Genomic DNA, 288,358 nt, shown 5'->3' with positions numbered 1-288,358 from the left:
GTCTTTTCCAATCAGTCAGTTCTTCACATCAGGTGGCCAAAGTATTGGAGTTTCAGCGTCAGCATCAGTCCTTCCAATGAATATTCAGGACTGATTTCCTTTAGGATGGACTGGTTGGATCTCCTTGAAGTCCAAGGGACTCTCAAGAGTCTTCTCCAACACCACAGTTCAAAAGTATCAATTCTTCAGTGCTCAGCCTTCTTTATAGCCCAACTTTCACATTCATGTATGACTACTGGAAATTGTGACTAGACTTTGTCAGCAAAGTAATGTCTCTGCTTTTCAATATTCTGTCTAGATTGGTCATATAGCTTTTCTTTCAAGAAGTAAGCGTCTTTTAATTTCATGGCTGCAGTCACCATCTGCAGTGATTTTGGAGCCCCCCAAAATAAAGTCTGTCACTATTTCCATTGTTTCCCCATCTATTTGCCATGAAGTGATGGGACCAGATGCCATGACCTTAATATAATATAAAAGCAGAATAGAAAAAGAAAATCTAAAACGTAATTAATGAAACCCAATTATAAACAGGCCAAGAGTCATCTCCTCTGAAATTCCTACTTTACTATTTCTCCCTATTTGGGGGCCTTGAACAGAAAGGAAGGGGTACAAAAGAAAGCTGTCTTCCCTGGAGCCTATGCCGAGGGACATGGCGTCCCTGTGATGGGAGTGGTAGGGCCTCATGCCACCCACACACAACTCAGCATCATTCGATTGGCGGGTCATCACGTCACAGAATCCAAACCCAGATAACAAAGCACTGTTCTCATTACCTGCTGAGGTGCTGAGCGTCACAAATCACATTAATGGAAAATCAGCGTTTTGTACTATGTCTCACAAGGGGGTGCTATTTATTTTCCACTGATTGTACTTGGACACGCTGAGGAAATTCTGAAGAAACACTGACGAGCCCTTCGCTTCACGTGTGTCTAGAGCAGTAGGCTTATTTTGTACCTCCATCATATATTTCCAGAAGACTAAGATGGACTGAGAAAAATAAATGTAGCAAAGCAAAATGGCAGTCTGAGAAGGCCTTACAAATAGCTGAGAACAGAAGAGAAGTGAAAGGCAAAGGAGAAAAGGAAAGCTATACCCATTTGAATGCAGAGTTCCAAAGAATAGCAAGGAGAGATAAGAAAGACTTACTCAGTGATCAATGCAAAGAAATAGAGGCAAACAACAGAATGGGAAAGACTAGAGATCTCTTCAAGAAAATTAGAGATACCAAGGGAACATTTCATGCAAAGATGGGCTCGATAAAGGACAGAAATGGTATGGACCTAACAGAAGCAGAAGATTTTAAGAAGATGTGGCAAGAATACACAGAAGAACCGTACAAAAAAGATCTTCATGACCCAGATAACCACAATGGTGTGATCACTCACCTAGAGCCAGACATCCTGGAATGCGAAGTCAAGTGGGCCTTAGGAAGCATCACTATGAACAAAGCTAGTGGAAGTGATGGAATTCCAGTTGAGCTATTTTAAATCCTGAAAGATGATGCTGTGAAAGTGCTGCACTCAATATGCCAGCAAATTTGGAAAACTCAGCAGTGGCCGCAGGACTGGAAAAGGTCAGTTTTCATTCCAATGCCAAAGAATGTTCAAACTACCGCACAATTGCACTCATCTCACACGCTAGTAAAGTACTAGCCTGTAAAGTACAGCACAATTGTGCTCTTATCATATGCTAGCAAGGCAACACTCAAAATCCTTCAAGCTAGGCTTCAACAGTACCTGAACCAAGAACTTCCAGATGTACAAGTTGGATTCAGAAAAGGCAGAGGAACCAGAGATCAAATTGCCAAAATCTATTGGACCATCAAAAAAGCAAGAGAGTTCCAGAAAAACATCTATTTCTGCTTTATTGAGTATACCAAAGCCTTTGACTGTGTGGACCACAACAAACTCTGAAAAATTCTGAAAGAGATGGGAATACCAGATCACCTAACCTGCCTCTTGAGAAATCTGTATGCAGGTCAGGAGGCAACAGTTAGAACAAGACATGGAACAACAGACTGGTTCCACATAGGTAAAGGAGTACGTCAAGGCTGTATATTGTCACCCTGCTTATTTAATTTATATGCAGTGTACATCATGAGAAATGCTAGGCAGGAAGAAGCACAAGCTGGAATGAAGATGGCCAGGAGAAATATCAATAACCTCAGATATGCAGATGACACCACCCTTATGGCAGAAAGTGAAGAGGAACTAAAAAGCCTCTTGATGAAAATGAAAGAGGAGAGTGAAAAAGTTGGCTTAAAGCTCAACATTCAGAAAACTAAGATCATGGCATCTGGTCCCATCACTTCATAGCAAATAGATGGGGAAACAATGGAAACAGTCACAGACTTTATTATCTTGGGCTCCAAAAGTCACTGTGGACAGTGACTGTAGCCATGAAATTAAAAGATGCTTGCTCCTAGGAAAAAAAGCTATGACAAACCTAGATAGCATATTATAAAGCAGAGACATTACTTTGCCGACAAAGGTCCATATAGTCAAATCTATGGTTTTTCCAGTAGTCATGTATGGACGTGAGATTTGGACTATAAAGAAAGCTGAGTGCCAAAGAATTGATGTTTTCCAACTGTGGTGTTGGAAAAGACTCTTGAGAGTCCCTTGAACTGCAAAGAGATCTAATCAGTCAATCTTAAAGGAAATCAGTCCTGAATATTCATTGGAAGGACTGATGCCGAAGCTGAAACTCCAATAATCTGGCTACCTGATGCGAAGAACTGACTCATTGGAAGAAACCCTGACGCTGGGAAAGATTGAAATCAGGAGAAGGGGGTGACAGAGGATGAGATGGTTGGATGGTATCATTGACTCAATGGACATGAGTTTGAGCAAGCTCCGAGAGGTGGTGATGGACAGGGATGCCTGGTGTGGTGCAGTCTCTGGAGTCACAGAGACTCAACAGCTGAACAGCATTCTCTTTCTTAGAAAGCCAGTGAAAGACGTGCTTCTCCACACACTGAAGACAGATGATGATGTGGGGCTAGTCGTCCATGAGCCCTGGGGATGAAAGCCATGTGACAGACCTAGAAAGAATCTGTCTAAGAGGGTGAAGGGCCATATTATTTCCAGGCTAGAGGAGGTGTGGGAGTGATGGTGGGATGCTCTGAGATGTTCTGTTTTTTGAGAAACTTTTTTGCTGAAAGTTTGACTGATCATTGGACCCTTTACAGAAAACTGCAATGCATACGTGGAAATAAATGGATACAAACAAGTGAAGTCCCTTGGACTGCAAGGGGATCCAACCAGTTCATCCTAAAGGAGATCAGTCCTGGGTGTTCATTGGAAGGACTGATGTTGAAGCTGAAACTCCAATCCTTTGGCCACCTGATGTGAAAAGCTGAGTCATTTGAAAAGACCCTGATGCTGGGAAATATTGAGGGCAGGAGGAGAAGGGGATGACAGAGGATGAGATGGCTGGATGACATCACTGACTCAATGGACATGGATTTGGGTGGACTCTGGGAGTTGGTGATGGACAGGAAGGCCTGGCGTGCTGCGGTTCATGGGGTCGCAAAGAGTCGGACACAACTAAGCGACTGAACTGAACAAGTGAAAAAACAAGATAATTACTAACTCCAAGAAGACGGAAAAAATTGTCTCAGAACAGAAATATACTCACAGCTACATTATTGGTTTATCAGTGAATAATGGGCATTTCATTCATTATCGATATGAATTAAACTGTGACAAAACTATTAGGAGGATGGGAAGAAAGAGATTGAAAGGTGATGCTATAGAAGACAGCTTAATTCATAATTTTGATTTAATAGAATGTCAAAAGATACTTTCTAAAAATGACAGTGAAAAATATCTGTCTGTGCATAGTATTTTGAAATATGGAAGTATATAGTCAAGGAAAAATTGAAATAGGTACAGGGATGTGTGGAGAGGGGTATGGTAATAGATGGCTATTTTTTATTATAAATTTTTTAGCATTGTTTGGTTTTCATTTAAATGTGTACATATTGCTGCTGCTGCTAAGTCACTTCAGTCGTGTCTGACTCTGTGCGACCCCATAGAAGGCAGCCCACCAGGCTTCCCCGTCCCTGAGATTCTCCAGGCAAGAACACTGGAGTGGGTTGCCATTTCCTTCTCCAATGCATGAAAGTGAAAAGTGAAAGTGAAGTCGCTCAGTCGTGTCCGACTCTTAGCGACCCCATGGACTGCAGCCTACCAGGCTCCTCTGTCCATGGGATTTTCCAGGCAAGAGGACTGGAGTGGAGTGCCATTGGTCTCTCCAGTGTACCTATTACTCTGATGAAAATATAAATTCATTTCAGAAGTAAGTATGTAGATGAACACATATAAATGACACATGCTCATTAAGAAAAATATATAAAGGGGCTTCTCTTGTGGTCCAGTGGTTAAGAATCAGCTGCCAGTGCAGGGGACATGGGTCCGAGCCCCGATCCGGGAAAATCCCACATGTTGTGGGACGACTGCGCCCACGGGCCCGTGAGCCCTGGAGCCCATGCTCTGCAACAAGAGAAGCCACTGCAATGAGAAGCCCGCACCCCACAGCGAGAGAGCAGCCCCTGCTCACCGCAGCGAAGACCCAGCACAGCCAAAAGTAAAAATAAATAATAAAATTTTTAAAAGTAGTTTAAAAAAGAAAAATTTAGAAAATAACAACAAAAAAGGGGGGCAGGGGAATCAACCAGTTTCATAACCCAAATCAACTACTGTTGATTTTATAAAAATGGTATTGTAACTAAAATTTTTGTACAATTTAAATCCTGTGTTTTTTAAAAACAGTTTATATCATTCCAAAGCATTTTTGTCAACCATTTGACAAACACTCCCCTGATCTGCCTCTCTTTTGATTCTTTGTCCTCACATGCAAAGGATCTCCAAAGAAGAGAGGACTGAGGAAGTAGGGGCCTCCTTTTAAAAACTGAAAGCTTGCATCAGGGAAAAGCCCTTTTGAAAACTCAGTCCAAACTACCTCAAGGAAAAAGGGAAACTTACTGGCTTCTGGAACTGGAAAGGGCAGGGTATCATTCCAGACATCGCTAGGTCCAGGGATCAAACAACATTGCCAGGAAAACCTCTCTCCCTCTCTCTCCATCCTCAGCAACATTTGCTCACTTAGTGAGCTTTTAATTGGTTCTTCGTCATGGTGGCAAGATGGCAGCAGTAGTTTCAGCCTTTCTTTCTCCCAGGAGGGCCTCTTTCCCTGGCCCCCCAGGCACAGAGACAGCTAATGGATAAATTTATGATAGTGGAAACTCAGGAGTGTACCCAGGGTGATGGACGGTAAAAGAAACACCCCAGCACTCATGGCTGATTCGTGTTTTCTTCTTCATACTTTTCTCTGTCTTACTTTTGCTGTTAGGCAAAGCAAAACAGGAGAAGGTAACATGACCGGGCAGGCTGGTGACAGTATAAACCCATGGTGACCAGCCTCTGCTGGGACCTCAGTTCTACCACTTATTTAGAGCCAAGATACTTTAAAAAGTTAGGCACTCTATTTTCTCTCCTGTTACTCAACTCTCCAAATAACCGCATTTGAAATTCCAAACTCATCTGCTGGAACTGCCCACTCTGTGGTCGCTAGTATGTGCATAGCAGTGAATCAAAAGTCCTGACCTCACTTGGCCTCTCTGCAGCAGTGGTCACAGTCAGCCACTCTCTTCTCTTTGACCTCTGGGACCTAGCCAGCTCTCCTTGGTTTCTTCCTCTCTGGCCCTTCTTGATACCTTTACCCAACCTTCTCCTCCCTCCAAATATTAAATATAGCAGTTTCCTCAAGGCTTGGTCCTGGGTCCTATTTTCTCACTCTGCTGACGGACCCTACGTCTGTGTCCAGTGTCTGTGGTCTCGACCCATGTCCCTCTCTGCTCCATCTTCACTGTCTCACAGGCCCCTCAGGCTGAACTGGACTCATCCTTTCTCCCAGAGTCTTGTCCCACATCTGCTCCTCTTTCAGAGTTTCCCTCTGGGAAATGATATCACCACTCCCAGCCCTAGTTGTTGCAGCCAGAAAATCGGGAGTTAGCCACACTTCCTCCTTCTTCCTCACTTCTTGCATTCAATCAATCAGCAGATTTAGGAAGTAATCTATGTTTCCCCTTCGTCTCTACTACTTACATCCAAAAAATTGCCAAGTGGCCTCCAAAACATCTCTCTAGTTTTCTCTCTATACACTTCCAGGCTGACATCACGCTTGACCTGAAGAACTGCAAAAGCTTTTTAGTGGTCACTTGGCGTGCAGCTGCTTGTTTGAGGTCTGTTGTGTCTACTGGACTGTTTATTCCATACAGGCAAAGATAAGGACTGTCTCACGCACCACTTTGTTTACAATTCCTATTTTACTATTTGGCATAGTATAAGCCTAATAAATCTTCTCTAAAAACTAGGGAAGAAATATAAGATTCTTGAACTCCAATCAACTACTATATCACTTTGAGCAAACATCTTTCACTCAGCCCCAAATCCAAATGTAAGAAAAATATCCTCCCAGCTGTGATAGAAATAGATGTCACAAATTCAGGTACTCTGCTCACCAGCAGCCCTAGGGCAATATCTTCAAGACCTAGAGACAGAGGGGGGATGGGAATCCATGTGCTTCACCCCCACCACACAGCTGGGTGGTAGAGGAGTAAGTTACTACTTACTAAATAACCGACTACTTACTTACTTACTAAGTAGTAAGTAGTGAACTATAGCCCCCAGCTTCTGGCTCCCATTCTAGCTTCACATGGCCACAGTCAAGACCTATTAATGCAGCAACATACATAAAAATTAATCTCACTGCCCTAACATTTACTTATCTAGCTTCCCTTGGAAACCTTGGAACTTTTGTAGGTTATAACCATAGTTCATAAGGAGCAGCTGATTATAAAAAGCTAGGAGTGGAAATGGAAGTTCACACCCTGAGAAGTAAGGAGATCACAGAGCCATCAAACATTGTGCCCACTAATATTCTGGAAGTTACATGCAAACAGTCCAATACTTTCACAATTCATTTGACAAACACTTAGTTAGCTCTTACTGCATGCCAGGCATTGTTATAGTTGCTAGGGATGTGGCAGTGAACAGAACGGCCAAAGTCCTGCCCTCAAGAAGGTGCTATTCGAGTCGGGGAAACAGTAAACAAGAAAACACATTAATAATATTGGGGTGAAATAAATGTTTTAGAGAAATAGAAAGTCAATAAAGGAAGAGAGTCATGGAAGTGGGAGCAACTGCCATTTTAGACAGAACAGCTAGAGATCTCTTTGAAGAAGGGACATTTAGACAAGTGAGAGAGCAAACCACGCAAAGACCTGGGAAGAAAGTGCTCCAGGAAGAAGGAGCAGTATGGACCCTGAGGCAAGCGTGTGCTGAGTTTCAGAAACAGCAAGGGATGTGGCTGGCATGGCGTGAACAGTGAGGGTAGGTGAGGCCAGGGCTGGACCATCCAGGGCCAAGTGAGGACTCAGGCTTTCCTTCTCCGTGTGATGGGAAGCCAGGGCAAGGTTGCGAGCAGGGGAGGAATACAACCAGGATGACCCTGCTGCTGATGGAGACCAGTTAGGAGACAATCTCAAGGCAACACATGATGGTGTCTTGGACCTTGATAGTATCAAGTTGGAAGTGTTGAGAAGTGCTTAGATTTTGGTTATATTCTGAAAGTAGAGTCAAAAAGGATCTGCTAATGGAAAACACATGGAATATGAGTGAAAGAGCCGAGCCAAGACTGACTCCAAAGCTTTGACTCCTGTGAGAAACAGGATAAGTGGAAGTGTCATTTATTGACATCTAGAATTTTTGGCAAGGATTAGGCTTGTGGAGGAAAATCAAAGTTCTGTTTAAATCATTGATTTTTACATGTCTGTTGGATATTCAAATGGAGATAATAAGTAGGCTGCCTGGAATCTAGGAGAAACATGAGGACTGTACATGTAAATCTGGAAGTTATCAATAGTTGGGATCTTTTTATGGCTTTGGCCATACACTTAAGTGAAGTAAGCTAGGAAAGATGTATGCATGGAAAGGAGATTGTACATGCCAATATTCAGATTTCAGTACAATGAGGAAGGACAAAGGACACAGAAACGAGGATGCCAGTGAAGGGAAAAGCAAGATGAGTGCAAAGTCTTGGAACCCAAGTAATGACATGTTTTGAGGAGGAGAGAGTGATCAGTTGTGTTGAATGTGCAGGTGAGGACATGGATTTAACTATAGCACAAGCTTTTGAGCAGAATCCCACAGTTGACTAGAAGCAAAGCATTTCATTTCTTGAAGAACCTTAGAAACTCATCCCTAATTTTAATGTGAGAAAATAGAGATTCGAATAAAGTTATTTGTCCAAGTACTAGAATTAGTTATAAATAGATCTCCTGATCCTGTGTTTTTTCTAATACATCACTGCTCTACTTTCCAGATATTCTAAATGATCACCCTGAGTTACCCATATCCAAGTCAGAAAAGGTTTAGCTATATTCTGTTTACTTTGCTTACTGCTACTGCTGCTGCTAAGTCACTTCAGTCGTGTCCGACTCTGTGCGACCCCATAGATGGCAGCCCACCAGGCTCCCCTGTCCCTGGGATTCTCCAGGCAAGAACACTGGAGTGGGTTGCCATTTCCTTCTCCAATGCATGAAAGTGAAAAGTGAAAGTGAAGTCGCTCAGTCATGTCCGACCCTCCGCTATCTCATGGACTGCAGCCCACCAGGCTCCTCTACCCATGGAATTTACTCTTTCCAGGCAAGAGTACTGGAGTGGGGTGCCATTGCCTGGAAGCTGAAAATGTAAGAGTGCCTCACAGAAATAAAGGTTTTGTTTTTTTTTTAAGTTTTCTTGGTTCTTGCCTATAGAATCTATTTGGGTATGGCAGCTTGTTCTCTGGAAATACCTGATAAATTACAAGTTATTGTTTAAAGAAAAAAGTTGCAAATTTGGTGAACAATTTTAAACAGCTCTGATTTTCCCTCTATGTTCTACTCTATTTCCATGGAAGTTACATTCACTAGCACAGAATCAGCATCAAGGATGTTACTACTAAGGCCAAGAATCATTTGCAAAAACTAGAAAGCTGTGGAGGATGAAATTACTGCATATAATTTAAACATTCAAATCCAAACTAAATCTGCCTTTCAAGATGAAATCAAAGGTCTATGATTTCCGGTGTATTTTGACTATGGCTACGTAACCAGTTTTCCAACTCTTATCCAGTGGCTTTATACTTACATTATACAACTGGCTGTTGATTTTTATTGCAGGCTGTTAAAGCTTGTTGGTTTAGATCACAGGGTTCATTTTACCCCATCCCTTTTATTTTCCGCATAATATAAATTCACCATTGCTTCAAACAGTCTTTTGCTTTCTGGGACACAGTTAGCTTTCCTGACTTCAGATAGGCTTGAGTTAGCCAGAATTAAAACCGTTAGAACTGTATTGAGGTCATACAGTACCTACAGCCTGGGCAGTCTTTACTTTACTTGATGTACTTAGACTGCAACTCTCTTTGAAAGTGGCAGCTGCAGCCAGTCTTACAAAAGATGCTTCTGCACTGCCATGAACACTTAATTAAAAAAAAGATGCTACCTTTAAAAATCTTTTTTGTCTTAGAAGCCCTTCGCCCTAATCTTTTAACTTCCTTTACCATCTTTCTTTGCATCAGACATACTAAATCTGTCTTATTCACTTCAGTTCAGTTCAGTTTGGTCACTCACTCAAGTCCGACTCTTTGCAACCCCATGAATCGCAGCATGCCAGGCCTCCCTGTCCATCACCAACTACCGGAGTTCACTCAAACTCACGTCCATCGAGTCGGTGATGCCATCCAGCCATCTCATCCTCTGTCGTCCCCTTCTCCTCCTGCCCCTAATCCCTCCCAGCATCAGAGACTTTTCCAATGAGTCAACTCTTTGCATGAGGTGGCCAAAGTACTGGAGTTTCAGCTTTAGCATCATTGCTTCCAAAGAAATCCCAGGGTTGATCTCCTTCAGAATGGACTGGTTGGATCTCCTTGCAGTCCAAGGGACTCTCAAGAGGCTTATCCAACACCACAGTTCAAAAGCATCAATTCTTTGGTGTTCAGCTTTCTTCACAGTCCAACTCTCACATCCATACATGACCACAGGAAAAACCATAGCCTTGACTAGACGGACCTTAGTCGGCAAAGTAATGTCTCTGCTTTTGAATATGTTATCTAGGTTGGTCATAACTTTTCTTCCAAGGAGTAAGCATCTTTTAATTTCATGGCTGTAGTCACCATCTGCAGTGATTTTGGAACCCCCAAAAATAAAGTCTGACACTGTTTCCACTGTTTCCCCATCTATTTCCCATGAAGTGATGGGACCAGATGCCATGATCTTTGTTTTCTGAATGTTGAGCTTTAAGCCAACTTTTTCACTCTCCTCTTTCACTTTCATCAAGAGGCTTTTTAGTTCCTCTTCACTTTCTGCCATAAGGGTGGTGTCATCTGCATATCTGAGGTTATTGATATTTCTCCTGGCAATCTTGAGTCCAGCTTGTGTTTCTTCCAGCCCAGCGTTTCTCATGATGTACTCTTCATATAAGTTAAATAAGCACAGTGAAAATATACAGCCTTGACGTACTCCTTTTCCTATTTGGAACCAGTCTGTTGTTCCACATCTTGTCCTAACTGTTGCTTCCTGACCTGCATACAGGTTTCTCAAGAGGCAGGTCAGGTCGTCTGGTATTCCCATCTCTTTCAGAATTTCCCACAGTTTGTTGTGATCCACACAGTCAAAGGCTTTGGCATAGTCAATAAAGCAGAAATAGATGTTTTTCTGGAACTCTTTCGCTTTTTCCATGATCCAGAGCATGTTGGCAATTTGATCTCTGGTTCCTCTGCCTTTTCTAAAACCAGCTTGAACATCTGGAAGTTCATGGTTCATGAATTGCTGAAGCCTGGCTTGGAGAATTTTGAGCATTACTTTGCTAGCATGTGAGATGAGTGCAATTGTGCGGTAGTTTGAGCATTTTTTGGCATTGCCTTTCTTAGGGATTGGAATGAAAACTGACCTTCTCCAGTCCTGTGACCACTGCTGAGTTTTCCAAATTTGCTGGCATATTGAGTGCAGCACTTTCATAGCATCATCTTTCAGGATTCGAAACAGCTCAGCTGGAATTCCATCACCTCCACTAGCTTTGTTCATAGTGATGCTTTCTAAGGCCCACTTGACTTCACATTCCAGGATGTCTGGCTCTAGGTGAGTGATCACAACATCATGATTATCTGGGTTGTGAAGATCTTTTTTGTACAGTTCTTCCGTGTATTTTTGCCACTTCTTCTTCTTAATATCTTCTGCTTCTGTTAGGTCCAGACCATTTCTGTCCTTTATCGAGCCCATCTTTGCATGAAATGTTCCCTTGGTATCTCTAATTTTCTAGAAGAGATCTCTAGTCTTTCCCATTCTGTTGTTTGCCTCTATTTCTTTGCATTGATCACTGAGGAAGGCTTTCTTATCTATCCTTGCTATTCTTTGGAACTCTGCATTCAGATGCTTATATCTTTCCTTTTTTCCTTTGCTTTTCGCTTCTCTTCTTTTCACAGCTGTTTGCAAGGCCTCCCCAGACAGCCATTTTGCTTTTTTGCATTTCTTTTCCATGGGGATGGTCTTGATCCCTGTCTCTGTACAATGTCACGAACCTCATTCCATAGTTGATCAGGCACTCTGTCTATCAGATCTAGGCCCTTAAATCTATTTCTCACTTCCACTGTATAATCATAAGGGATTTGATTTAGGTCATACCTGAATGGTCTAGTGGTTTTCCCTACTTTCTTCATTTAAGTCTGAATTTGGCAATAAGGAGTTCATGATCTGAGCCACAGTCAGCTCCCGGTCTTGCTTTTGTTGACTGTATAGAGCTTCTCCATTTTGGCTGCAGAGAATATAATCAGTCTGATTTCGGTGTTGACCATCTGGTGATGTCCATGTGTAGTGTCTTCTCTTGTGTTGTTGGAAGAGGGTGTTTGCTATGACCAGTGCATTTTCTTGGGAAAACTCTATTAGTCTTTGCCCTGCTTCATTCCATACTGCAAGGCCAAATTTGCCTGTTACTCCAGGTGTTTCTTGACTTCCTACTTTTACATTCCAGTCCCCTATAATGAAAAGGACATCTTTCTGGGGTCTTATTTCTAAAAGGTCTTGTAGGTCTTCATAGAACCATTCAACTTCAGCTTTTTCAGCGTTACTGGTTGGGGCATAGACTTGGATTACTGTGATATGGAATGGTTTGCCTTGGAAATGAACAGAGATCATTATGTTGTTTTTGAGATTGCATCCAAGGACTGCATTTTGGACTCTTTTGTTGACCATGATGGCTACTCCATTTCTTCTAAGGGATTCCTGCCTGCAATAGCAGATATAATGGTCATTTGAGTTAAATTCACCCATTTCAGTCCATTTAGTTCTCTGATTCCTAGAATATCAACGTTCACTCTTGCCATCTCTTGTTTGACCACTTCCAATTTGCCTTGATTCATGGACCTGACATTCCAGGTTCCTATGCAATATTGCTCTTTATAGCATCAGACCTTGCTTCTATCACCAGTCATATCCAGAACTGGGTATTGTTTTTGCTTTGGCTCCATCCCTTCATTCTTTCTGGAGTTACTTCTCCACTGATCTCCAGTAGCATATTAGACTCCTGACTTGGGGAGTTCCTCTTTCAGTATCCTATCATTTTGCCTTTTCATACTGTTCATGGTGTTCTCAAGGCAAGAATACTGACGTGGTTTGCCATTTCCTTCTCCAGTGGACCACATTCGGTCAGACCTCCCAACCGTGACCCGCCCATCTTGGGTGGCCCCATGGGCATGGCTTAGTTTCATTGAGTTAGACAAGGCTGTGGTCCTAGTGTGATTAGACTGACTAGTTTTCTGTGAGTATGGTTTCAGTGTGTCTGCCCTCTGATGCTCTCTTGCAACACCTACTGTCTTACTTGGGTTTCTCTTACCTTGGTCATGGGGTATCTCTTCACGGCTGCTCCAGGAAAGCGCAGCTGCTGCTCCTTACCGTGGATGAGGGGTATCCCCTCACCGCCGCCCCTCCTGACCTTGAACGTGGAGTAGCTCCTCTAGGCCTTCCTGCGCCCACACAACCCCTGCTCCTTGGACATGGGGTAACTCCTCTTGGCCGCCATCCCTCGGGCATGGGGTCCTCCCGGCTTCTGCCCCGACCTCGGATGTGGGGTAGCTCCTCTTGGCCGTGCTCTGAGTGCCATCGCAGCTGCCCGCGCTCTTATTCACTTCACTGGTCGTGAAAAAGAAGGTTATTGATCAGGTCAACGCTCTGGGTGGTGGAAGAGCACATATACTGCTTATCATGTGTTGAAGTAACCACTATGTGATCAAACAGGAGGTGGCAAGAGTGAACGTCAACATTTTAGGAATCAGCGAACTAAAATGGACTGGAATGGGTGAATTTAACTCAGATGACCATTATATCTACTACTGCAGACAGGAATCCCTTAGAAGAAATGGAGTAGCCATCATAGTCAACAAAAGAGTCTGAAACGCAGTGCTTGGATACAGTCTCAAAAATGACAGAATGATCTCTGTTCATTTCCAAGGCAAACCATTCAATATCACAGTAATCCAAGTCTATGCCCCAATCAGTAAGGCTGAAGAAGCTCAAGTTGAACAGCTCCATGAAGACCGACAAGACCTTTTAGAATTAACACCCCAAGAGATGCCCTTTTCATTATAGGGGACTAGAATATGAAAGTAGGAAGTCAAGAAACTCCTGGAGTAACAGGCAAATTTGGCCTTAGAATACGGAATGAAGCAGGGCAAAGATTAATAGAGTTTTGCCAAGAGAATGCACTGGTCATAGCAAACACCCTCTTCCAACAACACAAGAGAAGACTCCACGCGTGGACATCACCAGATGGTCAACACCAAAATCAGATTGATTGTATTCTTGTAGGCAAAGATAGAGAAGCTCTATACAGTCAGCAAAAACAAGACCAGGAGCTGACTGTGGCTCAGATCATGAACTCCTTATTGCCAAATTCAGACTTAAATGAAGAAAGTAGGGAAAACCACTAGACCATTCAGGTATGACCTAAATCAAATCCCTTATGATTATACAGTGGAAGTGAGAAATAGATTTAAGGGAGTAGATCTGATAGACAGAGTGCCTGATGAACTGTGGACTGAGGTTCGTGATATTGTACAGGAGACAGGGATTAAGACTATCCCCATGGAAAAAAAAATGCAAAAAAGAAAAATGGCTTTCTGAGGAGGCCTTACAAATAGCTGTGAAAAGAAGAGACGTGAAAAGCAAAGGAGAAAAGGACAGATATAAGCATCTGAATGCAGAGTTCCAAAGAATAGCAAGGATAGATAAGAAAGCCTTCCTCAGTGATCAATGCAAAGAAATAGAGGCAAACAACAGAATGGGAAAGACTAGAGATCTCTTCAAGAAAATTAGAGATACCAAGGGAACATTTCATGCAAAGATGGGCTTGATAAAGGACAGAAATGGTATGGACCTAAACGAAACTGAAGATATGAAGAAGTGGCAAGAATACACAGAAGAACTGTACAAAAAAGATCTTCACAATTCAGATAATCACGATGAACAAAGCTAGTGGAGGTGATGGAATTCCAGTTGAGCTATTTTAAATCCTGAAAGATGATGCTGTGAAAGTGCTGCACTCAATATGCCAGCAAATTTGGAAAACTCAGCAGTGGCCACAGGACTGGAGAAGGTCAGTTTTCATTCCAATCCTTAAGAAAGGCAATGCCAAAAAATGCTCAAACTACCGCACAATTGCACTCATCTCACATGCTAGCAAAGTAATGCTCAAAATTCTCCAAGCCAGGCTTCAGCAATTCATGAACCATGAACTTCCAGATGTTCAAGCTGGTTTTAGAAAAGGCAGAGGAACCAGAGATCAAATTGCCAACATGCTCTGGATCATGGAAAAAGCAAGAGAGTTCCAGAAAAACATCTATTTCTGCTTTATTGACTATGCCAAAGCCTTTGACTGTGTGGATCACAACAAACTGTGGGAAATTCTGAAAGAGATGGGAATACCAGACGACCTGACCTGCCTCTTGAGAAACCTGTATGCAGGTCAGGAAGCAACAGTTAGAACAACATGGAACAACAGACTGGTTCCAAATAGGAAAAGGAGTACATCAAGGCTATATATTTTCACTGTGCTTATTTAACTTCTATGCAGAGTACATCATGAGAAATGCTAGACTGGATGAAACACAAGCTGGAATCAAGAGTGCTGGGAGAAACATCAATAACCTCAGATATGCAGATGACACCACCCTTATGGCAGAAAGTGAAGAACTAAAGAGCCTCTTGATGAAAGTGAAAGAGGAGAGTGAAAAAAGTTGGCTTAAAGCTCAACATTCAGAAAACTAAGATCATGGCATCTGGTCCCATCACTTCATGGCAAATTGATGGAGAAACAGTGGAAACAGTGTCAGACTTTATTTTTTTGGGCTCCAAAATCACTGCTATTCTTGCCTGGAGAATCCCAGGGACGGGGGAGCCTGGTGGGCTGCCGTCTATGGGGTCACACAAAGTCGGACACGACTGAAGCGCCTCAGCAGCAGCAGCAGCAGCAGCAGCAGCAGCAGCAGAATCACTGCACATGGTGACTGCAGCCGTGAAATAAAAAGACGCTGACTCCTTGGAAGAAAAGTTATGACCAACCTATACAGCATATTGGAGAAGGAAATGGCAACCCACTCCAGTATTCTTGCCTGTAGAAACCAGGGACGGAGGAGTCTGGTGAGCTGACGTCTATGGGGTTTCACAGAGTCAGACACGACTAGAGCAACTTAGCAGTAGCAGTAGCAGCAGATATCATATTAAAAAGCAGAGACATTACTTTGCCAACAAAGGTCTGTCTAGTCAAGGCTATGATTTTTCCAGTAGTCATGTATGGATGTGAGAGTTGGACTATAAGGAAAGCTGAGCACGCAAGAATTGATGCTTTTGAACTGTGGTGTTGGAGAAGACTCTTGAGCGTCCCTTGGACTGCAAGGAGATCCAACTAGTCCATCTTAAAGGAAATCAGTCCTGAATGTTCATTGGAAGGAGTGATGTTGAAGCTGAAACTCCAATACTTTGTCCACCTGATAGGAAGAGCTGATTCATTTGAAAAGACCTTGATGCTGGGAAAGATTGAAGGCGGGAGGAGAAGGGGATGACAGAGGATGAGATGGTTGGATGGCATCACTGACTCAATGGACATGAGTTTGAGTGAACTCCTGGAGTTGGTGATAGACAGGGAGGCCTGGCGTGCTGCAGTCCATGGGGTCGCAAAGAGTAGGACACGACTGAGCGACTGAACTGAACTGAACCACTGTGTATCACTTGCTATGTTGATGTTGTTGTTTAGTCGCTGCGTCATGTCTGACTCTTCAACTCCATGGATTTTAGCCCACCAGGCTCCTCTGTCCATGAGATTTCTCACGCAAAAATACCTTAGTGGGTTGCCCTCTCCTCCAGGAGATCTTCTCCACCCAGGAACTGAAGCTATTGGCAGGTGAGTTTTTTACCACTAGGCCACAAGGGAAGCCCCTTTGCTCACTCTAGCAAGTACTTTATACACACATATCTCATTTACCCTTTACAATAGCCTGCAGGCAGTTGTTTTATCTCCACTGTATAAACGTGGAGGCTGAGGCTCAGTGAGCTTGAGTGGTTTCTCAAGAACACAGAGCTGAGAAGCGGCAGAGCTGGGATTTAAATCCAGGTGTGTGCCCTGAATGCATTGTTTAGCATGCTTCTCTTCAGAACTATTCTGCTTATTTATTAATGTTGTGAAAGAACATTTCAATGAAACAAAATCTTTTCAAGTGTGTAGAATATATTCACTTTTAGAAATGAAGGTGACTTCTTGATATTTTCAATCCTGTCATTCTACGTATTGATCTTCTTAAGCTCGTCTCATCCTTCCTTGAAGTAACATGATTGCATGGTCTATCTCAGGCTTTCTCCCCTCTCTCCAGTCACAGTAACAGCTCCTCTTTCCCGTATCTGCAGGGGTCTAGTTGGTTTTCTGGCACATAGTTCATAGGATAGGGGCAGCCTAAAATATTCTATGTTACCAAAGAGGCCCACAAATGTTGTGTTCAATAGCCCTTGTAAAGGGGACAGTAGTCTTAAACCGCTGACCCTTGGATAGCAAATAGTAGTATCTGATGATATTTAAAAGTTAGATTTTGCATCTTTTCTGTGGAAGCTTCAAAAAATTGCCTCACTAAGACAACTCATGCAGTTTGTGGAGACACGACAGTGTTATTACTGACGTCATTGGCGCTGGTCTTTGCCATCCTGCTTAACTCTGCCCAGGATCAGTCAGCCAGCCTGGCATCTTTCTGTCCCAGCAAGGCTGCTCCCCTCCCTCTGTTCCTACCAACCCCCCTGCCAACAGCTGCTATGTGAAAAACTGCTTCTCTTCCAGTTCCTTCCAGGATTTAACATGAAGGTTACAAGGTGAGGGGCAGCTGGTTCGGCTGGGCCATAATGAAAGTCTAGGAGAAGCAAGATGAAAATAAAGAAAATTTTTGAAAAATTTTAAAGAAAAGAAGGAGAGGCCCTGGTAAAAAGCAGTTTGCTCCACTGGCCAGCAGTACAGCTTGAGAGGAATTTTGCCACAAGTATTCGCTAATTATTGAATTTAATTAAAGTAACCTTGGTAACCAAAACCACAACTTACTGTTAAAGGTTTGTGTGTAAAGTACTGGAAAGGAGATCAGTATTTTACAGTAACATACTTTGTAAAGAGGAAATTATAAATATGGGGAAAGGGTAGTTGCTGCCACCTCTTCCAGGGTGAGGTTCCTCTACTAACTCTGCTGAAGTGTTTTCCTTTTTTCATTAGAATTGGAAATTTCACTTGATCTTCTTTAGATGCAACTATGCATTCATTTGACTTCCCTGCTGGCTCAGATGGTAAAGCGTCTGCCTGCAATACGGGAGACCCTGGGTTGGGAAGATCTCCTGGAGAAGGAAATGGCAACCCACTCCAGTATTCCTGCCTGGAGAATCCCAGGGATGGAGGAGCCTGGTAGGCTACAGTCCCTGGGGTCGCAAAGAGTCGGACACGACTGAGCAACTTCACTTCATACATTCATTTATCCATTCAGGAATACTTACTGTTTATTTCTTATATATACTATGTCCTGGGCTAAGGAAGTTAACACAAACACATACACAAATAATCACAAGAAGGTTATTAAGTGCCATCAGAAAATGTGACCTGTTCTCTAATCAAAGAATGTACAAATGTCTAAGGCCCTCAGTGGAGCAGAGTCGTCATGGGCTGCCAGACAGCTGCCATGAGAGGCCTTCAGTTCAGTTCAGTTCAGTCGCTCAGTCGTGTCCGACTCTTTGCAGCCCCATGAATCGCAGCACGCCAGGCGTCCCTGTCCATCACCATCTCCCGGAGAGGCGTTATTGCGTAATAGCTAAGGGCTTATACTCAGAACCAAGTATTAACCTAGTGCCTCCATTAGTCAGCTTGTCATCTGGGATGGTTTTCTGCCTTATTAAAGATATAATTTCCTCATGCATAAAAAGGAGACAAGATGCTACTTACTTCAGAGGGTGGTAGCAAAGCTTAACTGAAGTCACCCAGGTGGAGAAATGGGCACAGCACCTCGTCCAGGGCAAGTGCTGAAGACATACGCATACTAGTACTATTGTGCTTGATGTACCCATCAGGATGATCAGGCTTAAGCAATAAAGTATGGCTTTAGCTAGCATAGGCAGATAAAAAGGAACATGGTAATTTAAGGGGATAGCTTAGAGACTTGAGAGGTAAAGAATTAGATCGTGGAAGGGACGGAAATCGGGGATCTGCATAAGAGCAGGAAGAGTCTTTGTAGGGGACTGCTGTCTCTGTTTTTCACCCTGAACATCACTGGGCTCAGACTCACATTCCAGGGAGAAAGTAGGTGATTGGCTTACATGCTGGCCCCATGATTAGCCCACCCACCTCTTGGAAAGATAAAGATGCAGAGAAAACTCCTTAGAAGCTGTGGTATTTTTTGGTCAAGGGGAAGAGAAAAGGGGATGTTCACAGTGAGAAGTCTAAGGCCAAGCAGCAGCGTCACTACCGGTAGGAGGGTGGAATCTGCCGATGTGGTCAGGGAGAGAGAAGATTGTGGTGACGTGCATAAGGAGGGCCAGACTTTTCCAGGAGTTTCTGGAAGGCCAGCAAGAGGGGCTCAGAGTTGGTGTTAGGAATTTAGGAGGAACTGAAGGGATTAAACATAGATTAACATAGATTAAACATAGATTAATGTATGTTTCACATATAGAGTTTGGCAGGGTTGGATAGTATAATTTGGAAAGGGGAGAAAGAAAGCAGTTTAGATTCCAGAACACTGCATAATTCTCCATTTCTGTATTGAACTAAATGGGGATGCTGGGAAAGGTCAAAAAAGGTCTAGACGAGAAAGATGTTGCCTTTTTTCAGAAAAAAATAATTTTTCAAAAGTCAACAGGATAGCTAACATCAAAATGTCAGATAAGAACAAGAGTTAGAGAGTATGTAAAGAAAATGGTACCTCATACCTTACTAGTGGAAATGGAAAGTGGTACAGCTTTTATACTTTGGAAAACAGTCTGACCATTTCTCAAATGATCCATCTCAGGGTTATTATACGGCCCAGCAGTTCTATTCCTTGGTGTGTGCCTAAGTAAAATGAAAACATATGTACACATAAGCAGCTGTGCATGAATGTCCATAACATCCTTATTCATGGTAACCAAAAAGTGGAAAAATCGAGATGCCTACCAGCTTATGAAGGGATAAACAAAACACGGTATATCTAGACAATGAAATATTATTTGACCATAAAAAGGAATACTGCTGCTGCTAAGTCACTTCAGTTATGTCCGATTCTGCACGACCCCGTAGACGGCAGCCCACCAGGCTCCCCGTCCCTGGGATTCTCTAGGCAAGAACACTGGAGTGGGTGGCCATTTCCTTCTCCAGTGCATGAAAGTGAAAAGTGAAAGTGAAGTCGCTCAGTCGTGTCTGACTCTTCGCAACCTCATGGACTGCAGCCCACCAGGCTCCTCCGTCCATGGGATTTTCCAGGCAAGAGGACTGGAGTGGGTTGCCATTGCCTTCTCCATAAAAGGAATGAAGCACTGATATAAACTACAGCACATACGGAGCTTGAAAGCATTAAGCCAAGTGAAAGGGGACTGCATGATTTATTCATATGAAAGTCCAGAACAGGTAAATCTATAGAGACCCAAAGTAGAGTAGAGGGTTCTCAGGGCTGGAGGAGGGAAGGACTAGAATGGGAGGGTGCAGAGTGCGGGGGGATAGCTTGAGAGAGCACATTTTCTTTTTGAGATGTTGCAAGTGCTCTAAAATTGACTGTGATGATGGTCACACACATATACAACTGTCCTAAAAACCCATTGACCTGTGCAATTTAAATGGGAAAAATGGCATGATATGTGACCTATGTCTCAATAAAATGCTTTGAAAAAAGCCATCAGGATGTGGCAACTTAGGATGATGGGGAATGAAGCAGAGGAATAAATCTATGATAGTCATAATGCAAAGTACTTGGGTCAGTGGGAGACTACAGGATAATGACAAAAAGAAGGTAGACAGAAGGAACCTGACTGGGCGGCAGAAAGAAACATACACAGGTGCACCTGTGTACCTGATACACAGGCAGTGAGTCCACAGTGGAAGAGCCGTGCCGAGTGCTGAAGAACTGATGCCTTCTAACTGTGGTGCTGACTCCTGAGAGCCCCTTGGACTACAAGGAGATCCAGTCAATCCTAAAGGAAATCAACCCTGAATATTCATTGAAAGGACTGATGCTGAAGCTGAATCTCCAATATTTTGACCAACATCATGATGTGAAAAGCTGACTCATTGGAAAAGACCCTGATGCTGGGAAAGATTGAAGGCAAAAGGAGAAGAGGGCAGCACAGGATAAGATGACTGGATGGCATCATTGACTCAATGGACACGAGTTTGAACAAACCCAAGAAGATAGTGAAGGACAGGGAAGCCTGGTGTGCTATAGTCCATGGGGTTGCAAAGAGTTAGACACGACTTTGTTACTGAACAACAATAACAAAAAAGTTTTACAAGTGACCAAGAAACAAAGGATGTGAGAATGCTCTTGGGTCAGCTAAAGTTCCTCTTCCTGGAGACACGGGCTTGTTTTATGATGACAGAGGAATGCATCAGACCAGATTTCAAACAGGTTGTACAAGTTTAGATGTAGAAGAAAGACGTTCATTTTCTTCACAGGGCTAGGTGGCAAGTTATTAACAATACAGTGTTTCTGTTACTACAATACTGTCTTCAGTTCTGTGTGTTGACTTCAGATCCTGGCTGGCTCACCTCGACGTGCCCCTCCCCAGCTGGTTCACTGTCCTGCACTTAAGGACTACTCAATAATTCTTAGTAATCTCAATTTTAGATTTTCACGTTCACTAACCTACCCAACAGTGGAGATACAGAGAGAGTCCATACGATCAGCCCATACCCGCCCCCCCCAGCTCCATCTGCGTCCTCCCACAACTCCGCGCAGATATTTTGATTGCCTCTCTGTGATTCTGTACCCTCTATAAGATTGTTCTTGTTGATTCTAAGACATGAGTGAAACAATGCCCTGCAGATGACTTCATCCTATTTCTGGCATTTCTTCCCTCCTTGTTTCTGGCATTTCTTCCCTCCTTGTTTCTGGTTTACAAAAATCCAAGGAAAACCAATAATGGATGATACCTAGAGAGAATGGTGGTAAACCCCACCTGCTGATCTGAAGATGTTTTTAAAATCAAATCACTGACCAGTCTTTACACATTGTGTCAAACTGACCAATCTCTACACACCGTGAAAACACACACCTATGTCAGATTGGGCCTAATACATGAAAGGTTAAGGTCTCTCTCTTGCAGTGATAAAAATTGACTTTTCTCTCTACTGAGGAATCAAATAAATCTCTGGTCATGAATATTTCAGGTCTGAACTTGGCACTTCGTGGACAATGTCTTTTTTAATGTTCACTGAGATGAGAAAACAGGCCCAGAAAAGCAAAGGGATTTGCCCTCAATCACTTAGGCAGGATTTCTGCTTACGAAGACTGGCTGGTAGCTAATATACTACAATGGTTTGGAATGTTTAATGCCCACCATTCAATAATGCCTTTGGATAGTGGCGGCCTCTCAACTCCAACCCAGTTGCGTTGCTCGGCCGTCTCCCAGCTGGGACCGGCCTCAGCAGAACCAAATTCAGAAGCTCCCGGCTGCTCAGGGATGGAGGAGCCTGAAGCAGGCCTGGTGTTCTGCCTCACTGTTCAGACACTTTGATACTGACCACCTCTCAACTAAATATTACCAAATAATTCATTCCCACCCTTCATTTTAAAGACCACGCTCATTTAAAAGGAAATGTAATCCATATGTTTCCAGTTCTTTTACATTCAAGTCACTAACAATATATGCTTTTGCAATGGCTACTTCATGTCCAAATGTCTTTGGAGACTTTTTTTTTCACGAGGGCAGGAAGCTGTATTTTGGACAAGAGTAATCACCAAAAGGTTTAAGTTCACAACTTGAAAATTCAAACCCATAAAGTTTAAATTGTAAACTTGCCCACTTCGTATTCTGAAAGGGCTCTAAAGAGCAATAATAGCAAGGATCTGGCAAGTATTAATACATGAACATCTGGAAAAGGGAGGTGAGGTGCAATAAGGGGGGAGGACAATGACCGATGCGGATGCCCTCAGGAAGCCAGGCCAGGGCAGGGTGCTTGGACGGATCCAGAAGACACTGTGTGCTTGTACTGCTGATGTTCCTGTTATGAAATCAGCAGCGGCAGCAGCAGCCAGGAGAACACACCAGGAGCCACAAGGGAATTAGGGTCGAAAACAGAGCGAGTGCTTGGATCTGTATTTTACATAAAGCTGAAAAATCCGAGGCTGGGCTCTGAGGCCCCTATTTGTTCAGATGTCGTAGGAAAGGGTCTCTCTTTCTGCTGCATTACAGGTAAAAAAAGTATGGAAAGCTAACTTTTCAGTCTGTGGATTAAACAGTAACTCTCTTGATGAGCTCTATACACTGCAGTACCTTATTATGTGTTTCTTTTTATCTTGATTTAGATAGGACCAAGGATTTTCTCAACTGTGATGAACATCACAAAATGGAAATAAAATTTGACTAGCTTGGGACTTCCCTGGTGGTATAGTGGAGAAGAATCTGCCTGCCAATGCAGGGGACACAGGTTCGATCCCTGGTCTGGGAAGATTCCATACGCCTCGGGGCAACTAGGCCCGAGAGCCACAGCTACTGATCTTGCATGCTGCAACTCCTGAAGCCAGGGCACCTATGCGCCGCAGCAAGAGAACCAATGCAATGGGAAGCCCATGCATGGCAACAAAGAGTGGCCCCCGCTCTCTGCAACTAGGGAAAGCCTGCACATAGCAGCAAAGACCCAACACAGAAAAAAGTAAATCTATAATTTTTTTAAAAAGCACTGTTTCTTTGAAAAATAAAATTGACTGGCTTGAAAAGAAAAGAGTAAATAAATTCTTCCTAAAATTGTTGAAATGTAAATATTTTCTATTATTAATTGTAGATAATAGAAAATGAAGACTGAGGGCTGTATGAAATCTGACCAGATGGGCATTTTCTTGGAGAAAAATTAAAATTACATGATTCCTAGCTAAAGGACTAGCAATGGAAGTAACGATTTAAAAAAATGCATGACGGGTTTCTCCCATGACATCATGGGCCTCACGGAGAAGTAGGGAGCACAGGAGAACGTGAAATGACAGTCTCACAAAGTCCACACTGACGAGCTCCAGCTCCTTCTGCCACGAGCAGCCGTCTTACCCACATCTGCACCGAGTCTCCCTTTGGGTCTCCTTGGCCTAGTTTCTTGTCTACTGATGGAGTTAAGACAATGAGCTCCTGCTGCTGCTGCTGCTGCTAAGCCGCTTCAGTCGTGTCCGACTCTGTGAGACCCCAGAGACAGCAGCCCACCGGGCTCCCCCATCCCTGGGATTCTCCAGGCAAGAACACTGGAGTGGGTTGCCATTTCCTTCTCCAATGCATGAAAGTGAAAAGTGCAAGTGAAGTCGTTCAGTTGTGCCCGATTCTTAGCAACCCCATGGACTGCAGCCTACCAGGCTCCTCTGTCCATGGGATTTGCCAGGCAAGAGTACTGGAGTGGGGTGCCATTGCCTTCTCCGAATGAGCTCCTAACAGTCCTCAATTCCACAAAAGGAGCCAACAGTTAGGGCAGGACATGGAAGGAATTTTCAGCACTGGAAGTACACACACCCCATCAGGTCTGAGCTCTCATACGGAGCAAATGGGGAGCTAGCTTCCTGTCAGTGTCTCTGCATCATTCACCCTGTTTCTGGATCAAGCAACACAGAAATTGAAAGGAGATGGTTCTAACCGCCACTGAATTCTCCATCACCACTTCTCTTGAAAGAAGGAAAAATTATATTGATTGGGAAAGAAGACTTGTAAAGAGGCTCCAGGTACATTGGATGGAAGAAAGAGTGAATCTCCTAAGGAGAAGGTCCCAGGGCATCTGTGCACACCCTACATGTCCTGTGTGTCTCAGGCAGGCCGTGACACTGCATAGGCCAACCTCTGACGCCGCCCTACAGTGGCCAACATGAGCAACAGAATTTGGAATCATCAGGAAAAATATTCTATTGCTGCCTAGCCCTTCAGCCTTTACCCTAAAACTTCCCACGACTCCCTAAACTGCTGTAGTATTTACTTGCTCAGTTGTGTCTGACTCTTTGGGACCCCATGGACTGTAGCCCACCAGGCTCCTCTGTCCATGAGATTTCTTGCCATAAGGCAAGAATACTGGAGCAGGTTGTCATTTTCTTCTCCAGGGGATCTTCCTGACCTAGGGACCAAACCCATGTCTCCTGCGTTATAGGCAGATTCCTTACCACTGAGCCACCAGGGAAACCTACTCCCTAAGCTACTGTAATGCTAAATGGGGCCACACTGAAGAAGCAAAGATGGGGGCAGAAAGAAGGATATGGAGCTCTCTGTCTCCTACCTGGCCTGATACATACGGAAGCCACAGCATCGGTAAGCAACTCAGACAGGAAATACAAGGGCACAGGTATTCTGCAACCATCAAATAATGAATATAAATGTACCTATATGTCCTGACCTTTGGATAGAGCCAATCTTTAGAAACAAATGAGGTCCCATGTATGGTACTGCCCCAAAGAAACTGGCACACTAAGAAGCAGAAATTGCAGCACTTTCTGTCCAAGAGTTCTCTGGGCCCCGACAGCTTCATATGGTGTTACCAATAAGCACTGGAAATTTACTGCTATCACCATACCGCTGCTCTTGGAAGAGATTAGGATTAGGCCTCTTGAGACCAGTGGCGGCCAGATGTAGAAGACAAGTTGCACATTCTTGAATGGCCTAACTTTTCTAGTTCATTATACACATTTGACACATTCTGGGCGTGCAGTATTGGAAGCTGGGTGGGCGGGTCCTCCAGAAGCAGATGCTGAGATGAAGTTTGGAATATGAGATGTTTACTAGGAATCAAAACCTGTGACAGGAGGCAGGATAAAGCAGGAATGAGCTGAGGGTGAAGTCAAGCTGTGGCATAGACCAAACCAATGCGGAAATCTGGGCTGAAAACAGCCCTTCAAAACTTACCCAAAGCAAAGATCTGAGAATTTATACCCCTGAAATAGATGGCCAGCCCATGTTCTCTTACCAGACGTAGACTACTGCCCTAGAATGGACGTGGCCTTGGGCAAAAGCAAGTTCTCTGCAGGTGAGGTAGGGTCTAACGCAGATGATGGCTAGAGGCTGTTTGCTGATTGCACGTCTCACTGCTTGTTAGCAAATGCTTCCTTGAAGAGAGATCTCCATGGTGCCTATCACCGTCTACCATACAGATGGGTTAGTCCAAACCAGGGAGGAGGGGAAAGAGATGAAAGGATCAGTTCAGATCAGTCGCTCAGTCGTGTCCGACTCTGTGCGACCCCATGGACTGTAGCACAGAAGATAAAAATATATAAATGGGACAACGAGTGAAGAAGCTGGAGCCACCGTGTGTGTGTGTGCGTGTGTGTGTGTGTGTGTGTGTGTGTGTGTGTGTGTGTGTGTGTGTCTGTTAGTTGCTCAGTCATGCATGATTCTTTATGACCTCATGGGCTATAGCCTGCCAGGCTCCTCTGTCCATGGAATTCTCCAGACAAGAATACTGGAGTGGGGAGCCGTTCTCTTCTCCAGGGAATCTGCTGAACCCAGGGATCAAACCTGGGTCTTCTGCATTATAGGAAGATTCTTTACCATCTGAGCCACCAGGGAAGCCCAGAGCGACCTAGACTTGAGGTCAAACCCGCTCCCGGTCCTCGGCCTGGGAAGATCTGGAGTCAGAGGCCACTTTCAGCCTCCAATGTAACGACCCCCACCATGGAGCCTCCAATGACCCGACAGGCTTGCCGATTGCAACTTGATCCTCTTGGCTTAGGCGTCAATCTCCTCAGTGATGATGAGGCATGGGACCACTCAGTGCCCACATTTGTACAACCCAAAAGGGGGAGTGGTTAAGGAGGTGGGCAGTTAAGGTCTTATTTGACAATCAGTTCAGTTCAGTTGCTCAGTTGTGTCTGACTCTGTGACCCCATGGACTGCAGCACGTCAGGCCTCCCTGTCCATCACCATTTCCCAGTGTTTGTCAAACTCATGTCCATTGAGTCAGTGATGCCATCCAGCCATCTCATCCTCTGTCGTCCCCTTCTCCTCCTGCCTTCAATCTTTCCCAGCATCAGGGTCTTTTCTAATGAGTTGGTTTTTCGCATAAGGTTTTAAAGTATTGGAGCTTCATCTTCAACATCAGTCCTTCCAATGAATATTCAGGGTTGATTTCCTTTAGGATTGACTGGTTTGATCTCCTTGCAGTCCAAGGGACTCTCAGGAGTCTTCTCTAGCACCACAGTTCAAAGGCATCAGTTCTTGAGTGCTCAGCCTTTTTTATTGTTGAACTCTCACATCCATACATGACTACTGGAAAAACCATAGCTTTGACTACACAGATCTTTGTCAGCAGAGTAATGTCTCTTTTTAATACACTCTCTAGGTTTGTCTTTGCTTTTCTTCCAAGGAGCAAGCATCTTTTAATTTCATGGCTGCAGTCACCATCTGCAGTGATTTTGGAGCCCAAGAAAATAAACTTTCTCACTGTTTCCATTGTTTCCCCATCTATTTGCCATGAAGTGATGGCACCGGATGCCATGATCTTCGTCTTCTGAATGTTGAGTTTTAAGCTAGTTTTTTCGCTCTCCTCTTTCACCTTCATCAAGAGGCTCTTTAGTTCCTCTTTGCTTTCTGCCAGTAGGGTGGAGTCATCCGCATATCTGAGGCTATTGATATTTCTCCCTGCAATCTTGATTCCAGCTTGTGCTTCATCCAGTCTGGCACTTCGCATGATGTATACTCTGCATAGAAATTAAATAAGCAGGGTGACAAATACACAGCCTTGATGTACTCCTTTCCCAATTTGGAACCAGTTGGTAGTTCCATGTCCGGTTCTAACTGTTGCTTCTTGACCTGCATACAGGTTTCTCAGGAGGTAGGTAAGGTGGTCTGGTATTCCTATCTCTTTCTTTCAGAATTTTCCACAGTTTTTCGTGATTCACACAGTCAAAGGCTTTAGCATAGAGTCAGTGAAGCAATCTCACTCCTGGGTATATATCCAGTTCAGTTCAGTCACTCAATCATGTCTGACTGTTTGCACCCCCATGGATTGCAGCACGCCAGGCCTCCCTGTCCATCACCAACTCCCGGAGTTCACTCAAACTCATGTCCATTGAGTCGGTGATGCCATCCAACCATCTCATCCTCTGTCGTCCCCTTGTCCTCCTGCCTTCAATCTTTCCCAGCATCAGGGTCTTTTCAAATGAGTCAACTTTTCACATCAGGTGGCCAAAGTACTGGAGTTTCAGCTTCAGCATCTGTGCTTTCAATGAATATTCAGGACTGATTTCCTTTAGGATGGACTGGTTGGATCTTCTTGCAGTCCAAGGGACTCTCAATATATCCAGACAAAACTGTAATTAAAAAAGGAACGTGCACCCAAATGTTCATTGCAACACTGTTCCCAACAGCCAAGATATGGAAGCAACCTATATGTCCATCGCCAGATGAATGGATAAACATGTGGCACAAATACAGAATGCAATATTAGCCACAAAAAGTCAAATAATGCCACTCGCAGCAACATGGATGGATTTAGAGATCACCATACCCAGTGAAGGAAGCCAGAAAAAGAAAGGCAAATACCATATGATATCACTTACACGTGGAACCTAAAGTATGACGCAAATGAACACATCTATGAAATAGAAACAGACTCACAGCATAGAAAACTGACTTGTGGTTTCCAGTGGGGAGGAGGGATGGTGGAGGAAAGGACTGGGAGTTTGTGATTAGCAGATGTAAACTATTATATATAGAATGGATGAACAGCAAGGTCCTACTCCATAGCACATGGAACTGTATTCAATATACTGTAATGAAGCATAATGGAAAAGATTATGAAAAAGAATATATATATATATTTATACATACATATATAACTAAATTACATTGCTGTATAGTAGAAATTGACACAGCATTGTCAATCAACTATACGTCACTAAAATTTAAAAAAATTTCCCCTCCCCACCCCACCATCCATCAAAGGAAAAAAAAATCTACATTCTAACTTTGCCCCTTCTCCACTTCCCCTTGTAATTAGAGCTTTAATGCATGCAAGTTTCCCCCAATCTCTTGCCTTTCACTACGACCAAGAATTCAGGGAAGTACTTATATCATTTTTTCCCCCAGCTTAGAAGGCTGGGACTATTAAGTGTACTTGTATTTCTTCTTTGAAGGTGAAAAGTGAAAGTGAAGTTGCTCAGTCGTGTCTGACTCTGTGCGACCACATGGACTGTAGCCTACCAGGCTCCTCTGTCCATGGGATTTTCCAGGCAAGAGGACTGGAAAGGGCTGCCATTTCCTTCTCCAGGGGATCACCCTGAGTCTTTGAAGGTAGGGAACTCAAATCAAGAACATAGAGTCAGAAACATTTCTATGACCTGAACCTTCATCTGGTATCTGGTGTCCAATACAGAAACATTGTTCCCATTGTTCAGACACACGCCCGGCCTCTGACATACCTACAAAAGGCACATTTCAGATGTGCTTTTATGAGGCATTCCTTAGGGCCATAGTGGAACGGAGGCAAAGAAAAACTGCAGTGCATTATACCAAGCAGTATCATTTGTAATTTCCAAAGAAATTATCACCAGACTAATGGGTACGTCAACTGAATCCTCTTGGCAATGGGACTTATGTTCATAGTTGCCAGCTGACTTGCACCTAAAAATACAATAATGTGGCAGAAACACCTGCTGGAGATGGACTACACTGAGTTCCCTGCATAGGAGCCTTCAAGTTGTGAACTTTCAACGTGCAAGCATGTGCTCACATGTCCAATCACACGAATTAGTTCACGTGTCTGGCACACACTGCCACTTGTGCTTCCTCTACAGGGAGTCGCATTTTCCTGGGCAGTTGTTTGTGATGTCTGTGGACCTGAGAAGGCAGATGAGGAGTCCAAAATGCAACTTACTGACCCTCAGCGAGAACCTAGCGGTGGATCTGCAAAGGGACGATTTCACTGAACTTGTGGTGCAACACGAGATGCTTACCAATGAGGACCTGATGGAATCGGAGGCCCAGAGAGGATGAGGAGAGACAAGAGGAAGAACTCACTGAAGAACTGAAGAGATTCGCAGCCCAGGGAATAGCAAGGGGGTTTTCTTCATTTGAGGAGGCACTTTTAGCTTTTTGAGGCACAGGATATGAACATAGAATGGCGCATGAAGGCCATAGCAGCCATCCAGAATGCAATCCAGGGCTGCCGTGTTATCTAAAAGAGCTACTACCCAGATGTCACTGGATCATTTCTTCAAGAGCACAGATATGTTGCTGGTGAATCTGAGGGTTTTTCTTCAAAGTAAAAGAATTTGGAGATGAAGCAGAGAGGTTAAGAAAGTAAAGTGAAAGTTTACTTAAGTAAGAATACACCCTTATTGAAGGATGGAAGCTGAAGCTCCAATACTTAGGCCACCTGATGCAAAGAGCTGACTCATTGGAAAAGACCCTGATGCTTGGAAAGATTGAGGGCAGGAGGAGAAGGGGGCAACAGAGGATGAGATGGTTGGGTGGCATCACCGACTCATCAGGCAGAGTTTGAGTAAACTCCAGGAGACAGTGAAGGACAGGGAAGCCTGGCATGCTGCAGTGCATGGGCTCGCAACTGAACACCACCACCCTCAGAGACAGAGCAGGCAGACAGTGAAGGACAGGGAAGCCTGGCGTGCTGCGGTCCATGGGGTCGCAACTGAACACCACCACCCTCAGAGACAGAGCAGGCAGACAGTGAAGAGCTGCCACTTGGACCTCTCTGGCAAGCCAGTTATGAGGGGCATAAAAATGAAGGGGCAGAATATTCACTGGGGAAGTAGGAGTCTGGGGGCTGACTTCCGTGACTTTCATCCCAGCTCCATTTTCCCAAGAGGAGGAGGGATTTCTGTTGCTACTCAGCTTAGATCAGAAGGTCATGTTGTGGGTACAAGATGAGTAAGATCTGTAAGGCTAACCTTCTGGTAAAGAGAGTGCAATGAGCAAAAGTTTGCATGGGGAGGCAGGGGGGGAGATTCCCACCTTTCCCCACCTTTCTTCGCTACTTGAACCCGTCACACCCAAAATGTTTGGTGTCCCATCAGTACGAAGATTCCTGCTCTCCTTTGTCTGCCTATGTTGCTGTTCTGTGGTTTATTTGTGTCTGACTCTTAGCGACCCCATGGACTGCAGCACACCAGGCTGTCCTGTCCTTCACTGTCGCCCAGAGTTTGACCAGACTCATGTCCATTGAGTCGGTGATGCCATCCAACCATCTCATCCTCTGTCGTCCCCTTCTCCTCCTGCCTTCAATCTTTCCCAGCACTGGGGTCTTTTCCAGTGAGTCGGCTCTTCGCATCAGGTGGCCAAAGTACTGGAGCTTCAGCTTCAGCATGTCTGGCTGTGGACCCCCGTACTTACAAGATGCATGATTTCCTGCCCCTGCCTCCATTTCTCTGCTCATACCTAGCTACCTGCCTGCTGCAACAGATAGAATCCAACCGAGCAAGAAACCAGAACCAGTGTCGTCAACATCAGGCATGAGTGAAATTGCAGCTTGCCCTCCATCTCCTACTGCTGATGACCCTCGGCTCTCCCATCTCCCATAACCCCTCCCTCCTCCAGTTGGTAGCTGTTCTTGCCTGCTCACTAGGCTGTGAATATTTTTTGACACCCTGTATGCCAGCTGTTGTACCGTACTACTGCCCTTTTTAAGGTACTGTACTGTAAGATTAAAAAGGTTTTCTCTATTTTTTTGTGTTTGTTTTATATATTATTTGTGTGAAAAGTATTATAAACCTATTACAGTACAGTACTATATAGTTAATAGTGTTAGTTGGGTGTTGTTGACTTAAAAATTATTCACAACCTTATGTCTGGAGTGATGTTTCATTTGGTGGGAACTTTTAGGACTTTAAGCCCAGGAGACAGCAACTTAAGTAACCCTGAGAGAAGTGCTTCGAGGATGTGGGGGCAGGAGCCAGGTTATAGAGAAGTTTTGCAACAAAAGCCAGGTAGTCTGAACATCAAAATATTGTTATTAATTAAAGAAAGCCAGATAACTCAAGTTAAGGAATTTAGCACTTTCTATGTATGGGAAAATGCAAGAGTCTGGATTCACTGGAATCATTCCTTTGATACGTCCCTCAGCTGTCTGGGGGCTAATCTCCCGTGTTTTCACACCCTGAGCTTACTTTGCTCCGGTTTCACCGTGGGGAGTTGCTGTAATCTGACGGCTGCTAGGTAGCCAGTTCCCTTGGTGCTCACTGGCTTACACTGGAGGGCTGCGATCTCATTGCTGACTGTGATACCCTTGTTTCCTGATACAGTAGGAAAGACTCCATTCCTTAGTACCTAGGCTAACTTTGCTGGAGTTTGCTCTCAGAATGAAACTCATTCATATATAGGGGATTTACTGTGATTTTTCCCTCTTCAACTTCGCAACGGGGAGGCAGGGGATGCTGTGGGGCAGCCCTTGTTGGAATAGCACGAGGGTCCTGTTGTTGAGAAACAGGGCGGGGTTGGACTTCAGGTGTCCCTGCTTGTTACACTCCCAGAACACCCCGGCTGCCTGCAGGTGCCGTCTGCTCGGGAGGTACCTGGACACTAGGGCGTTGCTCAGAACCTGTGGCTCCCCTCCCTGGAGGTGGGGAGCCTGTTCTGCAGGGATGAGCTAGGAACCTGAGGGACAGAGATCAGGACCCGTCAGGACGCCAAAGCTATGCAAGACTTCAGCTCCGTGATGCCCTCCCCCAGTCCTCCAACAGTACAGAAGCAGACGCTTCACCAAAGAATACAGCAGGAGGCCCGGAAGAAATAATAAGCGATCCAGAGAGCTTATCGAATTTTAGGCCGTCACTGCAAGGAGGCAGAGGCCTGAGACAGCTGTCCAGACGTTACACCTCAGACGTCTCTCTCCTCTGCGCTCCCAGCGCTCTCTTCTTCTGCAGCCACAGCTCCGTGCAGAAGCCTGTGAGCCCGGTGTTGAAGGGACAGTGCTCCCGAACAGGTAGAAAAAATCAAAGAAGAGGGGAAGTAGCTCCATCTGAATTAAGCATCAGGGGCTGGAATAAGAGAGGGTGTGGCATGGGAGCAAGAGCTCTGGGCTAAGAAAGAGGCCGCTTGACTCCCGTCCCTCACCCACCCAAGAGAGACATCCATGAGTGCCCCAGTAGGGCCCTAGCCCCTTGGAACCACAGAGGTCTCACCTCTGAGGAGGTTGGCTGTTCACCTATATGAGAGATTTTCAAGCTTGTTGTGAAGCGGAACACTCTATTCAAAACAGATTTTTTATTTTATTTTTTTCAGGAACTGCTCTGGTTAAACTTGGAAAGGAAACAGATGAGAATTCCTGGTCTCAAGGATTGAAAATTCCCCAGCACGACTCCCTCACACCCTGCGTCCTCCCCCGACACAGATGATGTCTTACCCTCCACATTCACGCAGCAAGACCCCCTAAAGGGACTCTTAAGTTGCTAAGTGATATTCAAAGATCAGAACTGTTATTATGTTCTAGCAGAAAAGAGGGAAGATGAAAGATGATCTGGGCCCCACTCTGTGACAGTTAGTTGTAAATACAACCACAACGGGAACAACTCTCCATAAACTGGAGAAGAAAACATACTGAGGAATTTTGTCCTGGTTGGTAGATCCTGAATGTGCATGGGAAGAAATGGGGACCCAATAAATGTGTCCAGAATTGAGATCCTGTTTGCTCAAGGCTTTGCAGGTTACCAGTCTTCCTTGCTCCGCAAGAGAGTTCCTCAGTCCCTGCAGGCCTCCTTTCTACCAGTAAAGACACCCTGGTTCCATCCTGGCTCGTCCCAACACGTCAAGAATTCAGAGGCCTTTGGCTGGATGCCAAACATCTCTAGCCTAAGAATCTCCTTCAGCATGCTGTCATTAGCTTCTGAGGGTCTCTATTTTCCAGAGACCCTGGTACCCCTCATGCACCAGCTGGTATAAAGTAAAGGCGGCATTCTAAGCCTGCAGTTGGCTTGGAAGCCCTCATAGACTGATCTGTAGCATTCCCAGTATTTTCCAAATGTGGAACAAAAATTGTACACACACCTCTTAGGAAGTCAATTGATCCATCAGCACTGAATGTACTTCTTGAGAGCAAGGAAATATTCAAAATATGAACCAAGTTCTACATCACATGAGTGGACAAATGAGGATGGATGAGAATGTAGTGGGCCTTGGAAACCTCCTGTTGGGCCAGGTGTTGACTTTATTTGATAAATTATGTTATAGGTTGAATTGTGTCCTTCTCAAAATTCGTATGTTTACTTCCTAACCCCCAGTACCTCAGAATGTGACCTTATTTGGAAATAGAGTCATTATAGAGGTAATTAGTTAAAATGAGATTACACTGGAGGATGGCAGGCTCCTAATCCAATATGAAAAGGGGACATTTGAACAGAGACACCCACACAGAGAGGACACCGTCTAACGTGAAGGCAGAGATCATCAGACCCACGTGTCTATAAGCAAGAACACCAAAGACGGGCAGCAAGCTCCAGGCAGCTGGGGAAGGGATCTGGAATAGACCCTTCCCTGAGCTGAAACTCCAGTAATCTGGCCACCTGATGAGAAGAGCTGACTCACTGGAAAAGACCCTGATGCTGCGGAAGATTGAAGGCAGGAGGAGAAGGGGACGACAGAGGATGAGACGGTAGGATGGCATCACCGACTCAATCGACATGAGTTTGAGCAAGTTCCAGGAGTTGGTGATGGACAGGGAGGCCTGGCGTGCTGCAGTCCATGGGGTCGCAAAGAGTCAGACACAACTTAATGACTGAACTGAACTGAACTTGGCATCTTCAGATGGAGTATAACCCTGCCAGCATCTTGATGTCAGATTTCAAATTGAACCTCCAGCACTGTGAGACAGTAAATTTCTCTCGTTGAGGCCACCCAGTGTGTGGTTGTCTGTTACAGCAGTCCCAGCAAGCCAGCATGGATAGGGAGTGGGGTCTGGGAGTCCTGGGGCAGAGCCTGGGTGGCAGAGGGAGAACCTTCCGAGGCTTATGGCAGTGTGTATTTTCCGACAGGTACGAAGGCACTTCAGTACTTGAGCAATCAGCTCAGCTATGCATCAGTTTGTACACAAACTGATTACCCGGCCAGACTCTGCGGCGGGCGCTCAGTCTGTCTCTTCCAAGGATGTGTAAGAGGAAAGAGAATTATGTTTTCAGGAGAGTTAGACAAGGCACCTGCTTTAACGGGGGTTAGAGAAGAAGATGCTTATTCAGGTCCATTTTAGCTGTGTGAGTGCCTCCAGCCCCATTCTGGGTTACGCACCTACTACAAGTCACTTACGCTTCCCAGGTGGCTCAGGAGTAGAGAATCCACCTGCCAACGCACAAGACATGGGTTGGGTCCTAGGGTGAGGAAGATCTCCTGGAGGATGAAATGGCAACCCACTTACTCCAGTAGTCTTGCCTGGAGAATCCCATGGACAGAGGAGCCTGGGGCATACAGTCCATGGGGTCGAACAGAGCTGGACATGACTGAGTGACTAAGCATGCTCTCACCAGTTGCTTACGTGGCCCAGGCACCAACAGAGGACACAGAGGCTAAGATTCAGCCTCTGACCTCCTATAATTTGCATTTAGTTGGAAAGACAAGAGTATGTCATTCAAAAAAGAAGCTTATATAAACCCATCAAAGCTTGAGTTCAATATAACTCATACACATTGTCGTTGCTATTATTGTAAGAACCCACTCAGATGACTACACTGAATTAAAGATTCCCATCACTCTAAGAGCTCCTCCATGAGATGAATGGCTATGAATTGCTCAAGCCAACGGTTCACACCTTCTCTCTCAGATTGTGGGCTCTTTCTAAACAAATCAGAACAGATCCATCAGCTTTCCACATATGATCTCAATGTTCCCCTCACAAAGTTTTATAGTCGCGTCCTTGACGTTTGAATTCATTTTACATTTGGTTTCTGTGAGTCCATCCTGGTTGTGAAACGTTAGGGGGCCTAGCTTGTGTCTCATTGACTTGCCTTCAAGCCTGCTGAGATTTCTAGTCTGCTTAGGGCATGTGGATGTGGGCCAGACACACAGATAAGAGCTGTGTACTGACCCTTTCTTGGAGAAGGCAATGGCACCCCACTCCAGTACTCTTGCCTGGAAAATCCCATGGACGGAGGAGCCTGGTAGGCTGCAGTCCATGGGGTCGCTAAGAGTCGGACACGACTGAACGACTTCACTTTCACTCACTGACTCTTTCTACAGAAAACCCAGGAAGCATTCTCCGTGCGGTGAGGAAGGCACGTCTGACCGAAAAGGAAGGGTTGGGTGAGGCTGAACAGCAACAGGAGGATTTGCCAAGGGCCTTCCTGGGACCCAGGGCCCACCAGGAACACGGTGCTCTTTTTAGCCCCATTTATACCAGGAGAGCACACAGCCTCAGCATCATTCCCTCTGAATGAGAATGTGCGGGAACAGAGAGGATATGGACGAGTTCCCATCTCTCAGAGAACTGTTGTTGGAGATTCCGTGGGATATAATCCTGGCCACACAATCCAGGAGGAAGCTCCATCATCTATCTGCTCCCTTTGTCTCCGGGCCCAGTCTGGATTCCGTGAAGCCAACTGGCAAAATGTGTCCTTTCCTCTGGCCAGAAACACAGCGTCTTTTGAAATCTGAACTCACCTTGACTCTTCTTCCCTCTTTGTTCTTGGGCTTTGCTTTCCTTCCCGTCCGATTTTCCTCGTTAACTACTTCAAATCTGAAACTTGGACACCCACTGAACAAGGAAAACACGGTCACTGCAGATTCTGTGAGGCTGGGAGACAGGAGCTTCAAGAATAGAACTGGGAACAGATGCATTCTGAATATCTATTATTTAGAAATGTACCTGGATGTTTTCTAAACATTTGAATCGACTCTCCACAGAACTCCTGTTGGATCTGTCTGGATCCCTCCATCACCGTCACAGGCCCAGCGGTAGCACTGCTGTGGTGTAAGTGACGCTTAACTTTCATCATCACAACCCCAATTATCAGCCCTTTATAAATGATCACAGTCACGTGCACGTGGTGTGTTGCTGCTATAAACATAGGATAAATCACGCTATCTTTTCATTTTAGTCCTAGCCCTAGAGTTGGTCTGTTGGTTACAAATTCTCCAGGAACTGTGTCAGCCTAGGATCGTCTGCAGGCAAATACCTTCTCAGGGTGGAGGCTTCAGAAGAGTGTTCACTGACACTTAGGTGGGCTTTAACACCCTGCTAGTAAAATCTTAACCTACTCCTAAGAAGACAAACAGCAGAGTCATATCTAAACCCAGAATGTATCAGTTTCAGTAATCTGGGTGAATTAAACCACTAAGACACACACCCACTAAAAAGTCCAAAATAAAGGCCAATTGGAAAGTAAAAGATTTAGAAGCATTTTAATATTTTCTACTTTCGAATTCATTTCTGTGTAGGTTGGTTTATTTCCTTGGAAATCTACATAAGCAAACACTTGACTTGTTCTAGCCAGACATTTGTGGGCTCTTGGCCTGATGTGCAGACAGCCACGATGGGGAGGAAGATGGGGATACCAGAGAGTGGAGGTGACACTCACATCCTGGCGGTTGTTCCTTGTTGATGGACTCTGACGATGTCTAGACATTGTATTGATCTGTTTGCAGAATCAGTGTTTTCTCCAGGGTCTCCTATTAGTTCACAATGGAGCTGGAGTCTGCTTCTACCATGCTTGGCGTGCCTAGCGCAGAGCCATGTCCACAGGAGACATTCAGGGATGAATTCTAAAGGTTGTGGGTGAATTCCACTTTTATAAGTTGAATTATACGTTAAGAACATATGCAGGGTGAGAATATATGGGGAACACATTTAAAGGAATACTGCATTGGACCATTCTGTAAAGTTAGAATAACTTCCTGATTTATTTGTTTCGTAAGCAGAATTGGGTTTATCAGGTTTCCTTAAAACCGAGACGCAGAACACTCTGTTCCTCCATTTCTAAAGTAAAGGGATCAGGCTCAATGATTTTCAATATTTTTCTTTTTATTGAATATTTCTTTCAGTGCTAGAATTTTAAGGTTTTAGAACCCTCCTTCAAATAACATTGAAGTTTAGAAATTGAGAATTTTGGCTGCCTTTTCTGCTTTGAGGGATAGAGAGAAAAAAATTGAGTGACTCTTCTCAAGTTTTGTCTTCATTTATTCACAATCAACTCATTATTGCAATTATATCCTCCTGAAATAATTATTTGTATTATATCAGCCCTACCTGTCCTATTAGGCAGAGCTGTACTCTGGATTAGGCAGAGCTGTACTCTGGATTTGGAGAAGGCAGTGGCACCCCACTCCAGTACTCTTGCCTGGAAAATCCCATGGACGGAGGAGCCTGGCAGGCTGCAGTCCATGGGGTAGCCACGAGTCAGACACGACTGAGCGACTTCACTTTCACTTTTCACTTTCATGCATTGGAGAAGGAAATGGCAGCCCACTCTGGTGTTCTTGCCTGGAGAATCCCAGGGATGGGGGAGACTGGTGGGCTGCGGTCTATGGGGTCGAACAGAGTCGGACACGACTGAAGTGACTTAGCAGCAGCAGCAGTACTCTGGATTAAATGTATTGTTTGCCTTTAGATACGCTTTACTTCTTGACTGCGAAAGAAACGAACACTATTGAATTGAAGTGGCAACAACAGAGTACACCACCCCACCCCCCACCCCCACCCCCACCCCTACCCCCACCCCCACCCCCACCCCCCACCCCCGCCCCCACCCCCATCCCCCGCCCCCGCCCCCGCCTCTGCCCCATAGTGGCTGACTGTAAAGGTCATGTATCTTGGAAGCAAAAATCACGCAATTAAGACCCTTTGTGTGTGTGTGTGAGGGAGTTTTCACAGGGAAAATGTTTAAATGCTTTTTGTTTTTTTAGATTATGAAAGTAACAACAAAAAAGTAACGCCATGTAAAGGTACCGATGGACTATGATAATTCAGCAAGCTCTCTCTTGAGCCAGGTGTCCTATAAATGCCTACAGAAGGAAACTATGTTCGTTCCTTTCCTACCGTAACTAGGATAGCACCGGGTTCTGGGTGATTGGCACTTCTCTCTCCAACGCCTTTATTTAAAAAACATAGTGACTTCAATGCTTTGATAAAAATAACATGGTTATTAAAAATAATTGAACTAGTTCAGAACATCACCACAAATTTCATTAGTTAGAAACAGTAGTCCTTACAATGTGGCAGACAAACCCTTGCACACTCTTGGAGAGAGTGTGAACTGGTGCAGTCATCATGGAAACCAGTATGGAGGCGCCTCGAAATTTGCCAACAGAAATACCATACAATCTAGCAATCCCACTTCAGGGTATTTATCCAGAGAAAATGAAAACACTCATTTAAAAAGTACATATATGCACCCCCCCATTCACAGCGGCTCTGTTATACAATAGGCAAGGTATGGAAGCAACTTGTGTCCCTCGACAGACGAACGGATAAAGAAAAACAGATCACACACACCAAAATGAAATACTACTCAACCATATAAAAGGGTGAAATTTTGCCATTTGCGGCAACATGGATGGACCTAGAAGGTATTATTATGCTTAGTGAAATAAGTCAGAGAAAGACAGATACTGTGTGTGTTCACTTATATGGGGAATCTAAATATCTAAACGAAACAGAAACACACAGATACAGAGAATTACACATACAAACTCATACAAACTTCCTTCTGCGGCTGCCAGAGGGAAGAGGAGTGGAGAGAGGGGCAAAATGGTGAGTGGAATCAAAAGGTACAAACTGCTAGCTATAAAATAGCTGTTACAAGGATGTCATGCATAACACAGGGAATATATCAATCTTTTATAGTAACTTTTTATATGGGATATAGTCTATAAAGTCATCAAATTAGTGTGTGAATACCTGAAACATATATAGTATTGTCAACTATAGTTCAGTGTTTTAAAGTGTCATTCAGTACACCCATGGCTGATTCATGTCAATGCATGGCAAAACCAATATAGTATTGTAAATAAAAATTAAAAAAAACCCAAACAAACAAACAAACAAAAACAAAAAAAGTGTCTTTCACTGGTCACAAGGGTCAAAATCAATAAGTTTACAATAAATGCTGGAGAGGGTGTGGAGAAAATGACTCCTCCTACACTGCTGGTATGAATGTAAAGTGATGCACTGATGGAGAACATTATGGAGCTTCCTTAAGATACTAAAAATAGAGTTACCATACGACCCAGCAGTCCCACTCCTGGGCATAGGGCTGGTAAAAAGGGAAACTCTAATTTGAAAAGACACATGTACCTCAGTGTTCACAGCGGCACTATTCACAATAGCCAAGATATGAAAGCAACCTAAATGCCCAATGACAGATGAATGGATAAGGAAGATGGGCTATGTATGAACAGTAAAATATTACTCAGCCATAAAAATGGCACAAAATAGTGCCATGGGCAGCAGTATGGATGGACCTAGAAAGACAGGTATATGTCACCTATTTGTGGAATCTAAAAAAGACATGAATAACTAACAAGACAGAAACAAGTCACAGACGTAGAAAACAATTTTACAGTACCAACGGGGAAGGCTGGGAGGGATAAATACGGAGTTTGGGGTCAGCCACTATATATAAAATAGATACACACTACAGTACACACTGGGCTTCCCTGATGCCTCAGTGGTCAAGAATCTGCTTGTTATGCAGAAGACACGAGTTCGATCCCTGGGTCAGGAAGATCCCCCGGAGAAGGAAATGGCTACCCGCTCCAGTGTTCTTGCCTGGAGAATTCCATGGACAGAGGAGCCTGGTGGGCTATAGTCCATGGGGTCGCAAAGAGTTGGACACAACTTAGCAACTGAACAAAAATAACAAGCAAGGGTGGTATAGGGGGTTCCCTTATGCCCAGCTATCCTGTCTCCAGTCATCCCCATTGTTAATAGTCCCCATTAGTTCCATACTCCGTTAGTATCCCCCATTAGCAGGATGCTGTTGATGAGGGGGAATTTCCCCCCTATCGTTCTTAAGTTCTTTCAGCTGGTCTGGCAATTAAATTGATACAAGACAGAAAAAAACAGGAGGAGAAAACAATTTAATGTGTATGCATGGAGGTCTCATAGAACCAGAATCCCCAAAGTGACCAAAGCAAGCTGTTTATGAATCATATTTAGACAAAGAAACAGTTATTTGTGAAGACTTGACAAAACAAAGGGGCTTGCGCTTGGAGTAGCAGGCTGAATGAAGAAGCAACAGTTTGTCAACACAGCTTTCCCAGCCCCAAATTCCCTAACTGGTGACCAGGATGCTTTCTATCCTCCTGGTGGGAGGACACCTTCACTTGGGAGATTTATTTCCTGTTTTCAGGGGGAAAGACCAGGGTCAGAGTCGGTTAAAAAAAAATTTTTTTTTTTCACCAGCAGCTTCTCAAGTAACTTTAGTCCAAAGCAATCAATATGCCATTGAGGCATGTTTTTAAACAGCCCTGTGTGGTGACTACCCTCAGTTACGCCCGACTCTCTGCGACACCCTGGACTGTAGCCTGCCAGGCTCCTCTGTCCGTGGAATTCTCCAGGCAGGAATACTGGAGTGGGTGCCATTCCTTTCTCCAGGGGATCTTCCCAACCCAGGATTGAACGCAGGTCTCCTGCACATTGTGTCTTGGCCTTTTGGCTAAGATCAAGTGGTGGCTCAGACAGAAAGCATCTGTCTACAATGTGGGAGACCTGGGTTCGATCCCTGGGTTGGGAAGTTCCCTGGAGAAGGAAACAGCACCCCACTCCAGTACTCTTGCCTAGAAAATCCCATGGACGGAGGAGCCTAGTGTCCATGGGGTCGCAAAGAATTGGACACGACTGAACGACTTCACTTTCTCCTGCACTGCTGGATTCTTTACTGTCTGACCTACCAGGGGACAGCCCTGGACCTCAACAATATGTTTGTCAAAACTAATGAACTAATTTGTCAAGGCTAATGAACATTATTACTGACAAAATTCCGTACTTTATTCAAACTTCCTTCGTTTTCACTCGATGTCCTTTTCCTGCCCCTGGGACTCCTCTGTTGATCGGACACCACGTTACATGAAGTCATCACTTCTCTCGGCTTGTCCGGTCTGTAACAGTTTCAGATTTTTCTGTTTTTTTTTTTTTTAAGAACTTGGGAACTCTGAAGAACATGGGTCAGAATACTTCGTAGCTTGGCCCTCCGTTTGGGTCTGTCTGGTGTTTTTCTCATAATTGGAGTTAGCATGCTTGGGAGGAAGACTGAAAAGATAAAGTGGCATTCTCATGCACCATGTCCCCAGGGTATATGCTATCAACATCAACGAGGATGTTAAACTTGACTGTACGTCTGCGGCAGTGTTTGCGGTGTTTGCCAGATTTTTTTCCACCCTTGTCCTCCTTTCCAAACTGTACCCTTTGGAGGGAAGTCATTCTAGGCAGCCCATATTTAAGGGATAGAGAGTTATGCTCTATTAATTTCAGAATATAGCCCCTACATAAATTATTTGAAATTGGTTTTTGGTTTTTGCCACAATGCTCAGCTTGTGGGATCTTTGTTCCTCAGCCAGGAATTGAACCCAGGCCCTTTGCAGTGGAAGTGAGGCACCCTAAGCACTAGAATGCTAAGGAATTCCTTGAAATTCTTTTGTACAGAAAATTTGTCTATTCTTATTTATTTACCTACTCATTCGTGTCAGTATGGATTCAAAGGTATTTATTTTGTACTTTGGGTTATAATCCAATACTACATTATCTATTTTGCTGTTCCAATTGTTTCAGCTTTGGCTGTGGATAGCGCTTTCAGATCGTCCTTGAGTCCCTTTGACATACACCCACTGTCTTTTTTTTTTTAAGGATAATTGCTTTACAGAATTTTGTTGTTTTCTGTCAAACGTCACCATGAATCAGCCATAGATACACATATATCCTCTCCCTTTTGAACCTCCCTCCCATCTCCCTCCCCAGCCCACCTCTCTAGGTTGATACAGAGCCCCTGTTTGAGTTTCCTGAGACATACAGCCAGTTCCCTTTGGCTATCTATTTTGCATATGGTAATGTAAGTTTCCACGTTACTCTTTCCATACATCTCTCCTCCTAAGTCAGAAAGAGAAAGATAAATATCGTATTCTAATGCATATATACGGAATCTAGAAAGATGGTACTGAAGAATTTGTTTACAGGGCAGCAGTGGAGAAACTGACATAGAGAACAGACTTATGGGCTGTCTTGTGTTTTTGAGCATTTCTTTACTTTCTGGCACCATAAGATGCTCCAGGTTCATCTTGTATATTCCCGTCCCAGCCCTAGGATCAGGCATTTCTCCAGTGAGTCCTGTTCCCCTTTATTGAAAGATGGTATTTAGAATCCAAGATCTGGTGCTGGGTGTTCTCTTTGTCATTGGAATCTAGCATGTCTTTCCTTTTTATTTCTTCTAGACCTTCTCAGCTGACAGAGTAGAGAATTTTTTCTGTGTACATATATCCACATATCCCTTGGACTACAAGGAGATCAAACTAGTCAACCCTAAAGGAAATCAACTCTGAATATTCATTGGAAGGACTGATGCTGAAGCTGAAACTTCAGTATTTGGACACCTGATGCGAAGAGCTGACTCACTGGAAAAGACCCTGATGCTGGGGAAGACTGAAGGCAAAAGGAGAAGGGGACAGCAGAGGATGAGATGGTTAGATAGCATCACCAACTCAATGGACATGAGTCTGAGCAAACTCCAGGAGACAGTGGAGGACAGAGGAGCCTGGCGTGCTGCAGTCCATGGGGTCACAAAGATTTGAACATGACTTAGCAACTGAACAACAACAAAAATATACATATCTATAACTATTCCTTATGCATCTGTCTATATATTATGATAAACATGAGTCCATACTAATGTCTGCAAGTCTAATCCATTACCATACATTGAAAAAATACTGTGACAGTAGAGAAATATAAAGCCAATGTGATTTTTTTCTCTGCTTTTATTTAATTCACTTTTTGTAGCAATTTTATCTTTGGCATTCAGTAACTTTACCAGGCCCTGCATTAGAGTTGACCGTTTTAACTGAATGCAGGCTCCATGAGTGGGACAGGAGTGTTCAGAGGACAAGACAAGGAGAGCACCTCCTCCACGACTTCCAGGCTAAGCTCTTCGGTGGTCGCTCCATTCCTGGCACGAAGATTTCTCTTTGGCTTCTCGTATTGTTCAACTAGGGTAAAAACTCTTCTAGGGCAAGTAACTTAAAGTAAGGAATTGTAGTTCGCTTAGTTTTAAAATATATGCTTACATTTGTGCAGAGTAAAAGTCACTGCTTGTGATGTGCAATTCCATGTCTTTTCGCGAACGTATAGACATGTGTATCTATCACAACAGTCATGAGACAGAGCAGCTCATTCACCCCCTAAACTGCCCTATTTCCCTTCATGGTCAACCTCCTTCCCTTCTTGCCAGCATTTGATAACCACAGCCCTATAGTTTTGTCTTCTTCAAAATGTCATATAGCATGCAGTCTTTTGGATTTGGTATTTCACTTTGCAAAAAAATGCATTTGAGGTTCCTTGACATTATTACATAAAGTCTCATAATTTTAATATTAATATCTATGTACTATATCAGCATAGCTTAGATTTTTGCTCTAGTGAAACCCTAGAATACCTTTTCTAGTTTTCTTTTGCTACATAACAAATCAGTGCAGTCTTAGGAAGTTTAAACATCAGTTTGGACTTCCCTAGTGGTGCAGTGGATAAGAGTCTGCCTGCCAGTGCGGGGGACACGGGTTCGATCCTGGTCCAGGAAGATCCCACATGCCGTGGGGCAGCGAGCCCAAGCTCTAGAGCCCGCCAGCTGCAACGACTGAAGGCTGCCTACCTAGAGCCCAAGGGCTGCAACGAGGGAAGCCACAGCAGTGAGAATGCGCACGGCCACGAAGAGCAGTCCCCGCTCATCACAGCGAGAGGAAGACTGCGCCAAGCGACGGAGACTCAGCGCAATCATAAAAAAAAAAAAGCCCAATAAAATTATATTACAAAAAATCCCACCAGTTTATTAACTCACAGTTTCCATGGGTCTGGAGTCCAGGCACAGGGGATTCCTTTGCTCAGGGTCCACAAGGCTGCAGCCAACATGTCAGTCTGGGTTGCCATCTCACCTGAGGCTCACAACTCTCTTTTAAGTTCACCTCCAGCGGAAGTTCAGTTCATTGCAGCTACAGGACTGAGGTCCTTGCCCTGTCAACACTTTGACTTCAGTGCTGGGAAACTGATTTTGGATTTCTGACCTCCCAAATTGTAAGAGAAGAAACATGTGTGTTTCAAGCTACTAAACTGTGGTCATCTGTTACAGCGTCTCTGAGACTAAAGCTGCACATCAGGAGAGAAGGGTATGGCCAGAGGATGCGTTGCCAGAACGGGGGCTCTCAGGCTCTTCTGACAGCCAACTCGTGGCAAGAAATACGGTTTATATTATGCCCAGTATGAGCAAACATACACAGTGAGACGCAAATACGGAATGCAAAATTTTACAAACCAACATTTATTCCACAAAGCATTACTGTGACATTTTCAGAACTATTCTATTCTATTCCTTTTTTTTTTTTTTAAATGCTGGTTGAAAGTCAAAGTCAAAGTCGTTCAGTCATGCCTAAGTCTTTACAGTCCATGGAACTCTCCAGGCCAGAATACTGGAGAGGGCAGCTGTTCCCTTCTCTAGGGATCTTCCCAACCCAGGGATCAAACCCAGGTCTCCTGCATTGCAGGTGGTCTATTTACCGTCGGAGCCACCAGGATAGCCCAAGAATACTGGAGTGGGTGGCCTGTCCCTTCTCCAGGGGATCTTCCTGACCCAGGACTTGAACCAGGGTCTCCTGCATTGCAGGTGGATTCTTTACCAGAAGCCACTAAATAGATTTCATAATCTCCTGAGTATCTTGAAAAACACTGCTGTTCAGGGAAGAGACTACCACTTAGGAAACATAGACTAGAACCTAATTGAGATGGGCTTTAAATGTCAACCTCTTGGGAATTCCTTGGGTGTCGAATGGTTAGGACATCACGCTTCCACTAGAGGGGGCCCAGGCTGGAGAGCTAAGATCTCAGAAGCTGCACGGCACAGCTGAATTAGAAATGTCAGCCTCTTGACAGCATAGGACAAATGCTTATAGTTGGTGCTTATAGTAGCTTATAGTTGGTGCCACTGCCATCTGGGGCCTAAACAAAGTACAGACTTTGTTTAGCTTTTCTCTGGAATTCCAAATGAATTCTCTTCTCCAGTGGTTCTCAACTGAGGGTGATTCTGTAGCCCTGGGGACACTGGGCGAATATGTCTGGAGACATTTTTGTTGTTACAACTAGGAGAAAGACTGCTTTTGGCATAAAGTGGGTAGATGCCAGGGCGGACGCTGCCAATCATTCCACAACCCGCATGACAGCCCCCACGACAATGAATTATCCCGGCCTCGTGTCTATGTTGAGGTTGAGAAGCCACGCTCCGCCTGCGCCTTCTCTTGGTCTACGGTGTCCAAGTCAGCTGCGTCTGTCTCCTCAGAAGCCCTTTCCAGGCCCATCTTCCCTTACTATGCCCTATGGTCTAGAATGTTGCCTTTTCTAGCTGGCCGAAGACAGTCACAAGCTCTTAAGAATTATGTGTGTGCTTCAGTCCATGAGGACTGGGGCGCTTAGACACACATGCGCTTCTCAGTTCAGGAGGCTGGGAGTCCAAATCGAGGTGCCAGTGTCATGGAGGGAGGTGGTCCTCTTCCGGCTTGAGACTTTCCAGCAATCCTGGGTGGTGGAAGAGGAGAGCAAGCCCCAGGGTGCCACCTTTATAAAGGCATGGGTCCCATTTGGGAAGGCTCTGCCCTCATGACTAAGTGCCTCTCAAAGGCCCCATCTCCTGATAACATCACCTTGGGGGGGGGGGGTTAGATTTCAATATATTAACTTTGGGGGAACACATTCAGACCACAACAGCTTGTGATAAATGGCAGCTGCCTTTAGAAGGGCTTACAAATGGAAAAGTGCGCGAGCTCTTCTCGGCACACAGCGGCTTACTCCAGACTGCAGCTCTCAGTGAATTACACCACCACACCTACAGACTGTTTCAGACTTGCCAAACAACAAAATAACTCATCTGGCCATCGTTTTGCTTTATTAGATTTTACAACAGTCAGACTCAGGGGCTTCCCTGGTGCCTCAGATTGTAAAGAATCTGCCTGCAATGCAGGAGACCCAGGTTCAGTCCCTGAGGTGGGAAGATCCCCAGGAGAAGGAAATGGCAACCCACTCCAGTATTCTTGCCTGGAAAATCCCATGCACAGAGAAGCCTGGCAGGCTACAGTCCATGGGGTCACAAAGAGTCAGACACAACCGAGCAATGAACACACACAGTCAGACTGTACAGTTGAAAGCCATCTGAATGGGAGACAAGCAGCACTGGCCCACTGAAAACTGAAAAGATAATGACTTCCATATTATAAAGCTGTTTAAGAGGTTTCTCACTCTAAAAATAACTTTACAGTGTCCCTAATTCTGTATGTTCCATGGGCAGGGCGCTAGAAAGCAGTTTAAGAGTAGAAGGGAACAGTCGATAACTACCTTCCGTTGTTGCTGCAAGTAACTGGTATAAAATATAACATATGTTTAGGAAGTGACATCTCATTAGAGCTGATGGGGGACAACTTTCTAAGCGAGGCGCAGGCCACGATCGCAGGGCCAGATCCTTGGGAGACGTCAGGAGTGACATGCATAGAGGAGGGCGTGGTGGTGCCTAGTGTAAAGGGTGGATTGTGAAAATAAGCTATTTCAGCCTTCATATTTGGGGTGGTCTTTAGGGAAAAAATACCACATGCATTGTTAATTCTAGAATGAATGCTTCTGTGGTTTAAGTCTGACTGTCTCCTCTAGTTTCAGAGAAACATGAAAGCACCTATAAAAATAAACTCCAGGAAGTGGAAGATACATTACAAAGAGGGTTTAAACATAATAATTAGAATTCCTGCCTTCTGAAACTAAGATAGCTTTACTGCGGAAAATACTCCGGCCTTAATTTCTGTGTTGCAGTATGCAGCCCTCCCCCAACCCCAGGGGAATCTGGAAGAGTAGTCTTGGCAAACCAAAGGTCAGGAGCTTAAATGGTTAAGGAAGGTGTCTGAAAGGGAAAGTTCCAGAAGTGCACTGTTCCAAGCAGAACAATCCTTTGAAAGTGAAAAATATTCTTTACTAGCCAGCCAGGATCCTTCTGCACTTGAATGGATTTCCGCCCCACCCCACCCCCCACCCCCGGAGCAAAAACACATTTTTTTTTTTGAGCAACCATTTCATTAAATGCCAGTCTTCTGTTTGGCATTGTGCTAGGCACATTACATAGATTATTCATGGAGTTTTCTGCTGTGTAGTCAAGCCATGTCCGACTCTTTTGCAACCCCATGGATGGTAGCCCACCAGGCTCCTCTCTCCATAGGGCATCTTGGGCAAGAATACTGGAGTGGGCTGCCATTGCCTTCTCCAGGGGATCTTCCTGACCTGGGATCAGATGGAAACCACGTCTTCTGTAGCTCCGGCATTCTCAGGCATACCACTGAGCTACTACGCAAGTCCAGTTCATATAGTCATCCCAGTAATTCTATGAGATAAGTACCATTGGCATATTCTACTTACATGAAAGAAAACTGAGGCTTAGCCGCCTTTCGTATTTGGTTTAACACGGACAAGCTAGAATCAAAAATCTGGTGATTTGCAAGGAAACCAGAATTGAAAGAGACACATGTACCCCAACGTTCATCAAAGAACTGTTTGTAATAGCCAGGACACGGAAGCAACCTAGATGTTCATCAGCAGACGAATGGATAAGAAAGCTGTGGTACATATCCACAATGGAGTATTACTCAGCCATTAAAAAGAATACATTTGAATCAGTTCTAATGAGGTGGATGAAACTGGAACCTATTATACAGAGTAGAGTAAGTCAGAAAGAAAAACACTAATTCAGTATACTAACACATATATATGGAATTTAGAAAGATGGTAATGATGACCTTATATGCGAGACAGCAAAAGAGACACAGATGTAAAGAACAAACTTTTGGACTCTGTGGGAGAGGGCGAGGGCGGGATGATTTGAGAGAATAGCATTGAAACATGATGCCCATGAGTTTGAGTGAACTCCGGGCGATGGTGACGGACAGGGAGGCCTGGCGTGCTGCGATTCATGGGGTCGCAAAGAGTCGGACACGACTGAGCGACTGAACTGAACTGAACTGAACTGATGTATATTACCATATGTGAAACAGATGGCCAGTCCAGGTTCGACGCATGAGGCAGGGTGCTCAGGGCTGGTGCGCTGGGATGACCCTGGGGTATGGGATGGGGAGGGAGGTGGGAGGGAGGTTCAGGATGGGGGCCACATGTACACCCATGGCTGATTCTTGTTAATGTATGGCAGAAACCACTACAATATTGTAAAGCAATTAGCCTCCAATTAAAATAAATAAATTAATAAATAGATAAAAACCAGGTGATTTGAATCTAGAGATCATGAAATTAATCATTGTGGTACCTGCAATCTTTCCCTGGTGGCTCTCCTGCAAAGCAGGAGCTGCCAGAGGCACGGGCTCGATCCCTGGATTGGGACGATCCCCTGGAGGAGGTCATGGCAACCCACTCCAGTATTCTTGCCTGGAGAATCCCATGGACAGAGGAGCTTGGCGGGCTACAGTCCACGGGGTCACAAAGAGTTGGACGTGACTTTTTACCCTTAAACAACATCTCCCACTCCGTCAACCCCCAGCACCTGGTAACCACCATTTTACTCTGTGTTTTAGTGAATTCTGCTTTTTTAGATCCCATACTCAGGTGTTGTCATACCTACTATTTATCTTTCTCTATCTGGGCTTCCCTTGTGGCTCAGCTGGTATAGAATCCTTCTGCAATGCGGGAGACCTGGGTTTGATCCTTAGCATGACGCCTCAAGATCCACGTGGCTGTAAATAGCAGGATGTTCTTCTTTCTCATGGATAATACTCCACTTTGTGTGTATGCGTTTCTTTTTTTCCCATGTCCTCACGGACACATACCTCTTGCTGTCTTCGGAACAGCCATTCTAACAGATATGAGTTGATATCTCACTGTGATTTTTTTCGAACCTTTTGAAAACTGTAGTTAACTTACAATGTTGTATTAGTTTCAGATGTACAGCAAGTGATTCAGTTATATACATACACATACAAACGTATTTTTCTCAGATTCTTTTCCATTATAGATTATGAGCTATTGAATATATTAATAGTTCCCTGTGCTACACAGTAAGTAGATCCTTGTTGCTGATCTATTTTATGTACAGTAGTATGTATCTGTTAATCCAAAACTTGTTGATCCTATCCCTTTCCCTTTGGTAATATAAGATTGTTTTCTATGTCTGAGTTCGTTTGGTAAATAAATTTCTTCGTATCACTTTTTAAGATTCCACAAGTAAGTGATCTGATACTCGCCTCTGTCTGACTCGCGTTGCTTAGTATGAGAATCTCTGGGCCCGCTCTCGTTGCTGCAGATGGCACCGTTTCATTGCTCTTTATGGCTGAGTGCGTGTGTCTGTGTTTGCCACATCTTCATCCAGTCGTCTCTTGATGGACACGTACGGTGCTTCCGTGTCTTGGCTATTGTAAACAGGGCTGCTATGAACACTGGGGTGTGAGTATCTTTTTGAATGAGAGTTTCCACCCTTTCTGGATATATGCCCAGGTGTGGGATTGCTGGATCAGATGGTAACTCTATTTCTGTGGAAGATGTCACTGGAACTTTCACAGGGGTCAAGCTGAATCTATGGGTGGCTTTGGGAATGGGGGGGGGGGGTTGCTGTCAGCATCAGGGCGGCATGAGCTGTTCCTTTTCCTCTCCCCTTTTGTGTGCAGCAGGTTGGTCATTCACAAGCAAACAAAAGGGCCTCTTCATATTACTCCAGAAAAGAGCGAGTGCGGTGGGAGACGGGAGGTGAAACTGGTGAAAGCAAAATGAGGCAGACAGCAAGGGAAACAGACCCGCGGCAGTCCAGAGAGGCCGTCAGGAGAATCAGGCATGCTACTGGAATGGGAGAGAGTCGAGTTTGGAAACAGAGGAGAATGTCAGCAAGGCAGCCGTCCTTCCTGGGGTAACACCGCCTGCTCTGGGCTTTCCCTGCATTGACGATGGTGATTCCCTCACAGTTCAGTTCAGTTGATCAGTCGTGTCCGACTCTTTGCGGCCCCATGAATTGCAGCACACCAGGCCTCCCTGTCCATCACCAACTCCCGGAGTTCACTCAAACTCATGTGCATCGAGTCGGTGATGCCATCCAGCCATCTCATCCTCTGTCGTCCCCTACTCCTTCTGCCCCCAGTCCCTCCCAGCATCAGTCTTTTCCAACGAGTCAACTCTTCACATGAGGTGGCCAAAGTACTGGAGTTTCAGCTTTAGCATCATTCCTTCCAAAGAACACCCAGGGCTGATCTCCTTTCAAATGGACTGGTTGGATCTCCTTGCAGTCCAAGGGACTCAGCAGTGGCCACAGGACTGGAAAAGGTCAGTTTTCATTCCAATCCCTAAGAAAGGCAATGCCAAAGAATGCTCAAACTACTGCACAATTGCACTCATCTCACACACTAGTAAAGTAATGCTCAAAATTCTCCAAGCCAGGCTTCTGCAATACATGAACCATTAACTTCCAGATGGTGAAGCTGGTTTTAGAAAAGGCAGAGGAACCAGAGATCAAATTGCCAACATCCGCTGGATCATGGAAAAAGCAAGGGAGATCCAGAAAAACATCTATTTCTGCTTTATTGACTATGCCAAAGCCATTGACTGTGTGGATCACAACAAACTGTGGAAAATTCTGAAAGATGGGCATACCAGACCACCTGACCTGCCTCTTGAGAAACCTGTATGCAGGTCAGGAAGCAACAGTTAGAACTGGAAATGGAACAACAGACTGGTTCCAAATAGGAAAAGGAGTACGTCAAGGCTGCATAGTGTCACCCTGCTTATTTAACTTCTATGCAGAGTACATCATGAGAAACGCTGGGCTAGAAGAAGCACAAGCTGGAATCAAGATTGCTGGGAGAAATATCAATAACCTCAGATATGCAGATGACACCACCCTTATGGCAGAAAGTGAAGAGGAACTAAAAAGCCTCCTGATGAAAGTGAAAGAGGAGAGTGAAAAAGTTGGCTTAAAGCTCAACATTCAGAAAACGAAGATCATGGCATCCGGTCCCATTACTTCATGGCAAATAGATGGGGAAACAGTGGAAACGGTGTCAGACTTTATTTTTTTGGGCTCCAAAATCACTGCAGATGGTGATTGCAACCATCAAATTAAAAGACGCTTACTCCTTGGAAGGAAACTTATGACCAACCTAGATAGCATATTGAAAAGCAGAGACATTACTTTGCCAACAAAAGTCCGTCTAGTCAAGGCTATGGTTTTTCCTGTGGTCATGAATGGATGTGAGAGTTGGACTGTGAAGAAAGCTGAGCACCGAAGAATTGATTCCCTCACAGGGGAGATGGAAACAGAAGGGTGAGTGGCTAACCAGTGGGCTGCCCCGGTCACAGGATGGACCTACTTCTCTAGCAGCATGGATTTCTGAGGAAGGCTCTGTGACTGAGGGGGAAAGTGCGTGGCAGACAAGTATAAGGAATGGCCTTACAGGAACAAGTGCCCTGCGATCTGCTTCAAGATTTTAGCAGGAGGTCTAACCCGCAATCAGGGAACTCCCTACTGTGTAATGGGCATCCACTCAGCCCCAGGTGCTAAGCCCACACTTCCCCACGGTGCGCTGCTAGCTTTTTCCATGTCAGGTTCTACTCTACCAGGAGCTCCGAAGTGCAGCCCCAGCGCTAGTTTAGGTTAAGTGGCGCCGAAAGTTTGGCCTATAGCGCCACCGTGTGGAAAACAAAAGTTTCGAATTGCCCATCTGCTAAACTGAACAAAGGAAAACAAAGGTGTGTGGTATTTCAAAGGCACATTTCATCAAACACTATTAAAAAATCATGGTAATATGGCATAACAAAAAGAAAACAATAATTCTGTAGCAACGGAACCCACAGGTACAGAAGACTGCAATCTGATAAAGAATTCAAAACAGTTGTTATGAAGAGATTCAATGAGTTACAAAAAAACTCAGGACAACAATTAAAAGAACTCAGGAGTAAAATTAATGAATAGAAGAAGTCATTTACCAAAGAGACTAAATTTTTTTTTTTTTAACAAAGAAACAGACAAAAATTCTGGAGCTGAAAAAGTCAATGACTGTGATAGAGAATACATTAGAGAACTTAGGAAAAGAGGCAGAAAGATAAAAATAAGGAATTATGACCCAGAGGATAAGAACGTGGAAATGACTCTGAAGAGTAAAGAGAAACTAAGATGTTTAAAAAGTAAAGAAATCCTATGAGAATTATGAGATATGAAGGGAAAAACAAATAAAAGAATAGTTGGTCTACCAGGAGGAGAACAGTGAAAGAGGGAGCAGGGAGTGTATTCAGAGAAATAATAGCTGAGAATTTGCAAACCCTGGGGAAGGAACTAGACAAACAAGCCCAAGAAACTAGTAGAACATCCTATTATCTCCATGAAAAAAAGAGCTTCCCAAGACACATTATAATGGAATTGTTGAGAATTAGTAAGAAAGAAAGAATCTTAAAGGCAGCCAGGGGAAAAGAGGAAGTAACCTACAAAAGAAATCCATTAGGCTATTAGCAGATTTCTCATCAGAAATGCTACGGGACAGGAGAAAGGGACATACATATTCAGAGTGCTGAAAGATGAAAACTGCCAGCCAAGAACACGTTATCCAGCAGTTATCCTTCACATATGAAGATAAAGGCATTCTCAGACAAACAAAAACTAGGGGAGTTCATCTCCACAAGACCTGCCTGGCAAGAGAGGTTGAAAGGAGCTCTTCAAGTTGAAATGAAAAGATGCTAATTAGTGACATAAAAGTAAATCAAAGTGTGCTATACTCTAGCAATGGTGAAAAATAAACAGAATATAGATGACATTTTAAAGTTTTAATTCTTTAATTAAAATTTATTAATTCAACTTATTAAATAATTAAACAATTCTTTAAAGATTAATTTTTAAAATTTAATTTAAAAATAATTCTTTAATTTAATTAAAGAATTAATTACTCCAATCCACAAATTTCCATTTGTCTGTGCCTTCTTCAGTTTCTTTCAACAGTCTTGTAGTTTTCATTCTAGAGATCTTTCACTTTTTTGATTAAATTTATTTCTAGGTATTTTTCTGTTTTTGAAGCTATTGTGAAAAGGACAGTTTTTTCAGATCTTTTCATTGTTTCTGTATAAAAGCACCTGACTTCTGTATGTTAATCTTGTGTCCTGCAACTTAGCTGAATTTGTTGATTAGTTCAAACAGTTTTTTAATTGAGTCTCTGGGATTTTCTATATTTAAAATCATAGCATATATTCTGCAAACAATGTCAATTTTATTTCTTCCTCTCAAATTTGGATGATTTTATGACTTTATCTTGCTTAACTGCTCCAGCTAGGACTTTCAGTACTACATTGAACAAGAGAGGTGAGAGTGTTACCTGCATTTAAGTGTTAACTTACGTGTCTTGCTCCTGTTCTTAGGAAAAAAGCTTTCAATTTTTCTCCATTGAGTATATTGTTATAATGTTACCTGTGGATTTCTCATTTTGATTTTGCTGAAGTATGTTCCTTCTATACCAATCTATTGAAGGTTTTTTTATCATGAAAAGATGTATATTTTGACAAGAGCGTTCTCTGAATTTATTGGTTACTCTTCAGTTTTCTCTCTCATCTATATTTAATATCTGGTTTTGGAGTCACACTGAATGAGCTGTGTTAACTCAGCAACTGCAACGCTAGCAACAGAGTCCTAATGAAACTTGTCCTCAAAATAGCTGTGATTTTGAATCACTAGACAAAACATGATTGCTATTATTTTTGGTGTCCTGAAATATGCTTTTTTTGGGGTCAGACTTCAATGAGCTGAGGACAAATGGAGGATGGGGACTCTTTGCCAACAAGATGTCCTGAAATGAATGCAGGGCTGCTGTAGATGAAAGAGGAACACAGCCGTTGTTGCACCCCTAGAGGAAGCGTTTCTGGGATCCAAGACCTCTAGACCATAAGAAACCCCAGAGTTGTGGCGGCAGGAAGCACACATCCCCCGGCAGGTCACTGGGAGTGGGGTGAGTTTGGCCGCTCCGACTTCTGCCCTGTGGCTCACCTGCTGGGAGCAGAGCAGCACGTGAACACTGCCGCCTGAGGCACCCGGTGCCCCAGCTGTGCTTTAACAAGGCCACGCCGAGGCCCTGGCAGTCCAGCAGCTCGAGCCACTGTTCTGCATTCGCTGCAGCACCTCCTTTGCGGGAAGGTAGATGCTTGGGTGCTTTGTGATGCTCTGTGGGCCTCCCGTGTGAGCTGATCAAACTGCAAGTCCTTCAATAGTGATGCTGGTTGAGGACATGCAGCCTGGAAACAAAAGCCCATATCCAGAAGGCATGTCCTTTCTGTCAGGATTCACTCTTTCTAAAACGGCAGGGGCAAAAATTACTTGCCACAAGCGGCTGCTGGGTTTCCTCAAGGGAAGGTGCTGCATCGGGGGCTCAGCTTTGGTCTCTGTTACTGGTGGACATCTGACACAATCAGTGGCTAAGTTAGCCTTGATGAGCAGGAGTTCATGCTGCTGGGCCCACGTGTGGCCTCAATCCCTGGATACCCCATTTAGGCTCCACTGTACCAACCCTGAGGCCAATTGTAGAAGCACAGGAACACTTTGCTGAGTCATTGTCTGTATTTGGCAGGACAGCATCTCTTCAGATGATTCTATGGGTAACATACGATTCAAAAATCTTCACATTTTCATGCTCATTCCGATATACATCTATCCACATGCCTCCTCCCCAAGCTTCCTTCCTCTGATCTTCCAATCTGTGTCCTTCCGGGACTCTGGCTAGCCCCTGTATGCTCCCACCGTAATGGGGACAGAGGCACATGGTGAGGTTAGATGGCTAGTTGTCAGTGTCAGCTTGGGAACCGTGCCCAATAATCCTCAAAAGGTTGGGTATTTTCCATTTCCCAGTGTCTGGTTAGTCAAGTAAGTCCTTTTAAAGGAAGTCATGGGAAAAGAATTTATCTATGCCCTTGCCATGGTGTGCTGGGTTGTCCTCCTGGAGACTTGATCTTTCTGTGAATCAGTGAGTTCTGGGTCTGAGAACCGGCTCAGGATCAGAAACTGGACCGCGAGTCATGTCTTTTTATTGTGGTGGTTACTCTCAACCTGATCATCCGTTTTTTATTTCTTTTGATTATGCACATTGGGCAACGCCCTCACTGGCTGACCATCTGTCTTGTACCTACTGAAGCCCTGTTCCATTAACCATCTCTATAGCCCTCTGCGAATCAAGACCTTTGGCTGCCATTTCATTAAGATGATTAATCCAGGCCTTCCCCAGTGGTTCAGTGCTAAAGAATCCCGCCTGCCAATGCAGGAGACATGGGTTTGATTCCTGATCCAGGAAGATCCCACATGCCACGGAGCAACTAAGTCACGGGTCACAACTACTGAGTCTGTGCTCTAGAGCGCGGGAGCTGCAACTACTGAGCCCACGGGCCACCACTGAAGCCCTCGCACCACAGAGCCTGTGCTCCCCAACAAGAGGAACCGCTGCCGAGCCAGGCACTGCAGCTACAGTAGCCCCCACTTATCACAGCTAGAGAAAAGCCTGCACAGCAACGGAGACCCAGCACAGCACGCCCCCCACAAAAAAAAATTAATCCATTTGCCACAATCCCTTTTTTCAGGATCTCAACATCCCTATTGTTTTCAGGGTACCCAGCTCTTTAACAGCATTTCCTACCATCAGCCCTGGCCTTCAGAAGACAGCCACTAATGAGCTCCTAGATGATGCCAGTGTCCCTATAGATAGCATATTCCTTATTGCTTTAATAAACGGAGGAACTTCCGGGCTGTCTTGCTTTACATAGTATATTCACTTTAGCTCACATGCTTCTCTAAGGTTTTTAATGTCTTCTTCCTCCTCCTGTCAAAGAAAAGCTATGACCAACCTAGACAGCATATTAACAAGCAGAGACATTACTTTGCCAACAAAGGTTTATCTAGTCAAGGCTATGGTTTTTCTAGTAGTCACGTATGGGTGTGAGAGTTGGATTATAAAGGAAGCTGAGTGCCTAAGAATGGATGCTTTTGAAGTGTGCTGTTGGAGAAGACTCTTGAGAGTCCCTTGGACTGCAAGGAGATCCAACCAGTCCATCCTAAAGGAAATCAGTCCTGAATATTCATTGGAAGGACTGATGCTGAAGCTGAAACTCCAATACTCTGGCCACCTGATGCAAAGAACCAACCCATTGGAAAAGACCCTGATGCTGGGAAAGATTAAAGGCAGGAGAAGGGGATGACCGAGGATGAGATGGTCGGATGGCATCACCGACTCCATGGACACGAGTTTGAGCAGGCTCCGGGAGCTGATGATGGACAGGGAGGCCTGGCGCGCTGTGGTCTGTGGGGTCACAGAGTCGGACACACCTGAGTGACTGGACTCTACCTGTCTGCTTATACATTCTGCTATACTTCACTTAGCTGGGCCAAACAAGTGGCTCAGCCTTTCTCCAAGCTTTCAAGAAATACCCTAGCAGTGTAACAGCACTGTCTTCCAAGGTCCTGACCAATTAGTTAAATCTTCTGTCACTGGAGAGCTTACATATAAAACTCTGTCCCTCACCCAACTTTACATTCCTTCCGCCTTAAGCCAGAAGCGTCGTGATCCAGGTCCGTATATTAATACACTCTCTTGGCTCCTCCAGGTTTACTTTGGCAAGGTTCTGCAACAACTCTGGCACACCTAGCACTTCCCTGGCCTGATTATGCTGTGTCTTGACCCTAGTTATTGGCTTGGTGATCAGAGCAAGGGAGGTGAACCCTAAGGAGGATTCATCTTACCCTGCGAGGTAGATGCTTCTGCATCTTCTTCAACAAGGAGGACATGAGTGAGGGGCAGCTTAATGGGAAGAAGTGGGCTACTTCTGTAGGTCTATATCCAAGATTTTTTTCCCTGATCTTGGCTTAGCAGACACGATGACCCTGGAATCCCTTGAACTTTGCCTATCTTACAGCTAAGTCTGGGCCTGATGCTTAGCTTTTTCTGTCATCCAGCTGAACAAGAGATGAAAGTACCTTCATAGGCTGTTAAGAAGGCCTTCTGCTCTTCATTGTTTTTGTTCAGTTACTCAGTCCCTCTTCTCCTCCTGCCCTCATTCTTTCCCAGCATCAGGGTCTTCTCCAATGAGTCAGCTCTTTGCATTGGATAGCCAAGTATTGGAGGTTCAGCTTCAACATTAGTCCTTCCAATGAATCAGTTCAGTTCAGTCGCTCAGTCGTGTCTGGCGACCCCATGAATTGCAGCACGCCAGGCCTCCCTGTCCATCACCAACTCCCGGAGTTCACTCAAACTCACGTCCATCGAGTCGGTGATGCCATCCAGCCATCTCATCCTCTGTCGTCCCCTTCTCCTCCTGCCCCCAATCCCTCCCAGCATCAGAGTCTTTTCCAATGAGTCAACTCTCCACATGAGGTGGCCAAAGTACTGGAGTTTCAGCTTTAGCATCATTCCTTCCAAAGAAATCCCAGGACTGATCTTCTTTAGAAAGGACTGGTTGGATCTCCTTGCAGTCCAAGGGACTCTCAAGAGTCTTCTCCAACCCCACAGTTCAAAAGCATCAATTCTTTGGCGCTCAGCTTTCTTCACAGTCCAACTCTCACATCCATACATGACTACTGGAATATTCATTCCAATGAATGTTCAGGACCAATTTCCTTTAGGATGGACTGGTTGGATCTCCTTGCACTCCGACAGACTCTCAAGAGTCTCTCCAACACCACAGTTCGAAAGCATCAATTTTTCAGTGCTCAGCCTTTTTTATTGTCCAGCTCTCACATCCATACATGACTAGGGGAAAAACCATAGCATTGACTATATAGATCTTTGTCAGCAAAAGCAACGTCTCTGCTTTTTAACACACTGTATAGGTTTGTCATTGCTTTTCTTCCAAGGAGCAAGCGTCTTTTAATTTCATGGCTGCAGTCACCATCTGCAGTGATTTTGGAGCACAAGAAAATAAAGTCTGTCACTGTTTCCACTGTTTCCCCATCTATTTGCCATGAAGGGATGGGGCTGGAGGCCATGATCTTCGTTTTTTTGAAAATTGAGTTTTAAGGCAGCTTTGTCACTCTCCTCTTTCACCTTCATCAAGAGGCTCTTTACTTCCTCTTTGTTTAAGGGTGGTGTCATCTGCATCTCTGAGGTTATTGGTATTTCTCCCTGCAATCTTGATTCCAGCTTGTGCTTCATCCAGCCCAGCGTTTCACATGATGTACTCTGCATATGAGTTAAATAAGTGGGGTGACAATATACAGCCTTGACATACTTCTTTCCCAATTTTGAACCTGCTCTCAACACATAGCCTTTAATTAGTAATTAATCACACTCAGCATTTCTCTAATGGATTGATGGCCTGGAATGACAGTCACCCAATTCTATACTCTTCATGATTATTAGTTCTCATGCATTTCTCAAAGGCCTGAGACCCTGTCCCTACCAGGGCATTCCAAGTTCACCATCAGTGCCAACTGCAACAATTACGCTGCTGTGGCATACTACTGGTGAACCACGCTCCACTTGCTGTCAGTAACAGGTCTTCTAATGCTAGCCTGTCAGGAGGCAGTCATGTTTCAAAATCTCATTTTAGAATGTGCTTCCTCAGATCATTCTAGGCTATAATTTGCTGAAAACCAGACTGAGATAGAGATTTGCATGCAAGTCAATCACTGGGATCAAAGCCTGAAGTCTCAAGGAAGTAGGATGAGCCAGAGGGAAGAGTTAAATGGCAGTGCAGTCCCAACAAAGGCTGGAGCTGATCCCATGGGCAGCACTGGAGCTGGGGCTGTCCTGCCTTAGCCACGTGGGCTGCGTTTTTATAACTTGGTTGGAGGATGTCTTGGTGAGGAGTCACGACTTGAGGTGAAGTAGCTCCCTGCAGCTGGTGGCAGTCCTCAGCAACGCAGCAGAGTACCCTCAGCCACCAACATGGCCAGCAGCTGAGGAAGTGTGTGCTCCAGGCCTACAGAAGGCAGGCCAAGGCGCCCGCTTCAGGCACTGACGCGCTCTCTCCCCTGCCCTACCTCGTCGTCCCCACGCAGAGACCCCGCGGAATTCTAAAATATCACAGATACCAGGCTTAAAGAGAACAATTTAATTTCGGAGGCGGGTAGTTCAGTTCAGTTCAGTCGCTCAGTTGTGTCCAACTCTTTGCGACCCCATGAATCGCAACATGCCAGGCCTCCCTGTCCATCACCAACTCCCGGAGTTCACTCAAACTCACGTCCATCGAGTCCGTGATGCCATCCAGTCATCTCATCCTCTGTCGTCCCCTTCTCCTCCTGCCCCCAATCCCTCCCAGAATCAGAGTCTTTTCCAATGAGTCAACTCTTTGCATGAGGTGGCCAAAGTACTGGAGTTTCAGCTTTAGCATCAGTCCTTCCAAAGAAATCCCAGGGCTGATCTCCTTCAGACCAGGGTTAAAGAAAACAATTTAATTTTGGAGGCAGGCAGGGCAGGTCTTTTTGTCTTTAGTGGTGTTAAGAGTTTAAAAGCTGCCCTTTGGGGTCAGGCTTCAGGTGGTTTAGTGGTGAAGAATCTTTCTGCAAAGTAGGAGACACAGGAGATGCAGGAGACGGCATTTTGACCTCTGGGTTAGGAAGATCCCCTGGAGGAGGAAACGGGAACTCACTCTGGTATTCTTGCCTGGGAAATTCCATGGACAGAGGAGCCTGGTGGCCTACAGTCCGTGGAGTTGCAGAGTTGGACACGACTTAGTGTCTGAGCAAAGCAAGTATGCCACCAATTCATCACATAGTTCAATTTATTTGCTTTGCTTTTAATTTTTAGGGGTTTAAAATTTTAAGTTTGATTACTAACTACATAAAACATTTACATGGTTTCAAAACAAGATACACTTCAAGAAGTCCAGGCCTCTGCCGTTTCTCCTTCTCACTGTGTGTGTGTGTGTGTTTGTGTGTGTATGTGTGTGTGTGCATCCTTTCATTTAAAAGTGCACACACATCACTCATTCTCCCTTTTTCTTGGGTAACTGATAACATACTGTGATGGTTAATTTTATGCGTCAACTTAATTGGGCCATGGGGTTTCCCAGACATTTGGTCAAACATTCTGGGTATTTCTGTGAGGGTGTTTTGGGTTGAGATTAACATTTAAATCAATAAACTGAGTCAAGTATATTGCCCTCCCTTGTGTGAATGAGCCTCACCCAAACAGTTGAAAGCATCAATAGAACTTAAAAGGCTGATCCTTTTCATTGCTCCTGTCGGACTGCCTTCAAGCTACGACATCAGCCTTCTTTTCCTTGCTTTCTCATTTAAAAATGATCACCAACACGATGATCTCATTTAAAAATATTTATCATAAGGAACGGGCCTACATGAGTCCCATTCATTGTAAGTCCCAAGGTCTGCAGGGTGAGTTGATAAGCTGGAGACCCAGAGAGCCTAAGGTGGAGCTCCAGTCTGAAAGCTGGCAAGGTTGAGACCCAGGATGAACCCTTGTTTTATTTCAACTCTGAAGGCAGAAAAAAGCCAATGTCCCAGTCTGAAGGCAGTAAGCAGGAGGAATTAAGAGGCAGCCTTTTCACTCTACTCATGCGTTCAACTGACTGGGGAAGGCCTGTTCACATCAGGGAGAGCAACATGCTTCCCTCAGTCTACTGATACAGTGTGGACCTCACACACACACACTCACATCCTACTGGTTCCAGAGAACCCTAACTGACACACATGCGGTCGATACAGATACCCTTCTTTTTATCTAGATTTTTCTCACTTAACATTATATTCTAGGAATCAATGTTCTCAGTGTTTAGCACTACAGAGGGATATCTCATTGTGATAACTCCACAAGACACCGTAATGTGGACGCAACCCAACTTCTCAACCAATCTCCTTACAAAGGACATTTGGCTCACTCCAGCCTTTTGCTATTAAAACTGGTATGATAGTTACCATTATTTATTCAACCATTTCCTTACTGGTGGGCACTCAAGATATTTCCAGTTTATTATATAATTATTTTTAAAAGGCGATGAAATAATTACCTTTCTATATAAAGATATTCAGCAGTGCTCCAACTGCTCCACTTTGAAAATCTCCAAAGTGAGGCACAGGGTATGTAGGATATGTGTATTTTTAAGTTTTAAAAATTTTCACAGAACTTGGCATATTTTTTTTTAAGTTACTGTAAATTACATTCCCACCAGCAATATATGACAGTTTTCATTCCTCACATTCTCTCCAGCACTGGATATTGTCACCTCTCCTAATTTTTGCTAGTATGACAGAAGAAGTGAAAGTGAAAGCGTTAGTCGCTCAGTTCAGTTCAGTTCAGTCGCTCAGTCGTGTCTGACTCTTTGCGACCCCATGAATCGCAGCACGCCAGGCCTCCCTGTCCATCACCAACCCCCAGAGTTCACTCAGACTCACGTCCATTGAGTCCGTGATGCCATCCAGCCATCTCATCCTGGGTCGTCCCCTTCTCCTCCTGCCCTCAATCCCTCCCAGCATCAGAGTCTTTTCCAATGAATCAACTCTTTGCATGAGGTGGCCAAAGTACTGGAACTTCAGCTTTAGCATCAGTCCTTCCAAAGAAATCCCAGGGCTGATCTCCTTCAGAATGGACTAGTTGGATCTCCTTGCAGTCCAAGGGACTCTCAAGAGTCTTCTCCAACACCACAGTTCAAAGGCATCAATTCTTCGGCGCTCAGCCTTCTTCACAGTCCAACTCTCACATCTATACATGACCACTGGAAAAACCATAGCCTTGACTAGACAGACCTTTGTTGGCAAAGTAATGTCTCTGCTTTTCAACATGTTATCTAGGTTGGTCGTAACTTTTCTTCCAAGGAGTAAGCGTCTTTTATTTTCATGGCTGCAGTCACCATCTGCAGTGATTTTGGAGCCCAAAAACATAAAGTCTGATACTGTTTCTACTGTTTCCCCATCTATTTCCCATGAAGTGATGGGACCAGATGCCATGATCTTCGTTTTCTGAATGTTGAGCTTTAAGCCAACTTTTTCACTCTCCTCTTTCACTTTCATCAAGAGGCTTTTTAGTTCCTCTTTACTTTCTGCCATAAGGGTGGTGTCTTCTGCATATCTGAGGTTATTGATATTTCTCCCAGCAATCAGTCATGTCCAACTCTTCGCGACCCCATGGACTGTAGCTGCCAGGCTCCTCTGTTCATGGTATTCTCCAGGCAAGAATACCGGAGTGGGTTGCCATTCCCTTCTCCAGGGGATCTTCCTGATCTAGGGATCAAACTCAGGCCTCCTAAATCACAGGCAGATTCTTTACTGTTTGAACCACCAGGGAAACTCATGACAGGTGCAAGTAAAATCTAATTGTTCTTTAAACTTGCATTCCTAGGTTACTAATGAGATTAAGCATCTTTACATATTAAGTGATCACCGAGATTTCGTTTTCTACGACTTGCTTATTCTTGACATTTGCACATGACTGGGTTTCTTTCTCATACTAGAATACAGTGAGAGATAAAGCCCTTTCCACTATTTAGATTGAAGCATAATCTGGCCTGGAAGTTTCCCTAATTTTGGTACATTCTAACCAAACAAAAACTTAAATTTTCCATAATTCACACCTCTCCCCCAGAAAAATGAAGGAGAGAAAGCACACACAGTGCCAGGCACTCTTGTGTGGTACTGTACCCCACTAGGGCAGGGACTAACCTGGCACGCCTGTCACATGACTGAAGAGCAGGGACTTCCCTGCATGTTCTGCTTTGCATAACTTTCTTCAAGGACTTTGATACACCTCTGAACTGATGGAAATCCCAATAATCACAGACTGGATTTCCTGGATGGGGCGCAGAGTCAGATTAATTTTATTAAAAAAAAAAAAATAGTGACTTTTCTTATACCCCAGACCTTGGAGTAAAATTCACACATGCCACAGATCTAAGGAAATGTTTCAAAAAAGAACATTTGGGGAGAGAGGACTAGAACTACAGGGAAAACCTGAGTCGAACAGGAAGAGGACCCTCACTGAAGGATCACAAGATAAGACTAAATATGAAAATGTGGGCAAATTATGTGATACACTGGTCTTGACTTGTGAAATAATTGAATTTTACAATAATGAGCTTCTGAATGTTAAAAATATAAATTGAATAAATCAACATTAACAGCTGCTTAACAGTGATAAAATATACTTTTATTTATTTTGTTGAGTCAGAGGGTCGTAAAAAAAATTATTGCTAAAGTAGATATCAGGCAAACAGAACAGTGCTTTATAAGTCCGGTTACCTTGAAGTTTATTTAAACTAAGAGAAATAGGTCATAATGTTTTCATGCAATACATACTTCGTTCTTTAAATAACAATTGTGACAAATAACAGAAATTATTAAGGAATGCTGCACTTGTGATCCATACAAAACACCAACATTTGGGGTTGTACACAATTTAAAGAAATGTCCTGAACACTTTTCAAAATACTGTAATAGTCAATACATACAGGCATGCCTTACGTGGCCACAGGAATGCAGTTTAGAAAATAAAGAAAAAAAAAATCACACTGGAACTACTTAATTTCTTCGAAACCACTGAGCAAGAAAAGCAACATTGAACTTCCATACTGATTTTATATAACGTCTATACAGTACCTTGACTTAAATCCAAGAGTAAAAGTTAAGACTCTCCTCCTTTATTTTTGGTAAACAACTGCATGGTAAACTTAGATGACTTTTCCCCCTGGATTTTACCTGGGAGTGGCCTTTTTAGTTTTTTATTTAAAAGAGGGCAGGTTTGGCACTTTTATACTGATGTCACCAATGTTAATATTTCTTGGGATCTCAGGAAGATTCATATTCTTTACAGCTGATACAGCACGGGCTGGAGCTCCTGCTAAGCCAGCCTGTATACAGAAGCAAATAAAAGAAAAAGAAAATGAACAACTCAGGTGTAGCTCATCAAAAAACACTAAAACTGGAGGACAATGGTAAAAGATTTTCATATAACAAGCTTAGAGACCAGATGGTAGTTTGAATTGGTATGGAATGGTTACTTTGAAATACTAATCTATAAAGAGAAGACAGTCAACACATTAAAAAATACAGTGAATACATGCAATGATAACAATGTAAAGATTTAAATACAAATTAACTTGTACTATGGAAACATCACACAAAATATTTAAATTGCATAGCTAGATCTTCACCTTTATCTTGATTTAACTGACTTATGATATAAACATGAAGCATATTTTACATTACTTTCCTTATTAGACACCTCTTGCAACAACTATGATAGATGATTTTGGGTTTTTGTTTTTAAACTGTCATTTATTATTAGTATATGCTGTGAAATAAAAATTGAAAGTAATAAATCATGTTTAGTTTCTTAGGGCTAAACCCTTAAAACATTTCAATATGATAAAGCTTTTTAAAATAATTTTTCACAACTGTAGAGGTTCTTCTAAACTTTTCTAGGAAAGCTCCAGAACATTAAAAAACAAAATCAGGCTTTTAAAGTGAAGCCTCAATCCAAAGAGAATGGTTCTGTCAAAAAATGAAACTGTAAGAAGAGGATCAATCCAACCCTTCAATGCATTAGTAAAAATATAATGATTAAAAATATTTTGTCATATAAAGTAGATTCAACATACGTTCAGTTTATAATATACAAATTTAGAGAAAGAAATAGCATAAATGCAAAAGGTAGGATATATATGAATACATGAATTTAACAATTTCTTATGCCATTAGTGTACAATATCTGGCTTTCATCTTAGAAGGACAATTTATAATTTGTGAAAAATTTTGAGAGAAATTTTGAGAGAAAACATGCTTAAAATTATAAGAAAAATGCATTTACATCACTTTTCTCAAAAAACTACATCAATCGTCATTATGTTTTGAAGGTTTAATTTATATATTAATTAGATTTCATCAATTTTTATTCAAGTTATATAAAAAAGTCAACAAACATATGGGATTTCAGTATCATACATCATCTTGCACAAAAGCAATTAAGTAACAAAAACAAATCTTCCACTTTGCTTAGATTTCACCTATGAGACAGTGTCCACGTTATTAGAAAGATGAGTTTTAATGTCCCTTTTTGTAATTTAGTTTGTTTTTTCTCTTCTGTAATCCTACCTCTTTTGTTAATTAAAAAATAATAATAATAAAGCTGTTACCTGAGAAAAATCTTGACTGATACAAAATAGGCCAGTGTAAACTATTAGCTGAATAAAGGATACAAACATTGTTAAGCAACAAAATAAAAGCCATGGATTATCAAGTCAGAATTGGAAATAATAGAAAAATCAGCAAAATAGTATTAATAATATATATGGTCCACACAGGCAATGATAAGGGTGATATGGATGAAAAACTCCATACCCAATTAAAAACTAAATAGGGCCGGAGAATTCAATTTTTATAATTTAATGGAGGTTAGTTGTTTTTGATGTATAACTAAAAATTTGATTGACCTCTACATTTATACCTACCTGAAATAATGCAGTTTTTGTTATACCCCACTTCTCTCCAACTGCCCCCCAAAAGATGTTGGAGATACAGATGAGTATTATTTGGGCTTCCCAGGTGGCGTTAGTGGTAAAGAACCCGTCTGCCAATACAAGAGACATGGGTTTGATCCCTGGGTCGGGAAGATCCCCTGGAGGAGGGCATGGCAACCCACTCCGGTATTCTTGCCTGGAGAATCCCATGGACACAGGAGCCTGGCGGGCTGCAGTCCACAGAGTCGCAGAGTCGGACATGACTGAAGCGACTTAGCACACATGCCAACTGGATATTTTCAAGTTCAGTGTTTAGCTACCAAAATTTAGAATGGTTTAGAATCAGAGAAGACTCCAATTCAAAGAGCTTTACCATGTTGTAGGCTTTCTTCCTTTTACTAGAAAGCATGTTGTTTTCTGAGGGAACAAAAATTATTTACCAAAATTACAGACAACCTGGAAATCGTTATCATTTTTCCAGGTAAAAAGATTTTATAATTTTTCTAATTAAATACACAACTTGCTCCTATTTCTACTCTGGAATTTATATACCAGGTGCCAGTTATGAGTAGGCTATAGCAAAGCACTGACAAAGTATTTAACTCTAAACATTTTAACAGGCATGAATTATTAGAGGATTTTTATTATTGAGAAAAAGAGAGAGAAAAGGTAGGGGTGCACGTGTGTGTATGTGTCCATCTGTTTTACTGGATGCTATGCTTAACATTTATAAGCAGGAAAAATACATTTTTGTAGTATTAAATGTCATTGTCAAGAAGCTTTCTTTCCCCATAATACCCTGTACCATAAGCAGCTAAACTACAGAATAAAATTGCATCCTGCTAAATTTCATTAGATTAAGTCGTTTCTTTGTGACCACAGACGGTGTTGACTGTTGGCTGCTAATAAGAATACATAAAGTCAATATAGCAATTGATTTAAATAGCATATATGTGCCAAATTCATATTATGTAAAACCAAAAAGTTTCTAAGTCAACAAACTACAATTCCTCTAAACATAAGCAGCGAGCCATAGACATGCAAAGGGTGGTAACTACTCAGAACACGCAAATGAATTTAGAGAAGCAAATTATTTCTCAAGCATGTTCAATACTTCTGTGTAGTATGTCACAAATTTAAATGATAGAAAACTTAAAAATTGTGATGTGTACTTCAATTAAGTTTTAATTAAACTAACATTTTAAGAAATCAGATTCTGTAGAATATAAAATGGCAAGAAAAACATGAGAAGGACTGTTGATCAGTAAGTAGACGCTTAAATGAGCTGTTGATGTTAATGTACAAAAATTCAGACTTTAAAAAATAACAGACTTCATGTCACTCAGATAGTTAACAACAGAACTGCTAAAAACACATTTCAGTTTCAGACTTCCATGAACGTGAAGTCTGAAACATTTTTATTAAAGAATAAAATGTAAAAGAGGTAATTGCCATAAGTTTGCCAACAAAAAGGTATAAAGGAATTTTCATCTGAGTTGAGCTTTTTTAGATATACTCAAAACAAGGTAACATTTACTTACACAATTTTTTAACACTGAAATTTACAGAAATTAAGTTTACCTGTCTTGTTAGTAGTATGTACAGTTAAAAATGTCAAAATAAGATACTTCTGACAGTACAACATAGTTCTTACAGATTTAAGATTACACAGTTGACATAAAGCAGAGATAAAAAGAATGAAACCCTACTGGAGAAATAACTTGTTTCCATCTAAGCTGTTATACTCGAGCACCACCATGGCAGGTAAACTGCAGCAACTTCACTAACAAAAACAAATACATGAGTCCAAAGCAGTTAAGAGTATGAATCGGATGGAAGAATGAAGTACAGTATAGAAAAGAATGGTCATGTTTTCTCTCCCATGAGATTAAATAAATCAACAGAATTAAGAGAAAGAAAACAAAATGAAGTCTGCAAGTATACCAAAATGAGGCCAAACAGATAGAAGACTTATACAGACATACTCTCAGAAATTTCAAGCACTTGAATCACAAAGATAGTAATGGATGGATATGATTCGTTTTTGATTTTTTTTAATTGCCAGACCCAAAAATAAACAAAATGTGTGCAAGCGAAACTGAAAAAAGCAGCATTATAAAATATACTTCATTCAAAGACTCTGAAGGCTCCCTTTTCCTCATGCAGTAAGCAATTAGCTTTCTCCAAGGGAAAAGGAAATAACCTAGATGTTTACTTCATCTAACACATTAAATATTCTACCATCTTAAAATATTTTTTCAAGCTTGAAATAGACCATAAGATGGTAGTGGAATAATATTTACATACTAAAACCTTTACCCGCCCATCCTGCTGGAAGTTGCTATATGCACAATTCATAATTTTGACCTAACAGCAAAGTGAAAGAACATCAACATTAATAAACACAGCATTAAATGGTTTCAGACTCAAAATCATTAACAAAATAATGGCAGGTTTTGAAAGCATGTTTTGAGCAGAATGGAAAATGTCAATATTTTAATTTCTGATTTTAAGGCAGAATAACTTTTAAACTGGGGACAGGCTTGCTCTTTGCTTTAAAGGCAGTGTTTTAAAACTGCAATTATAAACAGATTAGAAATGCTGCTGACAGTCCTCTAGTGAGCAAGAACAATGGCACTTTATGAAAATTTTTACCAAAATGAGAATATTTAAAAATTGTAAACCTTTCAGGTCTAGTAATTTTATGTAATCTTAAATTATAGTTTTAATTTCTAGCATAGGATTTACCTGTGTGAAATAAATATAGCAGGCTGATATCATTTATGGATTTGATATAAATAGTTTTGACCATCACATGTGACCTCCAGGTTCTTCACCATAATTCTGAAGGGGAAAGTAACTGGGCATGTCAAGGCAGACGGGCAGAGCCAACTCACAAGCTGACTTTCCAACATCTGTATCTGAGGGCCACTTTTCCTGTTCTCTATTCTTTGAAAATAGATACTTGATTAAAAAAAAAAGCAAATCAGTAGTTTTAGTGATAGATGTTATAAGACCCAAATTACTGATGCTAGAAAAAACAATTTAACATAAATTAAAGACTGGAATGTAGAAACTGGCAGTGATTTGAGATTAATGGAATAAATGAGACCGATTATATATTTTCTGTTCCTGGGATACAGTAATACAGATCTGGGGTTCAAAAGTGTGTCCCCAGCTTCATGATACAAGGCCCACAAACTCAGGATAAGGAATTATAAAACCACCTGTAAGGTGCTGCTTTCTAAACATATCCAGAAACTAATAATCTAGTGTCTAAAAAATGGTGCCAAATTCTCAGTGGCATTTTTCTAATTACTAAAGTGGCTAACCTAACCTAAGTTTATATATTTTTCCCTCCATGAGACTCAAGAAAGTATTTTCATTTGAAAATTTAAATGGAGGTATATAAACATTTTCATTTTTCCTGAAATGGCTTTGTACAAAAAGTTGTTCATCATCATCTCTACATGGAAATTATTAATAGTAATTCACACAGGTAACTTGTGGTGTGAAAAATTTACAGGAAATAGCAGAGAAAATTTAGTTTTGTAGGGCTACGAGTCTATTTAAAACATTTTCAATTTTTGCCAATATGCTTTGCAAAAATTTTCAAGGTTTACAATATCTTATTGAGTCATATTATGGTATATTTAGATATCAGAAGCTTGCTATAGTAGAAATCCAATTTAGTTTGGTCAATATATTTCATTCCATGTTTTAGAGCATTTAGTTCAATTTTAGAAAATTTCTGATCTTATTTTGGCGGGCACTTTCAATATTCATCTGTCAGTCAAAACTGTAAAAGCAATTCTGTTAAGACTTTGGAACTGAAAACCATTAAGTGGGAGGAAAGGGACTATTTAACAGTCACTATTCTAAGCCTTTGTGGGTTCCCACTTTGTATCCAAATCTCTAAAGGTTCAGCTTTTGGTTTTTAAATTCAGAGCTTCTAAAACCCAGCAGGCAATTTTATGTTATTAATAGAATCCTAATTTAGAAAGATGAGGGAAAAGTATCTGTGAGAGTTAAATTAAGATCGGTTCTGCCATATGATGCTCAAAATAAACTAATTCATATGCACAAAGTAAATTGTCATTTCTAGAAATGTAATTAGTCAGTTAAATGACAATGTTTTTGAAAAAAGAACAAAAAATTTAAACTTTCCTTCACAATGCAGGCAGACAAAACAGAACAAAGATGACATCAATGATATACTAATAAAATACACTAAATCCAATAAAAGATGAGTAACTACAGGGAGAAACGAGGATGGAAAATAGCTACAGGGACTATATGGGCTCATTAACACAAAGAATTTTTGAGTCTGGCCTAAATAATTAATTGCCTTTGACATCATTTTGCTTTCCCTTTGTTAAAGTACATTTTTCTCAAAGTCAGCAATACCTTGTCTACCTGTCCTGTCTGGGAGATTGAAAGATAAAGGTCTGTAAGAGAGAAGAATGGAAAGAGCTAGAAAGATCAGGATGTTCGGAAAAAAGAGGACTGACTTTTAAAAAGTAGTGACTAAATTCAGACCCATTTTATTCATCTTGAAAATCACATGAAATACATATCTTCCCCAGCCCCACCCCTCCACCTCCACACCTAGGCAGATCCTGAGTGCCTCTTCCCAAGTCCCAACAACCTCCCAGCTTAAACCCTCCTTTCCCAAGATCCCAACCTTATAGGAAGCCACTTATCTATTAAAGCAGGATAGAGGAAAATCTATTCAGAGCATTATCTTTGATTCCCATCTTTTAAAAGATCTGAGTCATCTTTGCATCTACTTGTCTAGGTAATGGGAATTAAACTGGCTCACTTTTGACTGTTACTGGAAATGCACTACTTTTAAAATAATGAAAACTTTTTATTTCTGACAAAGTTAAAGGGACCTTGAAACATCCATGTTATATTTTAAAAGCTGTACCGTAACTACATCCAGGCTTTTTAAAAGACATGATATTCTAAACAATACTTAATTTTAAGAATATGATAAATAAGTCTTCTCATCAATCATGGTTTTCTGAACTTTAAGATTTTCTTTGGAAATTTTTGCTTACATAATACATTTTAACTAAAATTTTGTAAGAGTAAGATTAGCAAAAGCTTACAGTTTGCTCACAAATAATTTTGGATTATTCTGCAGTCATATATTAGGTAGATATAACCAACTTAAATAATATGGAAATGAAACCCATATGAAAATCTTTAACATTTCCCTGTGTCTGGAATAAAGCTGGCAGCCTTCCAAACACATTTAACATATATGATAATTACTGGAAAATTACACAAAGTCAATGTTGCTTCAACACAATTTCTTAAAATGTGATCAGAACTAAATTATGGCTTCACTGTGACTCAGAATTCTATCTTGTGAGTAAAATATTAGCAGACATCACATATAGGGAAATGCTTGATAAACACATAACGTTAGTTTATCCCATAAGATTTAAAACATATTTCTCTGTAAAGAAGAAAAAGAAAACTAATTTGGCAACAGACAACAATTGATTACACACGTTAAAAAATGATCAGTGGATGAAAAACGGAAGTATTCATTCCCTAGGATTCAAAACCAGTTTAAATAGCACTGTTTTGGTGAAAGGACATTTTAAAAGTTGTAATATTCTTATAACTATTTCCACTGAAAACATCAATTCTGTATTTTCCTGCTCTTTATAGATAAGAAAAATTGGCTTATTAACAAAGTTTCATTGGACAATCAAAAAGCAAATATCCATTATGGAATAATAATAGGTCTCCCACGACTTCTATCAATATTACAGATAGCAAACTAAGGAGGAAAAGGGGTGAAGGGCACCACCAAAGGAAAGGAATTAAATACCTGGAAAGGTGAAAATTCCAGACAAGAGGTTGATATGTTTTTACAGATGATTATACAGAATTTATAAATTACCACATATCCATTCATTTTGGACTAATTATTAAGGGACTGTATCACTGTCTGTGTCTTAGCATTTAAAATCTATATCCATACAGTTTTGCAAAGCAAAGTTTAACAGATTACATAAATTATCATTTTAAGACCTTAAAAACTATAGCTTAGAGCTTATAGTAAATCTTTTGCCATATTGAAAAATTCATTGCAAGCCAACTCTAAATATTCTAAATATTCTGAGCCCTTTTCCTTGTCCTAAAATGAAATTTTCTCTATTAATCTAGTTTGTTTTCCCTTTTCAAAAACCAGTATTTAAAAAACTTAAACTTATACAATTACTTAAAAGAGTCATAATTTTAAGTTCTTCCCCATTTCAAGCCCTTCCTTTGGGAAACCAAGAAGGATACTAGACTGAGGTAAGGAGGAATGTAGGACTTATTTTAATTTAAAACAGAACATTGGAAAAGGCTTTTATACAAAACTTCAACTGTTTCTAACCCTCAGATTTCAGATTTATCCACCATCCTGTATTTCACTTAATTACAATGAGCACAGCATTTTGTTATGCTGATCCTTTAAAGAGCCAACAAGATAAAAATTCTTCACAACTCACCTGTTGTAAATCAATACTAGCATATTTTTAATATCTCTCTGCTTTTATAGTAATATTTACTTTAGATTATCCGAACACCTGTACTAATAATTATAAATAAAGTTAGTTTCCTACTCTGAGTTATGACTATACATATCAAAGGTAAGGGTATCCTCAAACATGTATAGTGTTAAATGAGGTATCAAGACTATTCATCTTTCTAAATTTCTTCTACAGCAATAAGAAACCACTAAAATAATGCCCACATGAGTGGTTCAGCTTCAGCACCTGTTATATTCAGCTTTGTTATTGATATTCAGCCTTGTTATTGAGGGAAGAAGCATGCAATTATAAAGTAGAGTTTTACACAAGGCTAAAGTGCTGGTTGGTCCTCATTCACTCAACCTAACAGCACAAAGTCAGCTGTTTATCACCAAATCTTGCTATTCTAGAATCCAACAAAAGCCATGAACACATGGGCCACTGTATGAAGTATATATGATTTAGCTAACGTGTCCGTGACCTTTGACAAGGATCCAGAAATAAAAGATTAGAGTGCTGAATGTCTTTTTTTTCAACATGCATTCAGGCCTACTAAGCACCTATTATTGATATTACTTCCTTATGAGAGTTCCATTTTCTCTCCCTTCCTTTTTCAGAAATAGTTTTATAAAACATTAAATTCATGTATCTTTGAAAACCAGTTCTAAGATTTCTTGGATAATTAATGACTAAGAATGTAACAAATACTGATTCCACTATTCAAGTAAATAACTTCTTTTTTAAGCAATAAGAATTGGGAATTTTATTTATTACTCAAAGCAATTATGACTGTGGCTAAAAGAATACACAAAACTATTTGGTGGATAGTGGTCACAGAACATTTAACATACTAAAATGTGTATATTCCATTTATTTTCAAAACCGAATAAGCCTACCAGCTGTACTAAAGGGTGATACTGAAGGACAGACAGTGAAAGCCGCAAACCATGCATAATTTATGATCATGCTTCCTCCCTTCATTAACTAGAGCACTTTCCATTCTTACCTCAGATTTCTCCAGTTTATTTTGTGCATCAATTTGTGTAACAATCTCATTCATGTTGGTCTCCAGTACCATTCCCCCCATCACCATTTCTGCAAGAATATTGTGAACCTAAAGGAAGATATAATACACATCCATAAGGAAAACTATGTTTCGTGATTCCAGTAATTTTTCTTTCAAATACTGCTGTGTCTTGTTTTATGAGCTGTAAAATAAAAATAATTTGGAGGGAGAGTTCATAATACACTTATGTCACTGCTGTGAAGCCTTAGGTAATTATACAAACCTCTTTAAATCTTAGCTCAATGAGCTGTAAAACAGGGATGACAATAATAATATCTCCTTCCTAGAGGGTTGAGAAGATTAAGTGAGGTCAACCACCTTGAAAGCACCCCCAAAATAAATAATCTATAAACATTAGCTACCATGATTATAGCATCAAAATTAAAGCTAAAAAAATGACCTATTAGGGCCTTTTATATCAGATTCTTCATCAATAATTATTAAGCTGTTTTATGCTCAAGGTATTTAATAAGGCTATGTGGCTTTACTACTAGCTCTGGATTTAAAATGAAGTAATTTTTTTTTCATATTGTGCTCATTTGCTCAGTCATGTCTGACTCTTTGCAATCTCATGGACTGTGGCCCACCAGGCTCCTCTGTCCATGGAATTTTCCAGGCAAGAATACTGGAGTGGAGTGCCATTTCTTTCTCCAGGGGATCTTCCAGATCCAGGTATCAAACTGCTGTCTCTCCTGCCTCCTGCACTGGCAGGCAGATTCTTTGGTGTTAGTGATAAAGAACCTGCCTGCCAATGCAGGAGACACAAGTGATGCAGGTTTGATCCCCATATTGGGAAGATTCCTCTGGAGAAGGGCATGGTAACCCACTCCAGTATCCTTGCCTGGAGAATCCCATGGACAGAGGAGCCTGGCGCGCTACAGTCCAAAGGGGTGCACAGAGTCGGACAAGACTGAAATGACTTAGCATCCTTGTTAGTAGAGTGCTGAGTATTCCCGCCTGTCATACGGGAGACTGGGATTTGATTCCCGATGGGAGGCAACATGGCCTTTTTGAGTTCCTGGTGGCTCAGATGGTAAAGAGTCTGCTTGCTATGCAAAAGACCCGGGTTCGATCCCTGGGTCAGGAAGATCCCCTGGAGAAGGAAATGGCAACCCACTCCAGTACTCCTGCCTGGAAAATCCCACGGATGGAGGAGCCTGGTAGGTCCATGGGGTCACAAAGAGTCTGACATGACTGGGCGACTTCACTTACTTTTCTTTCTAGCATAGTATAGCGCCACCTGGGAAGTGGCGCTTTTGTTATATTATAGGAAGTGGTGCTTTCTTTATATTATAGGTACTTTAATAATACTTTTGGGCTCAGTTGATAAAAAATCCACCTGCAATGCAGGAGACCCTGGTTCGATTCCTGGGTCGGGAAAATCTGCTGGAGAAGGGATAAGCTACCTACTCCAGTATTCTTGGGCTTCCCTTGTAGTTTAACTGGTAAAGAATTCTCCTGCAATGCAGGAGACCTGGGTTTGATCTCTGGGTTGGGAAGATCCCTTGGAGAAGCAACAGGCTACCCACTTCAGTATTCTGCCTAGGAGAATATACAGTCCATGGGGTCACAAAGAGTTGGAAAGACTGAGCGACTTTCACTTTTAATAATACTTTTACCCCAATGCTCTCTCTATATACTAATTACTCAGATTTTTCATGATCAAAAACATTACAATGACAAAAATATCATTTTCCATTGGGGAGAAAAACTATAACCCAGGTGTTTTATCAAAAGGAATTTACTGAATCAAAAATCACCAATTCAAAGCTGAAGTGGGTGTTAAAGAGCAGTATACTGTGCTATAATATGCATTTTTAAAATAATGTGGCAGCATGAAGAATGGAGACTGTGGAATTAGATGGGTGTAAATGCTGACTCTCTAGCTTATTAGCTGTACTCCCTTCAGTAGTTACCTGACCTCTCTGATTGTTATCTGTGAAACAGAGGTAGAACAGTATAGGTACCTCACAGAGTTGTCCTAAGGATTAAACAAATTCATGAAAGGTACTGTAGCACAGTACCTTACAGGTTTTGTTTTTTTTTTAAACAAAAGCTTTTAAAAAGTTAAATATAGAATTAAGCTATTCAATTTTCATTCTTTTAGGATTTCATGCAAATATATTCATGATTTTTAAAATATCTTATCATTATTAACTAATGTTTCATTTTGGAAACTTGGACACTTCACACTCCAATTCTGAAAAATTCTAGAAATTATTCTTCCTTAACAAACAAAATAAAACCAGAAGCTACAGAAGCTTTAAAAAATAGTACTAAATATCATCACTTCGACTAATATCCTTTCCGTTACTAGATAAAATTTATTAAAACTCTGTTTTGATGCTGCTGGACTTATAGTATCTGATTTAATTCTCACATTAACCTGTTACACTGAGAGAATAAACCAGCTTACTCAAGACACATAAGCTAACACATGGCAAATTAGTGACTCAAACCTAAATCTGACTGATCCAAGTCCAATACTTTGTTTTCTTCTGTTAATAATAATAAATGAAATAATTTATTCATAATAAGTACAGCAAGTTATTTTTTAGTCTTAATCTATGAAAATCCAGTTAAAGGTCAAGAAGGTAACCAGGTGATAAAATTACCTTATAATAGCTATTAAGAACTGTATGTGTAAAAAGTGTTCAGAAAGAAAAGTCATGGCAGGGAGAAATATCAATAACCTCAGATATGCAGATGACACCACCCTTATGGCAGAAAGTGAAGAGGAACTCAAAAGCTTCTTAATGAAAGTGAAAGAGAAGAATGAAAAAGCTGGCTTAAAACTCAACATTCAAAAAATGAAGATCATGGCATCTGGTCTCATCACTTCATAGAAAATAGATGGGGAAAAAACAAACAGTGATAGACTTTTATTTTCTTGGGCTCCAAAATCACTGCAGATAGTGAGTACAGCCATGAAATTAAAAGACACTTGCTCCTTGGAAGTAAAGCTATGACTTAGACAGCATATTAAAAAGCAGAGACATTACTCTACCAACAAAAGTCCGTCTAGTCAAAGCTATGGTTTTTCCAGTAGTCATGGATGGATGTGAGAGTTGGACTCCAAAGAAAGCTGAGCACCAAAGAACTGATGCTTTTGAACTGTGGTGTTGGAGAAGACTCTTGGGGGTCCCTTGGACTGAAAGGAGATCAAACCAGTCAATCCTAAAGAAAATCAGTTTCTGAATATTCGTTGGAAGGACTGATGCTGAAACTGAAACTCCAACACTTTGGCCACCTGATGCCAAGAACTGACTCACTGGAAAAGATCCTGATGATGGGAAAGATTGAAGGCAGGAGGAGATGGGGATGACAGCGGTAGTTGGATGGCATCACTGATGTGATGGACATGAGTTTGAGTAGGCTCCGGGAGTTGGCGATGGACGGGGAAGCCTGGCATGCTGCAGTCCATGGGGTTGCAAAGAATTGGACAGGACTTAGCGACTGAACTGAACTGAGGGGAAAGAGATTCATTAAAACTTCTCTCCTAGCAGTAGAAATTCCTCTCTTCTTTGTAAAGCAAATTCTCATGAGATAGCATGACTTGTAACACTGATAGATGTGTAGCAATTCCACCAGCCCCGTTTTGCTCAGGCCTTCTTGTGGCTTCATCCCTACACACATCCCTACACACTATTCTACTGCCTTTTGAAACATCTCAGAACACAAGCACTAGATTGATACAACTGTAGATTTCAGTAACACTGAAATGTCTGCCAAGTTTAGAGGTATCAAAATATTAGCAGCCTACCAGTGTGAGTTGTAAGCAACAAATTCTAAGAATGTACGCAAATTTGTTCCCAAAGTTAAAAAAATCCCTATGAAAGCAAATTTAGATCCTGAAGAGACAGAAAATATGAGCTAAATTCCTAACCATAATCTCAGTCATTATAAAGATAATAAATGCCTAAAGACGGTATTCTCAGTGAGGAGGTACCATAAGTTATGTAGAAATCCAAGGAGATGAACAGTTTGAGAAAGAGAACTATCAACTGGGAGGCTACTCCAGTACTACCCAGGTTGCTGTTGTTCAGTTGCTAAGTCGTGTCCGATTCTTTGTAACCCCCCGTGGACTGAGCACGCCGGATGTCCAAAGTAAGGTATGGCACATGAGGAGAGGAAATTTAGAAGGTGAACATGTCCAGTGACAGAAAAATTCATGTTCCAAGAATTGAGAAGAATTTTGGCAGACTTAGTAAGAGAAAGAGGATAAGCTCTGCTTTCAGCCTAGCCCTAACTCATGTGGATGACATATTTCAGTACTTTGTTTTATAAATCTTACTAAAAACAGATTTTTATGGAAATAAAAGGGTAACAATATGCTTATAATACACAACTCATCTACTAAACTGCTTTGATGTTCACCTAAAAGTTCAATAAGTTTTCACTGTCTTTTATGAATTTTTTAAGTATTTAAAAAGTGGCAAATACCACATTAATGATATATTTTTTCTTTTAAAAAAAATGCCCTATCTACCCAACCACACTGCTTCTTCTGGACATAGACCATCACTTTTAAATTTCATTTTTACTTTTTTAAAAATTCACCATATGAGAAAAACAGAAACATATATAAAAATAGTCTCTACCACCCTCTGCTTCTGTTATTAGGTCCCTCTATCCAAAGATAATCACAGTTACTTGTATCTTATATATCCTTCCAGAAAACTGACCCACATACTTGTTATATTTGTGTGCATATCTAATGTACACAAATGAGATTACACTGTACACACTATTCTCATAGTTCTACAAGAAAATAAAAATTGAATTGAAAGTTACAGGCAAGAGAAAACAAGCCTGTCAGTTAATATAGTAATAAAAGTTACTGGAGTCAGATACATGTACAAAAACGATCAGTGAAACTGTTGGTAAGAGCAAACAAAAATATAAAATTAAAATGGTGAATCTACCATATTAATTATCACACATCTAAAAATGAGAGAAATATACAGATTCTTCAGGATATAGGTAAGTTATTAAATGAACAAATGAGTGGGCAGAACACTATCTATAATGTAGTCCCATTGAGGTACACTAAAAAATTACACACATTCACACACTTGGATATATCCAGAAAAATTCTGGAAAGGCACATAAATAATTTTTAAAATACGACTTTATCTTTTAAGAGCTGTTTTAGGTTCACAACAAAATTAAGAGGAAGGTGCAGAGACCATCCCGCACAAGCAGCCCTGGCCTCTGACACACACTGCCTACTGAGAGTGGCAAATTTGTTGAAGCCAATGAACCTGCACTGAGACAAGATCACCCGACGTCATGGTCGCTCTCAGAGCTCTCTTCTGCTGTCTACATTCTATGATGCACAGCCATCACTGCTGTGTCCCAGAGAGTACCCAAAATGCCCGCTATGGCCCATGTATTCATCCCTTCCCCTCCTTCCCCAACGCTGACAACTACTAATCCCTTCAGTATTTGCATAGCTTTGCCTTTTCCATAATGCCATACCTTTGGATGGCACTCTTTCTTCCTCAGCTCCCCAGTCCCATTCCTTAGGTAACTATTATCTATTAAAAAATATCTGTAACACATTGCACACCTATTGGAACGGCTAAAGCCCTTTGGAATCATGCAGTTCATAGCCTTCTCTGATTGGTTTCCTATACTTGGCAATATGTATGTTAAGGTTCACCAGTGTCTTTTCATAGTTTGATAATTTGTTTTTAGCACTGAATAAAATTCCACTGATTGAATATAACACAGCTTGTTTTTCCATTCACCACTGAAGGACATCTCGGTTACTTTCAAGTTTCGGCAACTGTGAAAAGAGCTGCTGTAATCTCCATGCGCATGGTATTGTATGGACATAAGTTTTCAACTCTTTTGGACAAACACCAAGGAGCACAGTTGCCGGATTGCATGATAACAGTATGATTACTTTTTTAAAAGAAATTGCCAAACTGTTGTCCACAGTGACTACCATTTTGCATTCCCACCGGAAATGAATGAGAATTCCTGTTGCTCCACATCCTTACCAGAATTTGATGTTATCGACGCTCTGGACTTTAGCCATCCCAATAGGTGTACAAAGTGTTACAAATATTTTCTAACAGATAGTAGTTACCTAAGGAATGGGACTGGGGGACTGAGGAAGAAAGGAGAATTACTTTCTTCTATAGTTTTTGTTCATTCGTTTTGAAAATTTTTAACACAGTATATATTGCTAAAGAAGAAAAAAAAAGCTTCCAAAAAGAGTTCAGAGGAACAGTTTTAAAGGCAACAGACACGTATGTATGTAAGTAATTTAAGAGGTGACTCAAAGCTGCGGAATATTTGTGAGTGGTAAGAGAAGACAAGCATGCCACCTTCCACACTGTTGAACAGTAACGCTTTTTATGGGTCAATGAAGAACATGAGACTTCTGCTTAGAACGACCGTAACATAAAAGTTTAACCGGTCTCTGTATTATTTTATTATTATTTATACAGCATTATAATGTCCACTGTTGGCCTCTAATAAGCACATCTAATAAGAATTAGATGACAATATGACACTTTGTTTCCTTCAAAATCATTTATCTCAATTATATTAAAATTAAAAAGTTAAAAAAAATGGCATTCTTTTTATACCTAACAGTTTACCCCATCAATAAACCACATTTATTAGATATTTATATACAGTGCTACAGCCAGCAGCATCTTGGTTGAGTAAAGCCTATATAATCATTGGAGAGTAAATGAAGATTAAATCAAACACATTTCACTTTTTAACAGTTACAAGTCAACCAGGTAGAAACAAGCATCTAAAACCAAAGAAACGGAAGGAGGTCAAATTACACAGAGTCCTTTCTATGGACTGTCACTTGTTTTCAAAACATAAAAGCTACTTTGCTGTAATTTATGCTAGAAATGAGGTCCTTGGCACCAAACGTCTTTTAATTTGCCTACACTAATATCTTACTACAGGGGTAGTCAAGTAAAACATGGCATATACAGTTTTTCACTTAAGAATGAAGCTGATACATATATATTGATATGGAAGGATCTACAGCAGATGAAGACAAAAGCAAGGCATAGAACATTATGTGAAATAAAAACATAATCATTCACTGAACCACGAGAACTACGCATATCCTTGAAAATACATACAAAGTCCAGAGGCCTCCCAAGCTGCACTATTACGAGGACTGACTTCTAGGAGCACCGTGCGGCAGGGGTGAGCTGGTGCACCGAGGCGGATGAGGGAAGAAGAGCTTTCATGTTTAATCATATAGCCTTCAGTGTTATCTGACTTGTTTCTAAAGGAGGTAAGTATTATTATTTTAATTGTAAAATAATAAAACATATGAGTAACACTGCAATGTTAATGGCTGTCTGTGTACCTGTGAGAAAAAGACAGAGGCACACAGATATCACACGTCCTCCTAAAACAAGTGTGAGCTACTTGAGGACTGGGGTAAGGAGAGAGTTTCCACATAATCCTGCAGAGTGTGAATGACTCAATAAATATTCTGTAAAATCCGTTTTACAAAGAACACCTTCCTCTTCTCCTCTAGCAAAAAGAGCAGGAGTTTTGAAAAGGGGTGAAGAGGAGGCAAAGCAGAGTTACAAGCCTACTCTAAAAACTATAGTGCTGTTAAGATATGATTTCTTATTAGGACAGAAAAGCCAATTATGATGAAATGACATTATTTAAGTACAGCTCAGCTCAGTTCAATCACTCAGTCACGTCCGACTCTTTCAACCCCATGGACTGCAGCATGCCAGGCTTCCCTGTCCATCACCAACTCCTGGAGTCCACCCAAACTAAGGTCCATCGCATCAGTGATTCCATCCAACTATCTCATCCTCTGTCATCCCTTTCTACTCCCTCCTTCAATCTTTCCCAGCATCAGGGTCTTTTTCAATGAGTCAGTTTTTTGCATCAGGTGGCCGAAGCATTGGAGTATCAGCTTCAGCATCAGTCCTTCCAATGAACACCTAGGATTGATTTCCTTTAGGATTAACCAGTTTTATCTCCTTGCAGTCCAAGGGACTCTCAAAAGTCTTCTGTAACATCACAGTTCAAAGCATCAATTCTTCGGCGCTCAGCTTCCTTTAGAGTTCAACTCTCACATCCATACGTGACTACTGGAAAAACCATAGCTTTGACTAGATGGTCCTTTGTTCGTAATGTCTCTGCTTTTTAGTATGCTGTCTAGGTTGGTCATAGCTTTTCTTTCTAGGAGCAAATGTCTTTTAATTTCATGGCTGCAATCACCATCTGCAGTGACTTGGAGCCCCCAAAAATAAAGTCTGTCACTGTTGCCACTGTTTCCTCATCTATTTGCCATGAAGTGATGGGACCGGATGCCATGATCTTAGTTTTCTGAATGTTGAGTTTTAAGGCAATGCTTTCACTCTCCTCTTTCACTTTCACCAAGAGGCTCTTTAGCTCTTCTTCACTTTCTGCCATAAGGGTGGTGTCATCTGCATATCTGAGCTTTCTGATACTTCTCCTGGCAATCTTGATTCCAGCTTGTGCTTCACCCAGCCTGGCATTTCATATGATGTACTCTGCATTTAAATTAAATAAGCAGGGTGACAATATACTCCTTTCCTGATTTGGAATCAGTCTGTTGTTCCACGTCCTGTTCTAACTGTTGCTTCTTGACCTGCATACATATTTCTCAGGAGACAGGTCAGGTGGTCTGGTATTCCCATCTCTTTCAGAATTTTCCACAGTTTGTTGTGATCCACACAGTCAAAACTTTGGCGTAGTCAACAAATCAAAAAGAGATGTTTTTCTGGAACTCTTGTGTTTTTGATGATCCAGCGGATATTGGCAATTTGATCTCTGGTTCCTCTGCCTTTTTAAAATCCACGTTGAACATCTGTAAGTTCATGGTTCATGTACTGCTGAACCTGGCTTGGAGAATTTGAGCATTACTTTGCTAGTGTGCAAGATGAGTGCAATTGTGCAGTCGTTTGAACATTCTTTGGCATTGTCTTTCTTTGGGATTGGAATGAAAACTGACCTTTTCTAGTCCTGTGGCCACTGCTGAGTTTTCCAGATTTGCTGGCATATTGAGTGCAGCACTTTCACAACATCTTCTTTTAGGATTTGGGAATAGCTCAACTGGAATCCCATCACCTCCACTAGCTTTACATTTGATCACTAAAAACATTATTATGAACCACTGAAAAGGAAAAATGCTGCCAATTAAATTATGACAAGCTATAGAATTGTAAATATATACTGATCTAAATTAAAAGACACTTGCTCCTTGGAAGAAAAGCTATGACCAACCTTGACAGCATACTAAAAAGCAGAGACATTACTTAACTGACAAAAGTCCGTCTAATCAAACCTATGGTTTCTCCAGTAGTCATGTGTGGATGTGAGAGTTGGACCACAAAGAAAGCTGAGTGCCGAAGAATTGATGCTTTTGAACTATGGTGCTAGAGGAGATTCCTGAGCATCCCTTGGACAGCAAGGATATCAAACTAATCAATCCTAAAGGAAATCAGTCCTGAATACTCATTGGAAGGACTGATGCTGAAACTGAAGCTCCAATACTTTGGCCACCTGATGGAAATAACTGACTCTTTAGAAAAGACTCTGATGCTGGGAAAGACTGAAAGCAGGAGGAGAAGGGGATGACAGAAGATGAGATGGATGGCATCATGGACTCAATGGACATCAGTTGAAGCAAGCTTCGGGAGTTGGTGATGGACAGGGAAGCCTGGAGTGCTGCAGTCCATGGGGCTGCAAAGAATCGGACACAACTGAGTGACTGAACTGAACTGATCTCAAAAATGTTAAATAGGTGAAAGAAAATCAGCATTTTAGAATCAATGAAATATGATATTTTCTTATCATGCTTTAGCTTCACAGGTATTTATAAATAAAAAAGCTATAATGAAAAATTTTAAGTAAGAAAATGGATGTCTTTGAGTTTTACTGGAGTTACACCAACATTAAAAAAAGAGCTTACCTTCAGAAATATATCTTCTCAAAACGTACTTATCAGAACTCCATTAAATCTAAAAATATGTTAAATTTTTGTATAATAATTTTCCAGCAGGGTAGCTGACATGCCAAAGTGTTATACAAATCAAAGCTTTCACTTGGTAATGTCATTAACCTGAAGAAAGTACTTGCTTGTTTGCTAAGGAAGTACCTGGTTCTACAGGTGTGTGTTTAACATTGAGATTGATGCAACTGAGCAGGTTCTGCTGCTCCAGAGCACAATCTCCACATGAACTTCTCTCTTCTTTAATATTACATCATGAAAGAAAAGTCTAAACTATGACAACTCTGAAAATGATTTTGAAAGGAATTAAGAGTGTATTTTGCTAGTCCATCAAAATTTTGATAACATTTTCAAAACAAAATGGAAAGGGAAAGCATACAACATACTTTCAGTTCAGTCGCTCAGTCGTGTCCCACTCTTTGCGACCCCATGAACTGCAGCACGCCAGGCCTCCCTGTCCATTACCAACTCCTGAAGTTTACCCAAACTCATATCCATTGAGTCGGTGATGCCATCTAACCATCTCATCCTGTCATCCCCTTCTCCTCCTGCCTTCAATCTTTCCCAACATCAGAGTCTTTTCAAATGAGTCAGCTCTTTGCATCAGGTGGCCAAGATATTGGAGTAGCAGCTTTAACATCAGTCCTTCCAATGAACACCCAGGACTGATTTCCTTTAGGATGGACTGGTTGGATCTCCTTGCAGTCCAAGGGACTCTCAAGAGTCTTCTTCAACACGACAGTTCAAAAGCATCAGTTCTTCTGTGCTCAGTTTTCTTTACAGCCTCACGTCCATACATGACCACTGGAAAAACCATAGTCTTAACTAGACAGACCTTTGTTGGCAAAGCAATGTCTCTGCTTTTTAATATGCTGTCTAGGTTGGTCATAACTTTTCTTCCAAGGAGTAAGCGTCTTTTAATTTCATGGCTGCAGTCACCATCTGCAGTGATTTTGGAGCCCCCAAAATAAAGTCTGACACTGTTTCCACTGTTTCCCCATCTATTTCCCATGAAGTGATGGGACCGGATGCCATGATCTTCGTTTTCTGAATGTTGAGCTTTAAGCCAACTTTTTCACTCTCCTCTTTCACTTTCATCAAGAGGCTTTTTAGTTCCTCTTTACTTTCTGCCATAAGGGTGGTGTCATCTGCATATGAGGTTATTGATATTTCTCCCGGCAGTCTTGAGTCCAGCTTGTGCTTCTTCCAGCCCAGCGTTTCTCATGATGTACTCTGCATATGAGTTAAATAAGCAGGGTGACAATATACAGCCTTGACGTACTCCTTCTCCTATTTGGAATCAGTCTGTTGCTTCCTGACCTGCATACAGATTTCTCAAGAGGCAGGTCAGGTGGTCTGGTATTCCCATCTCTTGAAGAATTCTCCAGTTTATTGTGATCCACACAATCAAAGGCTTTGGCATAGTCAATAAAGCAGAAATAGATGTTTTTCTGGAACTCTCTTGTTTTTTTGATGATCCAGCGAATGTTGGCAATTTGATCTCTGGTTCCTCTGCCTTTTCTAAAATCAGCTTGAACATCTGGAAGTTCATGGTTCACATATTGTTGAAGCCTGGCTTGAGCATTACTTTACTAGCCTGTGAGATGGAGTGCAATTGTGCAGTAGTTTGAGCATTCTTTTGCATGGAATTAAAACTGACCTTTTCCAGTCCTGTAACCACTGCTGAATTTTCAAATTTGCTGGCATATTGAGTACAGCATTTTCACAGCATCATCTTTTAGGATTTTAAATAGCTCAACTGGAATTCCATCATCTCTACTAGCTTTGTTTGTAGTGATGATTCCTAAGGCCCACTTGACTTCACATTCCAGGACGTCTGGCTCTAGGTGAGTGATCACACCATCGTGATTATCTTGGTCATGAAGATCTTTTTTGTACAGTCCTTCTGTGTATTCTTGCCACCTCTTAATATCTTCTGCTTCTGTTAGGTCCATTTCTGTCTTTTATTGATCCCATCTTTGCATGAAATGTTCTCTTGGTATCTCTAATTTTCTTGAAGAGATCTCTAGTCTTTCCTATTCTATTGTTTTCCTCTATTTCTTTGCATTGATCACTGAGGAAGGCTTTCTAATCTGTCCTTGCTATTCTTTGAAACTAGGCATTTAAATGGGTATATCTTCCTTTTCTCCTTTGCTTTTTTGCTTCTCTTCTTTTCACAGCTATTTGTAAGGCCTCCTCAGACAGTCATTTTGCTTTTTTGCATTTCTTTTTCTTGGAGATGGTCTTGATCCCTGTCTCCTGTACAATATCACGAAGCTCGGTCCATAGTTCATCAGGCACTCTATCAGATCTAGTCCCTTAAATCTATTTCTCACTTCCATTGTATAATCATAAGGGATTTGATTTGGCAACATACTTTAATATACTACAATATACTAATAAGAATTAATATTTTCAAAATTGCTGAATATGCCTCAGTCTTTCTCTCTTCTATATTAGACATTTCTTGTTCCATTTGCCTTGGCCTGTAAACTAGCTTTCCATTTTCAATCTTTTTATCTCTCAAATATATTTATTAGAACCTCATTAAATCTAAAAATACATTAAATTTTTGTGTAATTATTCTTCGGGAGGATAGCTGACATATCAAAGTCCGATACAAATCAAAACTTTCACCTGATAATGTCGTGGACCTGAAGAAAGTCTTTGCTGAGGAAGCAACTGGTTCTATAGTATGCAGCTAATATCAACCACGTATGACATTAACCACAAATAACATCTTCAGTCTTTCTCGACTTTCTGTGCTACAATATGGACAGTGTGTTCTACCTCTCTATCTACTCAGAGGTGCCTGTTTAAATTTATCCCCTGAAAATTTTAATTTTGACATTTTTTTCCTTTCCCAGAAATTCCACCAACTCCTCTAGTAGTTACATATGCTTTCTCATGGAGCACATGTACTGATTGTTCAGCCTATTTTTCATTTCTCTTGTTGAGATGCCTTTTTTAAAAAGAAAACAAGCAATGGACATCAGTATAAGATTTGCGCAAAATCTGTATTTTAGTTAATAAAATTGCATCATATGTTAATTTCCTATTTTTTTTTATAACATAGTACTTCTATATATACATTTTTTCTCTGCTTACTCACTGGTACTTAGGTATGGTTGCTGAGATCTCTTAAAGGTTCATTTCTTCCGTTGGTGGAAGGTAAAGGAGACTCTTACCCTATGTCCTGTGGTTTAAGGACTGGCTATCAAACTCCCTAAGTGAGAGTGGGCTAGAGGAAACCACCTCAGCTCTTAATTCTTCATTCTCTTGGCCCGAAGGGTAGGAAAGATACTGAGGCCTCCAACTAGATATCCCTTACTCTGATCTCTTTTTGGGGGTATGGGGGAAGAAGCAGGGAAAAATAGAGCACATTATAGCTATCACTGTCAAAGTCAGACATGCTCCAAACCAAGCTCTTTATAAATCTTTAGCTCTATCATCTTTGCCCTGGGATTTGATGGTGTGTTGCAGTAGTAGCAACAACCTGGGGCTGCTCAATTAGAGCCGGGGTGTGCAGGAAATGGGCAGGTAACACAATTGAGCAAATAAGCAGACCTTCCCAGTAAACCCACAATGGCCATGTAAGTAGGAAGTAAACCAAGTTACTCATATTTTAGATCTTATGACTGTAACGTATCTGCACTGTAATGAAGAGTTTGTCTCTATTTTTGACGTCTGCCTGCTGACAGTTTACAAGCCCCACTGATCTCCCTTCCTCTCCTGCCCACATCTGGCAGAACTGATAAGAAAGTCCATGTGCTCCTTCCTTTACACTGCCAGGAAATTCAGACTATGCAAGACCTGAGCTACATGTGGAAACCCTCATTCCAGTCCCAACCACATAACACCCCTCGATAGTCACTGTTCTTGTTCTGCCCCTAAATGCCGATTATGTGACTGGTAAACCGTCTCATACCAGATCTTCCTGGTGTACATGTGGTATCTTCAGTCTCTACATCCAAATAAATTTTGGCTTGGGGGTACTGTTCCATTCTTCAGGGTGACTACAAATATTAGCTTATGTGACTGATAAAGAAACTGTTACGTAAAGGCTGGTAATGAGAAGCTCAACAACAATCACAATAAAGGAAAAGACAATGGCTTAGGGGTTGGTTAGTAGGCCACATGGAAATTATTGTATTGGAGATTAGAAAGTTAGTTTGTAGTGGTAAAACACTGGCAAAAAGGCAGATAAATTTACCCATGAAAACTCATTTCTCTCTAACATAAAAACTGATGATTTTCCAGATACTATCAGCTTTGTTACCATGGATCCCACAGAGATAGCATACTGCATAAATTAGAAATAATCTGGTATTTGTCACTGTAGCATAAACTAATCCATCTTGACTGATAACAGAACGGGCATTCTTTACAACTTCCTTCTCTCCTTTACCGAAGTGCGGTCTAACAGCACTCAGAGAATTGTGCAGAACACCGTATTTGCCCCTAAGAAGGAATGCGCTTAGATATTTAGGAGATCCCTGACTGCTAGAAGGTCCAGGGTTGCTTGGAAGCTGAAAACAAGCCTATTTTCACAGAAAGGGTAAAAAAAAGACGAGCACTGTTTTAGATAAGAGAGTATAGGGACAGAAAAAGACCCTGATGCTGGGAAAGACTGTAAACAAAAGGAGAAGGGGGCAGCAGAGGATGAGATGGTTGGATGGCATCACCGATTAAATGGACATGAGTCTGGGGAAATTTCGGGAGACAGTGGAGGACAGAGGAGCCTGGAGTGCTGTAGTTCATGGGGCTGCGAAGAGTTGGACATGACTTAGCAGCTGAACATCAACAACAACTAACAGGGACAAGAAATGTCTATTTGACCGGTCTGTAACTTCTGTTAAACTGAAGCTTTTTTCTCATTGCATTGAAGAAAAATTAAAACAAGATTTGAGGCCATAAAGAAGAGGCACTGCTAATTTTGGCAGGTTCCAAAACAGTGATATATGGTTGTGTGATATGAACAGGCTATGTACACTATATATATGATCCTATAAAGACATATTTGCTTGTGTACTTGATTGTACCCCAAAATCTAGAAATACACATACTCTAAAATGCTAACACTAGTGTCAATTAAACAAGGAGGTGATTAGACCAAGGTAGTTCTAATACATTAACAGTCTGCATGAGCAAAGTAAAACCTAAGCCTGAAATGCCTCAAGGTTAAGAAATCAAAACCTAAGAACAATCAACATACACAGCCAACCTGGCTTTTCCAAATAATGTAACTGCTTAAGCAACAGCCAGGGCTTCCCTGATAGCCCAGTTGGTAAAGAACCTGCCTGCAATGCGGGAGACCTGAGTTCGATCCCTGGGTTGGAAAGACCCACTGGAGAAGGCAAAGGCTACCCACTCCAGTATTCTGGCCTGGAGAATTCCATGTAGTCCATGGGGTCACAAAGAGTTGGATACAACTGAGCAACTTTCACTTTCACGCAATAGCCACTCACTTTCACTTTCAAGCGACTTTCACTTTTTCACTTTCATCAGATAATTCCCTTGCTTTGTTTCTGCTTCTTCTCTATAAACGTCTTTCATTTAGCTTGCATCAGTGGAGTGCTCATAACCACTTCTGGTTTGGTGTTGACCAATCTGAATCCATTTTTATGCAAATAAACTTAAAATGTTTAATGTGCCTCAATTTATCTTTTAATACTAGACAAACTCTGAAATTGAGATGGCTTCTCTTTATTTTCTTATTTGTTTTTTTCTGATTTTTCTAAAATGAATGTATATTAATGTAAAATAGAAGTTATAAAAACACCATGTGTCATGTATGGAAGGTATATATATATGTTGAATTTAGTTTTTCTGTTAAGGAAAATTTTTCTATTACAAATGCAACAACTTTACTCTTACTGCAACATTTTACAATAGAATCCTTGATTTTCTAAAAAAATTGCTACATGTAACATAAAAGCCAATGATCTTTGAGCAGTCATTTTAAAAATAGAACTTTAAACATTTTAGTGTCCGACTCTGTGCGGCTCCACAGATGGCAGCCCACCAGGCTCCACCGTCCCTGGGAGTCTCCAGGCGAGAACACTGGAGTGGGTTGCCAGTTCCTTCCCCAATGCATGAAAGTGAAAAGTGAAAGTGAAGTTGCTCAGTCATGTCAGACTCTTAGCGACCCCATGCACTGCAGCCTACCAGGCTCCTCCATCCATGGGATTTTCCAGGCAAGAGTACTGGAGTGGGGTGCCATTGCCTTCTCTGTTAAACATTTTAACCATGTACCAAAACATACTTTAGAATATTGTGAACCCTAAGGCCTAAAAATAACAGGTGTCTTTGTAAGTGCAAATAGTATAAGACAGATAATAGAAAAAAGCAATAGGAAACCAAAAAGAATTCTCTTAAAAATGTCAAGGTTAAGTTCTTTGCGCAAAATGAGTCAATATATGAAATTAAATCACTTAGTAGATGAGAAATGTGACCTAAAGGACTGGCTAATGGTAAATGTATTCTTCTGATGTTCACAAATAATAAAATGCATTCTTTTTGTTATGTTTTGATTGTGGTAGTATACATAACTAAATGCATTTGCCAAAACTTAGTAAAATGTATGCTGAAAGCTGCTGAATTTTATGTATGTGAATTACATTTCAATGAAGCTGACTTTTAAAAATCACAATTTTTTGTTAAAATTTTCATATTATTTCCCAACAATTTTATTCAATGATTTAGTCATTCAAAACAATGTTACATTTTATCAACTTAACAGAGAAAAAAGTCCATGTATAGTAGAAGTGGAATCTCTCATAAATTCCCTATCCCCAATAGCCAGTAACACTGAAGAATTCAGTCATTCAGGCTACAGAATTCAGTAATTCTTCCTTGCTCTCACCTCCTTTCAATAGACCATCAAGCCCTATCAATTTTACCTTCTTTCATCTCAACTCCTCTGCCTTAGTTCATGTCTTCCTGGACTACTGCAGTACACTTCTAATTAATTTCCTTGTCTTCACTCTCCACCTACCAATCCACCATCCTTAAAGCACAAAATTATTTTGTTTTGTCCCCCTCAAAAATGAACAAACAAAGCAACAACAATGCCAAAAACCACTTGTTTTAAGAAATTAAATTGGTTCAGAATGAAGTCCCAAATCCACGGCAGTAAAGGTACTTTAAAATTAGGTTTCATGATCAATATCAAATCTTCCCCTCACAAAAAGCATGTATTTTATATCTCTGCCTGTAGAGTCATCCTCTCCTTTTCTGTCTGTGAAATATCTATGAACCCTTTAACCTTTTTTTATATATTAAAAAAAATCCAGTTTAAATGTAATTTCCTCCATTCCCATCTCATCCTCTAGATGTGAATTCTTCTAGGTCAGGGTCTGAAGCTTCTTCACTAAACACAGTACCTAGCTCATAGTAAACACAACTAATGAACTGAATAAAGGATTAAAAATAGCATTATTCACTAAATTCATTTTTACTTTGACAAATACAAATTAACATTTTTCTAAGATAAAAAGCTTAGAAAATTTGATAACATAGAAGCTGTACCTTGTCTACATGGAAAATTAAATCCAGTTCACAGACGTTTTCAAAACACTTGTCTAATGTTTCCACAAATACCTAAAGAAAAGAAAAAAGGTTAAAAGTTTTTGAGAACTATACAAGTTCATTCAAATCTATTACCTACAAGGCAGACAATTTGTAACTGAGAACTAAAATGTCTAACTCCACTATCACATTTCTCTTTTTTAAATTGAAAACTGTATTAAGTACAAAAGGAATAATTATAGACTACTCTTCTAAACTAATTTTCAATATGGTAATAACCAAAATAAACTTCTCTGAAAATTATTAAGAACCAGAAATTGTTAGCACCATTATTTACAAAGCTACTGACAAATACTCAAATCAGGCTCCCTTTCTTGACATGAGGAAAAGAGAAAGCCTGTCATAAGCATCTGTCAAGCTGGACAGGCACGGTCCAAGTCTCAACCACATCTAACAGAGACAGCAGTTTTTAATTAGCAAACCAGGATAAAAGATCATTAAAATTCGAACTCACAGACAGAGCACAGGCTTTTAGAATCAGACTGACCTGGACTCAAACTCTGACTACAATTCCTTGTATGACCTTGTATGGGAAAAGGGTAACCCAGTGAGCCTGGCTCGTTCAACCCTACCCATTCCCCAAAATGGACTGCTTACGGACTAGTCTCTGACTAGTTCCTGGGAACCCAGCTCTGAGCCCTCGGAAGGTTCTGTCTGATAAGAGTGTTTCTGCATGCCTGAGAACCTGGGCCACACTGTACCAGCGTGACCAGACAGTTTATGCTGACAATGTGATTTACGATGAACACATTTTTTTCTCTCAGGTTCTGAAGCTTAAGTAGTTCAGTCACAGAGGTATCAGCTGCCTATGTGACTGACCCCTAATAGAGCGCCTAACACTGCCCAAAACACATCTGCTAGCCAAAGCCACTACTATTTATCTGGTTGTTTAACATATATGATGATTACAAGTTAAAACAAAAATAGAAAATTCTAATTCTGCTAATAAACACTGATATAAAAGAAAGGAAATTATGTGGTTGCCAAAACTTTGGAAGTTAGGAAAAAAGTTGTCAATATTTAAACCAGAGTAATACCACCTATGAAAAATGTAAATACTTTTTTTAAAAGTGCCTTGCAGCAAAATATCATTATAACTACATGCTCTTAACTTAGGAAAAGAATTTTTAAGATTTGAGGTGTTCAAATGCTAAGTTTAGTTGAAAGCTTAAAAACCTGCTTCAAAAAACTCTTAACTTTCAAGTTAGCAAGAATTACTTATAATTAGAATCGAAAGCCCCAAGGCAGATACATACTACTAATCTGTTACATGGATAAGGTCAATACAAAACTAATAATCTACAAACTGAAATTAAGAAATTAAAAAAAAATTAATGGGCTTTGGGAACAGTCAAAAAATAACACAGTTGTTGCTGCATTGTATTTCACAAAGAGAAAGATAAAAAGTAAAAAACCAGAAGTGGCATGGTAAATGGCACCCTCTTGTATTTTATTTTTAATGATAAAAGTTTAAAAGTCAATTTCAAGGTAACTGTTATCTTCTAAGTAGCTACTCATTAATCTCTGGCCTTAGAAATTCAAAGGCTTGTGGGAGAAAAATTACTTTTAATTTACTAAGAATAATTTTTTACATTTTCCTGCATTTTAATACTTATATTGCTTTCTAAAAATAAATGTAAACATAAAGATATTAAGAAAAAATGCCAGATTCACGTAATAGTAAACTGAGTCTCCCTTACCAGTGCCCTTCTAACAACAAAACTTCCTTGGGTCTCCTCTCTAATTACAAACTTATATGCCTGGGTCTGTATTTCTTGGGCTCTAAAATCACAGCAGATATTGACTGCAGCCATGAAATCAGAACACATCTGCTCCTTGGCAGGAAAAGCTATGACAAACCTAGACAGTGTCCTGAAAGCAGAGACGTTACTCTGCAGACAAAGGTCTGTATAGTCAAGGCTATGGTTTTCCCAGTAATCACAAACAATTGTAACAGCTGGATGGTAAAGACGACGGAGCGCCAAAAAAATGATGCTTTCAAACTGTGGTTCCGGAGAAGACTCCTGAGAGTCCTATGGACAGCAAGGAGATCAAACCAGTCAATCTTAAGGGAAATCAACACTGAATACTCATTGGAAGGACTAATGCTAAAGCTGAAGCTCCAGTAATTTGGTCATCTGATGCAAACTGTTGACTCATTGGAAAAGTCTCTGATGCTAGGAAAGATTGAGGGCAGAAGGTGAAGAGGGTGTCAGAGGATGAGACGGCTGGATGGCATCACTGATGCTGTGGACATGAACTTGGGCAAATTTAGGAATATGGTAAGGGACAGAGAGGCCTGGCGTGCTGCAGTCCATGGGGTCGCAAAGAGTGGGACACGACTAGGTAACTGAACAGTAACAATAATGCCTGGGTCACAGGAATCTATCACAAGCTTAGTACCTAAGAGTACTTAGTAGGCTACTAAAATTACAGCTTAGCCTCTAACAATGAAAACTAGGGCAAGTTATTTAACTCCAAGCCTCATTTGGGCATAATAATGGCACCTATGCCACAGAGTTGTTTTAATAATTAAAAGAATAAGTATAAAGGGCTTAGAATAGTATCTCACCAAAAAAAGTATTCAATATATGTTAGCAAGGATTAAAATATGATACATAGATGCAGAAATAAAAATGTGCACTAGATAAAATAAATATCATGAAAATTTCCCTAAGCAATATCACTGATTTGGCAGGCCCTTCTTTAGACTATCTAGATAAAAATATAAAGAATTTCTGGGCTTACAGACGTCTGCTAAATTTCAGGGGCAACCAATCCTACTGTTTCTAATCTAGAATATTAAATAAAGTACATAAGTGTTAAACTGACATGTTGTAAGACAAGAAATGCCTTAAACCCAAGAATAGAGGGCATAAGTTTAAAAATATGCCGAGATCAAAAAAATAATAATTTTGTTTAGTCAGCAGCGAGATGTTCTAGAGAAACACTGGCTTAGCACAAATAAAGAGTAAAAAAACATCAATAAAAATGTACTAACAAAGCGAGGGAAGACAGACTGAACTTAAAATCTGACCAATCACCTTTGAGGAACAACCATGAAAACAGTTGCACGTAAGATCCAGACTACAGAAAGCGTGACGTTTAAAGTACATAAATAGCACTTGAGTCAGCATATGACTGGATTCTGGAGTGGACTTCTGTTAAACCTGACCCAGACACTAACGTGCCAATGATTGCAGATACGTTTTCTATCAGTAAAAATCAGACATTTATTGTGCATTTACCATGTAGCAGTTAATTGAAACAAATTAAATTCTTGACTTCAATATGAAAAAACTGAGTTGATGAAAGGGCTGTTTTCTGTATTCATGTCATAATGATTCTTTAAGAATTCTTAAAGAACTCTGATTCTTACTGTGTGATTAATTTCTATTTTTTAAAATAAAAATGAAAAAAATTTAAAGGCTAATGATGATAATAGCACACAGTGGTAAAGAATCCACCTGCAATGCAGGAAATGGAGGATACAAAACGCAGGTTTGATCCTGGGTTGGGAAGATCTGCTGGAGGAGGAAATGGCAGCCCACTGCAGTATTCCTGCCCTGGAGAGTCCTGTGGGCAGAGGAACCTGGCGGGCTACAGCCCATGGGGTCGCAAAGAGTCGGACACAACTGGTATTTTTTAAAATATGTATTTACTTTTGTGGCTGCGTCAGGACTTAGTTGTGGCCCATGGGCCTAGCTGTCTCGCAGTATGTGGGATCTTTTCAGTTCCCTGAAGTGAAGTGAAATGAAATTGCTCAGTCGTGTCTGACTCTTTGCGACCCCATGGACTGACTGTAGCCTACCAGGCTCCCCTGTTCATGGGATTTTCCAGGCAATAGTACAGTATCAAATCGGTAACCCCTGCATTGGAAGGCAAATTCTTAACCACTGGACCACCAGGGAGGTCTCTACAATTGGTATTTTGAGCACTGACTTAAAATAAAATGAATAAAAATCTTAGCTTTTCCTTACAGAATATCAACAAATAAATAGAAAAATCATGAAAAAAATCACCATTTGGCAAACACCACAATAATTCAGGCAGGAATCATCAAAAGATGCTAAAAACTAATGACCAAATTATGATTCGAAAAAATATTATGTATATACTATCAAAATTATTCTCCATAAGATAATCCTAAGCACAAAGGGGCAAGAGAAGTTTAAGTAGGTAAACCTGGCAGGCACTTTATCACAAGTAACGGGACAAAATGACATCATGCATATCCTGGTATGATGCATTTGAGAAGGACATAACATTACTTGTGATATTCAAAAACATATAACCCAAATTTAACCATTAAGAAACATCAAATCCAAACTGAGGAATCCTCCGTGAAATAACTGGCTAGCACTCTTCAAAGGATCAAGGCACAAAAGGCATGAGATGAATGGCATACAAAGGTGAAGAACTATTACGAGCTAACAGAGCGAAGGAGGCCAGGAGGACAGGAGAACGAGCTCAATGCACGACCTTACCTGTGCACCCAATGAGAAAAGTCACATTAATGGCACAGCTGGCAAATTCTGCATGCACTCTGCAGATAACAGTATTCTATAAGTGTAAATTTCCTGATTTTAATTACCTACTTGAAGTTATGGAACATGTTAAATTTGAAGAATCTGGTTGAAGATATGGTATTGAAAATTCTTTGTATTGTATTAATATTTACCACTCTTTAAAGTCTAAAATAATCTCAACCTGAAAAAAATTTTTTTTTCAATCTTAAAGAAAAAAAATTTTGAAAAACCAAGTTGGAAAGGTACTCTTCTTCTGTATATCCAGTCCCCCCTGAAATCTACTATTCTCTGCTGACAAATAAAGAAATCACATTATTTCAAGGAAAAATACTAACATAAGCTGAGTTTTTCTCTCTCAATCCTACTGTGAAGGGGAAAAAAATAAATTTTAACTTCTCTAAAATTGCTCTAAAATTCTGACTTTACATACTCGAGTTCTTCACCACTATAAAGTAATAACAATGTGTCTGCTACATTCCGGGCCCTGGGCTGACTACTTTATATACACTATCTCTAATTCTTATCACAATGCTGGCAAGGCAGGTATGGATATTAGCATTTACAGACAAGAAAATTTGAGATGGATAAGACTAAGTAATTTACTCAAAGTTACAAAACTGTTAGATGACATAACCAATACTTAAGCCCATACCATCAAACTCCAAACACCAACTTGACACTATAATGCCTCCCAAGGGGACTGCTGAGAGGTCAATAAAACGTGTAAATTAGAATAGCGAAAGGGAAAGTGGTAGTGAAGTCGCTCAGTCGTGTCCAGCTCTTTGCGACCCCATGGACTGTAGCCTATCACGCTCCTCTGTCCAAGGGCTTTTCCAGGCAAGGGTACTGGAGTGGGTTGCCATTTCCTTCTCCATAGACTAGGGAGCATCAACAAATTTGACACCTGGATTTATCATGAAGAAGCAGCAATGGAAATAACTGAAAAGTGCATTACTTCAATTATTATATTGAAGTAATTTCAATATTTCAACAATGAAAATAAGATAGGAAAAAGATTTTAGGAATGCTGAATCACCCTATCAGTGTCGATTCAAACTGTTTACAGAACTACTTTTTGGTTTCCTACATACTGGTAACACAGTCTGGTGGAACAAGTAGAATTTTCCTAAAATGATCCTGGGTGTGCCTGGATCACTGTGGAATGCCCAGAAAAGAAACAAATTGCACCACAGTTGCCTCTTCCTCCAGCAGGAGGAATTGCACCAGAATTTATCTCTCTGGAACCAGGGGTTTATCCTTCTCAGTCCCGAACAGGGAAGCTGCAACTTCCCACAGTTCTCAAGAGCTGGTCAGTTAGGTTTCCCAGACAATTCTTAAAAACAGGTGGCACCTCAACATGTACAGCTCAAAGCTTAAGTAATGTATATGCCACCCGATGGAGAAGGAAATGGCAACCCACTCTAGTGTTCTTGCCTGGAGAATCCCAGCGACGGGGGAGCCTGGTGGGCTTCCGTCTATGGGGTCGCACAGAGTCGGACACGACTGAAGCAACTTAGCAGCAGCAGCAGCAGCAGCATGGACTAGGATGCTTCCAATGAAGCTGACCTTTGTAACAAGAGAAAAATGATGTGGTGGAAGGTGTGAGCCCTCCGCTGGCACACTGCTCCACGCGTAGTGGTGTCTACATCAGCACAGTTTCCTACCCGATAGTGCAAAGACCAGAGAATCTTCAGCTGAGTGTTCTTGGCGTATAAGTTTCTTCAATTATGCCTATCCCTACCACATAACTCTATCACAAAGCAGAATTCCTCCTAAGATTTCATCTAAGACCATATAGGATAAAAAGAAGCCCAAATTCTTGTAAAAATGAAAACGAAAAATAAGACTTCTTTACCCAATTCAGTCTGTGTATTAATGAATAATATTTTATACATTATCCTCATAAATACATGCTTTAACGATAATGTCAGCTAAAAAAATTGACTGCTATAAGCCAGTCATTTAGCAACAGGCTTCACGTACACTACATATTTGTTAATGCTTTCACCTATTCTATGAGCTATTGTTATTATTATTATTACCCCCATTTTGCAGACAAGCAAAATCAGGGTTGAAAGTGAAAGTGAAGTCGTATCCTACTCTTTGCAACCCCGTGGACTGTAGCCCACTAGGCTTCTCCGCCCATGGGATTCTCCAGGCAAGAATACTGGAGTGGGTTGCCATTTCCTTCTCCAGGGGATCTTCCCAACCCAGGGACTGAACCCAGGTCTCCCACATTGCAGGCAGAAGCTTTAACCTCTGAGCCACCAGGGAAGCCCCAGAGGTTAAATAACTTGCCCAAAGTACATGCAGGGCCTAAATGGTTTTAATCACTAGTACTCTTGCCTGGAAAATCCCATGGACGGAGGAGCCTGGTAGGCTGCAGTCCACAGGGTTGCACAGAGGGTCGCACAGAGTCGGACACGACTGAAGTGACTTACCAGCAGCAGCAGCAGCAGCAGCAGCAGCAGCAGCAGCAGCATGCTTTAATTGACTGATATTTCTAACAACTCATGAAGTCGATAGGTAGTATACTGAAATACGCATACTTTACAACTGAAAAAAACTCAAGGTCTGTAAGCATTAAATTACTGGCTCACTATCATATTAAATGAACATTAATAGCAATAAGTAAAATAACTTCACAAAAGTCAGTGTAAGAGTCAGTACTACAGAACTGACAGATCCTATACATATAAGAACTCTAGTTTATATACATATTATAACACTAAGGTCAAAACATATCTTTCTAAATCTAGAGAAAAGTTTAGCAGTTTATTCTCCACTTCTTCCTAACTATAGCTGAACAAGATTGACACTGAATAACTAATACATGCGACATCGTGTAGCAGAAAGCGGTTACAAAATTTGGAATTATTGAGTAAACTTTTATGCCTCCATTATCAGCATGGCATACTAAATTAATTGAGGACACTCTGCTTATAAATAACTCAAACAACCAACATGAATATTTAATGAAGTCCTATTCTCACTCAGTGTAAATATTTCAACACTTCCAATGAAGATATGCTACAACAGAAAGGACTTCAAAAAGGCTAGCTTACAACTCTGAAACTGGATTATACTGCAGTCCGTATCACACTAAAATAGCACACACAAGGAAGAAAAAAAGGACACCTTTTCCCCCTGACTAACAAAGAATTAAAAGAAAATAAAAGCTGATTATTCAGCTTGGTGGCATGCTTGTATAAATCTCACATGGAAGGTATTAACAAGTCCTTCTTTCAGATCTTACATAAGATAAAAAGTCAAATCTGACACAACACACTGGTACCTTAGAAACACAAAATCTCTGCACAAAAGTACTAATATAAGTGCCCAATGATCATTTGAATTGTATTGTTTTTAACATTCAAAAAACCACAATGAAACATGTATTTAGTCATCACATACTGATGCTGATTAAGTTTTCTTGACCCATTCTCTAACAAAAATATAAAACCAAGAGGTTTTGATCTAAACTCTCTTGATTTATATAATTTTCCTCTTTTACTTGTATTACACTTGCCTTTCTCAAAACTAGAGGATGAACAAGGCCAGAAAATCAGTTCTAAATAAGCTCTGAAAAGCTGTTTGTTTCATGAGACAGAAGCAGAAACAATAAGCTACTCCCTTCCATTTTGTTCACTCAATTTTTTTTTAATGACTAACTTGTGCATGCTCAGCACTCCCTCTTTCTTTAAAGATATGTAGTAACCACAGGGGCAAGACAGTAACTACAGAACTTCCAACATGTTCAAGGGAGTTGATAGAACCCATCTCTGTAAGGCAAATTACAGAAAGTTTTTTGTGACATAATAGATCAACATGTAATAACTCAATAGGATCTTCTTATAAAAACAGCTCACCTACATTAGAAATGGAAAGGTAACACAATTCTCCTGAAATTCTTTCCTCTGTATTTTATTTAGGATCAAGACATACTGCCAACATTTCAGTCATGGCTAAAATTTCTTGCAAAACACAAGACACAGTTTCCACTTTTCATAAATACATGATAGATTTCAGATATGACAAAGGATATTTGGTTTTTAATTCCCATCCGAGCAGTAATAACCATGCAGTCACATCCATTAAGATCAGCAATAATATCAAAACAGTAATCAATGAAGGGCGAACAATACAGGTAGGAAGATCAGCAAGCACAAAGGTTGTGAGTAAAAGCATGCCTGGTGTATCTGAGGAACACGGAGGCCAGGGTGGGTGAAGCAAAGGGGAAAGACTAGAAAATGGAGGTAAGCAATAAGGCATGGGGAGGAGAGTCGGATTATGAGACTCACGGGTCATTTGTAAGGAATCTGGCTTTTACTGTGCGTGAGAGGGGAAGCCACTGGAGAATTCAGTGCGGAAGTGTAAAACACAACATACTGACCAGTATCACCCTGGCTGTTCCACTAAGAAACACAAAAGGGAGAAGACGGTGGGAGCAGGAAGACCAGTCAGAAAGCTACTGAAATAACCCAAGCAAGAGCTGATGGCGGCATGGACCCTGTGGAGGCAGTGCAGAGGGTACTAAGCGGATTCTGTATACTCAACAGAGTTTTTGCCAAAGAAGATATGAGAGAGATCAAGAAACTAAAATGAAGCAACTAAAAGTCGGAGGATGCAAACCAGACAAGCAAGGTGTCCTAGAAGCCAAGTGAAGAAGATATTTCATGAAGAAGAGAGTGCTAAATAATCTTGACCGAGTAAAGGAAGGCTGAGAAGCACCTTTAGATTTAGCAATAGCGGAGCTGAAAAACCTGATTGGAACGTATTCAAGAAAGAATGAGAGAAGGAAAATTTAAGACACTGCATATAGAAAATATTTTTAAAGTGTTTTGCTATAAGGAGAGGGAAAGAAAGAAGGCAATGGCTAGAGAAGGAGGGAGGGACAGGATTTTTAAGAGGGAAGAACATATTAACACGTTATAGACTAGTGGGAATGATCTGGAAGAGAAGAAAAAATGATGCAGAAGAGAGAAAATGCTAGAGCAATGGGGAGGAAGCAGACTAGTATATAAGCGGGGGAGCTGGCCCTAGCTAGGAACAAAGGTCACCCTTCTCTTACAGAAAGGACAGAGTGCAGGGGAGCAGATACCGAGCCTGTGGAAGTTCCCTTCCGGTTGCCTAACAAACTAGGGAAGCTATATGCTGGAGAAGTGCTAGAGGTTTGAGAAAGGAGGAGAATGTATCAGCCATTGTCTAGGAGTGTGGGAGAGTGAAATGACCGGGGAAATATAATATGATTACTGGGTGGCATTAAGGACTCCCTAAGGTTTGGGACCATGGATTAAAAGTGAGGCCAGCATGTATGGTTATCTTTTTTCACTCAGATGTGTGGGTATAGGCAAAAAGCTGAGTATATGCAAGCCTGTGAGTATCAGGATTGACCGTGGAATTCAAGCTGGCCAAGGAAAGTAAGATATCAGGAGGATCAGGGACAGTGAGAAAAACATAGATTTAAAAGACAGAAGATCCCAAAGATCCACAGAAAAGACAAAAAACACAGGAAGAGAATATAGGATCCTAGAAATATCTATTTTTCTAAAATTGCCGTTTATTTATTAATAAACATTGAATAGTTTAGAATATATAACTATAGCTAGAAAACTGTCAATAAATATTTTTATCCTAAAAAAAACACACACACACACACACACAAAAAGAACAAAGAAAAGAACTGAGGGTCCCAACAGGCTCAAAGAACCGTTGGAGTAATAGAAGCTGTGATACGAAAAGATAAGAGACGGTAGCAGAGAGTGGAAACTGTGAGGGACCGAAGTCTGGATAAACACAAGGTCTAGAAGTGAGTAGTGAAGTGGGATAATGGGCAAAATTCATTGGAGAAGAGGAATTTCAGTTTGAAGATACCAGTGTACTGAATGAATTACCCACATGAATGTGGAAATACCCAAGAATTATAATACAAGTAGCACCGGAGTGAAAGTCATGGAACTAAGAACTAGTATCTGTCGGAGACAATTCTCCATGGGTCTTCCATTCCTCTACATCATCTGAACAGAGATACTAACTACCTTTATTGTGGATTAACTTTCCAAGCAAACTTGTATAGCCAACAGCCTTGGAAAATAGACAGCGTTTCCCTCCGAAGCAAAGGATACGTTTCCTTTGCTTGGAAGAGGTTCTCTTCCTCTAGGACATGGGCAGACATGCCTGGTGTCTGTTATGAAAAGACACCTCATTGAGTCACCCTTGAGGAAGTGGGACTTGAGTAACCAGTGAAAGCCAATGCTGTCACTCCGGCTACTGCTTTTGCTGTTAGTAACGAAGTCCTTTGTTTCTACACCAGAAACACCACTCCCCGCCCTCCGTCTTTTGTTAGCATCCATGAAACCGTGGTAGTTTTTGCTTGCAGGTAGAGTAAAATCTCAGACCACTGAAAGTTTCTGACAAAGTGTCCCATGAATAGGGAGTGGGAGTGAGAGGTTACTGCAATGGGTAGAAAGCATGGGTAGAAAGCAGTACAGTTTGAGAACATGAGATAAAGTTTGGAGATGTTTCAGAAGAGAAAAAAGTCTAGAAAAAGTAATGAAAAGCAAAGAGAACACCCTTCAGGGTCAATGAAGTGACGAAAGGAGGAGAGAAAACTACTGTTTAGCAAGAAGCTGGCAGGTATTATCATCAGGGAAGCCAGATTTAACTGACAGCAAAAAGATGAAGGCAATATTAACAGAAGAGGCTGAAGGAACTTGCTGATAACTGACCTTGAGTTTACAGGGACATTAAGGCAGACTTGCAGGAGACAGGAAGGGGCAGGTCTGGGTTAGATCTGGATACACGTGGCAAAGGGCTTCCTCTGGTGACTTACGTGAACAGGAAAATGGGCACAGAGACGTTAGCTGTCGTCAGTTCCCACCAGGTTAAACCAGGCTGTGTGTTTCTACATCCCTCGCCCCTCTCTAACCCACTCAGCATCTACTATGGGATGCTTTATTTCTTACCAGACAAAACATCACTGTAGAAAATTTAAGAACATAGAAGTTTTATGAAACAAAAATGCCAAAGTTGTTGTTTAAGACAGGAAGAGGCAAGGGTTAACTTACTTGAATTAGATCTAAAATGCCAAGTTCACTTTCTGAAGAATCCACACAGAAGACAAAATATAATGTTGCATAATGTCTATAAATCAGTTTGTTGTCAGATCCTCCGATTAATCTAAATGGCAAAACAAAACAATTGGAACGTTATAGAAACAAATTGGAAAACATTTTCGTTAACTCAAGCAAACTGATAATTTTTTTTAAAACTTTCTATAAAATGAAAGGTAACAATGACACCGCATTCAAGTGAACTAGGGGGCTGTTATATTCAGAGAAGTCAAGTAAAAGATGCCAGTGCTTAATCTTAGTTCATTCACTCAATTATTTACTGAGTACTTGCTATGTGTCAGGCACTGGGCGTGGGTGAGAAGCAATGAACAAATAAGAAAAAGTGAACTACGTAGGTGGAAGGAACTACTTAGAGAATCAAAACAGGACAATGCCACACCGACAGATTTGCTACTTTCGATTGGGAGTTGAAAGAGTTGATGTTTCGGCTGACATTTAATGACAAGAAAAATTTTGAGATGAACATTTCAGACGCAGGTAAACTAATAAAAAAGCAAATTCATCAAGAATGAAATATCTATGTTCAAGAAAGAAAAAGAAAGCTTCAATCAATGAAAGATAAGTACATGATTAGGCCAGAGAAGTAGGCAGAAATGAGTCCATAGGGCATTTTTAAGTGCTTACTAGATTTAATCCCATAGGTCACAGTAAGTTACATAGCTTGAGACTGATTATCAACTAGGAGAAAAAAAAAGAAGGACATTTCTTCTTCAGTTTTGGATAGACTTACTATCAAGTTCTTCTCCAAAAGCACACTTTGTTTTGGAGTAGAAGCACAAGAAAACTGAGCTAAGAGATACTCAATTCTTTTGCCAAATACTTTTTTTTACGGATTGGAGTTTCAGCATTTTAAAAATATGTAATCATTATAAACACATTTTTCTAAATACAGTTTAGCTATTCCATAGTTAAGTTTACAAAAATCAAAGCTAAACACAATGAGAGCTAACTGAACATTCAAAGATGACCCAGGAAAATAACAACTATTTCTTTCCTTTGGGCTCACTTTGAGGCTTGTGGGGTCTCAGTTCCCCAACTAGGGATCAAACCCATGCCCGCTGCACATGGACCTCCAGGGAAGTCCCTATTTCTTACTCAGTAAAAGTAATACTAAATTCACAAGTTTCTGGAAACAACTTCCTTAAGTATACACTCATTTATTACTTTATATCCTTTAATACTGAAAATGAAAATTATCTTGGACAAGAATGAAAACTCCTACTATCTAGACAAGATATGCAATGTAAAAATGTGCACAAGCACTTCAAAGGTTCCCTGCGTGTATTTACTAGGCACTGTCCTTGAAAGGGACAAAGAGAGCACAAAGAGCAGGCAGGCCTCCTCCTGAATCTGCAGTGTAGTCATTCACCTTACATTTCTGTCTGGCTCTGCTGTAAAAGAAGACCGAATATTTTACAACTATAAGTTTTAAAATGGCAATTAAAATTTTTGAAAGAAAATAAAAATATTGATATAAACACACTTTATTATAATTTCATCTTTAAGCTATATAGTACAATACTGATTCAAATTCTTGTATAGAATGTAACACACAATATAAAAAGCACGGAATTCTAGAAATCCTTAGTCCAAATATCTCATTTAACATAAGAGGAGAAAACTGAGGTACAAAGAATTTTAGTGACCTAACCAGGAAAACCAGCTTGTTAGCAACAACACTAGTATTAAATCAGATGTGCAGCCCCATTTCGGATGCAGTACTTGCTTTCTACTTTTTATAAGGCTGAAAAGAATAATCACAAATTCAAGCCATACTTTCTGGATCAAACAGTGCCCTGGTTAGATCAATCAATTTCTTGCACATGCACCACAGGCAGTACACTGTGCTGGGTGATAAACTTCCTACGAGATTAGAAGATCAGGAGACTGGAATAAAGGGAAATGATGGTACTGGCAAACGCAAGTCAACTACAGAAGTTTAAGCAACATAAGTGAAGCACAATTAAAATACAAAAACAGAAAGCAGGTATATCTATCAACTATGGAATTGGAGGCCTTGAGTTAACAGCAAAATTTACAAATCATATGTGTATTTGCAAATTTAAGTGAAACATGATATAACCTTTTAAGAAATGCAAGCAAACTTTCTACATGATAAAAAGTAACTTATGGTCAGGTATGAATGACTTCTCTATTATGAAAACTATTCTTTATAATATACATCATCTACCTTAAAAATACAGAAAAGTGTAGGTTTCTCTGACTAATTTCTAATTATTCACAGTGAAGTTCAGTTAAAGTTGAGTTTTTTGAATTGTCAGTGAGGAAATATCCTGGTAAGAAATTAAAGATATAAGCATGGAAGGGAACATCTATGAAACCATTTGAGAACAAACTGTTTTCATGAAACCCATTAATTTAAATTTATAACAGCTGGCAAACTAATTATATGCAATTTTTATTTATTCATTTTAAAAACAGAAAAGTCTGTTATTTGAATTTAAACTTATTTTATCTAGACACATACATATATAATATCTGAAAAGTAGACTTCAGAATTGTTCATAATATAAAAGAAAAGATGCTATCTAAATTTTTACGAAAGCAGGTTCATGCACCCTAAGGAGTACTCTGTAGTCATTAAAAAGAATGAGATTGCTCTAGATGGGTTTATACGCAAAGCTTTTAAAAATGTAAGTACAAACAAGCAACATGATAAGCAAAACACATGTGTGATCCCATAAGTATGTTCTATTTTTATGTGCTGTGTTTAGTCGCTCAGTAGTGTCCAACTCTTTGTGACCCCATGGATTGTAGCCTGTCAGGCTCCTCTGTCCATGGGATTTTCCAAGCAGGAATACTGGAGTGGGTTGCCATTCCCTCCTCCAGGGGATCTTCCCAGCCCAGAGAACCCAGGTCACTCACATTGCAGGTGGATTCTTTACCATCTGAGCCACCAGGGAAGCCGAAGAATACTGGAGTGGGTAGCCTATCCCTTCTCCAGGAGATCTTCCCGACCCAGGAATTCAACCAGGGTCTCCTGCATTGAAGGTGGATTCTTTACCAGCTGAACTACTGGGGAAGCCTTACATTTTTATATGTTAGTGCAAAACTAATTTTCTAGAAGGATACACAAGAAACTGGGAAGAAGGACTAAAGTTGGAGGAGGAAGACTTGGTTTACATTTTATATTTCTATTTGAATTTTTGCCATATGAACATATTACCTTTATATAAAATGCCTTTATAAAAATTTTAAAAGAAAAAGATTAAGTATCTTAAAAATTATTTAAGTTAGATTTATAGCTAATATAAGAGGCAATTAATTCCCCAGTCCAATTGATCAAATTAGGAAATTTTACAATAAAACAATTAAACAGTGATACTCTACTTATATAGTCAAAGATTAGAAATGTCCATGAAATGTTTTACTTACAATCCTCCTTCTAGGAAATTACAAACATTTTCATCTCTCTTAGATACCAAATGGAATGTCTCCCTGATGATTTGCTGTTGTGTATCTTCACTCTGAAAAAGAATAATTCATATATGTTAGAGTCCAATTTTTAGGTTTAACAGTTTTATAAAAATTTGAAAATAAAAGACAGTAATCTGTCTGGGAAATTCATCTAAGAGAATAGTCCTCGGAGAACTAACCTATTATATCTTAATAGAAACAAACCCCAACATTTCAAAATTAAAAAAAAAAAAGCAAAAACATAACAAAAAAGCAGCACTTAATATTTTCCAGTGTAATAAAATTTATTTCCCAGCTTTAAAACCAACAAGAAAAATATAAGACACATGAATTACAGACACTGGTAAAAGGGAAACTAGATATCAACTAGTCAAAGTACATTGTACAAATGGGTAAACTGAAACAAAGAGATAGTGTTATAAACAATTCATGGAGCTAATCCATATTTTAAAAGAAAGAACAGAAGTTTGGTCCTCTCAATTAAGTAAGTTTAAGTGCAAACTGAGGTAAGAGTTTATCCAGCTTACTTATCTTTATGTAAGCACAGCTTAAAACCAAGAATTGACTCAACAAATATTTACTAAATTCACCAAGCAGTTCATATCTCAGTAAAAAAAAGAATCAGCTTCTCAAACACTGCAATATAAAATTGGGCAAAATCACGAACAAGAAATTTCCCAGGAAAGAATATATGATGGTCCATAAACAAATGAAAAGATGCTAAACCTCATTAGTTATGAAGTGAAATACAAATTAAAGTAACAATGAAATAACTCGACACGTACTGTATGAGCAAAAATATAAAAGTATGACAATATCAAATGTTGACAAAGATATGGAGCCACAGAAATTCTCGTGGTACCAGTGGAAAGGTAAATGGTAAAATCACTCGGGCAAGAAGTTTTACAATTCAGCACTCTACTCTTAGGCACAATGCTAACCCATATGAAACCATTGTTCCTGAAGCTCAAAAACAGTAGAATATTGACAACTACATATACCTAACAAATTCTTAACCTGTATACCAAGAAACACAGAAGAATGTTCACAAAGGCACCACCAACAATAACAACAACAAAAGCTGAAAATAACCCAAATGTTCACCAATCATGTAAGTTACAGTATGCTTATATAGTGGAATCCTGTGAGAAGTAAAAATTAAGTAAATTATACCCACCAATATGAATGATTCTCAAAAAATTTATGTGGGAAAAAGGAGTTACCAGAGCTCAAGTTGCCATTAAAATAAAAAAAAATACCACAAACAGATGACTTAACTAACAGAAATGTATTTTCTCACAATTCTGGAGGCTAGAGGTTCAAGACTGAGATGGCAGGATAGCTGGTTTCTGGTGAGTGGCATCTTTTTGGCTTGAAAACAACCACCTGCTCATTGCATTCTTACACGTCCTTATGGGGAGAAACAGCAAGAACAGGCTCTCTGGTATCTCTTCTGGAAAGGGCACTAATCACATCATGAGGGCCCCATGGTCATCATCTCATCTAAACCTAATTAAGTTCCAAAGTCCTAACCCCAAATCAAATTGAGGGTTTGGGCTTCAACAAGTAAATGCAGGGGGTACACAATTCAGTCTACAGTAGGGGAGAAAAGCAAGTACCAGAATAATATGTAATCACTCCATTAGTATAAAATTCAAACACATGGAAAACTAAACATTGTGTCTGACAAAAATTTGGGGGTGATAAAAATAAAACTATAAAGAAAATCATGGACATGATTAACAGATTTCAAAGGCCTATTTTCATAGGAAGAAACACAACTGTCATTCCTAGATAAAAAGATTTTCCACACAGAAAATCTAACATCATTTACACAGAAGTGATACAATTAATAAACAGTTAAAATAAGAACACAAAGACATTACATAAAAATTCTACTGCCATTCTAAACTTCTGCAAGAATAAGTTGCAAAATGTAATTTTAAAAAGATATCATCAAAAACCATGCATTAAAGGAAACAAAAAAATTGCAAGAAAAAATGTAAAACTTTACTGGAAAAAGTTTAAGAATATCTAAGTAAATGAAAATATGTATAATGTTTATAGACTGAATGATCCAATATTATACAGATGCTCAAACTCCCCAAAATGCTCCAAAGACTTCAGTTCAGTTCAGTTCAGTTGCTCAGTCATGTCCGACTCTTTGTGACCCCATGAATCGCAGCACGCCAGGCCTCCCTGTCAAATCACCATCTCCCGGAGTTCACTCAGACTCACGTCCATCGAGTCAGTGATGCCATCCAGCCATCTCATCCTCGGGCGTCCCTTTCTCCTCCTGCCCCCAATCCCTCCCAGCATCAGAGTCTTTTCCAATAAGTCAACTCTTCGCATGAGGTGGCCAGAGTACTGGAGTTTGACTTAAGGTAATTCTAATCAAAATTTCAACATGGGTGTGGGAGATAAACTTGAAAACCTGATTATGACTCAAAATGTGATTTATATATGAGAACAGAGGGCTAGAATAACCAGACACTCAAGTAGAATACAAGAGGACCTGCTGACCAGGTGAGAATTATTATAAAGCCACAGTAATTAAGATAACATTGGTGCAGAAATAGGGAAAATGACTGATGGAGCCAGAAGCACACCCACACATAAGTATAATAATTTAATTTTAAACATAATACGCATGCAGATTAGCAGGGATGGAAGGGCATTTTCATAAATGGTCCCAGGATGAAAATTTTTGGTTTTGTTCTAATATAATGAACTTCTAGCTCTCATGTTATATTCAAAAATCGGTCCCAGATTGATTAAAAATAAATGTCAGTGCAACCTAAAAGTTCACCTACAGAGGGATGGATGAACAAGATGTGGTACAGATACACAATGGAATATCACTCAGCCATTAAAAAGAATGAAATGCCCCTTGCAGCAGCATGGATGGACCTAGAGTGTGATACTGAGTGAAGTCAGACAGAGGGCAAAAATATTATATGACATCCCTGATATGTGGAATCTATAAGAAACGATACCAATGACCCCACTTACAAAACAGAAAGAGACTTACAAACTTAGGAAATGAAATTAAGGTTGAAGGGAAGGAAGGCAGGGAGAAAGGGATAATTAGGGAGTTTGGGAAGGTCATGTACACACTGCTGTATTTAAAATGGATACCAACAAGGACCTATTGTATAGCACATGGAACTCTGCTCAATGTTATATGCCAGTATGGCTGGAAGGGGGGTTTCAAAGGAATAGATACACGTATGTGTATGGCTGAGTCCCTTCGCTGTTCACCTGAAACTACCACAACATTGTTAATTGGCTATACCCCAATACAAAGTAAAAAGTTTAAAGGTGAAAAAAAAATGTCAATGATGAAGCTACAAAAATCCAAAACTATAATACAGAAGAACATCTTTATAACATTGTAATAGTGTTGGACTTTGAAACAAGACACAAATGATAACTATAAAGGAAATGGTAACTATAAAGGGAAAGGTTTGCAAGTTTGATCACATCGACAGTAGGCATTTTCAATGCTGAAGTGACATCACAGAAAGAGTTGAGAGAGCTGCAAACATGGCAAACATTCCTACAATACATAAAACTCACAAAAGGAATAGTGTCTAGCACACAAAAAATACTTACCTGCCAGCAAGAAAAAGATAGAAATTCCAACAGGAAAATAACTGGGTAAAAATAAGACTGGAATACAACAAACTACAAAGTTGCTCTATAGCGACGAAAACCATCAATAAAATAGGTAACCCACTGAATGGAAGAAAATGTCTGCAAGCCATATATCTGATTAGAGGTTAATATTCAAAGATATAAAGACTCCATACAACTGAATAGTAAAAAAAAAAAAAAAAAAAATCCAAACAATCCTAATTTTAAACCTTAGGACAGAAGATCTAAATAGACTTTTCCAAAGAAGACATACAGATGGCCACAAGGTACATAAAAAGATGCTCAGTATCAGTAATCCTCAGGGAAATACAAAGTAAAACCACAATGAAGTACCACTGCACACTTGTCAGAATGACTATAACAAAGATGCTCAAGTGTGGGTGGGCAGGTGGAGAGAAGGGAACCACGGTGCACAGTCGATGAGAATGTAAATTGCTGCAGCTGCTATGAAAACCAGTATGGAGGTTCCTCAAAAAAGTAAAAACAGAACCACCACAGGATCCAGCAATTTCACGTCCAAGTTTTTATCTGAAGAAAATGAAAATACTAATGAGAGAAGATAAAAGCATTCTCATGTTCATCTGAACATTATACACAATAACCAATATATGGAAGGCACCTGAGTGTCCATGCATAAAGAAAATAAATGTGCATATAAAGGCATACCCTGGAAATACTGAAGGTTTGCGTCCAGACCACAGTACAGCGATAAAAGGAGTAACACAAAACTTTTGGTTGCCCCGTTCATGAAAAAGTTATGTTTATTCTATAATGTGGGCTACTAAGATTCAACAGGATTAAGTATAAAAAGAGTACATACCTTAATTAAAGAAAACTTTATTGCTAAAAAAATGTTAACCATCATCTGAGCTTTCCCTGAATCATAATCTTTTCACTGGTGGAAGGTCTTGCCTCAGTGGCTGCTGACTGATCAGGGTGGTGGTTGCTGAAGGTTGGGCTGACTACAGCAATTTCTTAATATGAAACAACATTGCAGCTTGCCACATCCATGAACTCTTCCCTTCATAAAGGAGGAATCATGCAGCACTGCTTGACAGTATTTTACCCACAGGAAAATTTCTTTCAAAACTGGAGCCAGTCCTCTCAAAGCCTACAACTGCTTTATCAACTGAATTTATGAATTATTCTAAGTCCTTTGTTGTCCTAACAACACTCTTCACAGCATCCCCATCAGGAGTAGATTCTTTCTCAAAATACCATTTCTTTGCTCATCATTATGAAGCAACTCCTCATCTGTTCAAGTTTTATCATATTGTTGCTGTTCAGTCGCTCAGTCCTGTCCAACTCTTTGCAACCCCATGGACTGCAGCATGCCAGGCTTCCCCGTCCTTCACCATCTCCCAGAGCTTGCTCAAACTCATGTCCATTGAGTCAGTGATGCCATCCAACCATCTAGTCCTCTGTTATGCCCTTCTCCTCCTGTCTTCAATCTTTCCCAGCATCAGGGTCTTTTCCAATGAGTCAGCTCTTCATATCAGGTGGCCAAAGTACCGGAGTTTCAGCTTCAGCATCAGTCCTTCCAATGAATATTCAGGATTGATTTAATTTAGGATTGATCTCCCTGCAGTCCAAAGGACTCTCAAGAGTCTTCTCCAACACCACAATTCGAAAGCATCAATTCTTCGGTGGTCAGCCTTCTTTACGTCCAGCTCTCACATCCATACATGACTACTGTAAAAACCATAGCTTTGACTACACAGACCTTTGTTGGTAAAGCAATGTCTCTGCGTTTAATACTGTCTAGGTTTGTCACAGCTTTTCTTCAAAGGGGCAAGTATTTTTTAAATTTCATGGCTACAGTCACTGTCCCCAGTGATTTTGGAGCCCAAGAAAATAAAAGTCTGTCATTGTTTTCCCATCTAATAGCCATGAAGTGATGGGACCAGATGTCATGATCTTTATTTTTTGAATGCTGAGTTTTAAGCCAGCATTTTCATTCTCCTCTTTCACCTTTATCAAGAAGTAAAAATATTTCCTCTTTGCTTTCTGCCATAAGGGTGGTGTCATCTGCCTATCTGGGGTTGTTGATATTTCTCCTGGCAATCTTGATTCCAGTTTGTGCTTCAACCAGCCCAGCATTTTGCATATGTACTCTGCATATGAGTTATATAAGCAGGGTGACAATATGCAGCCTTGACATACTCCTTTCCCAATTTGGAAACAGTCTGTTGTTCCATGTCCAGTTCTAACTGTTGCTTCTTGACCTGCATACAGATTTCTTAAGAGGCAGGTAAGGTGGTCTGGTATACCCATCTCTTTAAGAATTTTCCACAGTTTGTTGTGATCCACACAGTCAAAGGCTTTAGTGCAGTCAATGAAGTGGAAGTAGATGTTTTTCTGGAATTCTCTTGCTTTTTCCATGATCCAACAGATGTTGGCAATTTGATCTCTGGTTCCTCTGACTTTTCTAAATCCAGTTGGTACATCTGGAAGTTCTTGGTTCCAGTACTGTTGAAGCCTAGCTTGGAGGATTTTGAGCACTACTTTGCTAGTGTGTGAAATGAGTGCAATTGTGTGGTAGTTTGAACATCCTTTGGCACTGGAATGAAAACGGACCTTTTCCAGTCTTATGTTCACTGTTGAGTTTTCCCAATTTGCTGGGATACTGAGTGTAGCACTTTAACAGCATCATCTTTCAGGATCTGAAACAGCTTAGGTGGAATTCTATCACCTCCACCAGCTTTGTTCACAGTGATGCTGCCTAAGGCCCTCTCGACTTCACATTCCAGGATGTCAGGCTCTAGGTAAGTGATCACACCATCATGGTAATCCAGGTCGTCAAGATCTTTTTTGTATAGTTCTGTGTAATCTTGCCACTTCTTAATAGCTCTGCTTCTGTTGCTGCTGCTACTGCTAAGTTGCATCAGCTGTGTCCAACTCCGTGCGACCCTATAGACGCAGCCCACCAGGCTCCTCTGTCCCTGGGATTCTCCAGGCAAGAACACTGGAGTGGGTTGCCATTTCCTTCTCCAATGCATGGAAGTGAAAAGTGAAAGTGAAGTCGCTCAGTCATGTCCAACTCTGTGCGACCCTATAGATGCAGCCCACCAGGCTCCTCTGTCCCCGGGATTCTCCAGGCAAGAACACTGGAGTGGGTTGCCATTTCCTTCTCCAATGCATGAAAGTGAAAAGTGAAAGTGAAGTCGCTCAGTCGTGTCCGACTATAGCCTACCAGGCTCCTCCGTCCATGGGATTCTCTAGGCAAGAGTTCTGCTTCTGTTAAGTCCATACTATTTCTGTCCTTTATTGTTTCCCTCTTTGCATGAAATGTTCCCTTGGTATCTCTAATTTTCTTGAAGAGATCTCTAGTCTTTCCCATTCTATTGTTTTCCCCTATTTCTTTGCACTGTTCGCTTAGGAAGACTTTCTTCTCTCTCTTGCTATTCTTTGGAACTCTGCGTCCACATCCTCAGGCTCTGCTCCTAATTCTAGTTCTCTTGCTATATCTACCACATCTGCAATTACTTCCTCCACTGGAGTCTTGACTCCCTCCCCTGCAAGTCATTCACAAAGGCTGGAACCAACTTCTTCTAACTCCTGTGAATGTTGATATTATCACCTTTTCTCATGAATCATAAATGCTCTTAATAGCATTTAGAATGGTGAGTTCAGTTCAGTTCAGTCGCTCAGTTGTGTCTGACTCTTTGCGACCCTATGAACCACAGCTCACTAGGCCTCCCTGTCCATCACCAAATTCCGGAGTTCACTCAGACTCACGTCCATTGAGTCCGTGATGCCATCCAGCCATCTCATTCTCAGTCGTCCCCTTCTCCTTCTGCCCCCAATCCCTCTCAGCATCAGAGTCTTTTCCAATGAGTCAACTCTTTGCATGAGGTGGCCAAAGTACTGGAGTTTCAGCTTTAGCATCATTCCTTCCAAAGAAATCCCAGGGCTGATCTCCTTTAGGATGGACTGGTTGGATCTCCTTGCAGTCCAAGGGGCTCTCAAGAGTCTTCTCCAACACCACAGTTCAAAAGCATCAATTCTTCGGTGCTCAGCCTTCTTCACAGTCCAACTCTCACATCCATACATGACCACAGGAAAAACCATAGCCTTGACTAGACGGACCTTAGTCGGCAAAGTAATGTCTCTGCTTTTGAATATACTATCTAGGTTGGTCATAACTTTTCTTCCAAGGAGTACCCTTCCCTAAAGGTTTCCAATTGACTGCCCACATCCATCAGTGGAATCACTGTCTGTGACCGCTATAGCCTTACAAAATATCTTTTTTAAAGTAGAAGACTTGAAAGTCAAAATGAGTTCTTGATCTGTGGCCTGTATACTGTATTAGCAAGCATGAAAATGACATGAATCTCGTACATCTTCACCACAGCTTTGGGTGACCACCTGCATTGTCAATGAGCAATAATATTTTGAAAGGAATCTTGTAATTTTTTTTTTTCTATGAGCAGGAGGTCTTAACAGTGGGCTTAAAACAAATTCAGTAAACCATGTTGTAAATAGATGTGCTGTCATCTGGCTTTGTCGTTCCATTTACAGAGCACAAGCAGAGTAGCACAATTTTAGCATAACATTAGCATAATTCTTAAGGGCCCTGGGAACGGAAAATGAGCAACAGCTTCAAATGAAAGTCACCAGCTGCACTAGCCCTTAACAAGAGTCAGCCTAGTCTTTGAATCACTGATGTCAGGCCCATCCTGGATGGCATCTTCTTCCAACAGAAGGATGTTCTGTCTACATGGAAAATCTGTTGTTTAGTACAGTCACCTTTATTCATCATCTTGATTCTTCCGAATCACTCACTGCAGTTTCTATATCGGCACTTGCTGTTTCACCTTGCACTTTCATGTTACTAAGGTTTCTTTCCTTAAACATCATGAATGAACCTCTGCCAGTTTCAAACTTACCTTCTGCAGCATCCTCAACTCTGTCAGCCTTCACAGAGCTGAAGAATCAGTCATGCTCTGGATTAGGCTTTGGCTTAAGGGAATGCTGTGGCTGGTTTCACCTTCTGTCCAGACCACAGAAACTTTCTCCACATCAGCAGTTAGGCTACTTCACTTTCTTATCATTCGTGTGCTGACTGCAATAGTACTGTTAATTTCCTTCAAGAACGTTTCCTTTGCGCTTACAGCTTGGCTATCTGTTTGGTGCAAGAGACCAAGCTTTTAGCCCACCTTAGCTTTCAACATGCCTTCCTCACTAAGCCTAACCACATCTTGCTTTTGATTTAAAGTGAGAGATGTGGGACTCCTCCTTTCATTGGAACAACTTACAGACTACTATCAGGTCATTAACTGCTCGAATTTCAAAGCTGTTGTATCTCAGGAAACGGGGAGGCCCAGGAAGTGGGGGAGAGAAGGGGACTGGCTGGTCAGTGGGGCAGTCAGAACATACACATCTGGTTCGCTCTCGTATATGCCTGTGGTTTGCGGCACCCCTAAAAATTTATAACAGTGACATCAATGATCCCTCACAGACCATTATAACAAAATAATAATGAAAATATTTGAAATATTGCAAGAACCACCAAAATGTGACACAGAGACATAAGTGAGCAAATGCTGTTAGAAAAACTGGTGCAAACAGTCTTGCTCGAGGTAGGGTTGCCACAAACCTTCAATCTGTAAAAAATGCAAAATCTGGGTTAAAGTGTGATAAAACAAAGGGCAATAACATGAGGTGTGCCTGTAAATCTGTGTTATTTTTAAGTCACTGTTTGTGGTCATTTCTTAGGGCAGCAATGAAAGTAAATACCTGTCATATCGAAAACAGGAGGATAAAGAAAATGTCAACAAGCCAGATGCTGAAATTCCTAGTTCTTTATTTCGGTCAGCTCCCAGAATTCCATGCCAGAGGTGGCACAACTGAAAGTCAACTGTGCATATCTCTTCCACATTCTGCATGCCGTCACACGATGTCACTACACCATGCTGAGAGCATGAAGCTGACCATAACGGAGCACTTATACCATGCAGCAGATACTACAAAACAGGGCTCTTTCCTCCCAGCTAAGCCAGTGGTTACAAAAAAACACTGGCCATCTGTATGTCTTCCTTAAATGCAAATCAAAACTTCAAAGAGGTATCATTTCACACTGGTGAGAACGGCTACCATTAAAAAGTCTACAAATAATAAATGCTGGAGAGGGTATGGAGAAAAGGGAATCTTCCTACACTGTTGATGGGAATGTAAGTTGGTGCAGTCAACTTATGGGAGGTTCCTCAGAAAACGAAAAACAGAATTACCATATGATCCAGCAATCTCACTCCTGGTATATACCCAGACAAAACTATAATTTGAAAAGATACATGCATCCTTATGTTCATCAGGTCAGTTCAGTTGCTCAGTTGTGTCCAACTGTTTGCAAGCCCATGAATCGCAGCACGCCAGGCCTCCCTGTCCATCACCAAATCCCGGAGTTCACTCAAACTCATGTCCATCGAGTCCATGATGCCATCCAGCCATCTCATCCTCTGTTGTCCCCTTCTCCTCCTGCCCCCAATCCCTCCCAGCATCAGGGTCTTTTCCAATGAGTCAACTCTTCGCATGAGGTGGCCAAAGTATTGGAGTTTCAGCTTCAGCATCAGTCCTTCCAATGAATATTCAGGACTGATTTCCTTAGGATGGACTGGTTGGATCTCCTTGCAGTCCAAGGGACTCTCAAGAGTCTTCTCCAACACCACAGTTCAAAAGCATCAATTCTTCGGCACTCAGCTTTCTTCACAGTCCAACTCTCACATCCATACATAACCACTGGAAAAACTATAGCCTTGACAAGATGGACCTTTGTTGGCAAATATCTCTGCTTTTCAATATACTATCTAGGTTGGTCATAACTTTCCTTCCAAGGAGTAAGCATCTTTTAATTTCATGGCTGCAATCACCATCTGCAGTGATTTTGGAGCCCAGACACTGACATTGTTTCCCCATCTATTTCCCATGAAGTGATGGGACCGGATGCCATGATCTTCATTTTCTGAATGTTGAGCTTTAAGCCAACTTTTTCACTCTCCTCTTTCACTCTCATCAAGGGGCTTTTTAGTTCCTCTTGACTTTCTGCCATAAGGGTGGTGTCATCTGTATATCTGAGGTTATTGATACTTCTCCCGGCAATCTTGATTCCAGCCTGTGCTTCATCCAGCCCAGCGTTTCTCATGATGTACTCTGCACATAAGGTAAATAAGCAGGGTGACAGTATACAGCCTTGACGTGCTCCTTTCCCTGTGTGCAGCACTATTTACAATAGCTAGGACACAAACAGATGAACGGATAAAAATGTGGCACATAAATACAATAGAATACTACTCAGCCATAAAAATGAATGAAACATAGATGTGACTGAAAATTATCATGGGGCTGATAGCTGAGGTGGTCAAGAATCCGCTTCCAATGCAGGAGACCTGGGTTTGATCCCTGGGTTGGGAAGATCCCCTGGAGAAGGATAAGGCTACCCATTCTGGTATTCTGGCCTGGAGAATTCCAAGGACTGTATAGTCCATGGGGTCACAAAAGAGTCAGACACAACTGAGCAACTTTCACTTCACAAAGATTATCACAGTAAGTGAAGTCAGAAAGAGAATGACAAATAGCATATGATACCACTTATATGTGGAATTTAAAATATGGTGCAAATAAACCTATCTACAAATCAGAAACATACTCACAGACATAGAGAGCAGACTTGTGCTTGCCAAGGGGAAAGGATAGAGTGGGGAGAACTACTGGGAGTTTGGGATTAGTAGAGGTAAAGGATTCCATGTAGGATGGATAAACAACAAACTCCTACTGTGTAGCACAGGGAACTATGCTCAGTGTCTCGTGATGAACAATAATGGAAAAGAACATTTTTTAAAAAGAATGCATGTGTATTACTGAGTCACTTTGCTGTATAGCAGAAATTGGCATTACTCTGTAAATCAACTATATGTCAATAAAATTCTCAGTCACAAAAATTCCTATCCTATCTTCCATGGTAACTAGATGTAGAAGTTCCTTTGACACCATCTCAAGAATGACAAATAAATGCCCACAAAGAAGGTTCTAGCTGATCAGGAACACTAATACTAGACTTAATGTGAGTGAAAAATAAATCTTCATTGTATTAAGCACAAAGACTTGGGGAGACTGCTGTTATAGCTGTTTCTATTGTTACACTAGTGAAACTGCCTAGCCTGACCATCTCAAGTAAAGCTCATATAGACAACCTCTATTCACGGATTCAGTAGTCATGTATGGATGTGAGAGCTCAACAATGAAAAAGGGGCGCCAAAGAACCAATGCCTTCAAACTATGGTGCTGGAGAAGACTCTTGAGAGTCTCTTGGACTACAAGGAGATCCAATCAGTTAATCCTAAAGGAAATCAGTCCTGAATGTTCATTGGAAGGACTGATGCTGAAGCTGAAGCTCCAATACTTTGTCTACCTGATGCAAAGAGCTAAGTCATTGGAAAAGACCCTGATGCTGGGAAAGACTGAAGGCAGGAGGAGAAGGGGATGACAGAGGATGAGATGGCTGGCTGTCATCACTGACTCAGTGGACATGAGTTTGAGCAAACTCCAGGAGATGGTGAAGGACAGGGAAGCCTGGTGTGCTGCAGTCCTGGGGTCACAAAGAGTCGGACACGACTGAGCGACTGAACAACAGCAACAGGGAGTCAAGAGTCTCCAGTTAGCTTTTCGTATCCCACTTTTACAAAGAAGTCAACCAAAGATTAGTGGACACCTGATGAAAGCTCTAAATAAAAGCTAAGGACAAAACTAGAGGTGAAGAGCAACCAAAAGGAAATAAACCAGGAAGAGAGAAGAAAGTATATGTCATTAATACTAGTGAGGTAAGAAAAGATAATCCAACTGTGAACAGGAACAGCATAACATACAACAGTAACAGTAAAATTTTTTAGAAAGAGTTCATGTAAACTAAAAATATGAGGAGAAATTTTAAAATTCAGGGGAAAGACTGGAAAATAAAGTGAGAAAACTAGTCAAAAAATTGGACCAAAGGGCAGAAAAATAGGTGAGAAAGAATAGCAGAAGTAGAACAACAATCCAGAGGAATGCTGAATAAAAGGAGATTCGAAAAAAAGAACTGAGAAATTTTTCAAGGAGAGAAAACAAGAATTTCCAGAATTAAAGGGCCCATCAAGAACCCAGCACAACTAATGAAAACAGATTCATAGCAAGGGTCTGTGAAACTTACGAAACTGCAGACAAACAGGAGTCTACATATTTTCTGGAGAGTAAAAAGAGGTCAGTACACAAAGAATACATAATTAGAATTTCATCAGGCTTTTTGATAACGATACTGGAAACTAAAAGGTAATAGAGCAATGCCATCAAAATTCTGAGGAAAGGTTATTTCCAGCAAGAATTCTATAGGCGGTCAATGAAAAGCTACAGTCTCTTCAGACTTGCAAAGTCTCAAAGAGATTTATTAATATCTCCCATGATCTTTCTTTCTCAAGAAGTTACTGGGAGATATGTTCCACCATGGTAAGGTAATAAACCAAAAAAAACAGGCAAGAGGAGACCCAGCACACGAAGAGGATAAAGGAATACCTACAATAACAAAGACTCTAGCATGGCTGCCATAAAGGATTTCAGGAAAGAGTCCCCCTTTTTTTCTGTTTGGTGAGTTCCAGAGTCCCCCTGTGGATAGCTGTTCAACAGCTGGTTGTATTCTGGTACTCTTACACGAAGAGATGAGCGCATGTCCTTCTACTCTGCCATCTGGAATCAATCTCTCCAGGAGAGATTTCTTCCAGAATAAGAAACTGATAGAAAATGTATATAACTGAGACAACGGACAGAGACATGAATTAGGGGTAAGTAAACAAAAGATTAGATCAAAGGAAAAGGTGACTGCATCTTCAAGGAAAAGGGAATGTCAGGAAAAACTAAGCGATTTATAATATGGTTCAGATGAGGATGGTGTTCACAAAAGAAACTAATGTAAACAGCAAATACGGATCTAACCAAAATTATGAAATAACTATAAAAGGATTGGAAGGATACAGATGTTGAGTGGGAGGGGTGGAAAAAGAGCTAAATAATCATTTTCAATAGCAGAAGTCAACAGATCATGCCTACAAGTGAAAAATGCCCATTGCCTACAGGCAACAAAACCACCATGTTATTTAATAAACATGTAATAAACACCAAGTTATCAGATAAATGTATGTACCTACAGGAGGGGGGGAATAAGAGCATGTTATTTTTCATAATAAATTCTATAGAACTATATAATAGTTCTTTATGTGTGTGCATTCAGTCAGTTAGTCATATCCGACTCTTTAGGACTCTTTACGACCCTGTTAGGGTCCTCTGTCCATGGGATTTTCCCAGCAAGAATAATGGAATAGGTTGCCATTTCCTCCTCCAAAGAGTCTTCCTGACCCAGGGATGGAATTCCCATCTCCTGCACTGCAGGCAGATTCTTTACTGCTGAGCCAGTGGGGAATCCAGCTACATTCTATACCCTATGTTTATGTATACAACTTTGATAAGCATGCTAAAAATAAAGAAGGGAGGGAAGAGAGTATGGATTCTGCAACCAGACTACCTGGGTTTATTCCTGAATATGGTCTTTATTAACTGTGCAACTTTGAGCAAATTGCTCTACCTGCCTGAGTTTTCCTCTGGTAGCAAGAATAATAATATTTACCTCACAGAGTTATTGTGAGGATTGAATTAATACACATAATGCTCTAAAAAACAACAGCTGGCACATAATAAGCATGGATTAACATTGACTTACTTTAGAATATTCATTTCGAGGCATTGTCATCATCCATTAAACAGCTCTAGAATTCTAATGATAGTATAAAGGTCTTATAGGAGTTTTAAGAAAAGTTATCTTTTTGCATTACATTATTGTTTATAAACAAATAACAGGCTAAATATGTTAAACTTTAATTACGTTTCACTGTTTTAACAGTGAAAAGAATTTCTCATACAAACTTCAAGACTGCTACTTGGAATCATCTTTCTTAAAATACCAAGCAATACTCAGCTAAGAAAATCAATACTAGAAAGAAGCCCTGAAATTTTATTCAAGCAACCGAAGTCTAAGTTAATATTAAACAAATCAAGTCTCTACTGACAAAAGAAAATTTCCCATTCTTTAAAAATCAGTTTAATTTAACAGCTTTCATAAAGAAGCCTAGAGGTTGCTTCAGGCTGATCATATTTCCTAATGCTACAGTCTCATAACAGAAGTCAGAAGATACACACACATTTCAGTCAGTCACGTCCCCTGGATTACATCAGTCTAAAGACAAGTAGAATTACATGAAGGCAACAATGCTTATTATTTTTAATACTTCTTAATCCACGCTTAAAACTAAATTTTAAAAATCCTCCAGTAGCCCACTAATAAAACCTTACCTTTTTCTATGTTCCTTCCTTGATTCTAAACATATATCCTAAACAAAAGGGGACTTTAAAACCCAAACTTTCCTCTAATCAGACAGTAAATATACCATTATCCGCTTCCCTGCCTCCCACAAATAAGTTTTTTCTTAAGGTGCATTCATTTACTCCACTGAACATCAGAATATCAATAATCACCAACACAAAAAGAAAGTTTCTTTTCCAAAAGAGCTTAAAACAAGAAATAAAATGAATATATCTACTTAGTATTTTTATTTCATATTCTATATTTTGCCTGTTTTATTGTTCAAAAAAGAAACAGACATCTTTATGATAAAAGGGGGGAACCTCTGACATAAGAACAACACAAAAAATATATTCAATACTGTAAGAAGCCAAGGGGAACACATGATTTTCAGCAGCAAGATTATCTTCAAAGAAAAGTGACATATATCTAGGGATGGACTTACAGAACAGACAGAATTCAGGAATGCAGAGGAGGAGGAATGTGATGCTACATGATATTGGAGGCAGAAGGAAATGTCTGGGCCAAAGCACGGACCAAAGCATGGCCAAAGTGAGCAGCATATATGAGGAATAATAATTAGTTTACTTTGCATTAAGATGCAGAAGGGAGAGAAAGACTGTCTTTTTCCTAAAGGGAACAGAAGTTTGCAAACTAAGCCACAGAGCACTCCAACATTTAGAAAACATGAAAAAGAGAAGCCCTCAACAGAAAAAATTCAGTTAGCGTGGGGTTTTTTTTGCCAGATCTCGCCCAAGTTGGAAGTCTGCCTGGAAACTTGGTATATGTGAGTAGGCTTCACTTTTAGCCTGAGTGTATAAAGAACAAGCAGTCACCATTGGGCTACCCCTAAATCCCAACCAACAAGGAGAGAAGACAGCACCTGCAACAAAAATTATACTAGCACTTGCCCAGACAGTTTATTAAATTTCTTTGAATTCAATGGTGTTTCCCCCTACAACATATAAAAATGTATTAATAATGCTTAGCACAAGAAAGCACTCAATATGTGAAAGCTGTTCTCAACACTCTAAAATTAACACCTATCACACTAAGAAGTTTGCCACTTTCAGTGGCAAAAACCCTATTATTTAATTTAAATAACAAACAGCTGAGAAGGTGACAGACTGAGTATGAAATATTTAAAGAGAGAGCCTGAACCGTGGTGGAAGCTGACAGGTCTGAGAACTAAAAAACAAAGTAAAATTTGGGGAGGAAAGTTGGAGTAAGGTACCTAGACAATTCAATGGGAAAAGAATAGTCTTTTCCACAAATGGTGAGAGGAAAACTGGATAGCTACCTGCAAAAAATGACATTAACCTTTACCCCACACCATACACAGAGCTAATTCAAAAAAAGATCACAGACCTAAATGTAAGAAAACTACAAAACTCCTGAAAGGAAATATAACCTATATGATCTTGGATTAGACAAAGTTTTCTTAGATATGCCAAAAAAAAAAAACACAAAACACCACAGGCAAAGGGGCAGGGAGAAAGGATAAACTGGACAAAATCAAAATAAGAAACCTTTACGGACTTCCCCTGTGGTCCACTGGTTAAGAATCTGCCTTCCAGGGCAGGGGATGTGGGTTCGATCCCTGGTCAGGGAACTAAGTTCCCACATGTCACAGGGTAACAAAGGCTGTGCACCACAACAAAGAGCTGATGTGGCCAAATAAATACAGACTTTAAAAATCACAAACCTCTGTGCTGCAAATGACACTGGCAGGAAAGTGGAAGCAACAACAAAGATGTGCAACTCACGTGTCTGCAAGGTGTCTGCATCCAGAGTACATCAAGAACTCTTACAAACTCAATAACCAAGACATATAACCCAACTTAAAAAGGGATTAAGGATTTGAATAGACTTTTTCTCCAAAGGTATACAAATGGCCAATAAGCACATGAAAAGATGCTCACTGACACTGTCATTAGGAAAATATAAATGAAAATCACAATGAGATACCATCTGACATCCACCACATTAACTAGAATCAAAAAGACATGCAATAAGAGTTAATGAAGATATGAAGAAATTGGAGCCTTCATACATTGCTGATGGGTATTTAAACTGGAATAGACAGTCTGGAGAATGATCTGGCAGTTCTTTAAACAATTAATAAACATAGTTACCATATGACCTAGTCATTCCACTCCTAGATACATAACCAAAAGATACGAAAATATATGTCCACAGAAAAAATTTGTACATGAATGTTCAGAGCAACACTATTCACAGTAGTCAAAAAGTAGAAACAGTTCAAACATCCATCAACTGATAAAGGGACAAACAAATGTGGTATGTCTATACAATGGAATATTATTTGGCGATAAAAATGCAGTACTGACGCGTGCTACTACATGGGTGAATCCTGAAAACATGCTAAGTGAAAAGACGTCAGCCACGAAAGACTACATATTTCATGATTTCATTTATATGAGATGTCTAGAATAGGCAAATCTCAATACACAGAAAATAGATTAGTAGTTGCCAAAGGCTGGGGGGAGTAGAGATCAGGGACTGACTGTTAATGGGTATGAGGTTTCATTTGTTTCGATAAAAATGTTCTAAATATACATTATGCTGATAGCTGCATTAATACAGCCATGAATAAAAAAATTTTTTTAATCACTGAATTATATATTTTAAATGGGTAAATTTTATAGTATGTGAATTATAAATTATACCTTAAAGATTTTTTTAAAGGTTAGTTAATTCTTTAAAATTAAAAAGAAAAAAAAAAAGCCAGGGCAAGTTTTTTTTTTAGCTTTCTGTTTAAAATACCTCCCAATGAAACTCTTTTCTGGAAGAATCTTGTAGAACTTTGCATTTTGTAATAAGAAGGAAGTTCACTCCAAAACAAGGTCTACAAAGAGACGATTCATTTTGAGGAAACAGAAAGAACATCCAAGAACAATCTCTGGACTGTTCTGTAGTCCCTTAGCTATATAACTTTCCAACCAAGGATAGGAAGTAACAAGAAGTAGTAATAATAAGAGTAGCAATGAAAGTTACTATTAATTTAGGTAACAAGTACTGAGTTTTTATTATGCATCAGGTTTTGAAAGTATTTTCTTACCCAATATTCACTTTAAAAAACCGTATTCAAAATAAAAGTCCACAGCAGAAGACTGGTTAAATAAATTATGATATATTATACAATAAACTATTATATAGTCACTAAAAAATCATTTTCTGGATATGATACCAAAAGCACAGGAGAAAAAAAAAGATGGACCTCACCAAAATAAAAAATTTTGTGCATCAAAAGACACTATCCTTTGAAAAGGGATACCACTCCTTGGGTGAATAAGCAACCCACTGATTGGGAGAAAATATCTGCAAATCATGTATCTGATAAGAAGCAACTCAACAACAAAGAAACCAAATAGCCTGATTATAAAATGGGCAAAGTACTTAGATATTTCTCCAAAGAAGATAAACAAATGATCAGTAAACACACAAAATGATGCTCAACATCACTAGTTAACAGGGAAGTGTAACCTAACACCCAGGTTCACAGCAGCGTTATTCACAATAGTCAAAAAGTGGAACTCAAGCATCCATTAACAGACAAACGGACAAATAATGCATGGCACGTGCATATATACATGTTATTCAGCCTTGAAAAAGAAGGAAAGTTGACACACGCAACAGCACCGGTAAATCTTTGAAGACGCCATGCCACGTGAAGGGCTTCCCAGGGGGCACTAGTGGTGAAGAGCCCACCTGCCAGGGCAGGAAAATAAGACACACAGGTTCAGTCCCTGGGTCAGGAAGATCCCATGGAGGAGAGCATGGCATCCAATTCCAGTATTCTTGCCTGGAGAATCCCATGGACAAAGGAGCCTGGTGGGCTACAGTCCATGGGGTCACAGAGTCAGACACGACTGAAGCGCCTTAGCATGCATGCATAGCACGTGCCTGCTAAGTGAAAGATGCCAGTCACGAAAGGACAAACATTGCGTGATTTCTCCTTCATGAGATTCCTAACCAAATTCATTGAGACAGAAAGTAGAACGGTGGTTGCCAGTGGCTTTCCAGGGGGAAGGGGACCATGGGGGGTTAAGAGTTTACCAGTGTACAAAGTTTCAAGTGGGGAAGATGAAGTTCTCTAGATGGATGGCAGTGATGGTTACACAACACTTTACTTAATGCCACAGAGCTATATCCTTAAAATGGTAAACCTGTTACAAACGATTTATCACCATAAACATCATTTTATAACAATCACACTAAGAATTATCAGTGACAGGTAATGGCAGAATACATGTGTGGTGGGATGAACTGGCAATCTTGCCCACTTAACTGGCTAGCACACAGTCATCAAAACAGTACAGTGGGTCTGACACACTGATCAAGAGCCCTTTCCTCCTGGCTAACAACGAGAACAGTGACTGACAGCTATGGATTCCTGCATTGGAGGCTCCAAGCAAAGCAGAAAAGATGTACATGCTTCCTGGCACGGTAACAGAGCTGGTCTAGCAGGCATCACATGAACTTTGCTCATCTATAATTAAGGCTGTGAGATGTCTGAGAAAGATAAAAGCTTTTCTTCCTGAGCTGTGTTCCTTCACAGGTTACTTAGGAAACGAAACCAGCTTGATCACGGGTCTCATTAACACAGAGGCTGCACAGAATTGAGCGCTCACTTTTACCTTCATTTGCTGGGCGAGCTCTCCTACCTCTCCAAACCAGGTAGAGGAGAAAATAATTGAGCAGAGGAGAGCACCACTGCCTCTCCTGCAGAGGCGAGAGGCAGTGTTCAACCATGCGAAATACAAGTGGGATTCAAGGAGAAGCGCCGCTTCCTGTGGAGAGCATGACAGGGATGATGTCATCTGACTGAAAGGCCTGAAGAAGAGAAGGCGCGGTCTGACACAGGCATGAGTCCCTCTCTTTCTCTCTGACTTCATCTCCGGTCACTCTTCCCTGCGATCACTCCGCTTGCCTTCTCACTATTTCTCCACACCAACTGTGGACCCGTCTGAGGGATCCTACACCTCTTTCTGCCTGAAATGTTCCTTCCTCAGTTTTTCTCAAACACTCCCTCACTTCATTCGGTTCATCTTCTCCAACGTCAGGTTTGCAAAGAGTCTTTCCTTGATTATTTTCTTTAAGATAGCTTCTCCCCATCATTCTTTATCTGCCTACACGGTTTAATTTTTTTTTCATAGACTAATCACAGTTTGACATAATTCATTTATTGTTTATTTCTTGTCACTGGAAAGTATTAATAAACCCACAGGGCAGGAAGGCTGTCAGTCTTACTCATTACAATATTATAAGAGCTTAGAACAGGGGCATACAAAACAACAAATAAATATGTGTTGAAGGAATATGGGCAGGGGAGGAGAGAAAGCAGAGTGCAATGGACAGGTCAGAGAGTATCCAAAAAGGACACTCTCCATCTGAATGCAGAGCTCCAGAGAAGAGCAAGAAGAGATAAGAGAGCCGTCTTCAGCGATCAATGCAAAGAAATCGAGGAAAACAACAGAATGGGAAAGACTAGAGATCTCTTCAAGAAAATTAGAGATACCAAGGGAACATTTCATGCAAAGATGGGCTCAATAAAGGACAGAAATGGTATGGACTTAACAGAAGCAGAAGATATTAAGAAGAGGTGGCAAGAATACACGGAAGAACTGTACAAAAAAAGATCTTCATGACCCAGATAGTCATGATGATGTGATCACTAATCTAGAACCAGACATCTTGGAATGTGAAGTGAAGTGGGCCTTAGAAAGCATCACTACGAACAAAGCTAGTGGAGGTGATGGAAACAGGTGAGCTGTTTCAAATCCTGAAAGATGACGCTGTGAAAGTGCTGCACTCAATATGCCAGCAAATTAGGGAAAACTCAGCAGTGGCCGCAGGACTGGAAAAGGTCAGTTTTCACTTCAATTCCAAAGAAAGGCAATGCCAAAGAATGCTCAAACTACCGCACAACTGCACTCATCTCACATGCTAGTAAAGTAATGCTCAAAATTCTCCAAGCCAGGCTTCAGCAATACGTGAACCGTGAACTCCCTGACGTTCAAGCTGGGTTTAGAAAAGGCAGAGGAACCAGAGATCAAATTGCCAACATTCGCTGGATCATTGAAAAGGCAAGAGTTCCAGAAAAACATCTATTTCTGCTTTATTGACTATACCAAAGCCTTTGACTGTGTGGATCACAATAAACTGTGGAAAATTCTGAAAGAGATGGGAATAGACCACCTGACCTGCCTCTTGAGAAATCTGTATGCAGGTCAAGAAGCAACAGTTAGAACTGGACATGGAACAACAGACTGGTTCCAAATAGGAAAAGGAGTACGTCAAGGCTGTATATTGTCACCCTGCTTATTTAACTCATATGCAGAGTACATCATGAGAAACAGTGGGCTGGAAGAAATACAAGCTGGAATCAAGATTGCCAGGAGAAATATCAATAACCTCAGATATGCAGATGACACCACCCTTATGGCAGAAAGTGAACTAAAGAGCCTCTTGATGAAAGTGAAAGAGGAGAGCGAAAAAGTTGGCCTAAAGCTCAACATTCAGAAAACGAAGATCATGGCATCTGGTCCCATTACTTCATGGGAAATAGATGGGGAAATAGTGGAAACAGTGTCAGACTTTATTTTTTTGGGCTCCAGAATCACTGCAGATGGTGACTGCAGCCATGAAATTAAAAGATGCTTACTCCTTGGAAGAAAAGTTATGACCAACCTAGATAGCATATTCAAAAGCAGAGACATTACTTTGCCGACTAAGGTCCGTCTAGTTAAGGCTATGGTTTTTCCTGTGGTCATGTATGGATGTGAGAGTTGGGCTGTGAAGAAAGCTGAGCGCCGAACAATTGATGCTTTTGAACTGTGGTGTTGGAGAAGACTCTTGAGAGTCCCTTGGACTGCAAGGAGATCCAACCAGTCCATTCTGAAGGAGATCAACCCTGGGATTTCTTTGGAAGGAATGATGCTAAAGCTGAAGCTCCAGTACTTTGGCCACCTCATGAGAACAGTTGACTCACTGGAAAAAACTCTGATGCTGGGGGGATTGGGGGCAGGAGGAGAAGGGGACGACCGAGGATGAGATGGCTGGATGGCATCACGGACTCGATGGACGTGAGTCTGAGTGAACTCCGGGAGATGGTGATGAACAGGGAGGCCTGGCGTGCTGCGATTCATGGGGTCGCAAAGAGTCAGACACGACTGAGCGACTGAACTGAACTACTTTCAAAGGACTGAGCCTGGAAGTGTCTCCCCTTGGAGTCTTAAGAATTTAACACCTGATAGCTAGAATGTTGGCCTTTACTCCTCCTACATAGCTTGAGAGTTTCCTGACCCTTTAGCAAAGAAAGCTGTATATCAGTATTGCAGTTCAGATGAGTTGGTGAGAGAAGGCTGACAGGGCCAGAACTGCCTTGGCTTAGCAGCAGCAGCAGTGAAGAAATCAGTAACCCAAAAGTACAAAGACAATTTCAAGTGCTAAAGAAGGAATCCTTTGACTTTATCACAAAAATTAGCAAAGATTTCCCTTCAGAATCAAAAAAAGGGAAGGACCCTGATACACTCAGGTTACTTACATAAGTTCAGTTCTATGGGGGGAGGTAGGTAGATACATATGGAGAAAAAAATACATGCAACTTATTAAAATGCAATTAATATAATTATGCATTTTTAAATATTTAATAACCAAACAGCTAGACATGAGATGATTGGATAGCATCACCAACTCAATGAACATGAATTTGAGCAAACATTGGGAGATAGTGAAGGACAAGGAAGCCTGGTACACTGCAGTCCATGGGGTTGCAAAGAGGTGGACATGACTTAGTGACATGACATTAACAGCAAGACATTAAAATATTTGGTTATCTTAAAGCCACAAGTGTTCTATAAATCCAATAACAGCTTCAATGCATTCTTTGTGCTATTAGTGTTTAAAAGGGATATACTCTTCATTGGGATATTCTACAGAAAAAATTTAAGAAGACATAGAGAAGAAGTACATTAAATAGCAACAGTTATCTACGGGTGGTGAAATCAAGGATGACCTTAGTGATCTTAATACTTACATATATGTAATCACAATAAATTTATTTAAAAATTAATAATTTAGCAATCAGCTTAACTAAAGAAATATAATACTGCCACCCAATACAAGGCCTTTTTCTGTTCTGAAAGGCAGAGGAGTGGACTATAACATTTTCCTACTTATAACCTTTTCCTCCAAACCCAAAATCACTGTGATGGTGAACATTTTATTTCTTCCTTTCAACACAATTGGCAATAGGTTTATTAATCTTAATTTTTAAAAGAGCAAGTCTTTAAGCATACTACCTACAAAAATTGTGATTATATTAGAATTTGAATTTTTCAATATTCCACTGGTATAAGGAGTACCTTGAACTGAGTAATAAGTAAGATCTTTTGTGTCATGTGTTCAGAACCACATAGTACCAAGAACTAGTCTTGAGAGTAACATCCTCAATCTAAAATTACCGAGAATGGGGCTTTCCTGGTGGTCCAGTGGTTCCAAATCTGCTTTGCAATGCAAGGAACACGGGTTTGCCCCCTAGTCCAGGAAGCTCCCAGATGCTGCACAGCAACTAAGCCCATGCGCCACGACGACTGGGCCGCGCTCTAGAGCCCGTGAGCCACCACTGCTGAGCCCACGCGCTGCGGCCACTAAAGGCCCTGCACCTGGAGCCTGCGCTCCTCAGCAGGCGACGCCACTGCAGTGAGCAGCCAGCACACTGCAGCAAAGGGAAGCTCCCGCTCGCCGCAACTAGAGAAAGCCTGCTATGGCAATGAAGACCCTGCAACCAAAAAATAAAATATATCTTAAAAAAATAAATAAAATTACAGAGAAGAAGAAAATATCTATTCAAAAGAAATAACATGAGCTAATGAAGAGGGAATAGTGGACACTTTTTTGCCTACCCACATCCACTCCTCTCTTCCACCTTTCCAACAGAATACCAATTTTCTTCATATTTCCATTCTCATCCTCAGCGGCAAGTGAAAGTGTGAAAGTTGCTCAGTCGTGTCTGACTCTTTGCAACCACATGGACTATACACTCCATGGAATTCTCCAGGCCAGAATACTGGAGTGGGTAGTCTTTCCCTTCTCCGGGGATCTTCCCAACCCAGGGATCGAACCCAGGTCTCCCGCATTGCGGGCAGATTCTTTACCAGCTGAGCCACAAGGGAAGCCCGAGCTGTAAGGGTGGATCCCAATTACTCTAACCAGAACAGTCTAGACTCACCCAGACTGAAGGGAAAGACACAGTCTAGGATTATAGGAACAGATCACTCTCTCCTTGTTAATTTTATTAATTAAAACTGATTTCAAGGAGGAAATCAACCTTTGGATATCAACTTTGTGAAGTGCAGGGCAGAGAAAGAGAAAGAAACTGGATTTATAGTGAAGTAATTGATTTGCTGAATGAAATAATTTCAGAGTTTGTCTATTAGTCTGCATTTCCTATTCTATATCCTAACAAAGTTCTTTTTAAAGCAAATTGGAGTCGAGTTACATAAAACGCAATTTGTATAGCCAAAAGTGTCCTAACTCATGTGGAAGGAAATAAAACAATTTTGAATTATCTTGTTAACAGAACAGTCAAATACTATGTGTTAATATGTGTTAATACCTAAATTTAAACTTAGAATTGTTGACATCTCAATCATAAAAATAAGTTTAACTATCCCACTTGCCATAATGTCTTAATAGCTGCAAAAAAAGACATCAGTCAACACCAATGCATCTTTCTCAAAGAAATTTTTGAAAGAAAAATAGTTATATATACCTATACTTTATATTTTTTCTGTAAACAAATTCAAAAAAAGGAAAGAACAATATGAGCATTCTATCTAGGGCTTGCATTTGGTTGAAAAACAACTTAATAATCAGATATAGTTTATAAGAATGTTGAGACAACTCATGTATGTAATAGTCTGAAAACTTTCCTGTTTGTACTTTGTGTACACCCTTACACATACACAATTGCTTAAATCTGTAGACACAATTACAGTAATTCATATAAAAGGAAAACACTTTTCCTTTATTATAGGTATTCACCAAAGGATATGCCATGGTGCATTAATAACGTGAGAATCATAACCCAAGGGTTTTTTTCCTTGTTGATGGCTATATAAAATGTATATCTGGCTTATGAAATATAAATCTCTTCAGTGATTTAGAGTAATATACAAATATTGCCAGGCAAATATTAAAACACTGAAGTTTACTGTTGCCAAGTGGCTGTGGCTAAATGTCAATTAAAGAAGTAAAGCAAGAAAAACATTTGAATTTCTGCAGTCAAGTTCAAGGATGTGCTTGCATGCTAAGTCGCTTCAGTCGGTCTGACTCTTTGCAACCCTATGGACTGTAGCCTGCCAGGTTCCTCTGTCCATGGAATTCTCTAGGCAAGAATACTGGAGTGGGTTGCCATGCCCTCCTCCAGGGGATCTTCCTGACCCAGGGACAGAACCCGCATCTCTTACGTCTCCTTCACTGGCAGGTAGGCTCGCTATCACTAGCGACACCTGGGAAGCCCAGCTCAAGAATACAGGAGGGAAAACCAAAAGTGAATGAATTCTGAGTCCACTCTTGAAATCTTACATGTCTGATTCTAGCAGAATGAACCAAAAACATCAGTTTAGAAAACCGAGGGTGACTTCCTATGTCCCAAACATTGAACAGCAGGTTGGAGGCACAATCAAATCTAAACATTTATTACAGCAGGAACTGGACATCTGTACTATTAAAGGGTAAATACAAACTGTTGTATCATAAGGGAGAATAAATGAGAAATGGAAATCCAATGCAGCAAGGGAAACTGGTTGGCATGGTTAAACAGTTTTCAAACTCTTCAGTGTCAAATCATTATTGCTGGACTCAAACCTCAGCATCTAATCAGAGTACAGGAATGGTACCCAAACCACACCCCTAGATATCCCTCAATAAATTAAACTCAAAACTGTCAATGTTATTGGATACATACTTCCTAAAGTCTTCTTTCAACTAAAAACCAAAACAGTTGCAGTAACAGCTGTTTCATTACTTCCGTCCTAAAGACATGGATTCATAAAACTTTCAGTTAATAAAAAGACTAAATTTCAAGAGTTGGAAGGAACCTTGGGAAATCATTCCTAAACACACTCCATCTCAAGCTAGGAAACTCTGATGAATATGTTTAGCAAAGAAATACAGAGTTCTTTATATTTAAGGCTTAATGTTGATTGCTGAGGGTAACACAAATATGTTTAAAAACTGATATCTTCTGTTAAGGACTGTATAGGATGCCCCAAGGAATTATGCGATCTGAAACAGAATAGTATACCATCATAAAATAAAAACAAAATCCTAAGAACCAAGAGGAATCTTTAAGCAAGACAAAAAGGCTTCAGTGGATGCTTAAGTGATGAGTTACACTCGGAATCTGGACATCTGGCAATGGCAGGGAAGGACACTGCAAGCAGTGAGAACAGAATAAACTCTGTTGCCCCCATACATGCCGGCCTTGCTTCCTCCTTCCGCAGACAGCCTGTTCTTGCCATGCCAGTCCTGATGTTCTTCCAACAGGACAGGTTCTTCCATTCCCTCCTTAGGGCCTTTGCAGCTACTGCTCCCTTTGCCTGGAAAGAATTTCCCCCAGATAATTGCAATGCTGCCTTCTCACCTCTTTCAAGTCTTTGCTCAAGGATCACCATCTCAGCAGAAACTTACCTGACTATTCTAAAGTGTCACCTTTGCCTTCCCTATCACCCTTCCCTGCTTTATTTTTCCCACAGCACCTATTACTATCCGGTATGGTATATATTCTACTTACTAGCTTTGTCTATGTCCCAGCTGAAAAAGCATAAGTTATCTGTTTGTTCACCTCCAAATTTTAAAACACTGCCTGCACATGGTAGGCATCAAATCAATATTTGTTGACAAACTGACTGATGGTATAAAAACTGAATAAATGAACTGATTGAATGAAAAGGATTCCTGCCTTCAAATAGGCAAGCAAATATATAAATAATCTCAAATTATTCCTGAATGACAAAAATAAATAAACAGCTGGCAAAACTCGATTTACAAAAGAGTAACAACATCTCCTGGCATCCGCCACTTGCTCATGTTCAGTGACCACTAGATTCTTCTTTCACATCTCTTAGCAACCTACTCCCAGCCACACCAGTCATTTAGCAATAGACATGAGTTTGAGCAAATTCCGTGAGATAGTGAAGGACAGGAAAACCTGGAGCGCTGCAGTTCACAGGGTGGCAAAGAGTTGGACACTTCTTCACGGCTGAACAACAACAAAATGACACCAGAGCTGCCACTGTTCCACGTTAACCTTAGTGCTACCTACTGAGTAAAGGTGAAAGACATTTCTGTGGCCAGCACTGGACAAGAGAAAAGAGGTATTTCTGCATTTCAAATTTGACACATTTTTCTGCACATAGTTAAAGTATACACTACAGAAGTGGTTACACTGATATTATGGATTAGCCACAAAACCTTCTACTTTGAATAGTGCTTAATTATTAAGTGGAGATATGGAGAAACACATGTTAAAATTCTGTTTTACAACTGGAACATACTGTTTCTACACTGCAGATGGACGGCAGGGTAAAATGGCTCAAAGAAAGATACCTTCAGGAAAGGCTAGCACAGCAATGTATTTAAGGCAAATGGGTAATAATGTAAAATCAAGGATATTTTTTTCCATTCAGAAAAATCAACTAGGATTTTATCCTGGATTAAAGAATGATGAAGAATTCTTAAACATATTAGGATCGAAATTATACTACACTAAAATGAAACAGGAGTAGTACAAAATATTGTTTTCTATTTATCGCCAGCAAAAGCAAAATTACTTACGGATACGAGAAATGAGCTCAAGATTTCTCACTTCAACTAACACCTCTACACAGACTGCATTATCATTTCAGGCAAAGTGAAATTGTCACATTTAATTTTTAAAGGCAGGAATGACTTCCATCTGGGATTTATCTGCATAGAAGTGTTAGCCGTGGCACAGTTTCAATATTTAATTGAAAGTTCATTTTCTGGCTCTAAGGAAAATGTCCAATACAAAGTTATACACAACAATAAATAACGCAACAATAAACAAAAGTTATATGTCCACATTAATCCTATCACTGAGAGCCTAATTTTGTGTTTCCACAGTAGTAAATTTTGCCCTCAGATAGGCACACTGGTCTATAACCCTCCATCAAACAGTGATAAATTACTTGTAAATTACTGACGTAAAACCTGCGTTTTCCCACAATATTTACACTTCTGAAACGGTATAACAAATATTACTATTCTTTGTAAGCAGAAGAAAAACTATAAATTAGGGCAAACTCCCTTAGGTAGAAAAATGACAAACCAGTCGCTGAAATGGTCACTTTCAGGTATAGCATCACCGCTCTACTTGATCAAACAACAATGCTCGCCAGCTATTGCAGGAGTAAGTAAAATACAGCCGCTAGGGGAAAAGCCACAGAGAAACGTTAGGTTCTCACTCATCTTTGTCGTTAAAAAGGAGACACCGGAAAGTCACACTGAGCACTCGATCACGTATGGCAACCTACGGGAGAGACTACAGAGCGTGCAGGTCTCTCCAAACGCAGGAAGCCAAAGTTCCTGAGCGACAAGAGGATTACAGCGGGAAAAAAAACAACACTAGCCCATCTGTCCACACAGGAGAAGAGAAAGAAGTCGGGCAGGAAAGGCTGGGAGTCGGGGAGGTGGGGCTGCCAGACCAGCCGGCTCCGCGCCGTCTCCCTCGGCTGCTAACAGGAGCGGGCTGCAAAGCCGGGTGGGCTCGCGCGCGCGGGTGGGGTGCAGCCGCCGGACCCGCCTCGGCCCCGCACCGCGAAGTCTCCAGGGCCTCGCCCGCACAGCCGGGAAGCCACCCAGCCCACAGACAAGCGGAGGAGCCGCCTGAGAAGAGCCACGTCGGAGGAAGGGAGCGCGGCGGGAGGTGGACACCTGGCACACCCACCCAGAGGCTGACAGCCCGGAGCGCGCGGCGGCCGGGGCGCCAGAAGGGCCGCGGCGCGCCCGAGGGGGTCGCCCGGAGGGCGCTGCCGGCCGCCAACGACTCCCCCTTCGCCCCGATCGGCGGCGGCGGGCACTCACGTAGGGCTGGTAGAACTTGGAGAGCCGCGGCTTCCCGTGGTTGTTAAAGATGAGGATGGCCTTGATCATGGCTGAGCCGGGCGGACCGGGTGGGAACTGGGGGCCAGGGCGGGGGCGGGCGCGCGAGCCTCGCCTCGGGATCTCGCCGGCTGTCCTTCCCCACCCACCCCCTCCCGCACACGCGCGCGCGCGCGCCCCCGAGACTCGGGGCGGGGCTTGCACGGGGCGGGGCTTGGGAGGGGTCAGCACGGGGGGAAGCGGAAACAGCTCCAGGGCCGGGGCGCGGCGCTGAGGGGCGCCTGCGCACTCGGCGGCTGGCGGAGCCGTCTCCCGGAGACCTTTTCCGGGAGCTTGCTAGAGTGAAATCGTTGCTCTGTCAGCGGTCTGGGGACCACGCAGATTCGACGCAGAGGACAACCTGCGATTCCGAGTCAGGGTTGGGTTGGGTTCTCCGCCGCCCCGACCCCGGAGCCTCTCTAGAGATGCGCTTTGGCGCAAGGCCCGCCCACTGCACTCGCTGAGCCACCGCTTCCGCCCTCCCTGCCCTCGAAGCAAGATGGCTGAGGAGCAGGAGTCTGCGCTGCAGCTCCCTCCCTCAACTGCCCCCGAAGCTGAAGTGCCTGCCGAGGTCTCCCCAGAAACAGCCACTCCGGAGCCCCCTTCTTCTGCTGCAGTCTCTCCGGGAACAGAGGAACCTGTCGGTGACACCAAGAAAAAAAGTAATTTTCAGAGCACTGTCTCTCTGGGCAGAAGCGGGAGGTTGAGGTTGTGTTCGAAAAAGGATGGCGGCTAATAAGAAGCAAAAGTAGGGTAGGGCCGGTTCCAGACGAGGTTCTTGACCAGTCAGGAGAAAGGAAGTATACTTTTCGGCTTTCAAAACGTTTGAGTGCCTCGAAAGAAAAGCTATCCCCAGAGGCGCTGTGTTTTAGCTGTGTTTTACCTAGCGATGTGGCGCTGGGTTTTAAAACCGTGTACTCTAATCTTCCTTTGAAATAGCCACACTGCGAGCTCTGTGAAGGTGGGAGCACTGTGGGATCTTGGTAGCTCCGAGTGCTTAATGCGAGATCTAATTGTTTGAATAGTGAGTTTAGCTGATAACGGATTGTTGTTCAGTCGCTTAGTCGTTTCGGACTCTGTGCGACCCCATGGACTGCAGGCTTCCCTGACCTTCAGCATCTCCCGGAGTCTGCTCAAACTCATGTCCGTTGAGTCGGTGATGCCATCCAACCATCTAGGTGGTAAGGATAGTCTGCAGCAGATCTGAAGTAGAATCCACACCTTCCAACTAGGTCACCGGTGTTTTTATACCAAATCGTGTGAGCTCGTCTTGGACCAAAAAACGGGTTTTGAACACTGCTAAGGGAAAACCGAAAACATTAGCATCGCCTTAAAAAAAAAAAAAAAGGCAACACCATTTTGGAATCTTTGTAAAGAATTACATTCGTTACAAATAATTTCATTGCTTGAACTGGCTGTCCTCAACCCTTTATTGCTTGAGAATTAGTTCGCCATTGTGAAATACAGAAATTCCTTTGTAAAATGCAGCAATTCCTAAGTGGAGCGCTCTGTGTAGAGTTGCCTATGAGAAAAGCAGGAAATCATTTTCTGTCCCGAGTCTTAAAGTATAGGTATGGCATTTTGTGCTTACTGATCTCTAGTCCTTTCATCCAGCTTCATTTTCTGCTGCTTGTGGAGTAGAATTGTCTGTCCCAGCATTGTCCCTCTTTTAAGTCAGACTGACTCTACATTTGAGGGAAGTCTCTTCTGTCATTTCCAGCTGATGCACCAGTAGAGGAACAAAACCTTGTAATTATTTCTGTAGATAACCACTAAAATCGCCCTAGATGAATCCCTTGAGTTTTACAGAGCCTCTTATTTTTTTGGAGTCGTCGTGTCAGTCTCAGCTGTACAGTGATGTGAGTCAGTCATACACATATCTACTCTTTAAGATTCATTTCCCATGTTGGTGATTACAGAGTATTGAGTAGCATGCCTTGTGCTATACAGTAGGTCCCTATTGGTTATCTGTTTTATATATAGTTGTGTTCCGTTTTTTTCCCCTTCCAATTTACTGTAAGCCAAAACAGACTTTGAAAGGGTTTGTCCTAACATCTAGCAGTCTCAGTCAGCAGTTTACTACGCACTTGACCTTGGAGATCGCTGTGAGAACTGTGGCTAAAAAGTAACTGCTCACAACCTAGATATGGTCTGTTTTCTTGGGTCTGCTCAATTTATGATTTTTAACCATCCTTTTAAAATCAAATTTTCATCTTCTGGCTCCTGGGAATATTTGAGTTAGCTTCTCTGATGTCACACTTACTTTCTAGCTATTGAATTTCTACCCTGAAATTGTCATCCTTTTCTGAGGACCTTTTTGATAGAAAAAAGCTTAAATATTTCATATATTCCACATTTGGTTTAACCTAGAGCTTATTGAAGCTGACCCAGATTGTTAGTTCTTGCGGCCCTTTAGGATCACCTGAGGGAGCTTTTGAACTACCAGTGCCAAGGCCCTACTTCCAGAAGACTCTGATTTAATTGATGTCGGCATCTGTATTCTTGTAAATGTTCTGCCAGTTGAGTCTTATGTGTAGCTGTGGTTGAGAACTACAAGCAAATTACCTTTTATAATTTTTTTAAATGTATAGCTTTAATTATAAATATTTTTCCTCTGCTTCTTGCCCTTGCCATCTTCAGTAATACAGCTTTCTATTGTCTGCTTCACATTCTTGGAATGAGCAGTTGCAGTTGACTGGTTGATAGCCCCAGGGAATTTAGGGAACAGGGACCAGGCTGTGGAAGATCAGTTAATGGATCTCCCTTAGTTATCTCCCAGTTCATCTTTTTTCCTGGGATAACTGAGATTAGAATTACCAAGTGGAAGAAGGAAGATAAACTTTAGTAGAAAGATAAACAGTGCATTATGGGTTCCAGATGGCTTCATTCCAGGGATAAACTTGAATTAATTGATCTCAGTAACCTGATAGTGACCCAATTTTTTAATACCTAGGAATGGGACAAGAAGGATGTAATAGAATAGAGTTGATTTTAGGGGGCAGAAGAACACTTCTGCTTTCAGTCTTTCTTTTGATTTAATTTTTCATTTTTTTAAAATTGAAGTATAGTTAATTTGGGCTTCTCAGGTGGTGCTCTGGGTAAAGAACCTGCCTGCCAATGCAGGAGACTTAAGAGACTCGAGTTTGATCCCTGGGTCAGGAAGATCCCCTGGAGGAGGGCTTGGCAACCCACGCCAGTACTCTTGCCTGGAGAATCCCATGGACAGAGGAGGCTGGAGGGCTACGGTGTGTAGGGTTGCAGAGAGTCAGACACGACTGAATCAGCCTAGCAAGCATGCACATAGTTAATTTACAGTGTTGTGTTAGTTTCAAGCGTCCAGCAAAGTGATTCAGTTACATGTGTGTGTATTGCTCAATCACGTCCAACTCTGTAACCCTATAGACTGTAGGCCCACCAGGCTTCTCTGTCCATGGGATTTTCCAGGTGAGAATACTGAAGTGGGTTGCTATTTCCTACTCCAGGAGATCTTCCTGACCCACAGATCCAACACAGGTCTCTTATCTCCTGCATTGCAATGTGGATTCTTTACTTCTGCACCACCTGGGAAGCCCCAGTTCAGCTACACATATATGTATAGATTCTTTGTCATATTTTTTTCCATTGTACGTTATTGCAAGATAATCGAGTATAGTCCTGTTCACCTGTTTTATATCTAGTACTCCAGTACTCTTGCCTGGAAAATCCCACGGACGGAGGAGCCTGGTAGGCTGCAGTCCATGGGGTCACTGAGGGTCGGACACGACTGAGCGACTTCACTTTCACTTTTCACTTTCATGCATTGGAGAAGGAAATGGTAACCCACTCCAGTGTTCTTGCCTGGAGAATCCCAGGGACGGGGTAGCCTGGTAGGTTGCCGTCTATGGGGTTGCACAGAGTCAGACACGACTGAAGCGACTTAGCAGCAGCAGCAGCAGCAGCAGTATATATTAATCCCAAACTCCTAATATAGTCCTCTCCCCTTTGCTGCTCTGTCCCTGGGATTCTCTAGGCAAGAACACTGAAGTGGTTAGCCATTTCCTTTCTCACCTCTCCCCTTTGGTAACTATAAATTTGTTTTTTATGTTTGTGACTCTGTTTCTATTTTGTAAATAAGTTCGTTTGTATCATTTTTTTAGATTCCACATATAAGTTGTATCATATGATTATCTTTCTCTGTCTGACTTAATATGATCTCTAGATCCATTCATGTTGCTGCAAGTGGCATTATTTTGTTCTATTTTTTTGCTGAGTGATACTCCACATCTTTTTTCCCATTTATCTGTTGATGAATACTTAGGTTTCTTCCATATCTTGGCTATTTTAATAGTGCTGTTGTGAACATTTGGGTGTGTTACGGTGTTCTCCAGATACATGCCCAGGAGTGGGATTGCAGAGTTTTATCGTAACTATTTTTGGTTTTTTAAGGCACCTCCTTTGTAGTAGATTACTTGACCATAAGTGTGTGGTTTCATTTCTCGGCTTTCTCTCCTGTTCTGTTGATCTGTGTGTCTGTTTTTGTGTCAGTACTGTATTGTTTTGATGACTGAAGCATTGTAGTATAGTCTAAAGGCAAGGGGTGTGATTCCTCCAGCTCTGTTCTTTCTCAAGGTTGTTAAAATAACTTGTTTTAGTTCTGTGAAAAATGCCATTGGTAATTTGATAGGAATTAAATTGAATCTGTAGATTGTCTTGGGCTTCCCTGGTGGCTCAGAGGGTAAAGCGTCTGCCTGCAATGCAGGAGACCTGGGTTTGATCCCTGGGTCGGGAAGATCCCCTGGAGAAGGAAGTGGCAACCCACTCCAGTATTCTTGCCTGGAAAATCCCAGGGATGGAGCCTGGTAGGCTACAGTCCATGGGGTAGCAAAGAGTCGGATACGACTGAGCGACTTCACTTCACTTCAGATTGTCTTGGGTGGTGTAGTCATTTTAACTATCCTGATTCATCCAATCCAAGAACACAGTGGATCATTATCGTTCTTTTGTGTTGTCTTCGGTTTCTTTCATCAGTGTCTTACAGTTTTTGCCTCATTTAGATTAATTCCTAGCTATTTGATTGTTTTTCATTCGATGGTAAGTGAGATTGTTTCCCTAATTTCTCTTTCTGATATCTTGTTGTTAGTCTGTGGAAATACAGCAGATTACTGTACACTAATTTTGTATCCAGCAACTTAAGGGAATTCATTGATGAGCTTTATTAGCTTAGTATCACTGATTGATTTGCAGATGCTGAAAACTCATCATACCCCTGGGATAAAACCCACTTGATCATGGTGTGTGGTCCTTTTAATGTATTGTTGGAATTAATTTGTTAGTATTTTGTTGAGGATTTTTGCATCTGTGTTCACCAGTGATGTATGTTAGTCGCTCAATTGTGCCTGACTCTTTGCGACCCCATGGACTGCAGTCCACCAGGTTCCTCTGGCCATGAGATTTTCCAGGCAAGGATACTGGAGTGGGTTGCCAGTTCCTTCTCCAGGGGACCGTCCCAACCCAGGGATCAAACCCGGGTCTCCTGCACTGCAGGCAAATTCTTTACCAACTGAGCTACAAGGGAAGCCCTGTTTACCAGTGATACTGGCCTGTAATTTTCTGTTTTTATGATACCTTTTTCTGGTTTTCCAACAGGGTGACCTCATAGAACAAGTTAGTAAGTGTTCTTTCCCCTGCGATTTTTGGGAATAGTTTCAGAAGAATAAGCATTAAACCTTGTAAATATTTGGTAGAATTCACCTGTGAAGCCGTCTGGTCCTGGCCTTTAGTTTATTGGCAGTTGTCGAATTCCTGATTGAGTTTTAGTACTGGTAATTGATTGATCTGTTCATATTTTCTGTTTCTTCCTGGTTCAGTCTTGGAAGATTGTACCTTTCTTAAAATTTTTCCATTTCTTCTCAGTTGGCCATTTTGTTGGCATATAGTTGCTCAGAGTAGTCTCTTATGATCCTTTGTATTTCTGTGGTGTCTATTGTAACTTCTTTTTCATTTCTGATTTTATTGATTTGGGCCCTCTTCCTTTTTTTCTTGATGAGTCTGACTAAAGGTTTATCAAGTTTGTTTATCTTTTCGAAGAACGAGCTTTCAGTTTACTTGATCTTTGTCTTTATTTCATTGACTTCTGCTCTGGTGTTTATTTTTTCTTTCTTCCTACTAACTGTGGATTTTGTTTGTTGTTCTTTTTCCAGTTGCTTTAGATCTAAGGTAAGGTTGTTTGAGATTTTTCTTGTTCCCAAAGTAAATCTGTATCACTGTCAACTTTCCTTTTAGAACTGCTTTTGCTGTGTTTCATAGGTTTTGAATCATCATTCATTTTCATGTCTCTAGGTATTTTTTGTTTGCTCTTTGATTTCCTCAGTGATGCATTGATTGTTTAGCTTCCATGTGTTTGTGTTTTTTGCAGTTTTTTTCAAGTAGTTGATTTCTAGCCTTGTATTGTTGTGGTCAGAAAAGATGCTTGATATGAATTCAGTTTTCTTCAGTTTACCAAAGCTGGCTTTGTGGCACAGCATGTGATCTATCCTAAAGAATGTTCCCCGTGAATTTGAGAAGAATGTGTATTCTGGTGCTTTTGGATGGAATGCTTTATAAATATCAGTTGAGTCAATCCAGTTTAATGTGTCATTTAAGACCTATATTTCTTTATTGATTTTTCTGTCTGGATAATCTGTCCCTTAATGTAAGTGGGGTGTTCAAAGTTGCCAACTATTGTTGTGTTACTCTCATTTACTCCTTTTATATCTGTTAACATTTGCCTTATATGTTGAGGTGTTTCTCTGTTGGGTGCATATATATTTACAATTGTTATGTTATATCTTCTTGGAGTGATCCTTTCATTATTTTGTAGTGTCTGTCTTTGTCTCTTGTAATAGTCTTTAGTGTATATTGTCTGATACAACTGTTGCAACTGTGGCTTTCATTTGATTTCCATTTGTGTGGAATACCTTTTTCCATTCTCCACACTTTCTGTCTATATGTATGTTTAGATCTGAAGGGTTTCCCTGGCAACTATACAGATTTTGTTTTTGTATCCGTTTAGCCAGTCTTGTTTGGTTGGAGCATTTAGTCTATTTTCTCTTGAAGTAATTATTGATATCTGTGTTCCTATTGCCATGAAATTAAAAGACGCTTACTCCTTGGAAGGAAAGTGATGACCAACCTAGATAGCATATTCAAAAGCAGAGACATTACTTTGCCAACAAAGGTCCGTCTAGTCAAGGCTATGGTTTTTGCAGTAGTCACGTATGGATGTGAGAGTTGGACTGTGAAGAAAGCTGAGAGCCAAAGAATTGATGCTTTTGAACTGTGGTGTCGGAGAAGGCTCTTGAGAGTCCCTTGGACTGCAAGGAGAGTGAGTGAACTCTGGGAGTTGGTGATGAACAGGGAGGCCTGGCGTGCTGCGATTCATGGGGTCGCAGAGTCGGACACGACTGAGCGACTGACCTGAAGTGATTGCCATTTTATTAATTATTTTGGGTTCATCGTTGTAGGTCTTTTTGTTTGCCTTCGTTCATTCTCTTGTGATTTGATGAGTATCTTCAGTGTTAAGTTTGGATTCCTCTTTTTTTGTATGAATGTCTGTTAATAGATTTCTGTTTTGCAGTTACCTTGAGGTGTTTATGTAGGAGCCTATATGTATAGGTACTTGTTTTAAGTTGCTGATCTCTTGATTTTAAATGCACTTTAGATACTTTGCAGTTATACTTTCCTCTTTTCAGAGTTACTGTTTTGTGTATTGTTTAAACTGCCTGTTATGGATACAGATGACTTTACTATTTTTGTCTTTAAATTTCCCTGCTAGCTTTGTGTACAAATGATTTCCTGCCTTTATTGTATGTTTGCCTTTACCAGTTAGCTTGTCTATGTCATGATTTTCTTATTTCTAGTTGAGGCCTTTTCTTTTCCACCTATAAAAGTTTCTTTAGCATTTTTTGTAACGCTGGTGGTGCTGAGTTCTTCCAGCTTTTTTTTTTAATCTTTAAAGTTTTTTATTTCCTCATCATATCTGAATGAGAGCCTTGCTGGGTAGTGTGTTCTTTGTTTTAAGTTTTTCTATCATCACTTTAAGTATATAATGCCACTCCCTTCTGACCTGAAGAGTTTTTGTTAAAAAATCAGCTAGTAGCTTTATGGAAGTTCCCTTGTATGTTTTATACATACAAGTATTTTCTGTTTATCTTCAATTTTTGTCATTTTGATTACAACATGTTGTTGTATATTTCTCTGAAGTAATCCTGTATGGACGTTTCTTCATTTCCTAGACTTTGGTGACTGTTTTCTTCCCTAGTTTAGGGAAATTTTCAGCTAATATCTCTTCAGATATTTTCTCAGGCTCTCTCGCGCGCGCTCTCTCTCTCTCTCTCTTCCCCTTCTAGGGTATAATGTGAATATTACACCTTTAATGTTGTCCCAGAAGTCTCTTAAACTATCCTCATTTCTTTTCATTCTTTTTTCTGTTTGGCAGCAGTGATTTCCACTATTTTGTCAGAACTAATCCATTCTTCCACCTCATTGTTAAAAAAAACTTCTAATTTTTTTGTTAAGTGAAGTAACTTCTGGAGACAAATTCATAGTCTTTCTGTTTGCATCTTTCTATTTTGAATTACTGAAACATTTGATTTCTCTGAAACCTTTTTGGCCCTAGTTGATATATTTTCTTTTTAATAATTTGTATTGTTTTCCTTCATTAAAAAGTTTATTGTAGAAAACTTGGTAATTACAAAAAGCACAAGTAATATCAGGTAATAATCACCTGTAATACTCCTACTAGGAAATACTGTTTTGGAGAATAACATGAGTATGTGCCTGTGATGGTTTTAATGAAATTGAAATCATATTCAGTTTTATATGTAATTATGCTGTTTTATATGTAATACTTTTTGATAACTTTTTCATACTATGAAGTATGCTTTTATAATACTTACCTTTAATGGCAGCTTAATTATCTTATGGTTTAATGAGTGAGTTATATGATACTGCCGTAAATAAACACTCTATACATAATCATTTAATCTTTATAACAATCTTACCAGGTTTCTGCTATTATCCTCATTTTACAAGTGGAGAAACTGTAGTATGGAGAGATTAAAGGGCTTACCTAAATACATGTATACATACCTGGCAAGTGGCAGAGCCAAGACTTTGAACTCAGGGAGCTCAGAATGTGTGTTCTTTATCTTTAGTATATAACTTCTATCATAGCTTTTATTTAACCAATCCCCTCTAAATATCTTTTTGGAAATTTATATTTACCTTTTTGTAATTGAAAATAAATGTTTCAATGAAAGTGAAATTCTTCTAAATGAATCTGTTCATATCTTGTATTTTTAATCTCAGGCATGCCTCCAGGATCATGAGTACATAAACTGTGTATTGATTGAAGGTTTAAGCTTTCTAATGCCTTTTGTATCGCATCCTCTGTAGGCGTGTCAGCATATTGGTCAGTATAGTTGACCATTGAACAGCATGAGTTTGAACTAAGCAGGTCTGTTTATATCTTCACATGTGGCTCAGTGGTAAAGACTCTGCCTGCTGATGCAGGAGATGCTGGTTCAATCCCTGGGTCGGAAAGATCTCTGGTTGAGGAAATGGCAACCCGCTCTAGTATCCTTGCCTGGAAAATCCCATGGACAGAGGAGTCTAGTGGGTCCATGGACTTGCAAAGAGTCAGACGACTTGGCAACTGAGCAGCAAGTCTACTTACACATAGATTGTTTTCAATAAATACCTACCAGAGTAACAGATAATCCATTGTAGGTTGAATCTGTGGATGCATGTTATAGGTGGATTTTCGACTGTATGGACATTGATGCCCTGAGTTCTGTTTTGACCAGGGTCAACTGTTGTTTTTTTTTTTTTTTTGCTTTACAGTTGACATTCTGCTAAAGGCTGTGGGAGACACTCCTATAATGAAAACAAAGAAATGGGCTGTGGAGCGAACCCGAACCATCCAAGGACTCATTGACTTCATCAAAAAGTTCCTTAAACTTGTGGCTTCAGAACAGTTGGTATGAAATCAATGGTGGTCATTTCCCTACAGAAATTCACAGAGCATTCATCTCTCAGTGTCCGGGGTGGGGGGGGCGGGGCAGGGATTGATTCCAGGACCATCTTTTGTAGATGCTCAGGTTCCTTATATAAAATGGCATATTTGCGTATAATCTGCACATATTCTCCCATATACTTTAAATCACTTTTAGATCCCTTATGCTACCTTATACTATGTAAATAGTTACCAGTACCCAACAAATTAAAGTTTGGCTTTTTGGAACTTTCTGGAATTTTTTTCTCCAAATGTTTTTTCATCACAATTGGGTGAATCTGAGGGAGCATTCGGAGCCCATGGATTCAGAGGGGGAACTGTAGTTCCTAGGCGACAATGAATAACTTTTGTATAGAAATAGATATGGAGCCACATATGTTACCTCAGTAATGTCCTTTTATTTCTTTTGTTAGTGGAATTTCTGTGCTTTATTGAAGGATTCTCTGGTGAACCCTGAAATGAAATGAATTTTTTTAGCCTACTGTATTGGTTTTCCTCAAAAAGTCACTGAATGCCCATGCAGAAAGATCTATCCTAGAATATTGGTACATAAAGTTCTGGAGTTCTCTTTGTTCTGGTGTCAATGTTGCATTCTTCCCGTTCTTCCCAAGGTAAGCAGTGCTCCTTTGCCCTGCGCTGTGGAAGAGCTAAGCGACGCACACTCCTTCCTTCATGAGTCTGAACTGCAGACATCTGCTTATACACGGCCCTTGAACAACATGAGTTTCAACTGCAGAAATCCACAATACATAGTGTACCACTGCACAACCAACAGTTGGTTGAATCTGCCTTCTATACCTAGGTTTTTGACTGCTCAGAGGGTTGGCATCCCAACCCCCTTGTTTCTAAGGGTCGGCTGTATTCATTTCATGCTGTGGTACATGTTAAGCATTTCATGCCAGATTGTTAGGATTAAAATTTTAAATGCCACTGGTTTTGAATTTGGTATTTGACCACAGAAACTTACATGTCTACATGAATTTGACTTTTTGTCAACAATAAAATGCCTTTATTTTCAGATCACAATCTTGGTCCATGTTAACACATAATGTATAGGTGGATAGATAATTGAAGAATCATTAACTTTTTTGAATACAGTTATGTATATGGATCGGGAAGGGATATAGTTGCTGTGAACACAGGAATGAGAACTGGTAAAATGAATGAAGTGATTATTAAGTGAGGTTTGTTGGAATTTATCTCTTTTTGGTCAGTGTAGAAGAAGAAACTACTCTGATCTAAGATTTTGGTGGTAATTGGTTTTCACGGAAGTGTCATGTCATGAGTACAAAAGTTAAGTGCAAGATAGGTTGATCACTACAAGTTACTTGAGATAAGGATAGCATAAAGCCAGGGATTCCTCCAAAGGAAGTTGCAAGGGGAAAGTGTTGGAGATTTTTGAGTTTTACAGGTGAACATCTCCATTTGTGATTACTTGGAATGAGAAAATCATGTTTTCTAAAGAGTGCCATATGATTAAATTTCAGAGATGGGCCAGAAGATTATAGAGTCATCCGCTTGCATATGGTAGCTAAAACCTGAGGAACACAGGACCTTGCCTAGAGGCCAAGTCTAAATGGAATAGTTAGGGGCATAAGGACATACACTTAAGAGATTACTAAGGGTAGAGCGTGAAGAGTTGGCGGTAACTAGAGGAGAACCAAGTAATTCAGGCATTACTTTTAGAAATTTGTAGATAGAAGAAAAGACGAAACAGTGGTTTGTTCCATGTTAATGTTAGAATTTTGACAGTTTGTATTGCCTATATTCAATAATCTGAAAGACTTGGTTGCATTTTGTATTGCCTATATTCAATAATCTGAAAGGACTTGATTGCATTTTGTACTGCCTATATTCAGCAATCTGAAAGGACTTGATTGCATTTTGTACTGCCTATATTCAGCAATCTGAAAGGACTTGGTTGCATTTTGTATTGCCTATATTCAGTAATCTGAAAGGACTTGGTTGATGTCAATGTGTATTTGGTTGAACCATGTAAAATTTTCATCTGTGAATCGTTTGGACCAAAAAACCCCCAGCAATTTCATAAGGTCCAGTTTGAAGCTTCTGTAGTGAGTATGACTATCTGTTCCCTGTTAAGCAATAGAAAGCATAAATGTCATCTTTGTATCACTTGTCTAGGTTAAACTAGAACTAACGTCTTCAGCTTCATGGAGCTGCTGCTGTTGTTCAGTTGCTGTTGTCTCTTACTATTTGCGACCCCATGGACTGCAGGACGCCAGGCTTCCCTGTCCCTCACTATCTCTTGGAGTTTGCTCAGACTCATATCCACTGAGTCAGTGGCACCATCCAACCATCTCATCCTCTGTCGCCCCATTTTGCTGCCCTCAGTCTTTCGCAGCATCAGGATCTTTTCCAATAAGTCGGCTGTTCACATCAAGTGGCCAAAATATTGGAGCTTCAGCTTCAGTATCAGTCATTCCAGTGAATATTCAGGGTTGATTTCCTTTAGGGTGGACTGGTTGGATCTCCTTGCAGTCCAAGAGACTCTCAAGCGTCTTCTCCAACACCACAGTTTGAAAGCATCGAATCTTTTGGCTCTCAGCCTTCTTTATGGTCCAACTCTCACATCCATTCATGACTACTGGAAAAACTATAGCTTTGACTATATGGAGCTTTATTGGCAAAGTGATGTCTTGCTTTTTTAATATGCTGTGTAGGTTTATCATAGCTTTTCTTCAAAGGAGTAAATGTCTTTTAATTTCATGGCTGCAGTCACCATGTGGATCCTACATTATTTTAGCAAAATAAATGTCAAAAGAAAAAGTAATACTGGGGATTCTGGGAAGATAGCAGTAGTGTCAGAAGGCATGAATTCCCACTAAAACAGTAACTAGAAAGTAAAACCAAATCCCCATAGTCAGTATACTTAAGACTCAGATGACCGTATCCTCGTGAACCCTAAGATTCAAGTTGGTAGAAATTCCCAACAACTACAGGATCTGTGTCTTACTAGCAGATGTGCTGCCAAGATACGCAAGCAACCAATCAATAGATAAGTGGATAGAAGATGTATACACACACACACAGCACAGTGGAATACTTGTTCAGTCGCCAAGTTGTGTCCAACTCTTCACAACCCCATGGACTGCAACACGCCAGGCTTCTCTGTCCCTCACCGTCTCCCTGAGTTTTCCCAAGTTCATGTCCATTTCATCAGTGATGCCATCCAACCATCTCATCCTCTGTTGTCCTCTTCTGCCTTCACTCTTTACCAGCATCAGGGCCTGATGAGTCAGCTGTTCATATCAGGTGGCCAAAGTATTGGAGCTTCAGCATCAGTCCTTGCCAAACATGGAAAAGGTGTATACAGTCAGCAAAAAGAAGACCTGAAGTGACTGTAGCTCAGATCATCAGCTTCTCCTAGCAAAATTCAGGCTTAACCTAAAGGAAGCAGGGAAAACCAGTATGCCAGCCAGGTATGACTTAAATCCCCTGTGAATATACAGTGGAAGTGATGAATAGATTCAAGGGATTAGATCTAGTAAATAGTGCCTGAAGAACTATAGACGGAGGTCCATAATATTGTATTCAGTTCAGTTCAGTCACGTCCAACTCTTTGTGACCCCATGAATCGCAGCACGCCAGGCATCCCTGTCCATCACCAACTCCCGGAGTTCACTCAAACTCATGTCCATCGAGTCAGTGATGCCATCCAGCCATCTCATCCTCTGTCGTCCCCTTCTCCTCTTAGCCCAAATCCCTCCCAGCATCAGAGTCTTTTCCAAGGAGTTAACTCTTCGCATGAGGTGGCCAAAGTATTGGAGTTTCAGCTTCAACATCAGTCCTTCCAATGAACACCCAGGACTGATCTCCTTTAGGACGGACTGGTTGGATCTCCTTGCAGTCCAAGAGACTCTCAAGAGTCTTCTCCAACACCACAGTTCGAAAGCATCAGTTCTTTGGCTCTCAGCTTTCTTCACAGTCCAACTCTCACATCCGTACATGACCACTGGAAAAACCATAGCCTTGACTAAACGGACCTTTGTCGGCAAAGTAATGTCTCTGCTTTTGAATATGCTATCTAGGTTGGTCATAACTTTCTGTCCAAGGAGTAAGCGTCTTTTAATTTCATGGCTGCAATCACCATCTGCAGTGATTTTGGAGCCCCCCAAAATAAAGTCTGACACTGTATTCATTGTTTCCCTATCTATTTGCCGTGAAGTGATAGGACCGGATGCCATGATCTTTGTTTTCTGAATGTTGAGCTGTAAGCCAGCTTTTTCACTCTCCTCTTTCACTTGCATCAAGAGGCTTTTTAGTTCCTCTTCACTTTCTGCCATAAGGGTGATGTCATCTGCATATCTGAGGTTATTGATATTTCTCCCGGCAATCTTGATTCCAGCTTGTGTTTCTTCCGGCCCAGCGTCTCTCATGATGTCCTCTGCATAGAAGTTAAATAAGCAGGGTGACAATATACAGCCTTGACGTACTCCTTTTCCTATTTGGAACCAGCCTGTTGTTCCATGTCCAGTTCTAACTGTTGCTTCCTGACCTGCATGTAGGCAGCAAACAAAACCATCCCAAAGAAAAAGAAAGAAGGCAAAATTGTCTGAGGAAGCTTTACAGATACCTGAATAGAGTGCTACTGAGCCATTAGAAAGAAAGAAAATTTGCCATTTGCAGCAACATGGATGGACTTGAAAAGCATTATGCTAAGTGAAATAAGTCAGAGAACGACAAATACTGTATGATATCACCTGTTCATGGAAACCTTTTAAAAACAGTGAATATAACAAACAAGAAGGAGACTTAACAGATACAGAGAACGAACTAGTGGTTTCCAGTGTTGGGAGTAGGGTACGATATAGGGCTGGAGAAGTGGGATGTAAGACTGTTGGGTGCAAGATAGGATGAAGGGATGTATTGTACAGCACGGGGCACATAGCCTATATTTTGTAATAACTGTAAATAGAAAGTAACCCTGAAGAATTGTATTTAAAAAATTTTTTTTAACTTAAACAACTTCAGCCTGGAGTGTTGGGTTGCTCAGGCTCTGCGATGTGTCTTGGGGAGAGGTGGAATGAAATGTTGAAAGAATTTGAGGGACTTCCCGGGTGGTCCAGCAGTTGAGAATCTGCCTTGCAATGGCAGGGAACATGGTTCAGATCCCTGGCTGGGGACCTAGGATCCTAACTGCCGTGGAGCACCTACGGCTGTGTGATGCAACTACTGAGCGTGCGCACCAGAACCAGAGAGCTCTGTGCACCACAGTGAAGAACAGAATGAGAAGACAGTAAATACTGAGTAAGAACAAAGGAGAGTAAACATACAGATAACAGCAGTCCCTGAAGAAGAAAACCAAAGCAAAAGAACAAGACAAATACTTAGAACTATAATTCAAGAGAAACTTCTTCTAAAAAGATTTGAAATTACATATTGAAAAAACTTACCAAGATCCTGAGAACACCAACCCAGTGCAACCATCACCAAGACACATTCTAGTAAGATGACTAGATGTGAAATAAAAAGAAAAATCCTTCGGACATCTAGGGGGAAAAGGTCATGGCTTAGGATATTAGGTTACCTCCAAATTTGGCTAGCAGAGATACAAAGAAAGTGTTGAGATAATGGATTTTATATACTGTTAATGCAAAACTGGCTTTTAAGGCAGCGACTATTAGCAGTGTGCAAGAACTCAAGAGTATGCCGTTCCATGAACTCTTCCTCCATAATCTAATCGAGAGGTTATAACAACCAAAACGACTAGAGAGACATGACTTAAATCATTAGTCTTTAAAATTTTATCCTCCCACATTCTAGCGTTTAGTTAAAGATTGCATTTTGAACATTTTACCTCCATGCATCCTCCATATAAACTGGTTTGACTGCTGTTCATAGTAAAGTCGCTTCAGTCGCTGGCCCCTGCTGCAGCTACGTAGGCTTCTCGCAGTTCCCTGCTGTACCTGCTGTGTTGCCCCTTCGCCACTCACGACGCCTTTTGTTGCTTTTGCCTACAGAGCCCTAATTATTACCCTTTCCACCTAGTTAAGTCCAGATTTGGTCCTCAACTTTTTTCTTCGAGAAAGTCTTTCCTAACCAAATGGCTAGGCTAAACTAATGCCACACACCTTCTCAGTTGCAGCTTTCCCAAGTATATATTCTTATCTGAGAATGTTTGCTTGTGGAAGGTAGGAATCATGTTAATCCTCACTTTTGTTCCACACCTTGGGCATTTCCTAGCACATAATAGACACTCAAGAGTTTGTCTACTGAAATAAACTAAATTGTCACCCAGAGTCCTTTTCCTAATTTAAAGTGTACCAAAAAGTAATAAAATCTGTGTTCACTCATAGTTGAACTGCCAGGAACTAAACACACATTATTATGTCTCGATCATAGGAAATTTATGTTAAAACGCACACTGATTTCTGAAATTATTAGAACTTTCCTCAGCCTTAACAGTGAATTGATACTTAAGAATGAATTATTTTAAATAGTTAAGTAAGTGTAATTACTAGTCTACCGAATACATCTGCCAAGAGTTTATGCTTGATGTGTACGATCTCATTTTGTTCCTAGCAGCTTCAAGAAGTATAGGTCCTGTTAGTTTCGTATTTACAAGCAAGTACGCAATTTGAAAAAAGTTACTTGGATTTAGAGCCAGAATTCAAACCTGGATCTCAGTAGAACCCCTCCTCTTTCTTGTACTTAGTCACTCAGTCGAGTCTGACTCTTTGCCAGGACTGTAGCCCGCCAGGTTCCTATGTCCATGGGGATTCTCCAGGCAAGAACGCTGGAGTGGGTTGCCATGCCCTCCTCCAGGGGATATTCCCAACCGAGAGGTCAAACCCATTGTGCTTGAATTCTTCACCTTTTGAGCCACGAGGGAAGCCCAAGAATACCGGAGTGGGTAGCCTATCCCTTCTCCAGGGAAATTCCTGACCCAGAAATCAAGCTGGGGTCTCATTGCAGGCAGATCTTAACCAGCTGAGCTACCCAGGAAGCCCTCTCTTCCTTACTTAAGAAGTACTGTTACCACTCTGTATTGTCTGAAGGAGAAATGTATGTGATATTTATTCTTCTAGCTGGTATCCCAAATAGTATCTAGTAACCAACTATTTGTGTATGTGTGTGTGTATACATATATATATATTTAAGGACTAAAAGATGAATACCACAGTTAAAACCACTGGGACTCAAGCTATCATTAAATGATAGGATTGAAAAGAGTTAGATGACTCATTTGTATGGAATTTGTAAAATTATTTCTGTTTCCCAATAAAACAAACTGAAACCACAAATTTTCTCTAAAGCCATATACTATGAGCATATTTCTTTCATATTTCTTCATAGAATATGCTCATATGTGAAACCCAGGAAATTTTAGTCTTAGAATTTAATATAGACAAAGGAAAATTGTGTTAAGCTTCAGTGTTTTGTTTTCTAAAAAGGAAATTATGAAAAGTCACTTAGACACTAAGATCTTTTGCTTCAGTATCTTCAGGAATTTAAATACTAAAATGTTTTAGTAGAAACAGACTAGACTGCAACATTTAACAGTGAATCCTTTAAGGAACCAGATTGAAAGGATATTAGGTTTCAGTTTTGTTACATTTTTTTTCTGTGTCATTTGGCCGCAAGTGACTTTAGGTGGTGCAGTGGTTAAGAATCCGCCTACCAGTGCAGGAGACAAAATACACAGGTTTGAGCCCTGGGTCAGGAAGATCCTTTGGAGTAGAAAGTGGCAACTCACTCCAGTATTCCTGTGTGGAAAATTGCACGGTCAGGGGAACCTGGCGGCTGCAGTCCATGGGGTCCCAAAGAATCGGACACAGCTGAGCACACAGCACACAATTACATGTTTTGATTTGGGGCTGTGTGTGTAAAACTTTGTTAAGAGAAACTTTCTCTTCAATTATGAATAAATGAGAGTATTGGTATTTTTTACAAATGTAATTTCTTGAATAAGTAAAAGCTATTGGTGAAAACAAAAGTTTCTTAGTTATAAAAAGCTGAAAACAAAAACTCTGTTAGTCCTCCAAGGGAAAAAAATACTGTTCTGAAAGATCTTATTAATTACTCATTTATGAGAATTAGAAAGAAGGAGTTTAGGGACACTGTTCACTTTTGAAGACAGAGAATTTGAGGTAGCTGACTGGGAACCAGAAACATGCAGATTAATCTGAATACCTTTAAAAATGAATCACCATAAATGTTCTTCTTTCTTGCAGTTTATTTACGTGAATCAGTCCTTTGCCCCCTCCCCAGACCAGGAAGTTGGGACCCTCTATGAGGTAAAACATTCCTGCTTTATTGTCTTCATGGAATATGCTCATCTGTGTATAGTGTGATCATTAATTCACGTCATTTAAGAGAAGGAAATGGCAACCCACTCCAGTATGCTTGCCTGGAAAATCCCATGGACAGAGGAGCTTGGTGGGCTCCAGGGGGTCACAAAAGTCTGACATGACTTAGCGACTAAACAGCAACAAGTTCATAATTGTCTTATCAAGAAAAAGAGATTACTTTGTTGTGTCTCTTAACCCCTAGAACATAGTTGTGTCTCAATAAATGACGCAGTGATTGAAAAAGTAAGGAATGAGTGATACGGATAGAAGATGACTGAAATGTGACCAGAAAGAGAGATCCCCTTGTTTACCTGCAGGGAGTATCCTCCACGTTGTTCGTATAATCGGTGATCCAGATCTCCCTCCAGGAAACTGAAAAGGAGACCATGTAAGAATTATTTTATTTAGCATCTTTGACGTTTATGATTACTAGCATTCGTCCAACAGCAGCTTGTAACTGTTGAAGGAAGTAGCCTTTATAGGTACATGTACAAGGATATTTATGATACTATCACATAACAATTCTTTCTTGGTTTCATCTAAAGATAACAGAAATTGAGTTCAATTTTCATTGCATTTTTTTTTCTTTTTGTAGTGTTTTGGCAGTGATGGTAAACTGGTCCTGCATTACTGCAAATCTCAAGCATGGGGATGAACTACAGCGGAAAAGATTGAAATCTTCACAAAGGAAACTGCTCTGAAAAGTTTTCATCTTGTGGCAAGAGACTTGTGGTTGTGATCTGTTCAGCATGTATCTACTGTGACCCATGTTGATTTAAACTACCCACAGATTTGATGGACTTAGAAAAATGTGATTTGTATCAATACAAAAATCACCGTAAAAGGTTGACATTAGTATATACCGACTACTACAGTTACTCCTTCAGAGGCATCTTCAAGGTATTGAAAAGGAGACTAAGATGATATAAAGCTGCTTTTGTGCTACTTCTCAAAATAACTGAAATTGTTTGCTTGAAAAGTTGGCACTCTTCTGGTTTTTTTTTCCCCTCCACTCTAAAAGTCAATTTACTAAAAGATTCTTTGGGGGCATATTCAGGGGAGTCCAATTTGTTTGTGGCAGTGATAGGCCTTTTCTCATTTTCATTTCTGTCAACTGTTACCTTGTGAAACAGATTTGCATTGACCTGCTGGCTTTATTACCTTAGTCAGTCAGTAGAGGGCAACCCAGCTGCCAGGAAGAGTGAAGCAGCTTGGTTCTACATCTTCACCAGAAGATAATAGCTGTTCCTGCTAATTTCTAGCAAACATCTAGCCAAGAGAGCAGAGGTGTTGACACACTGGAAAACTGCTTTAGAGAAGAGTCGTGGTTTTGGTTTGTTCTATTGGGAAACAGAAGTAATTTTATAAATTCTAGACAAATGAATCATTGAACGCTTTCAATCCTATCATTTAATGATTCTTGAGTCCCAGTGGTTATAACTGTGGTATTAATCTCTCTTTTATTTCTATAGTGTCAAAAACAGTGAGTAAGCTTGGAAGCATCTCTCAGTTTTTTATAATGTATTTGCCAACTTGAAAATGCTCAAAGAATAATTGGAAAATAGCTAGATTTTATGCCATGAATAAAACTATTTTTTTTTTACTGATGCTGTTAAACTGATAATTGCTTTAATAAGATTTAACTTTTTCTTCGTTCTGTATTATATTTGTGATGCAGCATTTTTATAAAACATTCTAATAAATTGAATGGAATGTTCAAACAGGATCTAAGGTGTGTACAAGAAATCTAAGTGTTCATTTTCAAAGATAATGAGAATGATATGATTTTGTCAAAGACAAAGTCCTTTGAGTCCCAGAATGTACTTTATGGTTAATGATCTGCCATACATTATCGTTAGGGAATGCCAAGGAACAATTCAGTTTAAGGTGATGAAATCATGTTCAGTTCTCATTTTCCAGTTGAGAACAAATTTCTAAGCCCCCTTACAAATGATGTCCCTGTTTAATAAATTAATGCAACTAGTATTTAGCCCTGAAATAATACAGGTTGAATTGTGTAAATTTATTTTGTAAGGTGAATTAAGAAATCAGTATATGTGTTGAAAGTTAGAAAGTATATTATTTTCAGATCAAATAAGTTGAATATGGTGAAGATCTGTTGTCTAGTTTTGTGCTCTTACAGTTTACTGAAGGATGTAAATATATTTATCTATATGCATTTGTATTTAACAGATGGCAAGAATGTGTTTAACCTGTGTGTATATTATGTTTGCTGCTAAGGTTTCAAAATGATAGACTGTTTACTTAATTAAAACTACTTGAGCTTGAATTGTGTCATCAACTTATTCTTTTTTGATCTGAATAATTGATTAATTTATTAAATCTGAGGTTAGCTAAATATGTATACTTTATTTTCTTCCCTCACAACCTTTAAAAATAGGACTTTACAAGTTTTTCAAACTATATTTGCAACTCTTACTTGGAAGCCTAGATCCCCTGAGTTATTTGCTTACTAGAACCTAGAATGCAATTCACAAAAATATTTTTGCAGATGTTTGAACTCTTGATTGACATGAGCTTGGGGTGTTGGGGGGGACCTGAACCCTAAGTTTTCCATATTTATGAGAAAATCAGTGTCAGTAATGTCATGCTTTATCTTACTGTACAGAGGTTACAGTGTATGTAATGTTAGAATATGGGGCTTCCCATAGTCTAAAGAATCCCGCCAGTGCAGGAGGTGCTGAGACTCGGGTTCATTCCCTGGTTCAGGAAGATCCCCTGGAGAGGGGAAGTGTTCTTGCCTGGAGAGTCCCATGGACCACGGAGCCTACGGGGCTACAGTGGGAGTTATGCAGGTTCGAACACAACTGAACAGCTGAGCACACACACAACACAGTGTTAGAATGCTCTGCTTTATCTTTGAAGCTGCCTATGCCGAGGACTTCACAATGAGTTCTCCATATTTAGGGTATAAGGTAAGCTTAAGAGTGTCTATCTGGAATGAAAATAAGATGGAATAGTTTCTGGAATAACCAGTGTTTTGGATATTGGGGTTGGGCCGGGGAGGGCAGAGTTTTAGCCCTGAAGGGACCTTTAATATTATCTATTCTGATAAGATTAGAAAACTCAAGGAGAAGTGCAGACCCAGCTTAGATCACATAGTATTAGATTACACTTGCTTTAGATTACACAGACAGTTTAGTTGTGAGTAACCCCACACTGGGAAAGTGCAGTATTCAGGGGTATAATAATGAAAACCACCTTTTGTGCAGCTTCTGCTTCATTTTCCAAGGATTATAAATATACTTAGTGCAATATGCCTTAGTAAGGCATAAGGGAATTCAGCTGCAGACCACATAATGGAAGGAAAGTATTCAGAAAACAGTACAGCAGATTTAGTTTCACAAATAACTCTTTTCCTTCAAGATTGTTTAGCCTACACTAGATTATTTGCTATTTCGTGAACATGCATTGTGTTTGTTCTTGGTTCCCTATCCTTCAGCCCCTTCAAATCTTACCTCTCTGCCTAATTCATTTTTTATTTTTCTTAAAGATTACCTGAATCTCAGAAGGAGGTCATACTCAAATAAGAACACAGCAAACTACCATGCTTACAGCCGTTACTGCACTACTACCTTAGAAGCATGTTGAGCACCCTTTGATCATTGTAAATCCCTAAAAATGGGATTTTGGAGGGCTTTTATTTGGTACCCACTATGTAATACTTAGTACATTGCCTTACACATAATCAGTAATTCATCATATTTTGAGTTTATGAAATTCAGTGTGGTTTGCAAAATGATTTAACTTAAAGCAACAGGTAATTTGTTTTTAATTTTTATGGCAGAAGATAAAAATGCAACATGACAGTTTTGCTGTCCAATAATTGAAGAGCTCATTTCAGTTGATAAGACCATTGAAAACTGGGCAAAATAACATTAAAATGCAGTTCACAAGAATAAAAATATTGATGGCTAATGGAGCATGAAAAGTACTGGACATCACTAGTTATAAAAAGTACAAGTAAAACCTATGAGATGCTGATTATCACCTCTTGTATTATCAGTAGTTAAAAACAATTACCAATATTGACAACACTGGGGGGAAATAAGCCCTATCATACTCTTGGTGAATGGAATATGAATTAGTACTGCATATTTAGGGGACATTTTGGCAACCTATCAAAAGTCTTGAAGTTATAAATTTTCATTTGTTTATTCACCTGTAGAGTGCCTACTATGTCCTCAGCATTGGAATAAAGCATAAGATCCCTATTCTGGAACTTTCTAATAGGTAGATTGTCAGGTATGAATTTAATTCTTGAAATTTTAAATTGATTTTTTAAAATAATCGATACTTGATACCAAATATTAGATTTACCTTTTTTTTTTTTTTTTAAAATTTTTGGTCATGCCACTCAGCTTGTGGGATCTAAGTTCCCTGACTAGGGATTGAAACTGGGTTCTCAGCAGTGAGAGGGCCAAGTCCTAACCACTGGCCTGCCAGAGAATTCCCTTTGCTTTCTTCTGTGAGATTGATGAAGGAAAGATAAAACAGGTATGTATATGAATATGATTAGAATCTTGAGTTAGAGGAGTCCTTACAAATCAGCTCCCATGGTTCCCTATATGTTCTCATATGAAGCAGATATACCTGAAACTCATTGGTTATTTACAGTGACACCCTATCCATGTTGAGCTGAATCTATTCTTTACAGAACTCTCTTCCCTACTGCCTTCCTCCCTACCTCTTAAAACTCTCTTCCCAGCTGTACTATGTACGAAGCGTGTCTTTTCCCCTTTCCCACCTCAATTCTGCCCAGTCCTCTAATTTAATCCAGGCAAATCCATTCCTTCCGATTCTCTAACTAAATTACTAATTCTCTAACAACCCACTTCCAGGCTGTCGGCACAGCTTGGCAACTTTACCAAAAACACGTTCAGAATTCAGCCATCTTTCATCTCTTCTCTGACTCTAGCCAAGGCCACCATGACCTTTCAATGTGAAATAAAATAGCCAGCTAATTGGCTTCCCTTCATCTGCTCTGTAGCCAAAATCCCCAAGTGGCTTCCCGTTTCTGAGTAAAAGCCCTAAGTGATCTAAAGTCCCCATTTCTACAGCTTGCCACCCACATCCGTGTTCATCTGTGTTATTCACACACTGGTCTTGCTTCCATGCCAAGGCTTTCTGCTTACCATGTCCTCCACCTGGAAACTTCCCCCAGACAACCACATTTCTCACTAACATCCTTCAGTTCCTGCTCAGTTACCACTTCATCAAGGAAGTGTTCCCCTGAGCTCCCTCTAAAATGACACCTCCTCACCACTCTCTTTATCTTCTTTCCCCTGCTGAATTTTGCTCCATTGTGTGTTGTATATAGTACCATGTGTCCATTTCTCCGTGTATGCTGTATGTAGTAGTAGTTGCTGTAGCTACCGCCATGAACCTTAGAACATAAGTCTTCTGAGGGCAGTCTTAAGTTTTATAAGCCGTACCTGGTGTACAGTATATGCTTTTAAATATGTGTCGAATGGATGGATAGGTCAATATTGTAAACCTCGAATAACTCTGGATATCTACCACATGTCAATGTCTTTCTTACATGACCTTAAATCTTCCTTAAACATGATGATCATTGCCCTGGGCCATGCACAGTGCAGTAGAACTACCACCTCTGAGTCTAGGTATTCTGCTCATGTTCATAGAGCCCGTACTGGCAGTCACTTGGGGTAGGGGGCATGAGGGATACTACCATTACAATGTGCAGTTCTTTGTGGAAGAATATGGGTGTTCTTTGCAAACAAATTAAAAGCCTGCAAAGAAACAAGTCTACTGCATTTGAATGTACAGCCACAAGGATCCTTAAAGAAAAAACCAACAGTTGTTCCTCTAATCCATTACTGGTATGCTTTTACTGAAGTCACCATTCATGCATACTCAAAGCACTGTGTGCTAGGCACAGAGGAGAGGGTACAAAAATAACGTACGTGAAGTGTATCCCAAAGGTTCTCATTGTCAAAATAATCCATATAAGTAACTGCAGATACCTGCTCCAAGGTGGTAAGTTCCATAAGAAAGATACTGATTATTGCCCTAGTTGTTCAAGAGGAGACATGAGAAGAAAGCATTTGAGCCAAGACCTTAAGGTAGGATTTGGACATATTAAAATGTGTTTCTAGTATCTGGGCAGAAGGAAAAGCTTAAGCAGAAGAATGGATTTGGTAACCACAAGACATACTAACTAATACAATCTGGCTGGAAGACATCTGGTAAACGAGAAGAGTAAAGGTGAAAGATGAAAAAGGTACTGTACAACCAAAACATGGAGAATTTTAAGTGTCAGACTGACAAACCTAGTGTGTAGAGTTACTGAAAGTTTCTGACCAGGAGACATAATCAGTCTGGAGTTTAAAGGATAGTTAGTGTGTATAATAAAAGATCCACAGTGGGAAAGGCCAGCACAATAATCCACCCAAAATTATAGTAGAGGCTTGAACAAGTGGAGTAGCAATAGAAATAGAAGGGTGGGAAACCCTAAAAGATATTCTGGAGATTTTAAAAAGTTATCTGTTGGTTGAAAAGGCTTGAGAATGAGGCAATGAGATCAAACCAGTGAATCCTAAAGGAGATCAGTCCTGAATACTCACTGGAAGGACTGATGCTGAAGCCGAAACTCCAATACTTTGGCCACCTGATGCAGAGAACTGACTCATGGGAAGAGACCCTGCTGCTGCGAAAGAGTCGGACGCAACTGAGCTGAACTGAATTGAGAATGAAGTTGAGAAGAGTAGGCAGTGGTGGATGAGGTCCTTGGACTTTGGTAGCCTCATTGTGAAAGTAGAACCTCCGGGGAATGAGAAGCATGTTGGAAAGGTGCTTTAAATATGGCATATTTCATTTGCGGTGCTAAAAGGTGTTAGAGATTGCTCTCAGTGTGTGCGATTAGGGAGATGTAGGAGACATCCACATAGAGGGGATCAATCGTGATTTTAGGGGGAGAGTTTAGAGAGGCAATGAATATGAATGTGTGGATATAGCTAGATTATATAGATAGATCTTTGATTAGAGATACATATAATATTTTATATATACATGTTACGTGTATCAGTTCAGTTCAGTTCAGTTCAGTCGCTCAGTCATGTCCTGACTCTTTGCGACCCCATGAATCACAGCAGGCCAGGCCTCCCTGTTCATCACCATCTCCCAGAGTTCACTCAGACTCACGTCCATCGAGTCAGTGATGCCATCCAGCCATCTCATCCTCTGTCGTCCCCTTCTCCTCCTGCCCCCAATCCCTCCCAGCATCAGAGTCTTTTCCAATGAGTCAACTCTTCGCATGAGGTGTCCGAAGTACTGGAGTTTCAGCTTCAGCATCATTGCTTCCAAAGAAATCCCAGGGCTGATCTCCTTCAGAATGGACTGGTTGGATCTCCTTGCAGTCCAAGGGACGCTCAAGAGTCTTCTCCAACCCCACAGTTCAAAAGCATCAATTCTTCGGCGCTCAGCCTTCTTCACAGTCCAACTCTCACATCCATACATGACCACAGGAAAAACCATAGCCTTGACTAGATGGACCTTAGTTGGCAAAGTAATGTCTCTGCTTTTGAATATACTATCTAGATTGGTCATAACTTTTCTTCCAAGGAGTAAGCGTCTTTTAATTTCATGGCTGCAGTCACCATCTGCAGTGATTTTGGAGCCCCAAAAAATAAAGTCTGACACTGTTTCTACTGTTTCCCCATCTATTTCCCATGAAGTGATGGGACCAGATGCCATGAGTATACATACATACATATATATATATATATACATATATATATATATATATCTCCTTGAGGTCTCTGAATGTCAAGAGGAGCTAGAAAAAGAAAATACTGTCTGAAAAATTAAGGGAAGTGTAATCCACTATGAAATGCAGGGAAGTTAAGCTTGTATTTGATTTTTGTTTTTCATTCCCAATATTTGTGAGTTAAAATGGCTGAAAAGAGGTATTCAGTAATGAAGAGACTCAACAGGAAGTTCAGTAATAGCCACAGGACTGGAAAAGGTCAATTTTCATTCCAATCCCAAGGAAAGGCAATGCCAAAGAATGTTCAAACTACCATACAGTTGCGCTCATTTCACATGCTAGCAAGGTAATCCTCAAAATCCTTCAAGGTAGGCTTCAACAGTACGTGAACCAAGAACTTCCAGATGTACAAACTGGATTTAGAAAAGGCAGAAGAACCAGAGGTCAAATTGCCAACATCTGTTGTATCAAAGGAAAAGCAAGGGAATAATTTTTTTAAAAAATCTATTTCTGCTTCTTTGACTATGCTAAAGCTTTTGACTGTGTAAGTCACAACAAAAAGTGGAAAATTCTTAAAGGAGATGGGAATACCAGACCACCTTACCTGTCTCCCGAGAAACCTGTATACAGGTCAAGAAGCAACAGAACGACATGGAACAACTGACTGGTTCAAAATTGGGAAAGGAGTATGTCAAGGCTGTATATTGTCACCATGCTTATTTAACTTATATACAGAGTATATCATGTGAAAGGCTGGGCTGGATGAAGCACAAGCTGGAATCAAGTTTGCTGGGAGAAATATCAACAACCTCAGATATGTGGATGATACCACTCTAATGGCAGAAAGCGAAGAGCAAGTAAAGAGCCTTTTGATGAGGGTGAAAGAGGAAAGTGAAAAACCTGACTTAAAACTAAACATTCAAAAACTAAGATTATGGCATCTGATCCCATCACTTCATGGCAAATAGAAGGGGGAAAAGTGGAAACAGTGACAGATTTTACTTTCTTGGGCTCCCAAATCACTGCAGACAATGACTGCTACCACGAAATTAGAAGATGCATGCTCCTTGGAAGAGACATCACATTGCCAACAAAGGTCTGTATAGTCAGCTGTGCGTTTTCCAGTAATTATGTAAGGATGTGAAAGTTGGACCATAAAGAAGGCTGAGTGCCAAAGAATTGATGCTTTAGAATTGTGGTGTTAGAGAAGACTCTTGAGAGTCCCTTGGACTGCAAGGAGATCCAACCAGTCAATCCTAAAGGAAATCAACCCTGCATATTCATTGGAAGGACTGATGCTGAAGCTGAAGCTCCAATACTTTGGCCACCTGATGTGAAGAACTGACTGATTGGAAAAGACCCTGATGCTGGGAAGGATTGAGAGCAAGAGAAGGGGGCAACAGAGGATGAGATGGTTGGATGGCATCATCAGTTGAATGGACATGAGTTTGAGTAAACTCGGGAAGATAGTGAGGGACAGGAAAGCCTGGTGTGCCACATTTCGTGGGGTTGCAAAGAGTAGGACTTAGCAACTGAACAACAACAGGAAACATAAGAATAAAAAATTTTGAGCAAATGACTAAAAGGGCACACATTTTTAATACTTTTTGTCCTATAATTCTTTAACCACCTCTGCAACACACACCACAAAAGGTTGGCTTCTGGAGTACTAACATGTATACAATATATACAGATATTCATACATATGTGCTACTGCTGAGTCACTTCAGCCATGTCTGATTCTGTGCATCCCCATAGACCGCAGCCCACCAAGCTCCCTCCTCCCTGGGATTCTCAGGCAAGAACACTGGAGTGGGTTGCCATTTCCTCTCCAATGCATGAGAGTGAAAAGTGAAGGTGAAGTCACTCAGTCATGTCCAACTCTTTGCGACCCCATGGACTGCAGCCCACCAGGCTCCTCTGTCCATTGGATTTTCCAGGCAAGAGTACTGGAGTGGGGTGCCATTGCCTTCTCTGTCATACATATGTATATACATATAAATACCTTGGAGCAAAATCTAGGAAAAACAAGCCAGTCTTCCAGAAGTCTAGACTCTTAATAAACCCTAATCTATCTATAGTAAGAAAGAAGGATTCTCTACTTGACTTTCTTCTGTCCTTCACTTTTATTTTCATTCATACCTAATTTGTGTTCATCTCAAAGCTTGCTGTGTGCTATGCAGAACATAGAAATGCATTTTCTTGTGTGTATTACTGGTACCAACAAGTGCCAGTGGTATTATCCTTCAAGCACAAGCCTAAAATTGAGATATTGAAGTAACTAGAAAGCTTTAAATTTCTTTGACCCATTACTTGAAACATTAGGTCTTTGCACTGAATAATTAAGGAACTGTTTTATTTTAAAAATCAGAGGGATACCCGGCCTTCTATTGTTTCACTAGGTTGCTCTAGACACAAGCCTCCCTTGTCAAACTGTAATTTAAAGTACAACACATTCAAATTTTTTAAAAGAAGATTTTGATTTATTTTCACCTAGCCTTGGAGCACATTATCGATGGTTTCAATCGGCAGAACAGTAGCTCTCCAACTTTAGGTGTGCAATCCATCCTCAACCTTTGCGAACTGTTCACAATCCCTCGGCTCCATTTAGAAGAAAATCCCCTTTCTTTCCCGTTTCTTCCTCCCAATCGTCCTCCCCTTCTCCAGACCCCTTCTGTCGACGTCCAAGCTTTGTGAACCGAGGCTGCAGAGCGGAGCCTCAGGGAGCTGGGCGGGGGAGAAGGGTTCGGATGCGCCGCCAAAAGGCGCCTTGCTCCGGGGGGGGGTGGGCAGAGACTGCGCGAAGCCCACCGCAAGCGCTGCGACCCGCGAGGACAGCGTTCCGCCAGGGCGAGGGTGCCGAGAGAGCCTGCGTCGTCAGCATGGGCCTTACCCGCACACGTTCTCGCCGCTTTAAGCCCCCTTCTCAGGTCGCTTCCCGCTTCTCCCCACCCTCCGAGGGACGTTGGTACAATCCCGCCGACTCCGAGAGCTTTAAAAGGGCCCTGGGAGGCTGAACCTACAAGGTTTGGTCCCGATTCGTGTGCGCAGCGCGTACCCAGACCCGCCAGGGCGGGTGTCTTGGCACGGGCTTCGTTACGCCGCGGCCCTCGTGCACTCGGGGGCTTTGTGTCGCGTGTAACTGCCTAGCTAGCGCCTAGGAACTCTCGCCTCCGGCTCCTCGGCTCGCTCAGCTCCTCCTTCTTGGCAGCCCGGCAGCGAGACGCGCGCCGCCAGTTACTCGGGGATGGAGCGGACCGAGCTGCTGAAGCCGCGCACCCTGGCCGATCTGATCCGCGTCCTGCACCAGCTCTTCGCCGGCGAGGAGATCAACGTGGAGGAGGTGCAGGCCGTCTTGGAAGCCTACGAGAGCAACCCCGCCGAGTGGGCAGTGTACGCCAAGTTCGACCAGTACAGGTGAGCGCGTTCTCGCCCGGGTCTCCGAGGCTCCGCGGCGCCGGCCTCCCGGCCCAACGGCGAACGGCGCGCGAGGAGGGGGTTCGACCGCCGGAGAGCGCAGGCGGCCCGGCTCCCGCCGCGCCCACCCTCGCGGTGCTCCCAGCCGGCTCCCGCACCCCGGCGCCGCGCCTCCATGCCCGCGAGCCCTGGGGCCTGCGCTCGGCGCTTTGGGCCGAAGGTGGGTCCCACCGGCCCGGGACTGCGACAGGCTCCCGGAGGGGAGGACACAGCTGCCAGTTTTCTGTTCTCTTCTCGTTGATCAACCCCTCGGCTTCCGAACAGCCACTCCTCCCAACCTTGGCGTCCAGAGCAGAAGCCCTCCACCCGCCCCCTACCCCGCTCTGGAGCCTTCGCTCGCCTAGTCCGCGGAGAAGATGCGGGGAGCCCCAGGGGGCTGGACGCCCTCAGGCTCGGACTGGCTGGGCTAACCCGGGGTGCTCCTAGGAGAAGGTCCAACAGCGGTCCGGAGAAAGGGATGACTGTGGCAGACGCAGTTAAGCGACATTAATTCTCACCGCTTCTCCCTCGATCGCCTGCAACCAGGCGTCCGCCGGCAAGCATTTTTGCTAATATAAAATAACGACCTGGGGTTGTCAGCTATTTTTCAGTCTATGCTGATCCCTCTCCCAAAGCAATGTGTCTTCCCCGACTGCAGGTTTATTTAAAACCACTGTTTGGTTCTCAAATGAGTGCTTCTGTTTCAGCCCCCAAGCAATATGCTGTTTCTTACCCTTTAGATCTGAGAGTCTGGAATGTAAATTGAAGACCCCTCCCCCGCCCCCCGCCGCCGCTCCTCAGCTGTGCTAGAGGGAGATGAACGGGGTGGCTGCTCATTGCAGCCCTGGCTTGGAGATTGAGTAAAATTGAAACGTGAAGCACTACCAATCCTCTGGGGAGCGAAGTAAAATTTAATCACCCGGAGGAGTGAGGATTGCTTTTTCCGAAGGGTAGCCAGCGCTTCGGTCATAATGGTTGGTTGTGTTGAGGGCAGGGAGGGCTCTGGTACTCTTCCGATGACTTGACTCATGAGCTAACTTATTACCTCACAACGGTTTTGTGACATAGGTGCCATTCTTATCCCTGTTTTACAGGGGAGGAGGAGGAGGTAATGAGAGGGTTGATTACCTGCATAAGAACTAATGTCCAGGATTCAAATTAGCATTCTTGTTCCCGAGCCTACACTCTAAACCACCACTAAACTTCTTACAGACATAAGGTGCCATCATAGTTTTCTTCTACCTAGATTTATTGTTGACCAAGTGAAATCAGTTAACCAGGGTAGCTTGTAAGAGCTTTTAATCTGTAGAACAAGGGCATTTCCAAGGCCTTGAATTTACCTTGATCGACAAGCTCGAAACCACGTGATACCTTTGGATTGACCTATTCCACAGGTTTCTGAAGCACCCCTCAGTAAGATAATGGGTGCAGTACTGCAGCTGGAGGAGGGAGGGAGATGGGAGAACAGAAATCAATGCCATATTTTGTGCATGTATCAAGTGTCCCAGTACAGTGAAGGAGTCTGATCTCTGGCCTTGGAATGGCCAGTGCAGAAGAAGCAACGCAGAGTGAGTGCTAGGCAGTAAATTCTCTGGAGGAAGCGCCAGCAAGAGGAGGCCCCTAGGACTGGGGGAAGGAGAATAGGATCGCTAGTACAGAAACCGTTTCCCAGGGTCAAGGGCCATGTGCACGGCCCCTGGCAGATCATAAAGGGCTGCAAAGTAAGGATAACTGTCCTCGAATCCACTAATCAATCTCAGGGATCCTGCTCTGCCAGCACCTGGCAGCTAGCCGAGGGGAGAAGGGGGCGTGTGGGGCACAGTGAGCAGATGAGCGTGTGAACAAACAAAATGGGAGAAAGATTCCTTTCCTTAAAAATGAGTTTAAATAAATGTCTTAATTACCTAACTTTGTTAATTAGATGGCGTCAAGAGAACCCGCTAGACCAACAGAAACTTTAAAGTTGATTTTTTGAGGCGGGGGTGGTGTGGGTGGGGTTGTTTTGATTTGAGATTTTTGGAGGCCAATTGCTAATTTCTCTTCACTGTAAAAGGTTTAGGGTATTATTTTACTTCACAAGCATAGTGCCTTTTGTCCTGGTACTTAGGTCCCTGAGTGGAGGATTTTTCATTATGATGCTTTTGAATGTGCCTGTCGTTTGTGTCTTGGCTGTTGTAAAACTAAGGAGAATTCTAGAACAGCTATTTAATAAAACCTTGGTTCTCAAATTCTGGTGTAGCTACAGGGAAGAGGAAAAAAGACAATAGCAGCATTCTTGCTTAGAGCAGTAATGTACTTTGAAAATGCTTTCTGTGAGAAACTTTTTTTTTTATCAGTTTGAGGCTGTCACCTGAAAAATCAAGGAATTTGATTTTTTTTTTGTTACCTTTTTCATGCCACTGATTGAAACTGAGCAGCTGTGAACAGTGATTCAAAATACAAAAATGTCTAAAATGAGCCATAGAAAAATATTTGCTTTGATTTGAGCTCAATCTCTAACTAGACAACCACATTTAAAGTTGCTGAGAGGTAAAAACATTAGCATTTGTAAATTCATGATGCTGTATGGCATTTTTCTCCCAGTGCTTGTCTCATTAAACAAATTCCAACTTCCTAAATGTTCTTTTTAGGTATACTCGAAATCTTGTGGATCAAGGAAATGGAAAATTTAATCTCATGGTTCTATGCTGGGGTGAAGGACACGGCAGGTAAGACCACTGCTTGTCTGGATATCGATTACAGTGCTTAGTCCAACATATGAAAAGTGCCGAGCGGAGGGGCCGCGTGTCTGTAAACACTAATACATCCCAGATTGCTCATAGTGCTCCCTGACCCCAGCAAAACTCCTCATGGGAATTAGCATGAGGTTTAGCATATACCATGTATGAGAGACCTGCCCCTCAAATGAGTGGTAAATCAAAGGAGGTGGTGGGAAGTAACCAGCTTAATTTGAACCTCTGTGTTCTCTGGAGTTAAACTTTCTATGGAATTATGCTAAAACTTGACCTTTGTGGTGCTTTGAAGTGTGTAAACAATTGTCGGGCCAAAGACCAAAGCATCCAGATGTGAAACTAGAAAAACAATTTGGAAAATTTCTTTCTACTTCAAGCTGATTGTTTCTTTTCTGTATATAGAAATGAGGTAACTTAGACTAATACCAATTCTTGGTTCTGTAATTTTCCCTCAGCTTATGCATTTGCAAGTCTGACTACCAGTCAAGTACGATTACCTCTTTAAGCAGGTCCTCCTCAGTCTTTTGAAAATGGTAAAACAAACAAACAATAATCCAGACCCATTTTTGGTACAAGAAAGGAAACATGAGTTTATAAGATTTTGGAAAGTTAGGTTTATAAAGTGCATTTGCTTATCTGTCTAGAATGAAGTTGTTTTCATCCTCTCAAAATTTTTTGAAAGCAGATTATATATTAGGAGTAGGATGATGCTCTGTGACTTAGGAAGCAAGTTCTTGTGGTACATATATGGGTTAACAGGATTCAACATACGAAATAAATGCTGTAGTGTATACAAATTCATACCTTTTAATCAACCCTATAGCTAATACTACTTAATAAACTTAAATACTATTTACAGGAATAAACTCTTTCCCCAAATCCAATTTGCTTTTTTATTCTCCCATCAATATTGGGAAGCAATCACAGGTAGGATACTCTAAGTCTATAAAATGTTAACATTTTATATACTTTACAGTGTAATTTTCAGTGGGTAACACACACGTTCATTCTTTTGTCCTCCAGAGGAAAGAGAGAAAAGCCTGAGGGGGAAAACACTGTCACATGACCTTCAACCTTCTCAATGTGATGCAGTTATTACAGTTATTATCATTATTATCCTTTCTAAAAATTACTCTAATGTAGTTTTTAAATCAAGTTCTAACCCAGCTTAATTGAGTTATTAAAAGCTGTATCGTGGAAAAGATAAATGGTTACTGGTTTTGTGTTTCTGTCATCAAAGTAGTTTTACAACAGGGTTTTAAAAAGTGAACTGTTCTTCAGTAGCATTATGGATCAAAACTATACCCCTTATATGCATCAACATGGGAAATGTAGTGTTGTATTACTTTGCCCTGAACAATGTTGAATTATAAACTGATGACATTTAAAAATCCAGCTGAAATGCATATTGGCCTGGGAGATGCCCTACTGACAGTTGGAGCTGTGAACTCTGGACAGACTCATAGGTCTGAGTTATAGGTCTGAGTTCATCTACTGAGTTCAGTTGTTGTTTTGTGTAAATATAGCAGTATCCACGATCACACCGACTCGCACTGCTTTCTGAAGATGCTGCAGGGGAATCTAAAGGAGACATTGTTTGCCTGGCCTGACAAGAAATCCAATGAGATGATCAAGAAGTCTGAAAGAATCTTGAGGGAAAACCAGTGTGCCTACATCAACGGTAACATCCAATACATTTTTCTAACAAGTGGGGAAAACCTTGCACACCCATCTGAAATATTGCTCTCTTACATTTGTGCAGTAGAGCATGGATCCTGGAGGCATGATCTCATCTGCTTAGGAAGTAACCTAAAAGCAGTGGGTTTTGCTTTCTTTTCTTAAAGCTTTGCATGTGGATGGTTACAAAGAGTTGGACACGACTGAGTAACCAAACCATCCCCATGTGAGGATGGGAATCTCTTATTAAAAACATATGCATGCAGGCTAACATCCAATGAAGAGTCATTTACCTACCAAGTCTTAGGACAGTTAGAATCAAATAGGAATTTACAAAAGGAGAGTCTTTTGATAAAGATGAGAGGCCAAGTTGGAAGTATTAGTCTTTGGTTAGAAAATGGAAAGAAATGTTCTGGAAGTGATTAAGAATGCTGGCTAGTCCCTGTTTTCCTAAAGTGCATACAGCTTACTTCCAAAGAGTATTCTCAGGAGAAACTTTATGAAGCACATTATTTAGCAATGATTTCTAGATCTCTGACAATTCATTCTTTCTCCTGAATGTAATATGGGAGAGCTGAATGCTCTTCAGTAGAGGCAATGATTAACATCTGTGTTCCTAAACGGCTCAGTAACTGCAAAAAGCTCCTCAAAGCTTCTGTGAGATAACTTTTTTATTCCCATTTACAGATGAAATTGCCAACACATAGGAAGATTAAGGTCACTCAGGATTTTAACCCAAAGAATTTGATGCCAAAGACCACACTCTTAGTTGGGATGCTATCCCACTTATCTAAAAGTATTACAGAGGTTTTTCTGGCAAAGCAGTTTCTTTCTTCTTAGATCTTAAAGTTAAGTATTGCTTGGTACATAGCTTAATTTTATTCATTAGTTTAAGAATGCAAGTCACTTACAAAGGTCAGATTGTGTAGGAACTTTTCCCCCATTCACATAACACAAGGGAGTTAGTTCCTCAAGCGGCAGGAAACTCTTATTTGAGGTGGACTTCCCAAGTGGCACTAAAGAAACTGCCTGCCAATGCAGGAGACGTAAGAGCTGTGGGTTCAATCCCTGGGTCAAGAAGATCCCCTGGAGGAGTGCGTGGCAACCCACTTCAGTATTCTTGCCTGGAGAATCACATGGACAGAGGAGCCTGGTGGGCTACAGCCCATAGGGTCTCACAGAGTCAGACACGACTGAAGCGATTCAACATAAATAGCAGGCACGCGAGACTCCTGAGAACAAGATTACTAGTACTCTTCACAATAGAGCCAAAGCCTTTCAGAATAATTACTTTCTGCTAGAATCACAGAGTCATTGTGAAGCTACATTAGGTCTTGGAGAACACTTAAGATTTTTTTCAAGGGTCTTCAATGCAAGAGACCGTGGGAACTGGTGTGCAAGCGGTCCTCTCTAAAGGGCAACGTGACTACAGCGCCAGTGAGATTATCCTGACTTTTTCCATAGAAGTGGGGCATTCTGATTTTTTTTTGCTGCACCTCATGGCATGCCGGACTGCCCTGACCAGGGACTGAACCCATGTCCTGTGTACTGGAAGCTCACCATCTTTACCAGTGGACCATCAGAGAGGTCCTGGGAAATTCTGATTTTTATGGGAAATTTTGCTAACCAGCAAAATACTGGATAAGATAAGCTAAGTATTTCTGTAGTAGTATTAAAGCCACAAACTTTTAACCTTTGATTTTTACGTGCAGGGGGAATGCTAGATATGGATAGTGAGCAGAGGAAAGATGTTTCAAGTACAGGAAGGAGCATGAGTGAAGGCGTAACCATTGCAAAGAATGAAAACTATGCGGGGATGGTCCAGCTGGAAGGGAAGAAGAATGGACTTGGATAGGAGGAGGAGTAGAGTAAAGCCAGATCAGGGCCTTAGCCTCCAAGACAAGCTTCAAGCAAGAGCTTTCTTTGGTCAGCAGAATTTCACTGGGAATGTCTTGATCAAGCAGTATGCATCACAGGGTGAAGAAGAGGGAAAATGGGGCAAGGAAATCAAGTTACCTGTCTTAATAGGCAGAAGGTGGACATTGCCTCGAACAAGCTAGCATCCATAAGTTTCACCAAGAACGGTCCGGTATTAGTGTGACAGAGGGTATATCATTGGCAAAAAGGAAAGGAGGGAAAGACTAATAATAATAATAATGCTGGAATCACATCAGGGATCAGATATGAGCATCTGGGGCTTCTAAAGAATGGGTGAGCTGTTTTTGTGGGATCTTTGCTTGCACTGGGTGGTTTATGCACTTGCAATTGGAGGGGAAAGACAGTCAGTTCTTCAGAATGTTTAACTTTTGTTCAAAATTAAGCCAGTGTATTATAAAAGCTTAGGCTATAAAATGGAAGGGTTTGCCTATCTGAGAACTAAGCCCCATTTTTTTAAATGAGGAGGATCCTGGAAGTTCTGAGTTGTTCAAAGGTAGTCAGTCTAACTGGGAATAGAACCAAAGTCTTCTGTTTCTGGGCTATGTTGTTCTTGTCATGCAAGCTCCTGGAGCTAGATGATAAGGCGTAAGGCCAAATTAAGTGCCCTAAGGAGAAGAGGGCGGCGGAGGATGAAATGGTCGGATAGCATCACCGACTCAATGGACATGAACTTGAGCAAACTCCAGGAGACAGTGGGGGACAGAGAAGCCTGGTGTGCTGTAGTTCACGGGGTCACAAAGACTCAGACATGACTTAGCAACTGAACAACAACTGACTTCACTAACGCTGAACTCCTTCCTCGATTCACCTTCCAACTGTCTTTCTACTATACAAGTTTCTGTATCCACATAGTTATACAAATACTTTGTTTTGTTTATTTCGGTCTTCTTGCAGACACCTCCCCCAGGCCTTTTGACCTCCTTCAGTGTGGACTGGCTGGCCGGGGCCCCCCAGGTCCCCTCACCCCCCAGGCTTCCCCTTTCCTCTCTCCGGGCGCCTATCCCCTCGTTCCCTGAGCTCATGCCTGCTTTCTCTTGGGTTCACATGCTTGTTTTGGTAGCACATGTCTTCCAACGGCCCTGTGAGAAGAGGTGCATGGCAGATACATTTTTGAGACCTCTTATATCTAAAAATCTCTGTCCGACCCTTATGAAATCATGACCTGGCAGCCGCTTTTTCTCAGAACTATAAAGGTAATCACTTGCTTCTAGTTTCCATCCTTCTTGTTGAAAGCCTGGTTCCTTTCTGATTCTTGAATGTTTCTATGAATCCCATTCTTTCTTTCTGGGAACTCTTGAGGCCTTCTCTTTGGGGGGTCTTCTGATGCACTTTGTTTCATGACACTCATTATGCTGGGACCTCAGGAGGTCCTTATGATCTAGGAACTCGTGTTCTTCAAAATAATATTCTCAAGTTGTTTCTTTTGTTTTGCTGCTGTTGAATTTCTGTTTCTGAAATCACTGTGGATCAGATATTAAACCTTCTGAACTAGTCCTCTGGTGTTTTGGGGTTTTTTTTTTTTAATCTTCCCTATGGTCTATCTTTGGCCCTTTGTTCCTTGAGTCTTACAGGTTTTTCTTCTAGCGTTTCTATTCATATTTTTATTTCTTATCTTCATATCTATGAAAGCTCTTTTTACTCTCTAGCCCTTTTAATGGTATCCTCCCCTTATCTCTGTCTCTCTCTGGCCACACCAGGTGGCTTACAGGATCTGAGTTCGACCAGGGGTTGAACTCCGCTCATCACAGTGAAAGCGCTGAGTGCTAACCCCTGGGCCACCAGGGAACTCCCTTTCTCTTATTTCTATGCGGATATTGATGGTTTTGGTTCTGTTTTTAAGCCTCCTCGTGAGTCGTGTCTCTCATGCTGCCTTTTTTCTATTATACTAGAGGCTCTGCTCACAAGTCTGGTGGCCTTGACCGTGTGCTAGCATTTAAAAACCAGGGACACAAAAGTTAGCTGGAAGCTTTCACACATGGATGGTGTTCGTCAGCTGGATCATCTCGTAAAGCTTTTCCTTGAGGAACAACCAAGGGCCATATCTTCAGGACTTTTTTCTTGAGCTGATCAGATTCTCAGAGAAACTATTTCCCACCTCTTGTCTGGAGACAAGAGAAGGAACTACCGTTTGGCAGCATTTTGGCAGTTTTGTGATGAAGAAAGTGGAGATCGTACCACTCAATGTGTAAATTTTCACTTTAGTGACCGGTTTTTCACTGAGTATCCCCCAGTCCTGAGTTCATCTGCTGTACTCTTTCTAGAGAATAAGTAGATCTCAGACTTCCACCAGGCTTAGAGGGGAGGGGAGGGAAACATGCTGAAAAGGGTTTGAGGCTAAAAAGATAGACTTCAGCTAGTTCTTATGTCTGGAGCTCGTCTTTACCTTCATTTCAGGAAGTGTCTGTGCTGCCAGTTTCTGGGCTATTTGTCAGTTTCGGGATATAAATCAGGTTATTTCTTGGCCATGTCCAAGCATAACTGAGGATTTAGCTTTCTCTGCAAAGCCATCCATCTACTTCTGTACTTTCAATTTTTTTAAGAGTTGTGTTTTTTTTTACTTTAATAGAGAAGTTTTTTCTTTTCCTTTTATCTTCATATGTTGACGCCTTTTTAATTCTTCCACTTCAAGAAAGAGTGTCTTCAGGAAAAAGCAGAGTGTCGTTTATTCTTTAACTGGAAGTTCAGTCATAACTAATTTTTAATAATTCCATATGTATTGGTTGATTTAAGGTCTTGGGTGATTAGCAAAATTTTTACTTAAGTCTATCATCTAAGCCCCTTCATCTCTCCATCTCTCTTGGATATTGTTTAGATTCCATTGGCTTACATCGAGTAGAGAATATTAGCCATACAGAGCCTGCTGTGAGCCTTCACTTGTATAGTCCGCCTTTTGACACATGCCACGCCTTTGATCAAAGAACAGGACATAAAAACAAAGTCACCATGACATTCCATAGCAAATTTGGAATCAAGACTCCATTTGTAAGTATAATTTCTCTCTCCTATGTTTAAATGCTTTGTAGGTTGACAGCATTACATGGATACATTGCTTTTCTTGTTCTAGATATTATTTAAATATCTGAAGTATTCTTAAGTTGAAGGATGAGATGAGCCTTAACTTGGGGAAAAGGCCCTCTATATATTCTCTTATTTTCTTTAATTTCAGAGACTATACTTCCATTTATTAAAAAGGAAAAGCTTGAATTAGATGCAAAGAATTGATTATTGAAAGATTTCAGAATTTATACTTATTACTAAAGAAAATATCTTATCTTCATTAGGGAAATAAGAGTGAGAACTATATTGATAAATCTGCCGCTGCCATGACTTAATGTCTGTGGTCTGACCTGCTGAGACAGCATAAATAACTTGCATAGTTAACCTTTGCACAGTTGAGACCCTGTTCTGGTAACGTGAATGAGGAAACTTGCCTGTTCTGGTTCCCAAGTCACTTTGCCTCTGAGTATGTTGGCAACCCGCGGAAACATGGTATGGCAGTCTCCCACCTCTGAAGCCAATGAGCCATGTAGGCGAGTGGTCTTTAGTGAGTCATGGGAATGCCCAGAAATGCATGGTGCATGAAAAGACTGAATATCCTTATCCATCGTAAGAAAGTACAGCCTTTGCGAGAAGCCAGGGCAGAATTTTCTCAGCTGATTGCCCTGCTTTATTTCCTGCATTCCGATCCCCAGGAGATAAATAACTCTTATCACAGGAACAAAACAGCAGAAGCCCCATTGCCATATGCTGAATTTTCAAACACTGCTAGAGAAGCAGAAATGTCTCCTGTAAAGATCTTACCCTGCTTCTTTCTTTCTTGCAGACAACTTCAGGATCACTGGAGAACAACTAAGGGGCACCAGGCCCTCTGAGGTTTAAGGTCCAGCGAAGTTCCGCCTTGGCCAGGAAGGTCTGCTACCACTTGCCTGTCCAGTAATACACTTTACAAGGCCAATATTAGATCTACCATAAGGCAGATGCTAATTATAAGGCATTAAGTAAGCAAATAGTGCCCCGAGCTACTAGCGAAGAAAAATACCACTAAAGATAAAAAGGCTTATGATTTTAAAGGTCAAATCAAGCTCCACTGCTAAACCCATCAGAACCATACTAGGAATGTCAATGATGGTTTTTATAGTTTTTAGAAACACTTTGGTCTCTGGATTGTAATTAGCAATAAATAAAAGCAAGATATCAAACCACCCGCCTTGTTACTTGGAAGGCTAAATGTAGATGTCTTCAATATACTTTGTATGTTCTTAATATTTGAGGAGAACTTTTTGAATCTGTGCATTTTATTTTTTCAATCTTATTTTACAAATTCCTGTTCTATAAATAATAGGTTAGTAGGTAGAGAAACTTAAGGCACTTTGCCATTTGGTAATTAAATGAAGGGCAGAAGATTTCAAAAAGTACATGTACCCAAACCCACAACAAACTAAAACTATGAACTCAATGTCTAAGTATCCAGCGGTTGGAGACTTTGTACTGCTGCCAGAATTGCCAAATAATTTTAATAAAGTTGGGTTTGAACATAATTCAAAGTTGTCTTTCTCTTTAGCGTGATCAGACTTTCGTATAATTCATGGCTTCTTAGATTTAGGTAGATTACCAAAAGCACTGCAGAAGATGCTTTTATGATATAAGAATATAAGAAGACCAAAAACCACATTCAAGAGGAACTTACCTTTGGGGGTTTTTATATGTGTTCACCAACTGGCTAGAGATAGCAACCCAAGGGTCTCTGGCCCTAGGGCAGCCCATAGACATGATCAGTTGTGCCTGAAAATTGTCTGTGGGGTCTGTATGTGTTTATATATGAATTGGATTACAACGGTTAAAAACTGGGGGTTTCACGGAAGGAGGAATGGACTTTGAAGTATCTGGCAAGACTGGACCTGCGCTGCATTTTCACTGATAGCAGTTAGCCGGCTGGGATCTGCCCCTTGGATGGGGCCCCCTCCCTGATCTGTGGCAATCCCCATTTTGCCTGTTCCTTCGTGTGTGTTTCCTGCAAAGCCCACTCATGCCTTTGAGTTGGCTGCCCCCTCTTTAGGCAATTTTCTTAAGAATAGCTGTCATAATCTTGGGTTTTGTTATCTCTGGTGACTGAATTAGAAAGTAAACTCCTTTGAAGATACTTCTGGTTAGGCCATTGATTGTGGAATCTCATAGAATTATTTACATCTTTATACCTTTGCTTCCTCTGACTTTTGAGAAGGATATTAATGTTTACTGAGTTTCTAGTTGGTGCCAGTGGTAGAGAATTCACCTGCCAATGCAAGGGTTACTGGTTCGATCCCTGGGTTGGGAAGATTCCCTGGAGGAGGAAATGGCACCCCACTGCAGTATTCTTGCCTGAAAATACCGTGGGCAGAGGAGCCTGGTGGGCTGCAGTCCATGGGGCCACAGAGTCAGATGGGACTGAGCATTTAAAACATACTTGGTGCTATTATAAGTTGTTAAGATGTACTAACAAGCTGAATTCCAGAAAATTTCCTTATCAATTAGATACTGTGTTGATTTCATTCTGCTGCTATAACACTACCACAAACTTGTTTTCCTACAGCTCTGTTGGTCAGAAGTCAGAAGCTTCCTGGCATCACATGCAAGGCCCATGTCAGAGGCTTATCTTTTGGTGTGGGTTCATTGATCATGTACTTGGACGAACTGGCTGACGAATGAAGGGCTTTTACCTGTGTTTCATGCGAAGGGATATCATTACATTTAGTAATGGTGCTTAGTCTTTTTTTTTTTTTGACTCCTACCGCTTTGAAATCTCAAACGCTAAAGAAGTCTCCAGAAAGGCCAGCACACAACAGATTTGCTTACAGTTTCAGAAAAGATTCCTAGACCCTGTGAAGGCCCTTAGAAGCCCCAGTTAAGAGCTTTCCCAAGGCTCATGGCAAATGGTGGCTATTTCACTTCTTTTGCTGAGCAAGCTGGGTTACTAGTTAACCTGTTAAAGTTTAGGGAGGTTTCTAGGAATCACCAGAGGTTGATGCTACCTTATCTGAGGCATGTACGTGTAGCTCACAAGGTCAGTTCTCTCTAAAAACATGAAAGGCTCTGCAGTCTTTCACAATTTCCGTTATCTAGTTTGTAGGTGTTTTCTTTAAAGTGTACGTGGGAGAGTGAAATAAGTTAGACACAGAAGGACAAACAATGCATGATTCCGCTTATACAAACCACCTAGAAAAGGCCAATTTACGTAGACAGAAAAGGTAGCCTAGAGGTAACCAGAGGCTAAGGGGTGGGGGAGGGTGGCAGGGAATGGGAGTTACTGTTTAATGGCTCCAGAGTTTCTGGTGGGGGTAATGAAAATGACTTGGGTATAGATGGTGGTGGTGCGGACATAGCGTTGTGAATGTATTTGGTATCACTGAACTGAACATTTATGTATAGTTAAAATAGTGAAAGAGCGTATGTGGAAGAAAAGTTTGTGTGTGTTGGAATAGGTAAGACTTCTGTCACAGAGAATGCAAATGATAGGAAAGGCATGTGGTGGAAAGTATCTTTTTCACCCCATCCTCAGGCTCTCAGTTTTCCTCTCTCAATGTAACCTCGCCCATATTGCCACTCTCCCGGGCTTCCTCATTTACTTTTCCCGGTTATTTAGACACAGGGCAGCATTCTGAAGTCCATATGGTGCATTTACAAGGAGACTTTTCCATATCCAGATACAAGCAGTTCCCTCACTTTCTACTGATGGTTGCCCGTATGGTATTACACTGTGTGAATGTACCGTGGTTTACTCCACCGGTCCTCTGCTCATGGACTTTGAGGTGATTTGTAACCTTTTACCATCACAAACAATTCTGCAATGAGTAACCATGTATGTGATGTCATTTCACAAATATCGGTGGACATGTCTTCATTACAAAACAACCCCAATAACTCAGCCCCAAGAAATGAGGGAACAGTGGAAGGTCATTAACGGAGAGGACCCCTCAAGTGTAGAACCTGATGTCATCACTATGCAATTCAGCCACTTCCACATATTCACTGGTCGAGTGTATTCACATTAAGCCTCCAACTGTCAGAAGCTTGACACTCAGGGAGCTTACTTATCACGAGCAGGAAAACCTGTGCTTTTGTGAGAAAACTGATGATCAATTTAGGCTTCTGCCCACGCAGATGGGAGAGCTGACACATTCCTGATGTTTGGCTTTTGTTTGCTTCTATCACTCACTCACCTTGATGAATGCGTGAAGATGTGATGGCTTTAGGTGCTTTTGAAAACATCCTTCTTGAGTAATTCACAAAGAGATGTAAAGGATCTCAGAGACTGAGATCTGAATGTGATTTTGAGCACGCATTTAAGCCTCAGTAGCCTGAGGGGACATCCTTATACAACCTCAAGGAGATGGCCATCTGTTTGACATATTTATTTCTGTATATCATATGATACAGTGGAATGTATATTTACCCTAAAAATGCAACCAGAAAAATTCCTTGCACATGAGGGGTAAAAATATAGAACTAGAAAGTAACTTACTGCAACTGAAAAGATTGATTAGCCTTCCATTCCAAGGGCCCTCCTGGGCATGTCATAAGAAGAAAAAGTATCATTGCAACAATAGATCACTGCCATACACCTTTTCACAAATGAAAGGATGATTTTAACGAATTTATGCAGGGTTCATCTGACCGATAAATATAAAATAATGCTACCATGAAATTACGAAGATGAAAAGACTGCCAAACAAATCTTTTGATAAATGAAGAAGCTGAGGCAGGTGAAGTTAGGGTTAACCACTGCCCAGAGCAGCTTTGTGAACCTTCACACAGCCCCGTGGGAGATGATATGGAGAAATTTCACAAGCTGACTGATAGATTAAAATTAATAATGGGAATATTTACACTGTGTCAATCTGTCATTACTACAAGTCAGAGTAGGTAGTTCTCTATCTTAAGAGAGTCTGTTAGATATTTGAGAGCATACCACTATATCTAAACCTATTCAGTCAATTCAAAATAAAGACAAGGTTTGCCTGGACTATTTAAATATACAGTTTAATCCTTTCATTGTTACTGGATTCTTGCATACATAGAAAAATGTCACTTTGGAGAAATCCTTTAAATTGAGACAGAGATATTGTTTCTCCCCTCCCCATGTCAAAGATGGGGACATATAAGCAGACGTAGATAAAATGGTTTACCCAAGGACACACAGCTAGGTAATGGAAAAAACAAAATAGACGTTGGCTCTGCCCAGGACACGTTGAACCTTTGGCAGAAGAGCGAAACTATTAAGCAGGAACAGAAAGTTAATATGCAATGGTGATTTTGTGGCTTTCCTATTTGTCAACTGGTTCTTGACTTCATAGCTAAAAAAAAAAAAACAAAACTCAGAAGGTACTCAGGCTGAAAGGGACAGTGAAAAGTGAAAAAGTGAAAGTGTTAGTCACTCAGTTGTGTCTGACTCTTTGTGACCCCACGGACTGTAGCCCATCAGGCTCCTCTGTTCATGGAATTCTCCACGCAAGAAGAATCCTGGAGTGGGTAGCCATTCCCTTCTCCAGGGGATCTTCATGGCCCGGGGAAAGGGACAATCTTTCCGTGTAAGTGGATCTGAATTGATTATCCTGTCATAATAAAGTTTGGGAGTGAGCTGTGCTTCACCCCTCCTTACTCGATAGAGTGCGGTTATCATCACTGGGACTGTCCATAGTCATGCCCCGTGACACCAGACCAGTATTCCAGGTTGTCTCCATTAGGACTCATTCAATTGCCAGTGACAACATGTGACCCAGCTGACTTGAGCAGAATGAGGTCATATAGCTGTCAACTCCAGCAGGCTCTTAGGCAAAGGTGGGCCAAAGGGTTGAAACAACTTTTTAGGACTCTTACCTTGCTCTAGCATGTCCTGACTCTGGAGTCTAACCCTTGTATAAGATGATTCCCAGTAACACCAGGCTCACAATTTCAATTTAGTTTTGGCAAAATAAGGTATTTATTTATAATCTATCTATAGAAGTTTAGGAAGTTAGCCATGTGGGCTCTGATTGCATCATATACCCATCTCCAACCTGTTCACTATGAGTAGCTGGGTATGAACTCAGCCCTGGCTTGAATCATCTGGCTGCCTCTGGAGTCGGGTGGAGCCAGTTCCATCGAATCAAATGGGTTAGTGTGGGGCATAAGGTCACCCAGAGGAGTCAGAAGGGGAGACTAGAGGCTAGGCAGACAAAATCAACAGATTTTTACTACTTGGGAGGTCAACAGATATTTGTTGAATGAAGGAAGGAAGGAAGGAAGGAACGATCATAGCAACTAAACCACCATCACCTTTTTATCCCTAGTAACACTAATTTAGGGCTTCCCAGGTGGTGCTAGTGGTAAAGAACCTGCCTGCCAATGCAGGAGATGTAAGAGACGTGGGTTCGATCCCGGGTTGGGAAGATCCCCTGGGGGAGGAAATGGCTGCCCGCTCCAGTATTCTTGCTTGGAAAATCCCGTGGACAGAGGAGCCTGGCAGGCTACAGTTCATGGAGTCGCAGGGAGTCGACACGACTGAGCGACTGACACTACTACACTGCTACTAACAGCAATTTAACCAGTTCAGTGCTAGCTGTGTTTCTTTCACTTACTAAGGAAATTTATAAAACACCCCATCACTCCAAAGACAGGAATTAACAGGTAGACTCCTGACTGTGGGCCCAAAGAAAGCTCCAATATATGAATATTCTCCATCAGTTCTAACCCATGAATAACCTTTTCCCGCTAGAATTGCAGCCTTATGTGATAGGAGGTAAGTGGACTTTTTCCGCTGTCCCAGAATCTCCCCGGAGAAGGCAATGGCAACCCACTCCAGGACTCTTGCCTGGAAAATCCTATGGACGGAGGAGCCTGGTAGGCTGCAGTCCATAGATCTCTAAGAGTCGGATATGACTGAGCGTCTTCACTTTCCCTTTTCACTTTCATGCATTGGAGAAGGAAATGGCACCCCACTCCAGTATTCTTGCCTGGAGAATCCCAAGGATGGGGGAGCCTGGTGGGCTGCCGTCTCTGGGGTCGCACAGAGTCGGACACACGACTGAAGTGACTTAGCAGCAGCAGCAGCAGCAGAATCTCGCTAAATCTTAAAGTTGAAAACGAATGATGTCAAAAATGTCGTGCACTAAAGTGAACAGAAAAAGTCGCTAGGAGGCAGGATCAGGCATTTCTCCTCAGGGCTTGTGAGTTGTTGTGTCTCCCAGCAGTAGCACCGCCCCGTCACCCCTTCCCCAGCCTCATGAGGAGTTGCAGTCTTGGCATTGCCTTTGAGAGTTTCTCAAATCCCTCTTTATGTTCATTCCTAAATCTCTCTTCTCTCTTTAGTTGCTAAGTCGTGTCCGACTCTCGTGACCCCATGGACTGTAGCCCGTCAGGCTCCTCTGTCCATGGGATTCTCCAGGCGACAATACTGGAGTGGGTTGAAGTTTCCTCCTTCAGGGGATCTTCCCAACCCAGGGATCGAACCCAGGTCTCCTGTATCGCAGGCAGACTCTTTACCAACTGAGCTACGCGGAAAGCCCATTCCTACATCTATCTACATGGGTGCTTAAGTCTGTTAGGACAGCGCTCCAGCTGCCGCTGCGCCCACATCTCAGGTCTCTCTTCCCCATCCCTCCGCGAGCTCCCCCTTCCCCTCCCCAGATGTTTCATTCAGATCTTAGGCTCCCCTGCACTCTGGTCAAACATCACTTTCCTGCCTCGCTGACTTTGTTCTCTTGTCTCCTGCCTAAAACGCGTCTGTCTCAGTACCCTGCCTTCTGAGGGAGCAGCAGCTCCTCTCTCAGGCCCAGCTGAAATACCAGTTCTTTCGGAAGTACCACGCGCATGCATGCCGTGCCAAGTCTCTTAGGCCGAGTCTGACTCTGTGTGACCCCATGGACTGTAGCCCACCGGCCTCCTCTGTCCCTGGGATTCTCCAGGCAGGAACACTGGAGTGGGCTGCCACACCCCTGCTCCAGGGGATCTTCCCCAGCCAGGGACTGAACCCGAGTCTCCTGCGGCCCCCTGGGCTCCAGCACTGCAGGGCGGGTTCTTTACCGCGGAGCCACCAGAGAAGGCCCAGAAGCGCTGCAGTGAGAGAGAATCTCTTTCTGGGCTTCCACAGAATGTCATTTTCATTTTCTTGTAGCTGTGAAATAAAATTCACACTTTATAGCAAGACAAGAAACATTTAAATGGGAAAAAGGCTCTCTAACCTTTGCTCTCCTCTCTCCCCACTACTGTGCATTGCATATCTGAATTGTGCATCAGCCAAACCTCCCCTACCGGCAGAAATATCTGCTTAAAGAGCCACATTCTCCTAGCATCAGCAAGACAGCTGTAAAGATAACACTTCTTCTTGATTTTGTAAGGGGCCTCAATGAAGCTTAGCTCTGGATTGTATAAACTCAATAACACATCATTTAAGTATAGCCCTCTGTCTCAGAAAAACTTATCTGACTGTGTCTTGACTTCCAATGGATGGAACAGTTCTCTGAGCTTTCTGAGATGTTTCCAAGTTATAATCTTCATATTTGGCGCAAATAAAATTTGCCATTTCTTCCTTAGGTTGACTGATAATTTTTTCCTCAACATAGCATTACTGCACTGTGCTCTAGGTTATAGGAATTCATTTGTGTCCTTCCTACCACCAGATAACAGACTTTCAAGGTGCTGTGCAGTCACTTAGACAGAGTTCCCTTCACTGGGCCCAGCTAATTCTTGTTGCATTAAGCTGGAGCAAGACAATTTTTTCTTTTTTACAGAATATAATTTGTGTCTTGTTTTGCTATTGTACAGAAGTGAGAAAGAATATAGGCCATTGAGTTTCTTTTTTTTTTTTTCTCTGATTGTGCCTGCCTTTGAATTCTCTTGCTTCAGGGGATAAAGAAGTGACTTCAGACAACTTCTCCTGGATTTTTTTTCCCCCAAAAGCCTAAATTGATGAAGAGATTATGCTGAGTATTCAGGAGTTGGGTATGACGGGGATTGTGGGTGGTAGCTGAATGGAAAAGGACATGATTTCTTTTAGAAAGACTTGTTCCTTATCCCCTGGAAGTTTTTTAGAGTGGATTTATGGTGCACTTAGAAAGGCTGGAGTCTGAGGAGCACAAAGCAGGCTCTCTCCAGGCACTACACAAACTTAAGCAATGAGCTTATCAGTGTCGACAAAGATAAACTGAAACCTAGAAGTATCTACTTTCTCAGCAGCACATAAGCTTCCTGAATTCTTGTGTAATTCTGAGAGGGGGAAGGAATTGCTTCTAGTCAAAACCTAAGAGTGAGCTTCTCACCAGCCTGGCACAATATTGGCCAAGAGTTGGAATTAATTTGATTCACAGAAAAATAAAGTAATAGAGCTTCCAGTGTTGGATAAGAGCCTGGCTGCTGTGACCTGAATGCTGAGTCAAAAGGATTTTCTTTCAAGATGGGTTCAGATTCATAGACTTGCAGTGCACTGGACCCTGGGGCAAGAATCTGCTATAAACACCTGGGTTTCTAACTCAGGAAGGGCCCACATCATGAGCAAAAAGAGCAGGAATTGTATAAGAACCGAGAGTGATCGATTTATCTAGAGAGATTGCTGTTGTTTACTTGCTGTCATGTCCAACTCTTTGTGACACTGTGGACTGCCAAGCTCCCTCTGTCCACAGGATTTTCCAGGCAAGAATACTGGAGTGGGTTGCCATGCCCTCTTCCAGCGGATCTTCCTGACCCAGGGATTGAACCCATCTCCTGCACTGGCATGCAGATTCTTTACCTCTGCACCACCTGAGAAGCCCCAAGAATACTGGAGTGGGTTGCCATTTCCTTCTCCAGGGGATCTTCCTGACCCAGGGATTGAACACATCTCCTGCACTGGCGGGTGGATTCTTTTACTGCTGAGCTACCAGGGAAGCCCATTTAGAGATACACACATTCCATAAGGGCTTCCTGGGAGGCGCTAGTGGTGAAGAACAGTCCTGCCAATGCAAGAGATGCAGGTTCGATCCCTGGGTTGGGAAGAGCCCCTGCAGAAGGGCATGGCAACCCATTCTAGTATTTTTGCCTGGAGAATCCCATGGACAGAGGAGCCTTGCAGGTTACAGTCCATAGGGTCACACAGAGTCAGACACGACAGAAGCAACTTAGGACACACGCACATTCCATACACAAAATGTGGTTCGTCTCAAAAGACGAGAGCAACCCCAGGCATGGGGTCGTCCAAGAAAGTGAGAGCTGTCAAGAGAGAAACAAACTCCTCAGGAAGAGTGTGAGCCACCTCAGGAGATGAGACTCTGAAATATTGGGTGGCTGGTTTTAATGGGCTGGGTGATTTCCTAGGCTAATGAGTGGGATCCTTATTCCAACTATTTCAGGGAAGGAATAGGGTTTTCCAGGAATTAGGCTGCCGCCCACTTTTTGGCCTTTTATGGCTTCCCAGCTGGCGCTAGTGGTAAAGAACCTGCCTGCCTATGCAGGAGACGTAAGAGATGCAGGTTCAGTCCTTGGGGCGGGAAGATCCCCTGAAGGAGGGCATAGCACCCTACTCCCAATGGACAGAGGAGCCTTCAGGCTACAGTCCATGGAGTTGCATAGAGTCGGACACAACTGGAGCAACTTAGCAGCAGCAACAGCAGTGGTAAAAGAATCTGCCAGCTAATGCAGGAGACGCAGGAGACCCAGGTTTGATCCCTGGGTCAGGAAGATCCCCTGGAGAAGGAAATGGCAACCCACTCCAGTATTCTTGCCTGGAAGATTCCATGGACAGAGGAGCCTGGCGGGCTACAGTCCAAGGGGTCGCAAAGAGTCGGACATGACTGAGCATACAGTCCTTGGTAATGGTCAGCCTCAGAATTGTCATGGTGCTGCTGGACGTGTCCTTCATCATATGCTAAGGTATTACAATGAGCATACAATGAGGCTCAGGGTCTGCAGGGAATCAAATCTTCTGCCATCTTGGGTCTAGTAGGTTGTATTAGGTTGGAACAAACGTAATTGCGGTCTCAGACCATGAATTTTAAATCATTATAACTTAGGGTCAAGCACATCTTTATTAATCAAAATAGGAACCATTGCAATCAGCACATTTTTGCCAACGAGAAATAAGTTGGCTTATTCCTGAAGCATAAAAATGTGCTTCAGAATTCGACGAACTTTTAGAAAGCATTTTCTGCCTCCTGCTGGTTGTTTTCCCTCCAAAAACTTCTTGAGATGCTTGAAGAAGCAGTAGTCTGTTGGCAAGAGAGCAAGTGAGTATGACAGATGAGGCGAAACTTCGTAGCCCAGTTCATTCAACTTTTGAAGCGCTGGTCAGGCATTGTCGGGGAGAAGAGTCGGGCCCTTTCTGCTGACCGGTGCCAGCTACAGGCATCGCAGTTTTTGGTGCATCTCCTCAATTTGCTGAGCATACTTCTCGGATGTAATGGTTTCACTGGGATTCAGAAAACTGTAGTGGATCAGACCAGCAGAAAACCACCAGACAGTGGCCAAGACCATTTTTTGGTGCAGCTTTGGCTTTGGGAAATGTTCTGGAGCTTCTTCCTGGTCCAATTACTGAGCTAATTGTCACTGGTTGTCACATTAAATCCATTTTTTGGTCATACATCACAATCCGATGGAGAAATGGTTGTTGTTGTTAGAGTAAGAGAAAAATGGCACTTTAAAACAACTTTTAAAATTTTCAGTCAGCTCACGAGGCACCCACATATCGAACTTTTTCACCTCCACAATTTGCTTCAAGTGCTGAACAACCCTCAAACGCTTGACGTTGGGGTTTTGGCAGTTTTTCATGTAAGAGGATCAGCTTCGATGATGCTCTCAGCTGCTCGTTGTCATCTTCCGTTGGCCAGACACTACGCTCCTCATCTTCAAGGCTCTCGTCTCCTTTGCAAAACTTGTTAAACCATCACTGCACTGTACGGTCGTTAGCAGTTCCCAGGCCAAATGCGTTATTGATATTGTGAATTGTCATCGCTGCTTTACAACCCATTTTGAACTTGAACAAGAAAACAATCGAATTTGCTTTTCGTCTAACATTATCTAATATCAAATCAGCAGCAAGTAATGTCATTAGCAAAAAAAACTAAAGTGAGAAATGTGCGTTAAAATGATGTATAACCACATTTATTTAAGGATGTATTCCAATATCAAATGGCAAATTTCAACAATGCAAAACCGTGATGACTGTTGCACCAACCTAATAACCAGTTTACACCATATCCACAAGGACTCTGTTATTCTGAAAGGGTCGTGCCCTGTCCACTTCCACCCTGTTTCACAGGGATCAGGTGAGCCTCTGCGGACTATGGAGCTGAGAGATGCACTTAGTTTTATCTCCTTAAATACTTTTGCCACCTGAAAATATGCACGTCCTTGTTATGGCAGTTTATATAGTAGTCATTCTTGGTCCCTGATGACAGGCACTTATCAGAGGTTCAAAATGCCCATCATCATCAACAAATACAGAAGTCAGCTATCAACTATAAATGTGTGAATTATGGGAAACCTTCAAGCCTTTGTCAGGAAGAAAGTATTTGAGGAACAATACCAGAAACTTTGAGGACACTAGAAAATTGGGGGAAACTATGACATGAAAATTATTAGAATTTCCCAAATTTTCTTTTCTGAAATACTGTCAGAAAAGTTAGCTATCAACTATAAATGTGTGAATTACGGGAAGCCTTCAAGCCTTTGTCAGGAAGAAGATAAATAGATGTCATGAAATATCCTGGTATTTGAGGAACAATACCAGAAACTTTGAGGACAACAGAAAATTGGGGGAAACTATGACATAAAAATTATTAGAATTTCCCAAATTTTCTTTTCTGAAATACTAACTTTTTGTTCTTGGAAAGTATTTTCAGACAGTCCTTTAGTAACATAAATACAATCAAGTATTTAAGGACCACTCCCACACACACACACCTTTGCTTTTGGGAAAACTGTGGTGTTATCATTTATCTCTCTACAAGTGTTGAAACAAATAAGCTAAACGTGCTGGGTGTCATATAAATTAGTTTTGTGTCTCTGCAGACTTTGTAATGTGTGTGTGCTCAGTTGTGTCCGACTCTTTGTGACCCTGTGGACCTCAGCCCACCAGGCTCCTCTGTCCATGGGATATTCCAGGCAAGAATGCTGGAGTGGGTTGCCATTTCCTCCTCCAGGGGATCTTCCCGACCCAGGGATCCAACCCACAGCTCCTGTGTCTCCTGTATTGGCATGCGTGTTCTTTACCACCGAGACCCCTGGGAAGCCCAGACTTTGCTGTTCAGTTCAGTTCAGTCGCTCAGTTGTGTCTGACTCTTTGCGACCCCATGAATCGCAGCACGCCAGGCTTCCCTGTCCATCACCAACTCCCTGAGTTCACACGAACTCATGTCCATCGAGTCGGTGATGCCATCCAGCCATCTCATCCTCTGTCGTCCCCTTCTCTTGCCCCTAATCCCTCCCAGCATCAGAGTCTTTTTCAATGAGTCAGCTCTTCGCATGAGGTGGCCAAAGTATTGGAGTTTCAGCTTTAGCATCATTCCTTCCAATGGACACCCAGGACCGATCTCCTTTAGGATGGACTGGTTGGATCTCCTTGCATTCCAAGGGACTCTCAAGCGTCTTCGCCAACATCACAGTTCAAAAGCATCAATTCTTCAGTGCTCAGCCTTCTTCACAGTCCAACTCTCACATCCATGCATGACCACTGGAAAAACCATAGCCTTGACTAGACGGACTTTGCTGTTACTCTGGAGTAAATGGGTCTTTGGTCTCTATAACATGTGTGGTCTGGCTGAGCCTGCCGGAAGCTCCCTGCAGAGACCTACAGGAGAAACAGGACAGCCGTGCGGTCGCGGTCGCTGCCCTCTGCGGGGGATGGTGGAAAGGACTGGACTGGCTGGGAGTCACTCTGTAGGCATTCCTCTCCAGATGGACGGCACCAGACTTTGGCAAGGTATTTCGGTGGGACTGTTTGCTGTTGTGGGTATCCAGCTGAAGCCAGAGGGCTGGGTCATATCTGGAGACAGGGGTGAGAACAGGGTGGGGCAGGCTTTTCCTGAAGGGAGTGTCTGTTTTTCCTCAGTCATTTTGGGGAGAGGTAGATTTTGGCTGAAAGAAAGAGACCTCAGACTAAAAGGGGGTGAAAAATTCCTTTTCCCCAGTCAAACAATGTAAAGTGTGGCACGAGTCTGGGGATTTTTGTAGGAGGGCAAGGCTGTTCCTTCCAGGTAGAGGTGGGAGGCAGCTCTTCAGGGGACCTCAGGGCAGATCTGAGCCTGAGGGCTCAGGAAACCACATCCCTCAGGACTATGAGGCTCTGTGCTGCGCGCAGTCCATTTCCCTCTGCCCAAGCCCTCAGTCATGTCTTATCCATTTCGACTTAGCTTTTGCTGTGCCATGAGAGATCAAAGGAAGATTTGGGTTGGATCTGCAAAGAGTCTCTGGCAGCCTCTCCCTGAGGCCACAGCTGGGGGTGCAGCAATGGGCCCAGTGCTCAGTAAACTTCAAGAATCATCGGCAGCATCAGTTGGTGAGGCAGCGAAGAGAAATAAAAGCAATTCATTGCACACACACAAGAAAGCATCTTGCACGTTCTCAGAAATACCCAGGTGTCACTTTGCAAGAGTTAGGGTCCAATATCGTGCTAGTAGGGTCTGGAAGCCTCATCGTGAATACATGTTACAGAATGTGGTGATCTAAGGTTACAGCTGCAGACTGGTGAGAGGTTTATTTTGGACCTAATGCATGGGCAGCATCCCAGGAGAGGCAGGGCAGCAGGCCAAGTAAGGTCTTCTGTGCCCTCAAGTCTTGCCTTTCTGTGAGATGCTTCCGTGCCAGCTTCTGCTGCTGCCACCCAGCTTGGTCCCCAGGAATGCTGCTCCCTCTTCAACACTTCGGCCTGAGCAAGGATATAAAGCTCAAATTTCTTGAATATGGTGCTATTAATATTTCAGTGCCAGGTAAGTTAACTCATACTAAAATAAATAAATTAAAATTTTTACCTCAAAGAAGATCTGTAAGCACATATTGAATTCTAATTAATTGCAAATTACAGATAAATAATTAAAAATTATTTGAGATTATGTATTTGTAATTATTCATAATAAAATATTGGCCAAAAATACTTTATTAGAAACAGCATTGCACGCAATGCAGTTTTTGAGTATGAAGATACAAATCCTACAATAACTTCACAATCATGCAAGTGCAATCTCACTGACATCTCTGAATTTTTCTTTTCTACATTCCAGCTTGTCTCCACAGGCCAAATACCATCATATTCTCTACCACAGGGCAGTGGTGTTCTGAAAGGTTTATTCTCTTTCTTATCCTAGTCATCCACAGTGCCCACCCCAACCCCTTCCTTATTTATGTGTTAAGAAAACAGAACTTCTTCAGAGGTGATGAACAATTCAGAGGGATGGCTATGTAGACCCACATATCATAAGCAATGACCTGACTGTGGCATATTCTTACAACAGCAACTGTGCAAATTTAGGAAGAAGGAGATAATTTCTCTTACACCCTGCTTCTCTGTGTGGCAGTTTATATTTTCTAAAATGGCTCTAACAGTACCTCTGGGCCCACATGCTCTTCCAGACACTACCTGTTTCCTCTCCCCAAACCTGGCTGAGTGAATAGAATGTGGCAGAAGTATTAACGTTGCCTGGTGTCAAAGATTAGACTATCGTTTTCTACCTGTTCTTAATCTCACTCTCTCAACTCTCTCTCAGCATGCTCACTCTTGGAACCCAGCCACAATGCTTCAAGAAGCCCAAACCAGCTCATGCAGAAAGATCACATGGAGAGGCCCATGAGAACAGGGAATGAGGTCTTCAGCCAACATCCAGCCTAAACTGCCAGCCATGTGAGTAAATGAGCTTTCAGAGGATCCCAGATATCACAGTGCAGAGAAAAACCATCTCCTCTCGGCCCTGTTTGAATTCATAACCCTCAAAGTTATGAGCATAACAAATAGATGCTTTGCACCATTATATTAGGCGGGTAATTTGTTACCCAGAATAACCGGAGGGGTGCTGGGAGATTAGAGATACACATATCAAATGAATCATGGTCACTGTCTTCATGGAATTTATACTCATATTTCTGAGATTCCCTTCACAGCTGCACACACTGTGGGAGTTTGGGGAGGCCTGAGTGTGAACAAGTTTAGAGATATACTTAGGAGTCAGATTTATAGAGCCGAAAATATCAACTTTGTTACTGATCCTGTCCGGTGCCTAAGGCTTCAGGGCTGTAGCCAAGTGCGTTTGCTAATATCTCACTCCTAGATTAGGTTTAGTCACTCATCCAGGCGCTGGCCCAGCTGGAAAACTTCAGGCCTCCTCCCTAACTCCCTTCCCTTCGCCCACCTTTCCCCAGGAGCAGAGAAGTGGGGGCCAGTCTGTAACGCCGCAGATGGAGCTAAGTGCGCATGCCCAGCTGCTTCTCCCAACCTCTAATCCGGACTCCCTCCTCCTTCAAACAGAATGAGGGCCTGGAAAAGGCATGCGCAGTGTTAGTGCTGCTGAGCGACTTCCACCAGGAAATAGGAATGTCATACCTCCCACCACATTATTATTAAAGATTTATTATGTTTCTTCAACTTTTTTCTATTTTAACCTTGTCCTAAGCAAAAATACTCATGAAACTGGGCATTTGATTAACTAATTATACATTTTTCTGCTATACATGAAAATAAGTACTGTTTTAATCAACTATTAGAAGTTGTTGGTCAGTGTACCATTTTAAATAATTGCACATGTATCAGTGGATGTATATCACACTTGGGGAAATTATGCTATGAGATATTGATTGATGTCACCGCACAAAAGGAGTAAGGTCCACCTCAGCAGATAAACCAGTCCATGTTTGGTCAAAAGCAAATGTAAGACATGAAAATTGATATTAAATGAAGAAAAAGTTAAAGAAGATTACATTTTACTGTTTCTTTTCTGCGGTATAATCCTTGGATGTTTCTGGAATGGTAAAAGATTCATGATACCGGAACTAGAAATCATATGACATTATAATGAAGTCTCCTGATTTTTCCAATAATTCTAGCACTGTGGACATGATTCAGGATGATTGTGTTGTTCTTGATTCTGAATCTTAGTGTGTTTCCCAACTGCCCTTCTCTGAGCCTTTGAAGCAAAGTTTTGTCGCCTTGCATGTCCTCAGCTTTGGTGACAGAGGCTGTTGCTCCATTTCTCTCTCCCCTAGTTCTTCCTTTTCTTGCTCCCGAAAACCACTTCAGATAAGTGGGGGGGGGGGGGGGGGGTGGTGCCAGCCTAGTGTGCTGGCATGGAACTGCAGCGGGGTGGGAATTATCGCGCTCTTGGGGTCTAACAGTGGTCACTTAGGGCTGCCTCCATGTATGATCTCAAAGTAAGTTTTAAAAATTGAGGAATACGTGCTGTGGGTCTTCCTTGGTGGCTCAGCTGGTAAAGAATCCATCCATAATGCAGGAGACCCCGGTTCAATTCCTGGATGGGGAAGATCCCCTGGAGAAGGGATAAGCTCCCCACTCCAGTATTCTTGCCTGGAGAATCCCCATGGACAGAGGAGCCTGGCGGGCTACAGTCCATGGGTTTGCAAAGAGTTAGACACAACTGAGAACCCAGCACAGCGGCACAGGTGATGGACACTGTTATATGAGTTTCAGGTGCAAACAGTGATTCACAGATTTTAAAGCTCATACTCCAATCACAGTTATAAAATGTGGGCTATATTCCCTGTGCTGTACAGTATATCCTTATGGCTTATTTATTTTACACATGGCTGTTCTTCCCTCTTAATCCCCTACCCCCATCTTCTTCCTTCCCTTCCCTCTCCCCACTGGTAATCATTGTTTTCTATATGTGTGAGTCTATTTCTGTTATATTCACTAGTCAGCTGTATTTTTTAGATTTCCCCATGTAAAGATATGATATAGTATTTGTCTTTCTCTGTCTGACTGAGTTCACTTAGTATAATACCCTCCGGGTTCATCTGTGTTGCTGCAAATGGCAAAACTGCATTCTTTCTTATGACAGAGTAATATTCCTTGTGTGTGTGTGTGTGTGTGTGTGTGTGTGTACATACATATGAAAATATATGTATACATCCATTCATCTGTCTATGGACACTCAGGTTGCTTCAATATCATTCAGCTCAGTTCAGTTCAGTCGCTCAGTCGCGTCCGACTCTTTGTGACCCCATGAATCGCAGCACGCCAGGCCTCTCTGTCCATCACCAACTCCTGGAGTTCACTCAGACTCACGTCCATTGAGTCAGTGATGCCATCCAGCCATCTCATCCTCTGTTGTCCCCTTCTCCTTCTGCCTCCAATCCCTCCCAGCGTCAGAGTCTTTTCCAATGAGTCAATTCTTCGCATGAAGTGGCCAAAGTACTGGAGTTTCAGCTTTAGCATCACTCCTTCCAAAGAAATCCCAGGGCTGATCTCCCTCAGAATGGACTGGTTAGATCTCCTTGCAGTCCAAGGGACTCTCAAGAGTCTTCTCCAACACCACAGTTTAAATGCATCAATTCTTTGATGCTCAGCTTTCTTCACAGTCCAACTCTCACATCCATACATGACCACTGGAAAAACCGTAGCCTTGACTAGACGGACCTTTGTTGGCAAAGTAATGTCTCTGCTTTTGAATATGCTATCTAGGTTGGTCATAACTTTTCTTCCAAGGAGTAAGTGCCTTTTAATTTCATGGCTGCAGTCACCATCTGCAGTGATTTTGGAGCCCCAAAAAATAAAGTCTGACACTGTTTCTACTGTTTCCCCATCTATTTCCCATGAAGTGATGGACCAGATGCCATGATCTTCGTTTTCTGAATGTTGAGCTTTAAGCCAGCTTTTCATTCTCCTCTTTCACTCTAAAAGGCTCTTTAGTTCTTCTTCATTTTCTGTCATAAGGGTGGTGTCATCTGCATATCTGAGGTTATTGACATTTCTCCCAACAATCTTGATTCCAGCTTGTGCTTCTTCCAGACCAGTGTTTCTCATGATGTACTCTGCATAGAAGTTAAATAAGCAGGGTGACAATATACAGCCTTGACGTACTCCTTCTCCTATTTGGAACCAGTCTGTTGTTCCATGTCCAGTTCTAACTGTTGCTTCCTGACCTGCATAGCGGTTTCTCTAGAGGCAGGTCAGGTGGTCTGGTATTCCCATCTCTCTCAGAATTTTCCACAGTTTATTGTGATCCATACAGTCAAAGGCTTTGGCATAGTCAATAAAGCAGAAATAGATGTTTTTCTGGAATTCTCTTGCTTTTTCGATGATCCAGCGGATATTGGCAATTTAATCTCTGGTTCCTCTGCCTTTTCTAAAATCAGCTTAAACATCTGGAAGTTCATGGTTCACGTACCACTGAAGCCTGGCTTCAGTGGAAGTGAGAAATAGATTTAAGGGACTAGATCTGATAGATAGAGTGCCTGATGAACTATGGACGGAGGTTTGTGACATTGTACAGGAAACAGGGATCAAGACCATCCCCATGGAAAAGAAATGCAAAAAAGCAAAATGGCTGTCTGAGGAGGCCTTACAAATAGCTGTGAAAAGAAGAGAAGTGAAAAGCAAAGGAGAAAAGGAAAGATATAAGCATCTGAATGCAGAGTTCCAAAGAATAGCAAGGAGAGATAAGAAAGCCTTCCTCAGCGATCAGTGCAAAGAAATAGAGGACAACAACAGAAGGGGAAAGACTAGAGATCTCTTCAAGAAAATTAGAGATACCAAGGGAACATTTCATGCAAAGATGGGCTCAATAAAGGACAGAAATGGTATGGACCTAACAGAAGCAGAAGATATTAGGAAGAGGTGGCAAGAATACACAGGAGAACTGTACAAAAAAGACCTTCACGACCAAGATAATCACGATGGTGTGATCACTCACCTAGAGCCAGACATCCTGGAATGTGAAGTCAAGTGGGCCTTAGGAAGCATCACTACGAACAAAGCTAGTGGAGGTGATGGAATTCCAGTTGAGCTATTTCAAATCCTCAAAGATGATGCTGTGGAAGTGCTGCACTCAATATGCCAGCAAATTTGGAAAACTCAGCAGTGGCCATAGGACTGGAAAAGGTCAGTTTTCATTCCAATCCCAAAGAAAGGCAATGCCAAAGAATGCTCAAACTACCGCACCATTGCATTCATCTCATACGCTAGTAAAGTAATGCTCAAAATTCTATATTGTGGCTATAGTAAATAGTGCTGCAATCAACACTGGGGTGTATGCATCTTTTCAAGTTAGAGTTCCCTCTTTTCTGGATATATGCCCAGGAGTGAGATTGCTGCATCACATATATTGTAGATTGCTCTACTTTGACGTTTTTAAAGGAACTTCCATATCTTTCTCGACAGAGGCTGTACTGATTTACACAGAAATCTACACGTAACAGCTTTCCCCAGAAACCCAGAGCGTTCTGATGCACAAGGTCTACAGAGCACACTTGAAGAAACACCAGTCTTGTTACCACTGTTGGGACTGTTTTCAGCTATGACGCATATGCCTAAACTATTTCTTTTTTTAACTGAAGGATAATTGCTTTACAGAATTGTGTTGTTTTCTGTCAAGTGTCAATGCGAAGCAGCCGTAGGTATGCACAGGTCCCCTCCCTCTGGAGCCTCCCTCCCCTCCCTCCCCAGCCCACCCCTCTAGGTTGATACACCGAAACTATTTCTTAATAGCTCTTCTGAAGTTCAGTCTGTTTCTCATTGGACTTTGTTTTCCTATCACAGCCCTGTGCTAGGAGGATTAGAAAGAATACTCAATCAAGAGATATGGGCTTCTGACCTTGCTCTGTTACCAGCTTGTACTGGGCTTTTAACTTCTTTGGGCCCTGGTTTCTTCATCTTTCAGTTAGAAGAATTTTTAAATGCTGAGTTCCATTCAACCCTGGAATACTTGGATTTTTTCCCCAGACCCAAAGATTTAATGAAGGATAAAGGATAGACTAATAGTCTTGGATTAAGCCACCACCCCTCAGCCCCCAAGTCCTTCAGCAACCAAACCAGCTAGGTTTTGAATTTTTACTTTATAACTTGGAATTCCAATAATAGTTTTGTTTCACCAGAGGAGAGACCTCGCTACTGATTTTTAATTTGTTTTTATCTGCAGGATTTAAAGTGATCTTTAAAGATTCCCTTAAACTCTAGTGTCTGTGATACCAGAAAATCCTGGCTGAAATACCTAGCACAGACCCTTCCTCGTTATGGGAATTATCTGTCCCATCTCATGTTCCGTCAGTGGTGGCTAGCTTTATTAGCGTGGGGAGACAGGATTCACTCCCAGGAAGCACGCTGTAGTAAGAGCTGGAGGTGGAAGTAGGCGACACTGGCATTGTGACATCCAGTGCTTACGGGGGTCAGCTCAAGAGTCATCAAGCCTGATCACCAGAGAAGGACAGCGCCCCGCCCACTCCTGCTTCTCCACCAGAGTCACTGCTTCCCTCCATGTTGACCCCCTCACAGTGATGCCCCTGATAACTGTCTACAAGTCGTGCGGACAGTGACAGAGACTGTCCAGAGAGCACTCAGAACACTCAAAAGGCGCAGTTCCACTCGGAGAGACGTCATGTCGTCGCAAGATGAGATAACATGCTGCCTCTGAGTTCTTGCTCTCTGGTCAAGGACAGAATGACATCACCCCAGCAGAAATCCCCTGGGACTGGCTGCAAACAAGGGAGGCAACCCCCAGTTAGAGCGTGTTCAGTCATGGGAGAAGGCAATGGAGAGTGACCCAAATAAAAGAGTTGCGTCATCAGAGCTAGGTTTTAGGATGGTTTACCCAGTTCTTGGTGTGAGTCGGGCTGGGGAAGGAGAGAAGTAAAGACAGGGAGGTCATTTTAGAGGCCTCTGCAGGAGTCTTGACACTGAGATCTGGACTAGGAGTTGACGTTTGAAAAGACAGAAACTAAGGAAGAGAGGAGCTGTTGGCCAGACTGAATCCTCCATGGACTGTCTGGAGGGAGAAGTAATCAAAGATGACCTTGACATCTCCACCAGGCTCCAGGGAGGAGGAATAATTCATATCTACCATAGACAAGTCAGGAAGAAATATATCCTGTAAAGACAAAATTGTTTAATTGTTTAATTTTGGGTATTTTCATACGGACACAGAATTAGAGCTGATCTGCTTTATATTAATTCTCTTATCAAGGTGACTTGTACTGCCATCAGCAGAATCTGCAGAGAAACATGAGTGAGGTAGAGGAAGGAAAATGAACGAAGTCAGGGAAGACGCTTTACAGGGACAGCCAATTCTGTGTGAATCACCAAGAATTCAGCATGTAAATTCACTTCATTTCATTCTATCAATGACTTTGCAACTTTATGGAAGTAAAATCATAACATATTTAATATGTAGCACATGATGATTTGATATATCTGAACACTGTGAAAGAATTCCCACCATTGAGTTAACACATCCATCATCTCACTTATTTGCCTTTTCTTTTGGTGGAGGTGGCATGGAGGTAAGAACAATTCAGTTCTACTCTCCTAGCAAACTGCAGTTGTATAATCCAGTGTTGTTAGCTATAATCACCATGTTATGCATTAGATCCTCAGATATTATTCATCTTACAAGTGAAAGTTTGTATCCTTTTACCAGCCTTTTTCTATTTCTCCCACCCCCAGCCCCTGGCAACCACTGTTTCTATGAGTTCAACTTAAAAAATTCCACATATAAGATTCACTTAATTTACTTGGGTAAATAGGTTATTGCACTAAATATAACCGAGTCTAATTCTTAGGCAGGTGATGGAAAGAATTGTCAAACTAATTTCTTTCAGAAAAAAATTCCTATGCAAGTCATAAAAGGTACTTTTAAGGCTGCCTGAAAAGCTAACTCTACTTAACTTTCTATGATTTATAGTTCTCCAAGATACAAACTTCTCTGCATGTGTTAATTTATACCTTGTTTGCCAGACCATCAAGTTTTTTTCCCCATCTGCAATATTTTAAGTCCAGTTTTGAATCTGACGCATTCTTTCTTTATCCAGACCAAATATTGGCAGGAATTTCCAGTGGTCCTAACACGGAAAAATTTTGACTCTAATTTGTGGGTTTTACTTTTAGTGTGGGCAGGTCAAACCCAGCTTTGTGTTTTTTTATTTTTAACTTCAAAATTCAAGATGGTTGGAAAAATAGAACTCTTCTACTTTAAAATTTTCAGAGATTCTTATATCTGCATAGACTATTCTGAACAGTTACAAAATGATGTCTTTTGGCTCCCTTTACTCTATCCTTGGGTTTGCCAGGCAGCTCAGTCGACATGGGTTTGATCCCTGGGTCAAGAATATCTCCTGGAGAAGGAAATGGCAACCCACTCCAGTATTCTTGCCTGAGAAATCCCATGGACAGAGGAACCTGACAGGCTATAGTCCATAGGGTTGCAGAAGAGTCAGACATGATTTAGCGACTAAACAACAACCCTATCCTTGCTTCACAAAATTTAAAGAAACTGATCAAAATCATCTAAAGATAATAATTCAGAGATTCAAGTTAACAGAGGTCCAAAAAGCCAGTCCAGTCTACCTCCAGGCAGGAGGTTTAATCCGGAAAATGTCCTGGGTCTCAGCATGAGAGGGTGGTTTTGAAATTACAAAGCAAAGTCACACGAGAAAGAGCTAAAATGGGGGTCAGGGTGTTGAAACTGATGTCTGTAACCAGCTGAGTCCAGCTGGCCCCTGGCCTCCAGAGCATCTGCCCAGGCTGAGCTAATCACTTCAAAAAATGAGAACAATAATAAAAAGTAAAAATCACTACTGCAGCGTAGCTACTTATAGTAGGCACTGCATGCGTATCTGCATGTAACTTCACCCCATTTCACAACAGCCTTGTGAAGGGCGGTTTTATCCTCCCTTTACAGATAAGGACAAGCTATATAGTGACAGACTTCTGAACGGGATCAAGTTCTGGCTGCCTCCAAAGTTCATGCTGCATGTATCCTGCCGCTCTGCCTTGCCAGCAGGTTTTTCTCACACTCTTGAGCTGGAGGCCAGATGAGCGTCCTGGCTTCAGGCTGAGCCATTCATATGCTGAGAGCCAAGAAACTGAGCCTTTGGGCATAAAACTGAGACTCTGTCCAAATTCTCCTGGCAAATGGCCCTCATTTTAGTTCTTACTTACGTTTCCATCTCACTGAACGTTGTTTACTAATTTCTCCTACTCATAAAATATATAGTTTTCTATATATATTCTACTTTATATAAAAACAAGATGCTAAAGAGTTGCATTGCACTTCTACTCATCCTCATGGTTTTGCTTCCTCATTCACTAAAGGAGAACTTTAGGATGCAAATAATTCCCTTACTTCGCCCTTCTGTCTAATTCCTATTGGCCGAGATCCTTTGCTATTTTAATTCTAAATCATTTTTAGATTTTTCACTTGCCATATGTGTCTTCAATGTCTTCAGTTTTGAGACTTTGTATTTGCCACTTACATTTGTAACCTTTGTGCCACTATTTATTTAAAATATAACAATATGAGACTTTTCTAGCAGTCCAGTGATTAAGACTCTGCCCTTCCAGTGCAGGGGGCACAGGTTCAATCCCTGGTTTGGGAACTAAAATTCTGCATGCTGCAAGGCAAGGCCAAAACAAATAAATAAAATATAACAAACAATATGTATGTCAAGGTTCATTGCTCATCACTCTTAAATCTTCTCTTGAGCTTCCTTTAGCTTGAAACATTCTTTCTTAGCATTTTCCTCAGCTGAGGATACACAAGGGATATGTAAATCTTGCTATATTCACCAACAGGTTTCATTTCACTCTGGCAGGTGGATGGCATCTTAGCTGAGAGTTGGCTTTTGAAACTGCCTTCCTTTCTTTCCATGCCCTGTAGTTATTATTCTATCATCTCCTGGCTTCCACCGCTGCTGTTGTTACTTTGTCTTTTGTCTGGAAGCGAGTAAGATTTTCTGTTTGCCCTTGCACTTGAAAAAGTTCACCAGGATATTTCCAGGAATAGATATGTTATTTATTTTTCTCAACCTGCCCAGAACTCAGTAAACTTTTTCAAGGTGATGACTTCAGTCTTTATTTAAACCAGAATTTTTGTTCTTTGTTTTAAGACATGTCTTGATTAAAATCCCCCTTTAGCCCAGTTGGTAAAGAATCCACCTGCAATGCAGGAGACCCCAGTTTGATTCCTGGGTTGGGAAGATCCCCTGGAGAAGAACTAGGTTACTCATCCCAGTATTCTTGGGCTTTCTTTGTGGCTCAGCTGGTAAAGAATCCTCCTGCAATGTGGGAGACCTGGATTCAATCCCTGGATTGGGAAGATCCCCTGGAGCTGGAGAAGGGAAAGGCTACCCACTTGAGTATTTTGGCCTGGAGAATTCTGAAGTCTTATCTGGAAGAGATTTCATTCACAATGACCTTGGGGGCAAGTCTTTTTCACATAAAGGAGAAACAGGAAAAAAATTGTTCTGGTTATGGTTATTTGTGGCTATGCTGCAAAAAGATGAGGAAACATTTAGATTGCTGATAACCTGTGGTAGTAATTGCAGTAACACTTTATTATGGCCATAGATTTTGTCCCAGCCCTTGAGTATGTACTGGCAGTGTTGGAATCAGAAAATCCTCCTGGTAGCAGTACATGTAAACATTCAAGCTAAAATGCAGCTGATGATATAGAATGTGAAGGCCATTATAACTTCTGCTATGATTATTTTATCTTCATGTGAATTTCTCTCGATCAAAAAATTTTAATATTTTATCATTTTCTTTAGTACTAGATGAAGAAATCATACATCTCTTATGCTCAGCTGTTATTATATGCTGGTTTATACCTGACAGTTTTTATATTGAATAAACTGTTGTGTATTAAACAAAGGCTTCAAATGAAATTTTTTCTCATTTAATGCATGTCCACATGAATTTTGGAAATTCATCGGAAAATTACTCTGTGTTTTGGCATTTGAAGTTTCCAATATACACAAATCTAGAAATTATTGATTTGTTATTATCAATCACTGGAAAATTTGAGACAATTGAACTTGATAATCTTATGGCCACATCAATTCCATTGGTCACTTGCAAATCTGAAATCATAAGGAGCTACGAAAAGGGTTGCAAGGTTGCTGACCAGCAATGCACTGAACTCCATATCTGATGCAAAGTAGATAATCGTTCTGCTTGCCTGCAAGGGAGAGCTACACTTGTAAGACAGTTTCCATGAGCAAAATCAGAGCTGACCTTACATAAGGTCTTGGGAAACTTGACATTCAGAGACCAAAACTTTCAGAAGCAAGAGGGTACAGAGACTGAAGGGCTTCCAGCTGCGTTGGTACGGTCGCTGGAAGAAAGTGGCGGTTGGTCAGCTGACCGTGACCTCCAGGAGTGAGGCTGACTGGTGTTGTACCGAGAAGCACGGGCTAGCACAGAGCACTGACCTTCAGGACTGGGGGTTTGTCACCGATCGGCTGGCCTTCAGAAACCAGGGCTGTTACTAATTTGCCTGCTTTTAGATGCTTGCAGTGAGGCTGTTGACTGGCCAGTTTCCAGAAGTAGGGCTATGGGCGTGAGGCAATAGCTATTTGGCTGATATTCAGAGCGTATAAACTGGTACCAAATGATCGTGAATTAACAGTGATTACTTGTTCACAGCTTGGCAGTTTGGCCAAAGAAGAATGTTCTCTTTTCTTGAATATGAAAAGTAAATATTTTTAATTCTCACTTTCCCCTTTTTCTCTCCCCTCAACCAAACCTGTAGGAGCAACAGTAAGAGATTGCCCAGATGTTTGTTTATAGAGGTATGGTTTTCTATGCCTCTATACAGAAATGCCTAAGATTGCCATTTAAGCAACAATCATTGTGACAGAAAAATAGCTGTAACTGATAAATATTTGTAATTTCTCAAAAAAAAAAAAAAAAAAAAAGAAAAAGCTGACTACAAGGCATTTAATGGGTTCTAACAAAGTCTATACAGGGTGTAGGCCATGATTAAATTCAGAGTTTGTACCATATATATAGGATGCCTGACAACCCTGTTTACTATAATATTCTAACACTAAACATTTTACATAATAGTAAAAAGATTTGCTTTCTAAAATTAAAAAAATATATCATTATTGACCTGAGTATCTTTAAAAACAGCAACTTAAACTGAGCTTATGCCTTTTTCTCTCTCATTTAATCTCCTCAAACTATACAGAGATATTTAAAATCTATTCTATTAACGTATGTATGTGTGTGTTAGTCGCTCAGTTGTGTCCAACTCTTTGTAACCTCTTGGATTATAGCCCACCAAGCTCCTTTGTGCATGGAATTTTCCAGGCAAGAATACTGGAGTGGGTTGCCATTACCTTCTCCAGGAAATCTTCCCAACTCGGGGATCAAACCCAGGTCTCCTGAACTGCAAGCAGATTCTTTACCATCTGAGCCACCAGGGAAGCCCCCTATTATATTAAAGGAGGTGTTCAATTTTTTTTTTTTTTATGTTGATGGTAATAGTTTCCTACCAAAAATTTCTTAAAATAAGATCTGAGTTTGCATGTAACTATTTTGCTTTTGCTTACCTCTTTGCTTTATCCAAAGCTATAATTCTACTTTCTAGAGAGAAAGATATGCCAATAAATAAGAGATTAGTAAATACAACCAAGAAAGTGATTCATGGCTAGTGTTGCCTTTTTAAAACAGCAGTCTGAGAATTTTATATTTCTTTAGAAATTTTTAAAAACAATTTATGTAGGTAATAAAGCAAAAGATATTTTGCTTGTTTGTTTCTGGCCATATGGCTTACAGCATCTTTGTTCCCAGGGATTGAACCTGGGCCCTCAGAAGTGAAAGTGCGGAGTCCTAACCTCCAGGGAATTCCCTAGCAAGAGCATTTTTAAAGAGACTTCAAGAAATCTCGTAGATCTCTCATTTCAGTTCAGTTGCTCAGTCACGTCCGACTCTTTGTGACCCCATGAACCGCAGCACGCCAGGCCTCCCTGTCCATCGTCAACTCCCAGAGTCCACCCAAACCCATGTCCATCAAGTTGGTGATGCCATCCAACCATCTCATCCTCTGTCGCCCCCTTCTCCTCCTGCCCTCAATCTTTCCCAGCATCAGGGCCTTTTCAAATGAGTCAACTCTTCGCACCAGGTGGCCAAAGTATTGGAATTTCAGCTTCAACATCAGTCCTTCCAATGAACATCCAGGACTCATCTCCTTTAGGATGGACTGGTTGGATCTCCTTGCCATCCAAGGGACTCTCAAGCGGCTTTTCCAACACCACAGTTCAAAAGCATCAATTCTTCAGTGCTCAGCTTTCTTTATAGTCCAACTCTCACATCCATACATGACCACTGGAAAAACCATAGCATTGACTAAACAGACCTTTGTTGGCAAAGTAATGTCTCTGCTTTTTAATATACTGTCTAGGTTGGTCATAACTTTCCTTCCAAGGAGTAAGTGTCTTTTAATTTCATAGCTGCAATCACCATCTGCAGTGATTTTGGAGCCCAGAAAAAATAAAATCAACCACTGTTTCCCCATCTATTTGCCATGAGGTGATGGGACCCGATGCCGTGATCTTAGCTTTCGGAATGTTGAGCTTTAAGCCAACTTTTTCACTCTCCTCTTTCACTTTCATCAAAAGGCTTTTTAGTTCCTCTTCACTTTCTGCCATAAGGGTGGTGTCATCTGCATATCTGAGGTTATTGATATTTCTCCCGGCAATCTTGATTCCAGCTTGTGCTTCCTCCAGCTCAGCGTTTCTCACGATGTACTCTGCATAGAAGTTAAATGAGCAGGGTGACAATATACAGCCTTGACGTACTCCTTTCCCAATTTGAAACCAGTCTGTTGTTCCATGTCCAGTGCTAACTGTTGCTTCCTGACCTGCATAGCGGTTTCTCAAGAGGCAGGTCATGTGGTCTGGTATTCCCATCTCTCTCAGAATTTTCCACAGTTTATTGTGATCCACACAGTCAAAGGCTTTGGCATAGTTAATAAAGCAGAAATAGATGTTTTTCTGGAACTCTCTTGCTTTTTCGATGATCCAGTGGATGTTGGCAATTTAATCTCTGGTTCCTCTGCCTTTTCTAAAATCAGCTTGAACATCTCGAAGTTCACGGTTCATGTATTGCTGAAGCCTGGCTTGGAGAATTTTAAGTATTACTTTACTAGCGTGTGAGATGAGTGCAATTGTGCAGTAGTTTGAGCATTCTTTGGCATTGCCTTTCTTTGGGATTGGAATGAAAACTGACCTTTTCCAGTCCTGTGGCCACTGCTGGGTTTTCCAAATGTGCTGGCATATTGAGTGCAGCACTTTCACAGCATCATCCTTCAGGATTTGAAAGAGCTCAACTGGAATTCCATCCCCTCCACTAGCTTTGTTCGTAGTGATGCTTCCTAAGGCCCACTTGACTTCACACTCCAGGATGTCTGGCTCTAGGTGAGTGATCACATCATCATGACTATCTGGGTCTCTCAATGGTGATCAAATCATAATAATACTGATATAAATGTGCTTGATTTTATGCAATGTGTAAATTCTCTATAATAATAGTTGCTGTTTAAAGGCAATCTGTTATAAGTAACTGTGAAACCCAACTGTCATTCCAGGAACCTGTAAGCCCATCCAACAGATGCCATTAAGCAGAGAGAGGCCACAGATGTTAAATAGGAAATCCTATGCAGAGCACACGGGCAGGCCAGCCCCTCTTCCTTCTCCCTACGGCAGTGGCAGCAGCAGTTCAATGCTCACAGTGAACCCTGGGGATAACACAGCACAACAGAGCCCCACAGACCTGCTGACTTGGTGAGGCACAGAAAGACTCTTACACCAAAGACATCTATTGGGATTTCTCCTCCTAGCCACATATCCCGTCTCACCCACAATCCCTGGAAGCAGGTTGTAGAAAACAGAAGTAAAATCCACAAACATGTTTATACACAGAGCCATAGATACAAAGATGAGCACACAATTAAGAATCACTTCTTGATTCTGTATTTCTTTGGAGGGAATGATGCTGAAGCTGAAACTCCAGTACTTTGGCCACCTCATGCGAAGAGTTGACTCTTTGGAAAAGACTCTGATGCTGGGAGGGATTGGGGGCAGGAGGAGAAGGGGACGACAGAGGATGAGATGGCTGGATGGCATCATGGACTCGATGGACATGAGTCTGAGTGAACTCCGGGAGATGGTGTTGGACAGGGAGGCCTGGCGTGCTGCGATTCATGGGGTTGCAGAGAGTCGGACACGACTGAGCGACTGAACTGAACTGAACTAATTTGAATACTGTGAAAAGAGGCACCAATGTTAAAGAAACAGAGTTAAGAGAACATTAAAAATAATTATAATTAATGTATACAATAAGATAAACAATTATTTGAAAACTCCAAAATTCTTAGAGATTAAAAATATGATCATAGAAAAATGTTAAAGCTCAGTGAATAAACTTAATAGAAGAATTGACAAAATTGAAGATTAAATATTGGTTAGAAGACCTGGTTGAATAATTGACTTACTAATTAGTACCATCTAGAAATTCTGGTGTCCACCTTGGAGGAGGGGTAGACAGAGGGAAATGGGGGGAGTGGTAGGGACTCTAAAAATATAATGTATTTTTAAAAAAGATTTAAGTAAGGAATTAATAAAAATACAGTAACAAAATAACAGATCTTTAATAGATATTTGTAAATATTCACACATTTAGTGTATTTATTCATAGACTTCATTGTAATACAACATATTTTTTTTCTCAGCTAAATAGAGAAGCAGGTCAGATGACTAGACTTATATGGGCTAATTTAGACTACAGAAAGCATTCCAGGCATACATAAAGATGACGCTTCCTACCTCATTCTATTAGGCTCAAATACTACCACCACCACCACAAACAACAAGCAAACAAATAAAACTCATAGGCCAACCTCAATTGGGTACCGAGCTGAGGTTACCCAAAAAAAGCACAAATAAAATATTAACAAATGAAGCTCACTGATGTATTAGCAAGAAGAGTTTATCCCAGCAAAGCAGGATGATTCCATGTTAAAACATATCCTAATGTTATTTACAATAGCAAGATGCATAAAGAAAAATTTTATGATCTTGATGTGAGAAAGACATCACTTAAACAAGATTCAGTCAAAGCTTAGAAACCAGGAAGGTTAAAAAGAAAATTATATTTAAACTGTAAATATTTTTAAATTCTATAGTACAGAAATTACCATAAGCATGTAGAAGATAACAACCAACAGAATTTTTAGAAAATATCTGAAACATACCCGAAAGAATTGATATATCAAATATATAAAGAGTTCATAGAATACATATGAAAAGGATGAAGATCCAAAGGTGGAATTAAATTAGCAAGTCACAGAAGAAATTCAAGCGACTAAGAGCAAATGAAAAGATGCTCCACTTCATCAGTAATCCACAAACTGAATATTAAAACATATTCTTCACTCCCAGCACCAGTAGAAAGGTGGGGAAAGGGCCATTTTGGCAAGCACGTGAATAAAAAGTATTCTCATCCTTTTGGTGAGAGTTCAAATTAAGTCAGGTTGTATTCTCTTGTGGTGGTAGTGGTTGTTGTTGCTTTTAGGGTAATTAAGCTGAATCTATTAACATATTAAATGTGCACACATTTTAAACCAGAAACTATTTACAAGAAAGATTCCTAAAGAAATTCTAGTTGCACAGATTCTCAAAGGTGTAGTTCTGTGATGTGACAGTTTGAGAACTAGGACATTTTGGTTCACTTTCCAAAATCTGTTCCATTTCTCTATTACTGGAAGCTGCCCGGCAGTGTGGGGAACTGAAGTCAGCATGGGTGGTGGGTCTGAAGAGTATGAGGAACCCCAGCCTCGCTGCCATTGACTGGTCCAGAAATAAGCAAATTCAGCCAGTGGAATATGAGGGACCTTTAGTAAAGGTTTCTGAAAAAGCTCTTTTTCACTCTTAAAAGAGAACTGTGAGAAGCAAATCTTTTCCCATTTGGCATGCAAATTAGAAAGCATATAGCTCTGGCCATTGTTATCAGCTATTTTATGTCCATAGGTGAGCCAGCCTTGAGATGAAGTGAATGCTGAGACTGGCAGGGTAGCAAGATAGAAAGGACCTGCCTCCATGATGGTGTCTTTTGTTTTGCAAATTTTATTTTATTTAAATATAGGTGATTTATAATGTATTATTTTCTGCTATGCCGCAAAGTAAAAATTTAGTTATACATCTATATCCATTCTTTTTCATGTTCTTTTCCACTGTGGTTTATCACAAGATATTGAATATAATTCCTGGTATAGGACCTTGTTTATCCATTCAGTGTACAATAGTTTGCTTCTGCTAATTCCACACTCTCAGTCCCCCTTGACAACCGCAAACCTATTCTCTGCGTCCGTGAGTCTGTCTCTGTTTTGTAAATAAGTTCATTTATGCCATTTTAGATCCCATATATAAATAATATCATGTGGAATTTGTCTTTTTCCTCTGACCTACTTCACTTAATATACTAATCTTTAGGTCCATCCATGTCACTGCAAGTGACATTATTTCATTCTGTCTTAGAGCTGAGTAGTGTTCTATTTGTATTTGTACCACATCTTCCTTATCCATTCATCTGTCTTGGGACATTTAGGTTGCTTTCATGTCTTGGCTATTGTGAACAGTGCTGCTATGAACATAGGGATGCGTGTACCCTTTCAAATTATGGTTTTGTCTGGATATGTGCCCAGGAGTGGGCTTGCTGGATCATATGGTAATTCTATTTTTAGTTTTTTGAGGAATCTCCGTATTGTTTTCCATAATGGCTGCACCAATTTATACTCCCACCAACCGTGTAGGAGGGCTTCCTTTTCAACAGCACTTGTTATCTGTACGCTTTTTAATGATGACCATTCTGACTGGTGTAAGGTGGTACCTCATTATAGTTTTGACTCACATTTTCCTAATAATTAGTGATGTTGAACATCTTTTCATGTGCCTGCTAACCATCTGTATGTCTCCTTTGGAAAAATGTCTACTTAGGTCTTCTGCCCATTTTCCAATTGGGTTGTTTGTTTTTTTTGTTGAGTTGTATGAGCTGTTTGTATGCTTTGGAAATTAAGCCCTTGTCAGTCACATCATTTGAAATTATTTTCTCCTAGTCTGTAGGTTATCATTCTATTTTGATTATGATTTCCTTTGCTATACAAAAGTCTGTAAGTTTGGTCAAGTCACATTTGTTTATTTTTGCTTTCTTTTCTATTGCCTAGGGAGACTAACCCAAGAAAACATACCTATGTATGATTTATATCACAGAATGTTTTGCCTATGTTCTCGTCTAGGAGTTATTTGGTGTCATGTCTTTTGTGCAAGTCTTTAAGCCATTTTGAATTTATTTTTGTGTATGTTGTGAGAAAGTGTTCTAATTTCACTGATTTACGTATCACTGTCCAACTTCCCCAACACCACTTGCTGAAGAGACTGTGTGTTCTCCATTGTATATTCTTGCCTTCTTTGCTGAAGTTTAATTGACCATAGGTGTGTGGGTTTATTTCTGGGCTCTCTGTCTTGTTCCATTGATCAATATGTCTGTTTCTGTGCCGGTATCATGCTGTTTTGGTTCCTGTAGCTTTGTAGTATTGTCTGAAGTCTGGGAGGGTTATGCTTCCTCCTTTGTTCTTTTTTCTCAGGATTGCTTTGGCAATTCTAGATCTTTTGTTGTTCTGTATACATTTTAGGATTATTTGTTCTGTGTGTGTGGGCTTAGTCACTTAGACATGTCCAACTCTTTGCAACCCCATGGACTGTAGCCTGCCAGGCTCCTCTGTCCATGAGATTTTCCAGGCAAGAACACTGGAGTGAGTTGCCATTTCTTTCTCCAGGGGATCTTCCCAACCTAGGGACGGAACCCAGGTCTCCCACATTGCAGGCAGATGTGAAAAATATCAAGGGTATTTTTGATAGCAATCGCATTCAATCTGTAGATTGCTTTGGACAGTATGGCCACTTTTATGATATTAATTCTTCCAGTCCAAGAGCATGTGATTCATAATGGCATTGTTGTGCCAATAAATCAACCAACAATAAAGTTTGCTTAATCTCTTTAATCCCAGTTATGTGAGCTAAAAATTTATTTACTGTTAAAGCAGTTTGAGTTAGAGTTTCTATTATTTTCAGCCAGATGCCTCCTAACTGATGTAATGCATACTGCACCACTAGTAATAGAGAAAAATAGCCAAACAACCTAAATGATTATAAGCAGCAGGATGGATAAATAGATATAGCACATCCTATTGTGGAATATTACTCAGCCACTGAAATGAAAAAGGCAGATCTGCATGCATGGATTTGCAAAATTCTTCAAGAGCTTGATAAGTGAAAAAAGCAAATGGTGAAATGTATACATATTATATAATCCCTTTGATGTTTTAAAAATTATATATGTAAACATTTGCAGTCATCTGCATAAGAAAAGAACTAGAAGGATACACTGCACTGCAGAATAAAGTGGGAGTGTGGGGTTGGAAGTTAGCCCAGTTTTATCTATTTTTCATAATTTTGTATGTATTGAACATTTTACAGTGTAATAAAGCCATATATTAGTATTAATCTTGTGTTTAAAAAATGCAAAATTCATTGTACTACACAAAGCTGCATGATTGATCCTTCTTTTATAGCTTCCACAGACCTCATAGGTTTGTAAGAAATAATATTTATTTTTTCCTTTATTTTATAAGCACCTCAAAGATGTTCAACATAGTTGACAATCACTATTGCTTGTCTCCAAGACAGATTCTGTAGTTTCTATAAACACTAGCCTCTGATTATAAGCTCTGTCTTTTCATTGGCTATGCCTCTAATATATAATATCATAGGCCTAAGGAAGATTTGGCTTTCCTGTGGATTCTTTCACTGGTTAATTGTGTGAATAAACCCAGAAAACACCATCACCCAGAATTATCCTAGACAATATTTCAGAGCAAATGGAAAGTCTCCAGCTAATTCCAGGAATAAATGAATTCCATATTTCCCTAATGCTAGTGGAGGTTTTTGTTAATCTCATGGCTAGTTAGAACAAGAATGAAAACTTGCAGCTTCAACATATGTAACTCCTTTGGTCACTGTTCAGGATGCCTGTGGCACCTGAGGGGCATGCTGTTGCCTTGCTCTTTCGTAACTGTCTGTTTACACGTGCATCTCTTTTGCTAGCCTGTCTGCTCCCTGAAAACAGGGACCCTTTTACTAACACTTCACTTACTTTTGCTCATCCAGTAAATACTTATTGCTCGTTGTGATGATTAGTTTTATGTGTCAGCTTGAGTAGGCCATAGTACTCAGCCGTTTAATCAAATATAAATCCAGGTGCTGCTATGAAGGTATTTTGTGAATGTGATTAACATATACAATCAGCTGACCTTAAATCAAGGGGAATATCCTAAATAATATGGGTGCATATCGTCCAGTCAGTTGAAAGACCTCAAGAGCAAAACCAAAGCTTCCCTGAGGGAAAAAAAAATTCTACTTAAGGGCTGCAGCTTTAGTGCCTGGCTGAGCCTTTCCTGTCTGGCTTCCTACCTTACAGATTTCAGAACTACTTCAGCAGCCCTCAGAGGGCATAAGCCAATAAGTCTCACGCACATGTATGATGTATGCTCTTCGACAGAACCTTGACTGGACCACAGGGCCACTGTGTGATGGGCAGTAAGTGCTCAATGGCAAACAAGACAGAGGTGAAATTTACAGCTTAGTATGGGCAGAAGTGACAAACGCACCAGTAATGTATATTTGCAAGTTGTGGTATGTACCAAGAAGTAAAATAAATAGGTGTTACTCAAGAGGAAGTGAGAGGAGGAACCTGATTTAAATCAGGTGGTCAAGGACAGGCTCCTGAGGAGGGTGATATATGTGTGAGGTGTGAGGAAGGATCAGTCTTGAAAAATGTAAGGCGAATACAGTCCCAAGCAGAGGGAACAGTATGTACAAAGGGCTTGGGAGCAAATGAGTGGCCTGTTCCTGGAATTTCCAGAAGACTGAAATAAAATGTGTCCTGACCTCTCCTCCAAAATCCTGTCACTAACCCAATTATCTCTTTGGCTTACCCACATTTAATTGAACGGTTGGTTTTTGGTCTGTCTCCCCATTACTAAAATTAAAGTTCCATAAAGGCAGGGATTTATCTGTTTTGTTTCTCTGCTCCATCTTCAGGGACAACAAGTTCCTGGTACTTAGCAGCTGCTCATAAATATTGAACGAATAAATGAGTTAGTAATAACCGCAGGAGTCCAGGCGTAAGATATTGTTGGCTTGGTTAAAGTGGAGGTGATGGGGGTTGAGAAGAGCCAAGAAGCTTGAGATATCTTTTGGAGTTACAGTCAATAGCACTGGTTGATAGATGAGAGGTGAGGAGTAAAAGAAAAGAAGTCAAGTGGCTCACAGGTTTCCAACCTGAACAAATAGGTAGATGATGGTGGTGCCAGTGGCAGAATGAGAGAGCCAACTGGTAAATAAGCTGACATTCCCAGGACCTTGCTTGCAAGGTTTTAACTGTTTGATAAGTGAATGAATGAAATGATGAATCGCCACACTATGTAAAGAAAAAAGAAGCTACCTTAATGTTCACAAAAAACCGTTTATTTTTTCTTAAAAATGTTAATAAGCTTTAATGATATCTTCAGCTCCTTCTAGAAGATAGCACTATAGTTTCGTACTTTCATAATATAAAGTAAATATCCTACTAGGAGACTGAAGAACTGTGTTTAGAAAACCTTAAAAGACTTTAAGCTATAATGAAATCCAGTGGACAGGAAAACTCTACACGCCACATGCTCCCAAGAATACACGTTTCTGTTGCAATAATCACAGAACAGGCCCATATATATCCCAAGAAATGGGTCTCCCTTTCCTTGGTACCTCCTTCTGTTTTAGGTATTTTCTCTCACTTCAAATTTTAAAAGTTCATCTCACTGAAATGTGTTTAAGTTTTGCAAACTACCTAAACTATTTTTTTCCCTCTAAAATAAATTTCTCAAATAATCTACCATAGATTAGTACTACCCGCAGGCAGAGGAACAGGAGTGGAGACCTGCTAAAAAGTGCATATTCCTAGATCTCAGTTGAATTGAGGGGATCAGCCAATTTGGGGATGGGGGCCCAGAATCAGTATTTTAAATATGCCTCCTAAATGATTCTTAAGCACATGCAGCAAAAATAGAGGCCCATCGTTGTAGGAATATGAACACATGTAGGTTTCTAGGGAAGAAAACCCTCAAAAGATGGTTTAATTTCATTTCCTGGTTTGTTTTTCAATGCAAATTTATGGCTCTTGAAACTAGCAGTCTTCAGTGTGGTCCAGGGCATCCTGAAACCTTTTTGTGGAGTCCACAGATCGAAACAACTTTTATAATAGTATACATTACTTGACTTTTTCATATGCATTCTTCTTTAAAAAGTGTTTTCGGCATGTGCACATTGCTATATTTATTTGTTTTGGCTGTGCTGGGTCTTCCTTGCTGCACGCGGGCTTCCTCTAGTTGCAGAGAGTGGGGTCTGTTCTCCATCTGTGATCCAAGGGCTTCTGGCTGCAGCGGCTTCTCTCCTTGCAGAGCACAGTCTCTAGGGTGCTTGGGCATCAATCAGTAGTTGCTGTTCCCAGGCTCTAGAGCACAGGCTTAATGGTTGTGGCGCCTGGGCTGAGTTGCTCCATGGCGTGTGGGATCTTCCTGGACCAGGGATTGGAACCTGTGTCCCCTGCATTGGCAGGCAATTCCTATACACTGCGTCGCCAGGGAAGGCATTCATGCACAGTCTTTCATGGATATGCAGTGGAGTTTCCCAGAGGCTAACGGTGAAACTCCAATACTTTGGCCACCTGATGCGAAGAACTGACTCATTTCTGACTCATTTGAAAAGACCCTGATGCTGGGAAAGATTGAGGGCAGGAGGAGAAGGGGACGACAGAGGATGAGATGGTTGGATGGCATCACCAACTCAATGGACATGAGTTTGAGCAGGCTCCGGGAGTTGGTGATGGACAGGGAAGCCTGGGGTGCTGCAGTCCATGAGGTCACAAAGAGTCAGACAGACTGAGCGAATGAACTGAACTGAACTGAACTGAAATGGTGAGTGGTATCACCACAAACTGAATGCAGAAGCAGAGAGGAGGATCTAGTCTTTCTCTGTTATACTAGATAGATACTAAAGAGATTTTTTAAAAATGTAAAACAATGCCACACATTATTTTTTGTTTGGAAAAAATTTTATTTTTCTATAAGATCATGTTATTCGTGTTAACATGGGATGCAAGTTTTATTATTTTAAAATAAGTTAATAAATGTTTTAAAATTACCTAATTTTAATTTCAAATACAGTAAATACAAGTAGATACAGGTTCCCTTGGAGAAGGCAATGGCACCCCACTCCAGTACTCTTGCCTGGAAAATCCCACAGACGGAGGATCCTGGTGGGCTGCAGTCCATGGAGTCACTAAGAGTCAGACATGACTGAGTGACTTCACTTTTACTTTTCACTTTCATGCATTGGAGAAGGAAATGGCAACCCACTCCAGTGTTCTTGCCTGGAGATTCCCAGGGACGGGGGAGCCTGGGGGACTGCCGTCTCTGGGGTTGCACAGAGTCAGACATGACTGAAGCGACTTAGCAGCAGCAGCATAGATTCCCTGGTGGCTCAGAGGGTAAAGAATCTGCCTGCAGTGCAAGAGACGTGAGTTTGATCCCTGGGTCTGAAAGATCCCCTGGAGAAGGGAATGGCTACTCATTCCAGTATTCTTGCCTGGAGAATTCCATGGACAGAGGGGCCTGGCAGGCTATAGTCCATGGGGTCACAAAGAGTCTGGACAGGACTGAGCAACTAACAGTTTCATTTTTCATAATTAACATAAACAAATCTGTTCAGGATGTTCAATAATTTTTAAGAGACTAAAGTTGTCCTGAGCCAAAATTTTGAAATAGCTATTGACCCAAATTTATTTTTCTTCTATAAAAGCATCCAACGGGATCTCAATGGAAACTCTTTCCTGGTCCCTGATCCACTTTGCTTTCTGAACCCTTGTGATTTATGGCCAATCAACTGCTTGACCAGATGAACAAATATACTGTAGGGACTTGAGTAAACAGTGGATGTTTTCCATGAAGACTAAGTTAAAAACTAGAAAAACAAGCTCTCAGAATACCATTCAAGCAGCCACCTCTGGTCAAATGCAGAAAGAGGAACAGATGAGACACTATTAAAACAAAGATGTTTTAGGCATTCATAATATGACACAGTAAAAACAGCATTGTCCTTTGAAGCAAGCATTCTTGGAAGTTAAGACTTTATTTCTTGCTCTTCTACAGATCAAACCTCTCTGGGACTCAGTTTTTGCATCTGTGGTTTACACTAGAATCTAATATTCATTCATGCATACATCTATTTATTCATTCTTTCTTTAGCTCAACAGATATTGATTAAAGATCTCCTTGGTTCCAGATACATAAGTATTGGCGATTTATAGGCCAATGAGCTAATATCTGACTCTGACAGTCTATGAGGAAGATGAATTACTTAAGTTTCTCTGACTAAAATAGCTCCCCGTGTTCACAACTGTTAATCTCTTCACTGTGCTAGGTATTTTTTCATAGCGCTTATCATCACATGGTGTGTTATACATATTTTAGGGGAGGGGTACTCATGCCTTTGTTTCCCTGGTGGATCAGAGGTAAAGAATCCACCTTCCAGTGCAGGAGATGCAGGTTCAATCTCTGGGTTGAGAAGATACCCTGGAGTTGGAAATGACAACCCACTCCAGTATTCTTGTCTGGGAAATCTCACAGACAGAGGAGCCTGGCAGAGTACAGTCCATGGGGTCAAAAACGAGTTAGACATGACTTTAAGCAACTAAACTCATTTCTATGCTTTTCATCAAACTATAAGTCCCAGGAAGACAGCAACTTAGTTTTGTTGATCAAGGCTTTCCTGGCACATGGTTGCTATTCAGTAACTGTTTGTTGAATGAATAAAAGAAGAAAGGAGTAAAAAAAGAGTATAAATATGGGGGAAAGAAACAAAAAAAGTGCAAGAGAGAAAGAGAATGCCTAGGAAAACATATCAGTATGTTTATTAAGGAAAGAAGGATGAGTTAAAATTCAGTGAAGTATTGGAGAGACAGAAAGCATTTCAGGCAGGGGAGGAGCATGCATGAAGACTTAAAATGTGGAGTAACATGAAATTGAAAGTCACTCAATGCAGACAGCTGAAGTGTGTGATCTGGAGGGCAGGAGGGGGCCCATGAGAGCCATGGATTTATGAAGGAGCCAGCAACACAGGCCAGGCTTCCACTTCCTCACCTGGGCGATGTGGGTTTCTCTGTGAACTGGACTGGCAGATACATGTTTTTATTGTGGAAGGCTTTTAGGCTTTGAGAGGAAAAAGATATTGTTTTCCTTCTCTCCACACACACTACACTTAAGACTTCACTTCTGGCCTCCAAATGTGTGGATTTTTTCCCCTTACACTGACCAATTCTCTAGCAACAACAATTTAACTCAATTTTGACACTATCTACCTAGAGTTAGCATCAAATGCCACAGATTAAAGGGATCACTCCCACTCAATGAACCTGAATTTAAGCAAACTCCGGGAGATAGTGGAGGACAAAGGAGTCTTGTGTGCTGCAGTCTATGGGGTCACAAAGAGTTGGACACAACTTAGTCACCAAACAACAATCCCTAAGACTAATCTCTCACTTCAGACGCCAGTTACAAGTCTGGGTTGTCACCCGTGCTTCTTATTGACTGACTGTAAATCAGAAGTTCCCAAGACCCCCTCTTCCCATTTGTTAATTTGTAAGAATAGCTCAAGGGGTTTAGAGAAACACTTTACATCCTAGGTTACTGTTTTATTATGAAAGAATACAACTCAGGAACAGCCAAATGGAAGAGATGCATTTGGGAAGGAGCACAGAGCTTCCAAGCCCTCTCCAGGCACACCACCCTCCTAGCATCTCCACATGCTTACCAACCTGGAAGCTCTCTGACCCCCAAGCTCCATGCATGCCTGCGAAGTTGCTCAGTCATGTCTGACTCTGTGTAACCCTATAGACTGTAGTCTGCCAGGATCCTCTGTCCATAGGAGTCTCCAGGCAAGAATACTGGAGTGGGTTGCCGTGTCCTCCTCCAGGGGATCTTCCTGACCCAGGGATAGAACCCATGTCTGTTATATTTCCTGCACTGGCAGGTGGGTTCTTTACCATTGGCACTACCTACGAAGCTTAGGAGCTTTTAGGAAAGCTTCATTATGTAGGCATGGTTGATTAAATTATTGGCCATTAGTGATTAATCCAACCTCCAGTCCTTCTCTCCCTGAAGGGTGGAGGGTGAGGCTGAAATTTCAACCTTTAATCACTTGGTTGGTTTCCTTGGCAACTGGCCCTTATCAGTAGTTATCTAGGGGCTTTCCAAAATTCACTTCAAGAGTGGTTGAAAGGAGCTCTTTGTAAATAACAAAAGATACCTCTTTCATCTGTATTGCCCTAGAGCTATTTCAGGAACCAGGGCATGAGAAACAAAAGATGCTTCCATTTTTCTTATTGCTTAGGCAATTACAAGGGTTTTAGGAGCAGTGTGTAAGAGAGGAAAACCAAATTTATATTTCTTGTTATAAATCATAGTATCACAGCCATCATCTAACAATGTGGATGATAGTATTATTATGATTGTGTTTAATGTGTACTGGATTCCTACTAAGTGAAGAGCACATATATATCACCTCCTCTTTAAACAATTTAAGAATTAGAGAGTATTACTGCTGCTGCTGCTGCTGCTGCTGCTAAGTCGCTTCAGTCGTGTCGGACTCTGTGCAACCCCATAGATGGCAGCCCACCAGGCTCCGCCATCCCTGGGATTCTCCAGGCAAGAACACTGGAGTGGGTTGCCATTTCCTTCTCCAATGCATGAAAGTGAAAAGTGAAAGTGAAGTCACTGAGTCGTGTCCAACTCTCAGTGACCCCATGGACTGCAGCCCACCAGGCTCTTCTGTCCATGGGATTTTCCAGGCAAGAGTACTGGAGTGGGGTGCCATTGCCTTCTCCGAGAGAGCATTACTAAATCCCACGTTGATATGTACATTGGTGCTCAGAAGGTTTAGAGAATCTTCCCAAAATAGTGACAGAGCCAAACTACTGTAGCAGTCTCTAAGGTGGCCCTCCATGAGGTTACCTCAATCTCAGATTACCTCCTGAGATTCCCGTCCATGGGCTTCCCAGCTGGCATTAGTGGTAAAGAACCTGCCTGCCAATGCAAGAAAAGTAAGGGACACAGATTCGACCCCTGGGTTAGGAAGATCCCCTAGGAAAGGGCATGGCAGCCTACTCCAGTATTCACACCTGGAGAATCCTAAGGACAGAGGAGAACCTGGTGGGCTACAGTCCACGGGGTCACACAGAGTCAGACACAACTCAGCACTTGGCATGCACACACGCATTCCCATTCACGTGTCATCTACTCTCACACCGAAGTCAGAGCTGGTCTGTGCGTCCAACAAAATGCAGCACCAGTGATGGTATAGGATTCAGAAGCTAGGTTATAAGGGATATGGAGTTTCGACCTTACTTTTGAGTTGTGAATTATGAAGACACTCCAGCAGCTCTGTGGAGAAGTCCATGCAAAGAGGAACTGAAGCCTCCCATGAAGAGCCAGCAGCATTGGATTCTCCAGTCCCCATCAGGCCTTCAGAAGACTTGAGTCCCAGCCAACATCTGACAGTAACTTCATGAGGGAACTCAAGCCAGACTGCCCACTCCAGCTGTGCCTGAATTTCTGATCCATGGGAACTGTGTGTGTTAGTCACTAGTCAACTCTGTCCATGGGGTTCTCCAGGCAGGAATACTGGAGTGGGTAGCCGTTCCCTTCTCCAGGGGATCTTCCCAAGCCAGGGATCAAGTCTGAGGCTCTTTTATTGCAGACGGATTCTTTACCCTCTGAGCCACCATGGAAGTCCAATAGGAACCATAGGAGATAAAAAATGATTTTGGCCACATTAAGCCACTAAATTTGGGGTTAATTTATTGTATAGAAATAGATCATTAATACCGTTGGGATTAGAAGTCAGGTTTGTCTGAGCTGAGAACCAGATTTCTTCATCTTTTTTTCTCTCACTGTGTTTGCTTAGTTGCTCAGTCATGTCTGACTCTGTGTGATCCTGTGTACTGCAGCCCTCCAGGCTCCTCTGTCCGTGGGGACTCTCCAGGCAAGAATACTGGAGTGGGTTCTCATGCCCTCCTCCAGAGGATCTTCCCAACCCAGGAATTGAACCAGGGTCTCCCACATTGCGGTGGATTCATTACCGTCTGAGTCTCCAGAGAAGCCCAGAATACAGCCCTGGGTAACCAGGTAACCTAGCCCCTTCTCTAAGGGAACTTCCCAACCCAGGAATCGAACCGGGCTCTCCTGCATTGCAGGCAGATTCTGGATTCTTTACCATTCTTTTCTCTCATTACCTCTGATTTTTTAAAATGTCTCGTCTTATTGAGTGTGACCTAGATGATGGCCCCAGGAGTTATCAAATCCAGGAGAGTTATACGACATGATGTTGTTGCTGTTTAGTTGCTAAGTCATGTCCAGTTCTTGTGACCTCGTGGACTATAGCCTACCAGGTTCCTTTGTTCATGAGATTTTCCTGGCAAGAATGTGGAGCAGATAGCCAATTCCTGTTCCAGGGAATCGAACTTGAGTCTCCTGGATTGGCAGGTGGGTTCTTTATCACTGAACCACCAGGGAAACCCTATAGGACATGATACAAGATTCCAAAAGCACTCAATATGTCCAGATAAAAAGCAAATACAAATAAAAGCTGTTTCCCTAATTCCTCATTTTTTAAAAGTTTCAAGGGGCTGTCTTGAATATGAAAACTTTTACTGAAGTAGATGAAATTTTGAAATGATTACTAAACCATGTTGCTTAATAAATCTGTTATACAAATTTTAAATTACATATTACAGAAAATAATGTTCTAATTTAGAAATTTTATTCCCCCCCCCACTCTAACATATCAATAAACCATTTTACTCATAATCTTTATATGCATCTTTTACATCCTTGCTACAAATATCCATGGATTAACAGCATTGGCATCTTGGAGCTTGTTAGATACACGGAATCTCAAGCTCTCTAGACCTATTGAATCAAAGTGTGCATTTTAATTAGATGCCCAGGTGATCGGAACAAACCTTGTGCGGCATCTGCTTTGTGCCAAGCATCATGAAGGCACGGTCACACACACATTCACCTGCATGTAGCTGTCCACTCCACAGAGGTTTACTTTACTCATCTGGTCAGAATATTGGGTTGGCTAAAAAGTTTTTCAGTTTTTCCGTAAGATGGCTCAGTAGAGCTTAGTTGTCTTTAACTTCTTTTGAAACAGCTTTGTTAGATTGCATGGTGATGGCTGTCATGTCAGCACTGCATTAAAAAAAGCTTATCAAAATTAATGAACTTTTGTGTAGCCATTTTAATACTGAAGATGGAAGGAAAAAAGCAATATTTTTGGCATACTATGCTTCATTACTTCAAGGAAGGTAAAAACTCTTCTGAAATGTAAAAAAAAAAAAAACCAAAACACAAGATTTGTGCAGTGTATGGAGAAGTTGCTGTGACTGATCAAATGTGTCAGAAGTGGTTTGTGAAGTTGCAGGCTGGAAATTTCTTGCTGGATGATGCTCCACAGTCTGTAGACCTTTTGAAGTTGATAGTGATCAAGTCAAGACAGTAACTGAGAACGATGAATGGTATACCATGTGGGAGATAGCCAACATACTCAAAATATCCAAATCAAGCATTGAAGATAATTTGCACCAGCTTGGTTATATTAATTGCTTTGATGTTTGGGTTCCACATGGGTTTTCCTCATGGCTCAATGGTAAAGAATCCTGCCAATGCAGGAGATGTGGGTTTGATTCCTGGGTTGGGAAGATCCCTGGAGAAGGGCATGGCAACCCACTCCAGTATTCTTGCTTGGAGAATTCCAGGGACAGAGGAGCCTGGTGGGCTACAGTCCATGTAATCACAAAGAGTCAGACACTTTCACTTTTCACTTGGGTTTTCACTTGGCTTCCACATAAGCTAAGCAAAAAAAAAAACAAAAAAAACAAAAAAACCCAAACTTTATTAACTGCATTTCTGCATGGGATTCTCTATTTAAACATAATGAAGATGTTTGGTTTTTAAAACATATTGTGACAATGAAACAATTGTGGTGATGAAAAGTGGACACTGTATAATAATGTAGAATAGAAGAGATCATCAGACAACTGAAATGAAACTCTACCAACCACATCAAAAGCCAGTCTTCATCCAAAGATGGTGATGTTGTGTATATGGTGGAATCGGAAGAGAATCCTCTATTATGAGCTCCTTCTGGAAAACCAAAAGATTAATTCCAACAAGTATTGCTCCCAATTAACCAACTGAAAGCAGCACTTGATGAAAAGCACCCAGACTTAGTCAACAGAAAACACATAATCTTCTATTAGGATAATGATAACATAGGACCATGTATTTCTTTGGTGACCAGGCAGAAATCGTTACAGCTTGGCTGGGCAGTTCTGATTCATCCACCGTATTCACCAGACACTGCACCTTCAGACTGCTCTTTATTTCAGTCTTCACAAAATTCTCTTAATGCAGAGTATTTCAATTCCCTGGAAGACTGTAAAAGGAACCTGGAATAGTTCTTTGCTCTAAAAGATCAAATGTCTTGGGAAAATGGAATTCTAAAGTTGCCTGAAAAATGACAGAAGGTAGCGGAACAAAATGGTGAATACGTTGGTCAATAAAGTTCTTGGTGAAAATGAAAAATGTGTCTTTTATTTTTACTTGAAAAGCAAGGAACTTTCTGGCCAGCCCATAGGAGCCCCGCTGCAGCTCCGCCCATGCGGTAGGTCTTGTGCCAGTCATGCCCAGGAGGCTCCACCCCAGAGGCGGAGGAGCCAGAGGAGCCAGGAGCCACCCGCTGGCTTTGAGAACCTGTCCCATTGTCGCCTTCGCCCCCGTAGGGCTTCTGGGTAAGAATGAATGTTTTTTCTTTCTGTAGAGTGCGTTTCATTACTATTCCAGAACTATCAGTTCAGTTCAGTTCAGTTCAGTCGCTCAGTCGTGTCCGACTCTTTGCGACCCCATGAATCGCAGCACACCAGGCCTCCCTGTCCAACACCAACTCCCGGAGTTCACTCAGACTCACATCCATCGAGTCCGTGATGCCATCCAGCCATCTCATCCTGGGTCGTCCCTTCTCCTCCAGCCCCCAATCCCTCCCAGCATCAGAGTCTTTTCCAAAGAGTCAACTCTTCGCATGAGGTGGCCAAAGTACTGGAGTTTCAGCTTTAGCATCATTCCTTCCAAAGAAATCCCAGGGTTGATCTCCTTCAGAATGGACTGGTTGGATCTCCTTGCAGTCCAAGGGACTCTCAAGAGTCTTCTCCAACACCACAGTTCAAAAGCATCAGTTCTTCGGCGCTCAGCCTTCTTCACAGTCCAACTCTCACATCCATACATGACTACTGGAAAAACCATAGCCTTGACTAGACGGACCTTAGTCGGCAAAGTAAAGTCTCTGCTTTTGAATATGCTATCTAGGTTGCTCATAACTTTCCTTCCAAGGAGTAAGCGTCTTTTAATTCCAAGGCTGCATCAATGCCCTTCATTAAATCCATATCTTTCCACTGAGAGATCTATTGCACATTAATTTCATGTTGTTTTTAGTCGCTCGGTCGTGTCTGAATCTTTGCGACCCCATGGACTATAGCCTGTCAGGCTCCTCTGTCCATGGGATTTGCCGGGCAAGAATATTGGAGTGGGTTGCCATTTCCTTCTCCAGAAGATCTTCCTGACCCAGGGATCAGATCTGCCTCTCCTGCATTGTCAGGTGGATTCCTTACCGCTGAGCCACCAGAGAATATTAACTTAACCTGACTTTATATCTCATTTAAGGGAACGAGTAGGAAGAAGTCATGTAACAGAGAAATGGAAATAAAGAGGAATCTCACATTGTAGTTTGATCCCAAATCATAATGAGGTATTGGAGTTTAAAAAAAATATTTTTTTAACATACCAGACCAATATTTCTTAAATTTGAGAGCTATGTCAACCTTTCCAAGGAAAAAACCTTCTCATAAAATCCCAAGAATATGTTGACTTCAGTGGGAAAAACATTCCCTTAAGAAACAAAAGTTTTATTTTACAGAAAGACTTTCTCTGGATATGAATTATCACTGCAGATGCATGCTCTCTTTATAACAAGATGATTTTAGGCTATTTTTAAAATAAAAAATTCAGCATTTAAAACTCCTTACAAAACTCCCAAGCCTCAAAGAAATAGCAAGTCCCTCTCACCTTCTGCCTAGTTTGAGAAAACCTATACCAGCCCCAAGTCTACTTCTATACAAAACCATTCCCAATCACATACAGGGTCTTTGGAGGCTTAAACAGTGAAAGGAGCTGTACTTTTTCCTTTTGTGTGGTTTCAGGGGAATATATCACAGCCTAATGCTTTCATTTGTTTCTGTAGACTGTTGTTAATCTGTCTTCCGTTGGTCTGGATTTGCTGGCTGTGTGACTGGCTGCTGTCACAGGCACAGGCAAAATCTTCAACTTTGTTTTGCAGAAGCTTTTAAGCCCCACCTGCATTCCCAAGTGTCAGACAGCCCTCTGGGATGGGTTCTCTGACCTGGAGATACCCGTTCCAACCAGTCAGCGGTGTTGCAAGCACTCCAGGGCCTTGGAGGAGCTTTGTCCTCTGAGGCTGTTGGCTGCCTGGAAATCTGAGTCATGCTTTTATGATGACATCTGGTTGCTTGCCATACGGTATCTCAAGGGGTCTGTGAGCATTTTCTGCAAGAATTCAGCAGAATCATGTTACAGTGTCCAGGGTCTAAGAAAGGCATTTGTCACTGATACAAGAAACACTACTGGGTGACCTTCTTAGACACCATATGGAAAAGGGGCAAACCTTGGGAAAGCTTGGGTTAACCCAGTAAGGAATGAAGCAAGAAGAGAAATGGCTGGGATGCCCAACAAAATTTCTTAGTTCAAAGGGCTCATGGTCGATTTATTCTGAAATGTTGGACAGAAATTTCAGGGTGATACTTATTAATATATATATAGCTCCATTTGGTTCCTCTACACACTATTGCTTAAAAAATACTGATCATTAAAAATCACATGGACAATGTATTGTTATTTTTATGACTGGAAGGAACAGTGTCAGATCTGGATGTTGTCTTTCAGCAATAGGATGACAAGTGACTTTTTTGTTGGTTCTGTGTATTTTGTGTAATTTCCAGATGAGCTGCGATGATGCAGGAGCAGGAATTTAGACTCAGACATTTGGTTCCACTAACACCTATGTGGCCTTGGGCAAGTTACTAACTCACTCTACTTTCATTTCCTTCTGTAAAAAGTGGAATAATAACACTAATAATATCTGCCTTCATGAAGCTCTTGTGAGGGCTGAATGAGACAATACAAATAAAGAACTTAAACAGTGCCTGGCACATAGGAACTACACACAAGTTTTGGCTTGTGTTACTATTATTACTGTATGCCATTGATTCTAAGATTCACTTTTTCTTGCTCCAATGTGTAGTTTCTTTCTAATTGGGATGTATCTTACATTAGATGGTGTGACATTGCTTAAAGGACAGTTCTTTTTTCCTATCTTGGTGATACATGAGACAAAAACTCACCTTACAGAGTACTTGGTGTTAGCTGAGTAGTTATTTCTGACTCTGTATTTCCTGTGATGGATGTGATGGGATAGCATTTAGCTCTGATTCTTTTGGCCTCTCTCCACCCGCTCCCTTCCTGCCTCCCCAGCTGGAGAGCATGGTGGAGGCTGGGCGGCAGGGACCCACCGCTTCCTTGCCTGGCCCTCTTGGACTGAGTATGGAGAGGTGAGTTGAATCTAGGGGAATGCTGGGCTTTGGGGCATTTTTAGAGAACCTGGAGAAATATATAAGGAGCAGAATTGATTTGGATGCCAAAATAGCCATCTAAGATAGAAGGTTTAGGTGAGACCATGTCACACAGATTTTTTTGACCATAGGGTTTGATGCAGTCTGCATAGCTGTACAAATAACCCCTAAGTGCTGTAGCCTGGACCAGAGTCTCTTTCCCTTGGGCCATGTGGCATTTTGAACTTGCTGGTTACTGCTGCTTATGAGGTTTTAGTCAAAGGCCTGTGGTTGTCTTTTATGAAAGAGGAGACACAGTAAATGTAGGGGGTCCATGATTGGCGTCAGCTGACAGGCGTGAGGGGGGCTGGCGAGCAACCCAACCCTGGCCTTGCTGTCCTCCACGGAGGTGCTGTCCCCAGGTGGTGGCTTTGATATCCGGGCTGCAGTTCCTTGGATTAGAAAGGCACACATGCTTCAGCCTCCTGGGTTTCCTGCAACACCAGTGAGCTTCAGAAGGATTGATAGTGGAGGGGCTGAGGCACTCATCCACTTACAGGGGAAAGAAATTGTTTTGGACACACTTATAAAGCAGCATTCTTTTGCTGCTTTTAGAATGTGATGTGGCTGTGTGTGTGTGTGTGTGTGTGTGTGTGACAGAGGGTTTCAATGATGTGTGTGTGTGTGTGTGTGACAGAGGGAGGGAAGCATTAGCTGAGCTATCTCAAATCCATTCTGCCTCCAGACCAAAGAGTCAAGAATCACTCCCCACCATGTGATATTAATGAGGCTCAGATTACAAGGCAGGACTTTTAGTGAACCCACAGTAAGAGGTAGTAGAAACAGCATCTACGGCCAAAGATGAGAAAGGTCTGCTCACAGAAGAATGTAAATGCTATGTATTATAGCAAACTGGGGTCTACATTCAAATTAATATTGGGGTGCTAGTGAGGTAAAAGGTGTGCTCTCATCAAAAATTATGTAACCTTGTCCCATTTAGACTAACACACGCCTTTTGTGGTTATCCAATTCTGATTTTGTGGAGCTATTTTACAGCTCTGTAAGTTGAAAATAACTGATAGCAAAGCAAAATAACTGTTGTCTACTGACATGGAAATGATTCCTTCCATTGAGGGACAATACCTACCCCTCCATCCTATGCAAAAGCCAATTTTGAATCTGTTTGCATATTCACTTCAACATTCCTTACCCCATAAGAATTTGTGCTTCTTTGCCTTCTCCCTTGAACCAGTTGCTTATCTCTGGTTTACTCAGTGAGTTAAATAAAATCTTTACCTTCTATTCATTTCATATCTGTGTTTGAGTTATGATTTTGCATCTTTCAAAAATATCTTTTAACACTAGACACATGGAGTTTAAAGGCAAAATTGAAACTTAGGAAATGTCATATACATTAGGTAGATGAAAGTCCCCTCAAATAAGACTGGGGTTGCCGCTAAGTCAAATTTTTAGACTTTGCTCAAAGCAGCAATGGCTTAAACGGTCTTCTCTGAGAAAAGACAGTAGACATAGGTTTCTCTCCCAATCTAGAAAATTGATAGTTCCAAAAATAATCTCTTGCCAGGAGATATTTCCCAATTGATTTAAAGTTCACAGGTCATGGTCTCTGGACAACTGATAAAAACTCTGGTGCACGGGCACAGCTCAAAACAAACTTGTACTTTTCTGTCAATGTTGAATCTCTGCTGTCTTCTTGCCAACTCTTTTTGGTTTGGACTAGGTGCTAGGTTCCAGGAATATAATTTTGTTCCAGGCTAACTGCCCAAGAAACTAGGAATTGAGTCATTTTCTAAATTTGGTAGCTGTGGGCCAGTGCTATCATAATCTTGTATGTCCTGCTAGCAATTAACTCTGGACTTCTTTCAAGGGTGGTTTGTAAAGATTTGGCAATCAATAATACAGTTCTTATGAACTACATTGACTACGGTACAAGGCAGCTTTTGCTATAGCTGCTGCAAAAATCACTTTACCCAAGATGGAGAATCCCTCTGTTACAGCTGAACAAGATAAGAAATTAGGAAGGGTGCATTTTGAATGTTAATGTCTTTTTAATTCTGAAAGGCAAGGGAAATTGATTTTCAACTTTTCATTTCTTTTGGCTATAATGGCTCTAGATTCACTTTATAAGTAGGGCTTAATTTATGGACCTCAATTCCTCTTTGAGAATGAAAGGGAGTTTATAGTCATATTTCTATGTTGACCATTCTTTGTTGGACTAACTTTATATTACTTGCTGTCATGGTGAACCTGTAACAAACTATGTTGGATGATGAGGTTGCTCAGGATTTGCGATGGGAAGCAAAAGGGTTAGTCAACATCTATAATTGGGGAGAAAGCAGCTTTGCCCTTAGTCTACCTAATGTATTGTTCCGAGCCACTGGAGGCAAAAACGAAACTCCCACCAGTGGTTCCAGGATGGTCTTCAAAGGGGAAGGCATTGGCCTTGAGAAGCAGTGATGGGGGGAGAGCACGGAATGGTACCGGCCAACGGCTGATATTTTCCCTCGAGGGAGTGGCCACACCCCAGGATGAGTGGTTAATAGCACACAAAATTAGAGAATACTTTCTTCCCAAGCACACTGGACGTTTCCTTGCACGTGAAGCACGTTCATTCGGCGCCACTTTCTCCACCCTCTGTCTTATCACACCCTTGAGTTGAGAGATAGGAAGTGAGCATGGGTGGCATCTACTCTTCATCTGAGCGTCCCTCCTGAGAGTGAGCTCCCCCAGAGAGAGCACATGTGCCTTCCTCCTCCCTGCGCAGAGCCCTGCCGGTGCCGTTGAAAGAGGGCCTAATTCCAGGTCCAGTGCCAGCGAGCTTTCTCTCCACAAATACAGACCCGCCTTCTCCAGAATCCGTTTTTTCAGGAAGAAAAGAGGTAATGGATCTCACATCTGGTGTGTGTTTGTTGGTTCCCTAACAACATGTCGTTAATCTCAGAGCTAATGCGTGAGCACAGGTTGAGCTGACTGTAAATCTGCTCTATCAGCGGTGTTATAGCTTATGAGCTACTTTCTGTGAGTGAATGTTGAGCTCGTCGTGGGTCGGGCTGGTAGAGATCACATGCTTCTGAGCCCTGTGTGTCCCGTGCACTCACGCAATGTCATCCATTTATAAACACTTTTGCCAGCTTGAGTGGCTCTGGACATTTTTTAACATCTTTTTGGTTTGGAAGCCCCTCTTTCCCTCCCAGTAAAAGGAGGAGGGAGAACATCATGTTACTTATTTAAACTTTATATTAGAGAAAAGGCTTTGTAGGCTTATTGTCTATTTCTGCTTCCTCCTTTGTGCATTGTCTCTTCCTCCTTCTTCCCCTTTCTGTTTGATGTGGCATTTGGTATATCTATTTTATAGTAAAGATCTACACCCTTTGTTATAAATACTCAAAATATTTATATCTATTTCTTTTAAATGTTCTTTAAAAACTCAAGGAGAAAAAAGGCATCATTTTTTAACTATCTTTGAATTCCAGTACTGTGCATTGTTATTTTAAATGGCACATATATTTTATTTAAAATTATCTTCTAATTATTCAAAATAAATTGATCACTTTCCAAATCAGTTGTTTATATCTAAAATTAGCCCCTGAACTAGTGTGTGTTCATATATGCATACACACACACACTATACATTCATTTTCAATATTTGAATGAGAACTAATTTATCTAAGGAGATATTTTAATAATTCATTCAAGAAACGACAGCTTTGTAGAAAAATATACCTTTATCTAAGGTCCCAGGATAAGGATTTAACCAAAATTCATCCACATTATAGCAGTTTTGTTACAGTCAAGTCTCCAAATATATTATTGATCAAATAACTTCTCTTATAGTGAGATACAAAAAAACTGAACATGCACATATAATCACACATGTGCACATGTAAGAAAATTGAATAACAGATTTCTCACATTGTAACCAGCTTTTAAGACCCTGTTATCCCTGTTTTTATTTTTTTCAGCTATTTGCTCCACTTTTATCTTCCTCCATTTCCCCTTATTACTTCAGAGCATATATATATTATATACATAAATATATGTACATACATATTACATATATACATTATGTGTATGCATACACACACATATATATTTATATTTTCTTCTTTCTTCACAGTTGATATTATGATACTACTTTTATTTCAAGTAGTAGTAGATATATTCCTTTTATCATCTGCAGAAGAGTTTAGGTGTCAAATCTTCAAGTGTTGCCAACGTGAAAAACAACAGTGGGTATTCCCTGGTGTTCCATTGATGAGGACTCTGCTTTCACTGCCGAGGGCTTGGGTTTGTCCCTGGTTGGGGAAAAAAGATAACACAAGGTGTGGCCAAAACCAACCAACAACCAAACCAACACCAAGAAAAACAACAGCATGGAGGAAATAGAATCCATTTGACAACGCACGGTAAAACCCTCAGCTTTCCCAAAGGGGTCTGAAACCCATTTAACTCAGGAGTTTCTGGCCCTTTCCAAACCGCCAGCGGGTCTCCTGGGCTGCCCACACCCAGTGCTTTCAGCTCCCGGGGGCCCTCCACTCTCCAGGGCACTTCTCAGGCCTGCCGATAGGCGGCAGTGTGGAGGATCAGCCGGGGGGCAGGGGGCGGGGCTGGGGGAGGAGGACCACAGCCTCTCAGGATGCTCCTTCTCTCATTCAGACACCTCTTTCCAGCACCTTCTTTTGCAGGTGCTCCCTTTTCCTGCAGTGAGTCTTTTTTTCCCTCTGGGAGCCCTAGAGTCCTCTCCACGGGCCTGTCTTCTCATGATCGTATAGCTCTGAGCCCTAGGTCAGGCTTAGCTGGGGCTCAATCTAAGCCTCCTATTGTTTCCTAATTGGTTGAGGTGTAAATAGTGAAACATGTATTCATTGGAAAACATAAATCAAAAAAGTTTTAGGTGGAAATGCAGTTCAGTCTTCACTAATGTCTCAGTGTAATCTGAGCATGAGTCAAGGTCAACATTATAAACATGATTTCTGGCACCGTTTTATAATATAGCTCTTTCCTGCCTGTTGAAGGGTGCAGCTGTTTGTCTCCACTCCTAAACTGCTATGCTATTGAGTGTCCTGTTTGTTTTATTCATGGTTATATTGCCTCCCTTGCATCCTTTCTATCAGTTGTCATGTCTTGTAGTCAACATCCTTAGGAATTAGAAACTGGAAAAGAAATCTTAATGAACTAGGTGTAAAATAAGAAATGCACGCATCTCCCATGCTAGTAAGGTCATGCTTAAAATCTTGCAGGATAGGCTTCAGCACTATGCAAACCAAGAACTTCCAGATGTCCAAGCTGTGTTTAGAAAAGGAAGAGGAACTAGAGATCAACTTACTAACATTCACTGGATTGTAGAGAAAGCAAGGGAATTTCAGAAAAACATCTATCTCTGTTTCATTGACTATGCTAAAGCCTTTGACTGTGTAGATCATGACAAACCATGGAAAGCTCTTAGAGAGATGGAAATATCAGACCATCTGACCTGTTTCCTGAGAAACCTGTATGAGGGTCAAGACGCAACAGTTAGAACCCTGTATGGAACAACAGATTGGTTCAAGGTCAAGTAAGGAGTACGACAGGGCTGTCTGCTATCACCCTGTTTGTTTTATCTATACTGTGAGCACATCATGAGGCATGTTGGGCTGGATGAGTTACAAGCTGGAATGAAGATAGGCAGGAGAAACATCAGCAACCTCAGATATGTGGATGATACCACTCTGATAGCAGAAAGCGAAGAGGAACCAAAGATCTTCTTGAAGAGGGTGAAGGAGGAGAGTGAAAGAGCCAGCTTAAGACTAAATATTAAAAAAAAAACTAAGATCATGGCATCTGGCCCCAGTACTGCATGGCAAATAGAAGGGGAAAAGGTGGAAGCAGTAACAGATTTCCTCTTCTTGGGTTCCCAAATCACCACAGATGGCGACTTTAGCCGTGAAACTGGAAGACAGTTGCTTCTTTTCAGGAAAGCAATGACAAACCTAGACAATGTGTTGAAAAGCAGAGGCATTACTCTGCTGACAAAGGTCCATATAGTCAAGGCTACGGTATTCCCAGTCAAGGTTGCCGTCTTCCCAGTGGTCATATAGAATTGATGCCTTCAAACTGTGGTGCTGGAGAAGACTCTTGAAAGTTCCTTGGACAGCAAAGAGATCAAATCAGTCAATCTTAAGGGAGATCAACCATGAATATTCACTGGAAGGATTGATGCTGAAGCTGAAGCTCCAGTGTTTTGGTCATCTGATGAGAACAGACGACTTGTTGGAAAAATCCCTGATGCTGGGAAAGATTGAGGGCAGAAGGAGAAGAGCATATCAGAGGATGAGATGGCTGGATGGCATCACCGATGCAATGAACATGAACTTGAGCAAACTCCAGGAGATGGGGAGGGACAGGGAGGCCTGGAGCGCTGCAGTCCACGGGGTTGCAAAGAGTTGGACACGATTGGGCGGCTGAACACCACCACCAACAAAATAAGATTAAATGGGCTCTGGTGAAAACTATTAGAGCTTCCCCATAAATGCTACGCATGGCCTCGAGTGAATTTGTGGAGCCTTCATTTTGAGGTCTTCATACTGGCTGCCCTGCTGCCTTTGTGGTTTAGTGTTTGGATCATAGCTAAATCTCAGACCTGTGACTATATATCCAGCTTTTTCCATGAGAGTCCTGATGCCCTAGGGTAATGTATTAACGGTGTCCCGTTTCATTCTCAACAGTGTTCCAGATACGATCACAGATTCAGTAATCACCCTAAACATGAGTGATAGCATCAGCATGATTAAATGCTCTAGGAATTTCTTCTCTGAGTGATCTGTATATCAAGATTATACTCAGGTTCACGAAAGAAAAATTAAAAAGAAAACATGAAAATATATAGTGGAGCTCCATTCTAAAGATTTCTAGGTTTGTCCACCCAACAGAAAACTGAGATGGAAGAAGGAGAGCTCATATTAGTTACCTCCTGTTTACTTTGGTCTACATTAGATACATTCACATTTACCAAACTTGTTTAATCCTCAAAGTAGATGTAATTTCCTTTTACGTGACAGAAGAATTAGCTCATAAACCTTAGAGATGACGGGAGGAAAGAAAAGATAAGCATTGCACCAGAGATGGACTTATGCCGAGTTCTTTCGTTCTGTCTGCAGTCACGACATATGTTGATGTCATACAGCCAGCTGGAGTACTTCTCCATGGTAGCTTTATAGGATTGTCCTTACTCTTAGTTAAGGGGCAGAGGTAGGGTAGGAAAAAAAGGTTTAATTTAATTCTGAAATATCTGGAAAGCCTTAGTTTGGAGGAAGTGCCGAATATTAGATCATAGCTTTAGGTAATTGTGAATCCTGCCCGACTGATTACTGCTTTAGTTTCTAAGGTCTGTGGTTTGAAGAACATTTTAAAGTTTTTATTGTGTCAAACGAATGGGAAATCATGAGGGAAAATGTGACCTTAACTATGCTGGATATATCTGAAAATGCAAGCCTTCACAAATGAAGGTTTAGAGCACAAACTAATAGTACTCTGAGGAATATGGGATGGCAGTATATCCATAATCATTTTTTTAATGCATTAATACATTAGAGCTTAACTAAGCCATCTGGGGGGTTTTCGTTTGATTTTTAAATTTTTGTTGGGTATAGCCCACTTCAGTATTCTTGCCTGGAAACTTCCATGGACAGAGGAGCCTGATGGGCTACAGTCCTTGGGGTTGCAAAGAGTCAGACAGGACTGAACACAAATGCACACATTGTTCATTTCCAATGTTGTGTCAGTTTCAGGTGAACAGAAAAGTGACTCTGTTATAGCAATCGCTTCTTTACCCTTTTTTAGATTCTTCTCCCATATAGGTCATTACAGAGTATTGAGTAGAGGCCCCTGCGCCGTACAGCAGGTCCTTATTAGTTACCTATTTTCTATATGTTAGTGTGTATGTGATGATCCCAGTCTCCCAATTTATCCCTTCCCCCTTTGCCCCCAGTAACCATAAGTTTGGTTTCTACATTTATAACTCTGTTTTGTTCACTTGTTTTAAGTTCATTTGTAGCCTTTTTTCAGATTCCACATATAAGTGGTATTATAAGATATTTGTTTCTCTCCGACTTACTTCCCTCAGTATGACAATCTCTCGGCTGCTGCAAATGACATTATTTTGTTCCTTTTTATCCCATTGTGTGTGTGCACCACATCTTCTTTGTCCACTCCTCTGCTGATAGACATTTAGGCTGTTTCCATGTCCTGGCTATTGTGAATAGTGCTGCAGTGAACACTGAGGTGAATGTGTCTTTTTGAATTATGGTTTTCTTTGGATATATGCCCAGGAGTGGGATTGTTGAATCATATGGCAGCTCCATTTTTAATTTGTTAAGGAACCTCCATACTATTCTCCACAGTGTCTGTACCAGTTTACATTCCCACCAGCAGTGTAGGAGGGTTCCCTTTCTCCACATCATCTCCAGCATTAATTGTTCATAGATTTTTTGATGATGCCCATTCTTAGGTTCTGGGTTGACAGTCCTTTTAGCACTTGACAAATGTGAGTCACATCCTTCTGGCTTCTATGGTTTCTGATGAGAAATCTATTATTGGTCAAACAGTTTTATTCTTATTAGTGAAGTATAGTTTCTCTCTGGTTTTCTAAAGGTTTTCCCTATCTTTAGCTTTGAGAAGCTTGATGATGAGGTCTTGGTGGGAATTTCTTTAGGTTTATCCGATCTGAAATTCATTTAGCTTCTTAAATATGTGCATTTTTGTCTCTTGCCAAATTTTGGAAAATTTTCAACCATTATTTCTTTGAATGCTTTTTCCCCCCCATTTTTTTCTCCTCTCATTCCAGGACGTCAATGATATAAACATTAGAATTTTTGTTATGGTCCCATAGGTGCTTGAGGCTCTGTTGATCTTTTTTTCCAGTTTATTTTCAATTTCATTGTGCTGTCTTCAGGTTCACGAATTCCTTCCTCTTTCTGCTTCAGTGTACTATTGAGCCCATCAGTTGAGGTTTTCATTTTGGTTATTGTATTTTTCAGCTCTGAAATTTCCTTTTGATTCTTTATGTCTTCTTCCTCTTTTTGTCTATTTTTTGATCAGACTTTTTTTCCATTTGTTTCAAGTGTGATGGTGAATCTTGTTGGAGTAATGTTATGATAGCTGTTTTAAAATGTTCATCAGATAATTCTAATAACATATGTGTCATCTCAGTATTGGCATTCTTTTGCTTCCCTTGCTCATTCAAGTTGAGATTTTCCTGGTTTTTGTTATGACATGATTTTTTTTTTAATTGTATCTGGACATGTTGAGTATTAAGCTGTAAAACTATGGGTCTTATTGAAATCTCCTGCTTTGGCAGGCCTCCTCCAGCATCACAGTGGCAGAGGAAGGCACTGGTTCCCAGTTCCTGTCTCCACTGATAACCCCCAAGGGGGAGAGGGCCCTTCCCAGTGAGCTGGGTGGGGGTGAAGATCTGAGCTCCCCACTGGAACTTTGCCGACAGGGGTGAGGGTAGGGTTAGTTTTCCCCATGGTGTTGAGCTGGAGCTGGGTGGTTTTCGTGAAAAATGTTCTGGCTTGCTAGGCTGACTTAGCTAGAGAGAACAAGACTTTAGCCAGAGAGAATAGGCTTTTCTTACTGCGTTTTTTGCCTGCTTCTGTTGGGGTTTCTGGGTTTCAGGCTTCTTCAGCGTCTAGTCCAGAATATAGAAGGCAAAAGAAAACCCTAAGGATTCACTGCCATGCTTCTCAGGTTCCAAGGTCTCTAGCTGGTCTGTCTTCTCTCAGCCTTTCAAGGTTCTCATGATTTGTTTATACACGATACATGTACAGGGATCTGGCTATACCTGGAGGAAGGAATAGGAAGAAATGCATCCACTCCAGCTTCCAGTCATACTCTTTTAACTCTTTTGGTGTACTCTCGGGGTCCAAATATTTTGAAATAACTTAGCTCCAGAAAGTTCTATAAACAAGGTAAAATCTGAGGATTCCTGTTCAGCTGGTTCCATCAACTAGTCACATGTTTGAGTTGTCATTTGTAACTGCGAATATTAATGTAGGACCAAACTTACATTGACTGACTTACCTTGGTCTAATTTGCTTTTTCACACTGCATTCAGCCAGATACTATTGGTCAAAGTTATTTCTTTTCCAAAATCATATATAACTTTTTAGGCTAAGTTCCTAGCTTCTAATCTCCTGAGTGAATATAAACTTTTATCCTCATTGGTGAATGAATTTCAGAGAAGTTTGCTTTGGCTGTAGAAGTGAAACTACTTCCTCTAATCTCAAAGCACATTTCAATAAGGGCTCCATTTGTAGAGTTTACCTGTGGGGTGTGGTTGCTAAGTAAATTTCAGGGTGTTACAAGTTCCTTTTCAAGAGATTATAAATTTTGCTGTCAGTGATGTGAGAGTCCTAAAGTAGGGCAGCGCCAGGTTGGGGACCTAAAATATATGCCTGATTGGAGCCTCCAGAGTGGTGGTTTTGGAGAAAGGAATTAGGGAAGACCTCAGGTGATGAGGAAGCTAAGGGATGACAAGCAAAGGAAAAGAAGTGCATGCTACAAGGAGTGAGAGAGTACAGTGGTGCGGATGAAGCTCCGAAGGGTAGAGAGGAAACCACCAACGGTAGCATATCTCGGAAGGTTAGTCAGTATGACTGGCTTTGCCTATCAGGGTGGAGAAAGCCACATATTTTGTCCTGTCTTATGATATTCCTATGAACTATCACAGGAATTGCAAACTCAGATGTCTACAGGGACCAAGAACGGGACATGGCTATAAAAAATACTTCCTTTTCTTCTTAGCTTGACTACAATAAAGTCAACAACTTTAGTGTGATTATTATTAGCAAAACCTTGCAATGGCTTCCCACCTTACCCAGTAAATGACAATAGTCTACAGGACCCGTACCGTCTCTACCTCATAATCTCTCTAATCTCTCACTTTATGTACTTCATTCAGTTCAGTTCAGTCACTCAGTCGTGTCTGACTCTTTGGGACCCCATGGACTGCAGCACGCCTGTCTTCCCTGTCCGTCACCAACTCCTGGAGGTCACTCAAACTCATGTCCATCAAGTTGGGGATGCCATCCAACCATCTCATCCTCTGCCATCCCCTTCTCCTCCTGCATTCAATCTCTCCCAGCATCAGGGTCTTTTCCAGTGAGTCAGTTCGTTGCATCAGTTGGCCAAAGTATTTGAGTTTCAGCTTCAGCATCAGTCTTTCCAATGAATATTCAGGATTGATTCCTTTAGGACTGACTGGTTGGATCTCCTTGAAGTCCAAGGGACTCTCAAGAGTCTTCTCCAACACCACAGTTCAAAAGCATCAATTCTTTGGCACTCAGCTTTCTTTATAGTCCAACTCTCACATCCATACATGACCACTGGAAAAACCATAGCTTTGACTAGATGGACCTTTGCTGGCAAAGTAATGTCTCTACTTTTTAATATGCTATCTAGGTTGGTCATAGATTTTCTTCCAAGGAGCAAGCATCTTTTAATTTCATGGCTGCAGTCACCATCTGCAGTGACTTTGAAGCCCCCAAAATAAAGTCTGTCACTGTTTCCATTCTTTCCCCATCTATTTGCCATGAAGTGATGGGACTGGATGCCATAATCTTAGTTTTTGGAATGTTGAGTTTTCAGCCAACTTTTTCACTCTCCTCTTTCACTTTCATCAAGAAGTTCTTTAGTTCTTCTTCACTTTCTGCCGTAAGGGTGGTATCATCTGCATATCTTTGGTTATTGATATTTCTCCCAGCAATCTTGATGCCAGCTTTTGCCTCATTTAGCCCGGCATTTCACATGATATACTCTGCATAGAAGTTAAATAAGCATGGTGATAATATACAGCCTTGACATACTCCTTTCCCAATTTGGAACCAGTCTGTTGTTCCATGTCCAGTTCTAACTATTGCTTCCTGACCTGCATACAGATTTCTCAGGAGACAGGTCAGATGGTCTGGTATTCCCATCTCTTGAAGAATTTTCCAGTTTGTTGTGATCCACAGTCAAAGGCTTTGGCATAGTCAATAAAGCAGAAATAGATGTTTTTCTGGAACTCTCTTGCTTTTTCCATGATCCAGCAGATGTTGGCAATTTGATCTCTGGTTCCTCTGCCTTTTCTAAATCCACCTTGAACATCAGGAAGTTCACGGTTCACGTATTGTTGAAGCCTGGCTTGGAGAATTTTGAGCATTACTTTACTAGCTTGTGAGAAGAGTGCAATTGTGTAGTAGTTTGAGCGTTCTTTGGCATTGCCTTTCTTTGGGATTGGAATGAAAACTGACCTTTTCCAGTCCTGTGGCCACTGCTGAGATTTCCAAATTTGCTAGCATATTGAGGGCAGGACTTTCACAGCCTCATCTTTTAGGATTTGAAATAGTTCAACTGGAATTCTATCACCTCCACTAGCTTTGTTCATAGTGATGCTTCCTAAGGTCCACTTGACTTCGCATTCCAGGATGTCTGGCTCTGGGTGAGTGATCACACCATCATGATTATCTGGGTCATGAAGACCTTTTTTTGTACAGTTCTTCTGTGTATTCTTGCCACCTCTTCTTAATATCCTCTGCTTCTGTTAGGTCCATACCATTTCTGTCCTTTATTGTGCCCATCTTTGGTATCTCTAATTTTCTTGAGAAGATCTCTAGTCCTTTCCATTCTATTGTTTTCCTCTATTTCTTTGCATTGATCGCTGAGGAAGGCTTTCTTATCTCTCCTTGCTATTCTTTGGAACTCTGCATTCAGATGCCTATATCTTTCCTTTGTGTACTTAGTCCGCACCAAACCACATTAGATTTTTTTATATATGTAGTTTCAATTTAACTTTATGAATTCATGTTATTCTTGGGGTGTTGGGTCTTTGTTGCCGCGCAGGCTTTCTCTGTTTGCAGCTCAGTGGGGGCTACTCCCTAGTTGCAGTGTTCCGGCTTCTCACTGAAGCGGCTCCTCTTGCTGCAGAGCGCGGGCTCCAGGGCTCGCAGCCGCGATCGCTGCGGCTCAGGCTTAGTTGCTCTGCGCATGCGGAATCTTCCTGCATAAGGGATCAGACTCATGTCTCCTGTACTGGCAGGTGGATTCTTTACCACTGAGCCACTAAGGAGCCCAAACCACATGAGCTTTTGTTGAAGACACTGGGCAACCTCCGTTGCTAAGAATCTTCTGCTGGGCTATTTCCTGTGCCTAGAATGTTCTTCCCTGGGATATAGCCATAATCATTCTCTCACCCCTTCAGGTGAGTGTTGTTGTTCAGTCACTAAATGGTGTCTGACTCTTGGCGACCCCATGGACTGCAGCACGCCAGGTCTCCCTGTCCAGCCGATTTTCCCAACTCAGGGATCAGATCTGAGTTTCCGGCATTGCAGGCAGATTCTTTACCATCTGAGCCACCAGGGAAGCCCCATGTAAATGCTAGATCATATTATTAATAAAATATTATTCAGGTGAGTGGCCTAAAATAAAGCATAACTGCAAGCCTAATCTAGCATGGGGCAGGCCAGTTTGTCTGAGATCCTGAGATTCTTTTTCTCTCTGGAAACCTATGTATTTAGTGTGGGTTTTCCCCTTCCTGGGCCCTTTGAGACTTGACCCCGGATTTTGTATATTCCCCATCCTGAGGCTGTGAAGCCATGTGGAGGCCATTACAGGAGGCCATAACTTGCGGCCTTGGTAGTGCTCTTCACCCACGCATCCTCTGCAGAGGGGTGGGCTGTAAAGGTTGACCCTTCCACAACTAGGTTCAGCCTTCGTGAGAGAGTGTATTGGCACAGCTCCATGGACTGGCGCCGGTGGGATGGTCATTCATAGTCTACTTGGGGTGCTCGCTTGGGGTACTTCTGCCTGGGTCCCACTGCTCCGCCAAACAAGCAGACTGAGAGCCAGAGAGGTTTCTGCCATCTCTGTGTGGGCAGCCCAGCCAGTCCCTCAGCTGCTCCAGGCAGCCTCTGACCAGGCCTCGCAGTGAGACTTCCAGGAAGGCAGCAATGCAGCCCTCTCTTGTTCTCTGTAGCCTGAGAAGGAGGGAAAACTGCCCGACTGCTCTGGACATTAATCCCTGTTTATTTCTCATCTTTCCTTTCTACCAAAGGTAGAAAAGGGAGGCGGAAAGCCACTATTGGCTCTGGAATGTACCAGCATCCTTTGCAGTAGTTGCAAAAAAGCAAGTCAGTAGAAGGTCAGTTTGGGCAAAGATAGGGGATGGTGGCCTTGGGAGACCTCTGGTCCTTTGGCTGAGGTGCTGGAGGGCATTGACCAGCAGGAGTGTGGGGCTCTTTGAGGAGGGTGGGGAGGAGGGATGAGGAGGGATGTCCTTTGGGCTCCTGGTGAGGCATGTCACCGCAGGACAGACAACCAATGGGAGACCAATGTGGTACCCAGGATGGCTGGTTTTAGGGTGCTTGTGGGATGCCTCTTGCAGGCTCCTTAAATAATTTGGGGTAAGTTGGAAGGGGCCGGGTTTCTGCAAGTCAGGTGTGAACGAATGCAGAGAAAAACTGCTTTGTTGTTAGTACTATACCTCTACCCTTTAAAATGAAAATAAGTTAAAAATTTTCCCTCTTATTCTAATAATAGTACATGCTTTAAAAAATTCAGAAAATTTAGAAAAGTATGAAGAATATAAAAGTCATTTGAACTCCCAAAGTAGTGATAAGTAAGTAGTGATAGCCCCTGCTAACTTTGGAATTATTGCTTTCCGGATTTTTAAATATCCAGGGAGTCAGAGGATATTGTGTATATATATATCTATACATATATTATTATATATGCACATATACATGTACATATACAATACACATATATGATGCACACATATATATACATATATGCACACATATCTAATGATAAAGAGAGAATCTTTTAGTCTATTACCTTCCTTTTGGGGCCAGATATTGGGTGGCACCAAAGCTTCCCAGGGATCCATCAGAAGAATGGCTAAAGAGCTATTGAGAAAGGAGTCCAAGTGATCACCACTGTTCTTCTTAAAACTTCAATAAAGTAGCAAAAACTCAACAGAGGCTTAGTGTGAATGGATTTATTGTGAAAAGACCAAGATTCACATCTGAGTTTTATGAGGTGAAACAAGACAGAGGCAATTGGAATCACAAAGAAGTAAACTTCAGGGGAGGGTGTTGAACACTCAAAGACCTTGAAGTTCATGTTAATCTACATGTTTCCAATACTGGATCCTCAAAGGCATTGGGGTTGAACTGTCTGGCTCATTTTTTCTCTCTGTCTCCATGTGTATGTATGTATCAATACATATACACATATGTGTTAATGTATTTTGCAACCCTGTGGACTATACAGTCCATGGACTTCTCCAGGCCAGAGTACTGGAGTGGGTCGCTGTTCCCTTCTCCAGGTGATCTTCCCAACCCAGGGATCAAACCCAGGTCTCTCGCATTGCAGATGGATTCTTTACCAGCTGAGCCATCAGGGAAGTCCAAGAATCCTGGAGTAGATAGCCTATCCTTTCTCCTGCAGATCTTCCCAACCCAGGAATGGAACTGGGGTCTCCTGCATTGCAGGCAGATTCTTTACCAGCTGAGCTACCAGGGGAGCTCATTAGCACACACATACATGTATAAATATGCATATATATCTAAATAAATGTAAAATAAGTTATTATACATGTGTTGTCTGGTATCCTTTCTAATTTTTATTTAATTTTATTTTTAAGATTTTTACTGAAATATAGATGATTTACAATGTTGTGTTAGTTTCAAGTATATAGCAAAGTGATTCAGTTATACATATATACTCTTTTTTTACATTCTCTTCCATTATAGGTTACTACAAGGTATTGAGTATAGTTCCCTATGCTATACAGTAGATCCATGTTGATTATTTTATATATAGTAGTGTGTATATTTTAACCCCAAACTCTTCATTTATTCCTCTAGGCCCTTTCCTCTTTGGTAATCATAAATTTGTTTTTTATGTCTGTGATCTATTTCTGTTTTGTAAATAAGTTCGTCTGTATCGTTGTTTTAGATTCCACATATACACATGATATTCTTTTTATAAAAAGGAAATTATCATACAAATTGTTGTGTAATGGGATTTTCTGTAACTTGCTGTTGTTCAGTCACTCAGTCGTGTCTTACTCTTTGCAACCCCATGGACTGCAGCACCCCAGGCTTCCCTGTCCCTCACCATCTCCTGGAACTTGCTCAAACTCATGTGAGTCAGTGATGCCATCGAAGCATCTCATCCTCTGTTGTCCCCTTCTCCTCCTGCCTTCAATCTTTCCCAGCATCAGGGTGTTTTCTAGTGAGTCAACTCTTTGTATCAGGTGGCCAAAGTATTGGAGCTTCAGCTTAAATAGGTTTCTATGTCAGTAAAAGCATATTCACATTGTGTTCTTTTTAATAGCAGCAGGATATTCTGTTATATGATTGGATCATCATATATTTAATACATCCATGATTCAACATTTAGATGATTTAAGTTTTCACTATTATAAACAATGCCACAATAAATGTTTTGGACATAAATTGATTTATATTTTTCTAATAGTTTTCTAGGATTAATTCCTACAAGTAGAATCCTGGGTCTATTTTGCAGGTTTTGTGGTACAAATTACCGAAGTGTCCTTCACAAAATGGTAGCAATTATCCTCTTGCTGATCCTACATGAAGTTCACTTTCCTATTAAGCTTGCTGTAACTAAATATGATGAGGCTTATACTTTTTGGCCATCTGTTTAGCTGAGAAACTGGAACTTTTTAAAAAATTATTTTACTTCTCTCTTTATAGCAAGGATGTATTTCCTCCTTTTTTTTTTTTTAACTGAGTGACTATGTCTCATACTTTAAAACATATTCTAGGTTTTAATTTTGACATTGTTTTATTACACCTTTTGGCAATATAGAAGTTTTCTTTTTTCATTCTTAAGTATCCTTAAATGTAATCCTGTGCTTCATGGTTTTGCCTTTGTGTCATGCTGAAAGACCTTTATTTACCTATGGGTGGAAAATGATCCACCTATTCCACACTTTTTCTACTATTTACATAGGTTAAAATTTTACTTAAAATTTTAAGCACACCTGTTGTATTTTTTTCATGGAAGGTTAAGGCAATGATTTAACTCCCCCCGCCCCCCGCCCCAGTTAGATAGCCAGTTGTCCCAACACCATTATTCCCTCTGTTCTGAAATGTTTGCTTTATGAAAATCTTTGGCCCCGAACTGGTACAAACTGAGAAATGTAAGAAACACATGTGGAACCAACTTGTCCATGGCTAATGCTTCAGTTCAGTTCAGTCGCTCAGTCGTGTCCAACTCTTTGTGACCCCATGAATTGCAGCACGCCAGGCCTCCCTGTCCATCCCTTATGATATTAAACGCTTGCATTCCAGAGCTGCACTACACACTAACCCCACTATAATGCCTACTTATTTGCTGCTTGAGTTCTACCCTAGTAAGCTTGTGTGATTTTGAACATACTACCCAGTCATTCTCTTCCCTAAGCAACCAGAAGGACTTGCCCAATTTTTCTTCTGAAAATCAAATACTTTTGAGATAAACCATCTAAAAATGAAAAATTACAAGAGAGACATATGTGGTGTGTCTGCTCTAGGTTTGGGGAAAAAAAATTTAATTTTCTCTCTCTTCTGGGCCTTAGAGAAATTTCTTCTTTTGTACCAACTTGTAGAATACTTGTAGACAACTTGTAGACAATAAGCTGGCAGCAAGTTTAAATGACACTGTTTCTGCTCTTGGCAGCCAGCAGTTAAGACTTGCTGCTAAGCACCTTGAATCTGGTTTTAGGCTGAGAACTACAATGGAATCTCTATTAACTTGGGCCTGTGGATCTGACATGTGAGGGAAAGTCCTCTATGCTTGAATTTCAAGACTCTTATCCTTAGTCATGTCAACCACAAAGCTCCAGGGAATAAGAGAGCCTTCCATCTGAACACTGTTTACGAACTACTTTATTCTGTCACACTCTAAAATTATTTACCAAGGAAGTAGGTACTCACCAAATCTTTTTAGAAAATGTGAACTCATGATTATACCCTACTTTATATTACAGTTATTTTTGTATTTCACTTCCTTGCTAAATTATATACTTCTTAGAGGGCAGAGCCTTTGTCTTGTATGTATTTGTCTCCTCCTGGGGCACCTACTACAGAGCTGGGGATACAGAAAGGTGGTGTCCTTTTTAAAACAAATTTTTTTTTACTGTAGTATAGTTGCTTTACAATGTTGTGTTAGTTTCTGCTGTGCCGCAAAGTGAATCAGCCATGTGTGTACATATATCCCCTCCTTTCTGGACTCCCTTCCCATTTAGGTCACCGCAGACCACTGAGTAGGCTTCCTGGAGCCATCTAGTAGGTTCCCATTAGTAATCTATTTTATACACAGTATTAATAGTTTATATATGTCAATCCCCATCTTCTAATTCATCCCGTCCCTGTCCCCCCTTGCCATCATGCATTTGTTCTCTGTGTCTCTGTTTCTGCTTTGTAAATAAGATCTTCTGAGGCAGTGTCCTTAACACAGGCTTTAGCTTCAGGCAGGATAGACACAGCAAACTGTCTCCATCATCAGTTAGGTGTATGGCCGTAGACAAGTTGCTGTAGCTCTTGGAGCCCTAGTTACTTATCTGACAAATGAGGATCACATTCTTTCTCTTCCCCCTTGCCTTCTCTTCCCTCTTTCCTCCTTTCACCAGCACTTACTAAGCACTTCATGTCAGACACCAAGGGGATACAGACAAAATAATAACGGAGGAATGGTCTTTGTTCTCCTGGAACAGTTTTAAGATCCTGAAGGATGACAGGAATGAGTGTGGTGAGGAAATAAAATGTGCGATGGCTAGATGAGAGGTGGGTAGGACTGGAAAGATATTATTCACTAACTGAGTTCTAATTAAGAGAGGCTAAGGGAATGTGATCGCCTTTATTTCATTTACTTTTGACTGCATTGAGTCTTCATTGCTGTGCATGGGCTTTCTCTAATGGCGGCGAGCAGGGCCTGCTCTTCATTGCGGGGCACGGCCTTCTCACGACAGTGGCGTCTCTCGTTCGGCATGTGGGCTCATGGCACACACGGACTCAGGAGTCGTGGCTTTCGTGCTCAGGAGTTGTGGCGCACAGGCTTTGCTGCTCCATGGCACGTGGGATCTTCCTGGAGCAGGGATGGGGCCCATGTTCCCTGCAGTGGTAGGTGGATTCTTATCCACTGTACCATGAGAGAAGGCGTGATTCCTTTGAAAGTGTCTGATTGATTACCAATGGAAGAGAAAGAGAAAAAGAAAGAATGAGACAGGAGAGGAATGAAAAGGAAATAGGAGATGTGAATGCAAATGAAAAGAGAGCGTAGAAAACAGGGGAGATGAAAAACAGGCTGGTGGGTTTCAGCTGGTGAGTTAGCTGAGCTGTATGTAGACTTATCTTCAGGATATAAAAGTGCTGCTAAACTGTAGCTGGAAATGTGGTCAGTAAACCTCCCAGTCCAGTACTCTCAATTCACTCATTGCTGGATCCTGTGAGCTGTCTTCCCTGTCCTTCTGGCTTAGAATTTCTGATAGAATATAAAGGGACAGGAAAACCACGGATAACACAGAGGTTGGGGGCTTGTGTGACCAGGGTAATAATGATATCACTCATAGAAACAGAAAAGTGAGCCAGAGAAATTAGGTCTCGAGTTTAGTTTAAAACCTGTTTCAGGTCTGAGCAGCTTGTCCAGGTGGAGTTGGAGGTTGGAATGTGATTTGGGGCAAAGGTCCCTTTAGAAACATGCACCTGAAAAATGCACTTTGCGGTCATGAAATCGGATAGCTCATGAGGGAAAGAACAGAGATAAAGGTAAACCAAAGAGCAAATACTGAATTGGAGGGTCATCACTTGGGGGGTGACTAGGTTCCTTCAGGTCACAGGAGGAGGAAGGGCTACAATCAATGGAAACTGGAGCTGCCCATGAAAGAAGAGTCAAAAGAGTATCGTATCAGTGAATCCAAGAGAAGAAATTTCAAGAGAAGGATGGCAAGTGACCACTTGTGAAAAATGGTAGTGTGGACGGATTAAAGATGCTAAGGACAAAGGGAAGAGCCATTGGACATGAGGGTAAGAAGATCAGCGGTGATTTTTAGGAACCATTCCGGGAGGTGGAAGAAATGGTGACCAATCAAGCGTGAATGCGTTGACTGGAGAGTCCTCCACGTGGGCATCGCCCGAGGCCTCATTAGAAACGCAGGTTCTCTGGCCCGCACTGACTCAAAGTCTGCCTCCGAGTGCAGATGCACTCTGGGTGATTTCCCTGCATGCAGTGTTGGAGCAGCTGTAGGGTCTTTGTTCAGGGTGACTGGCGGGAAAAGAACATTGACAGGCGTCTTGTGGTGACAGCACAGTGTCAGGAGGGTCTCAGAACAGGGGAGATGGGTGCGAGTTTTTAGCCCTTTAGGGGAAGATGGTCCAAAGGAGAAAAGGGAGACTTCCCTGGTGGGCCCGTGGTTAAGCATCTGTGAATCTGCCTTCCAGTGTGGGGGACGCAGGCCCGGTCCTTGGTTGGGGAACTAAGAGCCCATGGAACCGGGAGTCAGAAGAGAGAAGCTCTTCCTCTGTAGGAAGGAAAAAGATGCCAGGGGTGGAGAGGGAGGGATGGTCCCAGAACGTGGAGAAATGATAGTGGTTTCCTCATACCATGCATGGCCTTGAGGACAGGGGCTGGCCTTCGTCATCTATTTGTGGACATCTGAGACACTGCTGCACCTTAGTAATGACTCCTGAAAGGAAAACAGGTAAGCAGGTTGAATCTCAGGAAAAGCAGAATTATTCACCAGTGTTGTGATCTTTAGGTCACTGCAAAGAGACTGGTACCCAACATTTTTGTTCCTCAGTCTTTTTAAAAAATGTGTTTCTTGTTAAATGGCTGTATTGCATCTTAAGGAATATTTTAAAATAATCTCTCTCTCATATGTGGTTTCTTGAAGTGGAGGGTCAAACTAAAATTAAATTTTCCTGCAGTTAATATGGATTTAGTGTTCAAGCTTTGGGTTTGGGTCAGTAGTTATTTGCAAGTTTGTCTAACAAGTAAAACAAAAAGTGAATGAAAAGGGATACAGGCTGGCTATAAAAGAACTCTGAGGATTTATTTTCATGGAAAAATTAAAATTCAGTTTCTTTTGGTATTCCTTTTGCTAAGTCCCAGATGCTGCTGCTTAATGTTTGATTCCCAAAGGAAACTACAAAAACCTTCCATTGTAAAAATGGTTGCATCTTTTGAAAAAATGTGCTCCAGAGAAGAAATAAGTCATAAGAATTTGTAAGGAGACACAGTCTTTCTTCCCTTGACCTTCTTTCCCTCGTGTTCTTAAAATCAGTAGCAATTTTTGAACCAGAGCTTTTTAAAAAAGATTTTTGCAAGTTTCTTGTGCCTTCCCATTGGACCATGCTTTGACAGGGGGAGGCTGAAGTGTGGAGGAGAGTTTGATTATGAGAACTGTGTGGGGAGTGGTGGGCAGGACAGGCTGATAAAGATGGACAGGATTGAGAAAAGAAAGTTTGTACCCAAAGAGAGATTTCTCCTATTTCACAGATTTTCTTTGGGTCACCCTAAAATGCTTCCTCTCAATTCATCTGCATTTAATATTCATGTTATGTGAGTGGCCTGCTAGTTATTTGCAAACTTGTCTTTAAAATAATTCTAATTGTTTATCCATGGTTTTCGTTTTTACTAACATGAAAGTTCAATATCCCAATACCCAACTTGGAGTTAAGACTGGAAATATGCTCCCCTTCCCTAGTTTTTCTTTCTTCTTTACTGATTGTGAAATAAAGCAGAGATGTAATGTACTCTGTACACTAGGCGGGGTTTGAGAGTTTTTAATCCAGTGTAAACATAGAGAGTTAATTGAAATACATCCACAATCTTAAATCGTTTGTCAAACAAACATGCTGTATCTGACTCAGAGTCACAGTGGTCCCAGCTATTTTCATTTTATAACAAAACTAGTTTCATGCAATTTCACAGTAGAGATTATTTTTTAGTATTTTTAAAACTTTCAAAAATATTATTGAAATATAGTTGATTTACAATGTTGTGTGAATTTCTGCTGTACAGCAGATATATACATATCCTTTTCCACTGCAATTTATCACAGGATACTGAATATAGTTCCCTGTCTATGCAGTAGGATCTAGTTGTTATCCTGCTGCTGCTGCTGCTGCTAAGTCGCTTCAGTCGTGTCCGACTCTGTGTGACCCCAGAGACGGCAGCCCACCAGGCTCCCCCGTCCCTGGGATTCTCCAGGCAAGAACACTGGAGTGGGTTGCCGTTTCCTTCTCCAATGCATGAAAGTGAAAAGTGAAAGTGAAGTCGCTTAGTCGTGTCCGACTCTTAGCGACCCCGTGGACTGCAGCCCACCAGGCTCCTCCGTCCATGGGATTTTCTAGGCAAGAGTACTGGAGTGGGGTGCCATCACCTTCTTCGGTTGTTATCCTGACTTCGCTCTTTTCTTTCTTTTTTTTTCCACAGTGGAGATTATTACATAAATTGAAATCAAGAAATCTTCACTTGTTCTCACCTATTTGGCCTCAGTTTAAAATCTTGTAACAGAGTTCTTTGCTCTTCTGACACGTAGCAACCGGTCCAGTACAGGGTCCTTAGCTGAGTTTGGGGGGTTTGGGGGGCTACCAGAGCTACCGCCGCCGCCGCTGCCTCCACGTTTGATCATTTGCAATGTCAGGCTTTGATAATTTAAACACGGATTTCTACCAGACAAGTTACAGCATCGATGACCAGTCACAGCAGTCCTACGATTATGGAGGAAGTGGAGTACCCTATAGCAAACAGTATGCTGGCTATGACTACTCGCACCAAGGCCAGTTTGTCCCCGCAGACATGATGCAGCCACAACAGCCATACACCGGGCAGATTTTCCAGCCAACTCAGGCATATACTCCAACTACACCTCAGCCATTCTATGGAAACAACTTTGAGGATGAACCACCTTTATTAGAAGAATTGGGTATCAATTTTGACCACATCTGGCAAAAAACACTCACAGTTTTACATCCCTTGAAAGTAGCAGATGGCAGCATCATGAATGAGACTGATTTGGCAGGACCAATGGTTTTTTGCCTTGCTTTTGGAGCTACATTGTTACTGGCTGGCAAAATCCAGTTTGGCTACGTATATGGAATCAGTGCAATTGGATGCCTAGGAATGTTTTGTTTATTAAACTTAATGAGTATGACTGGTGTTTCATTTGGTTGTGTGGCAAGTGTCCTTGGATATTGTCTTCTTCCTATGATCCTGCTTTCCAGCTTCGCAGTGATATTTTCTTTGCAAGGAATGGTAGGAATCATTCTTACTGCTGGAATTATTGGATGGTGTAGTTTTTCAGCTTCCAAAATTTTTATTTCTGCATTAGCCATGGAAGGACAGCAACTTCTAGTAGCATATCCTTGTGCTTTGTTATACGGAGTCTTCGCCCTAATTTCCGTTTTTTGAACTGAATTTATCTGGGATGTAGACATCATTGGGCCAAATAACAAAAAGGACTTTGAACTCTTCAATCGGACCAGCAAATGGCTACAGTGCAACTCTCATGCAGATCTAATGTTTGACTCTTGGAGCAGTGGAAGTAAATAAGTATCTTTGGTTCATTTTTATAGAACTTTTGAATACTATATTGGATTTATGCAGTATGACTAGATTTAAAAGGTGTTTGTGCTTATACAAATAAGAAGTGCTATTTCTTTCCTGTTGCTGCAGCCTTAGAAAAACAACCTTTTCCCTTGCTAATTGTATATTATAGTGTTTTTGATCGATTTTTATCAACTGTGGGAAACTAACCACAGAGCTGATATCTTAAAAACAATCCATAGTAGAGAAGACACAGGACTTATTGGAGAAATATTTTTCCAAGTAATTAGGAAAGAAAACTTGCCTGTATTGTTGAGTCAGATGCAATTGAAGCAAAAAAGTGATCCCAATGTGAAGTTTTATGAGTTTGCCCTTCAGAAATTTGATGTTCCTCTAAATTATCTCATGGAATTTTGGCCAAAATTCAGCAATACAGGTAGTTCACAGTCTACCTTATTGTAGACATGGAATGTGAATATCTGTTTAAATATTAGCATTAGCTAAAACATAGTGACCTAGACTGGCCACATTAATGTTATAGTTGGATTTCCATGTTTCCCAGGAAAAAGATAATCACTAACCTTCTTTGAGGAAAATATTTAAAATGTCACAATTTCAGTATTGCAGTTCCCAATGTGAAGTGTGTTTGATGCTTATTGATTAAAATTTTCCCAATTAATTTAAAAAATAAAAATAAAAAAAAAATAAAATCTTGTAACATAGGCAGTGCGTGTGTGCTCAGTTGCTTCAATCATGTCCGACTCTAGCCTGCCAGCTTCTTCGTCCTTGGGATTCTCCAGGCAAGAATGCTGTAGTGGGTTTGCCATGCCCTCCTCCAGGGGATCTTCCTGACCTAGGGATAGAACCTAAGTTTCCTGCACCTCCTGCATTGCAGGCAGACTCTTTACCGCTGAGCCACTGGGGAAGCGCAGTTTAGCAGGGAGTTGCGGAAACAAAATCCCAGCTAAAGCGTGTACGGATACGTGATAGTTGTGATGGCAGTGTGCCCTCTCTTCTCCTGGCGGTGAGGACGGGGGCCTGTCGTCACTTCACAGAAGCATCTCTCAGTGCGATCTGTCACCGCACATCTCTTCCTCAGGGTAGTTTCAGTGATCGCACAGGCGTCTCACCCAAGTGGAAAATTCCTGTGCCTGACATGTGCCAGCAGGTAGCTGGGGGGTCAGAGACCTGCAACTGCTTGGATTAAAATTCTGCTGAGACAGAAACCCATGCATTGCACACCCCAGAATATTTTTTTTCTTTTGCTCCTAGAAAAGGACTAGTTGAAAGTTCGAACGTGTGTGAACTAGGGTAGCAGGGTTTTAACGAAGTTCTAGTTTCACCAGTCACTGTGCAAGAGGACAACCCAGCAGCACCTTCTCCCCTCGGCTGGAGGCAACTAAGTAAACACCCTCATCTCTGGAGTCCAGAGTCAAGGCCACCTGGCCTCATTAGTGGACTGACTTTACTGGGGTCTGCTGAACAGACCCTCTCACCTCCAGAGCCATCAAGCCTCCAAATCACTACTTGGAGGGAGGCTGGCAGCGCTTGAGTTCTCTCTTAAGGATTCTTGCCAAAGTTTACAAACTCAGATTCTGCAAGGGACAGACAAGTGATGTAATAGAGCAAGGCAGGCAGATGGAGAGCTGGAGAACCAGAAAGCTTTTTGTCCCATACAAGGCCCCAGCATGGTTCAGAGAGGCCAGCCCTCTCAGCTCGTCTTGTTGTTGTACAGGGAGGGGGCTCCATGTTGCCAGATCTTTGGATATGTCAAGAGAAGCCAGATATTTTTGTAAAATATATTCATCATAAACTATTGGCAACAAATTCAGAAAATATTTTGAGCAGTTTAGTAACTGTTCAGAAACTTTTTACCTCTTTCAATTCTTTGCTCAAATATTACCTTCTCAATAAGGATTTCCCTGACCACCCTATTGTAAATGACATCCCCTACCCCACTCTGGCACTTCCTTATTCCCTTTCTCTGCTTTACCTTCCTCCACGGCACTTGCTACTATCCAATAAGGGCATAAACTTTTACCTGACTGCTGATGTCCACAATCAGGAACAGTGCTTGGCTCACAGAAGAGTCTCAAGATTATTGCTGAGTAAATGCAGATCTGATACATAGAGACAGGACTAGGGTAAGGTGAGTGAGGCACCCCGGGTGCAAAATTTAAGACACTGAGCTCCAGTGACCACGGAAGTGAGAACCTCCTTAAATTTTTTTATGTTAGATGCCATACTCTCCTTACCCTAGTCACTGTCATGGCGATGCAATTGCTACAATGGCCTCTGATATAATTCTGGGGGCAGAGTGAGAGAGAGGGAAAGGGATTAGAGTGTTTAAAAATGAACACGCTACTGTTATTTTAAACAGTATAGCTCCAATGAATTTCTAATAAGTGCATCAATAGCACAGGTGATATTGACCAAGAATGGTGCAGTGATCTGCTGTTAAGATGCAGATTGTCTGGGGATTAGGAATTTGAGTTTATGCCTTCATCTGCATTCTTACGTAGAGAAATGTAAAAAACACGATGAGCTCATAGGAAAATTTTCCATCAACAAGGAGAGACAGAATTGGTTTCAGGTCCAAGCATAGGATGAACAGAGTTAAGAGTTCTTATTTACTGAAAACCACCAAAATGTGGAACAAATTGAAAAAAGAATCAATTTCTGTGGAAGAGGCATTACAATCCATTTTCAAATTGTAGTCAAAACTTTGAGGAAATTCCCTAGAGGTCCAGTGGTTAGCACTCAGTGCTTTCACTGCTAGAGCCCAGCTTCCATCCTTAATCAGGGAACTAAGATCCTGCAAGCCGTGCATTACAACAACAACAAAAAATTGAATGAAAGGGAATAAATATGAGAAATTTTCCAGGTACTGTAACAAGGGCCAGACATCATTTTTAATATATAGTTTTCCTGGCTGAGAGGCATGTCATTCTACACTTATACTCAAAGTGTATGTCCAAGTGACAAAGAACCATACTATGTAGGTGTTATGTAACGGTGAATATTATAGGCTGTTAAATAAGAAATGTGCACTGAGATTCTGAAATAGAATATCTATCAGGTACCAAAAAGGATGATGAGACAGATCAAAATGGAAGTTGTTGAAATTTAATGAGAAGCCGTTGATTGCTCAAGCAGAGTTGCAGTGGGAGGGGCCTACCAAGGGAACTTCCAAGGAATCCACAGTGATCCCTATGGGAGAGTCAGCTTTAAGCACCTCCCATGCCAGATAACACAAAGCCCTTTAGCATGACGCCAGTCAAGGAAGAACTGTCTACTCCTTTCCCTCTTCCCTCTAACCCCAAGGACCTACGAGCATTACTTAGCAGGTTGGTAGTAAGAAAAGGCCCACCACCACTCTTGCTGGAACTCTGCCCTTGCTGGGAGAGGGAAAAGATCTAACGCTAAATCAAAGAAAGAGTTCTCTGCATTGCATGGAACGGGGCATTCTCATTATTGCGTGGAGACTGTTCTGTGACATACAGTGACCTGAGATGGCCTGTTTCCCAAGAGTGAGCAGTAAAGTCATGCAACATGCTGGATTTCATTCAGGGGAAACTGAACAAATTTTAAAGGGACAGTTGGAGTCAAAGCTCGAGTTTCCTTTTTGGTGACCTCTCATGAATGTGCTCTTTGACTGCACAATCCTGAGAGTTACAGCAGGCCCTGCAGTAGTTCTAGGACCGTTCTCTGCCATTATTGTTGAATTACCTAAAAAACATGCTCTTAGGAAGAATTACTAAGAATAGCTCAAACAGAGTGAAAAGAAGATGATCAGGTATAGCCTTTAGGTGCACTTGTATGGCTGTGCAGTAGCTGGGAATCAAGTTTCTTAGTTCAGGCTACTGTAACAGAATACAATCCACAAAGTGTATTAAGCAACAGACATTTATTTCTCACAGTTCTGGAGACTGGGAAATCCAAAATCAAGACATCTGATGTCTGGTGGGGGATTCCTTCTGGTTTGCAGAATATCATCTACTAGTCATATCCTCATACAGCAGAGAGACCAGAGGGGAAGCAAATTCGCTCGTGCTGTGAACTTCCAGATGTTCAAGCTGGTTTTAGAAAAGGCAGAGGAACCAGAGATCAAATTGCCAACATCCGCTGGATCATCGAAAAAGCAAGAGAGTTTCAGAAAAACATCTATTTCTGTTTTATTGACTATGCCAAAGCCTTTAACTGTGTGGATCACAATAAACTGTGGAAAATTCTGAAAGAGATGGGAATACCAGACCACCTGACCTGCCTCTTGAGAAACCTGTATGCAGGTCAGGAAGCAACAGTTAGAACTGGACATGAAACAACAGACTGGTTCCAAATAGGAAAAGGAGTACGTCAAGGCTGTATACTGTCACCCTGCTTATTTAACTTCTATGCAGAGTACATCATGAGAAACGCTGGGCTGGAAGAAGCACAAGCTGGAATCAAGATTGCTGGGAGAAATATCAGTAACCTCAGATATGCAGATGACACCACCCTTATGGCAGAAAGTGAAGAACTAAAGAGCCTCTTGATGAAAGTGAAAGAGGAGAGTGAAAAAGTTGGCTTAAAGCTCAACATTCAGAAAAGTAAGATCATAGCATCCAGTCCCATCATCTCATGGCAAATAGATGGGTAAACAGTGGCTGACTTTATTTTTCTGGACTCCAAAACCACTGCAGATGGTGACTGCAGCCATGAAATTAAAAGATGCTTACTCCTTGGAAGGAAAGTTATGACCAACCTAGACAGCATATTCAAAAGCAGAGACATTACTTTGCCAACAAAGGTCTGTCTAGTCAAGGCTATGGTTTTTCAGATGGTCATGTATGGATGTGAGAGTTGGACTATAAAGAAAGCTGAGTGCCAAAGAATTGATGCTTTTGAACTGTGGTGTTGGAAAAGACTCTTGAGAGTCCCTTGGACTGCAAAGAGATCCAACCAGTCCACCCTAAAGGAGAGGAGTCTTGGGTGTTCATTGGAAGGACTGATGTTGAAGCTGAAACTCCAATACTTTGGCCACCTGATATGAAAAGCTGACTCATTGGAAAAGACCCTGATGCTGGGAAAGATTGAGGGCAGGAGGAGAAGGGGACAAAAGAGGATGAGATGATTGGATGGCATCACCGACTCAATGGACGTGGGTTTGGGTAGACTCTGGGAGTTGGTGATGGACAGACAGGGAGGCCTGGCGTGCTGCAGTTCATGGGGTTGCAAAGAGTTGGACATGACTGGGTGACTGAACTGAACTCCTCTTAAAAACTCTCTAGTCCCATCTAGGATTCCACCCTCATGACCTAATTGCCTCCTGAAGTCCTCATCTCCAAATACCATTAAACTGGGGATTAGGGTTTCAACACATGAGTTTTGGGGGGCACACAAACATTCAATCTATAGTAACAAATGAAGGAGCTCAGAGTAGAGGTCTTGGAGGGAAGAATGAAGCCAGCTAGACCTGGGAGCTTGGTGGTGGGGTCCTCTCCTTAAGAATTCACTCCTCACCAGTTACAAAAGATGAGAGTCTCTCTTGTAAAATAGAATCCATCACTCTTGGTTCATACCTTTCAATTCAGGTGTTGTAAAGTGAGATTTTGAAGCATCATGAACAAACTCTAGAAAGTAAGATAGTAAGTAATATATTGCTGGGTAAGATAAGGAAGTGGAAGGAATAGAATTTTGGAAGACAGAGTCAGATCCACCTCTTAGGGCTCTGTGCTTTTTAGTTTCCTCACTGGTAAAAAGTATGGACATTAATACTGTTTTTAGGATTGTTAGGTAGATTAAAGGAGAACATATATGTAAATAAATTGTCTTATACTATACTGGTTCACAGCAGCATCCAACGAATGAGAACTGTTTTATTAAATGCTAGAAGACTCACCATCTACATTGGGAAAAATTATTTCTATCACTTGTATATTACTTACCTCTGTTATCATCATTATGCAATGGCAGACTTATGAACATTCTTGCAAAAAGCTTATATTGGAACAAATGTGTTTCCTTCATGTAATTTGCTTTCCTTACATGAGTAATACAAAATACCTGTATAATAGTCAAGGAAAGCCCCCCAAATACACTCTCCTAGAAAATTAGCTCTTTTCAATTTTATTTCACACACTAAAAAAAAATATTTGAAGTGTTTCAGTAATAACTTCAGCATTCCTTAAGAAGATTGAAGTGAAGTGAAGTGAAAGTCTTTCAGTTGTGTCTGACTCTCTGCGACCCCAAGGACTGAACAGTCCATGGAAGTCTCCAGGCCAGAATACTGGAATGGGTGCCTATCTCTTCTCCAGCAGATCCTCCCAACACAGGGATCGAACTCAGATCTCCCGCATTGCAGGTGGATTCTTTATCAGCTGAGCTACCAGGGAAGCCCTTTAAAAATATTAAGAGAGCTGTTCTAAAATGATTGATTTTTATGTCTTTAAAAGGGAAAAGCCTAGTTTATTTTTGGAGTGTGGAAACTTAGCTTAATGCAGCTAATATAATAACTTCTAATGCAAACAGTCTTGTGACTTTGTTTTGTCTCATGCCATCTAAGTAAATATTTGTGAGGCCTGGCAAACTAAATTGTGCTGATTTCCCAGAGTCCCAGGAGATAATGGGAGACTTTTTTTTTAAATGAGGTTCAATAAAATATAACATAAGTTGTGGGTAATATAAAACAGCTATCCTCAACCCATGTACCAGTAGGTTAGCAGCCTTGCATGCTATCAGCCAATAAGAACGGACATTCAGATTCTGGCCCCTTCTTAACCAGGGTAATGTTGTGATCGTGATAGAGGTTACATAAATTGTTATAGGCAGATATGTGAGGACTGACATTAGGCTGTTCATGTACGTACCCCATGAATACATAAGTCCCTTATGACCAATAAGCCATCCCTTTGTAAACCTGCATTGTTCTGGGCACTGTTCTCCTGTAGAGCTCAGGTTCTGGGTCCCTCAGAGAAGAAGTAGTGCCTTTGTGAGCCCAGAGTGGGGATCCTTTGAGAACGCAAGAGCAGAACATACAGTTTTTGCAATTTTGCTTTCTAGTACCCAAATTGTATTTTGATTTCAGTGGTAGTTACATGTGTATCTGCACATTTGTCAAAACTCACTGAATTTCTAAAGATATATGCTTTATTATAATTATAAGGACCTCCTAGGTGGCTCAGTGGTAAAGAATCTGTGTGCCAATGCAGGAGACGCAGGTTTGATCCCTGGGTCAGGAAAATCCCCTGGAGAAGGAAATGGCAACCCACTCTAGCATTCTTGCCTGGTAAATTCCATGCATAAAACAGCCTGGCTGGCTACAGTCCATGGGGTTGCAGAGTCAGATAAGGCTTTGTGACTAAACAACAATACCTCAATAACAGTGATTAAAAGTAATTATGCTGCAATTAGATTATTGAAAAGTAATAATTGACATAGAAAAAAAAACCACCTTCAGTGGCTCCCATTGGACTATGAGATTAAATTCACACTGCTGAAGATATTTAAAGCTCTCTGTTACATGGTTGAAGATCCCCTGGAGGAGGGGGTGGCAACCCACTCCAGTATTCTTGCCTGGAGAATCCTATGGACAGAGGATCCTGGCAAGCTACAGTCCGTGGGGTCACACAGAGTCAGACACGACTGAAGTGACAGTATGTTATTTATGCATGTATGTTGTATGGCTGCAAGCTACCTTCAGCAAAGGTTTTTAACCTATTTGGTGTCATGACCACTTCTGATGATCTGGTGAAAACTATGGGCTCCTTCTCAGAATAATGTTTTAAAACGTGTAAATAAAACACGTAAGAGTATAAGGAAACCAATTAGATGGAATTTACATCAAAATATGTATCAGATTTTTTGTATAGTAGGATATGTACTTCTTTACTAACTCATTAAATGACTAGAGCTGGCTCAAGTCTCATAACTAATGTAATGTCAAAGTATTGAACATAGACAGTAGTTTAAGATTGATATGTGAAATCTGCAACAACTATTGATATGTGGGATCATCTGTGAGTTTTATTGGTGACAAAATCACACATACGGCTCATACGATTGTGATTTGTTTTTCATTCAAATACAAAAGGGAAGGAAATGCTAAATTTCAGCTAGACGTTAGTGAAAATAAATGTGCATTTTTTTCCCCCATCAAATTCCACCTTTCGCATACACCACTCCCCAGACTCTCTCTCTGCCTTAATTCCAGGTGACGATCCCCTGCCTGTCCCCTTGTTCCCCAACAAGCCCTCAGACACTCTCTGCTTTAGTAAACAGGGCTCATCCCCTCCTAAAACCTATAGGGACAGCGGCTGACATGAGTATGCGAATGCGAAGTCAGACAATGGAGAAGGATGATGGATACACAGTCCATGTCCTTCCTCAGGGCATTCGATACTTTTGTTTTGGGGGAAAAAAAAACAAACACACACACACAATAATGTACCAGCCAAGGAGAGATTAGTGCAGAGCTGGCCAGTGTGCAACCGCCGCTTAATCAGGCGGAATGAACTGCCTGTTCTCCCCTGCCTGCGCTCCCACCACATCTCCAGGGAGCTTCACTTGTGTAGAAAGTCCTTCCCCGCTAATCTCTATCAATCAAAATCCAGCTAGTTCAGAGGCTGGCAATTCCTGCTTCCCCTAGCTGGCATCATCTGACCTCTTTCTCTCCTCCCAGAACACTTGGTTCAAATCTTTTCTTTTTTTTCCAAACAGGGGTCCCATCTAGCCTTGTATTGTGGTGATTGACGTCCACGTCCATCTTCCGTCGTCCATCCTGAGCTTGAGGGCAGCACGCCCCGCTGAGCCTGCATCTCTCTTAGTACCCGTCCTTTGGCACACAAGGCCGCGGGGACCCAGTGGGTCAGACTGACCGTGCTGGGCCGGCCTCTGCCTCCCCGCCTCTCTGCCTCATGTCTTTGTGTCTTTTACTGATGGATTCTAATGCTTCCACTGCTAGAAACAAAGCCCTGACAAACTTCTCTTTCTTGGAAGGGCTTACCGTAGAGCCACAAAAGTCCCAGCCAGAAAAGTGATTGATGTCCTGTAAAGCCTTCCTCCAGAAATCCACTCAATCATTCATTCATGTCCTCTCTCATTCTCCTTAAAGGCCAGGTGAGAGCTTACCGTCTGAAATACATCAGGTGGGGACTGGCAGGATACACGTATATGACCGCATGTTTGTGAGACTGTTTCTTAGTAGCCTAGAGACAAGGAGATTAATGCCTTTTCATGAAAGGCACACATTCCTCCTCAGATGAGGTGGAGCTGTCAAAGCAGCATCCTATTATTTATGTTTTATTTTTAAATTGAAGAAGTGAAGTGAAATGAAAGTCACTCAGTCATGTCCGATTCTTTGTGTGTTTGTGTGTGAGTGTGTGAAGTCGCTCAGTTGTGTCCGACTCTTTGCGACTCCGTGGACTGCAGCCCGCCAGGCTCCTCTCTCCATGGGATTCTCCAGGCCAGAATACTGGAGTGGGTAGCCTTTCCCTTCTCCAGGGGATCTTCCCAACCCAGGGATTGAACCCAGGCCTCCTGCATTGCAGGCAGATTCTTTACCAGCTGAGCCACAAGGGAAGCCCAAGAATACTGGAGTGGGTAGCCTATCTCTTCTCCAGCAGATCTTCCTGACCCAAGAATCAAACCAGGGTCTCCTGCATTGCAGGTGGATTCTTTACCAACTGAGCCATCAGGGAAGCCTCTTTAAATTGAAGTATAGTTAATTCACAATGTCATATTAGTTTCAAGTGTACAGTAAAGTGATTCAGTTATATATATATATATTCTTTTTCAGATTATTTTCCATTATAGGTTATTACAAGATAACGAATATAGTTCCTTGTGCTATGCGGTAGGTCCTCCTTGTTTACCTATATTATATACAAATACATCCTTTAAATACATGTTAATACGTTAGGGCTTCCCTGGGGGCTCAGATAGTATAGAATCTGCCTGCAGTACAGGGAATCCAAGATCAATCCCTGGGTCAGGAAGATCTCCCAGAGAAGGGAATGGCTACTCACTCTAGTATTCTTGCCTGGAAAATTCCAAGAACAGAGAAGCCTGGGGCTACAGTCCATGGGGTCGCAAAGAGGTGGACACAGCTGAGTGACTAACACACAAACACAAACATGTTAACCCCAAACTCTTAATTTGTCTTTCTCCTCACCCTGCTATCCTCTTTGGTAACCATAAGATTGTTTCCTACGTCTGTGAATCTATTTGGTTTGTAAATAAGTTCATTTGTATCATTTTTTAGATTCCGCAAGTAAGTGGTATCATATATTTGTCTTTCTCGGTTTGACTTCACTTAATGTGATCTCATTCTTTCATATGGCTGAGCAATATTCCATTGTGTATGTGTACCGCAAGTCGCATCCTATTAATTCGGTCACTCAGCAGTGCCCAAGGCCCCACAGAATATCCATAGTTATGGTCTCTGTGAAGCTACATTTAAAACCATGAAAAACAATTAAATAGGAGTTTGTATCCTGGCTTTTAAAATTATTTGCAGTGTGACCTTGAGCAAACTATTGAAGATATTTAAGCCTCAGTTTTATCATCTATAAACATGGATGGTAAAAACATCTACCTCTTAGGGTTGTTCGATGGCAAAATGAATTAATATATGTACAACTCTCACACCAGTGCCTGGCGCGTGATAAGTGCTCCGTGAATCCCACAAGTGTTCACTAAAACAAAGCACCTCCCGTGCATCTATTTTTTATTAAGCACTTGCTATGGACTAAGCACTGGGTTAGCCATTAGGGATTTAAATCTAAATAAAACATTATCTTTAAGGAGCTCATAGCATAATGTAAGGTTTTTCAACCTGTAGACTGGAGATTCCTTAGGAAACCTTTTTCTGAGAATCTGTTTGTTCATCTGACTGAGTAAATAATCTGCCTTAGATACATATGCTTAATTTTAAAAGTGTATGTAGTTACTTTAGGATTAATCATTGTTAAAATCATTTAGAAGGATTCGTTTCATATTTTTTGTCATTACACATCATCTCAACCAATATGAAAGGAACAAATGTGATCATGTGATGGTGCCCGACACTTTTTAGAGGATATTAAAAATAGCTTCTTGTGGTCAAGTTGGCTGCATCTACTGAGTGGATAGTACGTTTTGATAGAAGCCCAAACCATCCTGTCTGCTTAGGCCTAAAGGGAATTCTGCCTCTGATGAGTGGCAGTCAGTGCCAAGATACTACATGGGGGAGACTGACTCTCAGAGAATACTTAATCAAAAGTTTTCAGGTGCTCTCCCCCAAATTGGGAACACTTCGCAAAGAAGAAAGTAGAGGGAAACTCGCAAACTGACTCTACAAAAAGGGCTTCTGTTTAGGAGTTTCTGTTTCTCTGATCCAGCTGAAGTGGGAAAAGGTCTCCAAGATGACAAAGGGCGGCCCGTAGTTGCTAGTGCTGGATTTCTGTGGATGCCTCTTGGATGTGGCTGTTGATGGAGTCCCCGCAAGCAGACAGAGGTTGCAGAGAGGCAAATTGCCTTCTTCACACTGCTGTTCTGCTGCTATAGAAATTACAGAATTGTTCGTGGCAGTTGCTGACCATCAGGGTTAAGTTTTTAGATCACCTCTTTTTGTGATTGATCGTATAGGGAGGTGGAGAAGCATCAGTGAGTTGGACTCTGATCCGTGTCGCAGTTTGAATTTTCAGTCTTGGCAGTCCTCCTCGGTAAAGTCTTTAAAAGACTGCAATGACTATTCTGGCAAAATTAGTGGGAACTATTGCCAACACTAAGAAACTCCTACCAGCAGAGATTGGATGAGAACCTCCTACCTTGTTCTTTAGAGTCCCATGCCTTAAAGTAGTTACGGTGCAATGTTCCCTCAGAGAGGAGAGCATTAATACTTACTTTCTGGTCCAGAGCAGAAGATCAGTACACTTGGCTGCAGACAAGTCTGGGTGATCTTTTGGTAGTTATATCATTCTCAAGCCACGGGGTGATCTCCATGGAAAAAAAGAGACTCCCCACTATGGGCTGTTTTGCTTTGTTTGACTTTTGTTTTTCTTGTCTGGGAACTCACGTCTTTGGTTCCTCCCAGGAAAATTGTAATTCAGCACCAAGTTTATTGGCTGACAGTAGCAGACACTCAGTTCAAATTTATTGACTGACTGAAGAAATGCTTATTCACATAGCAGTTAAAACTCAACCTAAGTCAGCCTTCCTTAGTCACATTCCCATCCCTGAGGTGTTTTTCTCTAGGCCCTTAGGTTCCTTTACTGAAAAAGTTATTGTGGGCCTGATGAACAGGTAGGATTGTTTAGTAGTTAAGAGCATCAGCTTTGCAGTCAAACAACACCTAAATGTGATTTTGGGCTCTGCAAATAACTAGATGGGTGATCTTCAACAACAAACTACTTGAGCCTCGGTTGCTTCTTTGTGAAAATGTGCTGAATAAAACTTACCTCATAGAGCTGTTGATAGAATTAAATGGAATAAAGCAGATTTCCCCAGATTTCAGTCATTTGCAACTTACCCATACAAAAATGGCCTGCATGATTTTTGCCATATTTAAATACCACCTGTACCATGATTCCTTTAATACTTTCTTTAAATTAACTTTGTTTTTAAGACAGATTAATTTTAAAATATATATGGATACTTATCACCTCCCTAGTGATAGAAAATAAATGTCATGGAGACTAAACAATATTAAGTTCCAGCTTAATATTTTTACCTGCTAAAGTCTCTGACCTAAGGTCTTCTCTGTTAGGAAGATTCCTGTCATGTGTTAAAGACATCTTAGCCCCAAACTGACACTTCATTTTTCCTTTAATTGAAAGAACTAGAAAATGATCAAAAAGGAATAGCGTTTTCACTGTTTGAGTCAATGTAACTTGATACCCTGCTTATTTTGTCTCAGATATTGCCAATGGCGTGTCTATCACATTTTAGAAAGCTGAGCTAAAATTTGTGAAGATGTTGTGTTTCCAAGTGAAATGATAGAGACCCCTTGAAAACGCAGCTGTACTGGGTCATGTGCAGGCACAATATCCACTAAGAAAGTACAGTTTGGCCAGAGGAAAGAGAAAAGGAAAGTCTGCTGGGGGTTCCCTCTGACTATCGCATGAGTTTCTATGAAGGACTCTGAGGTCACATAGTAGACCCCACAGTGGCTCGTCAAATCAAGAAATCACTGCTGCCCTTAGGGGAGATTGCGAACCTTTGCTCGTCTACAGAGCTCACAGCCAGGAGTGGTGGTGTGCAGATAATGGGGACACTGGAGAGGGAGAAGCATCTTTTGACAAGTCCCATCTTGGTCTCCACTTCCTTGGAGTCTGTTGTGGGCTGAATAATATGCATGCCTCAAAATGTGACTGTGTTTGGAGAGGGGTATTTAAAGAGGTAATTAAGGCAAAATGAGGCAGTTAGTCCTAATATGACTTGTGTCTTACAAGAAGAGTTTAGGACCCAGACATACACAGAGGGAAAGCCACGTGAAGACACAGGGGGAAGACAGTCGTCTCCGAGCCAAGGACGAAGGCCGCAGAAGAAGCCAGCCCTGCTGGCCTCTTGGTCTTGGACTTCTGGCTTCCAGAGCTGTGAGACGACGCATTTCTGTTGTTCAAACCACCCATTCTCTAGAACTTTGCAAGAACAGCACTAGCAGACTAAAAGAGTCAGTGCTTCCCCTTTGGACGAAGGGGATAAAGGCCGATTAGCTCATCACTCATAGACAGTGATCCAAGCTCATAGACTGGCTGGTGTGTCAGAGAGAGCCAGGCTTATTTGACTTTTTACATATGTTTTCTAATTACTGTGCTCTCCATCCATCCATCCATCCAAATTCCTCTTTGGTAGGGTGGTGGGGTGGGGAGCAGGTAGTTTATAAAAGACTTGTTTTGTCAGCTTAGAGGACACATTTTAGTGAAGTTTTTGGATTGTCTTAAATGTCAAAGTAGAATTCTGTTTCTAAGCCTGGTCAAGGTCCTGATAAACTGATTTTCCCTATTTTAACCTTTTCATTACTTTTATCCCTTAAGCACAAAAACAGCATTTCAACATCGTGGCAACGATGTCTGGTGCATCAGTTCTGATGCGCCATTTACCCGTTTATCATGTCTGTGTCCTTTCCCCTTTCCCACTATGTCCTCACTCAATGTCCTTGCTCCTTTTTATCATCATTGTATCAAACAAAGACTTTAATTCAAGTTCTTACACCATCTTCCCACCACTCCTGTGCATTTCTGAGTGTCCTCGGCATGGATAGAATTCAGCTAAATAGTCGGCTCACAGTTGTGTTCATTAAGTTTGTCACATATTCTTTCTACTCATGATGTACCCAAAGAATGCGGCACAGCCAGGATCTCACAGAGTCTCCTACCTAGAGCAAAGCAGAGCTTCTCTTTGTGCCTGCATATCTTTGTAAATAGCTCCAAGAATTCTGACTGTCCCTAATTAACTTGTAAAATGTTTGCCCTTGTACATTCTGTCTTTTGAGAAAAGCTCTCCTGCTTTCATGGGTTCAAACAAAGTTCAGTTAGACTTCTTTGAACATCATCTGTAATCACCAGAAGGACCAGTGCTTAGAAAGGCTTTAAATGCTTCCAGCTCCCTACTTGGTGAGTAGGAAGATGTTTGAACATTTTATGGAAGAATAACAAAAGTGTTTTGAGGCCCTTCATCCAACCAGTTTATCTAGAAGTAATGGGTGAGCGTTGGTGATAAGTGACGTATCTCATCATTAGCCACATAGCACGTACTGGAGGAAAGGAGCAAGACGAAGAAAGTCCTAAGACCCCTAGGTAAATAGTGGGTCACTCACATCCTTAGAGCCTGTGGTGAGTGAGTGTGGCCTGCTAGTGACAAGAAGATGAGGCCTGCATGTTAGAAACCCCTAGTGTAAACAGCATCTGGGAAAGGAGACGCTGATTATTCACGGCTCTTCTGTGTTTTGTTTTATGTGGTCACTGTTTCTTCTTTGGGAATAAATCCCTCCCTCTTAGAGTTTTTCCTGGCCTGATTTCAGGGCCTACCTCTTAGTTATACAGTATGTTGTGATTTGTAAGTTTTTGTGAAGGATCAGCCTGTGAATAGATCTCTTATCCTGTTTGAAAATTTCTGTGCAGTTAGAATTTAGAAAATCTGCTAGAGAGGAGGCCAAAGGCAGTCTCTGAGTTCTGATCCCTGTATTTTTCGTGCATCTTGGGTTCTTGTTGTTGTTCAGTCGCCCAGTCGTGTCCGACTCTGTGACCCTATGGGCTGCAGCAGGCCAGGCCTCCCTGTCCCTCACCATGTCCCAAGTTTACCCAAGTTCATGTTCATTGCATTGGTGATGCCGTCCAACCAACTCATCCTCTGTTGCCCTCTTCTCCTTCTGCCCTGTCTTTCCCAGCATCAGGGACTTTTCCACTAAGTTGGCTGCTCACATCAGATGACCAAAATACCGGCGCTTCAGCTTCAGCGTCAGTCTTTCCAGTGAATATTCAGAGTCGATCTCCCTTAAGATTGACTGGTCTGATCTCTTTGCTGCCCAGGGGAATTGCAGGAGTCTTCTCCAGCACCACCATTTGAAGGCATCAATGCTTTGGCATTCTGCCTCCTCCCAACCATGTGTGACCACTGGGAAGACCGGATCCTTGACTACATGGACCTTTGTTGACTGAGTAATGTCTCTGCTTTCAACACACTGTCTGGGTCACCGTGAAGGAAAAGGCTAATGTTTTTTCTTCCCTCTTAACTCCTCATTTCTCCCCTTCATAACAGTGTGATTTATAGAAAGTGAGACTGGGTGTGCCTTCCTGAATGCCTGTGTCTACGCTTGGGCACAAACGCACTAGTTTATGAACACAGCCACAACCAGTGTTTTCCGTGCTGAATTTGTCTAGCATGTGACCATTTGTCAATCAAACTCTGCCCTGTTTCTACACATTTTAAATTAATGGTGAAGGTCACATCCTGAGTGTCTGCTGTGCTCTCAGCCTTATGTCCCTGCTTCTGCAAGTTTACTTGCCCACAGCCTCACAACCTGGGTCAGACTTAGTGCAATGAGACAGGCCTCACAGGAAACACTTTAGGAAGAACAGTCAAGTCCTCGGTGGCTCCAAGCCACATCTGGTCTTAATCTTTAGCTGGATCTCCGAGCTGTGTTAATGCTAAAATTTTCCTCATCATTTCAGTCTCTCTGTCTTTCCATCTGTTTTCTCTTTGTGTCCAGTGTTGCTACCAGGAGAATGAGACTCAAAGAAAACTCTACCTGAGGATTTATAAGTTATAAATACTATAAAAAAGAAAGAAAGACAGGCACCCTTGTTAATGTTTTTATAGTGCTTTCAAAGCTTATGAGGAACAGAGCCACCCAGAACAACTTGGGAACCTGGGCTCTAAGCCCTCCTGAGAGCAGGTTGGGTTTCTGTCTACCAAAAAAGGAGACTTTTCCCCTCCTCTCGTATCTCCAGGCTCAATTTTCTAAACAGTTTCTTCACCTATAACCTTCTGTTGTAGAAGACAGACTGCTTAGCTAGGAGTGAAGAGACATCTTTACACATCAGATGTGTAAAGCCTCATTCTTGCTCATCACGTGTATTCCTTTTCTTCATCACATGCATGATACCAGACGTGTTCACTCACGACAGACATTCATTGAGGAAGCACACTATTTTGGACTCCAGATACCTTCATGAACAAGTCAGACAGGGTTCCTGATCTCACCCATTCATATATGAGGCGAATTCAGTGCACCTAACAGTCCTGTGTAGTGTCATGGGGCTTCCTTCAAGAGGGTCCTGAGAGACTCGAAGGTGGCCCGTCACAATCCCACGGTCTGGAACTCATGCCCTCTGCTTGAATACCGGCTGACCTGTGACTGCCAACAATGGAATGTGGCAAAGGTGACAGAATGACACCTTCTAAGCAAATGGGGTAGGGGTTCCCCAGAGCAACAGAATCAGGCAAGACTTTCTTGACATAAGAGAAGCCATTTTTGTCCTAAGCCATTATGTGATCTAAGCTTGAACACAGTGCTTGCCCTTGAACAGACATTTAATGAAAAAGCAGGTTCTCAAGTGGTGCTAGTGGTAAAGAATCTGCCTGTTAATGCAGGAGATTCAATCCCTGGGTCAGGAAGATCCCCTGGAGAAGGAAATGGCAACCCATTCCAGTATTCTTGCCTGAAAAATTCCATGGACAGAGGAGCCTGGCAGGCTACAGTCCATGTGGTCACAAAGTGTTGGACAACTGGAACCTAAGAGATGATGTATTGACCTCTTCTGACCCTTGTAACTTCATTAACTAAAGCTTAAACTCCATTGACTGCCCAAGCCCCTTCATGAATATGCATATGCCCTTAGCTTAAAACTTCCCCAGTTTTGCTCTGGGAAAGATCCCCAGTGTTCTCCTTCCTTGTTTCAAGTAATAAATCCTTCTTTCTCCCCACCTTTGGCTTGGTTGTGTCTTTTAACTTAGTATCCAACAAGAGACAAACCCAGCATTTCAGGTAACAACTTCAGTGATCACAGTAAGATGTATAAGATTCTGTCTTGCTTGGAGGGCCCTCCTGGGTACAGTAGCCTCTCCATTTCCCCCATTCCTTGTTTGTAGAAAATGGGATTTAGTCTTCTAGGCCTTCCCTGAGTTTCAAAAAGGAAAATAGGCAACTACTAAATAGGGAAGGAAAGGAATGCAGAAACAAAGGAAAAGTCGTTACACAAGAGAAGTTCAGCAGTAAAAGAGTCCTCTTTTTCCACAGGAACTAAGATACCCTACCCGGCTACCCTGCCAACCCCAGTGGCAGATGGTGACTACGTGCAGAGCATAAGCACACAGACTCCAGGTTGGTTGAACCAGAAGAATGGTTGAGATTCTTGAATCACCACCTTGTTGCTGCTGCTGCTGCTAAGTTGCTTCAGTCGTGTCCAATTCTGTGCGACCCCATAGACGGCAGCCCATCAGGCTCTGCTGTCCCTGGGATTCTCCAGGCAAGAACACTGGAGTGGGTTGCCATTTCCTTCTCCAATGCATGAAAGTGAAAAGTGAAAGTGAAGTTGCTCAGTTGTGTCCGACTCTTAGTGACCCCATGGACTGCAGCCTACCAGGCTCCTCCGTCTATGGGATTTTCCAGGCAAGAGGACTGGAGTGGGGTGCCCTTGCCTTCTCCGCACCACCCTGTTACTTCACCATTAACCAATCAAAAGAAAGTCATGCCTCTTGAAGCCCTCACTCCCAAATACTGCCTTTAAAAATGCTTTCCTGGGACGGGATGCTTAAGGAGCCTGGGACTGACATGCATGCTCTGCTCTATTTATTTTCTTAATTTATTTTTATTATGTATGTATTTATTTCTGGTTGCACTGGGTTTCCTTGCTGCTCGGGCTTTTCTCTAGTTGTGGCGAGTGGGGGCTACCCCTCTAGTTGCTGTGTGCAGGCTCCTCATTGCAGTGGCTTCTCTTGCTGTGAAGCACAGGCTTTAGGACACACAGGCGTCCGTGGTTGTGGCTCTCAGGCTCTAGAGGACAGCCTCCATAGCTGTGGCACACAGACTTAGTTACTCAGCAGCATGTGGGATCTTCCCGGATCGGGGATCGAACCCACATCTCCTGCATTGGCAGGCAGACTCTTTACCACTGAGCCACCAGGGAGGCCCGACACTCTGCTACATTTAAAATGGATAATCGACAAGGTCCTACTGTATAGCACATGGAAGTCTGCTCAGTGTTGTGTGGAAGTCTGGATGGGAGGGGAGTTTGGGGGAGAATGGATGCATGTATATGTATGGCTGAGTCCTTTCCTTCACCTGAAACTATCATAACATTCTTAATCAGCTATCCTCCAGTATAAACTAAAAAGTTAAAAAAAAAAGTTTCCCTGAAACCATCAAGGAGTTCGGGTCTTTGGAGCATGAAATAAACTCTGTACTTCCTCCCCCAACAAACTGGTGTCAGTCAGTTGGCTTTGTTGCATAGCAGGTGAGCAGATGCAGGTTCACTTTGGTAATGCATTCTCATTCTGGAGGGGCTTTTCTGATAGCTCAGTTGGTAAAGAATCCTCCTGCAATGCAGGAGGCCTGGGTTCGATCTCTGGGTAAGGAAGATACCCCGGAGAAGGGAATGGCTGCCCACTCCGGTATTGTGGCCTGGAGAATCCATGGACTGTATAGTCTATGGGGTTGCAAAGAGTCGGACACAACTGAGCGACTTTCACTTCACTCATTCTAGAAACTCTGTAGTTGACTTTGAAGAAATGAGGGGCTGTATTGTGAGGTTCACGAGACAAGGAACTGAGGCAGCTCCCAGTCAACAAGCAGCAAGTAGGCAAGGTCCTCAGGCCAATAGCTGCCAGCACCCTGAGTGTGCCATCAGATGAGAACACAGGCAAAACTCTGACTGCAACCTTGTGAGATCCAGATAAACCGTTCATAGACTCCTGATCCACAGAATGGAGATGATGTGTGGTGTCAGCTTAAGCTCTTGAGAATGTGGTAATGTGTCAAGTAGATGGAAAACTAATATAGAGACCCTGCATACAAGAGGAAGACCCTGGCCTAGGACTGATCCACAGGCTTCTGAAGCTGTTTACACAGCTTTCTCTGTTTATTTCTACTATTTTCCATGGGATCCTTGGATTACAGAGCTGTGACTTCACCACGGAACTTGCCTAACCTGGGAAAACATGTTTACAACATCCCAACTCCCGGAACTCCTTAAAACTAGAAAAATGATGAAGCAGAGTCGTCTGAAGCAAGACCACAGACAAAGAGAGATTCCTGAAAAACTACAAGCTGGACACTGTGTCACTGAAGGGGTTTAAAAGACTTGTCCTCTTCTCCCACCCTGGACATCTTCACTGCCAAGTACCTTTCCAGACCCCAAATGGATTGTCTCAAGGTGATCCATTTAATTACATGTGGTAACTTTGCGCCTTTCATTCATTAGTTCAACTAACAGGTTTAATTTCCTCATCTGTAGAGTGAGTATAATATTAGTATCTACCTCAGAGAGTTGCCATGAGAGAAAATGAGTTAATACACGAAAATTGTATATATAGCCGCTTAGCACAAATTCAATACTATACAAATGCATGCTATTACTATTGACATGATTTTGAGTGTGCTTATTTATTATTATAGTGAGGCAGTGACCTAGATCTTGGGAATACAGATAGATATATAAGCTATAGACCCTACCCTGCTTCTGGTTGCTTATCTATCTACGAGAGAGCTAAGTTTTAAAAAGAGAGACAAACTGGACAGGAAGTTTTATAGAATGGGGGCTTAAAATCAGTAATACAAATTCCAGAGTCACATAATGCTCCCTGGAAAAGCACATTCTAGGTAGGTGAAGTCTGGAAATGACAGATGTAAAAGATGGATCCAATAGCATCCTATGTCCTCTTGGTATCATAGGAGTCAATTAGTGCTGAAAGAGAAGAAATGAGTGAGGACAAGCTCACTCAAGTTATCATTTTCACTGAGCCAGCCCTGCTAATGCAAAAAAAATAAAAATAAAAAATAATTAAACTACAAATCGTTGGCATGGCTATAGCATTATTATTCATAGCAAATTATATACCTGGTAAACACACAGTACAATAAACACTCATTTATGACTTCACTAAAAGTGTAAGTCATAGAAAGGTTAGGTTGGACTGCTCTTTCAGGAAAGTTATGTAAGGGTGAAACAGTCTTTGGTGGGGGGCAGGAACTGCAGTCTTGTCCCTATTCTCCAGGATCACAGTTCCTTTTCATGAATGGTAGAACAAAAGGGAAATATCCTGCCCTTCATGAGCCAGTTATTAAAAATGAATCTCTTTGGGACAAGACTAGGCTTCCAAACAAACAAGTCATTTAAAATTAAATCCATGTTTCCTTGGGGTTTCTTGATTAAGGTGTCATCCAAGATAAGGATAAAAAGGAGATTGTACCTGATGAGAGCATGTCATATTTTAAATGCTGGCTGCTGAGTGTGTCTCAATCAGTGGTTGAATTTTTTATTCCTCCATTTTATCTCTATAGCTACCATGGTGTCTTCAGATAGCAAAATATTCTATCTGTATTTATGAATAATGAGTCGCCGAATGCTTATTAATCAAATGAGACAAAGAATGGTTAAATAATCAAAAGAGAGGAAAAATAACTCATTACTCAATTGTTCTTATTTCTGTTTGCAGATTCCCACATTAAGGGAGTGTTTTGACCAATTTGAATACAATTTTGGTAGAAATAGAATTTCAGTCTAGAAGTGAGGGGACTTTGTTCAAATATTGCATCTATAGCAATAGTTTCTTGAGACTTCCCCTAGACCTTCTTACTCCAAACAAAAAGTACTTTGTTGTTGTTGTTGTTGTTTTTTCTGGTGTAGAAAAGATGAAAACTAATCTCTAGTGCTCTTCCCTTGAACTTCTGCTCTGCTGGGCTTTGTAAATGTATGTGACCAAGTGAAACCAGATGTTTCAATTTCCTCTCCCCGCCCATCACAAGATGCCTTGATTTTCACCTTTGGGATTGTTTGTTACAGCTTGAGATCTTGTTATAAAAGGCCCTGTGATGGTTATTTTTATGTATTACTTGATTGGCTAAGCATGCCCACATAGCTGGTAAAATACTATTTCCCGATGTATTTGTGAAGGTGTTTCCAGAAGAGATTACCATTGAATTAGCAAACTGAGTCAAGAAAAGTGCTCTTACCAGTGTGGATGGATCATCCAATCACTGAGGGCTCAAATAGAACGAAATGGTGGAGGAAGGGTAGATTTGCTCTGGGACATCCACCTTCTGCTCATAGACATCAATGCTTCTGATGCTCCTAGAATATGGGCCTTTAGACTGTGTCTGGAATTTATGTCATTGACCCCTATGAGTCTCATGCCTTCGGATTCAAATTATGCCTCCAACTTTCAGGTTTTCCAGTTTGCAGGTTGTATACCACAATTGCATGAGCTGCTGCTGCTGCTGCTAAGTCGCTTCAGTCGTGTCCGACTCTGTGCGACCCCGTAGACAGCAGCTCACCAGGCTCCTCCGTTCCTGGGATTCTCCAGGCAAGAACACTGGAGTGGGTTGCCATTTCCTTCTCCATTGCATGAGCTAATTCCTCATATATATATGTAGTTACATATATATATATATCCTACTGGTTCTATTTCTCTGGAGAACCCTGACTAATATATATTTCTTTGCATATCAACTAGTGAATATATAAGCCTGAATTAAGTTTACTGTTTATTTCTTGGGGTAGAGGAAATATGTAAATGAGCCATCACAAGGAGGTAGAATTTGCAATGGTTAAAAAGAGAGACTTGTAATAGAATCTGAGCTCTACCATTTACTCTCTTGAATGAGCTGTTTAAACTTTCTAAAACTCCTCTTCCTCTAAATTGAGACTACAGTTACTGAATTTAGATCATACGGTAACTTAATGAGATGATTTGTATGAAAATACTCAGTATATAGTAAACCAATCAATAACTATTTCTGTTATGTTTTGATTGGAAAGCAGGAAAAGGAAAGAGGAGGAAGGGTGAAGAGCCTGGGTGCTGTCCAGCTCTGTATGGAAGAAGGAGGGGGTATAAGGGGGAAAGTTTTAAAAGTGGTGATAGTAGAAAGCTATGAATTTCTCTAAATTCATCATCTCACAACGGGCCAATTCTGGGTGTTTATACCTGTGCCAATGCATCCTATAAGAATATCATATCTATTCCCCACCAAATTCCTGAGATTCAGATGATTTTAATATACTTTGTCCAATAGAGTGTCATAGGCATAATATGGCCCCCAAAGTTGTACATGTCCTAATTTGTAGAATTAAATATGTTACCTTACATGGCAAAAGAGACTTTGCAGATATAGTGAGGATTGTGAATCTTGATATGGATCTTATTGACTAGGATGAATCTAACTGTATAAGCTGTTAAAAGTGGGAGAAGGCAAAAGAGTCAGTCAGAGAGACATGTCAGAATTGGAATTTTGCAGGTGAGATTCAGTGCCTGAGAGGTATTCACCCAACCTTCTGTTTGTGGCTTTGAGGTTGGAGGAAAGAGATCATGAGTCAAGGAACGTGGGAAACCTCTAGAACTGAGGTAAGCACCTTCAGCTGACAGTCAGCAAAGAAGTGGGTACTTCAGTACTGCAACCATAAGGAACTGAGTTCTGCCAACTACCCATGTGCTGGAGGATATGAATTGTCCCATAGAGCCTTCAGAAAGAAATGCAGCCCTGTTGACACCTTGACTTTAACCCAGTGAGGCTCATTCTAGACTTCTGACATGGAGAACTATAAGATAATAAATTTTTTGTTGCTTAAGTTCAGTTCAGTTGCTCAGTCGTGTCCGACTCTTTGCGACCCTATGAACCACAGCATGCCAGGCCTCCCTGTCCATCACCAACTCCCAGAGTCCACCCAAAGCCATGTCCATCGAGTTGGTGATGCCATCCAACCTTCTCATCCTCAGTCATCACCTTCTCCTCCTGCCCCCAATCCCTCCCAGCATCAGAGTCTTTTCCAATGAGTCAGCTCTTTGCATCAGGTGGCCGAAGTATTGGAGTTTCAGCTTCAACATCAGTCCTACCAATGAACACCCAGGACTGATCTCCTTTATGACTGGTTGGATCTCCTTGCAGTCCAAGGGACGCTAAAGAGTCCTTTCCGACACCACAGTTCAAAGCATCAATTCTTCAGTGCTCAGCTTTCTTTATAGTCCAACTCTCACATCCATACATGACTACTGGAAAAACCATAGACTTGACTAGACGGACCTTTGTTGGCAAAGTAATGTCTCTGCTTTTTAGTATGCTGTCTAGGTTGGTCGTAACTTTCCTTCCAAGGAGTAAGCATCTTTTAATTTCATAGCTGCAATCACCATCTGCAGTGATTTTGGAGCCCCCCAAAATAAAGTCAGCCACTGACTTTTTCTACTGTTTCCCCATCTATTTGCCATGAAGTGATGGGACCAGATGCCATGATCTTCGTTTTCTGAATGTTGAGCTTTAAGCCAACTTTCTCACTCTCCTCTTTCACTTTCATCAAGAGGCTCTTTAGTTCCTCTTCACTTTCTGCCATAAGGGTGGTGTCGTCTGCATATCTGAGGTTATTGATATTTCTCCTGGCAATCTTGATTCCAGCTTGTGCTTCTTCCAGCCCAGTGTTTCTCATGATGTACTCTGCATATAAGTTAAATAAGCAGGGTGACAATATACAGCCTTGACGTACTCCTTTTCCTATTTGGAACCAGTCTGTTGTTCCCTGTCCAGTTCTAACTGTTGCTTCCTGACCTGCATATAGGTTTCTCAAGAGGCAGGTCAGGTGGTCTGGTATTCCAATTTCTTTCAGAATTTTCCACAGTTTATTGTGATCCATACAGTCAAAGGCTTTGGCATAGTTTTGTTGCTTAAGAGTCTAAAATAATGGTAATTTGTTTGAGCAGCAATATAAAACTAATACATGGAAATAAAGACAAAAGCTTCATTTAATTTCATTCATTCATTTATTCAGTTTTCAACATTCACTGAGCAGCTATAGTGAGTGAGTCTCTGAGCCAGTTGCTAGTAATGAAAGCATGAGTAAGATACTGTCCTGGCTCTCAGCTTATTTAGACAAAGTCAGTGGAATGACCAGAAAAAGTTTCAAACTACCTAAACAACTTGTTCTGGCTTAATTCTCTGAACTACTCCACCTCTCCTCTTGCTTGCAATTTCAAAACAATTAGTCATAGGAGAGGTGTGGCATGGTTTGCAAACTCACTGGCATGGATGTAGTTGAGCAATCCAAAGAAAATCTAATGGATTTTCCCCCTTGGTCTATTTCCAATAAGATCTTGGCTTTGGTGCCCTTTGGGGTAGAGCTTTGGCCCCTTAATAAACATACCATCATGCTGCTGCTGCCCAATGACATAGTGACATCCTTCTTCTTCAGAAGAGTAGTCTGTTGGTGGTTGCCTAGGTCAGGGCTCCTCGAGCCTTGGTGGGCCTAAAAATCGTCTGGGAGGCTTGTTAAAACACAGATTCCTGGGTTCCGTTCCTGAGATTCTGACTCAGGAATTCTAGCCTGGGGCCCAAGAATCTCGATTTATTTTAAAAATTTATTAATAAATAAATGCTGGTATTTATTTAATAATTTTAATATTAATATTAAATATAATAAATATTTACTTGTTCCAAGTCTTAGTTGTGCCTTAAAGGATCTTTTATTTTTGGTTGCAGTATGTGAGGTCTTCAGCTGCAGCATGCAAGCTCTTCATTGCAGATGTGGGATCTAGTTCCCTGACCAGGGGTCAAAAAGCAGCCCCTCTGCATTGGAAGCATGGCGTCTTAGCCACTGGGTCACAGAGGAATCCCCAGAACCGGGATTGCTAACAAGGTCCTGGATGATGCTTCCTGTCCACGGGCCTCACTTGCAGTGTCTTCGGTGGATCAGTTCAGTTCAGTTCAGTTGCTCAGTCATGTCTGATTCTTTGCGACCCCATGAATCGCAGCACGACAGGCCTCCCTGTCCATCACCAGCTCCGGGAGTTCACTCAAACTCACGTCCATCGAGTCAGTGATGCCATCCAGCCATCTCATCCTCTGTCGTCCCCTTCTCCTCCTGCCCCCAATCCCTCCCAGCATCAGAGTTTTTTCCAATGAGTCAACTCTTCTCATGAGGTGGCCAAAGTACTGGAGTTTCAGCTTTAGCATCATTCCTTCCAAAGAACACCCAGGACTGATCTCCTTTAGAATGGACTGGTTGGATCGCCTCACAGTCCAAGGGACTCTCAAGAGTCTTCTCCAACACCACAGTTCAAAAGCATCAATTCTTGGGTGCTCAGCTTTCTTCAAAGGCCAACTCTCACATCCATACATGAGCACTGGAAAAACCATAGCCTTGACTAGACGTACCTTTGTTGGCAAAGTAATGTCTCTGCTTTTGAATATGCTGTCTAGGTTGGTCATAACTTTCCTTCCAAGGAGTAAGCGTCTTTTAATTTCATGGCTGCAATCACCATCTGCAGTGATTTTGGAGCCCCCCAAAATAAAGTCTGACACTGTTTCCACTGTTTCCCCATCTATTTCCCATGAAGTGATGGGACCAGATGCCATGTGGATCACTCCTTATTTATTAATGAGCATGGCTTATGGAGCCTGGATGGTCAGAAGCAGACAAACCTCAAAAACATGCAGCATTTCTGCCAGTTGGTGCCATACTTTTGAACCCTGAACCCTGATAGTCCTCCACCCTGGTCCTTCTCACTTTGGTTCTCAGACAGCACTTCCCAGTCCTCCTATGATCACCCAAGATGCACAGCAACTTGCTGCAAACTTAGACCACTGAGAAGTGAGGGAGAGGAGGAGAGTATGAATGGTGTTCCTCTAGCCTGTAAGTCTTGATGTCCTTGCATCATAAACAGCATCCTCACTGATAATGCAAAATGAAACACTGAAATCTTCACTTACGCAACTCAGCATAGGTGCAAAGGGCATGTCCCACTGAGGGACATGCAAAGGGATTACACAGTGCGCTCTGCAGACACTGAGACAGCACATGATATAGCAGCCTCTCCTCAACTCCAACAGTTAATATCCCCTCACCAAGCCCTGTTGTCCTTTATTCCGTTGCTGCCATCCTTCGCTGAACTTTTTAAAGTCCAAGGTCACTCTAGAATGTATTGACCCAGACAACTGCGAATGAGTTACTGCTCAGTTCTCTGACATTGTCTTTCTCAAGATCTTGTTCTTCTCAAGATCAAGGACAAGATCTCATGTCCTTCCTGAGCTAGAAAATGGCCATAAGTCTTAATACATTCCAGGCAATAACCTTGGACTCCTAAACTGATATTTATACAAATCTCATCATTTTGATTGGCTGGATGAGGATGGTTCCTCTGTTTAAGATTCAGAAACATAAAATGGGATTTGGGTCTATTGCTTAGAAAAATCCCGTTGAAATTCCCAGATATCCTCTTTGTCATTTAAAGAGGAAAAATATCATAAATAAGGGCTTTGTCAAATACTGCTTGCTTGATTAAAAGGAAAAAATCATGTTTCTTGTAAAAATTTGTTTCACTTAAGTTTTCTTTCTAAACAAAAGATACATCTAGAGTTTTAGGAAGATGGTTTATCTCTAGATGACTGCGGCATTGTTATTTTCTTTACGCTCAGTCGGTCAGTCATATCCAACTCTTTGTGACCCTTTCTTTATGCTAGGTCTTTACAAAATAAAAAAGACTTGTTTGACATATGGACTGTTAATCTCATAACAGGAGTAAAAGACCATTATTATTTTTATCTGTTAAATTAACCTTAGTGGGTTGTTTTTTTTTGCTCATTTAAAAAAATTATAGTTGATGTAAAATATTGTATATTATGGATATACAGTACAGTGATTCACAGTTTTTAAAGGTTATAATCCATTTATAGTTATTACCCTATGTTGCCTGCCCCCTTCCCTGTCCTCACTGGTGACCACTAGTTTGTTCTCTGTATCAGAGAGCCTGCCTCCTTTTTGTAATATTCACTAGTTTGTTTGTTTGTTTTAGATTCCACAAGTAAGTGCTATCATAAAGGATTTGTCTTTCTTTGACACTTCACTTTGCATAATGCCCTCCAAGTCTATCCATGTTGCTGCAAATGGCAAAATTCCATTCTTTTTAATGGTTGAGTAATATTCCATTGTACATGTATAATATACATATACACACATCTTCTATGTCCATTCATCTGTTGATGGATATTACGGCTGATTCCATATAAGATGGCTTACCTTTCTTGGCATGCGAATTATTTATTGACATTAAAATTTTATACATCTGAACTTTAGTTTTATTTTGCTCTAAAGTAAAATTTCTTAACTTATTTTGTATCATGAACCTCTCTGGAATTGTTGATGTCTCCAGGCCTTTTCTAAGAATAATGTTTTATTTGCGTATGTATTTGGCTGTGCTGGGTCTCAGCTATGGCATGTGGGATCTTCAATATTTGCTGCTGCATGAGGGATCTTTTCGTTTCAGCCTGTGGGATCTTTGCAGCATGTGAACACTTAGTTGCAGCATCTGCGTCTAGCTACTTGACTGGGGATAGAACCTGGGCCTCCTGCACTGGGGTGCAGTCTTGGCCACTGGGCAACCAGGAAAGTTCCCAAGAATAATGTTTTAAATGCATTAAAAGCACCACTTATAGGAAAAAAATAAAAATAATTATTTAAAAATACAGTTACCTAAATATTAAATCAAATTTATGATATAATGATATGCTTCTTTGGGCTTTCCTGGTAGCTCAGATGGTAAAGAATCTGCCTGCCATGTGGGAGACCTGGGTTCGATCCCTGGTCGGGAAGATCCCCTGGAGGAGAGCATGGCAACCAACTCCAGTACTCTTGCCTGGAGAATCCCCACAGATAGAGGAGCCTGGCGGGCTACAGTCCATGGGGTCACAGAGAGTCGGACACGACTGAGCAACTAAGCACAATGTGCCTCTCTAAGTTATGGCCTAGCAGCAGGCTCACTGCCTACTGTAATTTTGATGTAGTGATGAGCAGAAACAGTATTTTGAGGTATCTGCAAGAACTAATGAATGGGTATGATTTCTGTTGAAGATGTAAATACCCTTGTCTATTACTGTGGCTTGCTGTCTGCATCCTTTTTTCTTAATTAGAGGATAATCACTCAGCCATTGTGTGATTGTTTTTGCCATGCCTCAACGTGAATTGCCATTAGGTATATATATGTCTCCTCCCTCTTCAATCCCGCTTCCACCTCCCTCCCCACCCTCCCCTCTAGGTTGTTACAGAGCACTGGCTCTGGGTTCCCTGGGTCACACATCAGACTCCCACTGGCTGTCTGTTTTACATATGGTAATGTATATGTTTCAATGCTGTTCTTTCATATCATCCTTCGTCTCCTTCCCCCCTGTGTCCAAAATGTCTGACGTGTCTCCTTTGCTGCCCTTTAAGTAGGATCGTCAGTACTATCTTTCTAGATTCCATATATGTGCGTTAATATGTCTACATTTTTAATTGAAGGAAATTCTAAATTTCAAAGAGGTTAGTGAAAATACAATTATGTCCATCCAGGCCCATAGACTCCTGGCATGCTATGCTAAGTCACTTCAGTCATGTCTGACTTTGTGACCCTATGGACTGTAGCCTGCCAGGCTCTTCTGTGCATGGGATTCCCCAGGCAAGAATACTGGAGTGGATTGCCATTCCCTTCTCCAGGGGAACTTCCCGACTCAGGGATCAAACCTGCATCTCTTACGTCTTTTCCTGCATTGGCAGGCAGGTTCTTTACCACTAGCACCACCTGGGAAGCCTGAATTTTATCCATAAAACTGCCTGGGGATCAGTGGACCACAGGTTGAGAAAATCAGCCTAAAGCCTCTTTTCATGAACTCTGCAGTTTAATGCATTCCAAAAAGAGGATTTCTGTGAATCAGCCAGACTTTAATGAATGGAGGCTATTGACGGAATTTCAGAAACTGTTATGATGAAAGTCTCTGACCCTCATGAAGTTTTAATTATTCAGGTAACATAATGATCTATTGATTTTGACAATTTTCTAAAAAACACTGAAGTATGTATACTAAGTATAAAAAATAGTTTATTCTCCCTCCCAACTTCCACTCTGTTACCAAGAAGGGAATCACTGTTGACAGTGTGTTTGTGTGTGATCTATATATTTTATAATTCTCTCACCATCACATGCCCATGGGAACATGAATGTATTGCTCAACAATAACCGGGGAGAAAAGACAATTTATTTCCGTAAGTTTAGTATTTATAGTGCAGGTCCCAAAGAAAGATTAGCTATATTTTCTCTCACATGCAAAAAATATCCCAGGAAAGTTCTGTCAGATCTAGCTAGGGTCATATGTCAACTTGGTCCAGGCCCTTGGCTGGAAGAGCGTAGGGTTGGATCAGCTTAATACACGGGTGCTTTTGCTGCAACCATGTAAATATGTGGGTTGAGCAATTCTGTGATTCAGAAAGAACTGAGCAGATGCCTCCACTAACTGACCTTTAGAAAGCTGGTAACACTTTGTCCTCAGCCTGAAACAGAGTGGATATCTTCATGGAGAATGAGAGAACTAGGTTTCCCTCTTCTTTCATTATGAACAAGGACCAAGAGCTCATTCTCTTTTAAAATAATCTCAGTGTTACATTTTCTGAGTAAAAAGTAATTCACAAGACATTGAGAATTTGAGGGAAAAATTTAAGTGTAGTAAGGCAGTAAAGCATCTTGCATCTCTTAAACCTGCTTATGCCCAGATCCCGCTTCTGGTACATGCTCAGTTGTTCAGTCTTGTCCAACTCTTTGCAACCCCCTGGATTGTAGCCTACCAGGCTTTTCTGTCCATGGCATTTTCCAGGCAAGAATACTGGAGCTGGTTGCCATTTCCTTCTCCAGGGGATCATCCCAACCTTGCATCTCCTGCGTTTCTTGCATTGGCAGGTGGATTCCTTACCACTGAGCTACCTGGAAAAGCTATCCCACTCCTGGAGACTCTGAAAAAATTGATTTGGGGTGTGCCCTGATCTTTGGGGGTTTTAACAATTTCCCAGGTGACTCTGACATCCAGCCCAAGTTGAGAAACTTTGACTCGTCTCATATTCTTTTTAGTTATACAAGTAATGCATAAATAAATTCTTGTTAATTTTTTCAAGCATGGTTCTAATTGTTAAAGCATTGATCAAAGTACATGGAATCAGGAGTCTTAAAATCTGATGTGCAGTGGAATCACCCAGGAGAATATTTAACATGCAGATTTCCTTGCTTGATCTGCTTTATTAAGTGTGAGGGGTGACCTAGAAATGTGTAATTTTTATAAGTGCCCCTTTTTCCTTTTTTATTAAAGCTTTTATTTTGAAATAATTTTATACTTACAGAAGAGTTGCAGAAAATTCCATTCATTAGGCCCCAAACATCTTATTTAACCATGGTACACTTAAAACCAAGAAGTTAACACTAATACAATACTATTAATTAAACTACAAACTTCATTTGGGGTTCTCATTTTTAACACTCTTTTTTCTGTTCCAGGGTACCATATTACATTTAGCTGTCATTTCTTCTTAATCTTCATCAATCTGTATGGTACTTGGGTCTTCACTTATCTTTCATAACCTTGACTCTTTGGAAGAAATTTAATTAGTTACCCCCAATTGATTTTGGTATGGAATTTTCCTAACTTTTTTTTAAAATTGAAGAATAGTTGATTTACAATATAATGTTAGTCTCAGGTGTACAACATAGTGATTCAAAATTTATATAGAATATACTCCATTTAGGGCTTCCCTTGTGGCTCCGCTGGTAAAGAATCTGCCTGCAATGCCAGAGACCTGGGTTTGATCCCTGGGTTGAGAAGATCCCCTGGAGAAGGGAAAGGCTACCCACTCCAGTATTCTGGCCTGGAGAATTCCATGGACTGTATAGTCCATGGGGTTGTAAAGAGTCAGACACACTGAGTGATTTTCACTTTCACAGTTTCACATACTCCATTTATAGTTACTGTAAGGTATTGGCTGTATCTCCTGTATGGTACAATATTTCCTTGTAGTTTATTTATTGTATACATAGTAGTTTGTACCTCTTAATTCCCTGTTTTATCTTTCACTCCTTCCGTCTCCTCACTGATAACTACAAGTTCTATGTGTCAGTGAGTCTGTTTTGTTGTTGCTGTTGTTAACTGTTGTTATATTCAATCCTGTGTTTTATTTTTCAGATTCCACGCAGGTGATAACATGTAGTATTTGTCTTTTTTGTCTGACATCTTTCACTAAGTGTGATACCCTTCAGTTCCATCTATGTTGTTGCAAATGGTAATCTTTTATTCCTTTTTATGACTGAGTAGTATTCCTTTGCACATATAAACCACATCTTCTTTATCCCACTTTGGTAACCATAAGTTTGCTTTCTATGTCTGTGAGTCTGTTTCTGCTTTGTAAATAACTTCATTAGTATAAGATCTTAGATTCTGCTTGTAAGTGATACCGTATGATAGCTGTCTTTGCCTGACTTACTTCAGTTAGTATGATGATCTCTAGGTTCATCCATGTTTACACCGATTCATTCTTTCTTTGGCTGAGTACTATTCCACTGTATATATATACCACATCCTCTTTAGCTCTTCATCTGTCAACAGATATTTAGGTTGCTTCCATGGTTTGGCTATTGTGAATAGTGCTGCTATGAACGTTGGGGTGCATGTATCTTTTGGAATTAGTTTTCTCCAAATGTATGCCCAAGAGTTGGTTTGCTGGATCATATGGTAACTCTATTTTTTTAAAGGAACTTTCATACTGTTATCCATAGTGGTTACACAAATTTACATTCCCACAAACAGTGTAGGAGGGTTCCTTTTTCTTTATACCCTCTGCAGCATTTATTATTTGTAGACTTTTTGATAACGGCCATTCTGACTTGTATGAGGTGATATCTCATTGTAATTTTGGTTTACATTTCTCTAATAATTAGTGATGTGGGGCATCTTTTCATGTGTCTATTTGTCATCTGTATTTCTTCTTTGAATACGTGTCCATTTAGGTCTTCTGCCCATTTTTCTATTGGGTTGTTTGTTTTTCTGCTATTGAGCTGTGTTACTATTTTGCATATTTTGGAAATTAAGTCCTTGTTGGTTGCATTGTTTGTAAATGTTTTCTCCCATTCTGTAGGTTCTTTTTGTTTTGTTTATGGTTTCCTTTCCTGTGCAAAAGTGTAGAAGTTTGAATAGGTTTCATTTATTTATTTTTGCTTTAATGTCTTTTACCTTGGAAGACTGGCATAATAAAACATTGGTACAATTTATGTTACAGAATGTTTTTCCTGTGCTGTCTTCCCAGAGTTTCATGGTGTCATGTCTTATATTTATGTCATTAAGCCATTTGGAGCTTATTTTTCTATATGTTATAAGGGAGTGTTCTAATTTCATGGATTTTCATGTGGCTATCCAGCTTCCCTACAACTTGCTGAAGAGACTTATCTTTTCCCCACTGTATATTCTTGCTCCTTTGTTGAAGATTAATTGACCATAGATGTGTGGATTTATTTCTGGGTTCTCTATTCTGTTGCCAATACCACACTGTTTTGATTACTGTAGCTTTGTAGTATTGTCTGAAATCTGCAAGGATTATGCCTCCAATTTTGTTCTTTTTCCTCAGGATTTCCTTGGTAATTCTAGGTCTTTTGTTCCATATACATTTTAGGATTATTTGTTCTAGTTCTGTAAAAAATGTCATGGGTAAATTGATAGGGATTGCATTTAATATGAAAATTGCTTTGTGTAGCATGTCCATTTTTAACAGTAGTAATTCCTCCAACCCAACAGCATGGGATGTCTTTCCACTTCTTTGAATTGTCTTCAGTTTCCTTTGTTAATGTTTTATAGTTCTCAGCAGATAAGTCTTTCACCTCCTTCATCAGGTTTATTCCTAAATGTTTTATTTTTTATGCAATTTTAAATGAGCTTTCTTTAACTTTCTGATATTTCATTCTTAGCATAAGAAAATGCAACAGATTTCTGTATGTTAAACTGTGAGACTATAGTAGTGAACAAATGATGAGGTATGAGGGAACTTACTTTGCAGCAGGTACAATTTTTAAAAATTTACAAACACAAGACAAAATCATCTACGTACCACAGGAGATGAAGAAACAGATTAGGAAAGAAGGTGGTACTTGAGCCAGGCCTTGAAGAACAGATAAATTTTTAACAACTGAAAATGGAGAAAGCGTTGCTTGAAGTACAAATTGGACACTCAATAAATGAAGTTGAATTGTTTTCTAATAAATAATAGCAGTACAGCAAAATTATCTGTCTTTTTGCAGTTCTTAAGAATAATCATTCATGATCATTTCCCCATTTATTCTGAGCCTAGTGGTTCCTTTGTTCTCTTCATTTCTTTGTATTCTACAGGTAGTTGTTTTTTATTTAATATAAATTCTCAGATAAAATACCTTGTTGGAAGTTTTGGATTTAGAGCTAACTAACCAAGGCCAGGGGCAGCAGCCGGGAGGAGCAACCCCACATCCAAGGAGCGGTGGCTGTGCGGGCGTAGGAGGGCCTAGAGGAGCCATCCCACACTAAAGGTCAGGAAGGGCGGCAGTGAGGAGATACCCTTCATCCAAGGTAAGGAGCAGCAGCTGCGCTTTGCTGGAGCAGCCGGGAAGAGATACCCCACGTCCAAGGTGAGAGAAACCCAAGTAAGATGGTAGGTGTTGCAAGAGGGCATCAGAGGGCAGACACACTGAAACCATAATCACAGAAAACTAGTCAATCTAATCACACTAGGACCACAGCCTTGTCTAACGCAATGAAACTAAGCCATGCCTGCGAGGCAACCCAAGACAGGCGGGTCATGGTGGAGAGGTCTGACAGAATGTGGTCCACTGGAGAAAGGAATGGCAAACCACTTCAGTATTCTTGCCTTGAGAACCCCATGAACAGTATGAAAAGGCAAAATGATAGGATACTGAAAGAGGAACTCCCCAGGTCAGTAGGTGCCCAATATGCTACTAGAGATCAGTGGGAAAATAACTCCAGAAAGAATGAAGGGATGGAGCCAAAGCAAAAAAAATACCCAGCTGTGGATGTGACTGATGACAGACGCAAGGTCTGATGCTGTAAAGAGCAATATTGCATAGGAACCTGGAATGTCAAGTCCATGAATCAAGGCAAATTGGAAGTGGTCAAACAAGAGATGGCAAGAGTGAACATCGACATTCTAGGAATCAGCGAACTAAAATGGACTGGAATGGGTGAATTTAACTCAGATGACCATTATATCTACTACTGCGGGCAGGAATCCCTCAGAAGAAATGGAGTAGCCATCATGGTCAACAAAAGAGTCCGAAATGCAGTACTTGGATGCAATCTCAAAAACAACAGAATGATCTCTGTTTGTCTCCAAGGCAAACCATTCAATATCACAGTAATCCAAGTCTATGCCCCAATCAGTAACACTGAAGAAGCTGAAGTTGAATGGTTCTATGAAGACCTACAAGACCTTTAAGAACTAACACCCAAAAAAGATGACCTTTTCATTATAGGGGATAGGAATGCAAAAGTAGGAAGTTAAGAAACACCTGGAGTAACAGGCAAATTTGGCAATGGAGTACAGAATGAAGCAGGGCAAAGGCTGATAGAGTTTTGCCAAGAAAATGCACTGGTCATAGCAAACACCCTCTTCCAACAACACAAGAGAATACTCTACACATGGACATCACCAGATGGTCAACACCGAAATCAGATTGATTATATTCTTTGCAGCCAAAGATGGAGAAGCTCTATACAGTCAACAAAAACAAGACCAGGAGCTGACTGTGGCTCAGATCATGAACTCCTTATTACCAAATTCAGACTCAAATTGAAGAAAGTAGGGAAAACCGCTACACCATTCAGGTATGACCTAAATCAAATCCCTTATGATTATACAGTGGAAGTGAGAAATAGACTTAAGGGCCTAGATCTGATAGACAGAGTGCCTGATGAACTATGGAATGAGGTTCGTGACATTGTATAGAAGACAGGGATCAAGACCATCCCCATGGAAAAGAAATGCAAAAAAGCAAAATGGCTGTCTGGGGAGGCCTTACAAATAGCTGTGAAAAGAAGAGAAGCAAAAAGCAAAGGAGAAAAGGAAAGATATAAGCATCTGAATGCAGAGTTCCAAAGAATAGCAAGGAGAGATAAGAAAGCCTTCCTCAGCGATCAGTGCAAAGAAATAGAGGAAAACAACAGAAGGGGAAAGACTAGAGATCTCTTCAAGAAAATTAGAGATACCAAGGGAACATTTCATGCAAAGATGGGCTCGATAAAGGACAGAAATGGTATGGACCTAACAGAAGCAGAAGATATTAAGAAGAGGTGGCAAGAATACACAGAAGAACTGTACAAAAAAAGATCTTCATGACCCGGATAATCACGATGGTGTGATCACTCATCTAGAGCCAGATATCCTGGAATGTGAAGTCAAGTGGGCCTTAGAAAGCTAGTGGAGGTGATGGAATTCCAGTTGAGCTATTTCAAATCCTGGAAGATGATGCTGTGAAAGTCCTGCCCGCAATATGCCAGCAAATTTGGAAAACTCGGCAGTGGCCACAGGACTGGAAAAGGTCAGTTTTCATCCCAATCCCAAAGAAAGGCAATGCCAAAGAATGCTCAAACTACCGCACAATTGCACTCATCTCACACACTAGTAAAGTAATGCTCAAAATTCTCCAAGCCAGTCTTCAGCAGTACATGGACCGTGAACTTCCTGATGTTCAAGCTGGTTTTAGAAAAGGCAGAGGAACCAGAGATCAAATTGCCAACATCCACTGGATCATCGAAAAAGCAAGAGAGTTCCAGAAAAACATCTATTTCTGCTTTATTGACTATGACAAAGCCTTTGACTGTGTGGATCACAATAAACTGTGGAAAATTCTGAAAGAGATGGGAATACCAAACCACCTGACCTGCCTCTTGAGAAACCTGTATGCAGGTCAGGAAACAACAGTTAGAACTGGACATGGAACAACAGACTGGTTCCAAATAGGAAAAGGAGTATGTCAAGGCTGTATATTGTCACCCTGCTTATTTAACGTGTATGCAGAGTACATCATGAGAAACGCTGGGCTGGAAGAAGCACAAGCTGGAATCAAGATTGCCGGGAGAAATATCAATAACCTCAGATATGCAGATGACACCACCCTTATGGCAGAAAGTGAAGAGGAGCTAAAAAGCCTCTTGATGAAAGCCAAAGAGTGGAGTGAAAATGTTGGTTTAAAGCTCAACATTCAGAAAACGAAGATCATGGCATCCGGTCCCATCACTTCATGGGAAATAGATGGGGAAACAGTGGAAACAGTGTCAGACTTTATTTTGGGGGGCTCCAAAATCACTGCAGATGGTGATTGCAGTCATGAAATTAAAAGACGCTTACTCCTTGGAAGAAAAGTTATGACCAGCCTAGATAGCATATTCAAAAGCGGAGACATTACTTTGCCGACTAAGGTCTGTCTAGTCAAGGCTATGGTTTTTCCAGAGTCATGTATGGATGTGAGAGTTGGACTGGGAAGAAGGCTGAGCACTGAAGAATTGATGCTTTTGAACTGTGGTGTTTGAGAAGACTCGAGAGTCCCTTGGACTGCAAGGAGATCCAACCAGTCCATTCTGAAGGAGATCAGCCCTGGGATTTCTTTGGAAGAAATGATGCTAAAGCTGAAACTCCAGTACTTTGGCCACCTCATGCGAAGAGTTGACTCATTGGAAAAGACTTTGATGCTGGGAGGGATTGGGGGCAGGAGGAGAAGGGGACGACAGAGGATGAGATGGCTGGATGGCATCTCTGACTCGATGGACGTGAATCTGAGTGAACTCCGGGAGTTGGTGATGGACAGGGGGGCCTGGCGTGCTGCGATTCATGGGGTCGCAAAGAGTCGGACACGACTGAGCGACTGAACTGAACTGAACTGAATGTAAGAGGAAAATTTTTAATCAATATGCCCTAGAAAACACTAAGAAAAAACATTCTGACATTGAATTAGAAGTATGAAGTTATTCCACATTCTGGAAATGGAGGTGGTAGTGGTATGTATGTGTGTGTTTCCCCTGTACTGAGAATTTCTCAAATGAGCTGGTATTTCAGTTAAAAAGTTAGTTAGCAGTTGTTTTAGAGTTCTTTCCCCTACCCCTTTTAAAGACAGACCGTGTACACCCACCCTTATCCCAAAACTCCTTCAACAGCTAAGTTTTTTGACCTAATTGCTACCCTGAAAAAGTCCTAGGCTGTCTTGAACTACATTTTTTATCTATCAGCTTCTCAAAATAACTAGATACCTAATAACACTTGTATTCATAAAGATTTGGAATGGGAATTATCTAAGAAAAAAATAATCCAATATAAATTAATTTAGTCTTATAGCCAGAGGGTAGATAGGGAGCTCAAGTAAATTCTGAGGGGCTTCCCTGGTGAGTCAGAGGTTAAAGCGTCTGCCTCTGATGCGGGAGACCCGGGTTTGATCCCTGGGTCGGGAAGATGCCCTGGAGAAGGAAATGGCAACCCACTCCAGTATTCTTGCCTAGAGAATCCCATGGACAGAGAAGCCTGGTAGGCTACAGTGCACAGGGTCGCAAAGAGTCGGACACGACTGAGTGACTTCACTTCACTTCAGTATTACATGAAGTTACGCATGAAGTGATTAGAACACAGTCAGTGTGCAGCTTGGCATCAGGTTTTAATTCTGCAGCAGTTTGCCTTTAGTTAATGGAACTTCCCAAGTGGCACTAGTGGTAAAGAATCCGCCAGTCAGTGCAGGAGATGCAAGAGATGTGGGTTCAGTTCCTAGGTCGGGAAGATCCCCTGGAGTAGGAAATGGCAACCTGCTCCAGTATTCTTGCTTGGAAAATTCCATGGACAGAGGAGCCTGGTGGGCTACAGTCCATTGGGCTGCCAAGAGTCGGACACAACTGAGCAACTGAGAACAGCAGCAGCCTTTAGTCAAAAAGAAATGCAATGATAATCAATAACTGTCCCTGGTTAATGTGAAACAGTCCACAGAGGAGGAAATACCAAGCACGTCATCACAATGTATTTTCATTGTCTGCTGCTGCTGCTGCTGCTAAGTCGCTTCAGTCGTGTCTGACTCTGTGCGACCCCATAGACGGCAGCCCACCAGGCTCTGCCGTCCCTGGGATCCTCCAGGCAGGAACACTGGAGTGGGTTGCCAGGTCCTTCTCCAATGCATGAAAGTGAAAAGTGAAAGTGAAGTCGCTCAGTCGTGTCCGACTCTTCGCTACCCCATGGACTGCAGCCTACCAGGCTCCTCCGTCCATGGAATTTTCCAAGCAAGAGGACTGGAGTGGGGTGCCCTTGCCTTCTCCATTGTCTAAGATTGTTCAAACACAGTGTCTAGTATTTCGAATGTCAATAACTGAAAATATTTTTAAAAATGGAGCTCTTAATTGAAAGAGACACATGTACCCCAATGTTCATCGCAGCACTGTTTATAATAGCCAGGACATGGAAACAACCTAGATGTCCATCAGCAGATGAATGGATAAGAAAGCGGTGGTACATATACACAATGGAGTATTACTCAGCCGTTAAAAAGAATTCATTTGAATCAGTTCTGATGAGATGGATGAAACTGGAGCCGATTATACAGAGTGAAGTAAGCCAGAAAGAAAAACACCAATACAGTATACTAACACATATATATGGAATTTAGAAAGATGGCAATGACGACCCTGTATGCAAGACAGGAAAAAAGACACAGCTGTGTATAACGGACTTTTGGACTCAGAGGGAGAGGGAGGGGGTGGGATGATTTGGGAGAATGGCATTCTATCATGTATACTATCATGTAAGAATTGAATCGCCAGTCTATGTCTGACGCAGGATACAGCATGCTTGGGGCTGGTGCATGGGGATGACCCGCAGAGATGATATGGGGAGGGAGGTGGGAGGGGGGTTCATGTTTGGGAACACATGTAAGAATTAAAAATTTTAAAATTAAAAAAATAAAAAACTATTTTTAAAAAAATGGAGCTCTTAACATTTTCATAGCACAGTAGCAACTCTTGTGTCATCCTGTCTTCAAAATCATTAGTGAAAGTAGCAGACATTTGAGGTTGTCCTAATGGCATCACTAAAACCAAATGTTCCCAGTCTAGGTCAGAGCCATCCATCAAGGAAGCTCCCGTCATCAAGTTACCAGATGACAAGATGTTAGATGCAACAGGGGCAGAATTGGAATGAGACCCACGCTGTCCAGGCCTGGACAGTTTTTAAGGACACTGCCAGAACATCTTTTGAAAAGAGGGGGGAAAAAGTCTTTAAAACATCTGTTAACCAACTTTTTGAGATACCAGCTCATCTGGCAAATTCTGGATACAGAAAAAATGCTCACATTCATGCCACCACCATTTCCATTTCCAGAAAGTTCATAGTTCTTGCCTCTGTTAAACTGATTTCTCCTCCCCCCACATACCACCCTCCCCCATGCTCTTCTGTGACAAAGCACCCTGTAAGCCCAGGAAAACAGCTTTGAAATTTCAGACCCTTTTGCTAGCATCTTCTTTTGTAGGTACTCTGCTGTTTTCTCATGAGTCCACCATGTTCTGCAGATTTTCTTCCTCTGTGGAAGTTTCCAGAAGGCCTTAATAAACCATAAGAGCAAGAAGGCCCAGTGTTTAGATCACTTCCCTGCTGAAAATTTTAGAATTCTCTGTGAACAGTCACTTTTTTATCTCACTTCCTGGCAGTATTCCTGACCCACCACAGACATTCAGTAGTATTTAAGTGAATAAATATATCAAATAAGTTTGTGTGTATGTGTGTGTGTTTAATCTAGCCTGCTAAGAATGGCGAGGCTTTTCCCTCATATACTGTTTATCATATCCCATGAACGGAAGTAATGATGTCGATTCAAGTCTTCTACCTCTTTTGCAAAGACAAACTGGTGAAACGGTCGCTGTTATTACATTGCACTACCTGTACCAGAGCAGCTCAGAAACATGAAATTCTCCCCTCACCAAGTCTTGCTTATATTACAGCCAGCACGGTACTCTTCTTTTCACTAGGAAATACGTGTTTCCCAGGCAGTGAGACGAAAGGGCTGATTTTTTTGCTTGTCCTGGAGTGGACTTCTCTTGGGGGTGGGCGAAAGAAGGAAAAGAGATGCTGGATCCCACCCTTACCTGTGGGCACATCAATATTCTGGGCTAGACCCTAGACCCTGCTCCCAAGCCCCATGGGGAACTGACAGTGTGATAAAGCTGGCAGAGCACTGAGGGAGTTTGTGTGCAATTGGTGGTTTTACTGAGGATGAAACACGAGTGCAGACAGGCAGGGAACTCCCTAGTTAGCCATGGCAGAGGCAGGGAAGGCAGCTGGGGCTCTTGGCCCTGTACACATGCAGAAGACACCTTCTTCCCATGATGCGGCATGGCAATCCTGAGTCTTCTCCACTTTTTGTTCCAGTGTAAGGTTTTGCTCTTGGAAACAATGTTCTAAACTTTCAGGTTCCTAGAGTCAGGAGGTGTTGTATTTCTTTCTGGATTACAGAAAAATCGAAAAGCTGAATGAGTAAAGAAAAAAAACATATTTATGTGTTTTCTGTCATGTCAAGTTTTTTTTAAAAAGCAAGTTACAGAAAAATGTATAGAGATCAAACCCATTTTACATATGTGCAGTTTAAAAAAGGATCTGAACTAAACTGTAAAAAAAGTTACCCCTAGAGGTGTGAGTAGGATTAGCTAGCAGGGTAACAGGGGGATTGCATATTATTTTGCTAAATATTATTCTATTGTGTTATTTTTACAGTCACAGTGTAATCATGTATTCATGGGTAACTT

General features: G+C 41.4%; 4 protein-coding genes across 7 annotated transcripts; 3 read left to right on the top strand and 1 right to left on the bottom strand.

The window, feature by feature from the left end:
* Positions 1–64,017: 64,017 nt before the first annotated feature.
* On the bottom strand, positions 64,018–135,867 carry AP3S1 (adaptor related protein complex 3 subunit sigma 1). Of its 3 annotated transcripts, none has more exons than XM_052646819.1 (7): positions 135,759–135,867; positions 106,547–106,638; positions 103,085–103,196; positions 91,429–91,500; positions 73,851–73,958; positions 65,985–66,032; positions 64,018–64,700 (listed from the first exon to the last, which is right to left on the bottom strand). In XM_052646819.1, the coding sequence occupies exons 1-7, from the start codon at positions 135,825–135,827 to the stop codon at positions 64,572–64,574; spliced, it is 630 nt and encodes a 209-aa protein (XP_052502779.1). In that variant the 5' UTR covers positions 135,828–135,867; the 3' UTR covers positions 64,018–64,571. The 3 variants fall into 3 exon arrangements, with proteins under 3 accessions (XP_052502779.1, XP_052502780.1, XP_052502781.1); XM_052646821.1 differs by lacking the exon at positions 65,985–66,032 and adding an exon at positions 70,716–70,756 and having other exon boundaries at positions 64,595–64,700; XM_052646820.1 differs by lacking the exon at positions 65,985–66,032.
* Positions 135,868–136,080: 213 nt separating this feature from the next.
* Positions 136,081–156,437, top strand: ATG12 (autophagy related 12). 2 transcript variants are annotated; one of them, XM_052646712.1, is made up of 4 exons: positions 136,081–136,477; positions 145,677–145,813; positions 154,044–154,106; positions 154,756–156,437. In XM_052646712.1, exons 1-4 carry the CDS (start codon positions 136,315–136,317, stop codon positions 154,813–154,815), a joined length of 423 nt encoding a protein of 140 aa, XP_052502672.1. In that variant the 5' UTR covers positions 136,081–136,314; the 3' UTR covers positions 154,816–156,437. The 2 variants fall into 2 exon arrangements, with proteins under 2 accessions (XP_052502672.1, XP_052502673.1); XM_052646713.1 differs by lacking the exon at positions 154,044–154,106.
* An 8,720-nt stretch (positions 156,438–165,157) lies between these two features.
* CDO1 (cysteine dioxygenase type 1) lies at positions 165,158–175,663 on the top strand. The gene is made up of 5 exons (XM_052647069.1): positions 165,158–165,327; positions 167,997–168,074; positions 169,625–169,779; positions 174,526–174,695; positions 175,537–175,663. The coding sequence occupies exons 1-5, from the start codon at positions 165,158–165,160 to the stop codon at positions 175,564–175,566; spliced, it is 603 nt and encodes a 200-aa protein (XP_052503029.1). The 3' UTR covers positions 175,567–175,663.
* Positions 175,664–246,113: 70,450 nt separating this feature from the next.
* Positions 246,114–247,191, top strand: LOC128054360 (protein YIPF5). Its single transcript, XM_052646984.1, has one exon. It carries the CDS (start codon positions 246,208–246,210, stop codon positions 246,979–246,981), a length of 774 nt encoding a protein of 257 aa, XP_052502944.1. The 5' UTR covers positions 246,114–246,207; the 3' UTR covers positions 246,982–247,191.
* Positions 247,192–288,358: the final 41,167 nt, after the last annotated feature.

The sequence above is a fragment of the Budorcas taxicolor genome, chromosome 10 (assembly GCF_023091745.1).
Source record: "Budorcas taxicolor isolate Tak-1 chromosome 10, Takin1.1, whole genome shotgun sequence".
NCBI classification, from domain to species: Eukaryota; Metazoa; Chordata; class Mammalia; order Artiodactyla; family Bovidae; genus Budorcas; species Budorcas taxicolor.
The sequence above is the reverse complement of the archived record's forward strand: the minus strand, read 5'-3'. Positions and strand labels throughout refer to the sequence as shown.

What these genes read in the sequence shown, in the direction of transcription:
- AP3S1 (XM_052646819.1), bottom strand. Translation starts at nt 135,827, where the DNA reads ATGATCAAGGCCATCCTCATCTTTAACAACCACGGGAAGCCGCGGCTC. An exon ending in TAATTTTCCATGTAGACAAG is followed by an intron (nt 73,959 to 91,428) that starts GTACAGCTTCTA and finishes ATCTTCCTTTAG; the next exon opens with GTTCACAATATTCTTGCAGA. An exon ending in TCAGTCAAGATTTTTCTCAG is followed by an intron (nt 64,701 to 65,984) that starts GTAACAGCTTTA and finishes TTCTGTATACAG; the next exon opens with GCTGGCTTAGCAGGAGCTCC.
- ATG12 (XM_052646712.1), top strand. Translation starts at nt 136,315, where the DNA reads ATGGCTGAGGAGCAGGAGTCTGCGCTGCAGCTCCCTCCCTCAACTGCC. An exon ending in TTGTGGCTTCAGAACAGTTG is followed by an intron (nt 145,814 to 154,043) that starts GTATGAAATCAA and finishes TCTTTCTTGCAG; the next exon opens with TTTATTTACGTGAATCAGTC. An exon ending in AAGTTGGGACCCTCTATGAG is followed by an intron (nt 154,107 to 154,755) that starts GTAAAACATTCC and finishes TTCTTTTTGTAG; the next exon opens with TGTTTTGGCAGTGATGGTAA.
- CDO1 (XM_052647069.1), top strand. Translation starts at nt 165,158, where the DNA reads ATGGAGCGGACCGAGCTGCTGAAGCCGCGCACCCTGGCCGATCTGATC. An exon ending in CCAGTGTGCCTACATCAACG is followed by an intron (nt 169,780 to 174,525) that starts GTAACATCCAAT and finishes GATATTGTTTAG; the next exon opens with ATTCCATTGGCTTACATCGA. An exon ending in TTGGAATCAAGACTCCATTT is followed by an intron (nt 174,696 to 175,536) that starts GTAAGTATAATT and finishes TCTTTCTTGCAG; the next exon opens with ACAACTTCAGGATCACTGGA.
- LOC128054360 (XM_052646984.1), top strand. Translation starts at nt 246,208, where the DNA reads ATGTCAGGCTTTGATAATTTAAACACGGATTTCTACCAGACAAGTTAC.